Source organism: Echeneis naucrates, chromosome 3, assembly GCF_900963305.1.
Source record: "Echeneis naucrates chromosome 3, fEcheNa1.1, whole genome shotgun sequence".
NCBI lineage: Eukaryota > Metazoa > Chordata > Actinopteri > Carangiformes > Echeneidae > Echeneis > Echeneis naucrates.
The window spans coordinates 10,682,364-10,970,721 of record NC_042513.1 but is presented as its reverse complement, the minus strand read 5'-3'; the positions used below and the strand labels follow the sequence as shown (position 1 = coordinate 10,970,721).

General features: G+C 39.9%; 9 protein-coding genes across 22 annotated transcripts; 4 read left to right on the top strand and 5 right to left on the bottom strand.

Annotated features, from left to right (window-relative positions):
• Window positions 1-2,306: 2,306 nt before the first annotated feature.
• On the bottom strand, window positions 2,307-72,883 carry trip4 (thyroid hormone receptor interactor 4). The gene is made up of 13 exons (XM_029498937.1): window positions 72,719-72,883; window positions 71,826-72,007; window positions 71,472-71,602; window positions 71,110-71,328; window positions 70,931-71,009; window positions 70,715-70,820; window positions 70,343-70,558; window positions 70,114-70,237; window positions 69,664-69,857; window positions 69,392-69,516; window positions 69,109-69,200; window positions 47,837-47,939; window positions 2,307-2,674 (listed from the first exon to the last, which is right to left on the bottom strand). Exons 1-13 carry the CDS (start codon window positions 72,796-72,798, stop codon window positions 2,610-2,612), a joined length of 1,716 nt encoding a protein of 571 aa, XP_029354797.1. The 5' UTR covers window positions 72,799-72,883; the 3' UTR covers window positions 2,307-2,609.
• A 1,570-nt stretch (window positions 72,884-74,453) lies between these two features.
• LOC115040751 (neuronal acetylcholine receptor subunit alpha-7-like) lies at window positions 74,454-87,186 on the bottom strand. The gene is made up of 10 exons (XM_029497760.1): window positions 87,104-87,186; window positions 84,057-84,196; window positions 83,715-83,759; window positions 80,926-81,035; window positions 80,000-80,079; window positions 77,962-78,129; window positions 77,685-77,879; window positions 76,622-76,708; window positions 76,137-76,246; window positions 74,454-75,592 (listed from the first exon to the last, which is right to left on the bottom strand). The coding sequence occupies exons 1-10, from the start codon at window positions 87,156-87,158 to the stop codon at window positions 75,059-75,061; spliced, it is 1,524 nt and encodes a 507-aa protein (XP_029353620.1). The 5' UTR covers window positions 87,159-87,186; the 3' UTR covers window positions 74,454-75,058.
• A 4,443-nt stretch (window positions 87,187-91,629) lies between these two features.
• cln6a (CLN6 transmembrane ER protein a) lies at window positions 91,630-99,892 on the top strand. Of its 2 annotated transcripts, XM_029497761.1 has the most exons (7): window positions 91,630-91,798; window positions 94,207-94,327; window positions 94,466-94,564; window positions 95,247-95,435; window positions 96,768-96,823; window positions 97,966-98,088; window positions 98,555-99,892. In XM_029497761.1, the coding sequence occupies exons 1-7, from the start codon at window positions 91,743-91,745 to the stop codon at window positions 98,823-98,825; spliced, it is 915 nt and encodes a 304-aa protein (XP_029353621.1). In that variant the 5' UTR covers window positions 91,630-91,742; the 3' UTR covers window positions 98,826-99,892. The 2 variants fall into 2 exon arrangements, with proteins under 2 accessions (XP_029353621.1, XP_029353622.1); XM_029497762.1 differs by lacking the exon at window positions 91,630-91,798 and having other exon boundaries at window positions 94,204-94,327; window positions 94,427-94,564.
• Window positions 99,893-100,001: 109 nt separating this feature from the next.
• On the top strand, window positions 100,002-102,767 carry calml4a (calmodulin-like 4a). Its single transcript, XM_029497763.1, has 4 exons — window positions 100,002-100,365; window positions 100,629-100,769; window positions 100,878-101,066; window positions 102,330-102,767. The coding sequence occupies exons 1-4, from the start codon at window positions 100,236-100,238 to the stop codon at window positions 102,425-102,427; spliced, it is 558 nt and encodes a 185-aa protein (XP_029353623.1). The 5' UTR covers window positions 100,002-100,235; the 3' UTR covers window positions 102,428-102,767.
• Window positions 102,768-106,823: 4,056 nt separating this feature from the next.
• On the bottom strand, window positions 106,824-164,795 carry adamts7 (a disintegrin-like and metallopeptidase (reprolysin type) with thrombospondin type 1 motif, 7). The gene is made up of 24 exons (XM_029498307.1): window positions 164,513-164,795; window positions 161,374-161,741; window positions 153,441-153,624; window positions 152,381-152,580; window positions 149,598-149,681; window positions 148,884-149,008; window positions 147,330-147,479; window positions 146,324-146,467; window positions 139,004-139,148; window positions 133,414-133,506; window positions 132,592-132,737; window positions 131,883-132,052; window positions 131,654-131,787; window positions 130,330-130,450; window positions 128,466-128,710; window positions 126,589-126,721; window positions 124,421-124,547; window positions 122,679-122,892; window positions 119,939-121,564; window positions 119,414-119,566; window positions 118,862-119,035; window positions 117,888-118,034; window positions 116,659-116,821; window positions 106,824-107,128 (listed from the first exon to the last, which is right to left on the bottom strand). Exons 1-24 carry the CDS (start codon window positions 164,604-164,606, stop codon window positions 106,983-106,985), a joined length of 5,286 nt encoding a protein of 1,761 aa, XP_029354167.1. The 5' UTR covers window positions 164,607-164,795; the 3' UTR covers window positions 106,824-106,982.
• A 1,185-nt stretch (window positions 164,796-165,980) lies between these two features.
• On the top strand, window positions 165,981-167,126 carry LOC115041179 (relaxin-3 receptor 1-like). The gene has a single exon (XM_029498502.1). It carries the CDS (start codon window positions 165,981-165,983, stop codon window positions 167,124-167,126), a length of 1,146 nt encoding a protein of 381 aa, XP_029354362.1.
• A 3,135-nt stretch (window positions 167,127-170,261) lies between these two features.
• itga11a (integrin, alpha 11a) lies at window positions 170,262-213,096 on the bottom strand. 2 transcript variants are annotated; one of them, XM_029498119.1, is made up of 30 exons: window positions 212,963-213,096; window positions 206,479-206,593; window positions 196,105-196,217; window positions 195,496-195,587; window positions 195,097-195,211; window positions 194,825-194,952; window positions 194,397-194,545; window positions 194,162-194,306; window positions 193,575-193,737; window positions 191,725-191,795; window positions 188,167-188,311; window positions 187,174-187,322; window positions 185,575-185,718; window positions 182,800-183,003; window positions 182,377-182,507; window positions 182,032-182,198; window positions 180,438-180,577; window positions 179,865-179,975; window positions 179,701-179,786; window positions 179,334-179,538; window positions 179,060-179,158; window positions 176,368-176,444; window positions 176,037-176,120; window positions 175,818-175,908; window positions 175,606-175,719; window positions 174,084-174,167; window positions 173,835-173,945; window positions 173,545-173,640; window positions 172,564-172,677; window positions 170,262-171,692 (listed from the first exon to the last, which is right to left on the bottom strand). In XM_029498119.1, the coding sequence occupies exons 1-30, from the start codon at window positions 213,033-213,035 to the stop codon at window positions 171,621-171,623; spliced, it is 3,588 nt and encodes a 1,195-aa protein (XP_029353979.1). In that variant the 5' UTR covers window positions 213,036-213,096; the 3' UTR covers window positions 170,262-171,620. The 2 variants fall into 2 exon arrangements, with proteins under 2 accessions (XP_029353979.1, XP_029353980.1); XM_029498120.1 differs by lacking the exon at window positions 212,963-213,096 and adding an exon at window positions 208,617-208,645 and having other exon boundaries at window positions 174,084-174,163; window positions 175,602-175,719; window positions 206,479-206,613.
• Window positions 213,097-246,935: 33,839 nt separating this feature from the next.
• On the top strand, window positions 246,936-267,310 carry coro2ba (coronin, actin binding protein, 2Ba). 2 transcript variants are annotated; one of them, XM_029498125.1, is made up of 12 exons: window positions 246,936-247,066; window positions 250,634-250,834; window positions 258,009-258,125; window positions 258,903-259,052; window positions 259,470-259,634; window positions 260,926-261,042; window positions 261,159-261,260; window positions 261,564-261,660; window positions 262,178-262,290; window positions 262,688-262,778; window positions 263,943-264,082; window positions 264,292-267,310. In XM_029498125.1, the coding sequence occupies exons 2-12, from the start codon at window positions 250,634-250,636 to the stop codon at window positions 264,424-264,426; spliced, it is 1,428 nt and encodes a 475-aa protein (XP_029353985.1). In that variant the 5' UTR covers window positions 246,936-247,066; the 3' UTR covers window positions 264,427-267,310. The 2 variants fall into 2 exon arrangements, with proteins under 2 accessions (XP_029353985.1, XP_029353984.1); XM_029498124.1 differs by having other exon boundaries at window positions 261,156-261,260.
• anp32a (acidic (leucine-rich) nuclear phosphoprotein 32 family, member A) lies at window positions 266,408-272,260 on the bottom strand. 11 transcript variants are annotated; one of them, XM_029498128.1, is made up of 8 exons: window positions 272,097-272,260; window positions 269,596-269,745; window positions 269,389-269,511; window positions 269,097-269,295; window positions 268,853-268,962; window positions 268,690-268,744; window positions 267,740-267,751; window positions 266,408-266,866 (listed from the first exon to the last, which is right to left on the bottom strand). In XM_029498128.1, the coding sequence occupies exons 1-8, from the start codon at window positions 272,148-272,150 to the stop codon at window positions 266,766-266,768; spliced, it is 804 nt and encodes a 267-aa protein (XP_029353988.1). In that variant the 5' UTR covers window positions 272,151-272,260; the 3' UTR covers window positions 266,408-266,765. The 11 variants fall into 11 exon arrangements, with proteins under 11 accessions (XP_029353988.1, XP_029353993.1, XP_029353986.1 ...); XM_029498133.1 differs by lacking the exon at window positions 266,408-266,866 and having other exon boundaries at window positions 267,321-267,751; window positions 268,853-268,935; window positions 269,088-269,295; XM_029498126.1 differs by lacking the exon at window positions 266,408-266,866 and having other exon boundaries at window positions 267,321-267,751; window positions 268,853-268,968.
• Between the last annotated feature and the right edge of the window lie 16,098 nt (window positions 272,261-288,358).

The window sequence follows — 288,358 nt, the reverse complement described above, 5'->3', positions numbered from 1 at the left end:
TCCCAAAAAGTTGAACTGCTCCATTAAAAACAGGATCAAGGCTGCGAGCCTTTATTCAGCCCAGACGACACGGCTGTTTCATTATTTAAATAAATCACCTACAGCACTTTTCCTCCACACAAGCGCATCACATTATCTTTTGTGCATGAAAAACCAACAGCACATGATCTCATGGTGTTTATCTAAAGAGGCTTAGTAAAAACTGCATGTGCTTAATTGTTCAGCGTAACAGAACAGAGCCCTTGTTTATGTGAACTTGGATGTCTGTTTTCATTCAGAGAAGTGCCCCAGATTCGGAAGAGAGAAGGAAGGACCACCCACAGGGCAAGGAGCTGTCATCATTGATTCACTGGAGGCTGAATTTAACAAATTCTTAAGCAGTCTCTCCGAAAAAAAAAAAAAAAAAAAAAAAAAAAAAAAAACAACAAAAAAACAAACAAACAAACAACCCCCCCCCACCCACCCACCCCCCAACACCTTCTATGGAGAAACTCAACAAAAGAAACCTTTTACATTCTCTGGGTGGGAGATTACTGGGAGGGCTGGTGCAATTACGCATTCTCGTACTGAATGGAGTGGAGCAGAGAGTTGTAGCTAATCTGCAACTCAAAAAAGAGTAAATCTAAGGTAATCAACAGTGAATTACAATGCTAGGCACAGGCAAAAAAAAAAAAACAACTTTGTGTGTGTGTGTGTGTGTGTGTGTGATTCACACTATGCTTTTCAGACCACGGTGAAATTCGCCCTCAGGCAAGAAAGAGCTTAGTCAAAGAGCCACTCAACACATTTGGAAGGAAACAAGCACACAGCACTGCAAGAGCAGGTAAAGCAGTGGAAACACAAAATTAGATTACACTGGCAGAATATAAATCAGAGTCACAGCTGCACAACCAGGGGAAAGACTTAATAATAAAAATGTCAAAAAAAAAAAAAACAAAAGCAAAAACAAACCTAAAGACCTTCTCAGCACAGAACACCTTGAACTAGTGCCAAGAATTTATTTCAGAGGTAGCGTTCACGTTGGGCTGCTTGTTGGCATCCTGGAAATTTTCAGCCTCTTAAAGTCAGTTTTTGATGCCATTTACGGCGTGTGTTTGTTCTGTTATGGAAATCAAATGTAATCACACTAACTTACTTCAGTGCTCATTGCTTAACGTGCACCTTGATGATTGAATGGAAGGAACACATGAAGTGCTGAACTGAACTGCTGCTAAACGCCACTAATTGCATTTTATAATGTTGAAATGTCTTCTAATTGAAGACGAGATGCTAAATCTGACAATCAAATTCTTACAGATCATTCAGCAAAATATCTGGTCATTGTGCAAACAGAATCATTGAATCCCTCCAGACTTTTATTTACATTTAACGTTGCTCTGGAATGTTGCAAGATTCATTTGCTTTTTGTCTGATTAACAAAGAAGTCCTCAAATTAGCATTACGGCTAAAAACCGTGACCGTTCAAAGGGTGTTCCCTGCCCCCAGTGGATTTTAAGCAGGATTTATGCCCTGGCCTTTTCAGCAACTTTCCGATGCCAACAATCCAGCATTCACACCCACTTCCCCTCATTACGGCCAGCTGTGCAGTGCTGAGAGTGTTTGTTACACAATTATCTCTGCCATTTTTCATTTCAGCAGCGTCGGCTTCATCTCCCATCTTCCCCTCTTCATGACAGAGAGGTTTTCACTCCACCTTCAAATATGGTCACTAAATTATTAAGAAATTACCACGAGTGACCACAGGCATCACTAAAACCGCAACCGGAGCATGAGACCAGTTTGAAACGTTAAAATGGCGAGCAGGGAGCACCGACTCAACTCCATGATATTATCTGAGCATCACAAGCTGCAGAGTCAGCACAAATGCACATGCATGCATCTGATTAGTCCAAAGAACATATACTGGATTACATTTTTAATCCTGGATGAACTGCTTTGCTGTACAACCCCTTTTGTTCCTGCAGCCCCCGACCCTGCTATGCCGGTGTAATTGAAATGAATAAGAACGCTGTGTGTTATTGTTGGTCTAAATCAGGCGTTAGGTGTGAGGGGGGTCATTACAGGCTGCTGATGGCACCAGAGAGGAAGCGTTTGTGATCATTAGCTCCTTCATCAGCAGTTAGAAAGTTACAAAAATATTTTGTCTCTGTTGTCTCTGAACCTGATGGGTGAACGGAAACAGTTAAGTCTCCTGTGGGTTAAGAAACAACTATCATACAAAACACACTTTTTTTAACAACATTTTGACAAGTGGTACTGTAATTAAAAAATATATATAAATAAATAAAATAATAGAAGCACAAAAGTGAGCCTAAATACTTTTTATTGGTGCCGCAAAAAAACAAAAACAAAAACAAAATCAGAAAAAGCTGAATGCAGAAATTTGGCAAGAATGATTCAGTATTTATGTACTTTGTATTTGTAAAGAATATTCTGTATGCAATAGGCAAAATGTCAGTGTTAAAAACACAGATGGAGTTGATAACGATCATGAGTCAGCACTGACAGTAAAATGTTTGGACTGGAGCCATTTTTTTTTAAATATATATATATAATTAACCATGTTCCCATGAGATCAGGCTGTTTTTTCCGCCTCAGCTTCACCACTGTCAGTCTGCAGGTGATGGGACCAGCCCCTTCTTGGCACCCTGGTGGTAGTGACTCTCCAGCTTCCCTGCAAGAGAAAGGGGTGAAAATGAAAGGACAAGAAGGGAGAGAAGACGAAGGAATGAATCAAAACACCATCAAAGGGACAGAGTGACCTTTCTGAGAGCTCAAGGCCTGCTGATTAGACTCGGGCTCAGTTAGACAGGAGAGAAGAGCAGAGATGGAACGAGATGAGCCGAGAAAAATTGAGAGAGAGAGAGAGAGAGAGAGAGCTGATGAGGTAAAAGGTCAATGAGACATCTAATTCCACAACAGAGTGATGTTAGACCCCAGCCTTTGTTGGCAGCTAAATAAACATGTTTTTACATTTAGCTGGAAAGATGTCCAACATTAAAATAATCAAAGAGCATATTTAAGTAGGAACATCAAAGTCCTGCAGTCTTGTGAGACGCAAACATTTTGGTTGTCAGAAGAAAATTTCAAATGAAGAAAAAAGGTCTAGATCCAGATTTTGACGATGCAGAAGATGGTATCACCAGTACAAGAAGGGACACACTGTAAATAATTATTATTTATAAAGGAACCAGTCGGGGTGAGACGCCTTTATGCACCATGTTGATGTGCAGCCATCTGCAGCTCCAGTTTTATCTCCAGCAGAAACATGTGATTTGTCCCTGCTGTACACAGAGTCAAAGGAAAGATCCATTACACCACACTCTAATCATAGAGGTCGCCCCGCCATTACACTGGCAGGTAATCGGATGCGATATAAAATATTTGATCAATAACTGCATTAGTTTTTCTTCTTAGCTGATTGCTGATAAAATAGAAAAGGGCTACTTCAGCTCTGATGCAGCTGCTGTGGCCTGTCTGAAGTCACTATGGCGTGGTATTGCGCAATCGGCATTGGAATTGGCTACGAAATAACCTTATCCAGTTCAACTTATTCTTCAATCATCCGAGGAATCTTAATGCCTGTGGCTGTTTCATAGTCTGCCAAGAATACAGTAATTGAAGTTTCTCTATTAATTTTTTTTTGGGGGGGAAAGTTGTAGCCGAGCCAGCGAGCGGCACCTGCATGAACTTGTTGATTGGCAGCAATGGCCATCTTTTTACAAGGTGTAAAACAGCAGCCTCCATTGTTGTGAGAAGTTCCATTTTTTTCAGCCAATTTTTTGCTCACCAATTCAGCTGCTGAGCTCAAGTTTGGATGAGAATATTTATAAAACTTAAAACAGCTGAAAATTTCAAAAGGGGTGTTTTATCAAGTCGCTATTGTATGAATTGTTGAAGCGACGGTGTGTAAACAAACCTTGAAGCCACGGACTGTATCTGACCTCCTAATCTACTCTAACTTCACCCTTTCCTGATACAACATACCCATGATCCCATTATTGATATTTCCTAATCACACGCTCACATCCTTCCATTACAGCTCATTCTCACAAACTATGGTTTTGTCTCTGTGCAGAACAATCTCTGCTGTATGTTTTGATAACCTTTTTTGACCGCCATCTTTAACTGCATGGCAAATAATAACCCTCTGTCTCTGTGCCAAACACAAGCCTCCTGCTTGTCAGCCCAGAGCATTAGCTGGCTGCTTTCCCCCATGGCTCAGGAAGGGGGGGGCGTGGGGGGGATGATACAAGTGTGACAGGCGAAGGGGGGGCTGCTTGTCACTTGTGCTTTCTTTTCATGTTGTCACGTTGTGGCTGAACTCAGTGGGTAGCAGCAGCATAAACAAGTTGTTAAGGAGAAGGGCTGTTTGCTCACCGTTTCCAAGCCTGTCTGAATGGCTGTCAGTGTCTGTTCTGCTAGGAGCAAGAGCTGCTTAGGCGTGGGAACACCTCTGGAATTTTTGGCTGAATGCTGCCAAAAGGTTATCCAAGATCATTTGAATGATACATCCCTTGTAACAGAAATGCACTGCGGGTAAAAAAAAAAAAAAAAAAAAAAGAGAAACAAACCCATAACTGTATCATAAAATACTAAGATGGCAGTTGGATTCAGGAGAGATGGAGTCAGAGTGGTGTCGTGCCAGCATGAGCTGACTTTTCTCCTGGAGGTGTGCTAATGGTCCAACTCCATTAAGTCATTCAAACCTCTCCTGCTTCCTTTTGGGTGTTGAACAAGAGCTGGAGTCATTATAGAGGAAAAACGGCTCCAGCAATGTCCCTTGTCACGACAAAGTGGCATTTCTGTAAAACACTGTGCAATGTGCCATGTATCAGCAGAATGACAACAACCTGATGATACAAGTCAAAACAAGTGCTCATGGAAACAGCGCCTAGATGCTTGTTACTCATCTGGCCGATGTCAACGCTGTTGGACACATGTAGAATAAAACATCATTCAGCTCCAAGGACTGCTGAAGATGCTGAGATGAAAATACACTGTGTAAAAAATATATTTTGTTGGGTGAGCGAAGTAGTGAAGTAAGCTGGTAGCCAGACACAACAAAAATGAACAGATAAGATGTTGTAAGCCATGACTACAACATAACAAAGATGTAGGCATTCATAGGAAAAAGGAAATGTTTGCACTGCTTTCCTGCCTTAAGCCCACCATCTGTTTAGTGTCTTACGCTACGTTAGGTTAAAAAATCTGCCACATCCACTCCAAACAAAAACATAAAAGTGAATTTCCTTAAATGACTCCTTAGCTGTAGAAATGATCTCAGGTAGGAACCATCCATTGACATTTTGGCCACCTGGGAGTAACACAACGAGCTGTAAACAGCAATGACATATCACCTTCTACAGTCATTAAAGCAAATGTGTCAGCAAACAGTTGTCTATTTGCGTTTCTGCCAGACATGGAGTGACATTACCGTTTATTACAAGTCACTGCCACCTGGCAAATGAAAGTTAAACATTCAGCCCGATTTTGTGTCCAGACCCTGAGGGAAATGTCAGCCTGCATGCTCCATCGTGCTCTTCAGCTAGCTGCTAACTGACTCTCTGCCACTGAACCCGAGCCAGGTAGCCTACGGTTGGATTTTAGAGCCTTTTCCCTGAAAACTGCAGGTACGCCATGACCAGAGGCAGAAACTGTGAACTATGCAACAATGAAGACAGCTGATTTCATTACTGTGGGTGACCTTTTTCAACTGCAACTGGAAATGGGATCAATTGTCCATTAAAAAGAAAATCTTGATTGTTCGAGGTTGATTTTTTTTGCTAAAACAAAGCCACAGTTATTAAAACATCACATTTAAAGTTAGCTGGAAATCAGACCTGCTTGTGTTTTAGTTTCCAAGTCATATCTGGCCCTTTTATTGGGCCACCTTAGATCTTTTTGTGTTGATTTTGACCTATTTTGACTTTTATCAGCCTATTTCCTCGATGCTAGTGTTTGGTGAAAGCCCAAATAAGACTTGAACAATTAGCTGTCATGTCAACACTGCCACAATAGCAATTTCAGAGTTTTTATGCAGCTTAAGGGACAGATTTTTGGAAACCACTTAGTATATATTTTTTTTCGCTTGGAGGGTAAAAGTTTCAGAAAAGTAATTTAGGCAATTTACCCAACTCATTAAAATAAACCCTTGAGTGAGATATGGAAAAATAATAAGGTTTTGTGCAACTCAACCAAGGACAACAGCGGTGACAAACACAGGATACGGTAAGTGGGCCTTGTTGTCACGACTGTCAGAGGGCGCACTCTCTGGTTGTTTGAACAAGTCAGACTCATTATATTCGCCAGGAGAGTCAATCCAGCAGCGTTACATATTCCATGTGTGAAGGCGACTCTTGTTAATGGCACTGGAGCTGCTGAGCTTTCGCATTTCAGAGTAGGTACTGTGGAGCTGATGGAGCTGGAGGGAATGCAAGCAAAAAAGGTGGGGGTGGGGGGGGTCGAGTGAAGGAGTGGGTGGAAAAAACAGGGAGACAGCAAAATTGAGACAGAGGGGATGAGGAGAGGAAGGGGGGGGGGGGTGGGGTGCTGGGAGAAAGGGATATAGATAGAAGGACAGCAGGAGAGGTAGAGAGAAGGGAGAAATAGAAAGGCTGTCCCATCGATTGGCTGAGATAATTTTCCATTGATTGCTGCACTGTTTGGAGATTGCTGGAGAAAGGTTTATTGCCCACACGCTGCAGCTGGGGAGGAGGTCATAAAAAAAGCACAGGTTGTGTGCAGAGGGCTAGCCCTCCATCATGAAGACCGTAAAACACTCACAGCCACACAGATGCACATGTATACACTACCCGCCGATGCTCTCTTTACATAATCACAAATATGCCTCTATGCATACTACTCCAATTAAACAGAATGGGGGAATACTGCTCATCGCTGATGGAAAACCATCTCTCATAATCCCCTGAAAATCCAGGGGTAGCAGGGCAAAGAGTATTTATTAAACTGAAACAGAGGTCCACCGACATCCTTCTTGACATCAATAACATGCAGGCCCATCAGCTGCCTTGCAATAATAATCACAAGAATAACTGGCTGGTCGCTGCCCTCTCTTTCCGAGAGAAACTGCAGACACACTGAAGAATGAAAAAGTGCAATTTTGTAAGCTGTCTTTTCATTACACACTCGTCTCAAAGCACCTGGATAATAAACCTGGAGCAGCCGTGTATGTACGTTTAAACCGCGTATTGATGCACCCAGTTATAGGACAGTTTGACATGAGGAGATTGCTCCATGCCTACAAATGATGACTCAGTTGAAAGTGCGTAGTGGAGCACCACCAGGTCTGGGGCTGGATGTGACTGTTGCATTGAGCCCCATTGATCCCACAGTGACTGAGTCTGCTGCAAATGCACTGCTGGAGAGTAAAAATTTGGCACTTTTTTCACCTAAATGGCAGCAATTCATGGTTCAAATTGAAATAGGCTGTTAAGGAACAAGAATTTCTAGATTTCCAAAATTTCATGACACTCAGCTCGGAACCCATTTGTCCGCAGTGAAGGAACTTGAAGTGGGGGGGGGGGGGTAAAATAAAATTTCTTGGATGCATTGCAATTGACAGATCTTTTCTCAATGCAGAAAAATCCACCATTGGAAATTGTCTCCTGTAACGACCTGGCTGTGCTGGCGGCATAATGAAATGTCACAGATGTAAAACGTGCGTTATGTTTACGTTCTAAGCTTAGCTACCAGCTGAAGGACTTAACGTAAGCGACTGAGATGAATACAGCCAGACTGGCTCCTCCAGCCCTTTGGAGGCACTTTGGCTTCTCTGGGTTTATAAGGGTAAAGGGACCCCGACAAGAGCTTCTTACTTCTTATTTCCAAAACTAGTAAGTATGTTGGAAAGTGTCACCATCCAGCTGACAAAATTCTTCCAGGTGTTGGAAGGAAATTGATATGTTTATTTTAATTATGGATCATTACACTCAGAGAAAATAAATGAAGTAGGAGTTGGATCATCTGTTGGAGACCCATTAGTCGCCTGATATTCCTTAAGTTCAGCAGACGTCAGTGTGAATTACAATAACAGGATATAGCATACAGAAGCACAGGGATAACATTTCACCGAACACTGCTCAAAGTCTGTCCGAAGTCATGGCTGGGTGGCTGTTGTCATGACAGTGCAGCTAATATGATTCTGTGTTCAGACATGTTAACTGGCGATCCACCCTGAACTGTGCGAGGGCTTTGTTTGGAGCCACACACTGCAATTCTGCATTAACACAGCCCGAAAAGAGGAGCCGGTCTGTTGCGCTATAGTATCTGCAAAGCGTTTGTTCGGTTCCGATAAGTCAACATGAAAAAAAATATACCCGTAGTTGAGTTGAGTCTTTGTATTAAACAGCCAAGGTGATTTGACTTACAAAATTATGAGTTGGGCTCAGCCTTATTCCCCCAAAAAGCATTAATAATCTCTTTTATCATTGAACCTTAGCCCCAGATTGTCAGGTACTTTGCAATTCTCACCCCTTGAAGAAAGACATTTCTCTAAACTCCCTCCAAACTGTGATAGTGTGAGTTTTTTTGTTTTTGCTTTTAGTAATTTTTTTGGCTCTTTTATGTCATTATTTCAACTAGTAAGTGATGGAGAGCCTGACAGGAAAGAGTGAGGAGAATAGGTCAGAATATGTTCCCAACCTAACCGGGGAACCTGTGATAATGTGGCATGGGCGCTAATCACTCAACCACCCACGCTGCTGCAGCTTCATTTTTAAACAAGGATACAGGTCTACAGTCAGCAAAGACAACACTAACGTGACGTTTATCTTAGATAACTTATTAACATGTTAACAATAAAGTTGTCGGTAATTCCCTTTTGTCGTACTAAGCAAAAGTCAGAGAATCACAAAAGTCCGTAGGAAACACAAATGATTGAATAAATGAAGATTTGTAATATTATTTTCAGTTAATCTCAATAAAAAATTTGACCTGCTGAAAGCAGAAATAAAAATTATTTGGATTCTTTCTCGCCTGTCATGAATGCCTGTAAAACATTTTATTTTATTCCATCAAAATGTCACTTCAAACTTTAAACTGTGTTTCCATCTGAGCCACAGTGGTGGACTGAGCAACACACCACCGTCATGATTGTTGAGTCACACACTAAAAAATTGCAGTAATTTACTGCAAAAGTGGTTTAATGCAGCTCTTAAATGAGTCGATCAAACATCCATGGATCATTACAGATCCTAGCTGCCTGCCTACCTGACAATCTTTAACACCCAAAACAGTTTAGTGCCTGATAAAGCTCCAACCAGTCAATACAGCTGAAAATGTTTCGGACTCAAGAGCAGCACTTGTATTTCCTCTTTTTTAGTAACCCCGACTGGTCGGCCAGTCTTGAAAATCCAATGGAAGGACTTCAACTTCATGACAGAGCTAACAGCTTTTTTCCACTCGCTTTAGTCTGACTTCAGCTGAGCAACAGTGCCCTTCTATCATCTTTTCCTTATCTGGCTTCAGATTAGTACACATCCAGCTGAAGTCATTCAGCACATGAAGCCATGCCGACCGCTTCGAGCACCACAGGAAAATGGATGTGTACAAAGGCCTCGGTGCCAGGGGAGAACAGCAAGAGAGGAGGGGAAAAAACTGCCTGAATTCTCATCTTGGTGTTAGTCACACCTAATTTACATTCCTTTCCTGTGCTGTCGAGATGGTGAATTTACAAGTGGATAGAGAAGGTGCTGTTTGAGAGTTGTGTTGGCATGCTGTTTACAAGGGGTTAGGGAAACGCATCAACCCTGCTTCACACTGCAGAGGAAAGCGTCTCTCTCCATCCCTTGCTCTGTCCAAGCCTCCCTGCCTGAAGCTATTTTCACAGACACTGAGGGGCTGTAATGGCTGAGTGATTTCTCCAACCGCCGGCGTGCCGCTGAATGGTTTTAGTCACGCACCTGACAGTTCGTCACAACTCGCTAGAGAACCAGTGTCTGACAAGTCGGTACAGCAAAGGTGGTGCTGGTTGGTAGGCAGATGTGGAGCAGCGAGGAGTTCCTCAAATTCCCATGTAATCTAGAACATAAATTGGACCTGCTATTGCCTCACCATATAACTCATCCATGTTTGAAGCCCTTCTGTGGCTTGCTTGGCTTTATTCCTTCTATCACGTTACGGAGGAGAGAATATTCCTGCCAGAATAAGGACAGAAATCTCTGCATATTGACAGGATTTTAATAGAAAGTCGTTTTTCTGGGAAACTCCACTAGCTATATTTTTTTTTATCTGAGATATTCACTCAGAGACTCAATAAAGCCATTAAATTCACTTACATCTGACCCCGAGAAAGACTTTTCAGTTATAGATTTATAGAAAATCTACACACAAACATTAGCATATCAGGGATTTTACTCAGACAAGCTAAGCTCAAGCGATGCTGACAGATAGACTGCAGTGAGTAAAAATCTAAGTGATCACCTTGAAAATAATTGTCCATGATTGACATTATGAATTCATATTATAAGCTCTCAGCTTCATATTTATTGTATCCACTGCTAGTCCTATATCTGTATGGATGTGACAAACACAGTGGAGCCTGAGTTTTAAATTGCTTGAGCGTGACACAGTGAGTCTCTGTAGAAACACAACTCATCAGCCGGTGATTAGATAAATGACTATTTAACCTTTTCTTGAAAAATACTTTCCCTCTACATAATGTAAACCAAATGTAACAATCATATTTATACAAACATAATTATATGCACAACGGGAAAGCAACTTTGATCAGATCTATATATATATATTCATTTCCAAACGCTGAGCTTTCAGGGTTGCTGGAGCTTACACACAAATATTTATTCAAATGATGATGTATCCATTTGTGAAATTGTTTTACAGTTGTGCATATTGTTCTGTATTTATGCATTTGCAAAGGGCATAAATTACCCACAGATCGATCATCTTAGATATTTATAGATTTTTGTAGACTTGTTTTCTTTTGTGTTTAGGATTATGTGACACATCTGTCACCGTTATTGATTTACTTCTCTTCACAGGCTAAATGGAAACTGTACAGAGGCAGCTGCGGCAGTTCCCTGATGACCAGTGACAGTAGGAGGAAGATGAGGATAAAAAAAACCAACAATCAGCAAAGCATTTGGAGCTCTGCCCGTTTTTCAATCCAACATGCAGTTTGGTAAACTGCTGCAGGTAATCTGATTCTGAGCTTCAGAGAGATGCAGGCTGTTGTGATGAAGACCACCTCCTGTTGACACATTTGAAAAGGAGGTTTTTTTCCCCTCTACCTTCAAACCGTCTGAACAGCACTTTGTGACTGACAGCTCATATCTGAAGGGTTAGCAGCTCACACATTCTGAGCGGGTGGGTTGATCCTTAACAGCTGCTCATTGACAGATAACAAAAGACTTTAGTCGTTCCAGTCACTTCTCAAATGTGGATCATTGTAAATGTTCGATTTCTAAGCAAAGATTTAGTGCGACACACATTATAAATCCAATGTGACACAGAGATGTGTATCAATGATCAGAGTAAAAATGTTTTATCGTGAACACTTACAGTTTAATAACTGTGGGCTCCTACACGCACAGAGAAACAAGACGCAGGTTGTGATTATCCAGAGCAAAAGAACTCTGTTGGGAGCCTGAAGTTAAATTGTGTGTAAGCTTTAACTGAGAGTTAGACAATGGCGTCGCACAGCACTCATATTGATTACATGCTAGAGGTTGTGCTGCGTGTAAAAATAAATGCAGCAGCCTACAGCAAATAAAATGTTGGGTTCAGGTAACAAAACTGGTCAATGATGAGGACTGATCAATGATTGGTCAATAATTGTTAACTAGACCGTCTACTGTAAAAACTTCTTGGCTAAAATCTTTAGTTTTATAACAATCATATTCACAGGCAACATCACTAAGACAACGTTTAATCTAATGGACCAACAATAACCAATAAAGCTCAGCTGACATGTGGACCTTTTAAAGTCTGTCAGCCAAACACTGCCAGAGATGACTGCTAACACACTGTCAAATGCCAAATATCCTGGCTATGCGCTTTGTGCGAATTTATTGCCACACACTGCTTCTATTTAGTCCCAATGGAAACACACGATAAATGTTTTAAAAACCTTGAAAGCTCAGCTTCATCAGTTTTAGAAACTGATATTCATAAAATTGTAATAATACTATTTACTTCCTGTCCTAAGGTTTCCCGAACATTACCTACATACCTACATAAGTTATTGGCAAGACTGTAACTTCTTAAATACAAAATTGTGCTTTAATTATTTTGTGACTTAGAAGTTGACAAGCAATAAATCTCAACCTTGTTCAATTCAGCTCACTGAGTAGTTTTGCTGCTGCAGCTTTACTCTGTCCACAATAAGGACAGCAGCTTTGGGTGGGAGATGTTAGTTATGTTATGTAATGTTAGCTAACATTAAAATGTGTCATGGAGAGTGACTGACATTAATTTGTTATATACAAGTTTCTTTTTAAACCCTCTAAAGAGATCTGGTTTAGGATGGGTGCTTGCGTTTAGATCAGTGCCAATAAATAATGGCCCTACTGCTCAGACCTTTGACAGAAAAGGCCAAATGTTGGCAGGTGTTTGATGGAGATTCAAGATGGAGAAGGGTTAGTTTTTTTTTCCAAACTGAAGTTAAGCATTTCACATTATCCCCTTTTATGTCTTTATCTTTCTACTAATACAGAAACAATAATAAGCTTCGGGTGAAATGAGCAGATTGCAGTGAGCCTTAAGGTTCATTCCTTTAATCATTTGCACAAAATAGTAAAAAATTATTTTTTATGAATCACATTTGTTCTAATATTTTGAAATGGGAATTTACTGTATTTATTTTCCAGTTGTTGGTGATGGCGAATGAGCAACTGTAATACGATGCATGTTAAAATTGTTGCTTGAAATCTGCTCCTGCAAGTTTTTGTTATCGGCATGTGAATGAGTGTTTTTGAATGTTCCTATTATGCTGTGCTTTTACACTTCAGGTTGAAAAGAACTTCAAGTGTAAAAGCTAAAGCCTAACCACTTGAACACACTGAAAAGAAATGCTGGTTCTGTCTTTTCAGATATAGTTGTTGAGAAACCTGTAATGACTGAGGTTTATCAGTGATACAGAATTATGTGTTGTAACGGATAAAGCGGGTTTCCCTGAAGCCACAAGTGATTCTGGGTGACAACCTCACAGCTTATCCATCCCTTTTGCTTCTGCTACTACAGAGAGCCTCTTTCAATTAGGACTGGGGCTTCAGTTGTTTTAAATCATAATGGGTGGGAAAAAAAAAATATTTTTTTTTTGGACACACCTATGAATTTAATAATTATTTTAGAAAATGTCTGAAAAATATGAGTCAAATTTGTTATCACATTGTCCTGGATGCGAAGCTAAAGCCTAACCACTTAAACACACTTTATTATCATTTGCTCCTTTTAAGTGGATGAGTTGTCAGGGACACCAGGGTTTGATTTTCATTTTGAAGCTGATGGGAAACACACAGAATTCAGCTGGGGGAGAGCGTGGACGCTGAAGATAGCAGTGTGGGAGTATAATAAACACAGCTCATGGCATTTGTTATAATAGCTTTTTATTCTAAATGTACACACTTCCATTTATCTGTGATAAATTTTGTTATATGAGAAAGTAAATAGCGTGAAACTTTTAATGGTTTAACTGTACAAGTTTAACCAAGACCTTACTACGGTTTCGAAGAGGTAATCTTTGTAAGTGGCCAAGCGTAAAAAATTAACTCAGAAGTCACAAAAAATGTACTCACTAAAGATAACGGCACTGTGTTTTGCATTTCCATTTTCCCAATATCACCACACTCCATCATGCATTACCCATGAAGGCTCACGGTTCATTAGACCACATAGGCACATCCAGAAGATGTGCTGAACGCACAAAAAGGTTGTTTTTAACAAACCTGAACACAATAGGCGATCTTATTATCAGTTACATGCAGCTTTATAAATGTGATTTTCCATTTTCAGTTCAATTCAGGTAACATGTCACATCCAGCTTCCAACAGGACAAATTTAAAATCTTAATTTTAATGCCACTTGTGGTGAAAGTGGCATTTCAGAGGATGGGAACATTGGTCTCCCACTTGAGTGATTGGCAGTTTGTCCATGTGTTCAGATGGAGATATGTTGTGCTTGCCCTGGTGCCTGTATCAGAGATGGGGGTGGGAAAGCTGGGAAATACTTGGCATGTGTTGATGGGCTGACTTGGCAGATTCGTGTTTTTCACTCTGCATGTGGGACTCCACTATCTTCCCTTTGTGCAGCACCATGCCTTTTAGGCATTGTTGGGTGCCCGATTCAGCCAAGCTATGAAATCATGGTTGAATAGCCATGATTTTCATTAAATGTTCCCTTCCCCACACAGAGCTGGTCCTGACAAAACTGTGCTAAGGGGCCCTCTGACTTGAACCATGAGCAATGAAAACCATTTGCCTTTGCCACATAATGACAGAGATTAAGAATAAACAGACAAACTCAGAACAGAAAGAGATAAAAAGACAGTTTTCTATTAAATTCTCAAAATTTTATGAATTGACATAAGAAGAAAGGAATCATTATTTTTTTTGGAAATAATATAAAACACTGAGCTTTGGCTGGATGTGCATCAATGGTGCCAAGCTAATCAACATTTTAAATTTAGTATTTAATCAAGAGTCAGTGCCAGTCCAGGGCTTTTCATCTCTTGGTCCAAAGTTATGACAAACTCTTGACTGAGAGACTAAATAAATAATCACCTTGTTGTGCCATGTAATGCCTGCACCCGTCTTGGCACAGATTGGCTATGCCACTATTCTCATTGCCAGCTAGTGGACAGTGCACTTCAAATAATGAGTGTGTTTGTGTGTTTCCATCATGCTTAAAGTTGGTGAAAGAGGTATTGTGAATTCTAACAACAAAAAAAGATGCTACCAATGATTTTGAGGTTTTAAATTGGCATTATTCTGAAAAACCTTTGGTTTGGTGGTTCAGACCATCATCATTTATAATACACTTCAATACCTTTGAAAAGTTTTGCCAGATCATGAGTAAGACCATTGTTCACCTAAGGGGTAAAACACTGGCTGTTGGATTGAAACACACAACCTATTTTGACTTGACAAAAGTGATCAGAGATCTAAAAACAAGTTAAATGCTCAATTATCTTGGTTGTTGGTAGCGACACAAAAAAACTGCCAGTGTTTTCCCCTTTGCTGGTAAAATTCACCTTTTATCAGTTTGAAATGAAAGTGGAGAAATGAGAAAATCTTGCATCCCAATCAGAGCTTCCCTGGAGCTAGGGTTCGCAGCACAGAAAATGAGGGCAGTCAACCACAAGATTTTATTCTTTTCAGGTTGCTTTCGGTCACATCTTCTTGTAAGAGCATTGGCTGTCACTAAAGCCCGAATACGGGAATCTACTGCAAACACTGGAAAAGCACCCTTTTAACAGCTGCCAAATCTCAGCAAATTAGAGGAGGAGATATTTCTTTTAATAGAATTAGAGACAGAAACTACCGATTACACCTAGATAACAATGTTAGTCACGGATTGAGACAGAGAATAAGTGTGTAGAAATACTAGGTCAATGGATCTGAGGATGTTTTTTGAGATTGGTTTTTGGAAGGTAACTGTGTTTCATTCTTTTCATGACTATTAATTACCAACTGAATGACAGAAAATTAATCAGTATTGACTTCTGATGAAACATTTAAGACAGTCCTTTAAAAACAGCTGCTTTTCTTTTGATCTTTGTCAGATGAAAAGGAAATTGGGCTTTGGCTTTTACTTTCTTTTTAAAGTTATAACAATCAACCCATGAAATGAGAAAGTAACCATCAGAGTAATGAAAGTTGCATTAGTTGAAGCCATACTTACAGCTCAGACATGTTGCTATCCATAAAATTACCGATGAGCACATGAGGCCACAGAGACTACAAATAAATGTCCTTTATGCCTAATTATGGAGAAATTAGGTGTAATGTGAAGAGTGTTGGGGTTTTATTCCTGCTTTGACACCACATCTCTATTTCTTACAATTCTATTTATAATTCATACTCTAGAGACAAGAAAACCTCTTGTCAGGCTATATACACTCGGGGGCTGAGGGCTTTAAAAGCTACTTAAATCTTCAGTAGCCACAATGTCAAAGGGACACAATATAAAGTGTAGCCTACTATTTTTTCCTTTATTTTACAGCTGCGATGGGACTTTGAAAAGGTGAATACAGCAGTGTTATTAAAAAGGGTCCTTATGAAGCGGCCTGGGCCACATCTAATTAGAATGTAAATGTAGAGTGGGCTGGGGATGGATCACAGAGGATAGACATTGGCATTTAGATTATGCTGAGACTAGATTACTGATGACACTGTGTGTTGGTGAGATAGCCTTTTTGAGAGCGGCTTGGCAACTGACTAATTGTGTTTCACCACTAGCAATGTAGGCTACTGCTGTTCTATCGCTGGTAATTAACAAGATGGAAAGGAGAGGTACAACACAAACAATCCTCAACAACACCCAGAGTAAAACACACACACACACACACACACCACCTCTCTACAATTCTTCATTGAGGCCATATGCCATGAGAAGAGCAGCTGAGACTAAACAGAAAACCAAAGACAGAAAGGAGATAGTCGAGAGAGATGGGGGGGGGGGCACAGAGAGAAGAGCGAGGGAGAGAGGGTGCAGAGAGAGGGAGCAGAATGGAATAAATTGAAGCTGATCTGGTGCTCTGCATTCTGAGGAGGCAGGATTTCCATATCTGTGCAGCAGTGCAGAGGGAGAAATGTGTTGGTGCTGACAGCAAGCTGAATATCTTAAACCTCCACTGACACCCCTGCAGGCCCTCTCTCCTCACGCACACTGATACAAGGTGGAGGGAACACACTCAGAAAAACACACACACACACACACACACACCAAATGTAAAGTCAGGAGATGGGAAGCTTTGTGCATTGCTTTGTTCCTGCACAGTGATGTACAGTAGTGCTTGTTGTTTAACAGTCAGCTCCAGTACAAGACTCATCTCTGGGGAAAGGACCCAGCGAGGTGGGCCATTCTCTGCTGCCACTCAGAGACAACTATTTATATACCAATGCCAATGCATGCTGTATATACTTTACATACACACATATCTGTGTGTGTATATATATATATATATATGTATATATATAGAGAGAGAGAGAGAGACACATGCACATACATTCACACATTAACCAGATTTGTACTAAACTGCTTGTAGCAGCTTGACTCATAAATACTGAATAAACTTGGATTGTACAACTACATGCACATTTGCACTTCAAACACCGGGCAGTAAGCCATGTGGAAACCAGACTCTGAAAATCAGACTGTTCTGTTTATGGGAGGTAAAACTACTAAAACCAATTGCAAGGTCAACAACCTTGTCTTATTTTGAGAGAAAAATTCTCCTCTTCACCCTGCAGACTCAACGTGACTCCATGCGGCACTGTTACTATAGCAATGCCCCTTCGCTTGGCTGTTAAAAAATTATTGGGTTGTTTAGAAAGACCTGTCTCACACATAGACTAGATATAAACATGAATGTGGACGCTGCGGCTGCAAAGTAAAGCAAATTGTGAGGAGCCTTAAACCTGGATTTTATCAAATGACCAACTCCACTGGTTAAACTCAGTTTGTATAGAAGTCTATGGGAAAACTGCAGAACTGTTCACTTGATTTATTAGCTCAGTAAAAAAGAGTTTATGCACTTAGTGGCCAGTTTCAAGTCTTATTCGATATAACATGGTGTTAATTTTTTAAATGATGGTCCCGTTTGGGATAAAACAGAGATCTTACCACTATGTGATTGCCAAACTGTACTACACAGTGCAAAATGATACCAGGTGAAATCCAGGCTTTGGTCACAATTTATGGGGGGCTAGCTTGGATCTGCACAAAGATCACAGCAAGGGAAATAAACAGGCATCTCCAAAGGTCACCAATGTTATGTCTTGTTCACTCTGTACATTTGATGAGTTCAAGCTGTTTTAGCTGGCTGCTCAAGCTAACTGGGATCCCCCAATCAGAGCTGGCCAATGTGGCTGGGGAAAAGGAAGTCTGGGGTCGTCTGCTGGAGCTGCTACCCCCGCGACCCGGCCCCGGACAAGCGGATTAAGATGATGATGATGAAGCTGTTTTACTGGCAGTTATGTGCTATTTTGTTATTTTGTGACATTCCCGGGTCCAGACCAGGAAACAGAGCTGCAGTTTAACACTCCTCTTTCATATTTCTTGCACCATAGGCCGAGCAGGAGGCCGAAGTATGGCAACCACCATAGGCCGGGTGGGTGCCATACTTCCAACTTATTAATCAATCTTAGACAAAAATCCGGTTACAAACTGGAAAATTGAACACCAGTTCAGCTAGTTACAGTATATCGTCCACCTGGTCCTTACTCAGAGTTCCTGTCAAAATTAGTACTTCATCATCTTCATCTTCAACTGCTTATCCGTTTTTGGGGATGATGGAGCCAATCCCATGAGGGCGGGGTCACCCTGGGCAGGTCACCAATCCATCATAGGGCCAACACACAGAGACAGACCCCAACAACCACAACCAACAACCACTCACACTCAAACTCAGACCTACAGACAGTTTAGAGTCACCAGTTAACTCAAACATGATGTCTACATGCAAACTCCACACAGAAAGGCCCCAGGCCAGGAACCGAACCCCGACCTTCTTATTGTGGGGCAACAGCGCTAACCACCATGCTGCCATGCTGCCCAGAATTATTACTCAGTACAGATAAAATCATTATCATGGGTGATTCATGTAGATGTTGTCAGTGATAGCCTTAGTTCTGCATTTAAGTCATTACTGGATTCAATTGGCTTTTCCCAGGTTGTGAATGACCCTCCTCACTGTTTCAGTCATACCTATCTTCTGGTGTTAACATATGGCATTGAAATTGACCAATTACTAATATTTTCCCTCTTCTCTCTGACCACTACTTGATAACATTTGCATTTACAATAAATGGTTGCAAAATTCAGCTATCGCAGATGTTTATCTGAAAATGCTGCGGCTAAATTTAAGGAGAATATTCAGACATCATTTTCTAAACAGCCATGTTTAAAGTCAATAGAGGACTTCTACCCTAGACAGATAATGACCTTGTGAATAGCACTATGGCCTCACTGTGTTCAAATCTTGATTCTGTGGCTCCTCTTAAAAAGAAAGTAATAAAAGTATAGTACTCAAATTCGTGCCTTACAACAAATGTCATGAAAATTGGAAAGGAAGTGGCGGTTCAATAATGCAGATGAATTCTACTTAGCCTGGAAAGAAAAATTAAAAACGTATAAAAAAGCTCTTTGTATTGCCAAATGCTCCCAATATTCAGTGCTGATAGAAGAAAACAAGAATAATCCCAGGTTACTCTTTGCGTCGATGGTGTTTTGGGCTTGTTTACAGATAAAATCGCAACATTCAGAGCCAAAACTGAACAGCTTTTACCCACAATCCACAGTTGTCTAGATCTTTCCTCAAAAGACCTAATCTTGATCCAGATGTTTTGGCTAATTATAGACCCATGATCTTAAGAATTTAAAATCCTTCTTCTGACGGACAAAGCTCTTAATGGTCAAGCTCCATCATGTCACAGAGAGCTCATAGTTTCTTCTTGTCCCAGGAGGTCACTTCACTCTCTGGATGGAGGTTAACTTGAGGTCCTTCAAGTCTCCAGGAGTAAATTAGGAGACAGATCTTTCAGCTATCAGGTTCCTCTTCTATGGAACCTGTCGCAGCTTTCAAGATCAGGCATAAAACCTTCCTTTATGACAAAGCCTACAATTAAAATTTAAGGTTTAATTACTCTTTTTCTTTCAATCGTGCCGCGATAGGCCGAGGCTGCTGGGGGTTGCACCTCTCTCTCCCTGTGTTCTCTCACTGCCACAGCTTCTCTCTCTGCCTACCCCCTCCCTCTCTCTCTCAACCCAACAAGTCGAGGCAGATGGGCCCGGTTCTGCCCGAAGTGTCTGCCTCTTACAGGAAGTTTTTCAATGCCACTATCGCCAAGTGTTTGCTCTTGGAGGATAATTTTGGGCCTCTTTAACAACTCCACAAATAGTTTGTTCTAGACCTGCTCTATGAGTAAAGTGCCTTGATGTAACTTTGTTATGATTTGGTGCTATATAAATAAATTAGATTTTATTTGATTTTGGGACTATTCCTTATCGCATCTAGCAAAAAGTAATGAATAAGCACATTTCTTAAAAACGTGAACGAAACAAAGCTGCTTTTTTTGGCTCAGGACTGTGGAAACAATATATTATCATCAAGCCAACAGTGCAGACTTTGCAGTGAGAGAACTAGCATGAATCCATGAAAATATGGCTTCATTTATCGATCTCTGATTCTTTTTCTGACTGATTGTGATTTATCTGAACAAATGTAGCAAGAACAGAAACGCAACCGAGCAGAAAGAACAACAGAAGTAGATCCTCATTTTTGATTGTGCAGCCCTCTCAGAGAAACAACAGATAGGCTAATGCACCTTGCTATATAATTTATCAAACTTTTTTTTTTTACATGAACAGTTTTTGGAGTATACACAAGGTTCCAGTCTGAACTTTTGATGAGATATATTAAACAGCCCCTTTTATTCTGTAAAGTACCTTCACATTAATATGACATGTACATAAAGCCACCATGAGGTTTTTTCCCAAATATTTAAGATCCTCAGTGGGTGAGCAGAACAAAACCTCTCCCTCACAAGCCTTGGACAAGACATGCAATGATGATTAATTCTTCTTTTTGATTGTCAAATCCAAACATTTTACACTTTGCCAAACAATCTTCATGCTGTTGCTAATGCAAGCCCGGAAGGGGATTTCGTTTGGCAAGTTGTGTTCTCGTGCTGCCATCAACAAGAATTGGGTGGAACACATTTTATTTGCTTGACATTGTCTAATAGCCACCATCATTTCTGATTAATCTTACACTGCTCAAGGATTTATCTAACTGTGTGCTCCATGTGGTGCTGTACAGCTCAGTGGGGAGAGAGGAGCACAAACACTGCCAGTGTTAGTGCTCCTACTCCCACTGCACATAATTCTTACTACTTTGGGAAAAAAGTCTACATCAAATGCATGTGTGTGTTTGTACATTTCTGTGTGGATAAGAGTACCAGGACTGGGGAAAAAAAAAACAAAAACATCTAGGGTTTTAAAAGGGAGCAACCTTGTTTGTCATGTCTTTTCTTATTTACTTGTTCTTGCTCGGGGGGCTAAGGACCCATGGCTAACATCATGACCAGCAAATATGAGAGGAATCTCTTGGGACTGGTTAAGTGGCTCATTTAGCTCAAGGTTAAGCTTGCTCAAGGTTATGTTTGGGTCTCTACAGGCTCGGCTGTCTGCAGTGTGAGAAGAGGAAAATGCTTATGGGTCTGTCAAATGTCAGAAGGTATCCTATCAACTGATGGGTGAGAAAGAGTGAGAGGAGAATGTGAATTGGTGAGAAATGGTCGATGGATGACAAAGTCTCTTTACTTGTATTGGGGATTGTGTGTGTGTGTGTGTGTGTGTGTGTGTGTGTGTGTGCATGGGTATGTTGGGGAGGAGGGGCAGAGTAAGGAGCAAAGCAAGCACTCACACAGTGGACAAGCTCCTTGCCATGCCAGAGGCAGGATGACATTGATCCAGGAGACCTCTCTCCATCAGTCTCCCTGAGAGGGGTAACTGCATTGTTCATTAATATGGTAATTGAGCCATGTTATTCCCGTGTACGCAGGCAGACACTCGGCATACCGATGAATTAATCCAGAAAAAAATAAATGCCCACCGCACATGGGTGTACACAAATAAGGTGTGGAGCCTGACAATAAAACGTGCATATATATCGTTCATTATAATGGCCACGACGGCTCCAGACAACACTGGGAAATCTATAGTGTTATTTGAGCATAAACGTAGGTACACAAACATTTCTTCTGCCAGGGTGCTCGTCTGTTATTCAGGGAAAGGAACACTTCAAACAGATGCAGAACAAATAAACAGAGGCAGCTGGGGGAAGGGGACAGAGGGTGAAGGAAGTAAAGGCCTTTCCTGATTAACAGTTTGTCGTCACGTGTATCATGATAATAGTTAAAGAGGCTAACATTTCAACATTTCATTTCATGGGTGGCTGTGGAGCTGGGAGGGGCCGATAATTATGGCAAATATGCCACAACATGAAATTAGCTCTCTTATATGCATAATTTGTTAGCTTAGCAGTGTTCTGTGTCACAAGCTAATTACCCACAACCACTTTAGGCATGTGACAAATGCTCACTGTGCAGGCACTGAGAGTGCTGAAGCCCTTTCATCATTATTTCAAAAGCTGTGGCAGGCATGGCTTACATGTTCATGTTTATTTTATCAGGAAGTTTTTGCAGATGATGATGGAGCTTCTTTGTGGAAACCATCAGAACTTGATGAGTGCATGAGAGACTCTGTCCACATTGATGAAGCAGTAAAATAGAGCCAAACTTAGAAATCATCATCCCTAAAAATAGCCTGATACTTAATCAATTTAGCTCACCCACTGTTTGTCTCCTTCAGTAATGAGGCAGGCTTAACTCTATGGCGACAGATGCTATTGATTTTTTTTTTTTTTTTTTTTTTTTTTGAGAAGTGGGGGTGGGGAGGAACAGAAGAGGCAAGGCTAATGATGGAAATTTTCAGAATGGCTCCATGCTTTTACAGGGAGCTGTGTTAATGGCGGCCTCGGAATGATGAATTATAGAGTTATTCTGGACACAGTGTAACCTTCAGAGGAAGAGACAGCATCAGCGGTGATGAGCTGGTCTAATTGCTGTCAGATATTCAAGTCTTGTCTGTGTCTGAGCTGAGCATGACAGGGGCATTGATATTTACTTTGCAGAGCTAATAAGACGCACTGTTGCCTCTGTTTGCTTTAATGTGTAAATATTGATGAAGTTTGTTCAAAAAAAAAAAAAAAAAAAAGGCGGTGAATACAAGAGATTAGTCTGAATTCATAGAAGCTGGAGAAGGAAAAAAGGAAAATGTACTGACAATGTACAATGAGTTAAAACATTAAGTGTGTTAGTATCATTATACTATAAAAAACCAGATAAAGGTTATTGCTTTTGATCTTTCAGCAAAGCTAAAAGAGTGTTTTCAGTAATATTTATCATTGACAGCAAATACAAAGAGGACAAGAATTAACATCCCATCATGCTCTGTGGCATGTGTCAAAATGCTATGAAGCATCTAGATGACTTTGGTTTTGTATCAGCAGGGTGACACGAAGAAAAGATCTAAGAGACATTGAAAGACATTTCTTTGTCAGGTCCCAGATGGCGGAAACATCAGTTACAAAATCTGCTCAAATGGCTCGTGTTTCAATTGGAAAAGTGACTAAAGTGACATCTGTATTTAGATGCATGGGGGAGACGTCAGTGAATACGGCTGTAAATTGTGGTCGACAGCTTACATTTGATAACAGTGACACTGTGATATGCTAGTCACCTGAGTGACTGAGAATGTCAACACGGGGTGAACAGACTCAGCAAAAACAAACAATAAGGTCCAGTGATTTACAGAAACCCTGGTCGAGATATGAGGAAAAAAGTGACATGATTACATGAGTGCTGCCAAGAAAATGGTACAGTCACTAACTTCTACAGGATCCTGCTGTTACGCTGAAAGAGGATAACAGCAATAATGTGTGTGTGTGTGTGTGTGTGTGTGTGTGTGTGTGCATGCATATATACATACATACATACAGACAAAGGAGCCACCAGCAGGTTTTTGGCCTACAGGTCTGGATGTAAAGTGGGTCAACTACGCTCCTGGAGAGCTTAACAAGCTGCTAGAGGAATAAGGCAGAGTACTTGATAATTAGCAGGAGGAAGGCATGTTTGAGGGGGGGGGGGGTGCAGGAAGAGGTGGAGTACAGATGAGAGAGTTTGCGGGTGTGAGCCTGGAACAGCCAGAGTCAAGCAGAGTTATTTAAGAGCAGACCGTTTCCGTTTTGCTCCTTTTTTATTTCAGTCTTTACATCACATTTGTGAGGTAATGTTCTTCTTCACATGGCTCTGTTGAGCTGTTTTAATCTTATTAATAACTAACATTTGATGTATAACATCTTGTGTTGTGGCCTCACTGGTGTCGGTCTAAAGTATGACGCTCATAACTTAAATACTCAACTCTTTTTTTTTTTTTTTTGAACATTTGCTTCTGTCCTGTTGCACTGTGTGTGACTGTGCTCTAATTTGACATTTGTTTTGAAAGGATTAGCCTGTCAATGAATGGAAGATTTCTGAGAAACGAAGTGCCGCTGATGTTGACCTACAGAGGCAGCAGGGCTGTTTGATCAAAATGTAGTCTGACTAGTAGAGAAGGAAAGTGGCTTGAGAGATCCGTTTCATGTTTGCTGAGTAATTCTTCTTTTATTGTCCTAACTGAAGTGCAGACCTTCATCTAAATTGGCTGGTTTCCCCCTCATTTTTGGCTTCCAGTCAAAGAAAGTTGATGATAGCTGACTTAATTTTGCTTTAAACAAAAGAACTAAGACTTTAATAAAGATGAATGATTATAATTAGCATTTATCTCAGATGATACAACATTAAGTCATAACAAGAAGAAAACAAACATTAATATTGCAACTATTTTCTTGGGAGTTTTAGTGATTTGGTGAAGTCTGCCGTTACAGGGCTTTATCTTACTCATGTATAGCTGGTGACAGAGAGAAAATGGAGCACAAAGATCTAGTTTACAAAAACATTACTTAAACAGATTTCTTTTCTCTTTTCTGTAAGAATCCCATGGAGTTGGGCTGTATCTTTTCCCAGCCATCAGTAATCAGGCTATTTCCATAGCTGAGGGAGAGAGATGCAGTCCTAATACCACTGTAATCAGGGGGGCTCAGGTGGAGTTGATGTGTGTGTCTTTTGTGTCTCCATGTGTGTATATTTGTGTCCTTTTCTGAAAGCTCAGGGGCTTTCAGGCAGAGTGTGAAGAGGGTTATGTGAGGCATGGAGAGAAAGAGTGAGATAAAGACCTAAGAGCTCATACAGGGAATAGTTGCAGAGGGAGCTGAGGTGAGAGGAATAAGTCACTGATACTTCCATCCTAACTATATATATGTGAAAATTTTAAGAGACCACACTGCCTCTATCTCTTCTTCTTTTTGCTGACAGGCTCATTTGCCTCTACTGACCTCAAGTAATATACCCTTTATTGATTTGCTACCTCTGCTGCTTCCAAATATCAACACACCAACCATGCTTTTTAGAGTAGATGTGTGTAAGTAACAGGACTGTAGCAAGTGGCTGAACAATTGATTTTTTGACCAAACGAAAATGAATCAGCAGCAATTTTTTAGGCTTGGTTAAATTTTTTTTTTTTAATCATTCAATGATTTTGTAATCAAAATCTGTTGCAGAGCTGTTGCTTTCATTTTTATATTAGAGTTCATTGAATATTGTGGCTGATGGTTGATGAAAATGTGATTAACTTGCCTTTACATGCACATGCACTGTGACTGCCATTTCTGAAGGATTCTTAATCTTTTTTATGGACCCTGTCTCTTAGTTATCAGGTTTATACTACCATGATGTAGTACCGTGATGATTTACAGACCACCAGATTGGTGGGAAAGGGCAGGACTGTGACAGCACCAAGGTTGGCAACAACAGTCTTCAGCTAGGTTTAGGCAGCAAAAGAAACTCTGCTTAAGGTCAGGATAAGGTTGTGGTTTTGGTTAAATGTAATTAAACACTCTGCGGCTGAAGTTCATTTTCCTCTTTATTCAACTAGGATCTTTAAATACGATGTGATTCAGACTACTTTATTTATCCCCAGGGGCAATTCATTTGTAGCTTTCCCACTCCATACACCCACCCATACTCAGACAGCTAACAAAGCAGAGCCTGGGACAGTAGAAAGGACAAGTTAAAATAGACCCATTAAAATTTGCAAAATTCTAAGATCAAAGCAAAATAAACACAAAAATTGTGTGTAAATATGGCCACATAGTAGTTTAATAACACAACTGACACTACAGGCACATGACGTTGTGTTATTTGGGCTGAAAATGAATATGAAACAACATTGTTCATATAAAAAAAGAACGACTTAAGACCAAATAATTGAAGACTAACATTATTAAAAATATATAATTTCTACAGAAAACTGCCTTTGCTGTACCTTTTTGTGTGTGTACATCTGCAAGGTCTTTCATCATGTTTGACACATCATTGTGGAAAAGACTGGAAAAGACAATATTCTCTTTCACATCATAGACTCATGTCTGTCTGCAGAGGCTCCATGGGGAGACAGAAATCTCAAATGAAAAGCGTTTTCACATAGCATATAACCACAACCACCGCTCAACACACCAATTTCACAAGCAAATCTGTGCTCAAAATGGGGTTATAATATTAAGCCAGCATTGGCTGCCATTAAGAGCTTGATGAAATAATTGCAGCAAAAATCACAGTCTTTATTATGTTAATGGTTTTGTATATTTCTCTTTAGTAACTTGGCAATAAGTTTGTCAGCTTGTTAATTCAGGGACCTTTAGCCCACATATAGGCGGTGGACACTAACCCTTAACCAATTAAAATATAAGACAGCCTAATGTGATGTCATCAAATGGCTTGTTCATTTTAATTAACAACTAGCTGTGATCAGAGACAAAATTCTATCTTATTCCTCTTTCAAGAAAAAACAGGCAAACAACTGGCTACAAAAAGCTTTAAGGGGAAAATTCATTTTTGGTCAGGACAGTGACAGAGATCAAAAACAAAGGTTACAATAGAGCCCACATGTACCTTCCCCACACTACAATATGACTCTCTCTGTTAAGGTTATAACTCCTGTGTATGGCAATGTTTTATTATCCTCCATATCCTGGATCGCTATGGTAAATCCCCAGACCACAGCAGCCGATTTTCATTTAAGACTTCTCTAAGTTCCCCATACTCTTCTGGAAGATTTTTCTCAACAGCAGGATCCCCTCCCAATTTCTTAGGCATCAGCCTAAGGGTTGACTATTAGACAACCGCCAAGAGTCAAGCCTACTCTCATAGTACACAGATTATGAGTGTATATGCTGCACAAGGTTAAACTAACACACACACATCCCAGATGAACAATGATGTCTATAACGCTACAACGATAATACATATTTCTACATTATACATGAATTTCAAGTGTTAATGTTTACCTTGAAATCTGAAATCTTTCAAGTACGTCACTTTGTATTATTATTTTAGCATCTTGAAGGGGTACATGCCAGTTAAAATGACTATAGGCTCTATTTTTACTCTCTGGCCTGAAACTTTGCTGTTCTGGATTGCTATCACCCTCTCAAGGTGCTGTTCTCAGACTCAGCTAAAAGCTTTACATCCCCACTGAACATGACCTACTTAGCACTAAACAGCAGAAAGATTTAGTGACAAGGCTGCACACATCATGGAGCATTAAGAAAATAAAGAGTCAGATATTTCACTCAGAGGTTTGTAGAGACCAACAACAGTGATTCAATTAATCCATAGAGAACATTAACACATAAAGGAATAGAGATTAAAATGTATGTTAATGGTTATCATGGTTATACTGCTCCCTAAGTGTTGGTGGAGATGCAACTTACTACCAAGTCCACCATGTAATTTAAATTATCTGTTCACACCTATTGCAGGTTTAAAGACAAACTTAAAAAAGAACTGGCTTTGCTTCAGAGAAGAGTCCACAGAGTTACCGAGTAACTCTGTGGATACACAATAGGAAGCACCCCAATTCACAATACACACAATCCTGCCACAATCCACTTGCTGCTGCTAAAACAAACATACACACTTGTACCCTCTCTTCCCTTTTTTCCATCTGCCTTCCCCCTCCCTTCATGGATCCTCTACTTCATCCAACGCAAACAGCTCGTCATCTTCATTCCACCTTTGAGTTTACGCCCTAGGCTGCAAACAGTATAGAAAAGGGCCGACACACACACACACACACACACACACACACACACGAACACTGTTTGGTCAGATCATCTGACAGGAGGAGACTGGTCAGGGTGAAGTACTGCTTCTCAAAGAACGGATGTCCTTTTTTGAACATTTAAATTAAACATTAGAAAGTATGAAAGACAAACCCTGCATTTAAAAAAGAAAGAAAGAAAGAGAGAACCCCCCCCCCCCACACACACACACACACCAGGGATAATGGAGCAGCTGGGTTCAATAAGGTCTTCAGCAATGATGTGTTTCCAGTCCTTGTTAACTCCTTTAATTGGACACTTGAGAAAACATCTCATCCACTTTCTGAGAGAGAAGTGATAGTTATCATTTTAGTAAGAAGTGTTAGCAATGAGACATTAAACCATCTATTTGCCAGTTCTGGTACAATGCAGGTTTTTATGGGTTTTATGAAGATGTGTTTTTTTTTCTCCTAATGCAAGAATTAAAATAAATGAATTTCAGATAGGGACACTCTTTGTTAACAACCCTTTTTAAAAACTGTGAATCCTTTGGAAAAAACCTGAGAAAATAGAGGGCATTTTAACCACTACCAATCCAAAAGCTTTTATTCTATGCTGATGATGCAGTATTATACATTTGCCAACAAAAATCTGCAATTCCTAAAACCTCACATTTCTCTTACCTTGCCACAAAGACATTGAAAAAACAAATGGGTGCAAAGATGCATCCACAAATGAACAAAAAAATGTATAAAAAGCCATGTACATGAATTTTATGTGATCATATCCAAATACTTTGGTAGCATTTGTTTGCATTTGCAGAAAAACAAAAGCAATTCATGTGAAAACTGGGGTGGACTAAGAGAAGGTGAGTCGTTGAAGCACCACACTGTATTTGCTTTTTCCACTGTGGTTTAGTCACAACCTGCTTTTTGTAACCTGTCAGGGCACGAAGCAGTTTGACAGGTGTGGAAAAAGTTTTGTGAAGTACATATGAACATATGTATTTACTTTTCAAAAAGAAGAGGTGGCAAAATCAGAAACAGTTTTGATATCCCTCCCACAGAAAAATACATCTGTAAAACAATAAAAGAAATACCCCTTGTAAATGTGAGAGCTGGAACACACAGTACAATGCTGCTGTGCGATTTTTTTTTTTTTTTTACTGTAAAGCTGAAGAGCACACACACAAAGCTCTGTCGAGTGAACCACTTACACTTAGTTGTTCAATAATCCATTTAGTTGACTCTGCCATTGGCGTGACTGTAATTTCAATGACATGGACAGTACAGAGATAAGAGGGGATCTTTCCAATGAAAGCTGCCTGATGATGACATGGGTAGAAATCGAATAATGGTTCTTAGCATGTTGCCTTAGAAGAGAGACATCTGGTTCTCTACAGCGATGGGAAAAGGGAAGATGGGAGCAGGTTTGTAAGTATAGCGCACACTTGATATGTCTTTATATAAATGTCAAGATGGAAATACAAAGGCCTGAGACTCAAATATGGAATGAATGTCACGATGGACTACTGTAGATTTTCTCTCATAACTATTTAGATAAGAGGCAAAGTGACATAAGATTTCTTTACAATCAAACAAGCAATATATTTCTCCTCTTTGCTAAACCATTGGCCAGTTAATATTGTGAGTGAGAAAAAGTTCATAATTTTGACGTATGCCGAAAGTCTCATTTCAGAATGGTGTTTTGTAAATTTCTGCTTTTAATGTTTATAATGAAACTATAGAGTAATCTCAGGAGCCAATCAACAGCCATTTGTGGTATTTTCTGTGGCACAAGTAGCACTTCAGCATTTGGCTTTGTAGTGGAATTACGACTATGTTAAACAGATTTAATAAGGTGCTGGTGATGTCTTTTCCACTCATTCACCAGTGCTTGGGATATCTAGTAAAATTTACAATGTGTGTGGAAAGATATAGCCGCACTCCAAGAGAACTGTCTGTGTGCCACAGAGAGCCATATTACCATATCACCATCTTTCCAGGCAGCCTCTTTTCCCTACAACCCATTACTTGCTGCCTCGCCTCATTAGCATTGCAAATAACACCTAAAGCAAGAGCAACGATGGCAGCAGCAGAGGAAATAGGACAGAATTAACAAATTATGTAAGAAGCATGGAAAGAAGAAACAGACTGTAGCAATAAGGAGGTGGGTGAAGAGGAGGAAGTGGCAAGAGCATATTACAAATCTGATTATACCTTCAAATTCACACATTGCATCTCAGATGACATCCATTTTTACTGGTGCTATACATCACGCTGCCGATTATTCACAAAATATGTTCACTTCTTTCTGATGAGGGAAGCTCAGTGAAATTGCAAAGGCCACCTAGAAAATGGTCTCTACCTGACTGCACTGTTTTATCAACAATAATTTCTAAGATAACTTTTTTTTCAACATAATAGCACAGTTGACACACATTTCTGACCTTACGACCAAAACAGTGATTTATGGTACAAAGCCATAATATGACTGCTTCCTTCACTGCTGGAGAAAGTAATGCTACATCTCAGCTATACAGTGGCACAGAAAAGTATTCAAATGAAAATATCTTTCTTGTGTAAGAAAAGATTGCTGGTTTTAACAATATAAAGAACAATAAATACTTGAACAGTAGCTTCTTTTGAGGGTTAAATGTTACTGTTGATCAAGAAGAGAAAGTTCTCATCAAGGAGAAAACGTCTGAGATGTATGGATCATTTAGAGTCAAACATTTGGACACTATAAAGAAAATTGTGAGAACTTGTATCAATATAAATTGAAGGAAGCTTTCAAAGTGTTTTTTAATGAAAAAGAGTTTTGAGATGTGGTGTCGCTGGCTAATTTGATGTTTCTCATCCAAATCCAGCATTGCAGTCATGTTCTTCTTTTGCTTCGGTCCACGTTAATGTTGCGCACAGGATTTAATGAATGAAAACTTTGTGAATCCCTATGAGCGGCATAAAAATGTTTATGTTAAAAACTGCAATCTGTTGCTTATTTACACATCTCGCTTCACAATGCAGTGAATATAGTTCACACACGAGCAGGAAGTGAAAATGAAAGTGTGTGAAGCGTCCTGTCTGAACCCCCCAGTGTTACAGCACTGTGAAACATATACTATGTAGAATATGTTCACTTTCATTCTAAAATTGGAGAAGGTTCAATATTTTTGGTGAACTGGCTTTTTCTTCTTTTATTTTTATTTTTTGCTAGATTATTCAGTTGTCTCTGTTTTTAGCTGACAACATTTTCCTTTGTGCACAGATTCAATGAATCAGATGGAACAAAGTTGATTTATGAGCTTTAGAACTGATTTCTCTCAGGTCCCAACTTTATTGTATTGTTCCCGGTCCTTACAGTATACTAATATAAGATAAACTAAGCTAAGCTAACCAATTTGTGGTGTTGGATAACTTTCATGCGAAAAAAGACTGATCTCTTTTCAAATTGTTCCTAATGTCATTGTTTTGATATTTTTTTCAGACAACTAAACCCAAGTCACAGTGTAATCAGACTTCTGTAACCTACCTGGGAGCTGACTCGTTAGATATGACTCTGATTGGTTGTTTGCTTGTAACTGCTTTATGTTGTAATCTGTGTTGTGTTTTGTTTTAATGTATGTTTGTATTAAATCTTTCAGGCTTTGTCGCGTTGAGCACGTTCATTCTCTCACCCGAGAAATAGAAAGCTGCCACCACAAACTTGGCGACGATGTGATTGGACGTGTGATCTGGACTCCATCGGACAACCAGAAAAGTCAACAAGTAGAAGATTCCTCCTGAAGGGTGAGAAGCCGGTCATCCGGCAGAGCCCGGATTGCAGATCCAATCCAGTTTATAGACGATACAAAGCAGTGAGAGAATTTCTAATTTTTCAAAACAAAGCAGATTCGTAGTCTGAAGTGTTGAACCTAACTCACGCCTGAGATAGGGTCGGTGACAGATGTTGTCCGAGTCATATTTTTGCATATTAGATAAATTAGACATATCAGATGTCTGGTTTAATACAGAGAACGAGCCACTAAGGATTTAGGAGTATTGGATAGTGCTAGTCTCACAACCATTGAGCGTTGTTGACAGATGTGTCATAGTTATTTCGTCATTGCTCTAGAGTTGTATGCACCTGGTAAATCTTGGTAAATCTTTATTGACACACGTCAAGTGTAACACTGAATAGTACAAATAACTGGAGATGGGCAATAGTCAAGGTAAAGGGGAGATAATCCCAAACTTTCGGATTCCTGTCACCTTTATGCAAATTTATGTTAGAAGATTATCCTGGTAGTCTGAATCAGATGTAGAAGTGGGTGGAGTTGGGATTTCCTTCGGTCTAAATAAAAATCTGTTAAAACGGTTAGAAGAACAATTGAGAAAAGCGGAACTGAGGATTGCAGTCCAAAATGGAGCCCTGTCTAAAAGAAAGCAAAAAAAGAAATGAAGTATTTTAGACTGGGAGGCTTTTAGTATGTGGGAAAACGAGAGGAAAAGTCAGAGACTGAAAGCAGTTAATTCACTTGAATCTGAAAAACCCACTAAAATTACAAATTGAAGAATATGTTGCAACTACTGATCCACAGACACTTTATCCTTGTGCTGAGGAACCCTGATCAGATAGAGATGTGGCTAAAGCAATGACCCATGCTTGCAATCCCAAAGATAATCTTAACAAATAGGAAACTGGCTGAAGACAATTTGTCAGGGAATACTGACCAGCTTTGACTGAGTTGTGGATCCCTGACAAATGATTATCATAAGATTCAGGGTGTGTGTTCATGGTGTGTTTACTTAATATCGACATGCCAACAACATGCACTTCCAAAATGCTCTGGATGCTCTAATTGCAGAAGTAAGAGCCCAGTTTCCATGAAGACTGAACCTGTCATCCAACATATAGCTCGTTCCTTGTAGGTCTGACTTTAGCCTTTGACATTCGAAGCTGTCTCCCTACACCTAATTTGATGGGGATTCAGCCTTTATAGCCTTATGAGGTTCATCTGAAAGAACATTTCATGAACAGAATGAGGCCTGAATCGTCCCAGATGGTAATCCACCTGGAGCATGCAAAGGATGAGTTGAAGAGAAAAGAAAAGCAAAAGAAACAAATAAAATTATTTGATCATTATTTGATGTTTTGACACGATGAAGACACAAACTCCAACAGACCATCAGAAGGGGGAGAGACCGGACTCTGGAGATGGCCCATTCTTCCTCAGAGAAACTGGTAACTCACCTCACATCCACTCGCACACAACAAAATGCTAAAGCTGGTACACACACACAGATTTTGGAATTTGCAATGTATGCTTTCAATGAAGGATGTAAGAAATTTCCACAGTTTACAGTTTGAAGATTTCTAACTATCCAGTAACATTTTTAGTCGAACCAGGAACTACAAGCTCAGTTTTAAGAGCGGATGCTCTGCCCCGTTCTCCAAAGAGGAATGGCAAAACGTGTCAAGTGGGGTCAAGTGAAGTCCCTCTCTCAGAGAGTTGTTCTGTCCCATTAAGATGTGAATTAGATCATCAAATGACAAAACATTCCTTCTTTCTTAGTAACTGCGTGGTAAATTTGATGGGAAGAGATTCGATGTGTCACTTTGGTATTGTCCTGTGCTCAGAGCTGGATGGAATTTAAGTGCTGAGGAAAGCACAACACACAGTATTTTACGTGGCAGACTGTAGTATAAGCTCACTTTTACATGCATATGAGTGGAGGTTAACATCAAACCATGTAGATTCTTACTGCACATGTGCGCACACACACACACACACACACACACACCCGTGGTTGCAGCATTGCCTCGGCCTAAGTGAATTCAGACCGATTGCAGGGGATCCCAGGATTGAGCGCAGTGATGCAGGAGAGGTGTACAGAAAAGCGGCGAATGGTACAGTGCATGTGCAAAGAACACTAAAGTTCATAGAAGGAAATGTAAAGCACATCAATTTGTTTATGATTACAGAAGCAGATAAAATTCCTGAGTTGTCACAGCTGCTGTCTTCTTTATGGGCGACCCATAAATATGACGTGGGACTTATGAAAGATGCAGCTCCTTTGGTAGTGCATCATAAATCTGATTGCAGGCCGTGCCTTAAACAATACCCACTAAAACAAGAAGCCACAGAAGGAATAACACCGGTGTTTGAATCCTTGTTAAAACCAGGCATTATAGTCACCTTGTGATGATTCTCCTGTGCGCACACCCATTTTTACAGTCACAAAGATTCGAGAACCCACTGAATGGAGATTTGCACAGGATTTGCAAGCAGTAAATGCTGCAACCTAACAGCGGGCGCCCAAAGTTCCTAATCCATTATCCACCATTTTGTCACTTATCCCGCCTGGCACTACTGATTTTTCTGTTGTAAATTTGGCTAATGCTTTTTTCCCTATCCCAGTTCATCCATACAGCCAGTACTGGATTGGATTCTTTGTTAATGGATGTGGCTACATGTGCACCAGATGTGCAATGGGGTACTATGAAAGCTATGATGATTTCCATCAAAAGGGTTAGGGTTAGGGTTGTACAATTGCTTATACAATTGACACAGTAGTGCTACTTCAACATTTGGCAGAGAGTGGGCATAAAGTTAGCTTGCAAAAACTTCAATTTACCCAAGAAAAGGGCAAATCCCTCTCTCCACAATGTATAGCAGCAATTCAATCAGTACCAAAACAAGTCACACATGCCACATGGCAAACTGACTTGGACGTCAGAAGCTGAAAAAGCTTTTGATGACTTGAAAACATCTCTGACTCAGGCCTGTGTGTGGGCCTGCCCGGACCTGACATAACATTTACACGGTTTGTGAACCAGAAAGACTGCTAAGTGACATCAGTGTTGTGTCAGTCTCATGGAGGGAAACTTAGACCTGTCCGCTACTTTTCTTCAAAACTACACCCTGTAGCAGCAGGTCTTCCTCTGAGAAAGCTATATTGGCATGGTGTGACATTGTTGGGTACCCTGATGTGACACTCACGGGCCCACATGCAGTAGCCTACATATTGCATGCTCAGAAGACCTCACACCCCTCTGCTCAGAGGTGGCTCAGGTATCACACAACCTTGTTGGAAATGCTGAATGTTACTGTGAAACGCTGCAATGTCCTTAACCGAGCAACATTTCTTCCTACTGCTCGTGTTGGTGAACCACATGATTGTGTTGAAGTTTTACAACAAACTCAACAACAACAGCATGTACAGCAAGACCTGATTTGTTGTACATGCCTCTGGCAAATGCAGCTCCCGAGTTGTTGACAGTTCCACTTCCTGTTCACATGAGACAGGAAGCAGTCAGGTTGGATTTGCAGTGGTTACATTACATGAGGTACTTATTAATGGCCGTCCCACTTCTCTGCACAGGCAGCAGAACTGGTAGTACCTAAAGAAGAGTGTAAGTTGGCTGAAATAGCGAACATCTATACTAAGTGACATTATGCTTTTGGCATGGTCCATGATTAAAAGAAAATGTAATGAATGTAGTTTGTGCTGCAAATAATGCCTATGGGGCAATCAGGATGCCACAGCAAGGAGACCCAGACAAACCATTTGAACATATAACGATGGATTTTGTTGAACTAGCGCCATCTGAAGGGAGAACTATTGCCTGGTGATAGCGTGCATGTGGGTAGAGGTTTTTCCAACTTTCCAACAGGATGTAGGGACAGTGGTGAAGATTCTTCCGAGGGAGGTTATTCCCTGGTGGGGAATTCTCAAACTCATTAGTGATGGTCCACAGTCAGCAGGTGCAGTGGAGCGACAGAACAGTACCATCAAGGCTAAATTGGCTACATGTTGTGACGATACAGGATTGTCATGGATTAAGGCACTTCCACTGGTGCTTTTTCACATGCAAATGAGAATCAGGAACAGGCTTTAGCCCTTTTGAGATTGTGTTTGGAAGGCGACCATGCACAGGCATTGGTCCGATAAAGTCAGCCTTGACAACTGACCATTATGAAGATAGCATGTTGAGATGTTGTGCTAACTTAACAGCTGCACTCTCAGCTCTCCATACACAGCATCTGCAGTCCAGCATCACCTGAAGCCAGGAGACTGGGTGCTCATCAAGGATCACAGGAGGAAGCACTGGAAACAACAAGGCTTCCCTGGCCCTTTCTAAGTTCTGCTGACCATGGAAACGGTGGTGAAAGTGGAAGGGAGGTCGACTTGGCTCCAAGCTAGTCGTTGCTGGCGACCTGTCCAGGGTGTGTCCTGCCCTCGCCCGATGTGAGCTGGAATTAGCTACAGCATCCCCCGTGACCCAGAAACGGTTAACGGTAGAAGATGAATGAGCGAATGAATCAGTGATTTTGGATTAAGCCCCAACTATTTCACAGTGATTATATGTACAGGCATGTACCCCTGGTTTTACATCCTAAAACTGGCATGTAAACATTACTGACAATACGCTGGCAGATAAAAAGCAAACACTAAACAAAGAGAAACCTTTCCAATCACAGTACCTTTAGCTGCTATAACAATTCCTGTGCAAGCTATGCCATAGGGAAATAAGGTTGGCAGCACTGAAATTAGTGCAGGAATTGGTGGGAAATGAACTCTGTATTCTCTAATGAAACGTAGAGAAAAGAGGTCAGTGTGAAGAAAAGGGCAAGCTCTGATGTAAGTTTCACTGCTCATCATCTGATCAGGTCAAGGTCGGTATCTTGGCTCAATGGTGTTTCTGCTGAGCTTTTAATGAAATGGCCAGAGATGCACTGATTTGACTCTGCAATTCAACCTTTTAACAGTCTCTATGCACATGCATATTATAGACAAACAATGCATCAGTAAGCAGAACAGAATCATTTCAGAACAGAGCCAAAAAAATGGTTCTTTAAAGAGCTTCATCACAAACTGCAAACCAGAATCCAATTTTTATTTTCTAAATTTTTTTTATGGTTGCACTTACTATAATAATTGCTGGTGACAAGAAACACAAGGGTTTCTCCGAGTGAGTCTGCTGTGGTTTGTGTAGTGTGTCGTGTGATCCAAATGTGGATGCACCTCTCAGTTTACTCTGTGGCTGCAGATCTACATGCAGCGGGGGGTAACACAAGGTGCCCTACAGTGCACTAATGCAATATTCATGGTGGGGTGTGAGCAGAGCAGTTAAACACAGCAGTGTTGTGAGAAGACCTTCCAACCCTCGATCAGGGAGCAGCTGCTGCCTGAGCATGCTCCTCTCTCCAAAGCCCATCCTCCTAAAGCATTATCTCTTTCTTTCTCTGCCCTCCCCTGTTCTCTCTCTGCTGCCTCTCACCCAACCATTAATTTTTAATCACAACTTATATGGCTGCCTTGGCTGCGACTGTGGGGGCAGCAAGTCAAGGGCTCTTGCCTCTGGTTACAAAGTGGGAAATAAATTTGAAGAGATCAAGCTAAACATGTGGAGAGAGAGTGAACTGACGAGGAGGAAAAATATCAACTTGCTGATGCCATTAGAGCTTAAATTGGGAAAATGAAATTGAGAGAGAGAATAGATTTTTTGAGAGTTTTTGGGGGCCATGAGAAAATTAGAAAGAGAGGACTAAGTGGATTTAATATGAAATATACATTGAGGCCTGTTCCCTTTTGGAAACTATAACAATTTTTATTTATTTTGTTGCATTATGAAGACCAAATTATTAATTTATAAGTCGAGATAGAAGTGAGCAACTGCTCAATTTTAATATTGCAGCCCTGCCTGACAGCTATTGCTCAAAACAAGCAAAAAGGCAAGTTTAGTTTTTAAAAAGCAGCTTACAATAGAAGTGCATTCAACGTATGGCCACTTAGTCATGAAGGACAAGGTTGTGGGGATGTTGTCGGAGAGGTGGCAGTACTCAGGTTTTCCCCTGCATTATTTACTTTCCACATTGGGTTTGGTTCGACCCTCTCTTGTAATGAGAACTAGAGTCACTTTGTCAGGATCTATACCTTAATTTGTGTGTATTTCCTGTTTTATTTTGTTGTTTGTGTTCTGTTGTGTTGCTGATAGTTTTACTTCCTGTTTTTTCTCCTCCTCTGATCACATCCTGGCCGAGATGTGTTCCAGTGCCTCATAATCTCACCTCTCCTAATGTATTTAAATCATGCTTCCCATTCCCTCTTGTGTCAAATTGTCTTAGATTAACTTAGTTAACTAGAAGCTGTCTCACATTGTGATGTCTGTCTGCCTCCTGTGTATGACTGGTTTTGGTATTTTGACCTTTTGCAACAGAACATGGGGCTCACCAGTGCTGAAGGCAGCACCGTACCATGTTTTACGCACTTGGTACTTCTGCCTTGCTTCTCTTTTGCACTTTGGTCCAGTCACACCTAGCATTCACGCACGGTCTGTTTGGAGTCCCGGGGCAACGCCATGCAACCGTGTCCCTGGATCACTGCTCAACCACACAGTCCTCTACACAGCCACTGTTTGCTCAGACTTCACATGGACTGTAAAAGTCAAACCTTGTTGACACATCTGTGCTGTCTCTCCCTGAGGCTAATGGCTATTACATCTGTCTGCTTCTTTTTGCAGGGAGAAGAAAACTACAAGAATCAAACGCTCCTTTAAAAACAGCCGATGTGAAAACACTGACAGCTGATGGAGAGCTGACAGCCTCCGCAGAGGGGAATCACACTGTTGATCTTCTCAAGTGCAGTGGGGAGACTGTAACAGTTAAGATGCGTTTTGTGTTGTGTTAATGGCCATATATGGAGCAGACTGTCAAAGTTTACATTAGTATAACTGTTTCTCACAGGTCAGAGATATTGGTTCAACTGGATGAGTATTTCGGATCCTATGTGATTTGTGCTGTTATTGTACCGACAAGTACCACAAGACTGAAAGGAGTTTTATCCAGCCTATTAATATAAATAAACCAAGATAAAATAAGAGAAATTTCACAAATTTCTTCTTACAAATACAATTATAATAATAGTTTTTAGATTTTTTTTTTGTTTGTTTATTGGCTTATTAATTAATCCTCCAATTGTTTCTGCTTCAATGTGTATCTTTGTTACTATGTCAGCCAGTAAGTAACAAATAAATTGTGTGAAATGAAACTACAATATTTGAATATGAATGTTTTGTCATTGAACATCAGGTGCCCTTTTTGTGTTTTTCATTGTGCTTCATGTGAACAATGACATCCTTAAAATATTGATGCGAGGCATTTATGTAAAAGAAAAATATCAGTAGATAAAAAAAACAAAACAAAACAACCAAACAAACAAAAAAAACAAATTTCTGAGTTTCAGACGTTAGTGTAAAAATCACTTGGCACTTCTTAAACATGATAAGAACTCACTGGCTGTATCTGGTTAAACATCCTTTCCTCCATCAGCAACTTGAACTGTTCAAATAATCCACCTATTGATCCTCCACTCTTAACCCGACAAATTAACAAAATCAAGAGAGCAGGCTAACTGCATTCATGCTAACTCACAGAAACACAGACACACACACACACAGGAGTAATCTCTCACTAATCAAGGGCATCGATCACATTGCAAGGCACATCTGTCTGCATCCCCCTTCTCAGTGCTGACCCAGATTGATTACTCTGACAGACTCAGGCCAGACACAAAGCCAAAGGGAGAAAAACATTAACAAAATGGAGAAAACGACAGAGAAATGCAAGAAAGATACCTGAAAGCACAGAAATAAAAGTCCAGTGAGAAAAATTTATGTTGAGAATAAACATCGAAATGGTGCAGTTGTTTTAAACTCTGTTGTTGTATCAGACTTTCCCATTTGCAGAAATGGGAATAGGAGAACTATGATTAGATGGAGCTAGGAAGTGCAGTTTATGCACCATTTGCACCTCCGCTCACGTGCACTGACGCCGAAGAGATGTGTGGCTGAACGGTGATTAACTATGTTGCTCAGGTTTGAATAGAAACCACTGATGACGCTCTCAGTCTGCATGTGAGCTGCAAACTGCACGATATAATGATAAAATATAATTGCTTCATTCAGAAAGCATGCCTGTCCTGCTGTAACATGACACCATAGAAAGTGGCAGCGGCACGACAAAAGCTGATTGATATAGGTTTTTAACAGTGAGTGATAAAGGCTCTAATGGTTGGTTAAGATAAGGACAGACAAATCTATTGCTACAACAAAGAGCAATTTCTTTACACAGCCTTTTCAGCCTTTAGTGAGATGGAGACCGAAGAGGTTTCATTACCAAAGGCAGCTGATGAAACTTTGGAGATCAAGTGCAGTCAAGCATTACAAACCACTCAGGTGAAGCATGTCTTTGTCAAGGCAGTATGATTCAGGAAAATACCAGTTCAATAATATCATGTGTGGCGTTAGAGACAACTGCCATTGTGTGTGTGTATGAACCTACATATACAAGTGCATTATGGGTAACAACAGGGGGCAAATGCTGACGGAGGCAAAGGCAAAGGATGAAAACTTCAAAAATGATGATTGGTTGATTCTACTCCTGTCAGCAGGTAGGTTCTGTTTTTAAAAATTATTGGTGCAATAGCACTGAATGACACGAAAAATAGACATTAGATATAAATTATTTTTAGCAGATATCATGATAGAGATTTGAGGTTTCACTTGAGGGATTGAACTGCATTTTATTTTTACCAAAAACATTTTTTGATGAATTTATTCTTTTTTGTTGGTCTTAAAGCAAACAAGCATGTTCCCTTATGGAAATTATGGTTTGTGTGCTGGAGTATCTCTCTAAAAGTGCTGCGGCCCATTTTACCTCATCAAGAAAATTGCTGTTACTGTGATTTGGATATTGCACTTGGCAATATTGTGATTGTGATATTTTTATTAAATGTGCAAGTATAAAAGAGACATTGCAGAGTGCTGCTCTGAATGTTCAGGCTTTACTGCACGAAAAGAAGCACTTTGCAACATAGTCTGCCTATACAGATGTGCATGCACTTTCTGTCTCTACACGGTCTACACAATCATAATTATTTGGCTGCACTGGAATGAGCTTTTTTTTTTTTTTCCCAGACTCCGATTTATTTAGAATTCATCATGCACGACCATTGTCATTTCATGTGTACGGACAAGTAGATCTAGTATAGCAGAGTTTATTGCTTGGGGCTCTTTTGCTCCCATGTCTATGTACTCGGTCTCCCCTCAACAGCCCAGTCTCTCCTCTCCTCTCCCCATTAACCGGCTGACAGATCAGTAATAAACACAGCCTGTCACCTTCAAGGCCTGCCTCTCATTTACTAGAGAACACATGAAACCCTGCTCTCTCCTTCCTCTCTATCTATCTCTCCCTCTCTCCCCTTTATCCTCTGGGCTCATTCGAGCTGAAACCTGATTTTTGGCCCTGGGTGCCTCCAAGGCAGCAAATTCTTTTCTGTGCCCAGATAATCCTGGAAAAGGCATGAATATTAAATGGCAAATCCATGAATAAATAACCAAAACAGGACTTCCGCTGCTCTAACCTCTTTCTGTCTCCTGGCAGTGGATGACAGAGGAAGAGCACAGGAGAGAAATAAAGGTAAAAAAAAACCAAAAAAAAAAAAAAAAACCGTAAGACCACCTCAAGAGAGATGGTGGTCATTTGTTAGATAATTGGCTCTCTCTTTTTACAATCCCATGGCGGTGTGATTTCACACGTATAACAATGAGGTAATAACAAGGTAACAGTGCAGTTGATGGTTAGTGGAGCAAAATTCAACTACAACACTTTCACTGGGAATATATTGTGTTATTTCCTTACGTGACGCAACTGAGGGATGAAAGGCATACATATTGCAACGGCTCCATAATATATGCGCAGAAATTACACTGAAAAGAGAGCTGCAAGTACAAGTACAAGGAGTATGATATAGAATACATAACACCCACATAAAGAGAATCATTTATTTGTGATGTATACTCGCCAGTCCCTTGGAACATGCCTGTTACGCAGGAACAAGTAAATATAGATTTCTTTGCCTGAAGCAATTCCCATAAGGGTACTTGATATGTATTTGCTGGATTTCAATGAGCTGTATTGTGTTTCAGAGCACGCAAATAAAAGCAGTATATTGTTAAAAAAAAAAAAAAAAAGTTACTGTATGTGTATCATATTTCTTGGTACTTTCCACTAATTTCCAGTAAATTTTCCTCATAAATGCTCAAAGCTAATCTGGTTGTCAGCTGTATATTATAAAGACAGCTCCAAGAGAGTCTTTGCCGTTTCATCCAAATTACCAAAAGCACCTGGAGAAATTGTTACTTGTTGGAGATACTAAGTAAGAGTTCATTATATTAGAAGATGGCAAAAAAGTTATGAAATAAATAGAAATTATTAAGTGGAAAATTCTTGTAAAAAATATGTGAATATCTAATTCACAAATAGACAAAACAAACAAATTTTTTGTTTTGATTCTGCACACTGAGCTGAGAAGATATGAGAAATTAAGGCTTCTTGTTTTCTTCCAAAATAAAAGAGATAACATTGGAGAGAAGCTATAACAATGTCCTACAGTGTGACAGTGGTAAATTGGTGCAATTGATTAAAAAAAAATATATAAATGAATAAATAAAACCCAAAACAACTTGTAAAAGCGAATAGCTTTTTCTGTTGTTTAAAAATCTCTTTTTATACATCCGTTCCCCATAATATCTAATGTGAAGAGCAGGTACTTTCATTCATGTTCAACTGCTTGCAACTACATACTGTAATTACAGTTTACCAAATGTAAAATAGTTTGGATAGTAGAACATCATTATATGCACTGTAATAATGTTGAAAAGTAGAAATATTCCAAAAAGGGTTTGTTATTGAAAAATGCCTGACTGGCTTTTGAAAAGGTTGAGAAAATGAATTTGGTGCCTCTGCAGTTGAGAGAGAATGACCACTATGTTGACCTTGAGCTGTTTTGAAATGCCTCCAGTCTCCAGTGATTTTGAGATTATCCATGTCAATGACTTGCTCCGTACAAGAGATGAAAAGATCTCATTGACACTGAATTTCTCAGCTTAGCAATTATATCCATGACTTCCTTCCCCATATTTGGATCAAATCTCTGCAAAAGAGAGCTCTTTTGTGTCTACTCGAAGGCCATTAGTGTGACTAATCTTCATAGAAAAAGATGAGCTAATATTCACAAAGCACTCACTGAATTCTTATGTAATATCACAAGAGTTTTGCTTTCAGTAGCAAACTGAGCCGGGGGTGACTGGCGAGATTGTTCAAAGACTTGTTTTTTTATTATGTTGTGAAAAGTTCAACCTTTCCTACTGCTCTTTCTGTAGGTGATGACAGATATTTAATTACATGATCTGATGTGAACGTATTCCTTGTTAAATGAACAAAATACAAGACGCAGAAAATTATTCAATGATTGTAACATTACACTCTCAATCATATACCTCAGCCTTTTATTTTATAAATAAACCCAAGATGGAACAAAAGGTGTCCAATGACAGCTCATCAAACTGATCCTGAACTGCGGCACATTCTGTGCTTTAGTTGGTTTGCTTTAGGAGTGTTTGTACTAGACCTGTGTGTGTTCATCAAACACACTTTAACCAAGACTTCCAGTTATTTAATCCACCCACAGAAGAACATATGAAACAAGACTTTCATACTTAGGAGGACTCATAAAAATACGCCATTAGCAAACAGTAGCATCTGGTTTGTTCATCAACAACAACCTACCATCCACTTTAAGCCGAGAATTCAAAGATACAGGTGTGCATAGAAATGTGACTGGAATCGTAAAGAGCTTTGATATCAGATCACACACGTCTCTGGCTGTATGTAGTTCAGTTTCACATTGACTTCAACCAAGACTGCGTTGCCTCCAGTTTTCATGGAGCCCTGTGTGTTCCAAGATAACAAACACTTTGCTGCAACTTGATCTATTTTTCTTGGAAGAAGAGCAAGGAGACTGTCCTGTAAAAAAGCAAACCTGTAGGTGGTTCGTTCGGCAGGTTATTATGACAGATAGTTATGTTTTGTTGCTAGGCAACACGTAGTCTTGATAGTAATGGACAAAAAGAAACAGAAAAGTGCAGAAACTTAGTTTATAGATCAGTAAATCCATGTTAGGAGGAGGTTCAGCATAAAAGAGGAATATAACACAAGAGTGCACTGTTTGATTCCCACATAAATGTAGCAGTTAATTTGGTTTCTATTCCGAATGACCATCTAATTAAGTTAACCAAACTGTTAGTATTGCAACCATCACAAAGATAGTCTTAGGAAGCCTATTTTAAACAAAACCACAATCTTTCCCTTAACTTCACTGAGATATTGGCATTATGTAACAAACCATGGCAATGGTACACCACATGTTTATAGGATCCTGTTAGGAGAAACTTCTCTGAGTCGTATGAGAAGTTTTGAAAAAAACAAAAAAACAAAAAACAAAAACACATTTAAAAATTGTACTGAAACTTCAGGTGTGAAGGAGGGTCAAAACTGAGCTTTTATATTATTTAGTGTGTCATCTTTAGGATTTGCTAATGTTTCTCACAACATCCAGTCATTTGGCTACTCTATAGAGCAAGGAGCCTGTTCGGTTTGACGTTTGTTTGAGACCTGACATACACTACATGAAGATGTCTTACTGGTATATGGCTTGTGTTTCACTTTCCTGGCTGCGTTGGCACGGCCACATCATACACAGAATGTCAAGCTATTAAAAACATGGAGGAATTCAGGTCTTGCCATAAGGAAGAGGAAAAGGAAACTAGGGCTTGAGTCAAAGAGCCAAATAGCTTTCAACACGGAGACTGACCTTCAGCATACACACACACACACACACACAGATAAAAATGTTCACAAGATGTGACCATAAACCATAATGCACATCCCTTATTACAGGCAGTGAGCCTTGGCTTTATGCCATTTTAAATGCCACAGACTCCATGGGCTAATAACTGATCAACCCAAGTTTGCATGTAGCGGTGGCTCACACATTATCTACAAAGCCAACTGTCAAACCAGCTGGAGTGAGAGAGGCAGCATCACATTATATGATAATTGCCAAATGCATCCAATAACATCCATCCATATGAGGATGTGTGAGCTCCTCTGTCCTTTCCAGCTCCCAACAAGAAAAAAACAGCTCACTAGGCTGTGGCTTGCAGCTCAGACCAGTCAAGGAAATACCAAAACATAAACAGTAAAATGTAGCGGGACCAAAGTGACAAAGTGGAGGGTAACGAAGGCAACAGTGTGCTGATTTGATGGGATTTTACTGTCTTTGGTGCAAATGTCTTAATGGATGGGGATTATAGTTGTATGTTGAAGTATAGCATTTGGTTCATATCTTATAGTTGGGACTCCAGTGGTTGTTACTACAGTAACAGATAATTGCATGGCAAATAAACTAACCCGATAGTTTCCTGTATCAGAACTCATCACTGTTAGCTAACAGCGTTAACATTGTTGAACAGACTAATGAATGAAAAAAATAAAAAATAAAACAAAACCAAAGAAAAAACTGTTGCATTATGAAATAAAGCTGTGAATCTGCAGAGAGAAATGAAAAGCAGGGAACAATTTTCAAGCTCATCCTGATGAGGCATGAGATGGCTGGCAATGCCGGCGACAAACACATCTTGTCAATGTAAGCTGCTGTGGGAGCAAAAAATACTTGCGCTAAGCCCCCCCGAATAAGAGGAGCAGCAAAGCCTTGACCCATGAGATGCAGAGGGAATTGAGGTGGAAGAGGAGGTGAGAGAGCAAAAGAGTGAGATAGTGAAAAGCAGGCTGGTGAATGAGAAAGGCCAGACAGGGCAGGTCCAGCTTAACACTTAAGCAGTGCATGCAATACATACAGTACTGAGAACAAGGTCTAAACGAAGACATAACACAAAGGGAGATGTTAATAACGCACCACAGTGTACGCATGATGTGTAATTTGTGATATTCTGAAACAATCATGTATTTCATATGATTTGTGTGACAGGAGGCCAACATGTCAACACCAAGTGTTGTTTGCACAGAACTATGACAACTGGTGTCATTTTTGGTGGTCTATTGGTCTAAATGGCCTGAAATGGACTATCTTTATAGGCCTGTCATTATTCATTTCATTTGTCTCCCCTTCTGCTACCCCTGGCTGGTGTTGATATCAAAATTCCATTCACAATGGGAAAGAGCAACCTCCAAACTAGCTTCAGCCAGATACTGAAAAGTTCTGATAAAGATCTAGACTCTGCTATTGCACATTTGATATAATAAATTTAGGGCATTCATCAACTCAAACAAACAAGTACACTTTTCTCCCTGATAGCAGGATGATAATAGTGGGTGATACTATCGACACTGTTGACAGAATACATTGACACACGACTGGGGAGAAAGGTCTGATCATGAAAGTCCAGGGGGACATCAGTGCACTTACATGTGAATTGTCGTCATTATGTACAGATTTCAATAGTCTTTAAAAAAAAAAACAACAACAACAACAAAACAGCTGTTTTCAGAGAGCATTACTAAACACTCATCAGAAGATTAGAGGTGGTATTTATGATGGCATGTGTGTGCTTGGCTGGAATCGATATATGAAATTTCACATGTGAATGCTGTAGCTGGAACAAAGCTGAGAGGCATATTGCACAATAAGGATGACAGCACTGCTAAATCTCTCAGCAGGTAAAGACGTGCAAAATCTCCCCAATTCAAAATAACAGTCAACCACTTCAAATTGCTGCTGCTGGGATTTCTTTATGGATTGCAAATGGATGTTTTTTTTTTCTCATGGAAATCAAACCAGAGGCAAGGCTTACTTAAGTGTTTTCAGTTCAGAGTGATAGTGACAGCAACGGTTTTTTCCTTTGGAGATTTGGAAATTACAAATGGAAAATAATCAAGCTGTAGGTAATGTCAGTAAAAACACAGAGACATACACTATGTATTTATCAACCTATTATAGGTAAGCTGCGGATTCATAAAAAAAACTTACCACCGGTTTAAATTATGTTTGCACAGCAAGCCCTGCTTAAGACAGCAAAGCTATAACACTGTGTCAGCTTATCTCATCGAGTTCAGGACCGTGTGGATGGCAGAGTGAAAGAAGTAAACAATTTAGGGCTTAAAAGTGAGAATGATAACAAAAGCACAATTTTTATATTAGTAACCTGATTATTTGTATTCAGATGTATCGGAGGAGAGTGAAGCAGCTCTGACGATTCGTCAAAGTGACAGTAATTTCAGGCATCACTGAGACTGTCTTTGTATCACTGTTCACACCTAACACATTTTCCAAGACGTGCGGATGTCCCTTTTAGCGCACACCTCATTTCACTGCACGGGTCTGTGTTACACCTTTAAAACCTTTTTAACTGCTTCTCATTTTCACAAATGTGGAGAAAACATGCCATCAAATCCATTTTAGTAAAATATAAAAGGGGCACAGCTCCTGTCACACGCTACCTTTTTCCTCTCAAAAGGAAAAAACCCTCTTCCATCGATCTGGAAAGATGCGAAAGAGGCACAGCTGGATAAACAATCCTCTCAAGTCTTTGGAGGTTTTTGAAATATTAACAAAAGAGCTTGCAGGTACATCATTTTGCCACAGCAGCTATGGCAGCAGAGGGAAAACGTGTTTGAGTTCTATTATAAATCACACAATACAGCAACAACATTGCACATCCAGGCCCAGCTTGTCCCCCAAGCAACCTGACAGCAAAATCCCATCTTTACAGATGACTCTCAGAGAGAATCTGTACGTGTACGTGAGAGTATGCTTTGCACGTGTAATTCTGTTTTAATAAAGGGAGTATAGTAATCAGGAACTGTATGGAGCATAATAACTCTTGCAAATACCTATTTATTGATGCATATGAGCATATAGATGCAGAGGAGAAAGCTGCTAGAAAATAAAGAAATAATAGGAATCTTTGGCTGTCTCAGGCTAATTTCATCCACATCCACACTTCCTCTTACATTAAAGAAGCAGGACTTACAGATTTTGTGCTTCCCTTTCATGGGGAATTTCACCAGCAGCTCCTGAGGGTTGGTGCAGATGAAGACAAATGGGGAAGCTGACTCTTCACAGGTATCAGGGAACTGCAGAAGGGGGGGGGGGGGGGGGGGTTGTATAGGGGAGTAGGAGAAAAGACCAGTTTAGTATCATCTTACATCGAACTGCAATGGCCATATTGTGCACAGAATATGTTAAAAGCTTATGATGCCATACACCATGATTATGAATCATTCAGAGAGTGTCTCTTTTTGGACGCCTACATCAAGCTAACTGTCCTGCTTGCCTGATGAAATACCACGTCTGACAGCAACTGATAGTTATGAGTTTCACTTGGATCCTGCTCACTACAATTGCGAATCTAATGATGCTGCTGCTAATGAGAGCAGTTGAGAATGTGAGATTCATTACAACCAACACCAAAATATCTAAGACGTCCCAAGACTTTTTCAAGCGCAATCAGATGCACTGAGAACGACAAGAACACAAGGCAATAACAAAATGACGCACATTATTCATATGTTAGGCTGTTAATTACAGGATTTTGAACTTTCGACATATCATAATTTACCAAAAGATGACTTCTAAATCTCCAGAAATAGATTAAAGCTCTTCCTTGACAAATTTATGTGTGCCATACCACATTCCTATGAAGGTGAGGGTGTTTTACAGCTATAACTGTCATTAGCCAAAAGCATGCAGAGGCTGAGAGACAAGTGAAAGTCTCTCTCTCTCTCTCTGTTATTGATTGGTCTTTCAGGTGAGAGTCGGGAATTGACTGACACAGTGACAAAGGAGTCATCTTTCCCATCACTGGCAGCCAACGGCTCTCAGCTTATCCAATTTCCTCCGGTGCTATCAGATAGTGCCCATGATTGCATCTAGCCAGCCAGGAAGTGCCTCTTTTCATGACAGCATGCTTTTTCGTTGACCTCCCCCCACCCCACGATACCAGGCTCTCTGATTCACAGCCTCTCCGTCTCCCTCAAAGGAGCACAGAAGGTTGTGACAAATTTGGGGCTTTTAAGGGAAATCAACTGAGACGGCAATCCATCTGTATGGTCTCTGACAAACTGGGGAAAAAATGATAGAGATGTTTATTTCAGATTACAGTCCATGTCAACTTGAGCACAGCACACTAGCAAGTGATAAAATAGCATGCTGTCTTCTAGTAAGAAAACTCCCTCGGCTGCCCTTTAACAAAATTATCTGTGATTTAGTGGGGTGTTGAAAAGGTGAAAGAAGGAATGGGAAACATGCTGTTTAGAGAACTTTTTTTCCTTGAAACTTGTCCTTTCATTTTATCCATACTATTATCTGTTTAGCCAAAACCGGATGTAGCTCACTCCTCAGCGCCAGAGATCTCCACTGCCATCCACAAATGGTTGAAAACACTTCAAAGTTAAACTTTGCAACATGTTTCGTCATTGCCACGAACACAGGCACTACAGTTTATTTTGAGGCAATCTGAAACACACCCATCCATCTGCAGTTCATACTCACAAGTACCACAAATATGTATTGGGGTCAGTTCATCCCCTGTCAGTACTGGCTCTTACAAAGTGTAACTAAACCGCTTTACAAGTGAACTGTTTATTGTTCTGAATGACCACACTTGAAACTGGCAGGCATAAACAGGGAGGAGAGCCATATACTGTAATGTGGGAATGATGGCACACATTTTATGGCAGTCTCTACGGGAAGACCTTGATAGCTTTGCACTCAGTTGTTCACATGAAAAGTGCCCCAAATAGTTGCACAACTAAAAAAAGGGAGAGAGATGGGGAGAGAGAAGTTCAAGCTTGGCATACTTTCTTGGCTTAGGCATCACGGTGTGAAGTGGTGGGGAATGTCTGAAACCTATCAAACTGCCAAACAGTTGTGACAAGACCATACTGGCAGAAATACACTAAATACACTATAATGGCTCTTCCAGTAATATTTGGCTAAAAAAAAAAACAAAAAAACTTTTAAGTCCTGCAATTGTTGAATATTATTGAGCCTTTGTGTAAATATAAATACAAAAGCCCTGCATGAAAAAGTTGCAAAATTTCAGTTCCATCTCAGTAAGGAGGTGGTGATGTACAATCGTGGAAGACTGACTATTTACATTGTGCAACGAAAAGCACAATAATCACCACACAGTCATTTTCCAGAGTTGAGATTAAAAAAAATAAATAAATAAAATTCAATATTCAATATTCAAGTTTGGGTTCTGATGAACTTTCACAGTCTACATCTATTACTCAAACAGCAGTCCCTGCATGGCATTGTCTAACCCAGTGGTCCTTAAACTTTTTCTCATCAAGGACCCCTCAACTGGAATTACCTGAAGGAGCCCTGGGGCACCCCAGAGCACACCTTAAGAACCACTATTCTAACCAGTAGTGGAAAGCATCATTCTACGTTATCACAAACTACTTCTTTGTTATTGCTTTACTCTTTTGTTGGATTTGTTATAAATAAGGCAAATGTGGAAAACATCAGTTTATAGTCCACAATGATATTTGATTGATGTTAAAATATAAATATACGCAATACTTAAACACAAAAATCATATCAAACACATTCACAACCAAATCATACAAGCTACAGTTATAAATTCCTTTTGGCTTAAAGCAAACCAAAGCTGCATCCTTGTCCAGGTAGTTGGATTTATTTAAAATTTTTAATTTTAAACATTTTTTTAACTTCTTGCTGTTGTTGTCTGACTGCATCACAATAATTTCCCTATAACTTTATATTTGTTACTTATTATGGTTGTTAAAATGTTGTGATTTAATTACATTTTACATATGAAAGCCCAACAAAGCGACGAGTCTGAACTGTATTGTAGCCATTAAATAAATGAACTAAAAAACAATCAACGTCAGTTTCAGCTCCCTTCTAATTTATATAAAGAGAGAGAGCTGTTTCCCTTTAGCAGTTCACACCCATTAGGTGAGAAAGAATGGATACCTTCTTTAAAATAGCCAGAGGGGACGTAAAGGGGATGTAAAGATCGATCCTGTGAACTGTTAACGCCACGCAGTGCTCCTCAAATAACTTAAGGTGAGCAATTTTCCAGACACTTTGTTTAAATGAACATTAGGAAGCCACTTGTATCCGGTGTAGTTTAATTTTCACACAGTACAGGTTTTAAAGAAACATTATTAGTGTCCATCTTTGTTAGATTTATATAAAATCTGATGCAATTCTTTGATTTAGCATTGATTTCATTAAGACAGCAGTGGTTGACTTGGGTCTTGTGTGAATAACAAATTCATTTGCGACAGCAGTCGGGTGAACATGGTCAAATGTTGGTTAAACCACATAAACATGATCCTGTCTTTGTGTGTTTAAAGGGCATTTTTGCAGCTCCAGAGAAAAAAAAAACCAAAGCACACTACTGTGAAAATATATACAAAGTTTAAAAATATATAGAGAAAAGAAAAGGAGCTATGAAATGAGAGATACAAGAGATTATTCAAAAGTGCGCAAGTAACACGAGGAACTTCCTGAAAATATGAATTCAGCCTCATTTGAGCCTCATTACCAAAAATACCTCACATTGCACAAGATGGCTGTATTCAGAAGGTATCCAAGGAAACAAAATGGTGGTGGTCTTGCTAAAAAATCAGATGGAAGGAGCAGAGCAGCAGCCCAAGCTCGAGTGTGGTGTGCGAGACCTTGCCAGTTGCTGGCTCTTTCATCCTCCATTAGCTAATTAGCATCTAAAGCTGTTGAATGTGCTGCTTTGCCTCACTACCTCCCCCACCTAATTGTTTCCATCCCATGTTAATCAAAACGGCATGAAACAATGTGGTTGTGTGACACAGGGGTTTGCTAAAGCCCTCTTTATTCATCAGGGAGGATCTCATGTAGTCAGGCTGGACCTGAAGTTAAGCCTGATGTGATACGCAGGTGTTGAATCCCAAAACTCGTGTGGATTTATGCGGAAACACCATGAGTGACAGAGACTGCCACACTGAATTCAGTTTAGTGTGATCCAAGTCATTAGTGTGACGGTTTCTCAATCTGCTAGTTCAGGGTTACAGCCCTAAGGTATTCTGGGTAGTGGGACCAAAGTGTGCATGGAGTGATCTGAGGGTGTGTGTGTAGTGGCTGTGACGGACGCATTAAAATGTCCTCCCCCGAGTCAGGCATGACTAGTCAGTTGCTTCAGGCAAGTTAACTTGCTGTTGGAAGTTGGACAATGGTGATACAATGACCCTGCAGCTCCTACTGGCTCAGATTCGATACAACCATGTACGTCTACCACATCATTAGCTTCAAACTGTTTTCACTCAACAGACCTCACCCTCGCTAGTAAGCCACCGTGGGAAAAATGTCATCATCAGTCATGTGTTTGAGCATTTTCACATTCATTCTTAACTACTGATCACACTGTGTATGCACAATGAAGCCAATTAATTAATTCACTTGAAGGAATAACAGTTTGGGAAGGGCACTGTCATACAGAGAGTTAGATAAATATATAAATGAAAAAAAAAACAAAACAAATAAACTCACATGGCTGTACAGTAAATTAGATACAGCCAGATAGGTTTGTTTAATCAGTTCTCCTGTCCAGTCTGTGCTCCGACAATTTAAACCAAAGCATCTTGTTGTTTGCAGGCTTGACATACTTTAATACTTTGATGATGCTTGCTGAAGTAGGATGAGTGGCAGTTAAACAGCAAACAGGCTGTAAATATGGATACAAAACATTTCACCAAGAGCCCAGCTGAATAGGAAAACTACATGCAGACTAAACAGTAAAATGAAGGGTTGAGAAATTTCATGGAGCTTCACAGCCTATTCAGAGACCACCAATTCAATAAACTGCCCACTATTTAATTTGCTGGGATCACGCCAGGGGGGATTCAACAATAATCAACTGCAATAATATAAAATTCACAACTTCACTGAAAAAAGTAAAAAGGAACGTTGGCGGGTCCAGGCTGCTGGAGGTAAGCCCTTGGCTATGAAAAATAACGGTGGCTTAGAGGGCAGGGAGAGGGCACAGTGGCCTTACTGCTCCTACACACCCTCATAATAAAATAACATGTACTGATATTTTATGTGACTCTTTCATCAGCTTACCTTCCTCAACACATAATCTGCTGTCTACTGTAATATTCTCTCAGTACAGTCCAGAGTACCATAAGTTATGACCGGCAGTTTTGATGAAAACAACATCCATCTTAATAAAAGCAGCTAATATGGAGCCAGGATTTGACAGAAGAAACACAAACCTTTGAGTCCAAGCTTGTCAACTGACAGCTCGACAAGCCAACACTGTTCCTCTCCTCTCCCTACAATGTCTCTCTCTCTCGTTCTCTTTCTGTGGCTCTTTTCAGCTGCTGTCAGCAATTAAGGGCAGCAGAGACAAGTAATCTCCTTCTGGGCAGCAGGGCCAGACCATAACAGGCATGTGGAGTGGGCTGTGCAGTTTGGGGTGGGAGGGGGACTGGGAGGCTGGCCCCAGCCTCAGCCTTAGCCAGGCCCTGCTTGGCTGCACTCAATCTCAGCCCAATAAAAAGCCCTTCATTGGCAGGGTGCAACTGAGCCAGACGGGCTGGGAGCATGTGGCTTTTAAAAATGAGGAGGGTGGAATAAGGGGGAGGGAGGCACAGAATGGAGGGAGAAGCAGAAGAAGCGAGGGGGGGGGTGGTGCTGAGAGTAGAATTGGGGAATAGGATTGAGTCTAAGATGGATAATAAGAGTATAAGGTGAGGGGGAAAACACAGAGGCAGGGATTTTGATAGATAGGGAACTACACAAAGCACAACTGTGTCTTCCTAGAAAGGCCACATTTGAAATACTGCTTAGTTATTCTGTCAAGGTTGGTTTCACCCAGGGAATGGAGAAACAGATGGGTTGTCTCTGAGCTATGGGCTACATGTGGGAGGTGAAAGGGTGTTGTTGGGAACTGTATGCAACAGCAATCGTTCGCCAATCGTTCTTTCATCTATCGTGTTCACCGAATAACACAAGCCTGTTTTCTGGCATTCATTAGCCCTCCAACAAATGCAGCTGCCCTCAGGAAACCCATGTTGTAACTGCCTTTTAGCTTGTTGCACGCACTAACCATAGTATATTTGTTTTTCCAAAACTGCATTACACAGGGACTGAGCGCAAACAGGGACACATACTCTACATATGTGACTGTACACAGAATACATGTATAATTTCTTCATTATATTTTAACTCGAAGCAGCGGCTCCCTGAATAAAGCCAGAAAACAAAACTGTTATGTCAAAAATAATGTCAGTGAACATCAGAAAGTAAATTGTATTTATGGGTTTGAAACAGATTTAGTGCAGCTTAACACTGAAGCTTAGCCTGCTCTTACAGCTCTTTAAATCTTTAATTGACTTGTTTAAATATGTTTTAACGTTGTTAGATCTAAAGTGTTTATAATAAAGCAGTCAATTTGTGAAAGACAGCCGAGATTGGATGAATTCAAACGAATGAATTAATACATAGCCCTGAGATGGCGACCTGTCCCGGGTGTAGCCGTCCTCCCCCAGTGTGAGCTGTGATTGGCTGTAGCAACCCCCGTGACCCGGAAACGGGTAAGCAGTAGAAGATGAATGAATGGAGTCATTAATACGTGATCAATATATCTATATATATGAAATCTAAGTAATTTCTTAAAAGATGTAAAGCTGTAAAAAAGATGACTGAATGCTTTGACGCTCCCAGCTGACTAACTGAGAGTACACTCAGCATTATCACTACAGCCAGCGAACTGCTCGGTAGATCGGTACAATGGCTCTGTTGCGTCTCATCCACCAAGTTTGAAGCTTCTCTGAAAGCGTTGGCGCCTCAGAGTGAGATGTCTTGATCTATGATTGCATGGAGTGTCGATGTCGATTCCAGCCTTGACGAAATAAGAGTATGCCTTCTGACCAGCAGGCAAAGAGCCTTGGTTGTTTTGGCAAGTCTATAGTCAAAGCTGATTTTACAGAACTTTAAAAAGTGCCCTCTGCCTCCAACACCTACTCTTACTGAAATGTGGGAGTTTGAATATTTGGTTTTCTTCTATCTTCACCAAACATTTGATTTTGGAATAAAGCCTGTCTGGTCTTTCCAATGACATATTCAAAGTGCAGCTAATTCAACAATGTTAATGCAGCCAATTCATTAATCGATTTTTTATATAATAAAAGTTTTTGATTGAATCAACATCTGTAAAAATTTTCACCTTAAATTTTCAAATAGTTCACAAGCCCTTCATGCAAGACTAAATGATTGCCTTTTATTTCTAATTAACCTCATATTTGAATAGGAATCCTCCATGTTTTCCGGTTTACTATCATCTGCTGTTAATACTAACTTACCCCTCCATCTGCTTAACATTAAAAGCCTTCCAGGACTTGAGGAGAAATAATTTTTTCACGTAACATTTGCTGTGAAACATGTGTAAGAAGAACTGAGTCCCATTAAAAGCAGCTTGTCATTGTGAAAACGGGGAGAAGAACTGATAGCATTTGAACAGCATTTGTGTTGGTCAGGGAGAAAGGGCAGCATCAGTAAGCTTAATAAGTCCTTACTGTGTTGCTTCACTGGGCTGTCCCACAGAAATTGGGCAGAATTTACATTGTCAGCTTTGACAGAACATGTACATCGCAATACTTCACTTATCCGTTCTGATTCTGATCTTTCTTTACTCATTAACATTTCAAAGTTACAGCTCGTCTTAATTAATTCAGTGGAACTTTAACAATAAATGTTACTAAAGAAATGCCTTCAGCTCTTTCTACCTCCAGCATTTCACCGGTTTATTGGTACAATTCAGTAATACCAGTGTTTTACATGTATTAGAGATGACCTTCTACTGCTTCAACAAAACTGGACAAAGTGGCTGTTGAATCTGGTTTTGAAATCCAGGTGGACCATTTTGTCTGCAGACAGAACAGGTCAGTGGATGGAAATTTTTGGGGTTTACTAATTTATTCATGGTAACAAAGACACTCAAGTGCAGGAAATCAACAGTTCATGTAAACATTTTAACTCAGGCGGGTTCAGTGCTGAAGGAGGGCAACTGCCACATTACACATTACACCCTAACCCTCATCGGTTGAAGGTTATTCAATAGGTATTTCCTTTCTCAGCCACCTTTCCTTGAAAATAAGGGCAAATGCATGTATACTTTTTTAATTAATCTCTTTTAATTATTTTGTGTTAACTGCATATAATCTTTTGTATAATGTCATACAGAAATGACTACTGAGTGATTACTATTTAATATTAAAGTTAATAACTAATCTCTGCCCACAGCCAAAATGCATATAACTGAATAATATATTTGTGGAATTTTAAATATCCAGAAAATCTATTAATTCTGTTAATTAATTTCGCCATCAACCATGGTCAAAAATATTCTTGTTTTAGTTAGTTTTGCAGCTATTGGAGCTCACTTTGTCCTTTTCATTGAAGCTCAGGTGCAGTGGGTTGCACAGGGATGATTAAAAATTTAACATACTCCTTCACCTACAGAATCAACTGGTGTCAAGTTGGAGAGTGAACATTAATTATCTACAAGTGTGCAACACTGGCTTCTGAATTTTTACATTATTAATATCCTCAGCACAACGAGAGGCATGTCTCATTATTAGGAGCTCAGCACCAGGGCCATGATTCACCAATAACTGCCACTGTGTCAGGCTGCTCAGTTGCAAAGGCTCATTTCCTTCTCCTCAGAAATACTCTCCTTTTCAGCATTGCCAAAAAGTCAACCGACACATCTTGTGGTGCTTAGAGGTAAAATTCCAAGTTTCAACACATTTATAGTTATGTAATAAATTAAATGGCAATAAAAGCTTTTCTCTTTTAATCAAAACCTTCACTGCGACAATTACATTAAAGTATCCAGTGAAGAAACTTGGCAGGATTTACTAGATGTTAACTTAGATCCTTAGTGTATTTCTATTGTGGAGATTAATTCAGGAACCAACCCTGTGTGTCTGAGTCTTCATTATTGTCTTGATGTAAATGACTTCAAGCTGTTGCCAGACCACCACCTCGCTGTTAAAATTCCCTGGAGGACTGAGGAGCAAAAAGTATTACAATTTTATATTCCACTGCCTCATAAGCATAACAATCCAGGTCTGAAAAAAAAAAAAAAAAAAAAAAAAATGTTGGTGAATAGCAAGTTGAACATTAGACTTTTAGGCAACACTTGTGCTGACAGGTGTAGCGAAGTCATGTGTTTTTGCAGGGAGATTCACACAGACTTCCTCATTTAGCCCAGTTACACTTTCCAAGCCATGTTTATGACTTCACCTCCTGCGGTGGCCCTCGGGCAAGAAGAAAACAAGACCTCCCGACTACAGTCAAAGCCTTTTAGACTCAACAAGCTAAGTGGTAGAACTTTCCAAGGAAAAGACTTCACTCTCGTACTCACAGCTAAGCTTCTGTTTGATGAGTGCGGGTCTCATCTGCAGCAAAAATTATCTTTTGAAATAATGATGAGAAGATGTCATGAAACAAAAAGAAAAAATAAAAAGCAATGATTTCCAAACCTATGTCATTATTGTGTTTGAGCTTAAGCATCAACTTTGAGATGACTGCTCTGCATTTACAGAAAATCACACAGGCAAACCCTTATACTTACCAATTTCCTTTATAGCACTCGGGCGCGCACACACACACACACACACACACACACACACACACACACAAACATACTCTCAGACATAGCAAGAACCCCTGGAGACAATTACCATGTCTGCTTTCAAACCCTGACTTCAAAGAACAATCCAGGGTATCTAAGGCATTAAAACTTCTTATTTTCCACCACAATCTACTTTTATCTGTGCCACAAATCCAGCTCCTCTTAACGGAGGTGGTGTCAGCAGAAAGGCTCAACCTTTTAAGGAAGGTAACAAACCTCTTCACAGTGGGCATTTGATTTCGTAATGTGGAAGTAGAGAAGGACTGGGGAGTTTATGAACATGTCTGTCTCTGAAGGTGAATATTTGCTTTGATATTGTGATGTTTGGGGTCCAGCCCTCCCATCTGTGTTCACTCAGGCTCTGTGGGAAATAACTGGTCTCTTCTCTCTGGTAGCGACTGGTAGTGAGCACAGTTTGAGAGTGGCACAAGAGGAAGGCTGTCCCCTGATTCTTATCAAAGACAAGTCTTAGGTTTCTCCAAGGCCACACGTTGGTACTATACAATAGCGAAGGTGATCCTCCCGATATGTTCCAATGGGAGAAAACAATCAACTGTTAAACAGAAGTCAAATGACAGCTCATCCCATGCCCATTACAATTTATACTTTACGCAGCTTTTACAGTGGAGAGCAAATATTTTACACTTTTAGACAAAACTTGCAGATGATATGGATTTTCCTTGAACTAATACAGCCCTGAATTATTATACTAAAATAAAGTATTGAAATGCACAGATGCTTTTGCTAGGACAGAAGCTCTTGAGTTGCCACTGTTATATCTATTGAGCTTTCTGACTGACTGGCTTGGAAATCTTGAATTATAAGGTTGCTTGTTTTAAGAATGTTTGTCTCATCAAGGCATCCACACAATCCTGCTGATGATCCATAGAGGAAAGAGCACAGGTTTCATACAGCAGTGCAGTGCTGGTATTATGGGCAGAGGAAAATAGTAACATTGACTAACTGTAGTATGATTGTATTGACAGGGTAGAGATGGTGTACATATTATTATTTTTCATAATATTATATTTTTATACATATGAAATAGAGCACAGTAAACATTTTGAGGGAGTCAATGAATATTTCTGATTCTCTGTTAACACTAATTCCATTTGGCTGCTTTGATTAAAAAAAATCAGTACTTTCAAACTGAATATTTTCACTTCTTACATTACAAGAGGAAAAGCTAATAGGATTAATAATCACCAATGTTTGACAAAGCTGTTGCTCTTGGATAATTGCTGAAATTAATGTGTAAACTTGCTAAATTCTGTGAAGAGTTCAACAAAGGTGGCCCAAAATCTGCAACCGGATCCTTCATTACTGGCTGGCATACAGAATGGAAATAGCGCACGATGGATATGATTGTCATGATTGTTTGTTGTACTCTTAATTGATTTGGCAAGTTTCCATATGAGTTTCTGCCAATATTAAGAGCAACAGCTTTTCCATGTTATCAGTTATTTTTCTCCTTACAGGTTGTTACCACTACTTACAAATGCACTACTTTATCTGTTTCTACTGCAAAATAGGACACTCTTCAAATACGTCTAGTATTACTTTGACTGCAGCCCTGGTCAAACTGCTCAGGCTTATGTAGAAATCCAAAGCTGCCGTGGTAATTTATTAGATATAGCTGGAGAACTTTAAACTTTATACATAAAATTTCAAAAACTCTTCTCTCTCCACCAAGAGCAGCAAAAACAGCCCAGATATCCTGTATAAATATTTCATGCTTGTGATTGTGTTGCAACCACATCAGGAGGTTTCTCTGCATGCATCAAGTTCTCAGATCATATTAATCTTACATTAGCACAACATTGTCTTATATTAAGGAGACAAAATTGACTTTAATATTATATGTTTATATTATTTCATTTTCTTTTTATAGTTACTTATGAGGTTCATATGACTTAATTTGACCTGTGGTCAGAAGAGAGGATGCCCTTGTTGCTTCTGGGCAATTCGAGTATTATTCCATGGCATGATCAAGGATACAGTTAGTTTGCGATGTCTTATGCATTTTCAACACCCAGAATGGCTAATCTACAACTGAAAAAAATATATGTGGAAGAACCATTACTAATAGTTATAATTGTCAAATCTTCCTCTTGCTTCTCTGGCTACCAGAAATTTGAGGGATAAGAAAATGATGCGATATGTAAATCAATACTTCACTTCACACACGGATCCTGCAGAAGCATTCAGTGGCATTTTTATGCAACAGATTATATTTGTGCTGTATTTACTTGAAGAGATTACAATACATGTGCCAGCATAAAGAAGTTGGGTTGTAGCTGACATCATTGATTGAGTCCTAACAGATTTTCAATGCTCGTTTAATGATGCCAATATTTAATGATTCACTATGCCCTCTTTATGTTACAGAGTTTAGATGCATGTTTATACTTTGTCTTATCTGTATAATTCAGACTCAACAGCATGAAGTTGAATGTGGTGCAATCTTCACAGTTGAAATGGCACTTTAAAAGCATCATGAGGTGAATAAAAGTAAAATGGAACACACTTTGTTGCTTTGTTAGGAGCGTTCTTGCCAATTGAATGTATGTCTCACCTTTCATTTATCTGTAAACATTAGAAAACATGTCATTTGTCATTAGGCGCACCAGTGGAGAGAAGCAATTCTCCCACATGCTGAAATGTTGTTGCTTCATATTAGTGGATGTCAGACATTATTTCAATCAGCTCAGATTCTTTTCTACCAATTACATAGCATTATAATTTGTTATGTGACCGAGGGTGTGATTTTAAATGCAGCAAAACAACCTTTGGTTAAGGTTGAAAGTTTCAATGTGACATTGGAGGGAATAATATGTGCATTTTTATTTTCGATTTTATTCTTGGTAAAAAGTGAGGGGAGCAGCTTTTTAAATAATCCACTCTGAGGTTAGATAGTGTCTCTGCGGATACTCAAGCTAACCGTGTACATTCACCTGAACACCCTTCAGCTCCAAAGATGAAAGCTGGCCCAAAAGAGCTGAGCATGAAGGCAAAGATATTTCTAGCAAGATATCACTACACAAAGGAACAGCATATCATATTTGATGTAATTTAGCTTGATCTCACACACACACACACACACACACACACACCTGGTGGTACATGGGGGAGGCTGTTATTTCCCCTCCTCCTATGGCACATATCACTGGAGCCTCATTTAAAATAATGATCACACTGCCATTTAAATAGACAGTAGCTGCTATCAAGGCACAGTTCCCTGTGAAGACATTTACTGAGTGGGATTTCATGCACTAAAATCAAACAGCATCATTCAGCATCATGAATGTTGTGTACTACTGAATGCATTAACTTTGCCATTTGGAAAAGGATACTAAAACCAATATGCAATATAGAAAAGGCGCATTTCGCGCAGACACCGGACCAAGGTATATTTTCTTGAGAACACAGCTGACAAAAAAAAAAAAGGGGGGACACAATACAAAAGTAGGTGATTGATGGATTTTCAAAAAAACAGAGGTAAAATAACTCTTTTTCTATTTGCCTGTGTTTAGCATCAATTTCAAAGATTAAGCGCATCATTTTTAAAGGCACTAGCGATCTTCAAGAAACACACACTTGATGTCTGTGGCAAGAGCTGGCAGCTGGTATCTTGGCAAACCAGCTTGGGGACACAACCTTTCAACAGATCCCATTAATGCATTTGCGAGACAGAACGATGAGACAACCAAATCAGCCTATATCTGCTTTGCTGCTGGTTATGTGAAAAAGAAAAACTGTGTTTCAAGGGCTAGACAGATTGCTTAACCATTACAAAGGAGGTACAATAACATGAGTGTGACTGAAACATCTGCTATTTGGGAAGATTTCAGAAAAATGTTTAAAAGAAGGACTAATATGGAGTGACAATTATCAGTAATTAATATCCACCATGATAAACCTGACTGGACCATGCCTTTCGAATAAGTATCAGGAGGGATTATGTTCTAAAGTGATACACATTTCAAATTGAAGAGACAAATTATTTAATATTAAGATTATTGGGGGTTTAGTTTGTTTCGAAATTTCATATATTTTGCATTGGAATCAAATAGAAGCTCAAGGTTTTCTTTCCTGCACACAAAGAGAGAGAAAGATTAATGGCGCAGGAAGCGTGGACAGCCTCCCCCTCTTTCTCCATACTTTCCTCCTCTGTGATGTCGCTAGCAGGAAGTTGCTGAGCAGACATGTCATCCAGCAGAGCACAATTGAGTTTGTAATCTCTGACCCTGCAGTGGCAGAGAGTCTCTCGCTCTGTCTTTCTGGTTCTCCCTCTTCAGGGGAGATACTTTAGTAATACTGCTGCCGGGTTGGGGCTTGGCTGGATAATGATCTCTTCTCAGATGAGCACACATTGATACACACACACACACACACACACACACCCACACCCACACACAGAGGAATGTCACATAAAGCAATTGCATAGGCATGCCTTGGGAATGTTGGCAAAAAAAACCCACATAAATTCAGCTTGGCTTAGTGACTGAAGTGATGCCTGCATGTGCATTTGGATGTGAACAGACATTGAGAAAAGTGATTAAACTGAGAGCATTTCCTGCTCCTGATAAAATCATAGCAGGGAAACACGGTCACCCACTGGTTCTGAGGAAAGTGCTTACTGACTACAACACACAACCTTCAATCATTTCCTCATTCCAGAGCAGAAAACTGGCACACACACTGGCCTCAAGAGGAGCCATTTTGGGGCATCAACAACAAACACCAGATGTGGAGATGGGAGATAAATGTCAAACATATTGATTCTATGCTTCATTAAAGCTTATTGTGGAGGGGGGTTGGAATTTGCCTGTGGCAAAGCATTAAATAGATCACAACATTCGAATCTACAAAAGGTTTTTTTTATGCAAACATTGTTTAACACCACCAGAGCCATTATTTCAAAGACAGCACAAACTGAGAGCCAGAGGATAAAAGTAAAAATGGAAAGACTGTTCAAGTAATGGTTGTCTGCAGAGACATCGGACCGAACTGGAAAAAAAAAAAAAAACACATCTCGCCATACTGAAGCATGCTGTAATCTCAAAAACAGGCTATTGCTGTTTGAATAAGAAATATTCAAAAAATACAGTCCTAGACTCAAGATGATTGCTTTACAGCCCTCCCCAGTACAGTTTCCTTCTTGTGTGTTAAATCCACACGACAATAACTTGAAATCTAGAAACCATAATAGCTTGTATAAGATGCATTTAGCAAAGAAAAGATGACTAGGAATGTGAAAAATTTTATAAAATACATTATACCAATTAATATTTTAAGACATATCCCTGTCAATGTTGGCACAATATAATCCAATATAGTTGAGCCTGAGGAAATGTGACACATTTTTCTATGAAATCAAAACTCTTTTTTGGGCAATTTTAACATTAGACAGTCTTATTTTCAAGGCAGCCATTTCGAAAAAAGGACTGTTTGCCTCAGAGGATTTGTTCCAAATTCTGTTACAGTCAATAAGATTAGTCAACACTAACATTGTGAGTACCCTGCAGGCTTTTCTGTTTATATACTCAAGAATTGTACTAAAGTAATGACTATAAAATGACTATGATTTTAGCATTTTTCCTGTTCAGAATAAAGAAAAAAAAAAAAAAAAGAGAAATAAATCACATGTTGATGAGGTATAGTTTGGGAGAGCAATAACACATCAGATCATCTTAAAGGGAAAAGAAGAATTTGAACGGGCTTAACATTCAGCACAACACTTAATACAGTGTGCCATTTAGTTACCTCCCTTTGATTGTGACTTATTTTCATCAACACTGCTGCCATTCACACCATCAAAAGGAAGCTGTCTGGATGTTTCTCATGCTGCCTTTATTGTGTTTCCAAGTTCCTGTGATCCACATTCAGAGAGGAGGAACGACTCCTATTAAATGAGCAGATTAAAATAGAGGAGAAGTAGGGATAATAAAGGGGGCTTAGCTGTCAGCTTCCCTGGCAGCAGAGAGTGTGTGACAGGCAATGAAGTGGTCCAACGACAGCAGTGAAATTCTAAACAGTGCAGCAGGCCATTTGAAGTCTGGCAGATGGTTCTATGTATTTTTCATGCCGTTGAAAACCTGTGACTGAGGTTTGGTTGGTTGTCATCCAATGCCTGGGGACCCTGGGCTGAAAGCATTCTACACACCACTGCAGAATCACATGATGTCTGACCTCTCTGCCATGGCAAATTGCCCAGCAAGGAAAAGGGAGGAAGGGGAGGAATGTGAGCGTGTTAGTCTGTGACTGGGCTTGTGCAGAAGAAAAGGAGAGAGAGAGAGAGAGAGAGAGAGAGAGAGAGAAAGTGAGATAGATTGATGAAGAGTTTCATGTAAGCATGCACATCTGCTCACACAAGCCAAATTTTCCACAACCACATACAATTTTACCACTCTGACCTGTAAAGCATAATGTTAGAGCAAAGGTGTGGAAAATATGAAGATGGAATGATGGAGGGGGAGGTGTGCAGGAAGAGAGGGGTGCAGTCACTGATGAGGATTCACACAATGTTACAGAAAAAAAAGGGAGGCAAGAAAAAATAGCATTGCTTGACTTCCCCTCTTTTGGAGTGCATCCAATGTATCCTGTGAGCAAGAGGGAGAGTGTGTGTGCACGGGTATTGGGTGGTGACGGGGTGGGGGGGACATGCTGGCAGGAAGGCTTTCAGCATATAAATATCGCATTACCACACAAGGAAACACAGGCATCAGTCCGAGCTTCCAGCCAGCCTAACAAGCACAGGAGCTCCACTCTGGAGGTCAAAAGGAGAACTTGCACAAATGGAATTCCACAGAAACCAGCACTTCTTTTAACAGATAAGTGGTTCGCCTTGCAGCTATGTGATGTGGTGTAAGCCTATGGTTTCAGTTACCTAACATGTTGGTGTGCACACATCTATTCAGTCATAGTCTATATATTTACTGCTAGAATGGAGTTAAAGGTAGTTTTCAAATAGGCTTCACGCTACAGTGAAAACAGCTTATTTTATTAACTTAGCATTGCAAATGAAAAACATAGTACAGGCCGATGAACACTGATGCAATAATGCAGACACAAAATTCACTGATGGCAATATGAGTTTGAAAGCACATTTCACTGACTGCTTAACCTGTTTTTATGAAGAAACACTCAATTCAAGCTTCACAAAGGGGATGTGAAGCTTTTAAGAGGAGAAATATTTCACAATTCTGTAGATTCTTGTGTTTAACTCGATTATTACTTGTGTAGTTTCAAACTGGTGTTCCTCAGGGATCATTACCAGGCCCACCATACACAGACACACAAATATATTTATATATAAATATATATAAATAAACATGCATGAACATATGCAAATATAGATGAATAAAGTTGGGACACACTTTCCAATTAATTTAAAGGGGAAGGTGTGTCCAAACTTTTGACTGGTTCTGTACATGTTTTAATGCACCATTATTACATGTTCTTCATTATTTAAGCTTTGACCCAATTTTTAACAACAGTTGTTTTGATTTTTCATAGCAAGAAAAAAGCATGAGTGTTTCTAATAACTACTTTGCTCAAGTGTCCCTGTAAACCACGACAGTGTGACAGCAGCTGAGCATAAACATCCCAGGGAACTGAAGCAGCTAAATGGAATCCATCATTATTTATACATGTGGTTTCTCTCTTATGACATGTCAAAAGTTCTACTGCTCTGTTGCAAATGTCTTATTTATTTTCATCTTTGGAAATAAAACTGAATTGGTGTTCATTTAGTCTTGGAGAAGACTGTGACTTAATGATTGAGGTGAAATGTTAAACTTGAGTCCATACCATTGGGAAACCACCTTCAAAACCATCCAGGACAAGCAAGATCTCAAATATGCAAATATACACATACAGTACGTGCCAGGGGACCTGCTATTTGTCAGCCTTCAACAAACCCCAGGTTTATAAAATATGCTTATCTGTGAAACGTGAGATACCACAGGCGATTTTACTGTGCGAATGATAAAACTTCCAAAATGTACTACTAAGTCAACATTTCATTATGACATTCATGGGGCTTTTTGATTAAATAATACATTTACAGATCACATACATACAAACCTAGCTAATTTTGCCCTCCTGTCCTCACAGTCATTTCATATAAATCAATACAGCACTGAACAGTCACTGGTTTTGCTCTGAGCATGGCTGTCAAATAGATTAGACCACTCTGAGATATATTCACTGAGACATGTAGCTGTGCAGCTAGTAATATGGTCTTTGGAACAGAGTAAGAAATCAGACCCTTATTAAGAGTGTGGATTGATCCAATCAATTTTTTCACAGCAGGGGTAAGTTGATGGTGCGATTTGAGCTCTGTATGTGGTGTGATGTGGCTTTGCTTGTGCTCTGAATGAGTATGAAGGCTGAGAATGACTCTGTACATGCGTAGATGAATGTTGAATTCAAAATAATGCAAGGCTGTCTGAATTTTTGCACAGTGAGTATCATTCGCAATTTTAAGGAAAACCATCTGCTAAATATCGACCACCCATATACCTGCTTAGTTTGGCTGGAGCTCTCTGCTGATCCTTTTTAATGATCTCACTTTGCCTCTTAAAGTACAAAATATTACAGTTTTCCATCTGTAATGTACTTATATTCATCCCAACAACTGCTATGCCTTTTCCAGTAGGCAGGTCAGGCAGGCATTTCACCCAGTGCTGAATAAGTACAGGGGGGTAAGGGTGGAGAGGGACCACACATGTCATAATGGCTGGCCAATCATCAGTAGTAAAACTGGGGTAGGGGGGTGGGGAGGCTGGTTGGTGAGCTGGCAGGAGTGAGAGGTGTGATCTAGGACGAGTGAGAGATTATGGGGAGAATGGATCAATACACCAGTCAGTTTCTAATGAGGGAAGGAATTGGTCCAAATCAAGCAGACGGAAATCCTGCACTGCCTGTCAGCAGGATCTCAGTTTTTGGTGCTGCTTTGCACAAGAGCTCCCCAAAAGGGGAAAGACTGCAATCACACTGGATGAGTAAATTTTGAGTATTTGCAACCTTTACAGCTTTTTTTCCCTTTCTTGTTTGCATTTGCAGTGTTTCTCTCATGCTCTCCTGATCTAACCACATTGCACTTCTCTGGATATTTCATACATCACTAGGGCAGATTTAGAAGAGCCTGAAGAATAATGGCTGTCTGTCCTTCACCACCCTCCTTTTAACCACCCACAGCTGCCAGCACAGGACAGTAAATCCTACACCTCACCCACTCAACCAGCTCGGCAGCTCAGTGGTGTGCTACTATGCACTCACACAACATGCACTTCTCTACCTAAATGAAAGGAAGGGAGCTTAAACTGCACAATGCTCAACGGCTAATAGTCTCTTCCTTTCTCTAAAATGGTGGAATAAGCGCTAACACCAACATTAAAACCTCTGGTACTGTTGTTGTTCTCTGGTTGCTTCACTATTTTCTACATCTGCCTTTCTTCCTTTTTTCTAAGGGATCTGTGTGGGGTGGGGGTGTTATTTATGGCTGCTCTGTGCAAGTAGACACACACACACACACATACACACACCCTTTCACAGGATGAAAGGGCAGTCACACTGCCTGCAAACATGATTTTACAGCCCTGGGTGGAATGAGTGGTGGAGGAGACAACGAGGACAGGGTACAAAAGGAGAAAGCCCTTAAATTCACAGGTCTCAGCAGTCAGAAAACCATGTAGCAATGCACATTTGTAAAATACAGGGCTTCTCTTAGCTTCATGCTGCAAGACGTGTGCTGAAACGTACAAACAGAAACACATGTAAAACATCCTAAAATGGGACCACCAGTTTTTCCATGGCTCTGCTGTTCCAGTCAGAAAGGAGGACAGTACAATTTCCAAATGTGATCTGTTTCATCATTCTGTATAAAGAGTATACAAGGGTGTGTGTAGATGTGTATGAGGGCTTGTATCTTTGCAGGGGTTAGGGCATGTTTGTTCAATGTGTAGTGCTTTACACATTTCCTCAGTTACACAGTGTCATTGCAGACTCTCCCATATGTGTGTACGTGTATACACAACAAAGAAATAATGAGAAGTAACTGCCAACTAAGGGTTTACATTTGTTTACAGATTGGACTCTGAATGACGTGGGAAAAGCAGAGGTGATGTTTTTAAAAATGATTAAGGCATTTGTAGTTCCTCTTAAGCCTGTTACTCAAAAATGTGAATGCCTTGAAATTAAATAGTACATAGCCGAGTTGTGGTTCGACTTGGATAGTAACTAAAGCTGCCACTAGCATTTCTTCTTATTGTCATTTAATTTGCAGACTTATGATTAATGAATAAACTAGTTTGCCACACTAAAATGTCACAACACAGTGAAAAAAGGCCCCCTCAAAGTTTCCCATAGCCACAAAGGACATCTTGAAAGGTCTTGTTTTCCATCTCAAAACTCAATTCATTCTCAATAAAAAATAAATAACTAACAGTAAAAGTCACATTTGAGAGGCAGGAAGCTGTAAATTTCTGCCAGTTATGCTTAAAAAAAAAGGATCTCAATAATTCACCACTTGTTTCAACTCTAATAATCACAAACACAGATTGTTAGACATTCAACCTCAAACAAAGGAGTCTCTCCCAAAGCCAGAGGCAAAACTGCAGAGACAAGGATGGCAACGAAACTATGTTTAAATACGTTCCATTGACTTTGGATGTGAGAACAGTCTGTATATACACGATGACTTCATTTGGAGTGGGGTGTATGTTTTAGTCCTTACTTGGTAAAACTGCAATTAATAAACGCAACTCTGGTGTAAGGTAAACACTTCATGAGAACAACCAACCGCTACCAACAGAGCAGCTCCATGGTTTGCCACATCAGACACACTGACTCAAAGCAAAGTCCTCGTAACGCTATGGTTTAGGGATTCAGTGTCCATGGGAGGCGTGAACTGAAGATCATAGAGAGCTGCACTGTAGTCATAATCAAAGGGATCTTTCTGCAGTTCATGTCTTCTGAAGCTGTAAAACCAAATTAGCTCTTTTTGCTATGAATGCAATATGTAATGTGAGAATGTGAGAGTATACACACACACAGCTTAGTAAAAGCTAACGTGTATAATAAAAAGGTCTTTGATGTGTGTTTCATTGGTTAGTCTTGTGGTGAATACTGCCTCTAGTGGGAAACACTGAAACTGACAGGGGGGCTCCAGATGAAAAGGTGCAGTCTGACCTCTGCTGGTAAGATGTTTTTTTTTTTTTGTTTGTTTTGTTTTTTTTTTTTTTTAAACAAATGTCAAAGTGCCTGATCATCTGTGAAAAGAACAGTTTCCCCTGGTAGAACTTATAGGAAATAAAAAAAGTGCAATAAATCCTGTTTGATGCCGTCCGGAATTAAACCGCCTCTATGGAATCATACACTGGCAAATTAGAAGGTTTAGGTTTCTTTCAGGAGAACAATTATTAATAGCTTGTCTCTAGCTGAAAGACACCCCAGTGGTTTTTGTACAGCACAGAAATTCACACTCAATTCAGTCAAATTTCACTGGCTTCTTAAATTAAAATATGCTTACTTTTTTATGCTTCTATTAAACTCATAATTGTGGTGAAGTATAGCATTTTACTGACCTGAGCTCTGAACTGATCCTGAGAGAGGCAGTCGGTCACATTGACGCAGCCCAACAGGCAGCCAGTGGGGTAGTCTTTAGGGAATCTGGGCTCTGCATATAAAACAAGAGCAATCAAGCTGAAGTGGATTTAAAAAAAAAAAAAAAAAAAAAAAAAAAAAAAAAACTTACAGGCATCATACATGACTTTGTGGTAGTGGTTGGTGCACTTCAATTAAAGTTGCTAGAAACAAACCATGGCGTTCATAGTATTTTCATCAATTCGCTGCGTACAGATTGTGTACCTTTCTTATAGATATGGCGGTAAATGTTTTCCACCTCAGTGATCTCCTGAGAGGTGGGTTTCTTGGCTGCAGCAGCAATCCATAGACGACCTCGGTGTGATGTGTACCAAGTACGGCCCTCTACCCTATACACAGAAAACACACACAAAATGCAATGTTGCATCTGATATGACTGGCTGGACAGAGAATAAGTCTATACAAGAGCTATAAATGTTGAATTTCTCCCTCACAATTTTTTTCAAAGCTCATTCAGCATTGTGTTGACTCCTTACCTCTTGATGCCTTTGACCAGCAGTGATGCCCATGGTTGGTGCATACTGAGGCACCAGCCACCGTCAGACATCTCCTGCAGCTCTTTGTCTTGGAGCCGCAGCTTGATAAGTTGTTCTCCTCTCCTGTCATCTGCCAAACTCTTTTGCTGGTGTGTGTTTCTTTTGTAGTTTTCACCACAACCAACGTTCACAAACTGCAAAATCGATAGCTCGACAGTTAGGATTCAATGTCATCATAATCATCCATCAGAGAATCTATATGCATATGAGCTTTCCATTTTCATTCTTAACTCAACATCTACGCAAATCAGGAGAAATGTTTGCCATCTCCACCGCTCAGTTTATTTTTAAACCAGTTCAGTTTTCTTCATGGTGGCCAGACTGATCATTAACTGCAATGCTGACAACAAACCACAAGGTGACACCATCGCAAGTTTAGTGGTTACTGACCTCCGGTGCCGACTGCAAAATGTTAGGGTTCACCAGCTCTCTGAAGGTCTGCTTTCCACCTTGTCTCTCAGAATATAGCAGAGATTTGGGGTCACTGCTCATAGCCTTCAGTGTCTCATCCAACCTGTAAATTATTGCAAACATTTAAAAAGAAGATTGTGGTAAACATGACTACACAACCTAAGCCAGCCATTACAGCCTCCATTCAAGCAGCGTCATACAATCTTACTTGCTGTAGTATTCGCTGAGGTTGTTTCCTTCTTCAATCACTTGTCTACCAGCAAAGTCCAATGTGATCTTCCTGTCCTTTCGAGAAGCGTGTCGGAGTTCTCTAAGCTCCTCCTCCTTCTTTCTCAGCTTGTTTCTCTCACTGGGTGACAGCCACTGGTTGGACTCCGTAGCAAAGTAATCAGACTCGTCATCTAGGACTTGTGTTCTTCTGACACTGGAGTTGAGGGGTGACATTAGAACCAACTAATAATTATAATGAACTTAGATACTTGATTTCGACAGTCATTGAAATAATGCTGACATTGCACACCAAGCAGCAAACCTATCCATTCTGTAGAGGCTATTTTCTTGACCGTGTGTTTTATGATACCTGTTCTTGTCATATTCCAGCAGTTTGTCTTTGTGCTGCACAGCCTTCTCCAAGCCAGCCTTCATCTTGGCCTCCTGGTGTGGGAGGTAATCTCTTTGCACACAGTCTGTCACCATAATAGATATAACATTTATTTATTTATTTATTTATTTTCAGCATCAAACCATGTAGATATTTAATTTAAGTGTTTAATAACTAAGGATAGTTCTGACTCACCTCCCATAAGCTTCTTTCTTAGTTTCTGGCTTTTGTTGGAGTCTCTTTGCAGGATCTCTTGCTCCTCCTTTGTGCAGACCTGCATCAGAAAAGGAAAAAAGATCAAAAGCCCACCTAGTATTTCAAAAGCGTATAGAAGTAAATTTAAAATAATTTAAAGACAGAAAAAACATTCATACCAGCTTTCCACAGAAGAGGCAGGGTCCTGAGCCTTCCTGCTCACACACAATGCGACCACAGGCAATGCAGTTGTTGATGAGTTTGTGCTTTTGAGCAAGGCAATCACAGGCATGTCTACCGGGAAGTAAGACAGCAAGCCTGTCCTGGCCCTCTTTAGCATAAAGACTGACAAACTTATTTTTCTTCTTTGGTGAGGAATTGCTGCTGTGTTCCTGGGCCTGAGAAGGAAAAAATGAAAATGAGGAATGAATGGACTCAACTAACCCTAATAGTCATGGGCTGCAACTGTACCCAAACCATAACAATTACTTGCACAAAGTAAATGATAAGAAAGCAAGTTTTTAAGTCAATATTCGCTTACCCTCATCAGATCGATGGGGGTTTTCACTGCCTCTGGCTCAGGTTCTGTTTGACACACAGTCATCACTTCCTGTTTGTTACGTCCCTTGCGTTTTGACTTTTTCTGGGTATCTTTAGCCAGGTCGTGAGAATCTAGGAAATTTGAGCAAATTTCCTTCAATAATGTGTACAATGCATTTCTGATTAATTAAGGTATCTTAGTCACATTTACATTTTTACTAAATTTATAATTCTTTACATTGCTGAAAAATGTGTGAGGACCTTGCCTTGGGGTTTCATCTTAGGTTTTTAAATGGCTGGGAACACCATAAATCAAGACACATTAATTGGTGAATATCAGGGACTGGCGCTATACCTGCTGATGACATTGATTCTTTGAGAAGGAAAAGACTTGTAGTATCTGAGGTCTGTCTCTGAATCATCGTCCATCTGCTGATGAGTTCATCTATAAACTGCCTTTTTATCCCATCAGTGCCCTGCAGGAGGTCTCCCATGTACTCTTCTATCTCCTCAGCTGTTTCAATGGACAGAATGTACCTAGACAGAAGAGTCACAAAATAAGCACTTAATTCAATGACGTGGATGTCGAAAGAAAAATATGAGAAACGGTAACTACAACAGCTACATTTCAAGTGTCAACATGAAGGATCTATGTCAATGTGATGCATCACTTTTCCTTTTTAATAATTTTACAAACATATATGAATTTCCATTTTTGCTTTGTCATGGTAAGGAATATAAAGTGCGGATCCAGAATATAATTAACATTCAAATAATTTTAGCATATAGCTGAAATATGACTAAATGTGAAAACAGTAAAGGGGCCTGAAAGCTTCTGGCCGGACTGTACACACTAAGGCAATATTTTAAAAGCTATGTTTATATACTACTTTCTTTTTGCAACCTGGTATCAATCCGTCTATCTTAGTAAAGATATGTATTTCACCACCCATTAAGTGTTACTCATAGAGTTGCGATATCACAGAGTTTGATGTGTTTCGGGATAAATCTATAAAACACCTGTCAGACTGCTAAACCTGCTGCTGTCACAGCTTTAACCACAAACGTATTTAACCTCAGGAAATCAGTACATTTAACACACAACCACACAGAGAAAACAAAAGTCCAACCACGCTGATTTAATGTCGTTTTGGTAAAAACGTTTCCTTTAAGTTCGTTTTAAACTCGTCACATCACTGCGATGTTAGCTCCCCTCGGGTTAGCTGGTCGTGGTGCACATGAACTCACTGGACGATGTCTTCGCAGGCCTCCAGTCCAAACTGGTGGTGTAGCTGGTCCACACACCACTGCAGCAAAGCGTCCGACATTTTGACCCCTCAAAACAGCCCCACGTCCCCAAAACACAAAAACTTTTCCTGACACTACCGCACCGATTAGTTTCCAGTCGGCGGGATAACAGTGTGGCACAACGACGTGGCAACGCTAAATCCCATCCGGATAAAAAAAAAACCAAACGAAAAAAGTGACCGCGAGTGAAAGGTTCCTACTTACGTGTGCAATAAAGTGAGGAAAAACAGACTGAGTGGTTGTAAAAATGGTCATCTTATTTTCCTATAAACTCTGTACAACTGGGCTGTTTTAGGCAGCTGGTTTATCCCAATACACATTTATTTTAAAATTGCATGCAAAAACTTGGGCATCATTTTGTTTATTCTTTAAAAATCAACAAACTGTGAAATATACCAAGGTATGGGTTGATTATTTATTTTGCCTGCCGAATAACAATAATAACAATAACATTATTATTATTATTATTATTATTATTATTGTTGTTGTTGTTGTTGTTGTTGTTATTAGTAATATTATTGGTATGGAGAAGTGGTGTAAGCAAACAGATAAGAGATCACAGTGAATATTTCCAAAATACCAGCGTCTACTAGCCAGTCAAGAGGCTGGTTTAGATAACAGGACAGTGATCAAATGCAGACATGTTTCAAGCATATTTAAATGTGTGGGTACAATGAAATATGTTGAACATGCTGGCATTCAAGGTAATCTCAAACTAACAACTGAGGCAGTCTAGAGGGGGAATGTGGATAAGAATTCCTTAACTAAAAATTTAAGAGAAACTCCAGTTGGCAACAAAAACAAGTGATTTATGATTCTTGTCCAACTAAACTGCATATTTTGTGTCTTTTGCTTCTCATAGCATCTCTGTGCCTCTCTGGACTCCAGGGGAGAGGAACTATTTCATTTTCAATTAAAGCACGGCTGTTGACGCTGGACTCAGGTATTTGTGCAACAAGATTTGTCTTGTAGATTTATTCACTAAGTGGCAGTTGTAATGTAATGAAATACAGAGCCCATTCTAACCTGAGCTTTCAAATGTTCATTTATAGTTCCAACAATCCTTCCAAAATTAGGTTATATTAACATATATTGTCTTATATTTTAGGAGTTTTAAGACACCCAAACGTGAATATATAAATGTTTCTCAAAATGTAATCTTGTTTTAAAGAAAAAAATTGTGTAACTCCTTACACAAATTAATTTAGGCCCATAGTCTGATAAACTACCATCGAAAACAAACAAACAATCATAAACATTCATTTTTCTTGACATAAATCTCTTTGAGTTGTATTGCAGTTCTCTTTTTACTATCTAGAATATTTTTTGGCCTATGTTTGATTGAAAACTGATCTGTTTGATTTGGAAACTTTTCACATCAGTCCATTATATATATGATATATTATGTCTGCTTCAATGTAATGGTGTCCTGAAATGCACAAAAGTGGTTGTGGATATTATTTATATCTCAAATATAAACATGTGGGTTAGGCAGCAGTTGACTGGTACTAGCATACAAAACAAAGCTCTGTACAGCAAGACAACGATTTCTACATGCTGTGCCAGCTGTGTCAACAAAAGGTTTGATCATTTGTGAAACTTCACTGGATAGCTACTTATTGCACCAAAACAAAGACAGAATAGTAAGAAATGAAGTGACATAAAATTTTTACTTCCAGGGATTTTTTTTAATTGCTACAAAATGCTATAGCAAAAATGAGGAGGAAGCAACACCAAAGACAAAATATACACATGGTTAAAATGGCATGTTAGTTATGCTCACCATTACAATCAACAAAAATTCATAGAGAGGCGACTTGCAACACAATTATTTCAATGCAAGATATGGTGACTATTACGTTTGGTATTTGGCGTCTGTTTTAGTAACAATCTTCCAATAGATAGTCTAATAAACAATAACATGGTATGACAAATCACAGTTGCATACTTTGTAAGTAAACAAAAACATTATAAAACAAGCTTATAGTATCAGAGCTTATCATTTTAAATAAGCTTAACTGAATCATATTCAATTATTCATTGTTAGTAAAATATTCATTTAGCTATATAAAACGGCAAAAATTGGTTATTCCCACCACCATGATGTCGACATGATATTATTATTGCTCAGTTTGGACAAATGTTTGGTGATATAGAAGTCCTGTTTACATAAAAGTTGACTTCATCGTATCCCAAGTGCTACTACACAAGATAAAAGATTTTGCTTAAGTGTGTTTGGTATGTTGTTTTCACAACTGCATTCATTTCCTGATAAATCCCTCAACTGAGCAAATCTTTGGAAATGGCCTCAACAAAGTTTGGTGCTGACATGAGGATCCCAGTGGTGCAGAAGATAGTCATAAGAGAGAAAGCCACGAGACAAAGCCTGTCAATAACAGATGCAGCAAATTTCCACTCATTACAGAGTGACTCGTTCTCATCTTTAACACGGAGGAATTTGCTGATGTTGCGCACTTCATCCAAGATGCTGAGCAGCTCTTTCTCCGTTGTCTTCACTGAGGAGCTCTGACCTGCCGGGTGGAGCATCTCATCCTCACCTGCCAATCCAACCAGTCGTCCACTCACAACCCCAGAGTCAGGTGAGGTGGCAGCTGTGGAGTGGTAAATGTTATCCAGGCTGCGAATGCCAACGTAGAGCATGTTGCTGTTGGTGGGTGTGGGGCCTGAGGTGCCAGCACTGATGTCTGTGCTGCCCCTTGTTCCCTTAGCGTGACAGGCTGAGCGCACTCGCTCCTCACTGGGGGGTTTCATACGCAGGAACCAGGCGCACCAATTCAACAGGATGATACGAGTCTGGGGCATCAAACAATAGTGAACGAGGAGGAATAGTGTAAGTAAATAAATGCCTCTTGTTACCTTATAACAATGCATTTTAAAAACGAGAGAGAAAATACAGATAGTTTTTGTTAGCGTTTGTTTCAGAAGTGGCTCAACATTTCAGAGGTGCTCACTTTTCCCAAATGAACCAATCACAGCACAAGATTGAATCAGTTTCTGATTGGTTGATTGTATCCTGTATTACACAACCTTCCTGTGTTTGCTCAACAGTGAAAGGACAGTATAATTTCACTGCAAAGGGCATATGAATCAAACTGCAGGTTGTTAAATTCTTTGACTTTGACATCATGTTACTTTATCAGGAGAGCTCATTAACATTTCTGGAAACACACAGGCTGATTTTCTCAGCATATGTTTGTCTGTGATATCTCATGAGGACGTTCATTTATCATACTGTAATTACAGCTCTGGTGTGTGGCTGAGAGGTAAATGAATGAAGTGGGTGATAATTAGATCACAGAAAATAAGCAATGATGGTATAACATGACAGAATACTCACCCACTTTGGCATCTTGCTTCCATCAGGGTCATGGTGGTGATATCGTAAGACCACCACAGTAGCAATTACTGAGAGAGCAACAATTAAAATTGTGGTGGCCAAGAACTGAGCTGGGTGAAGAAGAAAAACAGGTAACAGTGAGATAATGACACAAAATGTTGTAATGCTGTAAAACAGATGTCACTAGAAGGTCATAAAAGAGAAAATAAAAATGTTTTAGTGCAGGGAAAGTGACAGACTGGCAGTCAAAGAGAGAAATATGACTTTTCTTGCCTTCAACACATCACTTTATATGTGTCAGAAAAAAGCAAAAAGTTACTTTTTTTACTTCACTCTTTCAAATACAGGGGCTCACAGCTCTACACGGATAATTACTTTATCTCAGAAGCCCTGATGAAAACTGACTATGCAATTTGTCACCCGGGTCTTCCCACCAATTGTAGCTGGCACCCATAGCGACTGCTTTTAACTTTGGCCTGGCTTACCCATTAAAGGCACAGAGCCCGATGTGGCAGGCATAATATCTGCAACTACCAGCATTAAGACAGCCAGGGAGAGCAGGACTGTAATCCCTGGAAAGGAAACCAAGTCTCAGTTAGCTTTTCCCAGCAGAAGTGCAATTGAAAGTCTCAACATCACACAGTATGAAAGAGAACAGTACCTGCAAAATTGCATGCCGAAGAGTTTTAGCATTATGTAGACTAATAGTTTTCATTCGTTTTAGTTTTTCCAGGTGTACGTCACTCAGTTACATATTTTCTATTTTGTTATATATAATCATGATTCACTACACTAACTGAGGATGCAAAAGAGGAGAAACGGGAAACTTTAAAATACTTGTGAAAAGACCAAGTAGCTTTAACTAATGAGCTGCCAGCATAAAGCCAGTAGCTGTTGCTGTCTTGAGACTGAACTTCTTAGCAGGATTAAGAGTCGCAGACATGCTGTTATATGTTTGAAGCCTCTGCTGTGGTGATCCCAGATGATGATCACATGATCCCAGTAGCCTTTTCCAGCAATGATATGAAATATGGATTCAGACATAAAAACCTAAATCAGACTCAGTAAAATGTAATTTAGGTGTTGATGCATTATTGGTTTTTCATATATTCAGTATTTTGTTTCTTTAAAGCTTGCATTACTCTTCACATTTTTGCTCATTACTGTGCTCATTATTTCAACCATGTTGAACAATAAAAACAAAAATATGTTGCACTTAATCTGAGTTTATGTTACTGAAAAAAAATGCATCTTTCAACAATAGTCAGTGCACTAATTTATTTGTGCAATGAAGCTGGACCAGAGCAGCAACTGTGTGTGTGTGTGTGTGTGTGTGTGTGCGTGCGTGTGCGCGTCTGTGTATGTGTGTGTGTGTATGTGTGTGTGTGTGTGTGTGTGTGTGTGTGTGTGTGTGTGTGTGTGTGTGTGTGTGTGTGCGTGCGTGTGCGCGTCTGTGTATCTGTGTCTGTGTGTGTGTGTGTGTGTGTGTGTGTGCGTCTGTGTATCTGTGTCTGTGTGTGTTTGTGAATACAGTTCTTTTGTCCCAACCCAGTGAGATCTTCTCCTTAGATTCAGCAGGCAGGAGGAAGACGAACAGAGCCAGTGTGGACATCACGACACATGGGATGAGCAGATTAAGGCCATAGAAAAGGGTCCGTCTGCGCATCACCAGGGTGAAGGTGATGTCAGGGTATGGTTCTGGACAGCAGGCGTAGACACGCTCATTTTTCTTCCCTTGAACCTCTGAGCGAAATTTACAGAGAAATTATCAATTAATTTTTGTACATCAAATCTTTGCACTGCACAGTCCACCAGATCCTCTCACCAACAAGATCCCACTCTCCGTTAGGGATGTAGTCACTGGTATCTGCATCCAACAGCTTCAAGTCCAAAGACCAACCCCCGTATGTCCAGGAGCCAAACTTCAGTTCACATCTTTGGACATCAAAAGGGAACCAGCGCATATTAATCTCACAAGTGCTCTTGAAGATCCCTGTCATGGTTGGAAACATGAAAAGATCAGACCTGGATATGAACGGTACAGTACCTCACCTGCCTACTGAACAGAAGATGCATTTTCAAAAATAGAGAAAAGATAATGTCATAAGATAAGATATAAGATAATGTCAATGTCCAACAGCTGGAGAGGTCTTACAATGACAGATATGGAGACCAAGTACAATCCACCCAAATGACAGGAAAGAAAAACCCATTGAAGTGGCAAAAAATCTTTCAGCAGAGGCAGGAAAAATAATGTCAATCCATATTTAAGAGAGACACGAGTTACTGGCAGTAAACGTAAAATTTCTCCACCTTCCTCTGGTGAGGCAGAGCAGAAACAACGATTCCTCCTGAGTACAATGAACATCAGGGGAAAAAAGGAATCTGAGGATAGGGCATATCTGTCAACAGCTGTATTTATTCACCAAAGCTGTGCTGAAGAGCCAAATGACTATTTTGCATCAAAATTGCCTTTAATGAGGCTACATTTGGTCAAATTTGTGAGGCAATTTGCGCGTGACAGGCAGAAGCAGTTGACCCTGAAGAAATTCTGAATAAAACTAATCACATCAATATTGATAAAGAACCCGAGGTGAAGCAGGCCAACACATTTGAAAAGTGAGGGGAAAAAACAACCAAAAATAGGGCCTTCCAGGAAGACCAATAATCACCAGCTGTGAAAGAAATACCCTGTTTCAATATTCTGTTCCATGCATGACAGACAATCATCTGCATCCTCACATTCTGGCAGTAGTGGGTCACCAGAGGTTTGCTCAGGAAATAACTGCATTGGTCAAGCATCTGGCACTGATAGAGTGGATCCAGATGTTTGAGGCTTTTTGCACCACTAGTGACATAGAACCACACTCTGTGTGTGTGTGTGTGTGTGAACAATTTGACATTCTCTAAAGTCACACTTTTTTGTTGTACTTCTCAAGAATTCAATTTAAAACAAAAAAAAAAAAACAAAAAACAAACACACACACACACATTCTTATTTTAGTCTTAAGTCGAAGTTATTTCACTGACCTGTAATACACATCATTGGTATTTAAAGAAATTAATGATGATTCCCTGGTAGAACTTTCTGCTATATGCATATTTAAATTTTACATTTACATTACAAATCACTCAAACTATCGAGCTTAGTCTGGACTCACAGAGCAGACTTGCCACAGGTGAAAAGTTCATTGCCCTGTAAGACAGTCTCACGGTTCCGCACACAAATGAAGCGCTGGTTTCAGATTTAGGGGGCCAAATTCTCTGATCTAATAACATGCAAAATTGCTAAATCAAAACCATCAGAGACACGTATGAGGACAAAGGTTGGACCACTCACACTGAGGCATAGAGGGGAGGGAGAATACACCTCATATTACACAGGGGGGAAACAAAGCAGGCTATATAACGTGAGGTTGAAAGGGGTTAAAACACAACCTAATTTGTTGTTTAAAAATTGTATTTCTTGTACCTGAGTGCAAGACATTGAGGTGTTATGGAGTCACAGCGGCAAATTTTCATATTCTCACTGCAACACAATTGTTTGATGTAAAGCTTTGTGTCATCACATGTCAATTTAGCCTTGTTTGCCTTGACAGCCTTTTGACTTCCAGTTTGATTGTCTACAGTGTTTCAGCTATGAATTATTGTGCGCACTGATGTAAATTTTTTTTTTTTTTTACAGAGAATATATTTTACAGAATGAATCATCCAAACATCCAGATATGACAAGGCTGTCATTCTGAGTGCAAAGCAATGTCTTTTGGTTCATGAAATCTCATTGCAAATGACGTGGCACAGTGAGACTGACTCCTTTATCTCAGGTGTAACGGTTAGTTGTTGTTGCCAACTGTGACTCTTACCTGGAGGAACGTAAAAACATAAGCCTGTGGGATCAGTAATGATGTTGGTGGGGGAAGCTACATCAAATCTTTCATCTGCGCTGTGGATAACATGGAACAACATCAGTATTTCCATCCGTAACCCAAATACAGTTTCAGTGCAAAACACCATAATTTATTCATATGCTGGTAGGACCTTTGTAAAAAAAAAAAAACAAAAAAAAAACCCCACTATTAATTATCTTGAAGTGGCATTAATTTAAATGAGCCAGAAACAGCCAACAGGGGAACAGATGTGGTGGAGGAAAACAAATATTTCTGTCATTGCAGCAGGTACACAGCAACGACGAGTCAAAAGTGACGCAACATCTCCCTGGAGATGGTTATTTAGTGGTTCCCCTTATTCTCCTCTGCTCCCCATATTTCACTCCCTCCAAATGAACTCCCCAGAGGATTAGTTAGGGTTGAGCTTGAGTTGAAAGAGTTGCTTGAAAAAGACAAGTTTTCAGGCAGTAATTCAAAGTGCCTCAGATCAAGGCTTTACTCAGTGGGACAACGACAAAAGAAGCACTCTGCTTTTTCCTTAGCTGATGGGGGGCAGAGGGCCTCTAATGTGAATTGTTCAGATTTTCAATTTTAAAAATGGATTAATGTGGATCTGTTTAGCATTTTCCACAAGGAACATATAATAAAATACTATTTGTCCCTTCTTTCTGATACAAGCCTCTTCATTGGTCTAAATTATTCATTGCTCCATAGTCCCCCTTTAAACAGACAGCATATATTTAAACTGCCAATTGCCAATATCCAAATCCTTGTACAATATCGCTATCTGTCAAAAAAAGAAACAAATATTACAGTCCTAAGAGGATATTTGCATTCAGCATGATACCATGTATTTCCAATTACAATGCAACACCCCGCAGACCTGTTCTTACTGCACCTACCTGTTATAGAGCATGATGTCTGGCTTCCAGATGAGTTTGTAAGGGAATCTCATATTGGACACGCCTGGATACTCTGATTGATTCCACTGGAGGTAAGAATCATTCCAGTTCTGTGACACACAGTGACAGAAAATACTTTTTATATTTCACACAAATTCTGTGTCTTTCATTGTGAAAGATTTTCTCTCTGGAATTCAGAAGAAATTAATCTTAGCCACGATGAACTTTAACCCCTGAGGTGTGACTCTTCTTAAAAATTAGGTGAGACATCTGTTTGGTTCTTTTAACAAGGCTACGATTTGCAAAACCAAGAAGGCAAGGGATTTGAAATGGGACAAAATGTCACTCTAAACATTAGTATGCTGAAAATAGTTAGGACTAAAAAGTTAAACTGCACAATTTGTGAGTGAAATTAGAAATTTGACTTTTGACCCTTACGTCTTATCTTTGAAAAACAAGAACAAAACCAGGCCTGCAGCAGATGTGGTCCTGACCCAAGGTTACAGCTGGGAGATCACTCAAACACTTCACTGTTGAGGCCCAGATTAAGTTGTTTTTATGGTCAGATCTATGATTCAAAAAGCAGCTGTGGCCTCAGAGTAAATAAAACACAGTGAAAGAAGATGGAATCACTTCTTTTGCTGAAATCCTGATTTCAGTTTGCTGTTTTCAACAGTACTGGGTTTTTTGCCAGTCTCTCTTTGAGCAATAGTTTTTGATAAGATTCAGAAGACCAATATCACTCGCATATATCTGTTAAATATAAATCTGCAGTCAGTCACTGGGGGAGCGTTCCCTCCTCCATTAGGGAGTCGACTAAGAGGGAAATGGCTAGTCCCTGGTACAGATTGGACAGACAAGATGAAAAACATGCTGATGAGTCTGCTTCAGAGTGTCAAATTATTGATAACATTTTCACTCTGATGTGTTATGTGACACCATCTTCTCTGTGGGAGACCTGAAATTTGTTCCAGTTTGCGCAAAGTTTGCGCTCTTCTGAGTTCTATGTGTGTGCCTAACTTCAATTTGGTCCTTTTTCCCAACTGAATGTCTCTGGGCGTTGCAGTGTCAACACACCATATATCCTCAGGTGCTCGCTTCGAGACGCAGGCTGTTTGTGGCTGTGGCTGTGGCCTGTGGCCAGAGAGACATGGAGCTGTGCTTTGAACATATGGATCATTTTTGTTCTTATTTTGTTTCATTTTATTTCAACTCTCCCCCATTCTAACCTTCTGTGTGTTATAGCTTTAATCCCTCACATGACTGAGGCCAATTGTGGGTTGTTGTTTTTTTTTTTAAGACTTTTTTTCCTGGTCTTTTCTGGCTTTAAAATTATTTTATTACTTTAATTATTATATCTTATCTGCCTTACAAGAAAAAACAGGAACAACTGGCTGAAAAAAACATTGAGGTTAAGATTAAAGAGCTAACAGAACAATATGCAACAAAACTGAATGAACAGTTATGGACCCAACTACAAAATGAGAAATTACAGAGTTTAAACTTTAACAACTTAGGTACCAAAATTTTGAACATAACAACAAATCAGGTAGATTTCTTGCAAATCAACTCCAACACAACAAAGAAGAATCTCTTATAACTGGAAGTCAGGACTCAAATGGAAATGCTAATTTACACAATCACCCAGGAAATCAGTCATATCTTTTACAGCTTCTACCAAAACCTATATTCAACACCAAACAACCCTAACCTAGGAGACATTCAGACCTTTCTCAGAAATCCAAATCTGCCTCATCTAACTGTAGAACAAACAAATGTTTTGGATGTGCCACTGACCACCTATTAACTAAAGTATGCCTAAAGGCAAGGCAAGGCAAGGCTCCTGCCGAATTTATTCCTCAGGACTGGAGGAAAATCAGCTGCAATATATCACTAAATGGATAAATCCAAAACCAGATTACCACTCTTGGCTTTAACCTGAACAGGTAGACTGTCACAACATCAGTATCTCTGACCTCCCCTTCATTATCATGACCCTCCAGCGTCATAACTGTTTCAAAAACCCCATGGTTGTCCTCCCTGCCACACAAAGATCATTCTACCCAATAAAGAGCCACAAACTAGCTTCTAGGGAAGGCTGCTGATGGTCACACACACGCACTGGCATAATAAAATATTTTCCTGCAAGATGATAGGTGCATCAATCTCATAAAAGGTTTACACCCTGTGTTGTTAAACTATGAGGACAAATGCGGACACAAAAAGAAAAAAGAATGAGACTGCTGCTGTGATTCACGTCATGGTGATTTGAAATAGACAATGCTGCCTCAGACAGCTTACTGATTGTGCAGGAGCAGGAAACTGGAGTCACGTGGGACAGGTTGTGATAAAACACCATTTATACACTTCACCTCACTACAAAGAGGAGAAAAGTGTTCTTTCCCTGTACTAGTGTCTCACTAAGTGTCTCATATCCGGCCAACAACTGAATCGAACGCAACTGGACTTAGGTTTGTCAAAGATGTTTCGCCTTCTTATCCCGGGGAGATCCCGGGATGGAACACATCAGTCTGACTAGTCAGCCCAATGACTATGACCTGGATGAATGAGAACATGCACAGATGTCTCACTAATCATCTTTTTTAATCCTATTTACTTTGTGTTATGTGAAATATAAACTCAAATGTAAAAAAACAGAAACTTGTGATCACTAACATAGTAGGTAGACATAAAAAAGTAAAAGGTTTGTCTCTTACAAAATGTTTTGCAGCATACACATACAGTATAGATCATTCTCCAGTTATTGTAGTGGGATTTACAGGCCTTACCATTTTTAGCCAAATGTTGGTTGTTAAAATCTTGTTCTTCTCATCCTGTTGGAAAAACATGATGTTCACTGATATTATTTGTGTGCTCATATTTGACAAACACATTACTAAGTTTAAATTTCATGAGGTCACAATTTCACTATTTCTTAATCTTAATCCTAAAGTCTGTTGTGGCTTCACCTTTCAGGGGCAGTGGTAATAGGAAAATAGGAAAAGAATGCATAACCTGCAACATGACAGGCAATTGCCAAGACAAGACATTATCTTACTCAACTTATTGCTTTCTATCATGCTTCTAGCATATATGGTGCTATACATGTAGAGAACCATCATTTTACATACCACATCAAGGATCTGCATGAGGCTGAGGCCAAGCTCAACAGTGAGAATTTGAGAGTCATTGTCCACCGGCCTCACCAGTGGGTTGTAGCTCATCAACAGGTCTTTGTACAGTCTTTGTTCGTTTGCCCCTTGAAGAGAAACTGCAGTGCACAGAAAAAATTTAGCCAGTAAACACTTCATAATAATATAATCACTTCAGGAAAAATGTAAATTAATATGAACACAGCCACTGTTAGTTGATTTATACATGCCATCTTGCAGCATTTGTCTTATAAGAAAAGAGATAACTTTTCAAGCAAGAACTGACATAGTTTATTTGTGGAAAAATGCACTTTAGCACAAAAATACCACAGTTATGGAAAGTTATTCACAAAGACGCTACTGAAGTAATAATGATTTTGCAGACACTCATGTAAAATGTTAAAAAGAAATGTATGATGCCATGACAAATTAAAAACCTCTTTAGAGAGGTTGTTATAATGCTAGCTGTAATCACTCCAAATGTTGATATACATTGCTTTATCAATGAGCCATTGTTCTACTCCGCCAGAGCAGTTTGGAATTAAATGCATCACACACTTTTTGGGGTTGACATGTTGAAAAAAGATGATCACAACAGTGGACTACCATCACCTCTCACAGCATTGTGAACATGTTAGCACACAATTCATTTTATCCATGCAACCAAAACAATACAAAGACAAACAAGTGCTAATTTCAGACCGCGTTTTTGAGTCCGCTTGATGATTGCAAGTCCAATTTTCACTATCTAGTTTTGGTTGCTGTTTGTTCTTAGGCTGCTGCATAAATGCTCCATCGCATTAGCCAGACAGCTGCTGATTCTTCGTCTGCTGTTTGGTTGAAAATGACAACCCACTGGGAAATCAAAGCATCTTGGATGAGACCAATGAGAGGTTGCACAATATGAAACCAAGACACTAAGCTAAAAGATGTTTGGCTATCCTGTTAGCTGAGAGCAACTGAGAGGAAGAGCTATGTGACAATCTGATGCGAGCTCATGACCATGAGCAACACCTTTCACATATATTTGATGATGTGCACAGGTAAAATCTCCCACATGTACTGTATGTCCATTATGACCCTTCCAATTATTAATCTTGCTTTTTCCTTTTTTATCTTTGTTGTTCATCCTGCAGATTTCACTACGTCAGGAGGCTCCTCGTGGGACACTTGGATGTATTCCTGCAAACTGGAAAGTCTGGACCACCATAATTTAGCATCACATTTAAAGGTTGGCACCTAAATACAATACCTGGACTAGATTAATCTCAAATCTGACCTGCCCTTCATCTTAATACACTCTCGTCTCTACTCACGCTGAGGAGTGTTTTTGGCAGCATCTTTACACTTCACTAATGGTAGCGGTCCAACTAAACCAGTGATGAGAAGGATATAATCACAATCATTTGGCTGTAAGGTCATTGTTTATACACATCAGCCCATTTCCCTGCCCTCTCTGTCACATCTGCTTCTTTCATAAAAAAACAAAAAGACAGAGAGATTATCTGAAAGCATATCTTTGTCCATGGCTTAATCCCATGTTGGCGCCCTCCCTCACCTTAACCCCACCATAATCAAATTTCACTCTAAGGGTGACAATAATGCGAGTCACTTTCCTGAGATGTTTCTGCAGTACATCTCAGTGCATATCTCTTGAGGAGCATTGCTGATATGTTGCTGAATGGTGGAATAAAGCCTCTGTACCACTAAATCAAATTCAATTATTACAGACAAAGACAGATGGACTTGGACAAGTCTGCTCTCAGGGAAAGCTTTAATATTAAGTCACCTCTGAGTCCACCAATGGTAGCGCAGGAAGCATAGGTTGCAACATAGTGAGACTGGCACAAGGAGAACATTGAAATACGGGATATTATATAAAACCTTCGTTTTATATAAGCATTAAACTTTTAGTCCTTTCTGGTGCATATACACAGGAACACACTACACTATCATCCTGGTAAACAAACTCAGACTGCACTACTGGTACAACATTAATGGACAATCTGCCGTTGCATATTAAGCAGATTTAAAGCTGTCCATCTGTCCTTTTGCACTTAACTCTTGGGACATCTAAAATCAACAACTGCCTGTAAAGTGCACACTAAAGAGTCTGAGTCAGTGAGAACCATTATGCCAGCTGCCTCCATCAAAATATCAAAGATTCAGAGTGGAATCTGAACAAAACTGATGAGACACAGCATTTCTTGAAAGTTTCATCAACTAATTATTATTTAAATATCTGACCTGGGATTTCTATTTATTTATTTATTTAAATAGTTTGCATGCATCTGGAGCACACACAAGAAGCAGCTGGGAATCTGTTCATTTCCAGCAATAGGAATATCTGTTGCAACATAGTTTGACAGGCACAAGGAGGACAGTGTTATTCGGTTTCCAGCAAAAAAAGGCCCTTTTGTTAAGTTACTCAATTTATTGAAGGGCTTTCAAAGGAAACTAAACTGCCTCTTTGTCTGTTAGTATGAATCTCTCTCTGTCACATCTACTTCTTTATCTGCAATTACAAAGAATTATGACTCTAACTCTGAACCTAATGGGACCAGCCAACTATTTAAATCCCGACTGTGCAGCAGTTACAAGCATGCAATCAAGCAATTAAGAGATATTTGCTAGTCAAAATACACAATACAACAACATTAGGAAACGAAGGGGGCTTCATGTTCACATGAAATGGGATGTCTTGCACTCTGCTATTCTGCAGACTGTCACATATAATTTTTTTTCCATTAAAACATATCCTGAAATCTAATTTTATGAAAGTAGAGCTCTTAATACTTTTCCTATTAGTTCATATTTAGGCAACCTGTAAGTGAGAGTAGTATTATAGCAGTTAAGGCACTCCAAGTTAGTTCCAGTTTGGGAGTCTACAAATGAGCTTTCCCAGAATTCTGTCCTGGGTTTTAATTCATTAATAATCCACAAAAAAAAAAAAAAAAAACAATCACAAAACCAATCAAAGGTAATGGAAATTCATTCAGTTTCATTCGCACACCACCACAGCCTACCTTCCACCGTGCACGCAACGACTCCAAACAAAAGCAAAGTCCGCATGAAGTCCATGTTGGGCCGAGCCTGAAGGCAGAACTGAGGCTTCTGGAGTGAGGGGATAACGGAAGTACGGATTTTTTTAAAAAGGTATGACATAACTCCTCCTCCTCTGCTGTTGGCCAGATTCAAACTATGTAACTGACTGACTACAAATCTATGGATGCAAAAATAAATATACAAATAAATAATACAAATTACAGTAGGAAAATATGATTTCTAAGAATTCCTTTGTCGTTTCTTCAGTCAGTGAATTAAACCTATATTCTCCTTCTTATTGCTACAGTAAGCATTCATCGAGTCTTTTAAACACACAAAGGGTCCAGCTGTTTTCTCCCCTTTTACCGATTTAGGAAAGGAGAGTACTTAGAAAAACAGTCGCAACAGCTCGCTTCTGCAATTGTCTTCAGCTACAACAGCCTGACATCTGCTGGTTCGTGAGAAAAATTACAACTAGCGATTTTTTTTTAATTTTTCTTTAACAAAAACTGCACAAAGTAAGACAATCACATCACAAATGTGCATTTGAAATATGGTTTTAATTTTAATATCAAATTTACTTTCAACAGCGTTGAAATATTTGCGTGTAACCCTAGGGCCTTTTTTCATTGGCTTCACAGGAAACTGTGATCTAATGAAATATGAGACAAAGCTGTCAGTTGGATGAGTGATTGTTTAAAAATCGAGGGGCAGACAGGTAGAAACAGATCAATGTGGCGATAACATGGAAACTTGCCAGAGGAAGAAGCAGGGGGAAGGAGAAGTAAACAGCTATCTCACCTCAAAACAGAGATAAAATTTATAGTAATAAACCTGAAAATTATTATTAACATTTAACCCAAAAATCAACTTAAAGTTGGGTCAAACAGTGAAAGCAGTCTTCATCTAAACTGGACAGCTTGGTTCAGTTCAAGAAAAGCCAATGCTTTTGATATCACTGTGGTTGCTAGGCAGCGTGTCTATTAGTCGATGTAGGACATTACGCTCTAGAGTGCTTTTTGTGAATGGACCATACATGGATTCTGCCTTCACCTTCAGTTTGTCTTCAGTTCTGCTCCACTTACACTGACAGATCGGTGTGTATAAACTAACCCAAGAATCTCAAAGATCTCGAGGAGAATACGCTCAACAATCACCATATTTTCAAAGGTAGTGAAGATATTGGACATTAGACTGGACATCTTTCGTTCACTGATCAAATAATTTTTCTTGAAGTAACACAGTGGCAGTTGTTGGCGAGCCCACCAAAGCTATTGTGGCAGATCTGATTTTGGACATTTTCAAAAGCATTACAGGGACCTTGTTGATGGCTCTCACTCTCTCTCTGAGTGTTTGGCTGCAGTCCTGGACATTGAGGAGGAAAGGCAGTGTGTCATCTCAAAAAAAAAAAAAAAAAAAAAAGAGGTTGCAAAAAGGTCAACTCTGCCCCCTTTACGGCTGTGACCTCTGCAGAGTATGTGCTTTGTCTTCAGATCACTCAAGCAAGCACTCGCTGCTTTGGTTGGTTAAGCCTGCAAAACAGACTTTGCCATGGTGACTTAGAAATGAAAATGAGCAGAGAACCAACAGTGTTGTTAAGGTAGAGGACGTTGGTGACAAAGAGATGGAAGAGGATGGTTTTGTCATGGAAACAAATAAAGCCACCCAGAGTATAATGGGGAATGAGGTAAACACCTGGCAAGTGAAGGTCAGGTGTCAAGTCTCAAGTCTCTTCTGGTCGTAATGAGCGTTCCGTCATCTGCTGCTATCCGGTCCGTTAAGACTACTGCCCAGCTATATCTAAGAAATTCAAAGTATTTGCTGTTTTATTATCACTCCGAAATAAGGTAACGTCACATAGCTGATGCTAAGCTTGTTTGCTAACCGTCCATGTGCGCTAATGTGATCCGGGTGAGTTTTCAGGTGTCTGACAAAATTTGAAGTGGTTGAACCAGCGGCCTTAATTTTAGTACCATATACTTTGCAGTCTGCACTTTTTCTTGATGATCCCATCTTTTTTGAAGTTTTTATAACCAAACGTAAGTACAAAGGGTAACGTTACAGAAGCAGCTGCAGGTGCGCCAGTGTGTCAACCGATTTGGTTCCCCTTTACGCTGATTTACTGCTGAGTCGTGCGTAGTTGCTAAGTTACCGTGCGTACTTAAAGAAGAAACGCAAACAGAAACACAGCTGGGTGTACGGAAAGCGAAATGGAACAAGCCAATGTGTAGGTTACTGGTATGGTATTTATTATATAACAAAATAAATTGAGAATGCATTTGTTCGTCCATTCTTTGTCAATCTTTGTGTAAATGGATGCCAGCATAGCTGTGCGAGTGTAGCCTACGTTAAGTAAACATCACTGCCGGATCACTTACACTAGTTAGTCGCTTCGAAATGGACTGCTAGCTAACTGGTTAGCATGCTCGACTGACGAACTGATGACATTAGATTTGACGTATAACGTTACTATTGCTTACCGTTCATTTGGAAACGGGCGGAGCGCCTGCGAATGACATATTTCTGCTCCTCGGAAACACCCACCGGTTAGTGTCCGTATTTTTCATAATTCACGAACTCGTTGAACACAACTTTGTCCATTTACCATAAAGAACATACGAAAGTCAATGATCCATTCACTGAACACTTAAAATATTTTTTCCCGAAATCCTACACATCATCTGTTATCTCTTGCACGACATGCCCATAAAATAGGCTATAGGTCTAAATAATTGTCATTGATCGATCAACCGGTTAAACTGTAGCATATACACAAGAAAAATTCAGCAACAAAGCATGGTATTTATTTACTCTATTTATTTACTATTTTAAACAAGTCAACAGGCGTAGACACGGAGCTAGAAGAGGTCACGTGGGATGCTGGAGCCAATCCCAGCTCACGTGGGTGGTACGTCATCACGGTCAGGTCAGGTGACGTAAATGCAACTCTGCAACGCTAGGGATTTGACAATGTAACCCCGGGGTTAGTGTTCATGTAAGTGTAATGTAATGGTGATTGTACGTAATGATGAATGTAATGGTGTAATGGTGATTGTATGTAATGTTGAATATGAATGCAAATGTAATGTAATGTGTATGTAAAGGTCCATTCCCGGTGTGGGCACCTGAACGTGTCTACGGAGTTAGTTGGTTGCGAGTGATGGACTGGGCTAATGCAGATACGGCGCCCCCCCCAGGACCTAGGCCGAACCAGACCAGACCGGTCTGGCACCCCTCCAGGAACGGACCGAGACCAGACCGGAGACAGGACGCGTCCACAGACTAGACCAGTAAAAGAGTGAGGAATCACCCACTGAGATTTGTAATATTTGAGTTACAAAAGTTTATAACTTGTTTTCTTTCTAATTTTTCGTAATTGTAACCCCCCACCCCGCCCAACAAATGGTTTGGCCACCGATCCTTCGCTAAGCCCCGCCCCCATTGGTTACTGTTGCTATGCTAGCCTGTTGTCTGTAGTTCGGTAGGAAAATGTCCAGTCAGCATCAGTCCATCATCCAGTGGTCAGAAAGGAAAACAAAGAAGAATAAGAAAATAAAGGGTTGAGATTGTATTTTCTATACAAATTTTTTTTAAAGGTGGTGGTGGTGAATTTGGGACGAGAAACGTAGAGCAAGGTAAGAAACAGGGCCGTTAGCTTGTAACGTAAGCTAACTGGACAGCTCTAATGCTAACGTCCATTAGCCTAGCTTGCATTAAAGCCCGACACAAAACATTATCTTTTACAGAAACAGCTGAGTTTGGGAGCCCCATCAGAAAGGAAGAGACAGAGAGGAGAGGGTTGCAGCTGCAGTCAGGTAACAGAGAAAGTGGCATGAGGGGCAGAGGAATTTATTTAACATAACTTTATTTCTGCACAAAGATATTGACCGCAAATTTAGAAGTACTCCACCGCTTCAGACACAACAACACACAAGGACCACGACATTACTCGTTGTGGTAAACACACTTATAGATGCTCTTTTTGATAATTGTTTCCAAAGATGAGTAGGAGCTGCTGCAAACTCAGATCACAATCGTTGCGGGTGAAACAGCTCGGCTTTTTGTTGAGGAAGAGAGACAGAAAGATGCAGCAGGATTAAGTCCAAGCATTCCCGACAGTACAAAAAAGGAAGTGAAAGTTTGCCACAATTGTGGTGCGGACTACGAAATTGCAGATCAGCAGAGGTTTGACCCTTCATGGACCACTCTGCTCACTATATCAATTCACAAAATATTCACTCTTCCCACAATCCACAATTGCCTCGGGCCATGTAGGCCAAATTTTTGAAATGAATAAAAATGTCACTATCTACTATATATTAATATGCAGAGGGGAAATACCATACAAAATAATCCCAGCAAAGCCCACCATATTGAAAACTTTACTTGTTTTTAAATCAGTGGCCACAAGACACAGCTCAGCGTAAAACCCAAAACCTAACGCTTTGATTGGTCGATGAAGCAGGGGGGCGGAGTCATGGCGCCAAGTAGGAAGTGCGGACCGGAGAGACGTCCCCTGCTCCAGCTTGGTCCGGTGCTGGTAGGCCGCCTTCCTCTGAGCCTCGGCCCCGTTAGGGAGGACCGATAGCCGGACAGGCTGCAGCTCACCCCCGCCTTAATATGCTGCCGACCCGGAAACGTCGAGGCGGCGCTTCACAGAGGACACAACCAAACAGGTGTGAGACTCCAAACTGAGCTAAAGATCCTGACACGATATTAGCTGTTGCTCTGCTGTCAGCCAGATTTACTCTCCGAGAAAGTTATTCAAAACGACAACTGAAACCATCTCCGCTTTTCTATCAGTTGTCTTTGTGTGTTGTGGTAAAAAAAAGTGTCTGCCTTTGAACACCGAGTACGTGACCCACAACCCGTTTGGGTTGTGTTACTTTCTTCTCGTCGTCGGGCTTCTGCTCGTGTCACGTGACTGAGCAGGCTCTGTGGAGGACATTCACTGAAATTATTAAAATCACGTCAAACTGCACAATTTTTTCAACCAACAGCCCAGACCACGAGGGTGTTTAGTTTATGATAATATGTGCTCTGCCCAAAAGTTGTTTTTTTCCCCAGTTCCTGATGAAATGGATGCAATTTGGTATCTCATAATCTGAATTTAAAGCACGGTGTAATTGTTTATTCAAAGTCTATTTATCAGTATCTTAATAACCTAACTATAGGCTCAATGTTTTATTAATACACAACTATAACTGTACACCATGTGCCATAACTCATTTTCTGTGCTATCTGGTGCAATACTCAGTATACTATCTATCTCTCAATAGCAGCAATACTATTTTAATGTTCCTATTATTAATCTATTAATGTTTTATGTCTAAACTCTTAACATAGTACAATCTGGCTGTATAAATACAATGACAATAAAGAAACCATAAACCTTATTATTATAGTTATTACTTATTACAAACTCATGGCTTTGCAACATTTATGCCTACAAGTAAAATTACATTATAAAAAAATGACAAACATGGCACATTTTAGGAATGATTTGCTAACACGCATGAGAATGCCACAAAGTAATTGTGTCATCTGAGAGGTTCATGTTCTCATGGTCTGTTCATAGTTCTATTAGAAAGAAGTACCGAACACACTTGTCAAGAAGCATGACAAAATGGTTAATGTACTGTAACAATATTAGAGAGACTGAAAATTTCACTCAACAGCGAACTGTGAGTTGAGATTTAAGAGGCATACAAATCCTGATTTTATATAATTTCTGACAGGGCCATTCAGTGGTAATTTTCTCATCATGAAAGGCGGTGTATTGCATCGTGGGTTAGCAGAAGGTAGTGTACATGCTGCCGACATGTACAGGGATTTGTGTGGGAGCTATATGTATACATAGTAAGGGAGAAGCTGAAGCCTTTTGAACCAGTGAATGAATATGAAGCAATTGTGTTGAAATGGTTCAATGTTTCGAGGCTTTTGATGCGGTTAAATATGACGATGTCTGCTGGCCGATGTGAACGATAATATTAGCATGTAACAATAAGAGTCAAGGTATTTGTTGAGTATGTTTCACAATTAATTTTTGATAGTTTTTTTCTTTAACCTAACTGATATTATGATGTCATCACTTAAATTCCATGATTTATTGACCATAGGCATGCAATTGTAATAGACACTGTAGGAGAGTCTAACGTTAGGGGAGAGACAAAAGGTGAGTAAAAAACACTCTTCTTTTTGCCTTTTAAATACTTCTCTAAATGACTTCATGACTTAAATGCTTTGTTGAGAGCCCCATTAAATAGGCTAAATCAATTTAGTCTTGTATTGTTTAATGTCAGAATATAGGGTAACTAAATGTATTTATAAGCATTGTGGGAGTTTGAAAACCCCACTGATATGCGTGTGACGTCATGAAGCGTCATTTGGGGAGTCACGTGACAGATGTTTGTTTTTTTTTCCTCGCACGGTGAAGCGACGCATCGAAACATCATCAGCATCGATTCTCGAGCATTAACATCACTATATATACAAGATGCATTTCCCAAACATCCTATACAGATGTTCTTCTAGTGTTGACAAGCAGCCTGTGTTCCTTTTGCTAAATCTGATAAAATGTTTGATTAAGTAGAGGTGCACACACTCACATTATTCCTCATAGTGGCAGTGTGCAATAAGAAATGTCCCACCTACACACAGTGCATAGGAACCTGGAATAATACAGCAAATCACCCAGCAATATCATCTGACAGTGTTTTAACAGAATGCAGGCACAATTATACACAGTTATTATGGTGGTAATCATTACCACACTTTTCACTACACACACACACACACACACACACACACACACACACACATATATATATATATAGCAGTTCTTTGTTGAAATTTGTCTGATGGCAAAGCCTAGCACTTAAAGTAGTAATAGACAAAATGATAACAAAGAGCAACCATGTGTTTCATTTTCTTAAACTTTACAGCAGTAACAAGTAAGCACCATAGTAAACCTTACTTTACAAGAGTATTCTAACTTGTGATAAATGAACTGTCTCTCAGCTGCCCTTTGCTTTTGTAACGCTGCTTCATTGCAATGACAGTCACTGTAAATGTCTCCTTGCAGCACCTCTTGTGGTTTTAAGGAAAATGTACCACAGAAGAAAAGGCACCACTTCCACTTTGACCTGTGGTTCAGTTTGACACTGCAAAACTGGATACTTGACTTTGGACGGCCTATTGTCATGGTAAGGAGGACCAGTGCAAATGTCACTTAAGCTGTACCTCATGCAGTTTTATGAGTTGCAAAAATGGATGTTAAAATGGATGTTTGCACTGCATTTTAGGGGAACAATGAATCTCACTAGTTTGGTATCATGTTTAAGATCATCCTTCCTCTGGAATGGTTTCCCCTGAACAAGCCCAGCGCTGGGGACTATTTCCACATGGCCTACAACATAATAACACCATTCCTGATGCTCAAGGTAAGTCTTAGGAAAGGAAGATGTTTTGATAATTGTCAAAGAGATGAATGTGAGGAATGTCAGAAAAATTGGCATTATATCACTTATGTTATATTTAATTTAACTATAGCAGATTTATTACTGCTGAATTCAACACATTTTTATGGTAACCTTAGATGTCATTGTGAATGATAGTTACCATTAACATCAATATAGAACATAGTTGAAATATTTTGACAGCCTTAATCTCTGAACTTAAAAAGTTTTTTACAGTAATTATTTTTTCTTTGGATTTTTCTTTTAGTTCCATCATCAGGTCATAATTATTTTAATAATAATAGCCCTGCTGGCTGGACCATTTGATGCTTTTCATTCTCTTACACTCCCTGACATTTTTGTCTGTTCCTTCTGATTCTATCAAATAAAGGGATAAACAAAAGTAACTTAAATAAAAACGCTGAAGAGCATAGTGTCCCTTTAGCATTAAAAGGTATAGCAGAACAGATTGGCCTGTTTTCTAGATACAACATGACTGTAAGTCACAGTCATAAGTTTACCTTATAGATATAAGGTAATGTTTTTCTGACTCAGAGCATCACTGCAGCTGACTCTGATGGAACTAAAAGCAAGAAAAATAATGTTATTTCTTTTAAGACACAGTTTCATCAGATATAAATGATGACTATGTTGCTGCTCCATTCAGCTGATTGAGCGTGGTCACAGTGCACTGCCTCGCTCAGCAGTCTACCTCTGCATAATCACCTTTGTCATGGGAGCAAGCATCCATCTGGTGGGAGACTCCATCAACCACCGGCTGATCCTCAGCGGCTACCAGCTGCACCTGTCAGTCAGAGAGAACCCCATCATCAAAGACCTCAAGCCTGCGTCACTGGTCAGTCTCTGAGTGGAGTAGAGTGTTTCCATTTAGGCATTTAGAAGGACTGGCCCCTATGCAAATTTTCCAGATTGTTGTCAAAATGTGATCCAACAAAAACATCTTCGTGACACTTGTCATGACTATTCAGTGACTTTTGATTATTTAAAAAAAGATAAGAATATGATTATAAAAACCTAAATTCTTCACTTGCGACACAAACTGTCAACACAACAAACAAAATGTGTGTCTAATTTGATCCAATAAAATTTATCTGGTCTTTTGAGTGAGGCTTATTCTTCTTTCTCCATTCCATTGTGATCACATCTTTTGACAACAATGTGGTTCAACAAGCTATTATAAATTGCCATAACAGTAGGCAAGATGAAAGCAGGATTGGTGAAGTGTAGCCTAAATATATTTGTTTCATGTTAGGATTTAAGCGCTGGCTTTGTTTATTGTTGTGCCTACTGAGAACATGAAAACTCTACACATGAATTTCCCTTGCTCACATCAGACCCAAACTCAAAGTGAACATTAAGGAAAACACTAAATATAAGCAATACAAAATAAATTAGGTCTCATTGACACATCCAGGACTCCCCTCTAATATTCCAATTGCAATGTACTTGTATCGCACAAGTCTGTTTGATGATGAATTGAAGTTGTGTGAATTAAAGCCAAGTGTATTTAGATATTTGATGTGCGCGCTGTTTTACATTTAAATATAAATTTAATGAGGCAGCGGTATAGTGGTTAGTGCTGCAGTTCCCAGTCTGGAGCTTTTCTGTGTGGAGTTTTCACGTTCTCCTGACCCTGAAACGGATATGCAGTTGAAGACAAATTAATAAAATTAATGCATTAACCTTCCTCTTCAGTGAGGATTCATGTACGACAAATCAAAGTGTAATTTTCATTACACTTTGAACTTTTCACTTTCATTAAATCCTGCAAAAATAACATTTCAATAAATGGTTTTTAAGATATTTAAAATGAGAAAATGCAAGTCAAGGTTAACCAGCCCTTACATGTGATTTAAATGTTAAATAGAGAAACAGTAAAGTGTGTGACATTAACCATAAATTTAATTTAATTTAAATTTAAAAGATTTGTTCACTACTTTCCACCTTGTTATGTGGTCAAATGTTTGTCTCCACACATTACATTTTTGCGGTGGTATGTGGGGGAAATGGTAACTTGAACAGTAAATTGCAATATTGCATTAAAAAGCAAGCTCTCTTCATGATACAACATAAAAAACCCTGCCACTGAAATAGATGTGTCAATACAGCAAAATATTTATAGTAAGAATACAGCATTTTCTTTTTTTTTGTCTTTTTTTTTCCACAGATTGACTCTTTTGAGCTGCTGTATTATTATGATGAACAGCTGGGACATTTGATGTGGTATGTGTTTCTTGTTATTATTGAAACTTTTCATTGCTCTTTTGAGAACACACAGTGAAAGAAAACCAATTAAGTCAAGTCAAATGCCAATTCAGATAACGGGGACTATATACACCGGTGCTAGTCACAGTGTGCTGGAAACCATCACTATTAATCTTTCAATTTAGGTTTTATAATGAAAAGACTGATTAATAGCCATTGGCATGTATGAAGCAAGCCGATTCAGGAACATTTTCTGTCAGCCAGCCAGTATTTTAGTTTGCGCTGGATGACACAGCTGTGTTATATCTGGTGATTTTGATGTGGGTGTATTTAGAATATCGCAGCTTTGAACTCAAAAAATGTCATAAAATCAGGGAGGATACACTCTGACACATGACCTGAAAAAATATTAATGTCATTTGTGTAGCTGCTATTTGTTGTGCATTAGTGTGATAAGGTGCTAATGTGATCACAAATATGAGCCAAAGATCCGTCTGCTTCTGAAGGATACTGATATGATTGTAGCATCTAATAACAGGACTAGCAGGGGCACAGTTTTAGTTACTTTGAAGTCCCTGAATTAAAAAAAAACTCCATCTGGTGTGTGTGAAAGAGAGAGGGGGTTTGTAGTTTCTGTTCTTGTGATTCTCATGGCTCTGTGAATGGGCTGCATCACTACAGCTCGATTAAGTGACAAGGTCCTTTATGCCCTCCTATGTTAATTTTCTTGTACAATACAACAGGTAATAGAACAGTTTGATACGTACGGTACCCTTAAATAGAACAGTGGTTTAAATGTCAATTGAAATTCTATTTGTGTCCTGATAGAGGTTTTCAATTGAACCCTGCTAATAAATTAAACCCGTTTTATAGAACTGTGATTTAATATTCATTATATCGTTAATATTGAGTAAATTAAGCCAGCTACAGCAGCATCTAAAATTTCCTTCCTTTTTAACTCATTTGGCTCTGAGTCTTTGTTCAATTTCTGGACTTCACAGACAGCTTTGAACTGGCCTTGAATTATTATGCAGATAAACACATACTGCACCACTTGAAAACCTTTTGCATCATCTTTTAACAAATAAATGACTGAATGTCACCCAAAGTGTCTGCAGTCAGCAGTGCAGATCAAAAATCTACTTCTTGTTTTATTTCAGGTATATTCCTTTCTTCGGAATTTTGTTCATCTACTTCACTGGCTGCTTCACAGAGGCAGAGGAAAAGAAAAAGGTGCCTGTTTCTGGTTGGCTGTTGCTGGGGCCCAGTGCTCTCTACTACTGGTCAGTTTCTGTTTGTTTGTTTGTTTTTTTCAATCCATAATATTTGACCAGCTGATGCTTAGTAAACAGAGTGTAGGAATGTAATAGTTATAAAAACATCCGTGGTTCAAATGTATCGTTCATAATAATAACAACGAAACTTTTACAGAACCATTTTCAGTCACCATGTTTATCGGCACAGTTACAAATTTTAGAAAGGTTGTATTTTATACTTCTGAAAAGATTCAGAAGACTTGCTGTTTTCACTTCTTTGGAAAGCATTAGCTCGTAAAATTTGAAATTTGACTGATGGAATACGTGAACATTTTCATTGTAATATAGCTTCTGAAAAACAACACCAATGTTTTTGAGCTTACACAGTCTTTATAGAAGCAGCAGTGTATATATATAAAGGTTGTATTTGTACCAGTCCAGTCTTCTGATATCACTTGTTTTGTTTTTGTTTTTTTTTTTTTCTTTCCTCAAGGTACCTGGTCACTGAAGGACAAATCACTGAATTATTCTTTCTCACCTTCCTTGCCATGACTGCTGTGGTGATACATCAGCAGCGAAAAGGCCTCAGCCCAGACAGCAATGGCCTGTTCTTGTTCTGTAGTTTCACTGTTACTGTGCTCCTGGTAGCACTGTGGGTCAGCTATCTGTGGAATGACCCAGTGCTGCGCAACAAGTACCCTGGACTAGTTTATGTGCCAGAGCCCTGGTCCTTCTACACCTTACATATGAAGAATAACCACTGACTTACTTTGACTGTGGTGCCACATGTTTGTACGAACTGACTGATGCTTTTCTTTTCTGCCTCAGACAAAATTACTTTGATAGTGATTACAGCCACAAGGACTCTGACTTACAAGGGAATCTGCTCTACTGCTCTACTGCTCTACTCTAAATTCTTTAATAGCAGTATGCAGTATCTGAAAAGCCTGCTTTGACCTTGTGGCATGAGATCCGAGATCATGATCAAGCACTTCTCCTTAATTGGCCCTTGAGGCGAATATCTAATATGTATGGTATTTGTTAGATGGCTTACCTTCATGAAAGAATCCAGTCCACTTAACTATTGAATCATTCACGAACAGGTTCACGAACCTTCTCCTCCTACGAAGGTCAGCACGAGGCCAGTCCTTTTTAAACAGCAGCATGAAAATAGGAAAAAAGTATTTGCAAGAAAGAAAAATGATTTCAAGTATTCCAAAAAAAATAAATAAATCAGCCACTGCATCAAAAGCCAATACAATAAAAAAAAAAATAGATAAAAGAGAATTAAGTGTGACGTTATCAACACTGAGCAGGATGACATTAACTGGAGGATCTGCTGCTTCTACTCGCCCTACTGGAATAAAGAATGGCAGTTTGGTATGTCTGTTCTAAAGGACTGAAAAACTGAATTATGAATCAAAGGTTGTTTTCAAGCCATAATAAAAAAAGCAAAAAACCTTAAGTATTTAAAACTGCTTTCAATTATTTCTATTAGCAACTATTGAGAAAAGCTGTTTATTTCCCAGACCGAACGCTGAGGTCAGAATCATTAACGCATCCAGAGCTGTCTCCAATTGGCTCACTTGACTGAATTCAGATTGCTCGCTCCATCCCATCAGTGCAGTGTCAATCCTGCCCTGAGTTTGAGATAAGAAGACGGAAGTAGAAACGATCACCTCTTGTGAACAAAGGAGGAGGAGCTCTGTTGTTCTCAATATAACCGTGCCATTGTTGGTTTTTTTGTACAGAATAACTCATTGTATTTACACTTTACTTGCTGATCTTTGACTGACCTTTCTGTTTATATTGATTAAAATGCTCAAATTGACCAACTTTTATTTTTGGGAGGGGGGCATAAATGTGTTTTATTTCTCTTGCACATACTGTTAAAATGATGTTTTAGTCAAAACTAACTAACTAATTCCTGCTTTTTATGGAATTACAAACCACTTCCTTTTATCATGTCACAGTGTCACGTCACTATCATAAGGTTGGTCTCCTCGTTGGAAAGGGAAAGGACAATGCAGAACTGTGCCTCATGTGTCTGTGTTTCCACAGCAACACATATTATATTACACAGGCTTTCAGGTCATGGACTTTAAACAGAGGTGGAGGCACAGGTGACGCAGGCAACTGTCTTCCTCCTCGACACTAACAAAGGTACTGCAAAAATGGTGAGTACAAGAAACACTTTCCACGAGGAAGCGTTTTTCTTCCCTCGTATATTTCAGCAACATTCGTGTGCTGACCAGACTTTTGTCACATTGCAGGCTAAATTCTTCTCACAAGTTCAAATCAATGGTAAGGTTATTTCACAGCACTCCACGTTGTTTTCTATCTACTGTAGATACTTATAGTTGTTTGAAATGTGCTCTACAGTTGTCCTATAATTAATAACTAATACGTGATGAGGAAATTGAAAGCTTACAAAGATCAAAGTCTGGCCTTTTTCAGTTTTACGAGTTCCTGTGAATAACCCCAGTATATTTCAAAGTTAACCTGAATTTGTACGATGGGTAAACTATTTTGAAAAAGTCAATTTGTTTTTTCCTTTTCCTCTGAAGAATTCAAGGAGTGCTTCTCCTTGTATGACAAGAAGCAAAAGGGCAAGATTGATGCCAAGGATCTGATCACAGTTATGCGCTGTCTGGGTACAAGTCCCACGTTTGGTGAAATTGAGAGACATCTGCAGGTTCACAAGATCGGTAAAGTACAACATGCACTAAAAGGATGGTACACATTATGCTATGACGCTATGTAATGACTCATGTTGGAACAAGACCACATTTTGTGCTGCATTAATTTCTTTTTAGGAAAGTCAGGTGAGCTGGACTTCTCTGTGTTCCTGGCAATGATGCACAGACAGATACAACAGGAAGACCCCAAGAATGAGATCCTGGAGGCCTTGAGGATGACAGACAAGCAGAAGAAAGGATACATCCAGGCATCAGAACTCAGAGCCAAACTCACTATGTTAGGAGAGAAACTCACAGACAAAGAAGGTAAATTAGATGCTCTTTCTAAAAAGAAAAAAAAAAAAGCAACATTGGAGAAAAAGATTGTTTGCTTGCTGTTATGAAAAGACTGAAGTTAGCTGTTAAGTGACTGTGGTGGTATGGAGCCAAAGTCAATTTATTTTGGTCCATTCCATCAATAAAATGTTATTATACATTTTTCTGTATTATCCAAAGAGTGCAAATGGAGTAATGGTCCAGGTCATAGTGCAGTTCTGTGTGTGCTTGATCCATTTTTGACGATCTAGTAAATAACATTGCATTCAAAATGAAATCATGAAGTTCAGGTGTTGACTCTCCACTTAGAAGTAAGTGGAGAGTCAACACCTGAATGAACAGTTGAACACTTTAGCGCTATATATGCTACACTGCTTACCCAGTGTGGATGTAAACACCTCAAGATGCCCTTACATCAGCGTGTCAAAGCCATACATTTGTTTGAAATGTCTGTTCAATGAGAAGCAGTGTACTCACCAAGCAAAAAAATCCAACTGGCACCTCTTTATGGGTTTTGTATGTGTACGAATGACTACCAACTGGTTTCTGGCGCGCAGGAGTTTAAAACAAAATGTTTATTTGTTTTAGCATCCCAGTATTTTGAGAATGTTCCTATGTTTACTAAAATGTAAGGAGACTGTGTGATTGATTGTGCTTTTTTATACATTTTATTACTATTGAAAACATTATGAAATGAGAAAGTAATACCAAAAGTCGTGAATAAGGGAGGTTGGTGGATGGGCATTCAGTCATTCAGTTAAATCTCTGGGGTCGGTTTTGATGTTTTAATCACATCTCTACTCGAAAACCCAATGGGTACGTGTTGCGTGCTTAAACGGTTCATATCTAAAAGACTCTCAGCTGATACCAGCAGGGAAGCCATCCATCATATTGAACTACCAAACTACTGACGCAGATACAGACGTCACCTCACAACAGCAAGAGATAATAGCTGCTGGCTATGAATATATATAATGAAGAGGAACTCAAGGTGGCTTTTATAAGTATTTTTTGTTGAAAGTTGATTGACACGGCACAGCTGTAGTACTACTTCGTGAATTGAATCTGAAATTAGCTGTAAAATACACTTCGATCATTCACTCATTCTCTCTTTAGCAACATGAGACCACTAGAAACTTTCTAACAACAATCTGCCGAGTGTGACATCAAAGTAACCGTTGGAAATTAATTGTCAGGAAGCACTCTGTCATGAAGTTCACTTTTGAAGCTGTTCTCTCTTTCTCCTTTTTCTAGTGGATGAACTCTTCAAAGAGGCACATGTCAAAGCAAACGGCACAGTAAACTACGAAGAGTTCACCAAGATGGTGACGCTCCCACCTGTTGATTACTGATTTTACAAGATGGTGGTGGTGGTGGGGGGGGGGGGACTGACTGACTAATGTTTACAAAGAAAAGACACTTTCCTAAATCTACATGTTGACAAGAGCAGTTTTTTTATCTGGCAGACTGACGATTATTTATTTTAAAGTTCAGAATCTCTTTCTTCCAACTCTTTCCATCAGTTCTCTCCATTAATGACCATATTGTAAAGAACTTGTGATAGACTGTTGTGGAACAAACATATTCTGTTTTAATGCATTATTTGTGGATGGACTCAGATTTTTAAAACCATTAAATACCCCATGCACCTTTTGTCAAGCCTGACTTCAATCTCCGCAAATACATTTCTAATATATATGGCCAGATAGTATCTGTTTTTACAAGTTGTATTTTGTTGTATAAAACACAGTATATAAATATCCATGTTATACATCTCATTACTGATTAACAAACAACTGGCTGCCTTAAAATGTGTTTAATATCTACTATAACTCTAGAATGATTGTATATACCAACTGCTTGGCTCGAGTCTTCATTTTGTGCTCGGAAACTGACATAATGATCAAATGTACAAGGACAAATATTTCAAAACAGAAAAAATACAGAATCACACTGTTGGACAAAGTCAATTGAGATTGAAAAAAAGTTCTCGGCTGCAGTGAAAGACTTCTACAGTCTATCCAACACAGTGGCACTGTAGAAATGCGACAGTTTTTGCATCGCTCCACCAATTGGCCAATCAGATTAGCAGAGTCCACCTCGGCACAGCAGGCATACTCGCTTTGGAGTCCGCAAAATAATTTCTTTGTACAACATGTGTGCATACAGGAGGACAGCAGCTCCTTTTCTCTCTTTTTGGAGGAAAAACACAGATATTGGGAAGAACTTTCCTCTTCAGTGTTCCCTGATATTCAGGTCTGTCTTGCCAAATGCCAAAATATATGATGCAAACTATTAAAACTGTGCAAAATTTCTTCATCAGCATTCTATCATAAATTGAATAACTCATTTTCCAGATGATAGGGGGCATAAAAATAACTAACCATCAGTCAGTGTGTTATAAACCTCGGTCCGATAATCCAACTACTTAGTCAAAAGGTAATAATTCCTGGATTTGGTTACCCAAGATATATTTACTCAGCGTATCTTTGCCGTCCTTTATGAAACCTAAAAGTTAACTTTTACTTGTGTATAGGTGATGTGACAGCAGACCTCCATTTGACTTCAAGCTTTAGTCTGAGTAAGTTATGACTGCATTGTAGAGTTAGCATGGTATCATGTATTTTTACTCCATTTGTGAGCCTAACATTCCCAAACATTAAGAGACACTTGGTAATATCATGCTGTTATGCAGAGCCAGTCTTCAAAATATTTCTATGATGGTAGTGATGGCTGAATTTTATCTGGAAATCTGTTTGCAGAGGGGAAAGCAGATGTTTAAATTTCAATATACATTTCCATCCACTTTCACTGAGTTCTATCTTATTTTAGCAGACAAAACACAACTGAGGGACCTCCAGAATCATTTTGTACATTTGTATGATACCACGGTCCAAGATAGCAGATAAAAAGATGGATAACATTTTATTTCAACGTTTGCAAGAGTATGAACAACTGAGGTAACAAATAAGGCTATTATGTAAAAAAATCTGTTAGTAACGGCAGTCGATCAGCTATCATTAAGAGGCCTGTTGGATAATCACCTGAATCCTGACCACATTTCTTTAATTTATGAAATTTGACATTGCAAAGTGTCAGTAAAGTCAGCCTGTGAACATTACTGAAAAATCCTAATTAACCTGCAAATTAAAAAAAATAAATAAATCAATTTAAAACATGGGATTGTTTCAAAAAAGGTTTTTCTGCCAAATAGTAGTTTTTGCATGTATAAATAATATATGCGGACAAGGTTCTTACTAAGTAACTTTTAACACTCACTAAAAGTAAATTACAATTTTGAATTACCAGTAAAAAAAAAAAAGAATAAGAAGCACTTAAAACATTTGACTTCCCATCTCAGATGTAACCATCTGTAACTTGGTTGCTGTTATTAGCATGTGTATTTTCCGAAGGACATAAATTGTGTCAGCTCAACCAAAGAGGTGTTGCAGTGATTGGATTGCTTTCAACAAAAATCCTTTCTACCAGAAGCAGCACGTTTCCCTCACTCCCTGTTAATGGAAAGGAATGCTTTAAGCTGCTGCAGGCTTTCAATAACTGTTAACTGTGTTAATCTCTACACTGCTTTTCTAAAAGATTTATATTTTATATAACCAACATTGCATTTTCAACGCTCTATTTCAGTATTTTGCTCAATGCAGGAAAGAACTTGTTCTACATACTCCTTTTTTTTCTAGCTTGTTTTTTTTTTTTTTTTTTACAATTAGGAGTAAACAAGAGGAGAATATATAATATCTCTTCTGCTGCCTGGACTGTGTTGACATGTCTGAGCTTCTTTTCCATTCCTGCTGAAAAGACTGCATTTTGGCCTTCATGCAGAATGCGTCAATGCAAAAACAACAACAGCAAGTAAACACCACAAGTACAAGTAAGAAATACCGAATGTACCCAGTTCCTTCGCCCGAATAAACCTAAATGTGATATGAAACTGACATGGTCCCATTTCGAGCACCTTCACAATTGCTTTGAAATCATTTTTCCTGAATTTCACTAACGTTTCAATGATGTGGTTGATAAAAATAATGCCATGAAATTATTCAATATTCAAGTAGATAAGGCACTGGGCCTGCCAATACCTGACCCAAAATGTTGGGAGCCTGTGTGGCCTCCAGCACCAAATATTTCCTGCAGTTCCACTTTTTCATATTTACATTTCACTTTGTGGCTTAAAAATGATGTGTGTGTTAAAGCCAAAATATATTACACAATTGTTGCTGATGGAACAGTGTTTTTTCCACGCTGTGAGGACATTAAATGTTTCAACTGACCGTTTCCTAAAACCCCAGCCCCCACTATCAACAGCAACTTAGCAAGTGTTGAGGCCATGCGAACAGAGAAGTGTGTCCATATTTAAAAATAACATTCAAACAATATCTGCAGCTCTGCAGCACAGAGTAATATCTCTTTGGATTTTTGTTCTTGCTTTCCATTTTAATGATGTCATCGCTTCCTGAAAACTCATGGCAGACATATTTAAGTATCAGACGCTCTTGGTATGTAAGCGAAGTCAAGCTGCGGCACAAATCACAACAACAGGTGGCACCATAACTGCTGAATTTCTGCTTAGCATTAAAAAAATGACCCAGTTTAAGCTGCAGATTGTTTTGCCTCTTCTTTAGGTTTTTTTTGCGTCAGTGACTTTTGCATCTCAAGCTTCATTATTGGATACTTCCCGCCAAAATGCAATGTGTGTGTTTCAGTTGACCTTTTGCCTGAAAGTTTTTGCACTGTAGACATTTTATCAAAGAGCCAAATAAATATCCCATGATGCAGTTGTTAACCACTGGAAGTAATGATTGAAAAGAGTGTTTCATCGTGATCCATGCTGAGGCAGTAACCTTACCTGAGTTAGTAACATTTAGTTTTGTGTAGCATTCAATATGAGTTGAAAGTAAAATTACATTCCAGCAAACCTCACTGAGCTGTTTTCCTGAGATATTATCCAAGCTGACATCCAGCTGGAAAATTGAGATACAAACAAATTATACAATCATAAGCTGCTTGTATTTCATACCAAGACTAATGAGATGGACCCTGCAATGCAAAAGCAACATTGTTTCCTTACTTCCTTATCTATAACGTAAATCATCTGCTGATTAGCACGACTGATTTTATTCCTGGAACACATTGCTTAGTCCATGTTGGGGTATTTAATTTAGTGCATGATAAAGGCCTTGTCTACCAGGCTGTCTTTTTAACACAAGCCTGCAGGAAACGGATAAAGTCAGTCTGAGATGAAGGTTTTAAACAGCATGTTAGGAATTTAAAATTAGATAGAAAAGTTAAAGGTCAGGAAGTTTGCTGCAGTCATTCCAGTTGGCAGGCTTCAGGTTAATGATGATAAATCTCCTGTTATCTCCCTTGTGGCACCAAGAAAAGGATATGGACTAGTGACTATGGCAGGTAGGGTTTAGTAAATGGTCAGTTCTTTGTTAATGCAGCTCTTATTTGCATCATAAAACTTGTACTTCATTATGTGTAAAAATCACACACAGCTTTTGTTCTAATATGTACAGTTTAAGCTGCTGGGGGTAAAAAAAAAAACAAAACAAAACACCAAACGTAAAGTTTGGTTTGTCTACATTTGTATTAATACATCATCAAACTGGCTACATTGATAAGAGGCTCTTGTATTTTATGTGGCACCTTGTCTGACATTATGACTCATAAAATGTCACTATGGTTAGACTGTGCTCTGGGAAAAAAAAAAAAAAAATCTTTCAGTAATGTCTTCTGTGTAATTACTTCATCAGCTCAAATATTTTTGAGCTGTTGATTGGCACCAATCGTTTATGAGTCTGCAGTGGTGGGAATCAGGTGAAGGCTCAGACTGATGTGTTCCTGTTGATGAGGCATACGAGTGGGAGAGAGTCACTTTGCAGCACCTCAGCGCTGAGACGTGCCGCCGGTGCGAGTGCGCTGGCTGCAGCTTTTGCAGCACTGTGATCGTACGTTGGGCAGGTTGCAGCGGCCGAGCCAGCGGAGAGCCTGGCAGAAACGAAACGTCAGCCGGTCTCGAAGACAATCTGCTCCTGTGTGTCAGAGAGAGAGAGGAAGGTCACGCACACATGGTCAGGGTGAGGTTGGGGTTCACCTGTTGAAACTGCCCACACACAGACCCGATATAAATGGAGGGGATATATTTTTTAGAAACAATGGCTCAAAGACCTAGCCCGCCTCACTTTTAAGAAAATCTACACTCCTACTTCTCTCTTCTCAGGGTATCAAAAGGCTTCAGCAGTTTGAGGTTCACAAATCAGATAATTTTCTGAGCTACACACTTTTCTTTTTTAACTGGCTGATAGATTTGGTTGTGGCGCAAGCACTGATCCCGGGACCCGACCCTGGATAAGTGGATGGACAAGCATTGATCTTACTAAGCAGACTGCAAGATCTGCATAGATTACAGATTCTTTGGAGGATTCATTCTTCTGAAAATGGAAGAACAGACATTTCTCAATATATCAGAGTGACAAGAGTGCTAGTGGGAGCTCTGGATCAGGAGACTTTTTGGCTCAAAGTCTTTTCCCTCTGCTGCAGCACTGCAGTGAAAACAACTGCAGAAGTCTCATATTTGTTAAATTCAGCAAAGACTTGTACACACAAAGAGGATTTTGGACCTCCTGGAAGCAGATGTAGAAAGAAGGAATCATTACATCATCTATCATCATCCATGTTTAGACATACCCATATTGATACAAATGAAAAAATATGAATCTACCCATTACAATGATAATAATGATAATGATGACACGCTCAAAGAAGCTTTACAGGGAACAAGTCAATTAAAAGTATACAGAATAAATTCAAATTAATCCTTTATTTTGTTTTACCAGGCAGATTGCTTGAGATAACAAAAAAAAAATAAAATCTCTTTTTCCGAGCAAGGTCAGGCCAAGAAGGCAGCAAGAAAACAGAATGAAACACTACACACAAAAAAGAAAGAGACAGACACATGAGAGAGAGAGAAAATGTCCAGAGCCCTGAGGAGGAGTTATGTCCTACAGTCTGAGGGAGGTATGAAGGGAAGAGGAGGAGGAGGAGGAGAAGGCTGTACCTGGGGATCCTGGGGGAGGACAGAAAAGTACAGAACAATGCAATTCAAAAGAACACTAATCCAATGATGGTAAAATGCAATACAGTAAAACATTTACATACTCCATAATTTGCCATTAAAAAGCTAAAGAGTCTGGTTTTAAAATCAGAAATGGTGATAAAACCCTGCAGCTTTAGTGCCTTTTGAAGATGGTTCCAACCAAAGGGAGGAGAATTCCCAAACTTAGTGCGAGTTCTGGGGACAGAGGTGGATAAAAAGTCCAGACAGCGCAGACAGTATGATGAATTTGAGGTGAGAGTGAGGTAGGTGCAGAGGTATGAGGGGAGCAGGCCAGTTACAGCTTTGTAGATGAAGGTGTACCAGTGCAGGAGCCTACATGCAGACAAAGACAGCCAGCCAGCTTTGGTATGCAGAGTACAAAGACAGGAGGGTGACTTACAGCCAGTAACGTATCTCAACGCACAATGATAAAGGCCACCCAGCATATGCACCCAGAGGTGAAGCAGGCGCTCATGTACAGTACATCACCATAATCTAATAAAGGAATAAAAGCAGCAGCAACAAGCCGGTTTTTTAGAAACAAAAGAAAAACAAGGTAATCGGAAATAAAAGCCCAGTCTCACCTTTAGTTTCTTTGCCAGGTTTTCAATATGAGGTTTATAAGACAAGTGGTCATCAAGGATGATGCCTAAATATTTAAAAGAAGAAACAGTCTCAATAGGAGTACTTTGAGATGTAGGCACAGTAGGACGGCAATTTGTTTTGTCTCTGGCTTTAGTAAAAATCATTTCAGTTTTATCTGCAATAAGCACCAATTACAAGGTAAGGGGTTGGGCTTCTTTTTCTTTAAAAGCAACTTGCAGGTGGTCTACAGCAGTCACAGTGTGTCCAAAATAATAAATGACCATATCATCAGGATTAAAATGGAAATTTGCATTTCCAACATTTTCCCCAAATAGTTCATATAAATTGTAAACAAAAGAGGAATTGAGAAAAAACACAAAAAACTTGTGCAACAAAAAATGGACCAGACTCAGTGATTACCTTCCTAGCAACAAACTTTCGCTCTATGCTGCTCTATGTTCCCTACAGATAATATCCAACTAGGCCAGTGAGCGGTGATAGCTATCATGTCTTTGGGGTCATCAGGTGGGAACCTGATGGTTGTGGTGGTTTCATAGATAATGGCCGACTGACAATACAGTTGTCTTGTAGTGGGCAGATATTTGAGATCCCTTCAAGGAATTAAGTTTGTTTTACCACCTGTCTTTAATTTCCCTTGGGCACTACTGCGGTTGGGGGGGAAAAAAAAGCTGAATAAAACCAACCCACAATTTCCTGCTGGAATCTCAGTTCAGAGGAATAATGTGTCTAAAAGGCAGAGGCAACAGCAGATGATGGCTCAAACAGACGCTTTAAATATTGTGTGTCAGTCATGAACCCATTGAAAAGTTCAAAATGACCTTCTAGGTGACAGCTACTCACTCCAAGGGAGAGCCATTTGACAGTGAGATTTATATAATCAGATGAGATACTTTAAATGATCTTGTATGCAAACAAAGCTCCAAAAGCTGCATACGGCTGATGTAAAAAGTGTTTCACATTGAGGGTACTACAAGTGAAGCAAAACCAAAGAGATTCTTTAGTGGAATTTAAAAGAGCAATCCCGAAATAGTGCCATATATGGGAGAATGGATTGTAAATATGTTTTTCTCAGCTTTAATGAGAAACTTGTAGCTTCAGGTTGACAATAGGTCGACCAGGTCATAGAACTGTGAGAACAAAGTACACCTTTAAGAAGTTAGGTAATTACTATTACTGAAAATGGAAAACGTTTTGAGAGCTGTTTTGGCAACAAAAGTAAAAGTAGAAATTCCCACAATACAAACTAGAAAAAAAAAAAGAAAAAGAAAAAGCCATAACATTGTTGAGAAATCACAACATTTGCAACAAGCGTGTTCTCAGGGTGGCACTAGATGCAAAGCCATTAAATTGCTGAGAAGTCATTTTACAGGGTTAAATTACATGCTGTTTATTTAAATGATCTGACCGTGCTGCTCTTGAAGCGATTCTCAAAAATCCAGTTTGGAGGAATCCCAGTATTTTCCAGATCACAGAGACCAAACTGACGTAAGTGGAGTATAACGGTCACAGCTGCGGCATTCCCTGTGTGCTGAGCATCCTCTCCCCATGGAGCCCCATATAGAACAGTAAACAGAGGGGGACAGAGGGACACGAGACTTCCACAGATCAAATGATTTTCTTTCACTGTTTGAGAAAAACAAAGTGTATGGGTGTGAAGGAACCTCCATTCAGGGCCCACCAGTCCCATTTTACTTTTTTTTTTTGTGTCTTAGCATTGTTTCCTATAGAAGCCAGTTAAGGATGAAAAACCCAGGCTGTGTCCGAAACCGCTCCCTAATCCCAGATTAGTGCACTACATGGGGAGCTCGTCGTTTTCTAGTGGTGTCCGAAATCTTTTGCAACAAAATGTAGTGCACTGAAACTATCCCACAATACATTGTGAAAAGTAGTGAATAGCCAATGGTCACTAACCCATGCAAGATATCCCATGATCCACTGCGCTCGTGGCAAAAACGGAAAATCCCACAGAGAGAATATAATAAATATAAAATATGTAAATAAAGAATTAAAATCTAATAAAAGAAGACCAAATTCCAGAATAAAATTTACAGTGCAGTGGAAGATTATCAAAAGCATTTAACGTAATGCAGTGAAAAACAGAAAAGTTTAGCTGTGAGTGTTTAGGTTTTAATTGCACGACAGCGATGCCGCAATTAACGGTGCCAAAAAGTAGCGATCGTTCTTTTGGTGAATGACTTCACTATATAGTCCACTACATTCATCACCCTACATGGGGAGTGGGGATTAGGGAGTGAGACTTGGAAGGACGGTGTGTACAACACAGAGGCTCTGTGTCTCAGCTGTGATATCTGTGCTCTGTGATACATCACTTCTCACCAAGCACTTCTTCCTGGCCTGGCGAATCTTGAAGCCTCGGCTGTTTCTGCAGATTTCGTGGTTGTGGATCTTTCCCCATTGCCATTTGTCGTAACCATTTGGTCGGCTTTTCCCAGGGGGTATTTTTCAGTGACTCAATCTGTAGCACAATGGTGGGTTTCCTCCTCTCAGAGGAAGCGTTTTTGCGCTGCTGACCCTCCCCGGCCCCGGTGCTGTCTTTCCAAGCTGCCAACTGTCTCTCCAGTCATTGCCGGCCTATTCCCAGTTGCCAGCCAGTCTATTCCTGGTTGTCACTGGCCTGGTCAGAATAAATCGTTCTTTAATACATTTTCTGATGCACCTGAACCCATCATCAGTGAAGTAAGTGATGATGCCCCACTGTGTTCATCATGCAGTCTCTAAATCCCAATGCACCACTGCGTGCTTGGCACCAAACAGCAGTCATTATTAAAGATTTTTACATGACAAAAGAACTATAAGAGCGATTAGAGTTTTTTGAAGTTCTTCTTCCAACAAATCGAGCTGAATTTTTTTTGTTGCATAGGAATATAAGAAACTGGGGATGGTGGCCTTAAACAAACTGGCTGCCTCTGCCAAAAGAAAAACAAAACAAATAAAATGTACACTTAAGTTGAACTGGTGAAAGAAGATATGATAGATACATGACATCCAAAAAAGCAGCAAAATATCTCTCTGCATGTACTAAAGTCAAGAGGGTGGTCCCTGAAGCAAGAAAACAGCAAAGTACATTTCAGGGGTCAGAGCTCAGGACCAGGGAGTTCAGCGCCTTTGGTAGATTTGATGCTGCAGGGATGAACGCACAGCAAACTAAGCACTTCAGAGCTTAACTCACAAAAGTGCATGGAGGGAAAGGGAAGTGATGCTTTATTCTGGAGAATATAGCAGTGTTTTTCAAAGCATGTGCACAGTTCATGTGAATAATGAAAAGCATAGCAACTTACTGCTCTTACTTCTTACTGCTCAGAAAGCCACCTTGCTTCAGAGCAGGATATTAACAACATGCCCCCAAGATTTATTGTTGGGCAGGCGAGAGTGGAAATCTACCCTGGGTTTGGTCTTACCGGTCTCCTGTCATGGCAGTGTTTCCCTTTCTGAATGACAGTCGCAGTTAATGTGCTAGAAGCGCCTCTCTGTAACATCCTGTCCAGGTTTGATGGGAATATCTACTCTGCTGAAACCATCATTAATTGGCAGGCAGCAGCTTTATGGATTAACCCGGTGCATTTTTTTTGGTCAGTGTTTGTTATATTGATTTCATCACAGGGACTTGTACAATATTGACATAAGAATGCACCAGGAACATGCATAGTAAAAGATTCAACCATATGTTTAATAATATGAATGCTGTTATTGTTTAGATTCTTCTTTATTCTTTTTACTTCATTCGTGCCTCAAAATTCCTTCTGCTTTTACTTTTTATCTCCTGGTCTCTATTTGTACAGTAGTGTTTAAAATAATAGCAGTCCAATGTGATTAACCAGATTAATCCAGGTTTTTAGTATATTTTTTTTTATTGCTAAATGGCAAACAATTTACCAGCAGGTGCAGTAGATTCTCAGAAAACCAACAAGACCCAGCATTCGTGACATGCACGCTCTTAAGCTGTGCATTTGGGCAATTAGTTGAATGTTCAAAAAAATAGCAGCGTGGCATTCAATCAGTGAGGTCATCAATTTTGTGAAAAAACAGGTGTGAATCAGGTGGCCCCTTATTAAGGATGAAGCCAGCACTTGTTCTCTTTGAAAGCCTGAGGAATATGGGTCGTTCAAGACATTGTTCAGAAGAACAGCCTACTTTGATTAAAAAGTTGATTGGAGAGGGGAAAACTTATAAAGAGGTGCAAAAAATTATAGGCTGTTCAGCTAAAATGATCTCCAGCGCCTTTAAATGGAGAGCAGAACCAGAGACATGTGGCAGAAAACGGAAGACAACCATCAAAATGGATCGAAGAAGAACCAGAATGGCAAAGGCTCATCCAATGATCAGCCCCAGGATGATCAAAGACAGTCTGGAGTTACCTGGAAGTATCATGAATGCTGGGTCTTGTTGGTTTTCTGAGAATCTACTGCACCTGCTGGTAAATTGTTTGCCATTTAGCAATAAAAAAATATACTAAATATACTAAAAACCTGGATTAGTCTGGTTAGTCACATTGGACTGCTATTATTTTGAACACTACTGTATGTTGCTTGTGTGCTGTTTTTATGTAATATGTACTGTATTGTGTATCGGTTTGAATTGCTTTGCTTGGTTGTATTTGTGCTTTTCTATACGTCCTTGATGTTAAAGATTTTTTTTTTATTATTTATCCATTTCATTCTGTGCAATAAGAGGGACATAATTAACAGCCCAATGTTTTTTTGTGCTTCCACAAAAGAAAAGAGCATTGACAGCCATGGACCCCTAAGGGTTAAAGTTTTATCAAACACACACTGCTGATGTAGAGCAGACAATTATCACACGGAATTAATCGCCAGTTCTTAACACACAGAAATCTTAATATGGTCCTCCTTATGTCATTTTTAACGACTGCTTGGTGAATAAGTCATTATTGCTGGGGATCGGCTTGGCAGGTTGCACTCAGGTTCTGCTTTTAGCCTTTGGCCTGTGAATGCTTTAAATCTCCCAGATTGCGGTGCAGGCTTTCACTCGGCCAATTTCACAGCCTATTCTCTGCACACTGGATAAAATGACCTTTTGTCCCATCACTTCATATATCCATCAAGCGCCATCCCCAGTAACTTGTAAAGATGCTTAAGAGTTTCTGATGTGACCCCTTTTTGGTTCAGTGAAGCGTGAGAATGGCTCTGAATTTATATCTTTATATCTATAAGCGGTGGTACTTCAAGGAGATTTGACAGGACTGCAGTGGAGCAGGTGCCCGTTTTAATGCATCCACCACATAATATTAAATCAGATCAACTGGAACATAAATGTTCTCCCTCTATATTTCTCAGAGTAGAAATATAGGTGCATAACAGAATTTGAATTTTGGAGTTAAGGCTGTAAATGTAGTCATGGTGGCCGTGATGGCCCCATGTAGGGCCTCTACAAGGGTTTTTGTGTGTTGTTGCTGTCTTATGTTCTGTGTGTTATTGAAGTGTTTTTTTTGTCTTTTCTGCTATCTTAGATAAGGGAAGATATTTTTTGGATTTTTTTGAAGTAATTATTTTAAAGTTATCTCCACTTCTGCTCTCTACTTTGTTGTGGTCTCAGATGGGCAGCTATATTGACCTTGACCATTGATTTTATTTACCAGAATCCAAGTGAATGTTAACACCAAATATAAAAAAATCCTTTCAAAGTTTTACTCGGATACAGTATCATGTTGGCAAGCATGCGAAGCACTGATTGACACGTGAAACAGTAATATGGCCGTCGCTGAAGTGGAGGCAAAAGTCTGAAGTCTTTTGTGGTGAAAACCCGCATAACTCTTGAAACAATTAGATGAACAACTTTGCTCTGAAACCAGCTGAAGACTCGCCTGGCTGCACTACCAATTGATTTTCTTGTTGAAGCAAATCAGATGAACACATTGTTAACTGAAACTAGGTCAGGCAGGGTTCCATGCACAGCATCAAAATGGCCGCTTGCTATCACACACCTGCATTATTTACAATAACACTTCATTTCTTTATACAGCCAAAATGTCAGCCAAGCCGGCACTCGGTTTCTAACAGGCTGGCCTCTGAGGGACACTGTGATTCCATATCTGATATATAAACCAAACAGAAATGCCACTGGGCTGCTGTGGACGACATCAGGAAATTAAATCAAAGTGAAAAATGCGTTTGTGAAAAACATCAGTTTGACTTGAGGAAGCATAAATTCATAAGGTGCAAATGTAACACACATTTTTGGAGACTGTCATTTGTCCTGTGCTATGAGGCTTACGTGGGGATCAACAAAGCTCCATGTTCTGATCTGTGAAGATTCAAATGTTAAGGTAATCCGCTTTCCACTTCTGATAACCTGCAGTGTCAAACTCCTCCACTGCAGATGAAACTTCAGAAAAACTTCTGCGTAACCAGTTTTTCAATGAGTCTATTGCAATGAAAAGCAGAAAATGGAAATGTCAAATCATGGATGCTATATTTCAAGCAAACAAGGACAGACAGCCTAGAATTTACAGTTGTGAATAGGTTGCTTTGATAGCAAATGTCTTTGGCTTCAAAATAAAAAAAGAAAAAGAAAAGAAGAGAGTTGTGCGTGCCTCTGAACAAAGGAGTCCTTTGAGGCTACTGTAGTCAGTCTTTCCACTGGTCTTATGATGTTGCCTGACTCGAGGAGAAGTTGGTGGATTTCTATCAATATCGGCACTGCTGCTGGCGGCCAAGTGTGGTTCACACAGCTGCTACCATAAAACATTCAAATAAATAGTGCTGCATACATGAATTAATGTTCACCCATTGATGAAAACCTCCAGATCGTGACGTAGTCGTACAATATTCATGTTTGCTCTTTCTTTTTAAACCACTTATCCGTCATGGCTATGAGCAGGTTTGATAAAGGAAATCTGTCAAAAATGAAGCTGTATTATGTAGACTCTCTTTGACCCCCTCTTTGCACTGTGTTTGTTCCTGCTTGTGTACCTGAGTGAGGATATCTTTTGCTGGAGGTGCTGAAGATTTACAATCCTAAGTCATGCTTCAATTCTTGGCAATTGCTTTAGTCTGACATTTCACTTACTATCCCAGCTGATGTGTGCAAACATTCACTGTCTGATCACCCAACAAGCCTCAACACTTTTTCCTTTTGTTTAAACGCCGTATGTTCCTGCTGCAGACAGTTGACATTTAGGTCCAGCCTCATTTTCCAGTCATGTACATACACATCAGCGTGTCTGCCAGGACAAATGCAAACACTGTTCTCAGACTACTTCACGGCCTCCTGGGGTTTCTAATTATAAATGAAAAAGCCAAAGATCCTCACTCCATGGCCAGGAATTTTCTACATTCTGTACATTAGAAAGGCAAAGCCACGTAGCAAGATTATTTGTGATTTCAGAAAAAAAATGTGTCACTATGAGTCACCTACAGTAGATCCAACCCAGATTCTGGGCTGGATCTGGCTGGATGTGGTTTACACACAACTACAGCTCTGTAGTTGTTCTGCAGACTGGACATTGTGTGTTGGCAGACAGGTTTTATCAGTGTTTCCTGAAGCAACTCCTGATGTCAAGACCAGCAAAGTCAATACAAATCCCTCCGTCTGAAGCACATCAGGAAGCGTTTTGAATTTAATCATTTTAACTGAGCAAAGCTGAAGGCAGACTGTGCCCTTCCAATCTCTGAAATCATGTTAATCACCCTTATATTGAAAACCTGGTAGTGCTGCGTACCATCAGTCACTATTATTAGTTGCTGTTAGTTCTGTGGTACTTAAGACACATATGGAAAAGTAAATGGCTATAATCGGGTGTCACTAACCAAAAAAACATGCTGCATAAAACTGAACCGATAATCCAGCTCTTTCAGATTGTGTACTTTCCCAGTAACTCACCAGTGGGGGCGCTCTCACACTCCTGTACGCTGCACTTCTGGGTGCTGTCAGGCTGTGGCTCATGGTTGCACTGAGCTTGATCCACTTCCTCATCGGTGTCGACCTTCGTATTAATGCATTTGATGAGTCGATGCTGGACTCCGCCACCACAAGAGGCTGAGCACTGTAATGGCAACAGCTTTAAAAATCTTTTGCAGACAGAACAGTGACACTACAAGAATGTCATTTTACCAACCAAAGACTCACAAAAGGCGCAATGTTGTCAGAGTGCAGACCCTTCTGTTGTCTCCAGTTTTTTCTGATTCAGACTGATCTATGTTTGAAAAGCATCTATTTAAAGATCTGCCTTTGTGGACAGAACTGAAATTCAGTCATGTAATCACGGCATGCGGTATGGCAGGGTCATTATGAGGTGGCCGCCTGCAGCTAATGTAGCGTATTGGCCACTGATTATGGCCAATCATGGGTGATCTTTTAGACTGCGATACAATCTTTGCTCACATTTACTGGACATTCTTCTATTTGTGTATCTCAAAGATCGAAACTTGATGTAACAAAGGGAAATATTGGATATTTAGGTTTTAATCTACTGCCATTCAAGGCGATAATAATTCAAGACAGAAATAGCAACCGAACACCTTTATTGCCCCGACACACTTGAATCAATCCATTCATTTTTTTCTTGTTGTTTAATCATCTGGTTTGAGGACACAGATTTCTTTCAGTTTAATTTTTCGGTCCTAAATTCTTTCTAAAGCTTTTCCAGATCCTGTAAAGACCTTTCTCTTTACTTTATCCATCGGATCACATGCTCCCCCAACAAAAGTAAATTCTATAGTCAGCAGTACTGTGCCACACCTGCTCTTGTTTTCCAAATGATTATTATGTTATGCATCAAAAAAAAAAAAAAAGTAATTAAGTAATCATTTGGTGTCCTGTTGGTCTCAGTTTAACTTGTATGTGGCTCATTACACACTGTAAGGAGTTCATTCAGCTCTCAGTCTGGATCATCAGTGCAGATTTTATTATTTCAGCATGACATATTTTTATGTCTGTAATTATTACCCCGACTCTGAATGATTTAAGTGTTTTGGAAAATGATAAGTGGGACAAAACAATATGAATTATGACAGAGCCTCTGTGCTATCACGACAAGTTAGAAATCTGTGTATCTTCTGCCTTGTCTGGATGGTTTTAAGCTGTCCTGTATGGAGATGTGTGTAGCGTACCTGGCTCCACGAGCCAGTCAGCCATTGAGCACATGGCTGGCTGTTACATGACTGGATGTTGCTGGGCTGAAGGTCCCTGTCACATTCGTCTTCCTCTGGACAGGTGACAATACGCTGCTGCTCCCCTCCCCCACATATCTCAGAGCACTGAACATCACAAACACATTCATTATTTTTGATTGACTTGCCATTGCCCTGCAAAGTGTTTACCTCTATATTGTTGTTATCAAGACATTCTGAATCCAATTTTCTAGACCTCCCAACCAAGTCTTTGATTTTCATGTTTGTGCGGCACATGCACACACACACAAAAAAAAAGATGAAATTGCAGACACTCACGTGTTGTTTTACAAACTCTAGTCATGGTGATTTGGTTGAGAAAGAAAACTCTGCGATGACACCAGCCTTTTTAGTGGGTGCACATGCTTGTTTGAGTGTCCAAAATGACTATAACAGCAGCTTATTTTCTGCAAAACGCCATTTAATTGATATTCCCCTGACTGTGAATGATAAGATTTTATTGGAAAGCAGTGAACTATACTACTGTATCGTTCACGTTCACGTTCCGGAATTGAATTTTCTTTTCATGCTTAAGTGTTCAAGTTTGAGTCTCACAACCTTCCCCTTAAAGGCATGGATGCAGAGGATCCTCCTACGATGAATGCATAACAACACTATGTTTTTTTAAAACAGATTGAATTTTTGCTGCAGCCAATTTCCCATTTCAAGCAGCTTTAAGCTCTCCGTACATTTTCTTTTGCACTGAAGTGAATAGAAATTGTTATTGAAGAAAATGTCCAGTGAGGAAAACAAATGTAATTTCTGAGAGTGTGTAGCACCCTGCCTGGTACTGCACACATTTCAATACAACCTCACTATCCATTTACAAATCATGTATAATCATGTAATCTCTGTCGTTTTTTTTTTTTTTTTTTTTTTAATCATCTCATCAACAATTGTCTTACGCTTCTTACCTGACCCCACGAGGAGGTGTACCACTTGAGGCAGGGCTGGAGGTTACAGGGTTTCTGGGTCTGTGGCCTAGAGGACATGGCCCTGCAGTGGAAAGGCCGTAGAGGCCTTTGATCTCGCATATCAAAACACTGGAGCTCTCGGGATTGAATGCCTCCTTCACAATTTTTGGAGCACTGGGAAAATAAATAAATTGTTATTCAAATAGCTTGAGCTTCTGGAGCTTGCCAGCATTTAGCCGTAGCGAGTCTAAGTCAACTGGATTTGCTTTGGGGTTTAAATGGCTTGCATCATTCATCAAAGAAGCTTCAGTGAACTGGGGATGACTAATGGATGAGAAATAAAAGTATGCCAGAGGACCCAACCAAGTTATATGTGTCATTGGGTCGATGCCCAATGTCATGGCATTTAATGTCAGTAATGTTGCTATTTTGGATAAGTGGTGCATCAACATTGTTGCCCCTACAGCTATAGTGCCAAATGTGCCAAAAGACAAAACAAAATTTGATAAAAATCCTGTCCTTGTCACATGTTGATTTTGTATGTAGTCTCACCTTACTCCACTCCCCTACTTTCCATGTGGAGCAGGGCCGTAGGTAACACCTCTGTGCTGGAGCAGGTCTCTTGGCCAGGTCACAGTCAGAGTCTGAGCCAGTACTGCAGGCCAAACTCCTCCAGATAGCTCCCAGGCCACAGCTGGTGGAGCACTGTCCATAGAGCATGAATTACACTTCACAAAATTAGGATTCATTTTAATTAATTTGGATGCACAAAACACTCCGGCATGTACAAAAGGGGCTAGTGATGATAATAATTAGTTGTACTGATGCGTCCTCAGTGTATTGGTCAGGCTTTCAGTGTTTTCATATGACGGTAAATGTAGATTGCATAAAAGTTATATTCAATACAATTTGGGGGCAAGCAGAGCATTCGTGTTCCCAATGCGCCACAAATATTTATTGTGGAAAATGGCACCAAAACAGGATGATCTGCCTCCAAATTAAAAGTAGCCAGAGACATACAGCAAAGAGTCAGACTCAGCTGGACGTTAGTGTGTGTGTGAACTAATGTGGACTCACAGCGCTCCAGTTGCTGGTGACCCAGTGGGCAGCAGGAGTGACTGGCGTGGTGGCTGAAGTGTGGATGTACAGTGTTGCTGCGGGTTCAGGAGAGTCTCTGAGGTCTTTTGGAAGCTGATGGGAAGGACTGGGATCATTGTCTTTACTGATCCTCGCCACTGGGGGAACGACTATTTCATTGTAGTCAAAATCAAACGGTGGAGCTTGGGATGTGGAATCTGTTCTAGATGTTTCTGTGCTGGCCAGTTTTGGCAGTATCTGCCTCCTTTGAGCTGGAAGGAAATCTGTAGGAGTAGGCTGAGAGGCTCCCTCTGGGATTGTAGGAGGTATGATTTCTGATCCAGTCGATGATGTGAAGTCACTGGAGGCCTCACGGTTACCTGAGTTCAGTAGGAGGGGAATGTGCAGAGGAGGGGATCTCTGAGAATAAGGGACTGTACTGAGTTCAACGTCAGTGTCCCGTGAACTATCCTCACATGTGCTATAGACTGTATTAAGATTAGTTGTTTGAGGTATTTTTGAAAGATTTATATCCAGCTGGACTTCAGTGACAGTTTCTGGTGTGGGAGAGCCAAGAGGTTCTGGACTCTCTTCATCCTCTTGGTCTGCAGAGTCATCTGGACCTAAAGTGGGGTTTTCAATGTAATTGTATTCATAATAATCACTTCTGTCCGTCTCCTGAGTACTGGGTGTTTTTGTGTCATTAAGGCTAATACTTGTTTCATGTCTGGGAGCAGGAGCAACATGTTTTGAAATCACAGTGATATGCTCAGTGGGACTTTCCTCCTCATAGACACTGTCATTGTTATTTTCAGCCTCTTCCCCAGATTGTCCCAATTTCACATCCTGTGTGGGCTCCTTTGTAGCGAAATCCATTCTGGGCATTTTTCTTGTGCTTTCAGGCCACTGCTCATTGTCATGTCCTTTTTGTGTTTGTGAGCGCTGAGTTGTAGAAACAGGCAGAAGAAAATCCTCCGACAGGAAATCGTCCAAATTATCAGAATTCATTTGAACATACTCTTCTGCTGCTGTAATTTCACTGTTGTTGACCTTTACGATATCTGTGCTTTCTGGCTCTTCAGTGTTCAAAACATAGACAGGGTTGTTTGAAATAGTAGAACTGACTGTGGGGTCGCTTGTAGTTTCAGTGATGGTGTTTTCTTTCTCTCTGTGACTCACGTTGTCCTCCTGTGGAGCATCCAATCCAAAACTGATCTCTGAATCCATACTTTCACTCTCAAAGTCATCCGACAGGTCCTCATGAAAGTTGATGAAGTTGTAGTCATAATAAAAATCATCAACTTCAACACTGTTTTGATTAATATTTTCAATGTTATTGTGGTAGTGAAAATCTCCCTTATGGTTTCTGGGTTGGGCTCTGGTGTTGCTGACTTTGGGCAGAGGTTTGCCTTCAGGTATGGAGTTTATCTCATTCAACACTTCTTTACTTGGCCATCCACTTCCAGACCAGTCCATGCTGCCAAAGTTATCCACAACCTGTGGACAGTCTGAAATGTAACAGGCACTGACAGCCAGAGGTTTCTTTAGGGGGTCACACTGAGCGCCTGTATTTCTGGAGCAGGTGACATTACGGCGACGTATGCCATTTCCACAAGTCAGCGAACACTGCGGAAAAAATGAAAAATGCAGATTATATGCATCAGAAACTCCACTGGTATTTTAACAAGTTCACAAATTGATTTAAAAATATTCGAAAAAGGATGCACTGTACAATACATGGGGAGAAAACCACAGATGCATTTATAGGTTAAAAAACTAACAGATGGTATTTCTCGGAGTGAAAAATTCACCCGATAATTTATTTCCTCCTCAATGCTCTGCACCATGTCAATGCTATGAGTCAGACTGGCAACAGTGCTGAGGTAATTTCAAGAAAAGTTTCTGAACAAGCCTCAAACTTTCAAGAATTAATCCACAAAGGCCAGTGGCAGGGGTTAAAGGTCACAGTTCCCATTCAGTAAGTGTATTGACTGACAACTCTTCTGGTCTACTACTCTTCTCACATCATGGGACTCAAGCTTGCTTTTGTCTGAAACTAAAAATGTGTAAAAGGAAAAAGCTGAAGGATCACCAGGTTTCTAAAACTCATCCTGAGGACGCAAACTTTTTGATGACATTTCACAGCAGTCCCTGAAAACCCCACATATTAGCCTAAGGTTAATGCTCTAAGAGCGTCCAACTTCATCAGAAATCATCCTCTTTGTCTGTAACTCATTCAACAGCTGCTGAGATATTTAACTTTGACCAAAGTGTGTTCCATCCGTGAGGAAATTGTGACCAGGATGAACCATTCAGACTCAGTCTGTAAAGGCTGCTAACACTTCTATTAGAGTCAGTAGCTTAAAGGTCACCTATTTATTCTGTAACAAGTTGCATCCTTGTGTGAAAAGCAGAGATGAATGTTAAAGACAGGCCTCGAGGGTCTGAGGTACAGCCAATCAGCATCATTGAGATTCATCTTTAACATGAAAGCTGAATGTGGTCTGTACCACAAATGAAGAATGTGGGTATGAACTGTAGCTGTATTTTCCTATTTTCAAAATGTTCAAGATAATTATTCAATAATTGTCTTCCACAGAATGATCTCACCAAATTTAACAAAATGTGAAATTGGCTCTAAGAATTTCTGGACACTGAGGCACCCATTTGTATTTTCTCTTCCTTTTGAAAGAACAGATGTGCAAACAAACCAGAACCATGCATCCGAATCCAGGCCTACCTCAGACCAGCTGCCAGTGGTCCAGTCTGCAGGGCAGGGGATGTGTGTGTTGCAGGAGGCTAGTGATTCAGGTTTGGGCATGTGTGCACAATCAGTGGGCTGCAGGGCTTCCTGCTCCTCCGCGCTCACTGCCTGGATGCAGAGCACCGTCCTGTTAGCCAGGCCAGAGCTCCCACAGCTCGCTGAACATTTCTGCCACTCCCCAACCCACCACCTAAACACAGACACACAAAAGGTGGAAAGATTTCCAATTTAATTTTGAGAGGGAAAAGGACAATATATAGCTGTGGCACAGAGTGGAATGACTCACAATTGAAAATCTGGATTACTGTTGTTAACACTAAGTTCAGTAACAAAGTATGAGTACCATTTTATTGGACCCCAGCATGCTTATTCTGCTGATGGTCAATAGCTAAACCTTTAGTTTTGCTTCACTGAAAATGAATTACTTTTGGGATTTTTCTTTGAGCCCCAAATAATGTAGAAGTTCAGCTGCCCACTGATGAAATACACCAGTACAAGTTAAACACCAATTCACGAAGAACCACTGTTGAGATGATTACTCTGTAAAGTGCGACAGAGACAGAGAGGGGGACAGATTGGCAGTGTGTGGGCTGCTGTATTACTGTTTCTTTTAATGCTCAGAGATCCTGAAAAATGTTGTCATTGTCAAAATGTTATATCTCACAGCCGCATGTGTAATTTATTGTGTGTTGAACTGTGGATTATTTTTGATCTATCGCAAAACAAAAAAAAATTAATTGTTGTGACAAAGAAAATTGGAAACAAATCGTAATTACACACTGAAATTGAAATTTGAACAGTACAAGTCCCCACCAGCACCACCTGCTTCCCTTTCCCTGTCCAACCTTCCATGCCTTCTCTGTCCCTTGTTCCCCTGTATATTCACTGAGGTGTAGCAATGTCCTCCCTGTCACATAAAGGTTATTCCACTCAAAGATCCACAAATGGTCACACACACGTGCACTGAAATAATAAAATATTTAGCCCTATTAACCCTGTGGTGTTAAACTATGAGAAGAAATGCATGTGATTGTGAATGGCTGTTTGTCTGTATCAGCCCTGTGAGAGTTCAGCCAGCCTGTCCAGGGTGGGCAGTATGTATAACAGTATGTATAATTCTTTCATTGCTGATGCTAACCACAAGGTGACAAGCTTTGATGTAATAAACTTAGTGGGTGTAAAAAAACATCTGAGGAGAGTTAGTTCTTTCATTTCAGTGTGGGAGCCTGTTGGCGAGGTTTCCAACCTGCTATTACATTTCTCACGCCTGACATGAAGGTTGAAGTCCTAAAATAACAGTCAATAATTTTCGACTCAAATACTAAACCTCCAATTTCTGCAAGTTCTCACCCAGGTGGGCGTCACAGGATCAGCAAAGAAGAAATCTGTTCAATCTGCCAGCAAGGCCACAGAGATAGACACTTCGGTCAAAGTGTCTGTGGTTAGCTGCTGGGACACAAGTCGGGTTTTCATCAACCCTGGCTGGGTTGCCTCGGCGAGGGTGTATGGTTTGGCACCCCAGACACTTTATGAACCCAGGTCACGGCACTAATGAGGCATCTCAGTGCATCCTGGAGATGTTGCTTGAAGACCAGGTTTGGACTCTATATTATTTATATCCTGCATGATTCAGAGTGTTTGCAGCAGCAACTGCTGAAAAGCCATTGACTGAGTTTGTGTTTGTGTGCACAGTGCTGGTGTACTTTGTGTCAACTCACATGGCTGGACATAGATCCTTGTAGCAGCTGGTCTGATTATCATCAGGTCGGGTTAAGGGGTCACAGAAGTGCTCCTCCACTATCCCAGTTGTCCTTTCTACACAGTAGACAATCTGTCTCTGAACACCTGGAAAATCAGGGACGAACCACAAACCACTGAAGCAGAAATCTACCACAACCACATGCTGCCAATGTGCACCCCACATCACTTTCCTCACTGATTTCTGAAATTTCATGCATTTTGTTAAGTTAGTGTAGCATTTACATTAATATCTTACACACAACTCAAGAAACAAAATCACACTAACTTATCAGGTTTTTTACCTTCCTCTGTAAATTCTGATTTTTTCCATCTAAGGTAAGACAAGACGGACATAAATACATTTGCAGATTTGCCATAATGAGGAGTGTCATGTTGAGGTTTCAGACAGCCAGTACAGCAGTACATCAAAAGACCTGTCTCCTAAGGCCGTGACACCTTTATCTCCTTCTCTGATCCCCCTCTTCATCGTTACTCATACCTTCCTGAGGGGAGCAGGTGTCACCTCTCACCTCTGTGTCCTCTGCTCAGAGCCTGCTGAGGACCACAATATGTCCGATAGCTAATTTACACATTCAAAAACATCTCATAAAGGACAAGGCAGCTACCTGAGATTAAAAGCCAGTCAGGGGCAGAGGAAAAAACAAAACCAAAACAAAAAATGCAGGCAACCATTGAGAGCCATGTGTAACAGGAGGCCTTTTGGCTAAATTTTGAAGCTTATTGAACAATTACTGCCTTGTGATCTCACTTGAATGTAAGAATAGTTTTTGATGCTCTAAGAAATATGTGGCTTTATGGTTGCCTTAAAGGCTCACTTAAGGCAGCTTGCCTTAGCCAGGGGGAACAAACATGTCAAATGAGGAGGGTGTGTTTCCAGAAACAAAAAGAAAGAAAGAAAAAAAAAATAGAGGCCAAACTAAAGCCAATGTAGATGCATGTAAAGCTGCTGCTCTTGTTCCCTTCACAGCAGTAGGTTTCACCTGCAAAGACCAGAAAGGATGGCAGAAAGAACAGAAAAACTACCCCCTCATCTACCCCATTTTTCAAATTGTGTTTTTGCAAGCTGTGTCACTCTGTTCAGGCTGAACCCGGAACATGGTAGCCCGGGTTCGAGTCCCTGTCTATGTCTCCCTTCACGAAATCAAACAACATGAAAGTGCAAAAAGGAAACAACAAAGTACCAAGAACAGAGAACTAAAACAAATATGCAAATTCAGATGTATGCATGTACGATGCCGCTCTTAATTAAACTGATTTCCACCTGTCCAGTGAGTAAACACAGCTGTTTCGGCAATGGTCTATTTCTGCAAAACAGTGTTTGTTGTATACGTTAAACTATTATTATCACAGCTGTGTTACAGAAGAGCTGATCCTTTGACAGACAGACAGAGACCTCTATCAAAGTGTAAGTCAACTCTATTGTCAATACTGCTTAATCTCTAAGAAATACAGAGGATCAAAAGTCAATAAATTCTGTTGGGTCCTGCAAAGCACAGGGGTAAAAGAATGGAAGAAGCCTTCAGTTCTGTAAACCAGGTTTACACTGAACATTTTTAGATTTCAGGTCAACTTCAGTTCAGTATAAATTCATTCATATATGAAGACTTACGCTTCGTTGCCTTGTTTTAATCTTGGTATCTGAGAATCATGGCCCTGGAAACTTAAATTAAGACGGGCACTTAACATGGATCTTTTTTCCTTTTCCTCTCTTCAACTGAATGTCTACAGGCGGCCACAGAAAAGAAGCTCAGCTGCATTTCTTCTCTTATTACCAAACCAACAAGGTTTCTTGAACAGAAAAAAATCTTGAAAAATTTGTGTGACTAAAGACTTTGGATTTTGAATTGAAGCGGTCATGGGATTGTTTATTTTCCGTGCGTTTTATTCTCATTATGATGAAACTATTACTTTGTTGCACCAGTTAATTTTTTTGACAAAAACAATGCACATGACAAAAGAGCCAAGTAAAGTGAAAAATGAATTCCAGTGCCAAGAATACATGGTACCAGTGTAACAAATTACTGCTTGTTTGTGTCAGAGGCCACTCCCTCTTTGTCTACCTATCTTTCTGTCTGTAGCTACCAAGCTGTCAATGGCAAAACCTTAAGATGGTTGTTTCGAATACCTGTTCCACAGGTTACACTGCATTCGCTCCATGAACCGTATTTCCAGAAGAAAAGGGATGTGTAGTCCTCTGAGATATTTTGACTTATTGTGTACTCATACCGCACTCCTGGATTGGTCTCCTGAAAGAGAAGCTGCAACACAACGCAACATATAACAAACTCTGCCAGATGTATGGGGAAAAATATATATAAATAAATAAAATGAATAAATATGGCATGCCGTGTAAGAAATTAATGAATATATTGAATGAAAGTTTGATTATATGGAATGAAAGTTTGAATATATTGAATGGATGTTTGAATATATTATATTAAACTTGTCATCAGAGTGATACCATTATGAATTCCCTGGTTTTGCAAAATGGTGTTACGCCATGACAATCATGATCATCGTCCGATCAATCGGAGCATCTCTAAAACCATTATGTTGTAAGTCATTTCATTTCATTACTATTTGTAAAATAAACGTGAAAATTACGAGTCTCGGTCTGCACTGTAGCTAGCTCAGTTTATGCTAGTGTACCTAGCTATAAAGCTAAGTCTCGTTTCCCCCCAGTTTAGCTCTTTGACGCTGGTAACCATGGTAACTAGCAGTCCGGGCTGATTTGGCGCACACAGAGGAGAGGCAGAGTAGCTGAACACATGGAGCGGCTTTATTCAGCTCAACATGACACAGTGCTTTTATGAGTTTCATCACACTGACCATAAAGCGGACGTTACCATTCACACCATTCACCGGAGAGAGGGACAAACACACAACACGGCTACGTGCTGACTGCGTCATTACCCACAGGGCCACCAGCTTAAAGGGGAATGCTCAGGCTGGTCACACTGCGCAGCGGCCATGGGACAAGTGAATGAGAGACTCAGGACCGAAGACCCGGAGTCCTCTAAAGTGGAGCTGTGTGGACATTAACTGTTTTAGCACAATATCCCATGTGCCACAAGCATCACATACATTTCAATATAGTTCCCCATTATTGAGCCTATTTTGCATTTGTAAGCCTTTCATCATCTAATCTCTACAAAAATGGCCTGTGTGTCTGTCATGTGGGGAAGTAAAGCACATTGCAGTGTAAAGTCGAGGCAGCATGACTGTGTGTCTGAGTGTTTGTCAGTTGTGAGTGATGCATGCATTAAACCAAGGTGTGGGCACCCCGAGGTTAAGTGATGAAAATGTATCCCTCAAAAAATGCAACTTGAGCAGCAACAATGTTGCCCCACTATGAGAAGGTCGCAGTTCCTGGGTACCTGAACTTGTGAATTGGTTACGAGTAATGGACTGGGAAAATGCAGATACGGTGTGCCCTCCACCCCAGGACCTTGGCCAAACCAGACCAGACTAGACCAGAGACTATGGACCAGTAAAAAAACAGAACGAATCACCCACTGAGATCACTTGTTTATGGAGGAAAAAGGAGATATCTAAAATATAATAATATAAAATATAAAAGCAATGAATGGTACTGCTAGACTAGCACAAAAGTAGCGAGTAAGGAGAGCATCAATAGAAATGTAGTAGAGTAAATATCTGTCCTTCAAATGTAGTGAAGTGAAAGTAAAAGTATCCCCCCAAAATAATACTCAAGTAAAGTACAGATACTCAAAAACTGTACTTAAGTACAGTACCCAAGTAATTTTACTTTGTTACTGTCCACCCCTGGTGATTGGCTAGTGATGTTAGTTTGCTTGAGAGGGAAAGCTGTTACTCTCATTCTATAGTGAGGTGAACTCAATTGACTGCTTGAATCTGACAATATCCCGGATCAACAGGTTTGTTTTTTTAATGTTGATCTTTTTTTAAATCGCAGTACAACGACACTCGCCGGAGTACTTTAAACCCTGTGATCACTTTAACGTAAGCAGTTCACTGTACCTGAACCCAGAGTGGTTCCATGGTGGGCCCAGGGGACGTCAGGTTTTCCAGCTGTCCTGTCCTCACATAGGTGAACACTGTCCCAGCTGCCTTGTACTCTCCATTCCACTGGATTGTCCAGCCCCCATTCAGAAAATACTCATCAGGGTTGTCACTTCTTAGCGCCAAGAAATTCCCAGCTTCCGCCACCTCTTCAATATGGATACCCCGAGCACCTTCTGGGATTAGTCCAATATCTACATAGCCTGAGGGACATGATGTTTTATGATGTGTTACTGCAGCAAAAAGGTGTGGGGATATACATTCAACAAATAGCAGACAGACGCTTCCTCAACAACTTCAGAACTGTGTCAACAATGCTGAGGATGACTGGAGAGTTATTTGGGAGGGTCAGGCTAGGACCACCAATTCCACGGCTTGACGAGAATTCAGTTGGAACAGCAGGACTTCCTGGGACAGAATAAATGTTGGAGAAAATGTGGGCAGACAATGGCAGATCACTTTCATATAATCTGGGCCTGACCACTTATGCAATCCTATTGGAAAGAATTTGCTGGAGAAACGCTGACACTCATTGGTTTTGAAGTCGAGTTTTCTTTTGTCACACTGTACCTGGGTAAAATCCCTGTTGGACTTGAAGCCCAAGACAACTAGCTTTATCATGTGCTCTTGGCTGTGAGTAAGAAGGCACACAGAGCAGGCTACAGACAAAGTTGCCATCAAAGAAGGACTGGATCGCCATTGTTGACGAAATACAATGTAAAATACACGGAAAAACTGACCTAGTCATTAAGACTACAGGCTGAGCAAAATAGAAAGTACTGGGAACAGTGGAATAGCCCACTGCCTGTGTAAATGACCCCTCCGATATGCATTAAAGTGTGACCTGTCAACCTCGCTACCTTGTCTCTTCACTTGTTTTCATTATCTGTTTTTATGTTTTATATTGTTGCTGAAAAAACATGAAAACTTTGATAAAAAAGAAAGTTACAAAAAAAAGAACCGTGTCAAGAACCATTTATTTAACAATGTGTTAATAGCTGTGTTAAGAAGTGTCCTAGTAAACCATGACGGACCCAACGAGCACAGTATAAAACCAGGAGCGCTTCCCATTCTGCCTATTATTTTTCCTACTTTCCTCACTCCTGTGTAATGAAAACATTGTACTAGCATTTCACCTTAAGCATTAAAACTTTTAAAAATTTGTAAACACACTAATCTAAATCGACCTTTTGTAAACAGCACATAATATAAATATCTAGTTTATAACAGACGGTATAGAATGCCACTCTAAACAGATGTAGATATATTAATGAACTGGTCAACGACTATAACTTGTCCATTTGTCCATCACCCATAAGTGATGGTTGGTGTGCATAATAAATCACTGTGAAGTGAGTTATGTCATAATAAAAAATAAATGCAATAAGAAACCATTTTTTAATGAAACTGCACATTAATGAACACTTAAAGACAACCTTGTAGCAGCACTGAGGCATTTAGGAAATATTTCTTTACGGCTTCTGAATGCTTCTCATAATTTGTGTTTTTGTGCTTGTTGTTATGTTGTGATGTGATGATGACTGAATAAACTTGGACTTTAAAAACTGTTTGAAGTTGGAGCAGATGCCTGAAGCCAGAAGGTGTTTCTTTCAAGCAAGTCAGTTTGGATCTTATTTTTCTTGAGTAATTATCAACTCCTGGATGTTGCTCGGTTATCACAGTTTTCCTTTCTTGTTGGGAAATGAAACGAAAGTGAGTGAAACATGGGAAGCACACTATCACCTTTAAAGAGAATTGTCTGAATTATTATTGACACCTGTGCTTTTTCTCATGTAGCATGACAAGTGAGCCTGAAACATACCAAGTCCTTCGCTCTCCTCAAACGTTCTTTTCACGGTTTTACAAGTGGAGCCGTTGCCATGACAAACCCCACAGCGATCCTCCACAGCACTGGAATCAATCACATAGTCACAGCCTATACTCTGTAACACACATGACACAAAATAATTTCCAAGTTGCATTATTTTGCTGAAACCTTAAAGTGAAAACACAACAAATGCTAAATTAGATGACACAGATAATATTGTAATTAGAAGACTAATAGCTCTCATAATGGATGGAAATGAAATTCAAACTCCCTAGTCTATCATTCACATGAGGACTCCATAAAGCTTTGTTGAGGATTTGCTCATACATACATGACTTTCTAAAGGCCACAGAAACAGCTAAGATCACCCCATTGCTTCACAACTTGGTGAGATATGTCAGGCGATGCAGACCCCTTCGTATGGATCTGTATTGCTGCTGCTCCCACCTGAGGCTGTGCAAACTATCTCAAGAAATTGGTGGAAGTATTACAATATAAGTATTATATGAAAGAGCCAGTGATACAGTGTACAGTAGCTGCAGTGTAGAAACACTGCAGATGTAGCTGTGTCATCGGTTATCGGTTATAATCATATTATGGGTAATACTCCATGTTTTGATTAGCTTTTGTCTTCTTAATGTAAATTTGGGAAGTAACTGACAGAAGTGTAAAGAAGCAGAAGAAATGAAGGACAAAAGGACAAAAAGGTAGACAAAACCGAGCATCATCTAGTTTGTGGTGGTGACTCACACCACATCACGATTCAGGCTCCAAATTATTAATTAACCAACTAAAATGAACCTTTTTTTAGGCCGGCATTTTTGAGGGTGTTGACAGAAAATTATCTTTTTTTTATTCCTGAGTCAATCTCTTTGACTACATATGTGTACATTCATTTTATACATGGTTTAAATGTTACATGACACAAAATGAGCATGTGGGCGCCTGACAAATATGTCACAAAATGCCATGAAATCTGAGTCCACTCTTGATCTGGTATGAACTGGTATTTTGGCCCAGAGTGATAGGTCATTGCAGGCTGTTATCTGTTAAGATAACACCCACCATATTTTTCCATCAACAAGCTCATTTTCATGAATGAATGTCAAATGCACGGTTGCTGGCTGAGAGAACAAGGGCCAGCTTAATGTCCAGCAACAACAAACAAAGCTCAAAGCTCAGCTTTAATGAGAGGAACAAAAGATCGAAATGATCATTTAATCAGACGGAAATTGAGACAGGAACTGAAGAAGAGACCACAAAATCGCATTAATGATATGTCAGGTTATAGGGGAAGTTGTTTGCCCAGTCCTGATACCTTGCAGATGCCATTGATGCACATATCTCGGCTTTTGTTGCCTTCCAAGCATGGTGTCCCATCAATGACAGCATCACGCATTTTCTCAGAAAAATGCTCATTCAGTGGACGACAATGCAGTTCGCATGGGTTAACTTTTAGAGAGAGGGAAAAAAAGAGACATAAGAGATGAATATGAAACTGCTGAACAATAACCACCAATCATGATCTTTCACTTTGACCTGCTCACCTTTGTTGATGACTGCTTCCCACTTGTGGAGCTTGCCCTTGTATGGCGTGTTGTTAAAGTGACTGCACTGGCTGTTTCTGAAGGTGGGCATGTCGCTGGGACAGGGGTTGATGTTACAGACCTTGTACCGCCGTCGCTCTCCCAGACAATACTTTCCTCTGTTCTTAGGACTGTCGGAAGGTCAAAGACCATGTCATTTCAGTGCTTCTCCCTGACTTTCAAATTTTTCTAAATTATAATATGGTGAAATTTTTGATAAAATTCAGGTCATAATTGAATTGATAAGAATAAAAAGCTTTGTTGAATTATTTTCACTTCACTCTGCAGATGTACACAGTCAGAGCAAAGCAGCGTATTGACGAGGCTTGAAAGAATTGATGTTCTGAGCAATTGCTCACGTTTAGCAGAATTAAACTGAGGATTATGAATGACTTAATTGGATAACTGACACCATGCTTCCTTAGAACTGTAAAACATTTTGATTCCCTAAGCGGTGAAAATCATCATCAAAATACAGTCGTTTGTGATGTTTTACTGGAATTATATTTTATTGAATAAAAAATAGTTTGAATGTATATTTTATAAGTACATAAAAAACAAAAACACTGAAATATGTATGAAAAATATAAAAGTGGACGAGCAAAGTTTGTACCAAGCATCTGGTGGATGTGTGGAGTAGGATTGTAGTGTTCAGAGCTGAAGGACTTACACTGGGTTATCACAGTCTCTTTGAGCGCTCCGAACACCAGCTCCACACGTCCTTGAACAGGCCGACCATTCGCTCCAGGATGCCCAGCCTCCATTCACACTCTCAGGGAGGAATCCAGAGGTTACACACTCCCCACTGAAACACCACTGGTAAGAATAGAACAACAAACAATGGTCGGCTTGGTTGCTTTTGTCTGGAAAACATTCAGATATGCAGCAGCATGAAAACACACTTCACTACATTGCATGTTTTTTCTTTTTTTTTTTTTATATGAGAAGCATATTAATTATCAGATCTATTTCATTGTCAACACAAAAAGATTGCTGTTCAGAACAGGCATTTCACCTCAGCAGTCAACCTCTGTTGCCATGGTAATACACTTTATTGAACATATTAACACTTTCAACATCAGGTGAAGCCGGACGCTGAACGTATGCCAGCAGTGTAATGAGTGAGGAGCCTTTGTGAGGAGAGGCGTGTCTACAGGATATGGGGGATTTTACAAGCTGCCCACAGAGCTTCCTTGAAGAAAACCTCCTGGAAATAATTGTTTGTCATAATGAAAAAGCAACATGTTGCAAAGAGAGGGTTGGCGTAGTTTTCTGTACATTCTTCTTAATCTTTCAGTATTATGACACTTTTAGGGTAATAACCACATGATTTGTTCTTTTCTCTGCAAAGGTAAATGTGCACAGTCACGTGGTGTTGAGGTTCTTTAAGCCGATCCCTTTAGAAATCACAGATGACAGCTACCATAACAAAGTCAACCTAGTCCCAGTCCCATGCCTTGAACCGCCTACGGACATGAAATGGAAGACGTACCTTGTTCTCCCCACAGCTGGTCCCATCCACAGCCCCATCCAGCTTTGAGTGGCAGGTTGTTCCCACAGTGCACCACAGAGTGCTGCATACATTCTGGGAAAGCAAGAGAGATTCATGTCTTATTTATGCTGCCCTTTCAAACATTGTGTTTATCGTTTATTTTACTGGAATTTCCAAGCATGAAAATGCTCCATTCGTCCCACCACAACCACTCATCCAGCTCACACTGGGTGAGGGCGGGGTCACCCTGTACAGGTCACCAGTCCATCACAGGGCCAACACACAGACAGACAGAGACCAACAACCACTCACACTCAGATCAACGGACAATTTAGAGTCACCAGTTAACACAAACATGATGTCTTTGGACGGTGGGAGGAAATCGGAGTACCCGGAGGGAACCCACGCAGACACGGGGATAACAACAGAAAGGCCCCAGAACCCCAACCTTCTTATTGTGGGGCAACAGCGCTAACCACTATACCGCCCAGTGTGCGTTTAAAATGAAATGAGGAGCAGCAGTCCAACAGAAATGTAAATTTGTCTCTGCCTGAAGGTAAAACTAAACCTTCACACCACTATCTCAGCAGCTCACTAATTAGCACATCACATCTTGTTTGTTTTGCATGTGTGAAAACCAAAGTGTAAAGGAAAGAAACTGTGCTTTTACAGGCATGGAAGTGCCAGATTACTTGCAGAGTATGGTTTACTGTTTCGCCTTCATCTCCTGGCAAGGTACAGGAATCACAGCTCATGCATATCGTGACTTTAGAAAACATATCTACAGCACGGCCTGGTGCAATTTTTATCCTTAATGCAAAATCTATGGGGGCTGAATGCTCTGATTTTTTCACGCTTTAGACACACATTTAGCATTTTAGCATATATGCAGAATAAAGTCATTCTGGCAGCATAATGTCACAGTGTTTTTTAATTTTGTGGCAGTGCACTGAGCTCCTAGGACTCTCCCTGTGATATCAGCTTACTGAGAATGTAAAAATGTAAAAACAACGTAACAGACAACAGACTGACTTCCATTGTAATTTATCAAAAGCCCAATGAAGACGCATTTATTATATCTGTGCAGACTGATAACACCAAAAAGTCAACTGTTTACCAAAGGGTTCCTTGCTGATTGCTGTCTGACTCAATTTCAGTTGCTGTTACTTGACATTTCCGATGAATTTGTGGAGGACATTTGCATGCGGCAAATATAATCATATGATATGGTGTTTTCTCTCTTTTTTTTTTTTTAAGTAAATGATTTGAGCATTTCATCTGCAATAACTGCTTCTAACACAACAAGCTGCATAATATGTTTTCCCATTTAATGTAATTTAACTACTGACACAAAGATTGTGGAAGATGTACAGAACTGAATTTCACTGTAACAATGAACTTCAAATGAAAATGTAACATCCTTATTGAGCAGCTCTTAAAGAAACGGATCTGTGGGGATGGGATTACTGATCTGATTCTCCCCCTCCATGCAAAGATGATCAATGATCCATACATGTTAGGAGATTGTCTCAACATCCTTTCCTAGCTGCATCTCATGAAAAAAATAAATTGATATAAACTTTCTTACCAAATTCTCAAAATGTCCAAATATCATCCACTTCGTAACCCAGGTATAAAAAACAAATTTAAAAAAATCTGATGTTCCCCTCACTGTAGCCCTTTGAGGTAATGGGCATTAATGACATACGTAAAGTCACGATACACAGGCAAAGTAGTTGTTCTTGTCAATGATTTACTGTATAATGTAGGTTGAAGAAATTAGTTACTTTGGATCAGAGTGAGAGATGCAATGTTTTGAAAAGCTGTCCCCGTTTTGTCGTCTCATTCTCTGAGATGCACATGACAACTGATAGTTACAGTATCTCTGCATCAATTGTGTGACAGTATAACACTCCTCAGTTTCACATAGGAAGAGGACATGCACATCGATGTTGAGAAACACAAAAGGCAGCCGAAACCTGAGACAGTCTGTGTAGGTACTATACGGACAAGATGAATCTGGGTTTTGAAAACTGGCAGCATGACAATTTTGTGACTCTGTAGGCATCTCAGATGTATTTCTTTCCATAGGGTGCTTGGAAAATGTGCAGTAACAACATGCAGTAACAAATTTTACGTGTAGAGACACACCATAATGTTATACTGCTGGTGTGCTGTATGTGTACTGCTGTATGTGCATGTGTGGTCTCCATCTGTCCAGTCTTCAGCAGCCTGGTTCCATAGCCTCATGCATGTATAGAAATTATTTATATCCACTATAAGCCATAACACAACATCCTAACAAACTTCTAAAGGTAAACAACTTGGACTGCACAGAGATTTTTTTTTTAAATGATGATGGAGTTTGAGATACTCACATACACATACAGTATAGCACAGAAACGACAACCAGCCCATTTCTCCTAAACCCTTTATCAGTAAATATTGTCAGTATCGATTCAACAAAGATGCTAAGCCTATAGGATTCTACAGTTTTCTTTTCAGGCCATAGGCAAGACATGAATGAATTTATGAATTTACTTGTCAATGGATAGAAAAGTCAATATTTTTCAGCAATCACTGTAAACTCAACAACCCCAAGAAAAGATGTTTTCATCACAGCCTGAAGGGGTGAAGGTTTGGTCAAGTCACAAGAGCGGTAAAAATAATATGTAAAAAAAAAAAAAGGAAAAAAGAAAAAATAAGAAGACCAAACAAAATCAGACAAACATCAGCCCATATTGCCCTTCAGTAAAGATGAGTACGTCATTTGAATGACTTATTTTTGAAATTATTTTATTCAAATGAATATATTTAACGATTAATTCATCCCACTATGAATTTGTTATCTATGTTAAGTTATAATATTATATTAGTTACTACCATAAGTTATCTCATTGCCTTTATTTTCAAATTCACACAAACCACTTGATTGGCTGAGATGGACTAACCCTAACCCTAACCCTCGCTCAGAAATTATTAAGACCAAATTAATTATTCATGTTTTTATTTTCATTTAGTTTTGACATGTCTACAATTCAGACAACTATGTTTCTATGTTAAAGCCACTTCATTGCTTTGGTTCTTAATCAGGGTTCTTGCACCATTTTAAGTCAAAGTCAAATTTAATGCTTTTTATGACCTTTTTAAGACCTCATCAAATAAAATTTAAGACTCCAAAAAAAAAACAAAAAAAAAAACTTTTTTTCGTTTTTATTATTATTATTATTATTATTATTATTATTATTATTACTTTAAGACAATTTAAGCCAGGCCCCGCTGTGGCTAGCTGCTGCGACATACAGCTGATGCTCTCCTCCTTTCGACTGGACAGCTTTGAGACCCCTTTGAGGTCCCTAACGAAAAAGTCTTTTTGCATTATTTGCAAAAGCAAAGCCTCATTGAGTGGGTTTACATGGCACTTTAAAAATTTGATTTATAGAGTTAGCTCGGCTGAAACTGGATTTTTGAAGCGTTAGCTCACCTGAAATCAAAGTTATCATAATCGAGCTAACACCCGCAGATAATGTGAACGAAGCCAAGCTGCTGATGCAGGAGTTGGACTGGAGCAGGCGCTGATCTGCACGTGTGCTAAAGTTTCGTGCCAAGCTATGACCCGGAAGTCGGGCGACATTTAAAACATAAACATAGGAGGTCAGACAAAAGAAGCTGGCTAACTACTAACACATAGAACATCGATCCAGTTTACCTCAGAGTCGCTAACTTGCTTTTTTTTTTTTTACTTTCCACCTCTGTTGTGGTCCGTGACGTCATAGGTCAATCAGTAGTGGGCCGTTACCCACAAGCCTAAAGAGTGCATACCTCCACCTATCGTAGCAGAAGCGACATGATTTCAACAAATAGCTCCATTTCACTCCCGTGCTTGTATACTGGGACAAACATAAGTCCTTTATCAAGCTATAACCGCAGCTCGACTTATCTGTGTATGTAAACGTGCTCATTCTTGTTTCAGCCGGCGCCAACCACATCCTAAATGCATCCTCCTCAATCAATTTGTCACTAAATTTGCACTTCCCCACCTTTGCATGCTGAAGTAAGGTATACCCACTACAAAGAAGGAGGCCACACTACTGACTATGAACGACAACTTTCTAAAACTGCCAGCAAAGCCAGCAAAAACAAGCAGGCTCCCACCATGGAGCAGTTCAAGACGCAATACACGGTCAATGTGTCACAACAGTTTAAAAAATAAATAAATAAAAAAAATTGATACTTGCTACTGAAACTATAACAGAAGTTATATGACTGCGACACTACATGATATATGTGATGGATTGTTGATGGTATGATGTCTATATGACTCTGAACAGCTCATTTTAAATTCAATCTATAAATGACGGCGCACACAGACAGTGTGTCTGCTCTGATCAGCCAACATGGCTGCTGAAACGGAAAGCAGCAGGTTCCACGACGCACACACGGTGCTCAAGAAGGCGGTGTGTCCCAGGCCTGAGCTGACGTACCGTAAAACGGCTATTACTCGCAGAGTCTGACTACACGGGCTTTGTATGAAGTTACACACAATGTTTTACGGTCAACCGCTGTGCTTTCCCATCGGCATTAAACACACCGTCTGGAAATTTAATACCTATTTAATACCTAAAGCAAATTTATGGTAAATGTAAGACAATTTAAGGCCTTAAGATATTTTAAAACTGCTTAATATGAGTGCAAGTAAAGCAAGAATGTACATTGCAGTGTGCCGACTTCGGGCTGCTTATCTCACAAAGTATTTCAATTAGCCTTGCTCATTTGATGATAAATTGTTGTCTAGCTTTTGATAAAGAAGGCAGACAACAACTGAAAATGTATTTGAAAAAAATAATAATATAAATAACACATGAAGACTCCCAAACACAAATGAAAATATTGGCTTATTAGTTTTGTTCAAACAGACTGTAATTTGTTTTCCATGTTGCAATTGAATATCCTAACAAGAGTTTATAAAGGCTCTTAAAGGATGTCTTAGAAATTTTTTTAAATCTTTGTTATAAAAATCCCTGACAAATCCCCGACTGTAAAAAAAAAACCCAAACAAACCCTAAAAGGCTGGTGAACATGATAATTATACTTTCATACATGAGGCCTTTATGATGGAACCAAAGACTGTGCCCTAAAATGAAAGAATGAAAGAAGTGACTCTGGAATGCCTTGCACAATGTCTTTGAGGAATTGAGGCACAACAAAAATGCTTCAAGCTGAAACCACTGAACTAATCTGAAGAATATTGCACGAGTGAAAACAGTGTTTTTGTCATTATCAGCTCTATTCAGGGAGAGTGGCTGAGTGTATCTGGAGGTGGGAATACTTTGGATGCTGAGAAACAGTTCAGCGTTCGGTGAGACATCTAAGAATGTATTGTCTGAGTACACAAAACTTCTTAGACGTTTATATCACTGTGTGCATAGTTTTCAAATCATTATCCGTACTCTGTCGTCTGATTTGTTCTCTGCTGGGCGCTGCGTGTACAGTGGGGAAGAGGCAGCCAGCATTTTTTTGTATAAAATAATAATGCATGTCTTTATGATGGATTCAAATTGGTGTGATTGTTGTGAGAGGGGAGTCTTACATCCATGTCGTCACACAGTAGGGACCCAGGTCCATATTGCAGCCGACACTGATGGGTGGCGCTGTACAGAACACCAGGAAGCACCAAGTTCAGAGACAGCTTATCCTTCGCCGGGGCATCATCGAGGCACCAGCCCCAACCGCGACTGTGAGGGGTGAGAGGAGCAGGTGGACCAAAAGACATTAGTGAGGAGATTTCATACAGGTCTTTTTGGAGTAGTTAAAAACACACAGAACAAAATATTTTTATCAGTGTGCAGGTGGTTGTTTCCACTACAGAAGCAGTAATTATTCTGGCAGGCATTACCTGGTGTCATTTCCATAATGCTTGGGGAATAAATCATAAAAATGAACATAACTTCATCAACACATATTCCAAGAATGCACAGCCACATTAAATAACGCTTGTGAAATCAGTTTTACAGTAATTTGTTTATCTACAGAAGCGAATGCCGTTCCTGTAACATACAGCAAAGCAGGCAACTCAGTTTATTTAGTATATTTAGAAACTAATCATTCTGAACAAACCCCTTGACATCTTAACTGATTGATGATGAAAACTGAACTCACCCATAAACATTACGATAAAAGTAAATTACGAAAAAGCACAAAGTACCTGGATACCAGATAATAAGAGACTAATTAAAAAATTCCAGTGGCAGTCTAAATGGCAGGGCTACAATTACACACATTTTTAAACTAATCATGTCATTTGGGACAGTGTCCTGGCACGAGCTAATCTGACTGTCCTGATTAATGTGCCCTCATTAAATGTCAAATTTTAATGTTTAACCCATCAAAGATATGCAGTGATAATAAAAAAAACCCTGGAAGAACTGGAGATGTATTCATGTTGCATACTCAGACAATTTCACTGACATTCAGTATACATAAATCCATCTAAGTATGAATGCACAGCCTTTTCATACAGAGGCCCATACTGTGGCCATGATTTGTTTTTATTATTATTCTTATGAGCGACATTACAGTCAACACACAAAGAAATTTTTTCTGCCTGTTTTCAATTATGCGCCTACCAGAGTGGTATTCTCAAGGTGTTTTACAACAATGTCATTTTCCCTGAAATTTCATACTGAGCATACCAATCTGCAGACCATGCTACATGCCTGATGAAAATAATAATAATACTGCAACCTAAAGCAGCCTCGCATCCCTCTTCATTGTTTTATCTTACATTCGGCAAATCACCATACCGTCTTTAGAGTGAAAGGAACACTGTGTGGTTAAGATTTCATTAAGCTGTCAGAGATGAACACAGATGCCCACACACAGAGAGAGGAGTGGAAATATGTCCCAGGAATAAACAGTGCTGAAATAATACATTGCAGCTGATGCCCTTATATAGATTTCCTGTTTATCGCAGACATTACGTATTTCCCTGCCATAGGAAATTCAGCACCGGGTGTTAGCTGTCACTATGTCGGTAAGATCTGAGCCATTTGAGGTTATACACAATATGCCGTGCCATTTCTTTTCTTTTGCTCTTGGTACTTTAGGAATTGATTAATTCCAGTTCTTACAAGAGTTTTTTTTTTTTGTTATGCCTTCTGAGTGTCCTCAGGGCAGACTAGTGGCTCACCACTGAAAAGTGATAAAACTAGAAGAGGGTCAGGGGGTTAACAAGCTATTTTCTGCTTAGGAAAAGGAGCAGTATCAAGTTGTATTACTTTAACCTGAAATTGCTGAAAGCAGCTCAAAATGTGCTCCTATTTCTTTCCACTCTTTTGTGATAATAGTTCTTGGGGAACATGAAGGGACTGTACACATTATTCATGGCCATGTTTTCAACAACTTGAGAGCCAGAGCGCTTTATTTCACTCAAGCCATTCCAAAGTCTGCCATGCTATGTGCTTTGAATGCTGATCTGACCCTCACAAATATGTCCAAGGCGCAGTTTAAATCCTCAACACCATGTTGTTTTGATTGATTCTGCATGCTGTAATATTTAGCAAGACATGACAAGTTATAAGGAATTATTCCTTTGCAGAAGTGTGCAATTACGCTCACATGTAAATATAGGTATCCCTCTAATGGATACATGCTAATTAAAAGAATCCATGTAAGAAATAAATATGATCAGAAGCAATTCCATTACTAACCTCACTGACACCATCATGTGTACAAACTCTATGTGGATATGACTTGTGTATGAATTTCAATTACAATTTGTGTTAAGAAATCCTTTGGATATCCATTAGAGGAGTGCTATGAGTCTATAAGCACAAGTGGAGCTGATTGGAGTCTAATTTCCAACCAAATACATAGAGAACATATGTAGATTAAAGGCTAACTGATCTGAGTAAAACAGCTACATTTTCAACACTGCAATGATTGAACATCTCGAAGGGGCTGGAATTCATTCTGGGGATCTTTTAGTTACAGCGTGTAAATAACCTGCAGAAGGCATCGGTCCATACATCAACTGGCTACATCTTTTCTACTTCAAGGTTTGTTGAAACCAGATAAATCCAAATATTTACGGTGTCGCCACACCTTAATGGATGTCGTGCTTTATCGTCTATTTTCTTTAAATGGGACCCACCATACAATGGATGAATATGGTCCTGGAGGAGACTTGTGATTAGCGATTGAGACCATAAACTCATTGGAAAATGTTTACTGGGGCAATAAATTAAGTGAGCCGTGTGGCTGTTTTCCCATAGTCTTCAGAACATTCGAACTTCTATTTGCAGGCCTGTCTTTAACGGTTGTGTTCTCTGGCGCATCACTATGTTAGGAAACGCATAAAAGGGTTGAAAACCATCCAAAAGGACACGACGAGGTCAGCCGTCTACAGATGAACCACCACATTCAGTTTCACATTATTTGCCCTTTTTGTTCATATTGAAACCTGCATGCAATCTGCATCTGAAAACAAGACAAGGTGGGAATGAGCCAAAATATTAAACTGAAAGATGATACGATGCATCAAATTACTGAGGGGAATGTGTTGAGTGATCATTTTTTGTGACATTGCAGTGATTTCACCCAATATGAAAACATAATAATAAATAAATAAGCAAGTAATAAACAACTGTTAAGAGCAAGTACTGCTAAAATTATACATGTTGTAAAATCTTGAACAATATCTTGCCACTGGAATAATGCACAGGTGTAACTAAACTGCAAGAGTACACTATTATTTTGCTTTTTGCTTTAATTTCCAACGCACATTTCATTGTCTCCTTCACCCCGTCTGTAGAAAATGAAAAAACAAAAAAAAAAAAACCAAAACAAACACAACAGAGGCTGGCTACTTACCATTTCCCAGAGACATAATTGATCAAAGATTATCTCACATTGACTACTGAAAAGCAGCAATTAAAATGTTCTCCACGAGTGCCTGCAGACTGGAAAGCACTTCACAGACAAAAATTAGGTTATACAGCAGCCGTTGTCAAAGCCAGCAGCTTTCCTGGAAGTGTTTACACCAGTTATCTAACTCTTCAGAATCCACACATTTCAAAATCAAAAATAATTCACATTCATATGCTCTTTAATGAAATATGCTGTTTTGACCCGCAAATTTTTGGATGCCTCGTCTCTGGACAGAGTTGACCTGTTTTGGTAGCCCAGATATGTGACAATGTCAAATCCACTTCATTGAGTGTGACCTTCTACATTCCACACAAAGTGACATCTTCAGAACGAAGCTCTAAAAAAAAAAAAAATACAGGCTGATGAGGCTTGTGGTACAACTAAAGCCTCATACATGGAGATATTGTTGTGCTGGAAATGTTACCATTTAGAGACATGAAAAAAAAATGTATGCAGATATTATCAATGCAAAGTGTTTGGAGTGGGCTGCTGGATGTGGATGTGAAAAACAGGAGAGAAAATTTGTTTTCTTAAACTGACGTTGATTAAATGGTTACCCTGTTTCTCTCACTTACAAGGAGCTTGTCTTTTTTATTCATTAAAAGAAAGATAAACACCACTTTACTATGCAAGATAAGTCTTTCTGGATTATGAACAAATTAACTCTCGCTGTATCGCAGTTCTCAGTTTGACGTGTCATGGCAACCATTAGGAAATTTTCCTAATTTCTCATTTCCAATCTATTAAATTTTCCACTCAGCATGCGACTTCAGTCTCATTAGCAGTAATAACTTACTTGTTATTACTCTGCTGCCATGCAAGCTGCAAACTAATCCAACATGCTTATGTTTGCCAGACACCGTGCTTAGCTAACTATGAGCTGCTTTTTTTTTTTTTCCCTTTCTTAAACAAAACTAAGTACATTGCTGACATATGACATATGCCGTGTACGTAAATTGCTGACAAATAAACAGCAAGCTAAGTGAAGCGGCAAAGGGACAAAATAGCAGCATGAGATGTATGCAATAAAAAAAAAAACATCTTGTTAAGAGCAGCTTTTTTTATTTATTTAGTAACATGTTAATGCTGACAGCCGTAATTAATACAATACGAGATGCAAAGGTCACACAATGATAATGTCAAGTCTGGTGGATTCAAGTTACTGTGATAAACTATTGAATAGTTTTCAAAAGAGTCCACTGAAATCCCCCCTCTTATGTCCAAGACTCTGCCAGCCTGTAACCAGTACACAAAAACAAATATAGAAGAGTCCTTTGTTTGAGGCCACTCGTGCTGTGTGACTCGAGGGAGGGCTACGTTGGTAGAAGGGTTAGATCTGTATCACATTATCAATGTACAAGCATTCCAGCCAAAATAAAGTAAAACAGTCACTGTCACTTCCTGAGTCATTTCTGACTGCCTGACGCAGTGCAGTGATACATCTCAACATAATTAAATGATTACGACATTCTACTTTGTTTTAAGTTTTAATACAATGCTGAAAAAAAAAAACAAAAAAACTTGGTCATTACAGTCCTACATAATATTGTCAGGACAATCCCTTCTGATTTAAAAAAAAAAAAAAAAAGCCTATGACTCCTCTGTAATTAACACAGCAGAGGTACACACAGACAAACACACAAACCAGTGACCTTTGCACTGCGAACTCCCTCGGGTGTAAATATCGCCCATCAGGCCTTTTATTCCACTGAAGTCAAGAAGCTACAATGAACACCCACTAAATGAATTCCAGATGCCTTGAGCTGAGAAACTGTAGTCCAACTATAGTGAAGTATTTCAGACATTCAACATGTCAACATGTCAGACTGAAGCCAAAAGTGCGACAGCAGATTAATCTCTCTCTCTCTCTCTCTCTCTCTCTCTCTCTCTCTCTCTCTCTCTCTCTCTCTCTCTCTCTCTCTCTCTCTCTCTCTCTCTCTCTCTCTCTCTCTCTCTCTCTCTCTCTCTCTCTCTCTCTCTCTCTCTCTCTCTCTCTCTCTCTCTCTCTCTCTCTCTCTCTCTCTCTCTCTGACTCACTCACTCACAAACACGCACACTGTAGATATGCACCAACAAATATGCCAGGGTTAATCCACAAGTAGGTGTGCTTCAAATGGTTTTAATGCACGATGTGGAGGCGAAGAATTGCCCAACGCACAGCGGAGGGACGTTTGCCTACGCGAAACTAGAAACAGGAATAAAAGGATTCGTCAACCTTTGCACTCAAAATCGAAGGTTTTTGAAGCAGGATCTTACCATTGTCATGACAAGGAATAAATTTGTCACTTTTATAACAACGCCGATTTCAAATCTGTGTTCTTTTGTCTTTGGCTGAGAAAGTCTGTCAATATCTTAACTGCCCATTTTGTTGGCTTCTTAGTATTTATCTCTTCAGGTGTCAGTTCCTTGTGCCATTTTTTCCTGATTTTTGTCTTTTCTTCTCCATTTCTGAGGCATCCCATTCCTCAAAATTCTTGTACTCTCCAAATAAGTTAAAAGAAATGTTAAATTCACCCATTTCTGCTTGTTTTTTCCCAGGAAGTTGCTGTTGACAGTTTGACAGCTGGGGTCATTATGTTTCTATGGTTACAGGCGTGGATTAATTTAGAGCAGTTAGCGACAAATTTTAGCCAAACCACATGTGCATTAAATGGTTTTAATGCACACCTGCCGACCAATCAAAAAAAAAAAAAAAAAAAAGTATTCACACTGACCATGGTATGAATATTTTTATCTGACTGCAGCCTCGGCATTCAAACCATCCACCTCCTTGAAGTAAATAAAGCTGGCAATCACCAATATGATGACTTTCTATTGAAAGACTGGATCCCCCAGAGACTATACCGGAGCAGACTAGACCAGAGACTAGACTAGACCAGACCAGACCAGAGTCCGGACCCCAGCAGAGACTAGAGACTAGACCAGACCAGACTAGATGTGATGAGAGACCGGACCCCAGTCTTTCTTTCGCAATAAAAAGGAACGTATCTGTCGGGAAACTTCTCAGAGGGGGTCACTAATAATGCACACCCCCCACCAGTGAAGCAGCCGTCTGAGTGCTAAGTCAAACAACAGTCACTCACTGAGCTCAACACAAAGATGTTGACTATCATGTACTTCAATAGAGATATCAGTAATCGGTGGAAAACCAAAGAGCGTGGGGATAGAAGACATTATTGTTTTATTGTTACGTTTTTGTTTCGTTTTATTTGAGTTTTCAGTTATAACTGAAGAAATTGTCTATATTTCATTTCTGTTCACACTCTCTCGGGGTAAAATTTCCGTAAAATGCTAAAAACTGAAGTGTTAAAAAAAATAAATTGAAAATTTAAAACTAATTTGGGAAAGAATAAAACAGAATTTATAGGGCTCTTGGTAAAAACCAAAATAAGTCCAACTCTTTGCCTTCAACGAGGATGGGTTTCTTGGATCTGTGTGGCATCAGCAGCACTCGGCTGTCTGTGTTTGTAATGACAAATGTGAGTGATTTAACCCTGGTACATCACAGCCTCTATGATGTCACCTATAGGCTTCCCTTGAGACTCAGACTGCGCTGCCCTACCATTGCCATCCCAGCGGCGCCTAACTTGACTGACTAACGGACAAACTTAGCAAAGAGTTGGAGCGATGACAATTTTCCATTTACCAGCCTATCACTCAAGTGGTCTCACACTCAATTATTGAACAATCAAAACCAAAAATGAACCACCTACAGTAATCATGAACGGGAAGATAAGCTACAGAGACCAAACTGTTTCTTTCTGAGCTAAAGTCAGAGCACCATCATTTTCTTTCCAGATTCAGCCTTGGAGTCAAATCTGGGACTCATATATCACTCTCCAAAGCTCTTAAACCATTAAAATAACGTTTCTTTTCCCTCCCTTACATACTGTACCTTGTATATACAGTACAATAGTCATTGACGCATGAAATTTAATTAAATATACAAGTGTAATATCTGAGCAGCAGGTTTGAAACTCACTCAAGGAAGCGGGTGATATACTGGCGACTGCAGCGCGACCAACTGGGCAGTGAGGTGCCATACAGGAGCTGTGGAGACATGACGAAAGGTCGTTTCCCAATGGGTTCACAGTCATTACCGTTGCCATCATGCTGAATCCCAAAGCTGTGACATAAAAGCACATCCCACAGAGTGGGCAAATAAAGTGAGAGGCCACAAAATGAAACAGAGCAAAACATCATGTAATGTTTGACACCGTAAAACCTGAAAAGGTTCCAGTCACATCTGAAGGTTGGCGTAAAATAGAGCTCATTGAATTGAATTGATTGAATATCCGAGCAGCCGAACATTTTCACCATGTTTGACATTTTGACAGGGAAGAAGGAGGCTTAATATTAGGTAGGCATCAAATTGTTGTGGAGTGGCTAAAACTGGAGAAGAAACTAGGCATTAAAAAAACATGCACACAGCTTTATTTCTCTGAAAGAGTACCTGGACCTGTACCAACTAATGTATGCTGCCACTTCTGTCAATCAGGACTTCAACAAAAACACTGAATGAGGACAAGCTGCCAATGTCAATGTCTTACCAAAGAAGAGCTGGTAAGGTACTGAGTTCAAGGTCAAGTGTAGCATGAAATTCAAGCACAATGAAGCAACACACTGTGAACTGATGAGAAAGCGCTTGGAGAAAACAAAAGCACTGTCTAACAAAAAGTACGAACAGGCTGACAGCTTCCTAAATGTTATACAATGTGGGAGCAAAGGGAATCATATTATTTCAATTTGTTTTAATCAGAAAATTTAAATCCATTTTGTATGACTCATGTTGCTGTGCAGCATTACATGCATTTGCATAGGTTGCATGCATTTATAGGTTTTGTGTTGAAGGACAGCAGAACCCCCCAAAAATGAGAGATTCCTGAAAGGATAGAGATTTACTTTAGATAAAGTAATCTGTGACACTGAGTTTGATGTCTACCAGAATGTTATAATGTGTGCGAGTGTGTTTGTGCAATGAACCTTACTTGTGTCCTAGCTCGTGTGCTACAGTGAAAGCCAATGGGAGGCCAGTATCCTCACTGATGCTGCAACTTCGATGCGGCTGACAAATCCCAGCCACATGGGACAGACCCAGAGTCTCACATGGCATGTTGATGGCTGCACAGATGTCCTTCCTTTTAAAAAGTGAAGGTGGAGAGTTGGTCAGACTTCAATTACTATGGAGGGCAAGTCGATAAAGATCTGAATGACAGTGATGGAGTATGGATAAAAATGAAGGGGGGAGTCTGACTCATACTTTGACATTGACTGGACCCAAGAGGTTTTTCATTGTAGTTTTTATTAAATATAATCTTGAAGATTAATTAATTGCCTGATGATTCATCCAGTATCATCATTATCATGTCATGATGTGAATTCCACATGAAAATATATATTCATATTCATATTCATATTATTAATGTGGAACTATTTCACAGTTAGAATATCAGATTAGATTATATCTTTACATAGACAGCAACAGTATCAAATCTGCTCAATATTCTCTCTTTTTCTTCCTTAATGTCCTCCCACTCCTCAAAAGTGAAGAAAAGGTTGATGTATTTAATATGAACTCCCCGAATATTATATTAAAACACCATACTAATGCTGTAGAACCTGAAAACATCCATAGGTCTTTGTAGCATTGATTCCAGAAGTCATTGTTCAAAACTTAGCAGACATTAAAAAAAAATAAATAAATAAATGAATTTGCAGGCAGTATATTGATGCTGTCTTGACTTCACAGTGTTTCTCCCAGTCTTTGAATAATCTGCTGAGGTTTTAGGGGTGACAGTCTTTGACAACATTGATATTCAGAAACTTTTTACATGATGCTTTAACCCCACGAATAATAAGAGATACTGAGTTAAAGCCCTGTGACGCTTAATGAAGGTTAATGTCAGAAGGCCAAGAGAAATGAGTATGGACAATAATTTACCAGCCAATTGAATATACGAATGGGGTCAAAAACAGAATGGACCTGAGACAAAAAGTGGATATTATGTGTTTATAATAGCTACATCAAAACCTTTGTCGCATTTTTTTTAAATGACCGCATGTCAAGTGTGGTTGGCCACAGGACCATTTTGTGTCAAAACTATTTTAAATATTATGGCTGTAGAATTATAATAAGCCAAGACTACTTTCACCTTGATTAAAAAAAAAAATCTTTTATCATACCTGTGAACAAAATGTGGGAAATTCAGAAAATTATGTTTTAACTAAAAACTCTTTCTTCTGTCTTATTTTCTTATCCTGGCGTCACTACAGCAGGTTTCTACTTTGGAAGAAGAAAGATAAGGTCTCCTGCATAAGCTCTGAAGGTAAAAAGGATGCAAGTGAATGAGTCATGTGGAGTGGTTGTTTACTTCGTTGAAGGTTTAGAGATGATTCACATGCGGCACTGAGTCTACCCTGGGCATTCATAAATTGAGCACATGAATAGCTGCTCTGGCCAAAGGTGGCAAAAAATACTGATGGGTTGCATTTCCCAAGTCATGATTGGGTTCAGGGAAGGGCAGCGTTGTCAATTTACTCACCTGGTGAGGAGAACGGCCACATCGTGATGCAGGGGGTGTTCATCTCCTTTCATGTTGAGTTTCTTCTGCCACTTACAGAAACTGTTCAAGCTGTTATCAGCATGATGTGTAATCTTCAGGTCGCTCTTTTGTCCACATGCCGGAATGAGAGAATGAGGTGGGGGAGGAAACTATTACAGCTAACACAATCTTAATGTACAATAAATATAGGTTCTGTCTCCTAAATAGAAACAGAACACTTTACTTCCACTTCAATTACACCATCACTATTGTTTTGTTTTCTATGAATGGACTCTTCAGTTCGTTTTATTATTATTATTATTATTATTATTATTATAGCCATTGTAATCATTCATCATGTTTACATATATACCATATGTTATTATTTGCTGCTGCAGGACACAGATATATCCCGGCTTCTGCCAACAACATGAAGGCAGCAATTATTCTGAACAAGAATAACCTTAGAATGAGTCCATTTGTCATGTTAATGTGATGCTGTGAACACCAAGCCGTGTGCAGATGCCAGTCATGAATGGATTACTGATATTTAAGTTCTTTGGACTTTAAAGAAGTAGCTCAGGTTAAATTTCTCATATTTTTATCTGAATATAAAACATCTGCAATGCACAGAATAATTCAGGGGCACTTGATCGGCCCATTTTGTACAGTATGTTCCGATTATTCCATAACTTTAATAACACACATTTTTACCTCCTCCTGCTCCAGTAGGATGAGTCGAATGACCACAATGTTGATTGCATTTCCAATAGTGGCATCTCTGAACAGACCGGCCACCTAAAAGAATATTCCAAATAAAACATTTTGATGATACATGATTCAACTCTATCATGGTATCGTCTTTGTAATGGGCCATCAAGTAATAGGGTTATATATATTGTCATCTATCCATCCATTCACTCTCTACACCTTCCTCCAGCTGAACTGTGACAAATCAGAACTCATCATCACTGGCCCCAAATCCCTCGTCAACACCGCCCACAACTTCCGCCTCACCACTGACAACTCCACTCTGCTCCCTTCCTCACATATCCGCAACCTCGGTGTCATCTCCGATAATAACCTCTCCTTTGAACGCCACATCAACCACATCACAAGGACTGCCTTTTTCTACCTCAGAAACATCGCCCATCTCCGTCCATCACTCTCCTTACCTGCTGCAGAGACCCTCACCCACGCTTTTATCACTTCCAAAACTGGATTACTGCAACAGCATCCCATATGGCTCATCCTCCAAACTCATCAACACTCCAGTACATTCAGAACTCTGCTGCTCGCCGACATAACCCCCGTCCTCCAAACCCTCCACTGGCTCTGTCCCGCATTGCCTCACCTTCAAAATCCTCCTTCTCACACATAAAGCTCTCCACAATCAGGTCCGCTCGCATCTCACTGCCCTGCTCCACCGCCACAACCCCCCCCCCCCGTAAACTTCGCTCTTCCGTTGCCAACCTCCTGTCCACACCCCTCCGAACAAGTCATCAGACCTAGGGGGGGAGAGTCTTTTCTATCGCCGCCCCCTCCCTCAGGAACTCTCTCCCCGACCGCATCCCAACCCACATGGACCTGCCCAACTTCAAATCCCTCCTAAAACCCACCTTTTTTAAATTGCTTTTGACATATGTTGTGGCCCTCACTATGCACTTTAGATTCTTCTTTTATTTTCATTTTGTATATATTTACTGTGTAATTTACATTTTATTCCCTTGTTTTTAACAGTCATTGTAAAGCGTCTTTGAGTACTATGGAGAGCGCTATATAAGTAAAATGTATTATTATTATTATATTATTGGCAGTCCATCACAATGCCAATCTACAGAACTGTGGGAAGGAAGGAAACTGGACTACTTGGAGGGTCCCATGCTGGCACAGAGAGATCAAACTCCACACAGAAAGGCCCAAAGCCAATATGTATTACTGATCCATAATTTAATATAAATTGTGTTAAATCACAGTTGGGTCAGAGCCATTATTCTTGTATCTGTACTGTAGACGATACGGCTTTTAGATTTCCATTTCAGAACCAGTACATTCACTTGGACACACCCTGTACAAACACCACAATGCCCAGAGTGAATGAAAACTTTCCACCTCTTAGAAATGTCTTGTTTTGAGTTTGGGAAATTTGATGGGAAATTTGATATATATATATATATATATATATATATATATATAGAGAGAGACAGAGAGAGAGGTAGCAAGCGAAAGAGAAAGAGAGACAGACAACATGAATGGAATTAACATATTTTTAAAAATATTTTTAAAAATGTATCATTAAACTTGCAATAACTAAAGTGTTGCATTATTTAAGGTTTCTTTTCAAACCACATACTGTGCCCTGGCACTTAATTCATATGGTTAAATTATTTTGAATGAATTCATGGGAAAAAAAATAGCATTGATATTTATAGTGTCCTCAGAGTCTTCTTGTTTTGTTAACATGCAATAAATATCCCAGAGGAAATCCAATAATTTATGATTAGATCACCATGTGAAAGGAAGTTGGGAGCTATTTTTGTGAAAGCGCCTTCAATTTCTTTTTGCCGTGATTGGCTTACATGCATATCAACCATACCGCCGTGTGCTGTGAGCACAGCGGAGAACAAAAATGTGGACCTCTTGTAAAGTTGATAACATCAAGACAGTGTCTGTGACATAACAATGGAACAGCTGGGGGCTATGGAAGAGCTTGCCACTACTTATTGTTTGGATATGCATAAGAGGCTGTTTCCCTTAATGCTGTGCAAGATTGTTTTCAAATGGCCAGATAGTTCAAAGTTCAAACGTGGAGTGTATAGGATTTAGAAAAAGAAACATGAGAGGATGTGGGGAATAATGGCTGTTTCCTCTGTGTATTATTGTCTGTGATGTCAGTTAATTCATGGGTTTATAGGTCAGTGAAATCCATTTCCTGATATTCTGTCCTCTGATTGTGTTTTCGGGACCTGCAGCCAGAACACGGCTGCATTTTGGAAGAAAAAACTATCTGTCCTAATCAATAACATGCAAGGAGTTAGCTTACTTAACCCTTAACCAGGAGGTAGTGATGGCATTTGTTGTGAAAGGCTACGATGTGATAGCGGAAAAAATAAATGAGACGAGTTTAATTAAGTCATTGTCGATGGAAAAACTAACAGACAGCAGTGCCATCGAAGTCATCCAGGAAGATGTGCAGTGTGTATTCAAAACATCTAGAAGAGTTTTCTTTTCTTAGTGGTTTTAAATTATGAAATAGACTTTTTACCAACAGGGATTTTAAACGTTCTTACAAGTTTTACACAGAAGATAAGTGTTGTTTACACTTGCATTATATTTTATGATGTGGCCTCATAGTCTTATACTCAAAGATTATTAATTGGCAATTTCGAACTAAAACCACAATAGTCATTAGCAAAGGGCTAATGCTATGATGCAGTTGAAGTATTAGGAAACTCGGCTAAACCGAATGGATTTCAGCTTTTGTTAATGTCACTTACAATGTTCATGACAGCGAGGACATAGCCTTCCACAGCTTTGGTCCCATGATACTCCACCATTTTATGGTCAGCCACCACCAGCGTTTCCACCCACTTCTCTTTGCTGACTGAGCGTTGACGGATTCTCCTCCTCCTCCTCCGCTGGTGGTGCTCCCAGCGCTCCCGCTGTCTCTCCACATCTACAAGACTTAGATGGGAATCTTGAAATGGGGGGCAGAAATAAATATTTTTAAAATGTCTCACTACATCACAGCTTGGACTTTTAAAACAAACAATGTTTGGTCCGAGGTGGCAAGTAAAAATTCTTCTCCTTCTAAAAGTGCCAAGTTGGTATAATGGTGTAGTAGCTGACTTCAGGCATGTCCTTTAAAATGAGTTCAACCTATCCATGAGTGACACACCTGTGAGACTGATTCACAACACGGAAACCGTGCAAGTTCAATACTTTATTCACTAGCTCACAGCTCACTTCTCTGTTGGATGTTCAAAATTCATCCAAGGTTTATTAAATGAGCCCAGAATTTTAAGCAGCTAATTTATGAGCGCAGCACGATTCCATAGTAGTTAGCGCTGTTGCCCCACAATGAGAAGGTCGCGGGTTCGGTTCCCAGCCTGGGGCCTTTCTGTGCGGAGCTTTCATGTTCTCCCCGTGTCTGCGTGGGTTTCCTCCCACCGTCCACAGACATCATGTTTGGGTGAACTGGTAACTCTAAACTGTTCGTAGGTCTGAATGTGAGTGGTTGTGGGTCTCTGTTTGTTGGCCCTGTGATGGACTGTGAACCCGCCCTCACCCAGTGTGAGCTGGGATTGGCTCCAGCACCCACTGCGACCCGGAAATGGATAAGCGGTTGATGAATGAATATTAATTCAGGTTTTTTGGTACTGAATGTCTTAACAATAGGCTCAGCCTAACATGGGAGACTCATCATGGCAGATGTGCTGCCTCACTTGTGTGCTATTATGTAATTTCAAGGGACAAAAAAAAAGTAAATATGCAAGTATTTTAACTGTCAAGCAAACTTGACATTTCGTGTGTGTGTGTGTGGAAAAGGAGATTTACTTTTGAGGCCGCAGGTACTGTTGAGAGCTTGATTCCCTGAGATTGGATGGACAGCTGGACCCCAGGAGGGACGGGACACGTGGCGTTTGTAGATGGCGTGGGCCTGCGGTGCTGACGTCTCAGCGTTTGATTTCTCCAGAGGCTGAATGAAGAACTCCTCATCAGAGAATCTGAACAGTCCTGTCTGAAGAAAAGAGAGGCTGTGAGTCAGTGTTATGTTCATCTCTCTAATTATTTTGTTAAAATAGCCTGTGCATTACCGAGAAAGTGCCATAGTTCAAAAGAACTATCACATAAAGGCAGAAAACACATAAGGTGTTGATCATTCAGTAATTGTTTTAGTTATTATTTGAATTCATATAAATGGAAATTATAGGTGGTTTCCAGTATTTGATCGTAAAAGTTATACAAATATACAAAAAGGTAATCAGCATGTAAAATAATTGTAAAAAGCAGAACTACTGGATACTACCCACGTATCCACATGCAGGCTTTTTCTTAATAGGATGTTTAAAAATGAAGTCCAATGAATTTACTCTCAACCTAAATCTAAATTAAACAACAGCAGTATTATCAGATAGACATATGTGCACGAAATTGTTATTGTGATCTGTCGTGCAGAATTTTATGTCTATGCATTTTGTCTGCTGTACAGACTCTTATTTTCTTATTTTACATTTTATCTTGGTTCTTGTTTATTTTATATTCAACAGGAAAACAGACGGGGTGCAGTTTCTGCAGAAAAAAAATTTGATATGTCCTCAGCTTACAGGATTAGAGCCCAGTGAGCAAAACAACATGTCGTCTCGTGGCTGCTGTAGACATCAGCGAGACACGACAGCGACAGGGGAATGATCGCACCCTGACCTTCCCTGGCACGGTGACAAAAACAAATTCTAGTAGCCCTAGTCGTCTTTTCCTTTCACCAGCCTTGCCCTATATTTAATTTCCACTCAACACTTGCTACTATTTTCTGCCCCTCAGCTGTCACAGAGTCACAGCATCAGACATCGAAGCTCAGAATACACGGTCAGAGAGAAGCTGGACCACATTACAAAGTTCAAATCTGCTGCATGACCACAAGAAAAGTAGAATAAATGAATAAATGCAATGATACTAATGACGGTAAAACAAAATATCTCAAAGTATCAAACGATAGCTTTTAGTGACACATATATCACGAATGTTTGTGTGCTTCAAGTTGGACAAGCCAATGCAGGTCGGTGCAGGTAACCGAGGAAGCTACCATCCGAGGTAAAGTCCCACTACCCATAACGGTCGCACAAAGTCACTGACTGATCTTTACATATGAACTGTTCCGGTATCTCAGCTACACAAATACAATAGTCTGCAAGTCTAATCACAAAGCAGACAAAACCTCGGCGATCTTCAAAAGGAAAATTTTATATCTAAACTTCAAAACAAGGTAACCAGTGTTGTACAGTTTTTAGACAGAGCTGTCGGCGCCGCATTGGTTAGTGTTTCTACACCCTTGAACTCTGTGTGTGTGTGTGTGTGTGTGTGTGTGTGTGCTGTCACTCTGTAATTGTCTCAGCACCACTGTCTCCAACAATACCTCTGAAACCTTTATGTACCTGCGACTCCGCACCGAGCTCTTACATTGTTGTATTTTTACACCATCCCACACTGTGTAAGAACGCTGAATCCTTCCTCCCCACAGAACGCAGTGTCAGTATACATGCACATGAAAAGATACATTCGGGTTTATTTTTAAGCAGAAGCGTCAACAACAACAAAGCAAAGCAAAACAAAAACGTATGGATTTCAGAAATGTAACATGACAATAAAGCCGACTGTCTGAAACTCATTATTTCTTTAGCATGGCAGGATAGGGTTGGGCTTTTTTCAGTTAACGTGTGTATACACAGTGTTTGAAGCCAAAAAAGAGGAGGATGATATGATCACTTTTGTAACTTCAATTTTGCTAACAGTATGTTTCGATTTTGCAAAGTTTGTTTTGATACCATGGAAACTATAGTTCAAACTGTTTTTGTTGACAGACATACCCTCAGCCTCGGTGTGCCATGCCAGCAATTAATTCTCTGACGTAGGCAAATAGATTTTTGCTTTGCTTTCGTGCTTTGCTTTCATGGTGAGGACGCTCGTCTTGAAAGGAAATGATCCTAATTGCAGATGGTTGAATGCTCTAAAGTGTGCTCATGAAAATAACACAGCTAGGCCTTTTTAATGTGGCACTGAAATAACATACTGCTGAATTGCAGAATAAGATATACACTGTACCTGTGAGGGGCCAAAACCCCAGCCAGTCTATGAAGGGCTATCATACTTCAGTGTTTATATTATCACATCCCGATGATGTGATAAAACCAGCAATAGAGTCACCTGATTAAAAAGGGGATGAAGATATGATGGATGAATATAACTGCCTTCCCACATATACGCTTCCTTTCAGAGACAGGAATGGGGATTTGCATGACAAAGGCCGATGACTGCAGAGAGCAGTATGTCTGCCGACCTTTAACGCGGTCTTATTCTAACTCTAACCACCATCTTTCCTAAAGCTTTTTGGACACATCATGAAACCTCAACGAGGTTGCTGAATTGCCTAGAAATGACTGAATTGTAGGCCCAAGGGCCACTTTCGAACCAATTCACCTGCTTTATAATGCAAACACATAATCAGACAAAGACATCTGAATGCCTGGGTAAGAAATTGTAATAAACAACATGAAAGCATAGATCATTCTATCAGTAGCTGAGGCTGCTGGTGGGATAAATCGCCATGTCGCAAAGTTCAAATCCTCTCAAACTGGTTTCTTTAAACATGACAATGAGTTTGCTGTTCTCAAATGGCCTCCACAGTCACCAGATCTGAATCCAATAGGGCCCCACAGGGCTGAGGTGAGTCGGGAGTTATGAGAGCATGGATGTGCAGCCACAACAAATCTGCACCAGCTGCTTGATGCTGTGCCATTTTGATCATTTTAAATGATGATACTAACACACATTGTAATGCTTTGCGTGGGAAGAATCACAAAAGGATTTAAGTGTGTGATTTAAGGTCCTGTCTAGCATTTTTCAGTTTTGTCCCATCTAGTCTTGCTGCCGGGCAAGATTTCAAAGATGGGCTGTTATTTGCCTACCACAGCTGGGCTGACGAGAAAAAAAAAAAAAATCAAAATCTGGATGATTTTCCTTGCACAGAAGTGCAGATCTTAACTGCTGACATTCCTGACATCCTCAGTAATTGGTCACAGAGAGTTGTTATGGGAGGCTGCGGCTTCAGTGAGTTCACACCAAATACAAAGTGGCCACAGGGCTGTGTATTATCTCCAGTGCTTCTCTTTCTAGCTCACAAATCTATTTGTAATGACTGCTTAAGGAAGTACCGAGTGTTATCGATGTTGGAGAAGAAAAATAGTGCCATGTGTCATGCTTTGGCATAACAGGGGGAGCGTTAAAGCAGAGTGGTCATATGAATACTAAGAACTTTCTGTGCTAACACAACAAAGAGTTCACACTCACAATTTCTGATTATTATTCCTTAAAAGCTCATGACTTAAAAGGGAAAGCCAATGGATAGTAGCTCTTTCACTTACGTCACACACACAGGCACCTGCTCCCTAAACAGTCTGTCCTTCAGTTCCAGGGACAAAACTGAGATGCACATTTTCCAAATGAAGGAAATCAGGGACCTTCTGCTTTGTCAAAAACAAATCCAGCAAAAGGAGCTCACAGCATTCACTGGTCCATCACAAAAACACACAAAAATAATAGTAATAAAAAAAACAAAAAAACATCCACATTACTCATCTTACATTTACCACTAAAAGTTTGGATAGTCTGGAAAAGGGGAGAGCCATCGTCAGTACAAAAGCATTTCCACACATTTTTCCTAATTAAATTGAACACTAGGTCTGGAATGAAGGTTACAGTGTTGGCTATAAAGTGTTGACTTTTCAGCTTTGTAATCCGATGAGTTACCGTGACTGCAGCCAGAGAGAGAAAGTAAACAAAGTGGCTCACAGACGATGGGCAGACAGCGCACTGTTGAAGAGGGAGGACCACACAAGCGCCAATAACAAAAGGAGACAATTGCTGGTAACTTTAAAGGACAAACTTTAAGTGACACAACTTGACTCAGTAAATCTATCCAAATGCAAGCTATTATCAGACATTCTGTGGGAGAAACAGGAATAGAAACTTTTCTTGATAACAGAATTAAATCGGATATATGTTGCCACGGATCAATCATTGGATTCAGCTTGAGCCCCATTTTTTTCTGTTTGTTTACATTAAAATGAAAATTAAGTATAATCAGATGAGCTACTTTAAGTTTCTTTTAACTGTGTGGCATTGAATATTGTATGGTACTGAATATTACTTGGGAGATTCCCTTTTCTCATATTTCTAAATGGAAACATGCACATTCATTCTGTGCGTCCAGCCTTGAGCCTGAATCATGATTTTGAAAGTGGTGTGGTAACATTATTAGACACAAACTATGACTTTTGGATATCTTTTGATGGGTGGTTAAATTGCTTCCTCTCCTGTTTTGATATGAAGTGTGAATAAACGTGATTATGTCACTTGGCACTTTGTCAAACCCCTGACACACACTCAGTTGCGACTTTACTACATCTGGGTAAACTGCCTTTAATACAACAGCCCTGCAATGAACTCTCCTTTCTGAAGGCTAGGGGCTCTTGCTTTTGATGAAACAGTTTTTTTTGGTTAAACTATATGATTCATTTCATAGATGCATTCTGTGATGCTCTTTATGCTCACGTTCTTTTACATTTGAATGAATTTGCAAAAGTCACTATAATTCAGTTTTTGCTTTCATTGTCATTATATGATGTAAGCGTAAATTGATGAAGGAAATTTTATTAAAACTATTTAATACAATGTCTAAAATAAAACTAAATGAGAAAAAAGTTGAAGAAGTATGAATATTTTCTGACTGGCAATGCACTCTACACTATAAAGGCGAAACTACCATTGGCTCCTTGAGGTCCAGGGTGAATAATGGCCCTCACTGGTTGGCATGAGGGAAATATGAACTGTGAGATCCCAAATGCCCTGTTTTCTTAAGACAGGTGGCCCCTGACTGATTAACCTGGCCTTTGAAGGCCTCATTCATGGGGAGCCTGTGGAGATAGTCAGGAAGTGGCCTTTGTCACCTGTCATAAACATGACCGCAGGACGGGAAGGCTCATCGGACCCTCCCGGGGAAACGAGGACAAAGGACTACCACCCTTTGATCTCCCCAGATGTTACATGCATAAAACTAAACTCAAGTCACTGTGTAATTGTCAGACTTCACCTGGGAGAAAGAACGCTGTCCCTAATCCGCTGACTCGTTAGATATGACTGACTTGTTGCTTGCCTGTAGCTGATTTGTTGTAATGATCATCATTATTAAATCTTTCAAGTTTGGCTGTGTTGAGCACGTTCATTCTCTCACCTGGGAAATAGAAAATTGCCACCAAAGTTGGGCCAGTCCCTTGACTCCGATCCATCTGTCTATGTGTTTCAGATTATTTCCACCAAACTAAAAGCACAAACCCCCAAAACAACTGATGAGCTGAAGCTGGCTTTGGTGCAGTCCAGGCAGAGCGCCACCAGTGTGGACAGCATGTGTCTGTGTGGGTGGGAGGCTTCAGAAAGCTCATGTCTACAAAAGGATTAAGAATAAATTGCTTAATTAAACATATTTTTTTAAGTTTGTTTTTTCTGTCAAATTATTTTGAGCTTCCCTTTAAACAGGTGAAAACACAGGGGATTAGTCTGTATTTTCCAGAGTGACGCTTTCATTACTGGCTCCCTGCGGAGCCATTAACCTCTAGCAGCACTGTGCTGCACGTCTCTTCAAATGAATCCTTATTTTCCTTGTCTCTGCACACAGGAGTGAATTCCTGCAGGTGATATGATACACAGCTTCAAATGGTTTCACACTGTTCCAATATTCAACAATTTATCACGGTGTGCCATGAAATGCAAGGCCAGGAAGAACTTTGCCAAAACAGGGATATTTTATTCAAAATGTCCCAACCATGAAAAAAACTCTGCTCTGCAAATATTTCATGGTGAAGAATATGTATTCAACAAGTTTGTCAGACCTTGATGATACACACAAGCTTTGGCTCGGGATTGACAACTGGGCTTTTTTTTTTTTAAATAACCAGAAAACTTTGCTTACAGCTCCAAACAAGAGCCAGACACAACAGTCACCGTGCAGCATTCAATATGAGACACTGGTTGGTAAGCCTCTCCTCTCTATGTCTCATAATTAGACAGTCAGGGGCAAAGATGAAGGGTGGACTCGTCACAGGAAATCACCTACTACCCTTCTCTAAGATCTAGTCATGGTTTCTGGCGAAACCCATCCTGACTCTAACTGATGAAGAGCTTCGCAAGACTTACTACCCTGAGGAGTTTTGAACCATACTTTTTTTTTTCTTTTTAAGGTCATATCTCACTACAGTTGTTGAGCGGCATTCGAAATGAGTCGGAGGTCATCCCAATTAGTGTAGAGTTGGTTGGTTGTCCCCAGTGTATGTAGCTTAACTTTGCTCTCATAAACCACTGTCTTTGAAATGTTAATGATATAAGCAGCCTAGCAGTCACAGCAGCAGAATCAAAACCTCCCTTTCGACTCTTGATCTATGGTCAATAGCTAATTTCCCCATACACTTGACATTTCTTACAGTTTCTTTTCAGTTAGCTTATGCTATGTTAAAAAGAGCAGTGAGCATTTACAGGACTTGGTCAGCATACTGATTATAAACAGAAATCTGAAAGGGTTGACTCAGTGGGACTTTCTCATTTCAAAACAAATCAAATATTAAATGACGTCAACAGAAAATGAATGTGCAGTTTTAATTGCAAAAAAAAAAAAAAAAATGCCTGTGAAGATAGGCATTTATTCACTCAGATATACAACTTATAAAGCGGCACTCTATTGATTTTCAATATTAGTGAGTTAAAGATACTTAAAAATCAGTTTAGTTCAAATGTCCTATGAAGCGTCTTGCAAAAACTGATCATTTCAGGTGACATTGGGCCTGATTGCAATACATGTTTGGAGTAAAGCCAATGGCAACACAAAATTAATTTGCCAGGCGAGACTTTAAATTCAAGTTTATCGGAGTAAACTTTTCTAAATGTCCCACACTCTCAACAAACATCTTGCCTATGATCACAATACTGCATGTGTGATGAGGATAATTACATTGTGAGGACACTGGGGACAGTTGATCTTCATTGGTGGGAGTGTTTGAGATTATCTGCAATGTCTGAATGTTTGTGATTGATTGCTTTTTTTTTTTTCTAGCATGAAGCCTGCTGTTGTTTCAAATGACTTTCCCATTGTCCCGGAGAAATGCTACGGCAGTAGATGATGCAGATGATGCGTCAAAGCTGAAAACCATCTGTTGTCCATTTAAAATCTCTCCATAAAATGATGAGCCATAACGTTTCAATAAGGGCTCTGAAAATTCACAGAGGCAGAGCAGAACATAAATGGTTGGGTTTTGGTATGGGGGCCACTTTATCAGCTACACTCTGGAAGTACCAAGTTTGGTAACTAGTGCAGGCTCTACAGCTTACAAACATAATGTTCAAGGTCAAACTTGAGTACCACTAAGAAACTGTGAACATCTGTGTTAAGCACTAAAAAGATACTGTAGCCTCAGACACACACATTGTATTTCCGTCTTTGGTGTGCGCCTTTCCAAAAACTGCCCTTAAGTTTTCTTTTAAGTTTGAAGTCTGGACATTCTTCTGCACAGATTTTGATACAAGCTCTTCATTACATACACGTTACTTGGTTTGAATAAAGCACTAAGCTCAGCTCTGCACTTACGGTGAAGGGCATTTCAACACAACTTGGACAACAGTGAGTGGACCCGATAAAAAAAACTTGAAACCAGTTTGTTTATCCACCTACCAGTCCATCACAGGTACTCATGGCTGCGTTGCCTTTCAGAGTGGCTCCATCCCACACTTCACCTAGGAAATGGCACTGGAAGGACCCGGGAGGATGGATCTTGGCCCCATCCAGGCCACCATACCTCCTCTCCGTCAGGAAACCTGGAGCCAGCAGGTTTGGGTTGAGTGTGAGGTTAAAGTTCAAATTATGGCCACTGTGCCACAACTGATAGAAAACTCGATCTAAGTCCATTCGTCCTGCTGAGGCTGACCGGCGCTGTACTCGGCGGGCCTGGTGTGACAGGAAGTTGGACAGGAAGTGACCTCTGGCATCCACCCGGGTGGGGTGAACCACTTCATACTCTGGAAGATCCAACAGAAGTCTTCCTGTCAAAGGGTTGCAAAAGAGGATAGGTCAGATTGGAATGGTTATTAAATCATGGGGACGGGGAGGCCGATCAAATCATTTAGCGTCTGTAAAGCTTTAAATAAAACAGAAAAAGCTCAGAAAAACATCATTTTCATGTGTGACTGCAGCTGGTGACTTACAGTGCCTGTTGCAAGAAAACTGACAGACGCTTCTTTCACTTTGACTTTTTGATCTGTGGGTTTTAATCTGACATGAAGATGTTTTCAAAAGACATAAGAGCTAATTAGATTACTCAGCATCTTCCATGTTTGTATTTTTTTTTCTTTTTGATGATGTTATGCCTTTTACATTATGCTATTTCACCAGGCTTCATCAAGAAAGGAACAAAGAAAGCTAGAAATAATAATGAGGAGGTAAGCTGATTTGACCGTTTGATCTGCAAGGCCTGCCTCTCATAATACTGCTGTTGGCATCTTATTCAAGACAAATGAACAGAATGTAAACAATGATTTTAGTCTCTTTCCATCCAGGTAAGCAGTGGATTATCTTCTTAAGTGTCATCTGTGTATGAATGCTTCACCACAGGAAGATGGAGGATATGTTTGGCAGCCAGCTCTTTAGGGTGTCTCACTAAATGAGGAGCTTAAATCCCACCCACATTTTTATCTTGTCCCATTCGACCACAGAAGTAATATACACTTAAATTCCTTCCTTAATAAAATACAGCACAGAAATAATTAAGATGGAATATCCGCAGACAGAGTTACAGTAAAAACCAAAAGCATAGAAATTTATCAGGGGTTGTGCCTTTTCCCTTGGTTTTGATTTAATGCTAAATGAATGGCTGTCATATGTCAACCAAGCATGATTGGCACTCTGGATTCAAAGATTTGACTTTTCTAAATGCAAATATGCAGGGTGGTTGTGTGAGCACTGTGGTTGACCTCATTTCATGAAATTCATTTACTCCACCATTTCATGAAACTGATTTCATGACACATGACAAATATATCTGATCTGTAATAATTCCTCCTGAAGTCAGGTTGCTTTAGATAGCAGCCCCAGACTTCTTTTTTCCCAGCAACCTTGGCTAACTCTGAGTGGAGGATCCCGTGGCACTCCCAGGCCAGCGAGGAGATATAATCTCTCCACCTGGTCCTGGTTCTGCCCTGAGGTGTCTTCCCAGTTGGACGTGTCAGAAGCACCTCCCAAGGGAGCCGCCCTGCTGGCATCCTTATCAGATGCCCGATCCACCTCAGCTGGCTCCTTTCCACGCAAAGGAGCAGCCCTCTACTCCGAGTCCCTCCTGGATGACTGAGCTTCTCACCCTATCTCTAAGGGAGACCCAAGACACCCTGGGGAGAAAAAACATTTTGGCGGCTTGGATCCACGATCTTGTTCTTTCAGTCATGACCATAGGTGAGGGTAGGAATAAAGATTTACTGGTAGATGGAGAGCTTCGCCTTCTGGCTCAGCTCCCTCTTCAATCTGAGGTTTGACAATCGTTCTGACCCTTCTTTCCAGTACTTTAGGGTAGACTTTTCCAGGGAGGCCGAGAAGTGTGATACCTCTGTAATTCGCACACCCCCCCAGGCCCCCTTCTTGAACAGAGCGACCACCACCCCTGTCTGCACTGTCCCAGAGTTCCCTGAATTACTGTGGTTCAGAAGTTCCCCAAAGTGCCCTGTCCTATCACCTCTTCAGCTCAGACCAGCAGTGCTCAATCCTGGCTGTACACAGCTTGGATGGCACCCCATCTCCAAATCCAAAAGTCCAGTTTTCCCCCCTCCCCTTCAGGCGTCTGGTACACTGGGGTAAACTCCAGCACGGCAGGGGTGAGTTTCCCCACACCTGCCTGGCGCTTCATGCCTATGGCAATGCCTCATTGAACACAATAAAAACAATGCTTGGACTCTAAATGACAAAGATGTCCTTACAGCCTCTCATTAAGCAGCTGTGCCAGTAGGTTTACAAGAAAAAGAAAATGTGGAATCCAATGAAAACGCTTCAATAATAAAACATCCCCCATGCAAAAAAAAAAAAAAAAAATCTGACTTGTGTGGGTGGAAAACAATAACACTTGTAGCTACACAACAGTGTTTGGTTGTGAAGTGACTCTCAATGAGGGAACTGAACCACATGGTGGTTTATAAGTGGCTGGCAGACACAACTTATCAAGTTGATGTTAATTTCATTGTAAATTATTCAATTTGCTGATTTAATTGGTATTATGACCCCTTCTCTCACCGGATTCAACACAGCTAGTCCATCTTTTCAAGAGGGTTCCTGGATCTGAGTTATTTGTTGTTCTTGGTTTAAATCAACACTTTGTAACTCCTGTTTCCCCTCCGTCTTTAGTGAGACACACTTGTATGTAATGCCTGAGAGGATTTTCTTTGTCTCTCAAGGGTACACAGCTGATGTATACAGGAGACAGGAAGCATCCTGACTCCTTGCTCTGCTTACTTCTGCAAAATATCAGTGGAGGTGTGACTCACCCCCCCCACCCCACCCCCCCATGGGAAATTCTGCATCTTGCCTTCACTGGTGAGGTCAGAGGTCAGAGAGACAGCAATGTGTGGGTTTTGCTCAAGGGCAAGGGCAGATGGAGCTTGGCCTCTGAGGATTGATTGCAACGAAAAGTCTCTCCAATTACCAGAGTACACTAAGCCTGAGGCTTCATTTGCTATCATCATCCCAGGACTTTCTGCCTTTCTCACTCAGCACACACTGGACGTGGTGTTTCCATCAGTGAACACCGTCAAAGCGTGTTTTCGGGCTCACTAACCTGCTTCGGGCTTCAGTCCCACTGTGCCGCTCTCCAGGAGCGTCAGAAGGGCTGTGAAGAAGTGAATGGACAGCCGGCGGTCCAAACGGGCCATTTTGTCGGGACCTTCAGTCTGCGTTCAAAGCATTGAATGTCTCCCTGTAACTCAAGAGTCGACTCGTCCGTTCAGATGGTTTCCATCTGTGTTGGATGCGCTCCTCGCTTTGTCGCGGCCGTGCGGCCAAACTTCTCCCCGTCAGGTCCGAACATGGTGCAGCTCCGCCGGGGTCGCTGTTACCGTGTGCTTACGCCTTCACCGGCCCCCGGTGTCCCCCCATCAGCCTGCTCCCGACGGCCAAGTGACAGCTTGAAACTTTGCTCTGCAAACTTTGTCGGAGGGAGCCACCCCCACAGATGGGTGGACTTAAGACAATGGGCCATCTCCCGGGCCGGCTCAAGGCTTAAAGGGGAATGCTGCTCCGAGGAAGCGGACCTGGCACAGATCCCTCAGACTGAGGTGATCCGAGTTCTCTGCGGGTCAGATGAGGACCCTCTTACCCATTATATGGTTTTAACCATTTTATGCTTTTACTTTGGTTTGCTTATTGTTGTCTAAAAAAATACGAGTAAGAGAGAGAGAGAGAGAGAGAGAGATCTGAACCTCATACAAAAGTCGTGAACAAATTGTGAAAAATTTCAGATCCTGATCTGAAAGAATAAATAAATAAATAAATAAATAAATAAATAAATATGGGGCTCTTACTTGAGCCAACGACTTCAGCTCAAAATGTTGACCTGGCCCATTTGGAGATCTTCAATGCAGAACAGAGTGTATGTAGAAAGTCCACTCGGTCGTTTGGCTCTTCAGCTTTGTTCCAGCTGAATATTTGTGTGTTATAGTTGAAGTCAGCGCCCCCTCTGCCGGGGGAAGAAAGGCTCGATGGGCCACGGATGCAGGCTGGAGCCGTCAAACTCACTGACAACAGGAGCTCATCTATAGGAGCAGATGGAAATACGCTGTGTGCTGATCTGGAAACGTCATTCCTTCTCATTCTTAACTCTGCTGTGTCTTCTGTGATATGCAGATCATCCTTCTGCAGATAGACAGACAGACAGACAGACGCAGTTGGGTGTGTTTGTGTAGTTTTGTCTCGGATTGTGATGAGGTCTTGGTTTTTCTTCGGTTTTGGGCATGGCACCTGCACAGCTGCTGCTGGATTGGATGCGTTCTGCTTGTTTCTGTCCTGGAAATTCATTCCCTCTGTCACGCCTCGGTCCACCAATGGTGGCGCAGCTGAGGAGACTCACCTGTATAAAAGCCCGCTCCGGGTCAGCTCTCAGGCACAGAGGTGTGATGCGGATGGAGGTCGGATGGGCTGTGTTTCAGAGCTGGGGCACTTCGCCTCGGTGCGCTCGGTCTGTGGCTTTTTGAAGGCTGTGCGCGCAGTGAGTCAGGTGTGTGTGTGTTCAGGTAACTAACTAACTAAAGATGAATGAAACGTGCAACTACAGCGCATCGCCGAACAGAAGTTCGCCTGGAGATGGGAGGTTTCGGTTCGAAGACATCGATGTGAGCGCAGACGGCAGCCCCGTCCTGAGGATCCTGATCTCCACCGTCTATTCTTTGGTGTGCGCGGTGGGTTTGGTGGGCAACCTGTTGGTCTTCTTCCTCATGAGGCTACGACAAGGACGAAAGAGGTCCACCATCAATGTTTTCATCATCAACTTGGCGGTGACGGACTTCCAGTTCGTGCTGACTCTGCCCTTCTGGGCCGTGGACACCGCGCTGGACTTCAGCTGGCCGTTTGGAGACGCCATGTGTAAGATCGTCCTGTCCATCACGGTGATGAACATGTACGCCAGCGTCTTCTTCCTCACTGCCATGAGCGTGACCCGATACTGGTCTGTCGCCTCCGCCCTGAAGAAGAAGACCTACAGGAGGTCTCGGTGCCTGCTGTGGGTGTGCGCCCTGCTGTGGGTGGCAGCCACCGTGGCCACGGCTCCCACCGCCGTCTTCTCCGCCGTGTCGGTCGTCGCTGGAGAGAAACTCTGCCTCCTCAGGTTCCCCGAAGGACACGACTGGCTCGCCCTCTATCACATCCAGAAGATACTGGTCGCTTTCATCATCCCCATGCTCATAGTGTGTGCGAACTATCTGATGCTCCTGCGCTTGGTGCGCCGGAGGAGCATGGACAGCAGAAACTCCAAGCGGAGATCCAGAGTCACCAAATCCGTCGCCATCGTGGTCCTGTCTTTCTTCTGCTGCTGGATGCCCAATCACGCCATCACCTTCTGGGGCGTCCTGGTCAAATTTAATGCGGTCAACTGGGATAAAACTTACTACACGGTGCACACATACGTGTTCCCGGTGACCGTGTGCCTGGCTCACGCAAACAGCTGTCTGAACCCGGTGCTTTACTGCCTGATGAGGCCGGAGATCAGGAAGACTCTGAGCGGGTTGATCTGGAAAGTCCCCGCTCCGTCCTCGGCCAAGGGCTGCACGACGCGCTCCTTTACGCAGGGAGAGACCCAGGGAGTCGTGCCTCTACAGATCATGGACAACAGGGACTGCACGCTGTCCATCATAGACCGTAAAGGCTTGTCCCGATCCAGGGTGCTCCCATTCACCCGATGACTTATAAAGAGAGAAAAGAAAAAGGAAACAAAAAAAAAAAAAGCTGATGTAATGTCGTTTTTCTTTACTTCAATATGTGACTTGTTGATTCCATTGGTGGAGTAAATTGAACCTCCCGTTCTGCCTCATAAATGCAACTCCAGTGAGCTCTTCTTAAAGCCTATGTGTGATTTGTTTACTAGGAGCTGCCAGTGATGAAGTGAGATTATAATAAAATCTGAAGATCTTGTGTATTTTCTATTCAAGTACATCTTGTAAAACCTGGCTGTAAATAAATGTTTGTTTTTTTTCCAATCTCGGGAAATGGTGGGCTTACTTTTCTTTCCTTTAATAAAGTCCAATAGCCTTGAGTTCCCTGCTTTCCTTCCCTTTCAGAGACAGTGTTCAATGCCAAGTCGTCCTCTGTCCATGTCGTGTACTGAACACTGTTCAACGTGTGCTCACTGACCTCCAAGTGAAATATGGTGTAAGTATTATGTACATTAACATAACCTGTTGCCACACTGGAGTATCTCTCATATCACTAAAATGAAATGCTGAAGCTGTCATTGTGGACAGGGCAGGTGCGTGTCTGAGGGAATCTGAGGTTAGATTCATGGATTACTGAGTTAGATGCTCTGACAGTGAAAGAATAGCAGGAAGAAACAAGCAAGAACAGATCAAGGTAAAGAATTATTCACGTCCATTCTGAATGATTTCACAGTGTCAGGCTTCTTGATTCAAAACTCCTGACTCATTTTCATCTTGGGCAGGCTGTCAATGTGGAATCTTTATTCACAAGTGGGTGTTTTTACAACAGACAACATGTCTCAGGTGACAATGGGAGAAGAAAGTATGAACTGCACAGGTTACAGCTGTCACTTGGCTGAAGGCTTTGGTTCAGCTCCTCCACACCTGATTTCTAAGCGCCCAGGCTCGCAGCTGCAAAGCTCTCTTTGTCAGGTGTGGTCTGTCCATTATACCACGGGCACAATACACAGTGATGGTCAGTCACCATGAATCAGAAACTCAGACGTTTAAAAAACGTTATCTGATTCATCTGTGTCATGGAACAATGTATCTTGAGGTGACACAAGGTGTTTTGTTTTTTGTTTTTTTTTACACCTTTGGTTCAGATTAGAAAGAGAAGCCACATGAAACTATTTGGTTCAGTCACAAGTCAAGTAATTAGAAGAAGCTATGACCTAAAGCTTCAATTACAGCATTTAATCACAATAAATACAGATTATATAATCAGTTATAATGATAATGAAAGAGTTTGTTTCATATATTTAGCTCGTACGTTGTTCATATGTCCATATGAACATGTATATTTCATAATCGGATCAAAAACATCAAATGGTTTAGTGAGATGTTCTTCATGATTTACTGTGAGTACGCAGGACGTTACGGACCAGTTTTTACAAAATGACAACCAAGTTAAGGTTTTGAAAAAAGATATGGTTATTAAAAGTTTACAACCTCTCTAGGGCAGCAGGTCCAATACCCTTGTTACTCTTTGGTGTTTTCATGATGTGATAAGTTATTGTCTGAGAGGAAGTCCACGGCGGGAGGATGTTACTGTGCTCAAATAATGAAATCTGAGTCCATCTTAACATCCAAAATGATAAAGAAAAAGGTGAATGTCACACCATTCCCCAGCGGAGGTATGAATCAAATCGCCTTCCCATGCAGCTAATTATTCAGTGTGTTTACAGCAATGTCTCTCACAGCATGTTTACATGAGCTGACGGCTGTTTTGAATAAATAGTTGTGTTTATGTGATGCGTCACAACGTACCTTTAATTCTGCTTGTTTGACTGCTTTCATTTGTCGTTGATTTGTATCCATGGTAATTTCCCCTTCTGAAAGCAGTAAAATTTAAACAGCAATGCCACCAGCAGATGGTAATCATGGTTACCAACGCACAGCACAGAAGGGGAGGGCATTGTCTTATTATTGTTTATTTAATGTGATGGATATGGCTGACTCAACCTGCAGCTTTGGTCTGCAGAGCGCAGCACAATCTTAATGTTAGTGTTTAAATCAGGACAGAACCTGTCAGTTTGATCCTGTACAGATATCTGACTAATAATATCATAAACAGACAGGTAAGTTGGTTCAGTCATGTATAAGGTCCGAATAGAATATCACAATAAATACAGCTTATATAAACAGTCACAAACAGGCCTCTGACTCTGAGGTTTGCACTGATGTTGTTGACATATCTGAGTCAGGACCGTTCACTGTGCTCTCTTTTTAGTTGTGGGTAGATGTTAAAATGTGTTAATGTTGGAGTGTAACAGGTGTAATCCAGCTGTGTGGCTCTGAATGCATGAGATATTATCAGAGATGCACAGTCCCCCTGCTGGTGGCTGAGGACAAACACAAAACATACATACTGTACAGCCTGTGAAAATGATCCTTTATGGATAAATGAGCAGTGATCAGAACAAAACTCTTGCGGTGTCAGACTGGGGAAAATCCTCCTTCATCTTGACTGGTCTTTTTACTGGGCTCTTACATCGGGGAGACTCTCATTAATGTACTGTTTCAACTTTGAGAAGAGAGCTGCAGGACGCTTGGACCGAAGATGGATTACAAACATCAGCAAAATTTAAAACTTTAAACTGCAGAGCTGATGGACTTTTGAACCTACAGTTTAGATATAAGCATAATTACAGGTGACAGACCCTGTTTTTGCTAATGAAGCATTAGGGATTAAGCAAGTCCAAAACCTTTATTAATGCCAAAGCATAAATGTAGACCCGATAACTTGTGTGCGGAATCAGCAAAATTTCTAACATAACTAGAAATACATGGACAAGTTACTACTGTCACATGTGACTGAAACAAGACACACTGTGAAAAAACAGTGTCCTGTTTTCCTGACAGTGATGCTAACACTAAATATTCACACATATCATTCAGTTAAACAAGTTGATAAATGGTTATAAAACAAAACCCTAGTCAGAAATCTGATAAATTCTCTTTGGTCCGGTTTTTTTTTTCTTTCTTTTTTTCTTTAAACAGTCCATTTACCTCAGGAAATATCTTCCTCACCAGCTGTGTGATGGACAGAATCTACCAGAAATTGTGAGCTTTTTGAGTGCAGAACAGGTCAGGTCATCCCTCACTCCTTCCTCAGCTCCATCTTCTCAGTTTCCTCTGGTTTCAGAAAACGGCAACATTCGAAGCTCTTCAAAAACCGATGGGTGATGACATTGGGCTGCCATTTGGATGAAACCCCTAATACATAGCCATGAAAAAGACTTTCATTAAACATATACAACATTTTATTTGGTGTTGTATTACAGCTTTTCACACCCCATCAAAATAACAAATTGACATTCATTGGAAACACTTGGAGGGTGCTGATGTGCTGTAAGCAATGTGCATTCACGCTGCTCAGTTTGATGGCATCTTATTTTCCTTTCATTTGATTTCTGTATAACTGTTCAAATCCTAAAACAAATTTCCAGCAGTATTTGATGCACACCCTACGCCCTGATGCAGTGCATGTTTAATGGAAAACCGTCTCTTAGTCTGACAGGTTCAGTAACACAAAGCTGACATTTAATTTGCCATGTCGTTAAAGTTACAGAGTAATGCCAACAACCTTTGGGAAAATGATGAAACTTATAAAACTGAGAGGGTATAAAATGCTACTTGACTATTTACAAAATTCAAGTTAATTTTGTACAAATTAAAAGTGCATCAAATGTTTAAAGACCATCCTGCGTGTTTTTCAGGATGAAAATATTAATAGAGAATATACAGGTTTAGAAGATTCTTTTCTGCAGCAAAAGCAGAGAGCAAGAAAGTCTTTAAAAATGAATCATCGCAGATCTTCTCTGCACTCTGGTGATTTCGGTTCAGTTTTTTTTTTCTGTATAAATTGCAATGCAAGTCAACTGAACATGCTGCAGATAAAATCCTTTAAACATCAAATTTAATATAAAATATTGTAACTTAACATTTGCGGTAGTGTTTGGGTGGCAAGTCACCCTTGAGGTTTTCATGTCTTTCAAATTTTATTTTAAGAGTTAAATAAATACACACCAATATGAGACAAAAGAGTGACTGGCAAACATTTGCCCTCAAGGGAAAAATGTGGCCTGAAATTCGTCTCGATTTAAGCTCGTTCTACTCTTCTTTTCAAACGACCAGAAAAAAAAAAACAAAACACCATAGCTCCAGCCCACAGCCAGGAAAATGAGAGCTCCAAGAGCTCTGAAGGGACGACACAGAGGGCAGAGGAATACACAGACCGAGAAGGCCCTGATGTCGTAACAGTGCAGGAATGCTAAGTGAGTGTGACAGTGCTGACTCTTGAGGGGGTCAGGGGTCGTGGCGCGGGACAGATCCAGTGCACTGAAAAAGCCTTGCTTCAGCGATCATGCAGAGCTGTCTGTGTGGTGCCACTGTGCTGTTGGGGAGCAGGGGGAGGTGTGTTGGTCCCTGAGTGTAGGGTCCCCTATGGAAAAGGCGTCTGCTGGGGGCCCTGAGCCTGCGTTACCGCTCTTCTGCCTCTTTTCTGTTGGCCTCATCCTCGTCTCGCCGCTTCTGCCTCTGGAAGAAGCCGAGCTGAGTGGGAAAGCAGACGAACACAGAATGAGAAATGAGACAAGATGAAATGCTACATCTTCACTGGGAATCCAGTTAGGTATGGTTTCTGCAAAAAGATGCCCCTGAGGTAATTTTATAAGATGAAATGTACCGCAGATACAGTAATATCAGGTTTCAAATCTAAAGTTAAAGTCCTTTACAGATGAGTTTGAAACAATCTGAAATACTGATATTTTGTTTAACATGTTTTTTTTTTTCACATATAAAGGAGCTCATCATCTAGTCTCTAAAATCTGGATTAGGCCTGTCATGATCGTTTGCAGCAGGTTGATGACAGAAGAAAGAATACGATTCTCATTGTTTCTCAGGTCTCCAACCTTAAAAAAGGAAGTAACAGTTTCAAACAGTAACTTTACAATTTTTTAAGTGATAAGTAAAACTGTTTAGCTATAAAACAACCAGGGCAATTTTTCAGTGTAATTCTGGTTTCAGAGTGGTTAATAAACAAATTCTAAAATTATGTATGAGATACAGTTTGAGTGTTTGCATATTTATTTTTAACTATTTGTGACCAGACGGTGGCAGCCTCACGCTACGCTGAAGTCTTACTGCTGCCTTTGATATTTGACAATTGAAAAGTTTGAAGCATTGCATTGATTTATTTATTGATCCATCACATGTGTTTTGAGTATGTAATGTCACATGACCCAAGAAACAGTGCTTGAAAATCGTGATGTAAAGACATAATGTAACAGTTTCATAACAGACTGTTGCCTCTGGATAAACAAGTTCTGACACACATCTGTTACTTTGCTGGGATACAGATGATAATATAGCATGTCTACATAACCATCAGTTTTCCACGAATGACCATAATAGGGTTACTTACCTTCCATAGAGCCAGACTGAGCAGGGCTAACAACAGGAGTCCTCCCAATGTGCTACCAATGATAATCCAGGTAGGGATCCTGTAATCTCCCCCCTTTCTGATCTCCAATATTATCTGCCAGAGAAGATTATGATAACATTTCATTTCTTTGCCAGATACAACCAGAGCTCAGTGCCAGCTGCTATATTATTAAGCATCTTGTAGAAACATGGGGACACAATGTAGATGATAATACTGTAATGCGCTTTAATTGGAAGGTGGACTTAGACCACTGTGCAAAAAATGACATGAAAAAGCGGCGACATGCACAGCTGGTGCTGAAGCCACTTTACCCTGATATGATTGTAAATCCAAACATGTTAGAGTCAGCTCATAGACTACGAAAGCCCAAAGATTAATTGTAAAACCATGTTTTTCAGACATTAGTCTGAGGTATATGTGCCTAAAGAAAGACTCATTCATTTCAGCCCAGATCTGAATTTGCTTCACCACAGACTCCATCTCTATCGTGACACTGATAAAGCAGGTAGATCCGATGATGGTATCTGACCAATGAAGCAGTGAAGAGAACCAGTGTGAGTGTTGGTTCTGGCCAATAGATGGCAGCAAAGTTTGAGGAACATGCTAAGATTTTTACATGTTGTGCCGCTGGTCCTTTCGGTCCCTGAGCACCACACAGCACATGTGCTCCAGTACCAACTTCTACGCTCTCATTCTGCACTGCCATGATCCGCTATAGCAGAACCCATTGATATTTTCCTAGAAAGTGGTCTCTGCAGGAAAACATGCTGCCTTTATGACTTAGATCAATTGTAATATAATACAATACTAATAATTTCTTTCAAGAACATTTCAAAAACTGGGATAACAATCAAAGCATGGACAAATGTGGTTAGATTGTCACACTTTTATCATCTCAGCTGTGAGTCAGGTCGAAGCCAGGGAACAGGAGGTTCACATAATAAGCTGCGGTTGACTCACATGTCTGACAGGCCTCTCTTCATGTAAAAACATGGGGCTAGAGGAGGGGAGCTCCACTGATGCACTGGTTACCAGCTCCAGGACTTTAAACTTCAGCTGGAAGGGAAATGCAAACATACTGCCACTTTTCACAAACACATTACACATCTGAAAGACTACAAAGCTGTCACTACAACAATGTAAATGCAGAACGCAAAGATAAATAGAGAAATTGTGTGGGTTCATATACCTCTGTACAGCACCCCTATTACCACAAAAATATGGATGCAGGTTTTGAGTTTCATACTCACTGTGTGTAAGGTATCTATTCGTAGTGATCCTGCGATTCTGACTACAATGTCTCTGTGGGGGGCCACATTGACTGCACACTGGATCGGCAGAGTCAGTGTGTTGGATTGGTTCTGTGCGTAGAAAAGTCAAATTAGCTCTGAGTAAAAAAGTGCAACCATAGACAAAGCCGGAAATAAAACTCTTATTAAGGAATTAACTTGGTTGGTCTATAGCATAGACAGCAGTCTAAATTATAGACTATACTTTACCAGGCGAGAGAAGCGAGAAAGGTCTTCAGGTGATGATCGGCTCTGTGCCACATGCTGAGGTGGTAAACAGTGTGTCCCATCTCTCTGTGGTGGGATACAAGTTTGAAAATATGAGTTGGGGAAGTAGTTGCTTGTCTGCAGACAAAATGTAAACCAATACTCTGGGCAGTGGGATAGTATTGATCTCAGTATTAAGACAAAATACTAAAATGTATATTTCTTTGCAATTAAAATAATGATTTTATTTCTTTGGAAATATATAAACCCTAGCTTAACATTAAGGCACGTGAGAGGAAAAACTGAACTAAAATAATCTATGCCAAGTTTAAACTATTTTTCTACATGAGGTTTGAATAAGACTAAAAAGTTTATATTTAAGCAACTTATGAGACTTTTGCTTAAAGTAGAGAGGAAACTCTGACTAAGCTCCTTCCCTGAGCTGTGTTTGTCAAAGCTTAGTAACCTCAACTGTAAAAGTGATACTACTTGTTTATAAAAGGTTGGGACAACAGGGAGTGCATTCTTTGTATGTGTATGTATTCTTTTAGCCCCTCCAAAACCAAAAGCTCAACAGAAAAAGAGTAAGGAATTGATTTCACATTGTGTTGTCTAGTCATTTAAGAACTGCAAAGATTAGCATATCTAGAATTTTACATCTACGGTCAAGAAGAATTTCATTCTAAAACGAAAACTGTACCTGATGGCTACACGTGGCAAAGTCAAAGTCCAGTTCGAGACCATTTCTTCGCTGTGTGCCACTAACATTAGTAGCTACTACAAATTATTCTTTATTCTTAAAAATAAAGCAAGAACTAGGCTGCAACGTGGATTCTTCATTTCCATGTTTTCAGTATTTGAGGATAACATGCAGTTTAATGTGTCCAGCTTTTACATATTATTTTGTGAATGTAAAAGCATCAGCTGTGTGCCTGCATTCATTTATCTTCTACTGCTTTTCCATTTCCAGGTAGCAGGGTGCTCGAGCCAATTCCTGCTCACACTGGGTGAGGGCGGGGTAAGCCCTGGACAGGTCAGCAGTCCATCACAGGGCCAACACACACAGACAGACAAAGACCAACAACCACTCACACCCAGACCTACGGACAGTTCAGAGTCACATCAAACATGATGTCTTTGGACGGTGGGAGGAAACCGGATTATCCAGAGAAAACCCACTCAAGCACAGGGAGAACATGAAAACTCCACACAGAAAGGCCCCAGACTCAGGAACCAAACCCACAAGGTTTATTGTGGGGCCACAGCACTAACCGCTATGCCACCATGCTGCCTTGTGCCTGCACATAAAAACATTCTAGCTGGGATCTGCTTGTGACTACAATTGTCTGCTTTGGGCGCGACATGCACAGAGACCTCATGCAGGGATGGGGCTTAGCTAATGGACCATAAACATTCGTTAAACATTCACGCTCGACCTCTGACAGTTGAGGAATAATCACGGTAATTTCTAATTTTGTTCAAAATGAATTATTCTCCCTTTTTACTCACTGAAACTCATGCTCACCTGGTCAATATGGAAGTCAGATATTTTCAGAAGCTGGTTCCCATTTTTCGTCATTTCTGGTATTTCAATATTCAGCTGTAAATCCTTCACAGGGAAGTAGCCAAGGTTCTGGATCTGAGAGAAAAACAAATAATTCATTGGTAAACATATTCATGGTGGTGTTTTGCTGTGCTGGAAATTAAAGTCACAAAGGTAACGCTCTTGGCTCTCACCTGGAAAGTGAAGTTGACAGGATAACTGTCGATCCCAGGCTCCTCGAGAGACAGCTCCGATTTGATCTCATACAGAGTTGGATTTGAATCCCTTTTGGAAAAAGGAATAAATATTATCTTTGACATATCTGTATATACACACATGCTGTGTCTGCAATAGTAAATAACCTTGAGAGCGTTGACAAAATGGAGTGATTGATAGGACAGAAAAAGACAAACCTTGTGAAGAGAAGGTCTGCCTCGTATTTCAGTGTGTAGTAGATATCATTGAAATTATCAGCTGTGCTCATTTCCTCACCATCACTGTTGAGAGAAATAGACAAAAACACTCAAACACAAACGCTCTTACAAACCACCTGAAATAACCTTGAAGCTAAACGGGGCTTCAGCCTTTTAGTTCATCTTGAACTTGCCATTTGAATGTTATGAATGGTGGAAATAAAGCTGGGTGCTTTTTTTTTGGAGGTCAGTGAAGTAGAGACCTCTGCCTCAGCATTTAGGTGTTAAAGTGTTTTTGACTTTGTGTAAGAGCTTCAATTCGTGTCCACACCTGCTGGTCTCCAGGGTAACCCTGATGTGGTCTAGAAAGACAGTCCAACTGAACTCAAACTCCAGACGAAATGTTACCTGCACAGAAGAGAAACTAGAGTTTACCAGGTAAATTACATATTTTTATAGCATGGCCAGCAAATAATTGAATATTTAAACTTTTTCCGTTTACCAATCATAATTCTTTAACTCTTTCTAGAAAAAACACTACATGCCCAAAGCTTCCTCTGACTCCAAATGCTTCTGTACAGAATACATGCATATTCCCCACAGCAGTAAAGCCACTTCATTATGGATTTAAGATTAAAGGCTGCAATAACCTACTCTAAGTCCCAGGTTTTGACCCCAGGCAGCTGGCTGCACAGTTGGTGCTGCTTAAAGAAAGCCAGGGAATTTCCCTTTAGTTTAGTACGATGCCATAAATACAAATCAACATGAATACGCACACATACACACACACTATGGCAATGGAGTCGGATACAGAATGGAATACAAACAGAGGATGATAACAGAAGAAAGTTGACAGACAAAGCAGAAGTGAAAACATTGAGGGAGTCCAAAACAAAAAACAGAGGAAGACACTTAAGTTTGGAGAGGAAAGAAAAGGAGAAGAGGAGAGTGAATGAGTGAATGAGGAGAATAAAAGGGGGGAGTTGTTTGGCAGCAGAAAGTAGACAGAACAGAGTAGAGTTCAGCATTGTTTACAGTCTTCAATGCTGTAATGATATCCTGACAGATTCCCTCTGACCAGAGAGGAATGCATAGCAATGTTTACTGTAGCACACCCCCCTCCATACGCACTGACTAATCCCTGACAAACCAGATGTACAACGCACTATACATTCTAAGATGATGACGTATTTTCCCTTAGTCTCATCCTATTCTGACCCCATAAATGACCCCTCTAAGTAATATTAATTTTTTGGCCTGTTTTCAAAAATAATTGGATGCATTTATATGATGGTCAGTTGTAAGACAGTTTAAAAACACACACAAAGGCACGCACATGCAGGCAAGAAGTCTGGGTTTTTATAAGACATGATTGTCCGTGGCAGGAGGATTTTTGTGTGGCAGCAAAGATGAACATGGAAATTTAGACAGTACATGAAACTTCCCTTGGTCCCGTGGATTGATGTAGCCTGCCCACATCCCTGAGCCACATACACTGCAGTAGTAAAGTTTACAAGACATGGTAGTTTCAAACAGGTCAAAAGGAACCGGAAAAGTCAAAACAATTGTGACAAATGTCTATTTTAAAAAGCATGCCCCCAGGTTCCAACTTTCCTTTAAACAGTGGTTTTAGGCTGGTTTGGCACTGGCACCAAAGCACAATCAGTCTTGTTTAACTCTGTGCCACAATTTTTAAAGGCCCTAGACCAGAGCAGATTAGCTTTGTGGCTCTGGATGTTGTTCAGCCTGAATGAGCGGGTATGAATCACTGAGTGAGTTTTAAAGGGCAACTGGAGTCCTATTGGTTCAGTTGTTGGAGAGAAATTTTGTGCTATTCTTGTTGCTAAGAGGATGTCTATTGTTTGTGATAATTACATGGTTAGGATATTTCAATCACCTTCATTATTTCATTCCTATAGTATTTGTCAGCAGAGTTTGTGGCGGTATAGAAAGTTAAAAAAGACAATTGTTCAGACATTACACTGTTTATGTAAAATCTGCTTGTGCTTTAGTAGCTCTTAATTGCATGGTGTGACACAAGATCAGTGTTCTCCCCATTGCAGAAAATTCAAACATCACCCTCTTTAAAATAAAATGTGATGCTTTGCTTTAAAAAGCTTGGGGAAAGCACAGAGTCTCATAAATATGACATTACAAGCCTTTGGAAAACTTTGGAAGCAGCAGAAATAAATGTGAGAATCAGTAACAGATGAGAAAAAATACAGCACAGTGTCTTTCACCAAGTCTCACCTGGTTCACCAGGCTAAAGTGGAGAGAAGACATTCTCAAGAAAGTTCTTCTGTTTCCAATAAAGTAATAACTAAACAAGTTACTCATTTAATTTTTCGAGTGAATTGAGGAGAACAGATGAGTTGGGCAACCCACTTAACCTCTTGAACCAGAGTTGCCTCACTGCTTCTACATGTAACTCCTGTTCACTGGCTTTAGAAAGCCCAATACAGAAGGATGTGTCTGTGTTTGGACACTAAACACTTTGATATCAGAATGTAGAAAGAAGGGATCTCACAAATCAGAGCTAAACTGAACCCTTCTGGTTGCCTCGTGGTTCTTACATTAACCAGGGTGGTCTGTCATGGTCATCTAAAGCCTGAACCATGAGCGCTGGGCCCCTGTAGTCTCATGCAGGCCACATCATGCTTTCTCAACTTCAAAGCAGTGGCACAATGCAGGCCTTCAGGCTGGCTGATCAGGGCTGCATACATTTACCCAGATTTCTCTATTCAAGTAAGAAGTAAAAGCATCTCCACTGAGTTTCATCTCATCTGGCAGTCAGTGTGAACATTTTATTTTCTTGCTTAAATCAACTTTCACATAATTTCCTCAGAAAAATAAAGAAATCATATTTCTGATCCAAAATATCCAACATACAGCCTATTTGACAATGAATGGCAATGGAAATAAATTAAAACTGCACCGTGCAAGTCACTATTTTAGAAATTTACAAGTGTCTGTGTTTCAATTTTTTGTCTTTCTCCAGGTGATTGAAAATGTGATTATCTTACCTGAGTTTTTGCCCTCATGAATGGAGCACTGACATTGCAGATTTTCTCATTTCTCAGTTTGTCCTCAGCATAACACTCAATCTTGATGTCAGACTTGTCCTGGATCAAAAGTAACACCCATGGAGATTTTTATTACAGTTCTGGTGGCTGAAACCCAACCTGCATTTAATCTTAGCTGCTGGATGAACCTAAGACTTCTCAGAATATAACATGAAAGAGCTGGATTAAAATGTGACCTCACACACCACAAGACTAATTGATAGTGATGAGGTACCTTGACTATGAGGCTGGAAAAGCGTAGGTTGTTTGTGTAGGTGATATTAAGGCGAGTGTTATAGGCATTCTCTCCTTTGTTTTCCAGTCGGACATCCACCACCATCCTTCTCCTGTTTGCCTCCAACACCCTCAGCGAACCCTCCGACTCACTTAAATGGCGGCAGAAAGCACCACGGGACTGTAAAGACTGTGCACAGAAATGACTGGGGGGGCAGAGAGTGGGGAAGAGGAAGCAGGGTGAAATCATAAATAAATGAGCAACCAAGGATTCCTGAGTCTTTTTTTTACCCAGATATGTAAATGTACATATACATATATATATTCCTGACTGTGCTGTGTATTGGAGTGAATATGTGTGCACCTACTTTCGAGTCATCAGGTCCGTCATAGTGTGGAGCGCAAGGTCTGGCATGCAGCGGTCATCTTCATCACAGCCGTTCCAGAAGGGCAGCTAGCCAAAGAAACAAGCTTGAGTAAATCCAATACACTAATGATTGCTTCCTTTCCAGAGAGAACCAGAATGTCTCACCTCAGTTCTCACAACAGTGGGCCAGCTGTCATCTAGCACTGGTCCATGGTCTGGATCTTGTAGCCCCACTTGTGCAGCAAACACTATAGGCCTTGCATAGTCTGTGGTCTCCTAGAATAAAACATTAATTTCAAATCTCAGCCTTTCACTCTGTCGTGGCATTTTAACTATGGCACTTATGTTTTTTTGGTTTACACAAATATATAAGATGCTAAAAAGATATGATTGTAATCTCATTCTCAAGTACATCATGTCTTGACCAAATTGTCCAAGACCAAATTAATAATGAGATTGCAAGACTGACTTGGACAATTTCCAGCAAAATTCACATTTAATTTGGCCTTTCATATTTAACAATTTGATGAATATTCAGTGTTTCCACAAAGTCTTAGGTACTGAAAACACATATCTCATCTATTTAATGATGGAGGAAAACATTATCATTAGCCTTAACTTGCAAGTTAAATAAAATAATGTTGATCTAATTCTCTCTTATTGTAATTTACTAGTCTGTTTGGAAACAATGGCTGCACCCTTGTTTGTGCCTCTTACAACCCTCATCATGAGTCTCACCATGACATGGAAGTAGACATATTCACAAATCTCCTCTCCAGGAAGGAGGGTCAGGTTTTGAGGCTGCAGCTTGTTTGGGTTGTCCAGTATGGCACGGGGATTGAATCGTCGCTCAGCAATGGAGACATTGTACTTGATACCTGGTGGGCCATAGGAAGAGTTAATAACTCATACATCTATGTGAAACAGCGCAAGCTATCCTGTTCTGGATTGTTTATATGCATTGAATGCTTCTAAGATAGAAAGACTGCTGCTTTAACTCAGGTTAGTGCAGACTTGGTGATAATTGCTAACAGGCCATGATAAATGACATGACATGACAATATTACTGACTTGACCCTGAAGATATGATGAATTCGTGACCAACATAATCCAAAACCTCTGGCTTTAGTATTGAGTGACTTCCAAGCCACATTGTTTTAAAGCTTTTCCATTTTCTGCATCTTGTTTTGAACTTTCCCTGTGTTGGGGGTCAAATAGAAAAATTAGTGGAACTGGAGAAAGAAGTAACATGGGCAAACAATAGTTTGTAAATGGTAGACTTTCCCCCACTTTTCACCACACCACAATTACATTTATCAACTAATTTAAAAAGTTTTCCCTTTTTTATGTGTGTTCATGTTCTAACTTGGACCTTTCTTTTGAAGTTTTTGGAGCTAAGCAGCAACATTCGAAGACATTTTAAACGTTTTTTTGTATGAATACACATTTCTAAAATATTCCATATAGGTATCTTCATAAATAAGGGTCAGTTAAAAGCTTAATTTTATGCAACACACTGCTGTAAACTTACAAACACCAGGACATCTGCAATGCGATACTAGCCAGACACAACAATGAGAGGAAAATTAAATAAACTTGTTCCACTGGATGCACCCACAGAAGACAATATAAGACTCTCTTGTTCTTCATCTGCTCTGTTTTTACATCCTATAGATGTGACAGAATTGTTGGTGGGTCAAGGGGTTAAATCAGACATGCTCCATCAATGCCCTTCCTCAGCCAGAAAAACAATGAGCTACACCTCTCGAACAAAACTGAAGCTATAAACCTGTGGGTGCATTCCAACATAGTTTAGATATACGCACTTTGAAGACAGCAGCTTTATCTTTGGCAGAGAAACAGCAGTGAGATCAGAATCTCTTACTGCTAGTAAAGGCACATTCTGCCTCGGCGCCACTCTCAGTGAAAGGAGCCAACACAAATTTTACGGGAAGCCACAGGGTTAAAGGATTGTTAGAGGTGGGACATAAAGGATATGTATATTTAGGCGGTTGATGCCGATTCTCAGAGAAAGCCAGCCATGTTTCATCATGTCATGTACCAAACAAACAGCAATCAAAATCTAAGTTTCTCTGCTTGGGTGCAATGAAATGCACCCAAGCAGGTGAAATGACTGGTTAAAAGTTAACAAACAGACAACAGACACATTTAAGAAAAACACATTTTCTCTTTATGCATAAATATGCCAATTTTACAATAAATAAGAGAAAAGGTTCAAAGGGGGCTTGTTAAGCATTTGATAACAGACAAGCGGCAGAACTTGGCAACTTCGGTGTACTTGCACAGCAGTGGATTATTTTTTCTGGATTACCAATTTCCTGCGTAGGAAGAATGGCTGTCCTGGCTGTGATGTTGAAACATACGATGGCTGACATACAGGTCACGTCTTTGCCACTTCTCTTGCAGTCCTTCACAAAGATGTTGATCTTGCTGGGCTCAAACCGGACCGTGACGTATATCCGGATTACACTCTTTGACCTATGAGGGCATAAAGGTGTTACAGATGACACCAACCCATAACCTGTGAGGCTCTTGAAATACGTTTCTTTCCTGAGGTATACAGAGAACTTAACAAACAGCTGGGATGGTGGTTGAATTTATTAATAGAGTTGAGGATGGTTGTACTGACAACAGTGTTGCTAGGTGAAATACGAACCAAAGGAGAACAGCCGCACCAAGTGAACCTACTGCCAGGTCCACTAACCCATCGTCGTTCATGTCCATTGTGCCGTGGATGCTGCGGCCAAAGTACTGCAAGCCGGGGGCTAAATCTGCAGCAGCTATTCTCTGAAGACGAGGAAGAGGAAAAAACATTGTAGCGACAACAACCACAGTTTACAGCCTTCTGATTAAAGTCTGTTAGAGAAACCACATGTGCAAATTAAGTGTGCAATTCAAGTTTTTGTGACAAATAGTGATCACATTTAAAGCCATAACAGGAAATAGACAATCTTACAACAGATGTAAGATTTGGAGGGTGACCCACAGTAATCCGTATGAACTGCATGTGTGATTATGGTCAAGTGGCAAAAATATCAAAATACACATGGAGTGGATTTTAAGTGTACACAGCTCCTACCTGTTTGTATTTGCGTATTATTCTGTTGTGCTGACAAAAGAAAACATATATGGCTCCCTTGTGGTCGTCTTCCAGTGGGGCTCCAACCACCAAGTCGTTGAAGCCATCTCCGTTTAGATCAGGAACAGGAGCAAGCGATGAGCCAAAGCGAGCGTTCTGGCCACCATTGTGGATTTCCAAAGCCCCTTCAAGAATGAAACGATTCTGAGGGATGAACAGAAGCATCATTTGTTTATGATTTGTTATCTTTTGGGGCATATTAACTACCCATCAGGATATAGTAAAGAAAACTTCTGACAATATACTCTGGGATTTAATGCTGACATTAGCTTTAGGAGCAAGACTTCTGTATGTATTTATCTATGTCTAGCTCACTTGAGATCAGTTTTCACAAACTCATCATAAATACACTTCAGGACTGACCTTTTGATCTGCTCATCTGTCAGTAATTTTATTTTGACATGTCACTGTCAGTCAAGGGAAGAGAATGTTATCATATCTGCACTCCATCTTGCTAAGTTTGTTATTTCAACTAGCTCAAAGCAGTTCTCAGATGGCTATAATCAAATTGTAATTTATACAGGAAACAAGCAACAAACATAAATCTTTAACATTTTTCCTCTAATCAAACAGAAGATAACGTTTGGATCAGGATCAGTTTTCCCCGTAATACTTTAATTCTGCCTTTTTGAACTCAAATATCTTAAACATCTGGCGACAGAAAAGTGAAGAATTTTACCTCCAGGTCATAAAAGATCTTAAGAATGCTGTATAGCCTTGGTATATTTACTTGAAGTTCTATTCTTAGTAAGTGTTAAGTCAGATGGAAAATATCCATGTCTTTGAAAGAAACTATCCGACTGGAAAACAGACAACTGAGCCAAATGCTTGCGCCTGTCCGTTAGTAGTCATGCATATCATTGCTCCACTTGGCGTCGCAGTCCGTAATGTAATTTAAGGTCAGCAGACGAAACATGAGATTACTTGTTTTTTTTTTTGGTTGAACATATGGCAAAGGAGCTGATTTCAGAGGGTGCCTTCTCTGCTCCCCGATGTGTGTGTATGTGACAAAGAGGGAGAAAATAGAGTCAGCACTGTTTTAGATTTGAAACATATGGTTGGTGAGGATGCCCTGAAAGGCCATGACTAGTCTGCAGTGACTCATGAATGAGAAGGGTGACTTCTGTCTGTGTTATACAGTAAGTGCAATTTCAAATTAAATTTGAAGTTATCACGTATTAAGTTTTGCTTTCAACAACAGCTCAATATCAGCTTTTCATTCCATTATCTACAATTATCCCTGAAGACCAACATTTTTTTAATCATTACTCTGTCTACATCTACAGTTATACTTTCCATACATTTCTGACAAGGTAAGCCAAACATCCTTCTTGTATAGTATCAAGATGAATGAGAAGCAGAACAAATATCTAAATTACACAAACACAGTTATACTACAGCTGTTCTAGCAGCTGGCGCTCTGACTTAAATGCTAAAATCTGAATACTTACATGCTTACAATTAAAAAGTTATACTAGCAATCATTTTCTGCCCACTTGGGGGCAGCACAAACAAGACATATGGACATCATATTGTCCTTAATGAAGATGATGTGTAAACGTGCTTAAAAACAGTTCCCCATGCTGTATACGACCACCTGACAGAGAGTAGCCTAATTTTTACTCTCTTCCTTTGTTTTGTTCTCCATCAACTTCACATGAAAATTGTTGACTGTTTTGCTGCTAAATGCTCCCATACATTCAATGTCCGTATGCTCCAATTTGTTGTTGCTGTTCACTGGGTTTTTGGTGCCTTTTCCATGAAAGCAGTTGCCTCGCCATGGTCCAATATGACACCATATGAGTGGTGAGAGTAAAGCAAAGCCAAGTCATGGGACGGAAAACCCCAACAATGACAATAAAAAGACACAATGAAGCACCATATAGAGCTGAGAGAAACTTGAAGTCATGTGATCTGTTGTTGAAATCGAACCACTGATTATAGCATCTTTGAAAGCATCGAAGCAATCCATCAAATGATTACTGAATATTTTCTCTACAAGAACATGGATAGAAAATAAAAACCAGACCTATTCCACTGAGGTGCTGACTCAAAGCAGACATAAAAAATATTTCTATTTTTGACACTGACTGCCATTGCCATTCGTAGTGTTAAACATTGACAGCACCATGTCAATGGAGCCAATAAAAATACATGTATGAACTATAAGAATGTGTGTGTGCATGTCATATTCACTGTGACTACAGGACCATATTTTTGAACCAGGGTGTCCTGCCTTTAATAGTTTTTCCAATAACAATACACCGGTATAGCATCTAGACACCTGAATCAACCACTTCACGATTATTAATTGCTCTAGGCTTATGGTAATACTGCCCAAAGACGACAGACATTTTTAAATGGTGAAATCCTTCTGTTTGGGTTTTTGACTGTTAAGCTTGGCCTGCCCGCCACCTGTGATGTGGTTTAGGCAACTGCACATATTCAAAAACCTCTTCCATGCTTTTCTAATGGATTCAACATCAGTGAGGACATTTATTTATTCCAATGAGAAAGACCTGCAATAGTTTCCTTTTGAGTTCACTCTGCCATGCCAGTTTGCAGAGTTTACCAAATGTGAAAAGTTGTCTCATTTGATCTGCACATTTAAACTGCACATAGAAATGTGTCTGCCTGCAGCATGTCAGTGTGTGAAATGTGAAGCATGTGACAAGCCTTTGTGTATTTGTTTAAGTTTGTCGGGTTTCTGCTTACCAGCTCAGTGACTCTGTAGATGTAGACCTTTCCCTTTTCCAAACCTCCACTGAAGAACATTGGTGCTGACACTAGAAGGTTGTCAGTTATGTAGTCTCCGTCAATATCTAGTGGTGCAATTTCGCTGCCATAGTAAGAGCCAATCTGAGAGAGACAAGTATGTATATCACTACGATATCATGCCACCCCCACACCATCCACACCTGTGCTTTTATTACTTATAATTCCCATTTTATGACATGTTTACTTACTTGTGCTAAGTATCCCTGAAATTCTTTGCTGTTTTTTAGACCACATGTTGTTTGGCTTTGATGATCTGTTAATGATCTGGAGTAGCTTTTGAAGTTACCTATTGTAAGCATATAGGGGCCTATGTTGTGTCTGACCAAGTGGTCAGAGTGCTGATGGTTTAGATTGTGAATGCTTTTACGGAGAGAATCTAGATTAGTCACTGGAGAGGATGGATCATCATTTATTGGTTTTCAGATTAGAAACATCTGCCTATAAAAACGCTCTTTTCTCATGAGCAGTTTGATTGAGAAAGCTGAAAAAAACAAAAAAAAAAACAAACAAAAAACAAAAAAACATCTGCTGCTCTAGATGAATGGTTGCTGACAAGGTACAATAGAAGCTCCTGTAGGATTGCTTCAGCCTGTGAGGGGTTTCCAGCATAGTGGTCGTCAGCACACAGAGCCAAATATTATGTGAAACAATAATTTTTAGACTGAAGGAGAATATTGTGATTGCAGGATTAAATCCCAACAGGTGGTCAAGTATTCAACATGAAATTGTACATTGCTCAAATTATATAAATTCAAAAATAACAATTTATTACACCAAATAAAATTTATCCAATAGAGACCACACGCCTGGAATCTGAGTAAATTTGTCCTTGTGTCAACTGCCCATATCAGGGCCGCTTGTTAATTTGCAATCCAAATGAATGCCCTTTGGATTGCAGTGTAGGGGCACAGTCATTTTATCGAGCCTTCAAATTGAAAATGAAAATTCTTTTGGCTATTAGCCTTTTCGATTGAAAAGAACTTATGTGTCCTACCATCTTGTCTGATTTTCTAAGCTAATGAATTGGAACAATGCTAATAATTTCCAAAGTACCAAAAATGCCAAAAACATACAAAGAATTTATATCTGGCTGAAGTGGTGTCCAAAACTGTTTATTTTTTTTTTTTTTTGGCTTACTACATGCCTATCCACCAACCTTTTCGCATAAGAGAAGCTCCTAAACTGCTAGCTGCTCACTACTTGGAAATAAACTACTCTTTATCAGTGAGATCACTTTTCTTCCTGCAGTTTTTTATTCACCTAAATTTAGCTTAAATTACATAAATACATAATTAGATTAAAAAACAATGTTGCATTAATTTTCTCTGGCTCCATAAAAAAGGTCTTTGAGTGTTTGTGTGATCAGGTCTTTTATTCAGTTCACTGAATGAGCTGAAACTGAATAACTCCACAAAACACTTCAGTTTTATGACATGAAAATAATTTGTAGACTATTCATTTCTGAAGAGCTCCAAAATTTTCAAAGCCTGTCAACTCCTTATGAAGCTGTAGAGTCAGTGTTGGGTACTACAGTACCTGGTGGCCTTTGAGGGAGTGCAAAATAGTGAGGTTGCCAGAATTCTTCAGCGTGAAGATGACAACTTTGCCTGTGTGGTTGAACCGAGGAGCTCCTGCTACAAGCAGACGACCATTTTTTGCTGACACCACGGATGTGACAGTGTAACCTGGTAACATGAAACATACATTAATCATGCCTCCCCAATGACAAGAACCATCTGAGAGCAGAAGTAGATTTTGGAGAGGTTATTTCTTGTGAAGTAAATAACTATCTATTTTATACTCCCTCTTTTTACTCTCTTCACTAATGGGCTGTAAGTTAAGTAAACTGCTTCATGGTCCAAAACTGTCAACACGACTCACAGACACTACACTTTATTGCACTGTGAATGAGCTTAGAGTGAGGGGCCCAAACTTGAATTGTGAAGCAGTGATTTGCATGACTCAAGGAAAAACTGTAAAATGTTGCAATTTGAGGAGTCAGAGCTGGCCCATGAGCTGCATTCAGTCAGAAGAGGCTGTTCTGGTTTCTCAGGTTTCTTTTTCTATTTTGTCCTTTCCCACCAAAAATTCCACTTACTCCCCATATACTTTTCCACCTTCATCTCTCATCTTCATAACCCAGTTTTAACTTTCCCATGCCTGTCCAAAATTATGCTTCCTCCTCATATATCCATTGAGTTTCAAATGGCTTCCATTGGCAGCCTGGTGTATAAGCTAAGACACAAACCACTGATGGTAAAAGCAGAGGTCTGTGGTGGTGGACTGAGTTGAGGCTGGATGTGATGGGATTGGAGCAATGGGTACACTTTATAGAGATGGGCTGCAGCTTGGACAATTGGTGCTAAACCACAGGTCTTCTACCAGGGCAACCAGATATCCCTTAACTAAAAAGGAAAATGAAACTGAAATGTTTGATGAGTGTGAACGCAAATAATCACAGACATGATCATATGCTTCATCAACACAATTACAACATTTTCCTCTATAGCTTTTTATGATGTTACTTACCCAAGTAGGCACCGTGGTTTTTGAGCTCTTCAGGGAACTCCTGTGTGTAGGATGACTTTGGAGGGACCACTTTCCCCTGCCGTGTTTCCTTCAACACTGCTCCATTCCAGTCATAAGCCCCAACAGCACCCACCAGAATGCCATCCTGTAGGTAATTTTTGCATGTTTCAAGTAAATGTAGGCCCCGTTGAGACAGCAGAGTAGCAGAGAATGACTGTGCCACCTCTAATGCATAGACACTCAGTATAGTTCTGTACTGTATATTGCAATGATGCATTCACTTTGACCTTCATGTTGCAGCACAATCTTTCTTTTTGGTTCACAATTCTGATGAAAGGGTCTCTTTGATTTATTTCAAAACCGTATGAACATAACACTCCAAAACACCTTTAACAGATCTCAAGATTTAACACTGAAAACCTTCCAAGTGTCCTGCTCAAATCCCTCCAAGTGACTGACAATAGTATCTATCTATATCCACTTCAAGGTATTTTTGCTATGATCCAACTGAACTGCAATGGCACTCAATAGAGCACATAACTCCAGACACCAGATAATCCTATGGAGCCAGAACAGTCTTATAATGAATGAAGCCTGGCGGGGCTTTTCACGAATGCACCTGCTTTCTTTTGTAGTTGTATTTCGGACTTCACAAATGTAATTTTAAGGCACACTTGTAATATAAATTCACGGAGCATATGAAATACTGAATGGGCATTCACGAAATCTATATGTTGAATTTTGAGACTGATGTTGACATTGCAGGTCAACCAACATCACCATTGGCTGATAAAGCAGTCAATCAAATGTAAGTTTCTGGTTGATGGATTCAACAGGCAATCAGGTGTGTTTGCTTTCAGCCAAGCACATGGAGAGACTTAATCAACCTCAACCTGTCAGCTACATTTGTCTGACTATCTCCTTACTGTAAATCAGTTGAAACATCCTGCTTAGTAAAGCTAAATGTTTGAATGAACATAAACTAAATCATAAACCAATGGTGACATTGGTTGACCTGCAACGTCAGGTCAGTCTCAAAATTCAACGTACAGATTTCATAAATGCACATTCAGCAATTCATATGCTCCGTGAATTTATGATACAAGTTTGCCTTAAAATTACCTTTGTGAAGTCCAAAATACAACTACGAAACAAAGCATGTGCATTCGTCAAAAGCCCCGCAAGAGTGCATTCATTATGAGACCATTCTGACTCCATATAATCCTTCCTGTCATTCACATCCAGAGCTGTCACACATCTCAACACCAACACCACCAGTCTGAACTTCTTCATAATGATATATCTGTGACATTTCCTGTATAAAAATGTCCAAAATACTTATGTTTCCCTCACTATGTCTGGCCTGTATAAATATCCTTAATCTGCACCTTTGACCAGATCAGCATCACAATATGATGGATTCTCTTCTGATTCATGTCCCATCCCTCCACCAAGTGTGATGAAAATCGGTTAAGTGCTTCTGTTTTAATCTTGCTGATAACACACAAACTGACTAACAACCACAGATGAAACATAGCTACTATCGTGGCGGGAGAAGGATCCCAGAGTCTTGTTAAACAATCGTTTTAGGCAGCTGGGGTCAATAATCTTTGACAGATTAACAAGGAGAAGTATTTTCATATCTCTAAATACCCAATTTTAGTTTATTGCATGTCTCATTTGTCCAGTCACAATTTTTTTTATTATCTTTTTTCCACATTTGAGATACAATATTAGTCTTTGCCAGATATACAGGACACACACAAGTTTGTTTTGTTTTTTTTTATCCAGGGCCCATTTTCTTACTTCTCCTCACATGATTAAGATATTTCACAGCTATACTGAACCTCACAAGGATCAAACCCTGTCTCTCCAGTTCCTAGAGTATTTAAGGCCTCTTCTCTCTGGACACTTCCAAAACTACTAATGGAAATTAAATCCTGATGAATTACTAGTTACTTTTATTGATGGTCTAAAAAAAAAAAAAAACCCACAGGACACAATTTTCACACAAAAAAACCTTAAGGACAGCAGACAGATCTTTCAAAGTCTATTATCCAAACACTGGTACATCTTCATCATTGTGCATTTTATCTTGTCATCCAACAAAGCAAACAAACCAGCAAGTGCAATTAGTTGCAGACATGAGCAGGAAGAGAGGGATTTTTGTCTTCCTTGGTTCACCATACTTTGTATAACTCACATGACAATTACAGGGTTCTTCTGCATAATTAGCCCTATTTATTTTCCTGCAGCACACAATATGCCAACAACACATTTTCCAGTGTTTGAGTACTGGCCAGAAAGCCTGTGATTTATTCCTGAAAAATGGAATTGCATGCTTTCCATGCTCACACTACATCATTCCCTGACAGCAACGTTATGCCAGTGTGTTTATCTGTTTTGGTCAAAATGGTTTCAATGGCAAATTAATGAAACCCCAAATAATTCCACTTCATAAAGCAATGGCCTGTTTTTTCATGTATGGACAAGTGCATTGCTTTGGTCAGTACGTCAGTTCTTTATGGTACTAGCAGCACTCCGAGTTAGAGTGTGGAGAGCCCATATTATGCACTTTACTGGTTTAATAATCAACTTATGTATATTCCACATTGGGGTAAATAATGGATTAAAATTCACAAATGAGCTGACAGATCAGCAAGGTTTCTGAGATAATTTTCTTACTATTTTTTGTGAAAGTCCAGGAAACAAACTGCATACAGAAAACCTTCTATGCATGCAGCTGTGTGACACATCTGGATAGTATATGACATAAGCAGCCTTCAGAGTTGGCACATATTACATTCAGCAAAACCATCTGGGATTTTGGGACTGTTTTCTCTTTTAAAGCTCCAACATTCTTTCCAACAAGCTATCCGAGTCTCGCTCGCACACTCAGGTCGATGTTGGTGAGTATCTCTGGAATCTGGCCTTGAGGACTGACTTTCCAAGCATTTCTGCCACCCAACTACAAAAACCTGCATTATATTTAATTTTCATCATAATTGGGAGATATTTATTTCTCCCCTGACAAATCACAATGTGAAAGGAGACCAGAAAAAAATCAAAGCAGCTGCATAAGCAAATGTCCAGGAGAACTGAAATTCGTATGAATAGCAGGTACACAGGAGATGTGCCTTATCTTCCTCCTCCAGCGGTGTCACCCAAAAAGCCAGCACACCTGCAACTCGCTGCTGTTAGATTCAATCAGAAACCTCAAGGAAGAAGGGAGGAAAACAACCCTAGAGACAGACAGTAGAGCTGTCTGCCCCTTGTCCCAACTTCCCATTATTACATCTCCCTGGGGAACAACTGGTGTCTTATTTCTCACCACTTGCATGGTTGAGGTGGAAAAAGGCCGAGCTTTCCTGTCAGGGGTTCCTAAATCAGTATGACCTAAACCTCCTGGGCCACACAAGAGACACCTCAGGGGGGACGAAGACTGATAAACGGCAGGCTGTGGGGAGGGGTTACGATGTGCCAGAAATTGAGACAATGTGTGTTGTTCTACGTTTGACAGGCGGTATGAGGTGACGTGGTAGCAGAAGTTAGACTCACCTCGACGTTGTGTGCGGAAAATCCAGCCTGAGACATCTGGAGTCCAAACGCCGTCCCATTCTTACTGGTTCCTGTGTAAACAAATCAGTCTTTTAGGGTTATTCAAGCACTGCAGCAGCAGAGAAATGTGATCTTTAGTCCACAGTTAAACTCCATGAAGAATGGGACTGAAACTTCATTTGGGAGATTTAAGAAATATTTTCCATCTCTAATTGTAGCGGGGTCAGTTGTGTCATGATCACAAGGGCTACAACAAAAACTTGCTTTCTTGAACAGTTAATCTTTCAATACAAATCATCATTAACTCTTTTCAGCTGAGCTTTTATCAAAGGCAACTGGCATGAGCCAAACATTTAGCCAGGAAAATGTGTAAGAAAATGCCAACAACTATAGCCCAGGGCCCAAGTAAGTGTTCTTAAATACAGTGGCTTGCAAAAAATATTGATACCGCTTGAACCTTTCCACATTTTGTTACATTACAACCACAAACAAAAATATATTTTTTGTGAATTTTATGTGAAAGACCAACACAAAGTGGCACACAGTGGCGTAGTACAAAGAAAATTATACATGATTTAATTTTTTTACAAATCAAAAACTGATAAGTGCAGTGTGCAATAGTATTCAGCCCCCTTTTCCCTGAGTGCAACCAATTGCCTTCAGAAGCTGCCTGATGATTGCTGGATGATCGAGTGTTGACCTAATGGCTAAATAGAGGCAACCTGCATGTGATCTAATCTCAGTACAAATACAGCTGTTCTGTGACAGCCTCAGAGGTTTGTTAAGAAAATATTGGGAAGCAAACAGCATCATGAAGTCCAAGGAACACACCAGACAGGTCAGGGATAAAGTTGTGGAAAAGTTTAAAGAAGGGTTAGGCTATAAAAAGGTTTCCCAAACTTTGATCATCTCATAGAGCACTGCTCAATCCATTATCCAGCAATGGAAAGAGTATGGCACAACTGCAAACCTACGAAGACATGGCCACCCACCTAAACTTACAGGCCAAACAAGCAGAGCACTGATCAGAGATGCAGCCAAGAGCCCCATAGTGACTCCGGACAAACTGCAGAGATCCACAGCTCAGGTGGAAGAATCTGTCCACTGGACAACTATTGGTCGTGCACTGCACAAATCTGGCCTTTATGGAAGAGTGGGAAGAAGAAAGCCATTGTTAAAAGAAAACCCTAAGATGGGTCGTTTGCAGTTTTCCAGAAGCCATGTGAGGGACACAGCAAACGTGGAAGAAGGTGCTCTGGTCAGATGAGACCAAAATTGAACTGTTTAGCCTAAATGCAAAATGCTATGTGCAGAAAACTAACACTGCCCATCAGTCTGAACACACCATCCCCACTGTCAAATATGGTGGTGGCAGCATCATGCTCTTGGGGTGCTTTTCTTCAACAGGGGCGGGAAGGATGGTCAGAGTTGATGGGAAGATGGATGGGGCCAAATACAGGGCAATCTTGGAAGAAAAGTCTAAGACTTGAGACTGGGGTGGAGGTTCACCTTCCAGCAGGACAACAACCCTAAACATAAAACCAGGCAAGATCTGCAAGGATATTTATGTTTGCGGTCATAACGTGACAAAATATGGAGCAGTTCAAGGGCTACTCACTGTAGCTTATTCTATCCAGTCACCAGTCCAATTCATACATTGGAGAAACTAGTAGTAGCATTTTTGTAACATTTTTCTTTGATAAAGAACTGATAGTAAAAATGGTTTCAGAACAATAGCTAATCAATTGATTTGTAAATTTCAGTTTGGGGTTATTTAAGTCTAAATAGTTATGACTTAATACAAATATTACAGTACATTTCCAAACTGTTTAAATGAATGCCTTCCAAACCTTCTAAACTGAAGATGCGTTCTCCAAGAGCATCCACGATGTCCTTCAGTGCCGACTCATCTGTCACATTAAAGAAATGTTCATGTGGGTCACTGGCAATGTACTTAATTTCATTGAGGAAGGCTTCAGGGTTGATTCCTCTCCGGTTGTAGTAGCCAAGAACCTGCATAGATAATATTAAACTGTCAGTAGTGTTAAACTTATTCTAATTTCACAATACTAAGTTAGGTTAGGTAGAAGGTTTCAAAGGATTTTGATTTTCTACCTCAATGCCAGTGAAGTTACTAGTTTGAGTTAGTTTTCGAACTAAGGGCTTCTGAGGCTATTCTCAGCTCAGCTACTGGATGGAAAAAAGTGTGTTAGCTAAACCAGCAGTGGCAAAAAACCAAAGAACCATGAGATCTGGAGGAGATCATTTCCACCTTTAACTCTGCTCTGCTCTGGCTCTATTCTCAACTTAGCTCTTGAAACACTTGCTTTTACTCCATGAGGTTACTATTAATGTTAATGGTGTTTTAGTGCCACAAAGAGAGATTTATTAGCCATTAAAACTAAGTGAAAGTCCAGGTGAATAATAGCAGACTCACAGCTATGGCATATCGAGTGATGCCATCCCTCTCACTGTCCTCGATGGCTTGTTGGAGATCTGCGCTGTCATGTGACTCTCCGTCAGTTATCACTATCATCACCTTCTTGGCCCCACGCCGACCTCCTTGTTTGAAAGCTTGCGAGCTGTAAGAAGATGTTTGGTATGATCATAAGTGACGGGACGGAGGGACAGTTTAATAGCTCCACCCATTAATACAAGCTGAGATATTGTACCGTGCAACGTTGATGCCAAGAGCTGTGTTGGTCTCCTCGCCACCTCGCTGGTTGATGCTGCGCGCTCTTTTCACCACCTCCTCCACTGACTTGTAGTCGCTGAGTTTGAATTCATGTACCACTTTCTCACCATACTGAACAACTCCAACCTGCCCAAAGAAACAACGATCATGAAGTAACACAATAAACCAGTTAATGGTTGCATTGTAAACTACAATAATAAGCAATAAAAAGCCTCACAACACAGTTGTCTTGAAAAGAACAAACTTTCATGAGCATATCATGGGCTCAATAAACCTGAAACAGAATTAGTTGGTAAATTAAGTAAAATACACTTCTATATATCAGGTCCCATATTTAAATGTTTCCAACAATGTGCACCCATGATATAGCCTATGATATTATGGGATTTCTTCCTTCTTACACACCTGTATTTGACCTGGTCCAATATAGAACTTCTGGAGAATGTTGATGAGAAAAGCTTGCACTTCATACCAGGGGTAGATGGAGTTTGAGCCATCCAGAACAATCACTATGTCCATGTAGGTCTCACATCCTGAAAAACATTTAAGGATGAGACTTAATCTTGAGAGCATGCATGAAAAAACAGATGTGCAGAAATGAACAAATGATCCCATGCTGTGTGACTGAGAACGATGGAAGACTCTTGGTCAAACTGGAAAGATGTTTTATAGCTCACTCTGAAAGGCAGGGGCAATTGTTCTGGAGAACTTGAAGCTCGCGTTGACTCTGGAGCATATGCCAGTGCTGTAGTAAGAGCTGCCACACTCATAGGACCAAAGTGGCCCACACGCCTGAAATGAAAAGGAAAGCACTGATGCAAGCAACAGCATTTAAGACCTCAGCACATTACCAAAGAGTTTGTTTTTTTTTTTGCTTTCAGAAAACTTCCGTAGGGAGCACTACAGTATCACCACCATGTAATTATAAGACAATCTTGTGGGATTGTCTTTTTTTCCCCCCATTTCCTCCATTATCAAATGTGTACTTACTTAGAAAGTCCCCCAGCAATCCAACAGACCATTACTGTGCTATTACTCAAGGAGATAAACCCAAGAAGTTTTAAACCCACGCTCACCACAAAGCTGTTGTCTTTCGGGTTAGATGCGAGTGTCATTCCCAGCCTCATCTTGTCCTTGCGCTCGGATACATTGGTCAAAGATATCCTTCCTTGAGGGGAAAATTATCTCATTGAAATGGCCGCGGATACAGATTCATAAACATCAATACATGCCCTATCCTTCAGAGACCGAACAGAACTTCCACCATCTGGGATGTTGGTTTGTTATTGCTGTCTGGGCAGCCACGTTGGTGTCTACATCTGCACATTTAAACATTTACTTGACAAAACTTCATGTGCCCACCTTACAGGGCCAACACATGTGTGACCCATATGAAGGAGAGTTTGGTGAGATTTGTGGTATAATGCACATGTTGGAAGGTACATGAGCCATTTTAAAAAGTAGTAAATTGGGGAATTAGTATGGTCCTACACCCCCATCTCACAGATGCCACCATGATGCTTACTGGAACCCATGCAGAAAAGCATGCTGACACCTAAAACAGCTTTGCATACATCCATATTCATACACATGTTCACATTCATAATTGCCATTGCTACCATATGCAGTTGATGTTATGATTGTGTGGTAAAAAAAAGAAAATAAATTGTGTTGTGATACTATACCTAAGTTGAGCTTGGAGCAACTATTGCCATTGGTTCGTTTGCTCAGTGAACATTTATAAACATCCCCTGTCTGGTAGGGTCCATTCATTTCATACGGGGCACCCACTAATAACCTGCAAAACAACAATAAACAATTGTCAGACTCAATCATATAAAACAGTTTTACTCAAGGTTCCAGTTGGTATTTATAGTCTGTCGATGGTTCCACACAGATGGTAGACAGACTTTTGTATTATTTCAGAGTAGTGACAGTTACTCAGACAAAACACACAAAGAATTCCAAGGAAGCTAACTAAGCATGTTTAATCATGTCCAGCAGGACAAGAGCTCTCACTCATATACTTCCACACAGTCACACCCAGTAGTCATATCCCATCATATGTCTTTGACTATAGGATGTGGAGGGCCCATCAGACAATATATGCTGGTCACTTATATATTGCATTGTATATATCTGTTAGTGTATAAGGGTGTGACACCTTTTTCAACATATGTTAAAACAACTTTAGGTGAAGATCTTGTGATCAGTGCTGAAAATCTACAAGTAAGTCTTTGGTCAAAATACAGCCTGCTGATAAAGCCTGCACTTTTACTGTGTCAATAAGGTGCTAATTACAATACTTAGTGCTTCCAACATGACCTCAATAAAGATCAAGTGGAGGACAAGTCGACTGTGGCAAACAAGAGGCTAACAAGAGAATGGGATTGACAGACAACACAACTCAATAATCCCTGACTGAGATAAGGCATGAGGTGCCTGTCAGTATTCAGTTTGTATCTGATTGACATATGACCAAAGCTCCAGCTGCATTATAAAGAGTTTTTTTAAGGTTTTTGTAGTTAATTATGTGCAAATGGTGGTCCAAGTTAAACACTGTAGCTGTTTTTCAATTGTCCACTTGACCACATGATTTTAAGGTTCAGTGACCAAAACATAAATACGTCTGCCTGAGATAGTCTGTTTAAACATATCGTCACACTAACAAAAATCACAAAAAAAAAAAAAAAAAAAAAATGCACAGTTTAAGGGCCCTTCCTTCACATAGGAGCAGAGAGAGTACAGGATATGACGGGAGAACTTGACAACCTGCACAGATGACAATGTCTTTGGATGTAACAACGCAGCTAGTGCACCTGTCTGCTCTGGCCACTGAGCTCCTCGGCCAGTGGATGAAGTGATCAGCACAGAAAAAACCACTAGTTTCTTTCGAAGGTGGACATGTGACATGTGTGTTTCCTTTCAAAGCCTCAAAGAGGTATCGCTACTGAGCTCATGCGTTAAAAAACATGTTCTAATAGAATTTAGCTGCTGTCTTGCGGCATTAAATCAGGGATTGTTAAGTGAACTCTGCAGAACATTTAAGGACATTTGAGTCTTGGTATTTTCAGAACTGTTCAGGAAATTTCTTTGAACATGTTTGTTTAAAGGGTGTTATTCATGGCGCCTGTGATTTTTGTGTTGGTCACACAGATCACATCTTTCTTTTCCAGATACGGGAAGGAGCCCACTCAATCAAAACAACTTTAGTTTTATAGATACATTTAAAATATACAGTATGTTTATACAAAATCATACATAAACAATAGTTTGCCACAAAATCTTACTTCAAGAGCAAAACCAGAAGAAAATATTGGCATTGCATCATTGACCTGAGGATCAACTCAATTTATTGGGAAAAGCCAAAACAGGTACTTCACATGGTGGCAATTCATCCAACAGTTGCAAATTTTTGCTTGCTCAAGGGTACCTTTACAGTAACCATAAAGGTAAAATTTCAGCAAAGGTGGTGCGAAGGTGGTGTTCTCATCTGACAGAAATAATAACTTCTCATTTGTACTGTCCAGTTAAGAAAATAAAATCAGTGGCATAGTGTTGTCATAGACCAACATGAGATTCAGGCTTCTTCAAAAAGGCCGTGGTAAAAGCAGGACATTCTTCTAATGTGACATAGTGTTTGTGAGGAGTCAGTCCTGCACTTGATTAACAGTAGGTTTCCTGCATGGGGTCAGTGTGGTCTTATAAATGTCACTAAAAGACTTTATTTGACTAAGTGTGATGGAAAACATATAGTCCTCTGGCCCGTTTTTTCTTTGGGATCTGAAGGGAGCTATAATTCAAACGTATTTCAGAGATAAAAATGTTTTCTATACTGTGTATTCTATCCCAACCCTAACCTTGGTGCACACAAAAATGAGGGTTGCTATTTTATCACAGACATTTATCAAAGGTCTCCTCAAGTTTAATAACTTGTCCTCTAGAACTTCATGCTACATGTTGTGATGCGAGTGTTACGTTTAAACACAATGTCTTTGAACGGCTCACCATGTTTACATTTCAACACTGCTTTTTCAAAAGGCATAATGTTTGTTTGCTTCTGGTTTTACCATTCATCAGCAGACAGAGCTCTGAGGGCCATCACTCACTAGTCACTAATTTTTACAGTACATACAGTATGACACACACACATATATGTATATATATAGCACAGGTCAGACTTATAAGGGCACCCAGTGCTTCAAGAAACTTAAATCTTCCAGGACTTAACCCTTTAATGTCCTGCTCAACCATTAGGTAGAGGCCTATATTTTAAAAGCCTTTTTATTATTATTATTATTATTATTTTGATGTTATTGTTATTGTATGTTTTTGCCCCAAGGAAATAAAAAAATGCTAAGAAATATTTTTTACATTGCTTTTTTCTGAGTAAGGACATTAAAGGGCTAAAGCATCTTGATTGTTTTCCTTAAATGGTCAACTAAATATAAAATGTAGAACAGTACACTATTTCACTCTGAAAAGTGCGATGGAAGTATAAAGCAGCATATTATGAAAATGCTTACAAAACAGTTACAAAGTAGCCCACAGTTGTTAGCACTGTATAAACGTGTACAAAGAACCACTGGCTACTTCGTTATGTTACAGTAGCATTGACAGCACAGATTTTTAAATTCTTCAATGACCCAGCCAGACAGAAGACACAAACAAGAAAAAAAATTACAGCCAAAAGATTTTTGTTGACCTAAATTTGGATATTATGTTGTAGCTTATCCCAATTACATCCCTAGGTCTAACAAATAAAGAAAGACAGATCTCCAACTTAAAGATTTCTGGGTCAGACCACGTGAACCCTTATTATTGAAACTGCTGAAAAATCTCCAGAAAACATTTTGGTTTTATTTCCTCAGAAAAAGACGTGTAGTGAGAAGATCCTCAATAACCCTGATCTGCACCCATCCTCTGGGGCCGGGTGTGTAAAGTTTTCCTTTATTAAAAACACTTTATTATGTTGTGTTATGCATGCAGCTGTCAAATATGTCTTATTCAAAAGCACACACAGTAACTGCTGCTTTGTATATATATGTATATACATATATAAATGATGTGAGTATATTGAAGAAACTAGGAAGTGTCCAAACAGTACATCACAGCACATCAAAGAGACCATATGGAAGTAAGCTTCAGTGTTATGGCTCTCGAAGCCAACTTTTAAAGTCTCTCAGTCTCTGGAAGTCATTTTTGCTACAGTGGCTCCTGCAGAGCTCATACATTCATAGCTATTAATATCATGATTATTGCTTCAGTTATTACTATCCCTTGGCAGGAGGAGACCCTGAAGCAGAAGTTCAGGTCAGGATACAGCTTTCTTGATGAAAAGGGGCCATTGTTGCCTTTGACTTGGAGGTCTGCCCTGGGACCTCCTGTATTTCAACAGAAGCTGTTCAAACAATCATGTTCCAGAGCTCATTAGGGTTGAAGGCCTTAGTGCATCATCACTGCGAGAACGGTAATGACATTGAAAGAAAACTTGACCCAAAAGAATGTGTGGATATTTTCTACCATGGTTACCGGTGGAATACAGGATTTGGGGGTTTGAGAGAACGCCATCTCCAAGCCTAGGCTGTCATTAATGTGGCAATGTTCTTCATATTTGGAAGTAGGAGACGTATATGCTGTGAAGCCACATCCACATCCCCATCCCCAAACATGAATATCCAGCCATGAACGCGCTACTCTGATGTCATGCTTACTCATCACATTCCATGTGTTTGCTTTAATAGGGTGAGCTCTTTTGTTAATGCTGCTTCATGATTCAGAGGACTTGTTCTGGCCACCCAGCCATTTTCAAAAGAAGCTCGTTTACCTTGCCTACCTCATTTGAGAGTACTAAACAGAGAGCAATGGGGTTAATAGGAGTTGACAAGCACATCATTTTGGCTTTAACTCAATGACCCACAAAGCACTCTGATCCTTCTGATGACAACACTGAACTTTCTGAGTATCTTTTCATAGTCACATTGGCTGGTTGGTTGGCTCACCACGTCTCTTCAGCCTGATATCGCTCAACAACCATTGGATGTATTTCAGGACATTTGTTCAGACAGATGATGATTCCTGGTGACTGGTGTTTTTATGACATGACTGGATGAAGCCCACAGACTCTGGTCACACACAGCCTCAACCTTTTTTTGAGCCAAGGAGCAGGTCTGATGTTAAGGGCCGGCATGGAAACAAAGAAAGGCAAAGTCCATAAAAACACAACTTACCATTACGCTGGATGTGTGAATGGTGACCGAAGTGCTGATAAAGAGTATGGTGAGCACAGTTTTGAAGGTCGCCTCATACGACGCAGAGCGGGCTCGCTGCGTGAGAAACCCCTATTTTAACTCGGACTCATGACGTTGCCTTTTTAATGCAGCTTTCTTTTTCTTGGAAGTCGTACGCTCTTCTTTTTCTGCCACCTCACTGGGCTTTCTGTCGTCCCCACAGGCGTTTGTGTTTTTTTTTTTTTTTTTACTCACGCCTGCTAGCTTGTTGGCTTCATTTTCGATGGACCGTGTCACGTGACTGTGACGAGCGTCCGCACGCGTCCAGAGGCGCTCGCGGATGGATCAGGTCTATCTAGCTCTCTTTTGGTTGTTTTTTTTTTTTTTTTTTTTTTTTTATGAAACATATTTCCTACATTTGATTACCAATAAAATGTTTTTTTCTGAAGTCTATTTGTGCTGTTACCACTGCTCTAGCACCACGACTCATTTCTCCAATAAACATTCTCGACCTTTACAGGATGCTCCTGCGGCTCAAGAATTCAAACGCGGATTGCCATAACTGCCCAGACAGGCACGGTTCCCTGAAGATAGCTGTCCCTGCTGTTCCTCTGGTGCCATCACGGTGCTGCTCTACTGACCCATCACCACATCAGCTGTGTTTACTGCTAACTGGCTGTTAGCGTTGCAGAGTAACCATGAGGCCAATAACCATCTGCTGTTATCGGCAGCACTTGAACGCAGCTTCTGGGATGACTATAAATCATTGATTGTATTTTTCGGTAATACAGTTTTCATTGTTCCTCAGCCCTTAAGATTGTGTCTCGTTCTATATGTGCTTAATTTAAAAGTGGAGAATACAGACTCTGTTCACGTAATTGTTAGTGTTGTGTCTTAGCTAAAATTCAAGAGGTCAAATTATGTTTTCCAACCAAGCTCAAGAGGAGTAAAAACACAGCTCTGAATGGGATAAATGAAGGGAGCACTATTTAGGGCCAGTGGTGAAAGACTTCATAGACTTCCTGTGGATTTTTGTGGGGTGCAACTGGTAACTGAGCTAAGGAGTAAAGGTCAGGTCTCCAGTGACAAGACCTTGTACAACAGGGGAAAAATAAACAGTGGAAGTAGAAAGTGGAGAGACTTCTGTGGTGCAGGGTTTAAGCATGCAGGCCCTTGCATCCCACCAGGTTTAAAGCACCAAGCTTGCTGTCAAATGGACCTGATGTGGCCTCTTAACTCCCCAAACTGTCTGGTCCGCCAGAGTGTTTAGAGCCCCGTAATGCTGTGCGGACATGTGAGAATGACACTTTTTTGACATGATGACCTTTCCCCAACTCAGCAGTTATGGACAGAAACTGTCAGCAGCCCTGATAAAGACTTCTTTATAGCTGTAAGACTGTGAAATCTTTGATTTTTGGTTTTTTTTGTCTTTTTACTTTGATTTGCAAAATTGCGCCGCTTCTACCACATATGCTTGACTACAAGGAAATAATCTAAGGACTAAGACATGCTCTTTGAAGCGCTCACATTTTTATAATATCTCAGATACACAAAGGGCGTAGCTGTCAGCACACTAAAATAAACAAATGCTACCTTCTTAGTTTAGTCCTGAAACAAAGCCCTTTGACTTCAGATGCATGCCCATTTTACTTCACTTTACTTGGTCATAAAGTGCCCCCCTCCCCCCAGCCCCTTCTTTTACAGAGTCACTTTCCAGCTGTGATCCTGTTTCTATCCAAACAGAGTGCTGAGGGTTTCGTGAATTCAGACAATTCTGGAAAAGTTAACAGTCCTGCAGTTTGGCACAGAAGCTCATGGGCACCATTAATAAGTGTAACAATTTAAATTTTCTTGAAAGCTCAGTTGAGGTGAAACCACTTGAGGGAAAAATTAAGGTTAGAAAGTTGATAAATAGTAAAAGGACAATGTAAACTGTCTACTGCAATTCATTGTTCATTTAGCCAAAAAACAGTTCCTAATGAACTGATACAAGTCTGAAGTCGCGTTTTTGAATCCAGTGAATCTAGTTAGCTTCAAAAACCTACACAATGTGCAGAGTTGGCCCCCTGCAGTGCTGGCTGTTGGTGTGCACATGTCCTGTTGCAGAATTGCTGTCTGCTGTTCTTCAAAAGGAACAGACCGTTTGATTGTGCAGAAATATTTGTCCTATGGCTGATTCAGTACAACCATAAATCCCCCACAAACCTCTTAGTTGACAAAAATGAAATGAGGAGATGTGTTGAATTAAAGCCCATCAGTCTTGTAGAGTCAGTCTGGGCCTGACTCTACAACAAAGCCCTGCTGTCCTGGTACCAGAGAAAAATACTGTAAAGCCCCCAGGGTGCATAAGAGTATGCTACGTTATAGTACATGTCAAAATGAATTCTCCTACATTTTACTGCTCACATTTATTTGTCACCTCTGCAGTTTCAATTTTTATTTAAGAACTCATGAACGGACTACAAGCATATAAATTAATCTACCGAAAAGCATACAGTGTAAAGCAGTTGAAATACATTCCACTGTATCCTACTTGTGGTCATAGTGAGTACTTTTTCTCGTGGCACCTAATTGTTTTTACCGACAGTAGTTTGCATTTCTCCAAATATTCTCAATACTGCTTCTACCACTTTTCTAAAACTGACTAATAATCTACTGACTACCACAGGTGATAAAACCAAACCACCAATACTTATAGGAAAGAGTATTAGTATTTACAGCGTATCTTACCAGTATGGATAAATCATTGGATAATGTAGTGTTTTTCCACTGGCCTCAGATCCCACGGCATTCTTTAGTCCAGCTGAGGATTGTCAGACTTTGCATTGCAGACACACACAAACACAAACTCCTGCAGACACACACAAATATACAGACAGTGTCGCTCGAGTATGTGCGCGCAGCTGTGTGTTCACATACCCACACCTACACGCACCCTGCTACGCTGCACTTAGCAGGCATTTATAAAGTAAAGTCAGCTGGTTGAGTAAGTTGTCTGTGGTGTTAAATGAGTGGGCGACTCAGTGCAGAACGTAACTTTGGCTAGACGGCGTACTTGCTGCCACAATGATGAAAGAGCACTTTCTAACATTGTTGCAATATATATATATATATATAAAAAAGGACAAATTTCCAGAAATATTTTCTTTTTTTCCCACCACATTGGTGTTCTTCCACACTGAGACTTTTTATTGCTTATGAATAAAGGCGCTTTCATTCAAGATGTATGAGCACCTAATAAAGAGGCCAGACTCTGGGTCTCTCCAGTTACACTGGACCATGAGCTGTTTGCACACAGTCTGTGCTACCCCGTTTTTCCACTGCAAATTGTCTTCACCTCATTCTCACACATTTAGCTCAGCTGAGGCTGCATCACTCGCAAGCCTTATTCCACACATGGCAGCCTCATCAGACGTCTTTGAGGCACCGTTGGCTGATAGTCACTCAAAAGGACAAAGAGGTTGGATTTCATAGTGTAACTGACAGTGTCGCTGTCACATATGTCTTGTAACACTGACTTCTGTGAAGTCTTCTAGTTTATCACTTCCTCCTCCCTGAAGTCAGTCAGTCCTTTCCTGTACACTGAGACCAAACATTTGCATTCCAAAGCCACAAACCCAGATCTTAAAAGATGATTTGATGCTTTCTTTATCGAGAAAAAGAACACAAGAAGAAAATGAATAAATAAAATCACACAAAAATACCAAAATCCGACGTGGTGATTTGTATCTCAACACTTTCTAACTCCAAAGTTATCTTTTCAGAAGATCAAAGGTCGTGCATATGTGCTATCTTTATTTATTTAACAAAAGCTGACCACTATATCATATACCCAACAATTCAGTTACTAAAAACTGCTCATTTGAGGGGGGGTAGTTTTATCTGTACTGCAGATTAACAGTAATTTGCTGCCTATATGAATAATTACTGCAGATGGATGTATTCAGCTTCTGATTTTTCTCTCAGGTTACTGATAATATAGGGATTTCACCATAATACTACACTGTACATGAACTAAGGTACTCTTAAAACAGCATTTAGTGCTCAGAAAGAACAAAAGCTGATAAATTCTGAATGAGTTATTGTCAACCAATACTTGGCTGTTGTGAGATTCACAAAGACTGAGGCAAAAAATGTTTTAGATTAACTTTTGCATCCAGAAAAAAGCAGGGATGCAACAGATAACAATGTATCTAAAGTTGGATTATCTTTCATAATTTACACTGGGAGGGATATATCTGCTCACTCAAGGTACACGGGTCAAGAACTGGACAAATCAGCGTGCCGTAAAGTAATCTTAAATCAAATCTATTTTAAGGTAAAATAGTTCAATAATATTACCGTCATTTTTGGAGTACAGGGAGTGGATTCAGTGTCTGCACTGCGTACTGTTATCTTGCAGCCTGGTAAATTGTTCTCATAGGAAACATTAGGAATGTCTCCATTGCTTATCAGCAAAAAAGGTCACTTGTTTTTGCCTTTGAAAACAAAAATTTGGGGAAAATAACTCTGGCCTGTCAGTGCAAACTTTGATAATGAGGTGGATTGGTTTTCTTCCGCTGGAGTCTGCGTCGATTTTCAAGTTTAAGATTAGATATTGATCAGTGTGAGCCCATATCCATGCATTTGACTATTTTTTTTATAAAGTAGCAACTGAGTTTTTGCATCTTATCATAATGGGCACAAGCTACAAACTGCAAAACTTGATGATCATGTCATGAAGTACCAGAGAAGCTTACTTGTGTGCTTTTGTATTGGTCAATATACAAGCCAGCTCTTTTCCCAATGAAAGCGTGTTGTATTGCTGTGGAATTTATTTGTTTGACCACTGTGCATAAGCATCCCTGTTGGGACACAGTGGTCCTATTCAAACAAATGAGTCAGCAGCATCTCTTCCCACAGTGCTTCAGTCTGTCCAGACGTAGCCTTAGTTCATAGAAACAGTGCATATAATCTGATCAGGATGTGTGAGCCACGGTCTAGCACTGATGTCACATGCACTGTACACTTAACCCTCCACAAATGAAGCTACACTCGTTATTCTCACAACTACAAGAAATCATTTGGCAGGAAATAGTAACCGTGGATAACTTTAAGCCTTTAAACAAAACAGACTAAATCATAATTTCATTGCTGAAGCCAGTCTGGAAATCAGTGAAACCAGATTTAAAAAAAAAAAAAAAAAGAACAGACGGAGTGAATCATAAAGAGACTGTATGATTTACAAACACACACACATGCACCACAGAAGCACAGCTGGTAATGGTGCTTATAACCAGACATTTTGGAGGAAGCAAGGAACTAATTTTGGCCACCATGCACTGCCAGTTGGCCTAATAATAGAGTGCATCATGAATCAGTTTGTGATATGAGGTAATATGATGAATGTGAAGTATCCAGCTCAGAGCCACAGCTGGTTTGCTAGCACAATTTAATGGGAGGAAACTTTGCACACCAAAGCACAGGTACAGTATGTCACTATATTTCCTGGGAAATATATTCTTTTTTGTTTACCTCTGCCAATAATCTGACAGTCTGTCTGCACAACAGCTTGTCAGCATGCGTTTTTGACCTCCATAGATCCATAAACTAAATTCTGGCAGATTAACAGAAGCTTAAAAATACAAATCATAGTAACAGCTACTTACGTTTTACAACATTACAGATGATAATATGTATAATAATATGTAATATAGCAGATACGGGACACAAAGACAGTCATTAAAATTTTAATTTAACTTGATCCATCATGAATGGTGACTCTGCTGTGTGTGATTTTCACAATTACTCAACAAAAGCTTGACTTTATTTTATTAGTATGTCCCTTACCATTTTCCTCCTCCAGCTGCGACATGTTGCTGAACAGTGTATCCAAACTGGGCTTGTTTGGGACCTTTGATGATCCTGTGCGTCTTCGTGTCGATATTAAAACAGTCATGGAATCCTTGCAGAAAGAAAAAGATCATTTTCATGAGGACTGTTGAGAGAAGAGCTTTACATTTCTGCAATGAATGACATAAAAACAGGCTGCTCTATTCACCACTTAACATGGCTTCTTCCTGGGAACTAATAGTACTGATTTTAACTTGAAGGTTTCTGCCATCATTAAATTTACAGAAAAATAGGTTAAGAACTGGTTTCCAGAGGGCAGTTTGGAGGCTCTACTAGAATGATGAGGTATTTGGTTACCAGGCCAACTTGTGGCGGATTCAACACGTGGTTGCTTTCCACCACTGAAGACTTACACTTTAAGCGATGTACCTACGTCTGTAACATTAACGGCTTATACAGTGTACAGAATATCTCATTCAATACCATGGTGCCATCTCAGAAATCAGACACTATTTTATGGATGTTTGCACTGAAGAAATAACACATGGCGTTCATAATGATGAGACTTTACCATCTAGCCAAAGTGCAACAGGCAGCAGCAAGCAAAAAATCCCCACACTGCTTCGTGCAGCGGTGTTATGTTTCAGCATTATAATACATGTAACATCCCACCATGCACATGTAAGAGACCTCGATCCAAAATATCTAATCTGTTATTTAAAATTCAGTGGAGAAGGAGCCAAAGAGGCCATGGACTGCATTAGTGTTTCACTGCAAAAATTCAATGAATAAAGGCATTCAGCACGAGCTCTGTTTGGTTTTTGCAGTTGATAGTTGTTGAAGTGTAATGTGACATGTAGTAAAAGGGTAAGAAGTAAAACCTGTGATACGGCCAGATCAAAGCAAATCTGTTCTCCTGACTGTGCAGTTATGCCTCACATCTTTGGACACCTCACCAGGTGGCAAAAAATAGCAGTGACTATATGTTTTCAATTAAAATACCAATCGGAAAAAAGTAGTTTCAGATATTTCCTGTCACCAAGTTACTTATTTTGGCTTATTAATGTTGACAGCATCATTTGGCTGTTTTGGCTTCTGTCAAAAGAGGAAGACTGTGGTGACATGGAGGTGAGGAATTTTCCTTTTGGCAGAAGAAAAGGAAAAAAACAACAACAATTGTCTCCCAGCCATTTTCTTTGGATCAGTCTCTCTCTGTTTATCTGTGTGTGTACTTAATCCCTTGCTGATGTCTGTTTTCAGTAGTTACCAGACCTATCACAAGTGTGTTTCTCGATCAGTGCTGTTCTTTTTGTGTCAGCTACTGTAAGGATCATACTGACCTTTACACTTAAGGACGCTGATGCCAAAAATAGACAAACTTGGATTGAGAACTGTCACATTTCAGAAAAAACTGTCACAACAGAAAAAGTTGGAAGCCATGAAATATGGGAAAGTCAAGTTTATTGAGTTTATGTTTAGTGGGACTATTACGAAAAAAAAAAAAGATTTTTTTCACAGCTTGAGGGCACAACTGAGCTGAGAAAAAGGCCTCTAGGTAAACTCTACATACACAACCTTGGTTGCTCTTGTCCATTCATTATTGAACGTATTCAATAACTCACTCTCGCACAGCTTTAACCTCCCCGCTCATGGCTCAGCCCATTCCTGTGAGGCTCTGGGGCCACATCAAGTCAAGTGAACCCTTTTTCTCTGTGTGAGGAATTTCAGTCCAAAGTAAACAGCAAGGTGAAGGAGTGGTCAACAATGTTAGAAAGCATAATATTCAAGTGAACTCATAGTGAATGACAAATAAGTTCAAATTAAATACAGCTATACCCACAACTGGCTTGTAATGATATGACTCACATGTGAAAGTGGTTTTTAACTGGTAATATAAAGTATGTGTCTGGTAAAGCTGCAGTTGAGTCCATTTATACGGCTGTTTCAGAGATGCATGGATTGCTTTGATAAAATCGATCACACAATACTTGTGGGAAGAGATTAGCTACATGTTGGTTTTGAAACTAATGGTAAAATCTGTTTCAGTAGGTTGTTTCACTAAGTTCCATAGATCAGAATCAGGATGATGGTTGGTTGTTAAATTTTGTTGATGTGTATTATGTCACTGCAGTAATCATGCTAAGTGAATTGTATTGTACAACATCAACAAGTCAAATGAAATTTAATTGCATATCATTAAATCATGACATTTATGTTTCAGTCATGGCTTAAGCTAAAATATGCAGCTGCCGCTTAAGTAAAGCTTGTCTGCTTTGCAGCAAAATGAAGTTGTTTTGTTTTGCAGTTGTTTGCAATTTCATGCAGTAAAGAGGCTGCATACTGAGAAGCTGTACGCTGTGAGAGAGATTTAACAGAAATGTGAAGTCGTCTGGATTCTTCAGATAACGCATATTCTGGAGTGTTGATAGGTTATCCAAACAAACAGCACACGAAATGTCTCCTCCCAGAGCTGCTGAGCAGATGACTGCAACCTGGGACTAAAACTGCGGGACTGCAGGCACTGTCAAAGCTACCATGCCACAACGTTACCACAGGCCTGATGTGAGTGCAGTCGTAGCCACAGAGTGTACAGCTCATTCACTGTTTACTGTCATGTGCCCAAAAGTAAATTGCACCTTGAGTGGCAAAACTGTAGACCGTTTGTTCTGTTTTAGGAAAAGGCTCCTTTATAAATAAATAAGCATCTCTGCCAAGCAGGCTCTTGGTGTAAATATTGACGTGTTCTCCAAATCACTCATTTCCTGTGGTATGAATGGTTCACATTTTCAGTTGCTCTTTTATCCTACTTGCAAACATCTTCTCAAAGTTTCTTTTTATTTTAAAGACCAAAGGAAGGAATGACTGCAAAGACATTGTTGGGAACAGACAGGTGTACGAAAAATACATGAAAGTCAGTAAGTAACCAGCAGGAGTAGATAACTGCTGACAGCGAGGAGCAACCTGAACCATTTTACAAATGGTCTGTCTTATTCTGTACTCTCTCTGTTAATGCTAATGCTAAGATGACATATAAGCTCTGAAAATAAATTTCGCCAAGAAGCAATGGGAGGAAGGCTGGGGTTTGAGCAAGAAATAGAGAAAAGCAAAGGCGGGGGCAGATAAATGTGTCAGGGTGAAAGCATGAGAATGGAGGTTATCCAGTTTCCATTTCAAGCTACTCATCTGGCACAGCAATTTAATATTCCCAATAATATCAGCAGCTTCGAACGCAACGTCGGGACGTTTTTGCTGAGTTTCCTGTGTACCAGCCTCCATGCCCAGATAAATAAACCACAGGCCGGTGACTGCCGGTGCAACTTACAATATTTGGCTGCTGCTTTTGGCCTAACACCAAGCTGCAGGAGCTCCACTACAGATCCACTGACAAAGATGAGCCATGTGGCTGCGCTGTGCAAAGTGTGGGATTGAGCGCCTCGTATCACACATGGACGATGCAGGATGCAGTTTCCTCTTCCACTTTCCTCAGTGTGTATAGTCAGTTTTGGCATATTTGTGTTGTGTTTGTAGATGCAGCACTATTACTTCATCTGTTTGGTGTTTAGGGGTCTGGCACGAGTCTAGCAAATATGAGAACCACAAAATGAATCTCAAATCCAACAGAATGTATTGTTCATTGCTCCATTCTGGGCTTCCATTTTGCTGGTTTCTTTCGGAGAGATGTTGAAGTGGACAATATACTTTCACATATTTTGGTACCTCATATAACTTTTACAACATGCCAATGTAAATACTCTGCGAGGCTCGGGGTATCCAAATCCAGATGTTCCCAATACACAACAGCCGACTGGGTACTGCTGAACATGCTGTAAGTCCTCTGAGCCAACCAATCCAAGCGTCTGTGGCAGTGCAACACAGGATGGATCACTCACAACTACTGATCTGGACAAAAAGAGCCTCGATTCAGGGATCAAATAGGCAGCTGACCCAGCACAAGCACATGCCAACATGAAAGAAAGAAGAAATCCCTCTTTTGGATCCTCATCGTGCTGCTCTCATCTGATTCTGGGACAAATTACAATCAATCAAGAAACCTTACAAAGGAAGACCGAAGGCCGATTTAGCCTTGATAATTTACCATTTGGTTTCAGTCCCACTGCTCTTACTTCAGTAAGAAAGCTGTCCTCCCAGGACAAAAAACAGTATCTCTTTGTTTCAGCAAATGACCAGAAGGAAATAGATTAAGATGAGAGAGACGGAGCCTGTGAGTAGCAGTAGGAATTAGGAGTATTGCCCTCTCATAGCAACCAGGACCAAAATTGGGTCACATTATTATAAAGCGTGCAGTTTGCAGGGAACCCACCATGAGATATTTTTGTAACCTTAGTGAAGCATTTATTTTAAATACCATGCACAATGTGACCAGATCTCTCAAACTATGTGGGTCATTGGCCAGCCAAACATTAACCATAATGCACACTGCCTGCCAAGCGGCCAAACAGACAGATGAAGCAGCTCGCCAGTTTAAACAGTACAACATTGAGCAGTCAAGTAAAACAGACATACAAGCAGAATAATTATTACTGTAGACTGTTGTTTATAATGGCAGAATAATCACCTCAACCTCACTTCAACTAAATACTAACTTTTGTCCAGCTTAGCTATTGAACTGTACAAAGTAATAGGAGTTCTTCTGGCCCCTAGTGGCTTCACACTGTAAATGCAGCTCACGATATTAAGGTTGTTATGTGCAGGTGGTAACAATGAAGCAGGGAGTTATAGTGCAGGGGGCCATATAAAGCTTAGTGCTATGCCATCATCTTACTCACTGCTGAAGTAGATCTGAGCTTGGATTTTACTGACTACACAAAAGAGGGCTGGCTGCCAAATTTTCTCTGGTTAGTGTTCATGTAATAGTGACCATATCAGCGGAAGTTTACTCATTAGGAAATACCACCCAAACAGCCCTCAAACTATTGCAGTCTATTTAATTCACTTATAATCTGGAAAGTTGTAATTTTTTTTTTTAAAAAGAGAAGATAGATTTTGTATTTCAGAGGGTCTCCAATAACACCTGTATGAATCAAGTAGGTCAGTATCTGTCCAGCTTTGTCGCCATCATTTTGGCTGCACTCTTCAACTTTCACATGAATATGGGCGTCCTAGTGGGAACTCATGAAAGCTTCATTGTCTCTGCACAGAGTGGCCACATTGAACATCTGGTGAAAGGAGGACATTTATTGATTTGTTTAGATGAGCAAATGTGTCTTAGGAGAACAGCTGTATGAAAAGAGAACCGTGGTCTATTAGGGAAAAACAAATGTGCAGGTTTTGTTTAGATGTCAAACAGTAGTGTTTCTGAGTTAAAGTCCACTGGCTGTTTCAATCCAGATGGAATCATTAGTCCAAAAAGGGATTTCACACACGCAGCACAAACAGCAGACTAAAATCAAGCCTCCCTATGTGCCTGCTGAAACATCTCCCACCACAGCCAGCATCAAGCCTTCCTCAAATGCAAGGTCAGTGTCTGTCTCACTGAGGCAGCACTCCAAAGTTAGTTCCAACAAATTCCGAATTTCAGCCCAAATATTTACAAGCGGAATTCCTCTCCTCCACCATTAGTTTTGCATTATTTACTAAACTAAAGATAAATTAATTTGCTCTGCCAAAGTCAAAACCAACCTTGTAGACCCTAACAGACACAACAAATCATATCACAAATTGAGTCAATAATGCTTGAAGAAAAACAACATCTAAATATTCATGCACAGCCCTACAGCCTGGACCATTTCCTTGGTCTGATCAGCTGTATGACTTATATTGTATGGGTTGGGAGAGATACATATACTGTATATACTCTTGGTTCCTTTTATTCACTCTCCATCTGTCCCGCTCTTTCATCATGTCTCGATGTGTAACTGTTATAGTGATTTCACTAGTAATTGACCACAGCTCTGGCTCAGCACCAACAGCTCTCCCATTGCTGGAAACTTGACTGTGAAGAGATAGCATCAACTTTCCTTCGAGTGAACAAGCCTGCTTCCAGTGAGACACAGAGCACCTCTTTGGACCTGAGAGGGGGCAACATATCCTTTAGTAACATCACTGAGCCCTGACTTCCTGTCTCTGACTGGGATGCTGGATCAAGATAATGATATTCACACAGGCAGCCATTCATTCAATTAAATCACAATTATTATTATTATTCCTTCAAACACAGATCATCTGTGCATATTCAGATCTTCAAAGTGCATGCTTAAAATACTAACTATAAATTAGGAATTTTTTAGACATTTTGCAGTCTATTTATGTCAGTTTTTTTAAAAGCAACAGAGTCAAAGTTTCCTGAGTCTGTTGGAAAAGTATAACTAACAATTACAGTGTCATTATTATACTGCAAAGCTATGTGATGAAAGACAGAAGGTCTGATTCCTACTGTAGCACAACACAAGCCTATGTGTACAGCAGATTCATTCACATATTCACTTTAGTAAAAACACTGATGTGAACACCTTTCACTCACCTAACTGCTGGCTGCAGATCCAGAGCAGGAGGAAGCAGTAGTACTCCATTTGTTTGCCCGTGCAAGCGTGCATGTGAAAGTGTGGGAGTGTGAACTGCTGTGAGTGTGTATGTGGTGGGCTGAGGCAAGGAGAGTCCCGGTGGCAGGCGCGGTTTAAGATCCCACTCTGATTGACTCCACATCCAAGTTAAAGCGCTGCCTATATCTTGGGGAAGTAGGAGGGGACTGTAGAAGAAGAAGAAGAAGAAGAAGAAGAAGAAGGAGGTCCCCTCGGACACAGAAGGCACAAACCATCTCTCCCAGTCTCTCTCATCCAGCCGATCAGCTCAGTGTGACTGAATGAATGCTGTGGCACAGTTTTTCATTAGTGGACATGTTTTAAAAAACTGTTACTATAGAACAAAGAATTTAGGTCTGGCTCATTTAAACAAGCAGTAGGCTTTTGTTTTTCCACTTTCATGAAATGAGTTAGGTAATCTTTTATTGTTATTATTTATTTATTTATTTATTTATTTGGTTAACTTAAATTAACAAAGGTTTGCACAAGGTTGCATGACTGGGAGAGGAATACTGAACCAACACCTATTAGACATGAAACGGCGCATGAAGAGATGTGAGAAAAACATAATAATAAAAAAATTCCATAACTAGACTCAGTAAATCTAAAGCACACAGTACGTCACCACCAACCCTTTTTCGGACAACAGGACTAAAACTTCTTGTGTCAGACTGGAGCTATAGACCACAGATCAGCTATCATCATAGCACAACCACAAACTAACCAGTGTATTAACAGTGGAACGCAAATGCTGGGTTTCTATGTTACCTCATACCCTTGCAGTTGAACCATCCAGTCTTAACTACAAACTGTATAATGATCCCATTTACGTAATAAGACATAGTTTGTGCACATTAGCTTTCCTGAAATCCATTTGTGGTCACCTTGTAGCTCACCAAATCACCACTTCACTTTTCTGTGTGTCACTGATATGCACATCTCTTCTCTGTAAAAGCTGCTTTCTCACATTGGTTTGGAAAATGATTTTTGCTCTGGGCATACTTGGGCTATAACAACACCTGTCTGCATTTTCAGCCGGTTACACACCGAAGAACAAAAATATTTGGATGGCGCACTGAAATACGAAGCAACGTTATATGCCCAATAGGCAGAAAACGCTCCACTGATACAGAGACATGAGTTAATGCTAAACTGAGATTCAAAATTTTTCCGAAGGTAATACTTCAAAAATAGTGAAATCTTTACCTGTTTGCTTTTGTTCGTATTGTTGGTAGTCATTGTGTATTTTATAGACACACTTGTATGTCTTCTCATTCTTTAGAGCATGTCTTACTGTGTGATTAATGTGTTAAAAGAATAAAATGCAACCTTAATTAATGGTTTGTAGGCTTTCCTACAACAGCTGTTCACTTATCAGTCCAAAGGAAATGTTGCAACTAAAACTTGAATTTTCGGGTCAATAGTTCTCTCCACACTTCTGGTGTTCCTTTCTGCTGCAAAAGCATCACGACCGTTAACTCTTCTATCACTCGTGTTTTCTACGTTAACCACATTTTCACTCTGAAGATGTACTGTAGTGCTGGCTTAAGGGCTCTCACTAAAGAGACAATGACGCGCTCATCAAGCAGCAATCACCACCAGCCACTCCTGGCATACCACATTCAGCTGAAGGGATTTTGATCTTGGTCATGTAACTGACATGACAAATGAGTGATTGTTGCTGACATCAGCGCCAGGAGCCTGGATTGCGTGTTTTACACATTTAAAGGTTGTGAATCCCGCACTGTCAGTTAAAAAAAAATAAGATTGTTTATAGAGAAACTTCTTAAGATTTGGGGAGGATGGTGGGGGAGTGATTCTGCTTCCCCCTTCTCCAAACCAAAGCCATACGGAGTCCCACTGTGGGCTGCAGCCTGAAATCAATACTGAACAGGAGCTGCCCATACATCACCTTTCAGGGGCCCTTCCTAACACCATACCACAACTGACATAAAGAAGCAAATGATCAACCCCCATCAGAGTTCATGCTGGGTGCATGCCTCCTTCTGAGACCCACCATCAACCATCCCATCATAATGTTGTCACGTCTTCGCCCTCCAAGCCTGCTCTCTGGGGCTTTTCTGCAACTGTTTCTGGTCTACTTTTTCCTGAGGTATCATTATTTGCACATTAGTTCACTGGCCAATTTAAGGCTTGAATGATGAAGGTCAAGCTTTAACCTTTTTTCCCCACAATGATTAGTTGTCGATGCAGATGTATTCATTGCCAAATGGAATCTGATGAGAATAATCCAGTACTCAACACAACTGCAACACAAGTTCTTTATATTTTTCAGGTTGCCAAACTTTAAAAATTCACATCACACTGAGTGATTTTCAACCACAGGTGGCAGAAATGACATTATGGCAATCCCAGCTGAGCTACACCCTGGATAAGTCGTCAGTTGGTGTTTTCTTGGCTGATGTGGGGAGATGGTTAAAAAAAAAAAAAAAAAAAAAAGACGTATTAAACTTGACAGCCACTCAGTGTATGTTATTTTACATTTAAAAGTTATCCAAGAAAAAATGTAAAGATCAATTCCTCTCAACACATTGAAAACTACTTAGAGATAAATAAATGACTCTTCTGAGCATTAAATCTGATGTAAAGTAGATCTAAAGCCAAACAGGCACAAATGCTTTTCAGTTTTGTCCCGAAGTTAGAAAACCACATCTCACTCTGTCGTTTTCTTTCATATGGTGCGTTGTCTCAGGGGATGGATTTCCTCAGAAGTGCATGATGTCTAAAGCAACAAAAAAATGCAGGGGAGCATTCACCCCTTGACTCAAAAAGGATGAATCAGTTCGGGAAATTGGACTGTGAACATCAGATTTGATTGTGAGGCTTTGACTGTCAACTGATACGGAGCATTTTATATACACATACTGTATAATACACTGCTGTCATTAGTCACCCCCAGTTCTGTTGCTGTCTGTGATATATCTTTGAAATTGTTCTTCAAACATTTAACAGTACATGCTGAAGCTTACTGCCCATGTAGATGTTACTTTCCACAAATCACAGCCAAGTAAAACAGGGGAAAGATGAAACAATGAATGGTTTTTATAGCAATACAGAGCACATTCAGAGTCCTCCAAGGAGCTTTTGAAAATGGTTACTGTTCCAGCAGCTCGTGTTTGGTCCCACAGCATCTGCTGTGAGGACGGCAGGAGAGGTTACTGCACAGTGTCAGCAAGCAGCCCTGCACAAAGCATTAACCTGGAGAAAGTGTTGGGAGGTCGTCTGCAGGAAGCTCTCTGTAAAGCCTTATAAGCTGCAGAACAAATGAACCAAACACAACTCCAACTGTTCACCCAAAAGGGGAACGGTTGTCAATCAAAAAAATCACATTTCTATGTTAAGAAAAATAGGCCAAGTAGAAAAACATTAGGTGATGGAGGAGGGAGTCAAATCTGTCTGTCGGCCTTTGAGCAAAAATACTAAAATATTCCGTTAGAAGTAAAAGTCTGTTATCAAAAGTTTACTAAAGGCACAAAAATTATTAATGATTGATGAGTAAGCAGCAAGTAGTGAGTGCTCTTGATGGCCGAACAACATGTGTAAAAAAATAATTCTTTACAACTTTTTTATATTTTGTTAAGTGATAGCTTCTCAAGTAACTCAACTTTGTCTTATTTTGTAGTTCCAACAAATTTCAGTTGCTGCATATTAACCACACATAATCCTCGACATTTAAAAATATACAGTGTTAAACCTTATCCAAGATTATATTAACAGAATATAAATTTTTTTTCAAAACCAAACGCATGAAATCATCTTCCTGGAATGAGAAGACATCGTCATTCTGTGATGCAGCAACACAAATGAAAGTACTGTAATGCGAGTGGATTTGAACGAGGAGAACTTGAGTGGATGAAGAAGAATTCAGTGGTTTCAGGCTTCCAAGCAAAAATCTTGTCATGCCACAGAATGCAGAGTTTTGTTTTTTATTCCTTGAAGCGCTTCTTGTTTTTTTCAGATTATGAAATGTTTGTATGCATGTTATGAAGATTCCTCAGCTGAAGAAAAATGAAACGTATATTCCAGCTATGAGCAAAGCTACACTGTGATGAGCAAATTTTAAATGTAGCAAGTATCTGCGTGCGTCTGTGCATGTATGTGTGCCTTTTCTAAAGATGGCATTTTGAACAGTCTATCAAAGTTGTGAAGTGAACCTGAGATCAGCGGTTTTCCACACAGCTGAAAAGGAAATGCGTAATACTTCCAACATATCATTAGTTGCAAGCCACTGTGGTGTCTTAGGGAGCTGCAAATCGGAAATACAGAGTTATGGACTGGACGTCGGTGAATTTTGGGGTAAATACGTGGAACTGCCTGGAAAATAGGCACCTGAAGGGCTTGTCTGTATTTACGTTGTTCATTTTCTTTGTCTAATTTATGCTAACGGACAGATGAAACCAGTCCCAAGATGTTTTAGACCGAAGGCAAGAACAAGGCCTGAAGGCCTGACACAGACCAACAGTTGCTTTGTTTGTGCAATGCCGCCAAACAACTAGTACAAAGTGGCTGAAGAATATAGAGCTTGTCTGGGAATACAAATTCATCAGTCTCATGGGAACTTGCTCTGTGTTTGGGTAACCACAATGCCAAATCAGTTTGAGAGTAAAAGAGGGAAATAATCATCATGGGAATCATGGATCTGCAAGTGGTTCAGAGAAATGATTGTCATTTTAACTTACTTATTCCTTACACACAATGCAGATTTCCCAAAGAGGACAGCAATTATTTGGTAACTGATACAATATTAGTAGTTGAATGTGTGTAGGAAATTTCAATAGATAGTGAAAATGAACTTATTAAACTGTATGGAGAATGAGAGAAGTAGATCTTTCTGTCTGAGCTCGAGTGAGTCATGCTAACTTTTCCAGATCTCTGGCACTTTGTGTAGGTCGAGTTGTGCCAGTAGCAATAGTGGCAAATAGACTAATGTGGAAACTAAAACCACACGCCACAAAATAGACGACAATGGACCACCGCAAAGCTCATACATCCAAATTCAGGGCAAAGCTGTGTCTCTCGACACCCAGCTTAAACACAAGGCTTTGCTTGTCATATGAAGTTTCTTCCATAAATGTTGTGATGTGCGGTATGTCAGGAGGATTTTTTTTTTCTGTCCGCTTCCTAATAATGCATGAAATACAATGATATATATATATTTAATATTTAAAAAAGAAATGGCAGCCACACAGTAAGTTCCTATAGCTAATCAAGTCCTGGTACAGAGACTTAGCTCATACTATCCTGTGGTCTAACACAAACTTCTGCCTCCGTCATGCCTTCATCATGGGAGAACACGCACTTCTGTTTGCATTTACATTCATTGCGAGACAGATGGAAAAACTGTTCAGGGATTTTTTTTCTCCTCTTGGATCTCGATGGAAAAATGAACTGTCTACAATTTTGTACTTGTAATTATTAGGTTTCACAAAGCTTATATGCAATTATCTGTTGCAGGTTGACCACTCAAACACCAAGTTAAGTCCCTCACAGACTTTTTAAATGCTATCCTTATGAGAACACATCAGTGGTTAATGCAACACAACTTGTGGCGTGGTGTTTCCAAAAGGGCAGCTTCCATGTGTGAGTGTATTTTCTGTTGTTTTACACTCTGGCAGCTACTGTTCCAATGAGAGTTTTAACTTTCTGTTTATTTGCTGTACAAGTCTTGGCTCTCCATTACTTATAAAATGACTGATTCATTTTCCTAAAATATGCTAGTATTTTTTTAAAGATCTTGCCAAGCAGGGGGTATCCACCATAATTGGTGCTAATCCAGTTTAGTTTCTGCTGTACATTTTGTTTAAAAGCTTCTGCCAAGATTCCCATGGGGGGCGTGTCTGGGAGCACAACCTCCATTTATAGCTTAGATTGAGGTTTCACAAACTAAAGGAAAATGTGATGCAACCTTATTTCAGGTAGACGCCGAGCTAAGCGAGATTTATGATACTAGTTCAAAATATTAATGGGGCTCTTATTACTCATTTAAAATACCACAGTACAGTTGACAGCAGCACATCAGCTGAGAAAACGTCTTTTCTAACATGGAAATATGCAGAGGTCATTAATCTCCCTTCAGCAATGATTTAAAAGATAATGTAAGGCTGACATTTGTTCAACGTGCCACTGGGGAAGGACAGAAGACAAAGTCTAAACCTCTGATACGAGAAGCCATTGATCACTGGTGTCCTTGCCCTGGGTAAGGCCCTGGGACAGAGGACGATGAGCTTTTGAAATGTTTTGAGATGTGTGTTTGTTGCCAAAAGGTTCAGGGGTCCCCAACCTGGCAGAATAAATCTATTAGTTGAGAAAAAAAAGGGCTGAAACATCTGGCTTTATTGGTCGCAGATACTTGTGAGACGTTTAAAGAGAATTTCACTGTAATGGGTCATAGTACAATGTGAAATCATTCATTCATTCATTCATCTTCAACCGCTCATACGTTTCTAGATCACGGGGGTTGCTGGAGCCAATCCCAGCTCACATTGAGTGAGGGCGGGGCACACTCTGGACAGCTCACCAGTCCATCACAGAGCCAACACACAGACAGACCAACAACCACTCACACTCAGACCTACAGACAATTTAGAGCCACCAGTTAACCCAAACATGATGTCTTTGGATGGTGAGAGGAAACCAGAGTAAAAAATAAACACTTTTAGTGTCTGGGTGAAAGACTGTTTGCCTTCTGTGACAGTACATTGATGACATACTTTAATGTGTTGAGATTCTGTTCAAAAAGACGGATTTGGCTCTTGTTTATTATTGTAAATAAATTATGTGACTTCAGCTCCGTTACATCAGATTCAGATTTGTTGAGTTGAAGACGCTAATGATTGATCATAGTGAAGTCTACATGTGTTTTTAGAAATCTTTTCCCATGGAAAGTAATGCACATGTTTAATCACTGTAGCACTGAGTAGATCACTAATAACAGATGCAAGGGCCAAAATGATTGGTTTTGTGTTGTCATACACAGCAGGTATCTCTGTGGAGTGGACTTAAAAGCAACAATTCGTTTCATACAATGGAAAAATGCTGATCCCACTCCAATAATAATATTCTTCAGAAAATATTTGTTTATTTTCACCAAATGTATCTGACCACACAAATCAAACATTTATTGCCCCTTTTTAAAGACATATGAACAGGCCAGGTGGACCAGACAGACACACTGCGTTAAACATGATGATTTGAAAAATGAGGCATTGGAAAAAGAAAGGCAGGTGCCTTTAAACCACCAAGATATATGGCTGGCTGGTGGCCCCATTCGTACCCTCCAAAACAGCTGGTGTCCAGGAATGACATGTTTAGCTGGAAATACCAATTCAGACTTTTAAAACGGCCCCAACAACCCTTACTGCTCTATGATTTACTGTTAGAGAGCTCCCAGCATGCTCAGTAGCTTTCCTCTGCCGGACACAGCTAAAACTGTCACCTGTGGATGTGGACAGCTTCGCCTTCTCCACACTCAGTTAAACAGCTTATGAGTTTATATTGTAATTTAAAACTTCTGGTTACAAACGTGTCTCCTTCTCTGCGTCTATTCCTAGTTATTTACCTCTAGATGTTCACTTTTCTCATCACTTGCAGTGCAATAAGCATGCCAGGTCAGAGAGACAAAACCCGGAAAATGAGAGAGCCTCTTTCAAACCAGCTATAGAGTGTGAACACTTACATTTAGATAAAGGACGGGGCTGCTGGCCTCTCACCTAATTAATGTGATTATATTCTCTTCCACAGCTTCAAATACTTGTTCCTCACACCAGCTGTTTCCACACAGACGTGACTGCGCACATGAGCCAGTAACTGCTACATAATGAAGCTTTAGAGACGGATGTGTACAACAGAGGTTGGACTACAAACCCAAAACAATCATCTAATAAAAATGTCAAGTCAGCAGGAACACATCAACTTGTACATAGGCGTATTAATAGTCAAGGAACACTGTGCCTCTGGCATGTTTTTGCATGTTTTCTTGATATTCTAGACTTTTTAGTACATTTCAATGCCCCTCACGTGGAAGTCACATGTAAACTGCTTAATGTTGTCTCAAATCAAGACACATTCCCAGACTGAACACGATGTCACTTCCATGTGGTAGACATATGCCACTGGTTTGAAACCAGGCTGGCAATAATCAAACTTAACGTGTGTTTCAAGTTTAATTGCTAGCTTAATCAAACGCAATCATGAGGAAAGTTTAAATGCAATCAATCCAGAGCAGTTAGGATTCAAGGAGTTTGTCAGCTATAAACAATGCAACGATAGACCAGAAAACGGGAGAAGTCAAAGAACAGACACACATGTACAAAAACAATACTAATTTTTAAAGAGCTTAGAAGTGCAATTCTCTGGATATTTTTCAGTTTTCTGGCAACTGATCTGACTTTTTGACTCTCAAGTGCAGGCAAACATGATTTGCGGGTCTTTGTTTTCACTTGTGGCAGTGCCCTGGGAGGGATGCAGATTTTCGCACAAGGTTCAATAGCATTCCTGTGCTTTTATGATAAGCCGTGGCCTGTTAGTGCTGAACCTGGGAGTGAAAACTTCAGGCTGGCCAACAAGCTGTGTAAGCAATGACAGGAGCTGCACTAATTGAAGAAAGAGCACCGGACTTAGTCCTGGTCTATGAGGTAGCTGGTCTGTACTTGCTGCTTTTTAGTTAGGAAGACCACACAACCACATCCACCACACTTTTTGTTTTTGTTATACTATGATCTCTACAGAGGATAAACACAATGACCTTGACCAGAAGTAGGAAAGAAAATGACAAAACCATTTCATAATTTGTGTTTCTGTACTGCTGGAGGATACAAAGGGTGGAATTAAATGAGAATTTGACCATTGCTAACCATTGCTTAAATCATGGTTGGACTTGGTATTCAAATCCGGAGGTACATTATCTCAGAAACCACAATATAAAAAGATTATCCAAGTTGGCAATAATTCTCTAACTAAAGCTTCTAAACAAATAAATGCAAATCTAACAAAGCTATTTTTCTGTGCTGTATGTTTTTGCACTTTAATGGTCAAATTATCTGTTAAATTAATGGACAGGTGACAAATTTTCGGGAAAACCCACAGGAAGTGTCTTAGTGAGCTGTTGGGCCACCATGTGCTGCCAGACAAAAGTGCTGGCATTGACTATGAATGTCTGAACTCTACCGCGGTAAGACAGGCCTTTCTTCCTGTGATCTTGTGATAACAGGATAAACAGGGACCAGAGAGAGTCATAAAAAAAATCTAAACTTTTTTATAATACATGAAATAATGGGTTTGTTTGCATTCAGCTCACAGCATGTCAGTTTTTCTGATATGTAGCCCTAACCCTAAATGAGTGATGGAGTAAAATAATTGCTTGAGCTCACGTCAAATATTCTGCCTTTGTTCATTTAAAAACTGTGGGGCTTGACAACAAGGAAGAGGGAAAGGATCAGGAAACTTGGTCAGATGATGTATAAATCAGACAAAACTGTTTCAGGGCAAGCTGAAGTGACTCACACCGCACAATAAGGCATAACTATAAGACGACCATTTTAGATGGCAAGAAACTGAGAAGGAAAGGAAATCAGAATGGTCCATTCACTTAACTGCTTGTAAGCTCACAAGACACAAGGAAAACATTTGTTAGCCCTTTTGTTTAAAAACTAACTAACGTTATACTTTCCAAATCAAGCACCATGCATGGGCATGCATCAGCTGCTCTCCCAGGTGTGCCTCAGTCCAGGAAAAGGCCAGGTTAGTTTTCCCACCCTCTATTTTTGACCCTGCCCCCCTTCCCCTGGGTCCGAATGCCGGCGACTTTTTCTCTTCCCCCTTCCTTTCCCTATATTCCCTCATTTGATAATCAACAATCTAACATTGGCTCCAAAATCTCACATAGATGTTTAATTAGGATGAGATCTGGCCACTGCGAGGGCTATAGCATGTGATTCTCATCATTTTTGTACTCATCAAACCTTCATGACCCCTCATGCCACCCTGTTTCTCCATTTTTTTTTCAGGTTTTTCCTTTAATTTTTTAGTATATTCTGTTTACCTGCCTTAGCAACCTCATGGTACAGCTAAGACATAAAACATAAAGAAAAAAAGTCAGAAATGTATCGAATCGGTTTGGTATCCTTGAGCTTGACCCCGAATGGAAATGAAACATAAAAATGTGTTTCATATTCATTGGTGGGGATGGAGCTGACCAAAGGAATATTTAAATGTACAGTTCCTACCAAACTGACTCCCTCAATCAGTGTAATTCATAATGAGGGGAATTAAAAGTTATGAATGTGTTTTCCTTGTGCTGATTGATTTTTATGAGAGCCAAATATATAGCCCACTTGTTCTCTATAATTAGTGAACAAGTAGCAGTTTTTTTTTTTCAAGGCTAATGCCAAATAATTAAGCAACATTGGGATCAGACCTTGACAAAGCATTTTGGGGTAAAACTTATCTGTCTCCTGTCGTGTCTAGATTTGACTAGAGGTTGTGATCTATGTTTCCAGTGATTTTTTTTTTCTTTATTTGAGGTCTATTGGATTGCAAAGGTCTGCTTAACTGCTACCACATGTTAAGTCTTTGCACTGCTGTCACTGGCTTAATGTGAGTGTGTTGTTTTTCAGACTCTGTGTGTGGTGAATGTGTATGAGAAAGAGGAAAAGAGGGAGACACAAGAACAAACAGACTGAGATAAATAAAGAAACTGTAGGGCAGAAATAGTAGCAATACTAAACCTTAGATCACTGACATACCTACCCCTTTACAACTTTTTAATTATGTTATTTATTACCTTTAGAAATCTATCCAACAAAAACAACATCATGACAGCATTTCTCGCTCACTCCCACTTGCTATTTCTGCTGTCCTCTGTCAGTTTCCAGACATTCATAGTTCTTGTCCTCCTTCTTCACTTTGCTTCAGATAGAGGAAGTGGTTTGTGTACAGACTGTGGCTGGCTGGAACTGTGCTGCACACTAGAGAAGCCGAAATTTGAACCCCTGCGCATTAAATGTTCCACTGCAACAATTTCTGTGAGGGGAAATCATGTGGTGGGCTAGTGCTAGAGGATCCAGAGGGGATTGGCAGGGTTGGGGGGCTGACTCAGGGTACAATGGAGAGAGTGAGAGAGCGCAAGGGTATTGGGGGTGAATTGCTCATTACTTGGAAAAAGAACTTGGTCACTCTGGTGGTTGAGTTGGTTTTGGTGCACAGCATATACCGTCGATCTGAATTCAGATGTGACCACATACCTTTGCTGCATGTCGCTGTCTTCTTCCACCATCGTTCTTATCTCTCTCCCTCCCTCTGCTGTCAACTGGCCAGCAAGACAGGAAAACATCATTAACTACAATAGCAACGCTAAAGAGTTAGTTTTTGTGTGTCACGCATGTGAGTGTTTAAAGAGTACAGTGCCACCTGTGAACAGACCATTTTATTGGGATTAATTTAATTTGGTTGGAAGAGTCAGTGAGGACATTTTGGGAATTGCAGCAGATTGTTTAGTGGACTTTTTTGTGTTGCCAATTTTTATACCAGTGATCTTTTATAGTCAGGACTTTACTTTTAAAAGTACACCATGTTTTTGTTTTGGCCTTAGGTGGGACTTTTCTAGTCATTATAGTCAACTGATGTATTTGGCTCTGAATGCTGAAACAGCTCCTTTTTTGAGATGCATGATGGGAGGTAAAATGGGTTTTACATTTCAGTTTGTTTATGCAAGCAGCCTTAAATCTGCAGAGTTACTCATCACATTGACTGTTATGATAGTGTGGTTTGCGAACAGTGAGTCAGCTGGGGGCCCCAAGCAAAGGGGTCCCTAGGTGACTGCTAATTTTTTTTTCCTGTGGTTTACACACTCTTGCCAGTTTTGTGCGAGTGGTGCAGTGATCAGTTACATCAGATTAATCAGTTTTGTCTTTTATAACAGTCATCTGAGCAGATTTAGCAAATAAAGTAGTTGCCAGCACCTCACACTTAAGGTAGTGAGAGAACGAGTCATGAGGTATTCCATGCAGAGCTTATGCATCGACGGGATTATCAAAATAATGAAGTGAAGAAGGAATGCGTAAATGTATTTCAAATGTGAGACCAGCTGGCAAAGCTTCAGATTTCATAAAAATCATATTGCTGGAAAGAGTTTATACTACAATGGTCGGGTTTATGGAGAGGCCACAAACTGATACATCAAAATTTACTAACCCATTTACTCAGGAGTGATTACAAGAATAATTTCTTAAGTACACTCTAAGAAAGGGTTTAGGAGGTTATATAACCTTGGTTGTTAATTGGTTAAATGTTCATTGTTTTATTAAGTTGATAACTTCAAGAAGTTGATTAAAATTAAAAATGTAGAAAAATATCTTAACTCAGAAATATATTAATTTTGGATAAGCATTTCTGATTTCACTTATTATTGTATTGTAGTATTAAGTTATTGCATCTTATCTCCTGTGCATTAGTGGAAACGCAGAGAAAGTGACCAGCGGCCATTTTGTGCTGCCAGACTGTACCAGCTACAGAGAGAGAGACAATGGAGGTCAAGGCTGGACTGCATGGTGAGGAAATGTTTTGTTTATTTTCTTAATTTTATACGCAACAGAAAGTAACTATCAGCATGGTGCACTAAAAGTTAAATATCCGCAGCGTGCTTTGTCCTCAGCTAACTCGATGTTTCTAGTAACTGTTTTAGCCAGCTAGCTAGCGTCTTCAAACTAATTTAACTTCTAACATTAGAAGTGCGTTATAAAGGTCCTAAACCTGCTGCGGGCCTTAATTATCATCCTCCAAGTTTTCAGTCAGATATTATCAGCTGGCATTGGTGAGAACTATGTTACAAAGAAGCACTGCCCATTAGCCGTCAATGTTAATAATGATAAATGATTATGAATAGAGAAGGGCTAGCTGTTAGCCGCTAACGTTAATAATTAATAAATTAATATGAAGAGAGAAGGGCTAGCTGTTAGCTGCTGATGTTAATAATGATAAATGAATATGAATAGAGAAGGGCTAGCTGTTAGCTGCTAACGTTAATAATGATAAATCAATATGAACAGAGAAGCACTACCTGGTTAACCCTTTTGCCCCACAATAAGAAGGATGCGATTAGATTCCCAAGGGAACAGACCAGACCAGAGACCAGACCCCTGCAGAGACTATATTGTTTATATTTCATTATTTAAAACATTGTCTCAGGGTTAAATTTGTGTAAAATGCTAAAATTCTCAAAAATCAAACAAACAAACAAACATTCAAAAAAAAAAAAAAAACAAATATGGGAAAAAATAAAACAGATTTCATAGGGCTCTAGGTAAAAACCAAAATGAGTCAAAATCTTTGCCTTCAACGAGGACGCGGCCGGTTGAATCTCTCTTTCCTCCATTTTTTTGTTGTGTTGGTGCTTACTGCACGTGTATGTTCAAGAACCGGCTCTGTGGTGACGTCAGGACATCCCACATACAAAAAGGACACAGACAGCCTGCGGATTAGTTTTATTTTTTAAATACATTATAGATATCTGATTCTGAATTGTAGTAAATGACAATTGCGATTCTTATATGAATCGATTTTTTTTGGGCACACCCCTAATGTTTAGTGCTCAATGTTCAACATAAGAAAGGGCTCTAGATTTTTATAATGACATTTTGAGCCCATTGATAAAACATTCCTACTGATCTTAACTTAATGAAGTCAAAAGTATAAAAAGTTTAACTACATATACCAGCAAGGTGTTACTCTAGACATATTTTTTCATTGTAAATTGTGCAAAAATGTTTTTCTCAGGGTAAATTTTACACATTCTATTTTCATGTGTGCATTATATTTTTTATTATTATTCTGAAATGTTTTAAAGTGGTGTATATTCAGAAGGTATTACCTCAGAAAGTAAAGCTAGCTTTTTTCAGTTTGTTTGATTTTTGATTATTGTACTTACTTTAATGGTATTCTTCACTTTGCAAAAAAATTAAACTAAAAATATATAGTCTCTTGTCTCTTGAAGACTAACTTACAGTGAAATGGTAAGTAAATTGTTATAACACTAACATTCACTGACATTTTTTGTAATTTCAGTCACATTGTTGGTAATAATAGAACTTTACCACAAGAGGGCAGAAAGCTGTTAAATATAGAAAACTCCTCCATGCTCCAAAGCTCTCAGAGGAACCATAAACAACAAGGAAATGACCTTCCTAATGCAAAACAGATCAGCTTTAATTCAGGAAAACTGTATGTGGACTTTGAGCCGAACGACAGACATCCATGCTGTTTACTATTCCATTTTACAAAATTAAAGATGTCTATGCACGCTGACTTTCTTCGTGAAAATGTATAAAACAATAACAACAAAAAAACTTCTTACCTCCAATCTTAATTTTTTGAAGAGGAGCATACTGCCAAGTGGTGACATGTGCCTCCTCCAGGGCTGCAGGTCTTCTGTTTGCCATTTGCACCCAGTGGATGATCTTTACCTTCCACACTTTTTTGTGTGTAAATTGGAAAGATTACATACTTTGACATCCTGGAGAACTAGACTTCAATGAGTCAGTGCTATGGCACAACATATAAGTTCCACACTAAATCATACTCAAATAGGTCATAGAAATGTTGAAAGACCAAACCTCTTGAGGTTCTAATGGGCTTTAAAATATTAAAAAAGTGATTGTCACAGCCCACAACTTCGGTGTTCCTGCCAATGCTTTTACTGTCACTCTCATGTTATTAAAGACTCAGCCACACATCTGTCCATGTCTTTACTCTCTGGCCATTGCCTCTTTTACGTCATTATTTCTCTCAATCGTGTTGCAAAGTTGCCGGAGGCCAGTCACTCGCTATTTAAATGTGTACTTGACCTTGAATATTCTTTCCATGATTTCATACTGGTACCTCTGTAGTTAGCTTGTTTTAAATGGTAGTTGTAAATTAAAGACTCTACAGTTTCTAAACTTTAGTAAGTCTCAGAATCCAGATATTCTCTCATTCAGGTTTTGAAGATTTCCTTCCTCCCCATAATCCCCCACAAATGCAGGAAATACTATTATTCTGGACAGGAAATGCTGAGAACAGGTCATCAGATGGCACTCCTGAGAAGTAAAGTTATGATACTGGCGTTCTCTCCTTGGCATCATTTATTTTCTCACAAAGTTGAAGAACATATCTCGGGGTCTTTTTCACAACTGAGGGTTTTGAAACTATCAGGCTGAGTTAATTTTAAGCGCGCAGTGCACTGTTACATTGATTTCAATATGACAGCTATGATATGGCAGCTGCACATCCGTGTTTTTAGGGGACAGTCCCAGTTCTTGGAGGTGTACTCCCAGCTGACGCTGCCTCCAGAAGTGTCCCTTTTTTTTAAATATTGTCAAAAAAAAAAAAAAAAGAGGAACTGTCCAGGGTGTACCCTGGAAGATGAATGAGTGAGTGTAAAACAGAGAAAGCAGCAGATCACACAGGCGGAGGTCAAGTGTTGCACTTTTCAGCCAACAGAGGGGATGGCTGAAGGTAGAGCTGCTTTGCAAATGAAGCTAAAATCATTAAAATAGATCAAATCAGTTCTTTATTTGCTGCTCTTATGGGGCAGAGAAAGGTTTGTTGGCTTATTCCAGCCCAGTCGGTGGCAGCAGTGCACCTGCTAGCTGATTTTGAAACAAAATAAACACCAAAGAAAAAGGCAGATCTAGACATCCTTCAAAGCCCACTAGCAGTGTGCAAACAAACAGTTTCACATTTGATGTTGTCCAAAGCAGTGAAAAAGAACTCTGCTGTTGATTTTACACGAGAATGAAATGAATCAAATCCTTTTGTATATAACATTTCAGTTCACAACAGAAGTTATCTCAACGCACTTTCCAAACAAAATTAATGTTACACGTTTTACTTTTTGTAAAATGACCTGAACAGATGAATTGTGGAGAACCTGTTTGTCTGAAACTGTAATAGGTTTTTTGTTCTGCTGCTTTGTCACAAGTGACCAGATGGTTTGAAAAGCCCAGCTCATCTCTGTTTTATTTCTGCCCTGTCTATTTCAGGCTCATGCAGAAAAAGAGCAAAACCAACACAATAATTGGCTGATATGAATCATCCACGAGAATCGCATTGTCTACTCTTGCGTTGTGACGTGATATGACAGTCAGGCTGGGGTAAACTGGGGGGTGGGGGGGTTCTTTCTAACTTACTTTACTTGCTTTGAGTAAACCTGTAACCTCTAATAATGATCTCATATAGAGCGGCACTCGTTTAAAGACAGAGTGTCTCATTCAGTTTCTAGAAATATGATGGTCCATACTTTGGTCAAATTTCACCATAGTTCTTTTTCTAACAGTTAACAACCAGGAGTAGCAACCATTTTTATTTCATATATAAAAATATTACAAATATTGACATGTGTTTTGGAAAACTCAAACATCCCTTTAAATATTTCAGAAATCTGGTGACCTTAACTATGATAATGTCTTCTGTTGTAATCCTCTGTTGAGAAAAGCAAAGCGGGGGAATGTGGTTCTGGCAGCACTACACCTCTGTCCATGCTGGATGCTGTGCAGTCAGCTCTGAGCTGAGTAGCAGCAGACTGCGACAAAGTGTCCAACACCCCCCTCCCTCCCTCCCTATCTTTGTTTCTGCAGTCCTCACCCCAGCTGTCCCACGCAACGCTGCCCCCTGCCTCCCCCTGCAGTCCTGCCTGACGGCTCATCGATAAGCTGTATTTGCCCACCACTAATAATTTTGGTAGAGACAGTGAGTGAGAGCGAGAGGAAGAGCAAGGCAGCCACACCATGTGTGCATCATCAGTGCGTGTGTGCAGCTGGTGAGGGAGGGGTGTATCCTGGCAGCAAGCTTTTCCCTGTTGAAGTAACCAACCGCACGCAGACTACCCACCATTACTTCACTGCAGCAGCAATCGCCCTCTTGGTACTTAGTGAGCCAGACACACTAACCTGTCTGTCCCTCCTCTTTTCTCTCTCTCTCTGCATATTCAGCAGAGCTGCCCTCCTCTCCTCCTCATCACTCTTCCACTCCTGCGGCATTGCTCTCTGCTTGAAGGGGACACTGGCCTCCTCCTCACCCACTGCTTCTGCATGACTGTCACAAAGGTAAGGCTGCTTCAGATGGAGAGCATCTCACAGCATGTAATCACATGACCAGTCATTTGGGCTTGAAGTCAGATTGCAATGTGAGGGGTTATTTAAGATGTTATTCTTGTTTGTGTTTTGTGTTTGGCTGTGGAGAAGCCAAAATGAGTTGTTGGAATAGTGCTGGAGTTTCTGGGTTTGGCCAGGGTGTCAGGATGCTGCTACCTCAGAATGTGTGTTCATCTCAATGTGTTTGAATAACTGTGTTGCCGTTGCACATGGAGTCTGGTTATGATAAAAATCAAAGTCTGTGATCACATTCTCTGATCTGCAGTGTTTTACTGGGTAGAAGGAAGCTTGGATCTTATATGTGTATGAACTACATTAACATCATTTAGATGACAGTGAGTGGGAAAGAAATGAAATATCTTGTTTGTGAATTTTGTTTTTCTTTGTTCTTATATACTTCTTGTCAAACATCATACTGCATGGACAGGATTTCTGATCACTGCTGAGGATAATGCTCGATGTTTAACAATAACAATATGCAAATTCTGTCTCAAAGGGAATTTCAAAGTTCGTCACCGCAAACATGACTGGACTATTTTGGGTTTGGTCTGTGCCAGTGTCAGTTATTTATGTTGTAACTTTGATCACATTTGCACATGACATGTCTTGAACAAAAGCGATTCCCAGATAAATGAAACGAAACATAAAAACCTGTTTAATAGTCACATTACGGGAATGTTGAATCTGTCTCCCTATTTCAGGATAAAACATAATACAAAACAAAACAAACAAACAAAACTGGTTCTCAAAAAGTAAATGACTATGGAGTTTAGTTTAAGGTAAAGATATTTTTTTCATGTGCTCGCAGAAACAAATGAGTTTGTGTTTGGTATTCTGAAGCTGGTCCCACTTCTTGGGGGCATGTTTGTGTACATGTTGTGTTAGTGGTCGCGGTTTGTGCTTAACACTGCTGCAGCCAGTTGAATCCTCTTAATCAATTAACAGAGGGAGAGAGAGACAAGGAGGAGGACAGACATGAAGAGACAGAGAGAGGAAACTAGCACACCTACTCCCAGGTAGAGAATTAACCTGGGCAAAAATAGATGACCTACTGGTGACACAGGACAATGGTTTATTTACTGACACTAATGATCACACACCTGCAATTTCTTCACAGAAACTCTGATAGGGCATAATCCCATAGTTTTTATCTGTGGCCTGAAAATCTCTGTATTAGCCCATAAATTCATAGACTGTTGCTCTCAAAGTACAATTTTTTCTGCCAGTGTTTGAGAGATATTGTGTGGGAGGTGTGTGCTGCTGTGTGGGTGGATTTTCTCCACTACGAGAACTGAAAGAGAAAAAGGTCAGGTGTTGATGGTCTGCCTTTGAGCCCAAATCTGAGTCTGTAGAAAAGACCAAAGGCAGCGTAGTGAATTTAAATGAATGTACCTCTGATTTTATTTTCTGACATCCGGATTCTTATATGGAACTGGGGAGATCAGCTGATAGGAAGGAATGAAAGGAGGGAAAAGTAAGGCCAAAAAAATGCCCTTTCAATTTTGTAGCAAAGGGGTATGGAAGTACATGATCCACTGGTATCTAGAAGATGATGGGCATGTAGAAGAAACAGGCATAGAGAGAGACTAGGGAGCTGTTTTCACAGCTCTGCCTGCCAACAGCAGACATGTCACCTTGGGAGAGATACAGGACAAGAGCCTCCGTGCTGACAGGGCTAAACAACCTGCTACTCCTCAGCACACAGATACAGACCGACAATATTATGGATGGTCCCTGCAATGCCTACTTAGTATAAGACAGGGATTTGTAATGTCTGACATCATCTCTTAATATCACAGGTTAGATTTCAAAAAAGAATTGTAATAGGGACAAGGGCATTTTAGAATAAGCACAACAGTCAACCCTTTAAATTGGCTATAGCATACATACAATTTGTTGTACATGTGGTTTTAATAAGAGCTGTCAAACAGGGCAAGGTGAAATTTCTTCAGCCATAAGTTACTAATCAAAAAAATTTGGTGGACAAAATGAGACATAAAATGACAAAACAAACCAAATTTAAGATGTAGCACATTGATGAATAAGGTCATGTGTTTAATGATATAGCAAAGGTCAGGCTGAAGCGCATAAAATGTATCTGTATTATGACACACAGTTTGGCTATTGCATATTGAATTACTGTTTGTGCTTCTCTCAAGATGAGACTTTTTTCTATAATGCAACCTAAAGATCCGGGAGAAAGTGAATGGAAATCTGTCAGCATTTACATTTTCCTGTACTGCAATAGACGTAACAAAAAGAGACAGACAAAACCTTCACACAAAATGCTGAAAGAGTAAATAGGTCATTGCATATTTAAATCCAAGGCCTTCATTTTCAGACAGGGCCTGGCTGGGCTCAGTTCTCTGTGAAACAGGAAGTTCTTTAGCTTCTTCTTTTTTTCTTTCTGTCTTTCTCTAGCTTCATAATAGCAGCACTTTAGTCTACTGCCAATCATGTCTTTGGGTCTGGAGGGTTGATCCTGTATACTGCTACCAAATATCATACTTCCTCAAATTAGAAAACATAATATGATTAGTGAAATACTTCAGGGTAGTACATCACCAAATTACTGGATGATGGTGCTATACTTTATGAGTAGTATTTATGCTGCCACATGCTGTGCGATGAGGTCTACTGGGGAGTTGAATGATGATATTTCTTGAATCAGTAGTATACCAAAATGTTTATCCTTTGATTTTTGATTTTTACGTCACAAGGAGACGAAAGGAAACCTTGAGGAGAGAACAGTAGATTTCCTGCAACCACGGAAAAAGTTACATGGAGTGCTTGTTAGTATGCTAGTCCTCCATGATGCCCCACAAATATTTATTCTACCTGAGCTCATTTGTATTCTAAAGACCATCATGAAAAACCTTCTGACACCATTTTACGATATTTTGGGAGTAAGTTCATCCAAACATTTAAATGTTGTTTCTACCTCCTAGGCAGCTGTTCACTTTCATTTATTTCAACTGGAAGTCATCCTGCAGATACAATACTGAAACTTGAGCTTCAACAGTTAATCCATAACAGATAAGTATTTTATTTTGTCAGTGTTGCCTTATCTTACCATTGCTGCTAAGCAGGGTTGTAGCTTCTCTACAAACCTGATACCAAAGGAAATTAAAAAAAAAAAAAAACCCATCTGTGATATTTAAATAAGGAAATTATTAAAACACCAGGTCTGTTTTTCCTGAGTGAGATGCTCACTGCTGCGTGCAGCATGCTGCTCTCAATGGTGCTGCAGAAAACTGCCAGCAAACTGCACACATCAGCCACAGCACGAGATTATTATTTCTATATCTGGACACTCTGTTCTCATCTGCTTTGTGATTGTCTGTGTGAACATGAATGTGTGGACTTGTGGGAAGGCACAAAATGTGAGTTGGCGGACACATTCTGTGTAGGTGGGTGGAAAACATCCATTATTACTAAATCGGTGCATTAGAGATGTGGTGAAGTAGGAAAAGAGCAAATCTATTTATCAGTGGCCTTTTGACCTTACAGCGTGAATGTGTGTGTGTGCATGCATCCTCTACACTGACTTGATCAGGAAGTGGCCAAGTGAAATCCACCTCTCAGCTACACAACATAAAGGCAGGAACACCAAACCAGTACAGTACGACTCAGCTTTCAGTCTGCTCCGTGAAAGTCCACTTCAGTGTCCTCCAACAACACGGGGCAACAAAGGCAAGCTGTTGCATTGATCGTTGCCCTGAGTTACCTTCCTGTAAGTTTTTGCTCTCAGTATCTCGGGTTCAAGGGAGACGAATAATGGTCATACTGGGATTTTCCTGTGAAACAAACTGACCTCTCCTGAAGGCTGAGGTCATGCAGCCCTCTATCTGCCAAACAAACCACAACCAGAGACTTTTTGCAACAAAAGCACACAATGATTGGATTCTGTTTTGAATTTAGAGTAATTTTTGGGCATCTAGCGATCCATTCAAATGTGCCATAGAGCATAACAGCAAGTTGCTGGCATAGAAATACTTGCACAGACCATTTGGATCTTTTTTGCTGAACATCCTCCTTGATTACAAAGCTGTGATTTACACAACAGCCCCCTTAAATGGTCAAGTTGTTTTTGGTTGGATACCACAGAAAGCGTAGCTTGCCATGTTGAGGAGGGGTGGGGTGATGTAGGGGGGACGCTGAGGGAGACGCTGAGGGACGAAAAGAGTGACCTTTGGAGTACACCCTAACCACTCCCCAAGCATTGAGGGGAATTCATGCAGAGATAAATGATGTCCCCAGAGGGATACACTCACTCACACACTCACACATACACTCACACACACATATATATGCTTGCTTATATTTGTATTGGCAAACATTATAACCATTGATTTTCAGGCCCATAACTCTAAACCATGTACACTACAACAGTAACCTCTCCAATCCTTTTTTAACTTCACCCCCCCCCCGACTAAAAGCCCAACCCTCAAGTAACCTGTCATAGGTGAGAGGAGCACCACAATTTAACCCTTGCATGTATGTTTTGACTCTGTAGCTTCGAAAACTCAATCTTTACAACTCACAGGTACAGCACAAGCATCTTTCTCCAGTAAAATTTAACCTGCTGACGCAAAGTCTGATAATAATTCAAAGTAACAACCCAGCTGTGTGTAAAGTGTGTTTGCTATTACATATCACCCCAAACACCCCAATTATGAAAGACGCTCATGCTGCTCTGAAGTCAGGCACACATTTGTGGTTGGAAAGACATCTGAAAGCCATTTCCAGTGTGTTTATGGTATAACTTCTACTGTTAACTGTAAGGCTGTTAAATGCTGTTGTAGCATAAAGCAATTCAAGAGCTTTGACACTCAGTGACTATCCAGTTTCATTTGTACATGATTCCGTAGGAATTTTTTGAGCTCTCCAGTCAAAAGAGAAAATAAGCATTTGCTGTGTACAAGTTGTACACACATACACGCTCAAATCCAAGCACGTCCACACTCAAACAGTTTAAATTCTTTAATCTGTGCACCTCTCCCACCGTAAATCTTAACTGAGTCTGATTTAGATCACTGGCCATTCATCAAGCTTAATGTTTACCCGCACACTCTCGCTTTCTCTCACACACTCACACACACACACACTAGCCCATTAAACAGAAGGCTAAATTGCTAACCTAGCAACCCAAAAACTGCTATCCCTGGAGTGGGGAAAATACACAACAGCTTGGCAGATTGAGAATAGAAACTCCGGAATTAAGCAGTTTTTTGTTTGTTTGTTTTCTTATATTCAGTCCAAATGGAGCAGATAAAGAAATTAAGACAACGAGAGAGTTGCTTGTGTGAGGAGATGGACAGACAAAAAGTGTGAGGAGAAAAAAAGGGGGAATAGTTGTAAAAAAGCCACCGAAAAGCATTCAACAAAGGAAGACATTCAGATCTCATGAGCTCATTGCCTGTCAGACAGCTTCCTTACCCTGATCACTATGTGTGTGTGAGACTGTCTGTAAAAACTGTACTTCTCAAATCTGTGTGAAAAGCCTAAAGTGTGTTTCCAAAAGCGTTGGGAAATGCTTCTCTTTCCTTGAATCACTGCATAAATCATTTCACTGCTGCGAATGCCTTCACACAACGCAGCCTGACTTTCTCACCACTATAATGAAGTACGACTTGAATTCATTTGGAAAAAAAAAAAGTGCACAGGGGAAAGCTTTGTTGTGGCTTTTTTGTTGGATAAAAGTGTTCATTTTTGGAGTCCCCTTTTGGGAGGCTTCTGAAATAGAAGAGGGCTGAATCATGGGAAATGATTTGTGAACATCCTGAGGAGGAAATGAAAAGAGAGAAGACAGTGACCATTACCAGCATCCCCTTTTCCCTCCAGCTGAGATTAGGTGCACTCTTGGAATGTCTGTGTTTATTAGTGTGTTATTGTATGTGTATGTACGGATGTGTGTGTGTGTGTGTGTGCGCGCGCAGTCTGTAGGATCAGGACATAGGATGTGCTTCCTGTTTGCGAGCCTAGGGACAAAGCAATAAGTAACACAGCTGTTTTTTTTTTTTTCCCTTTTTACTCTGTATGCATATGCGTATGGATGTGTGTGTGAGATGGGTAAGTGGTGAAACAAAAATAGCAATTGAGAATAACTCAGATTGCTCAGTCTGGTGTTCCCTACAGCATTATTAGGCTCAGATAATTCCATCAAATCTTTAGATTCCTCAACAACTGTTGAATTTTCATTTGCATTGGGCCTGAAGAAAATCTGCTGTTTAAACATTGCTCTGAGGGTAGCTGGTGGCTAGCAGAGGACTGATTGACCATCTCATTGGCCAAATAGTGTGAATGCTTGACATGAATCCAGGGCACCACTTCTTTCTCACTGACTGTCAATGCATTATATGTGTTAGTAAGGTAATGCTATGTGTACATTATTATTTTCTAATTGTTGCTGTTTGTAATATGGATTTAACAGTCTGAATTTACAAGTCACCATCAATTTATTAACCTCAGATAGTTTGTTGATTTTCCTGTATGAAGAAACTGAGACCTCGCATTAGCTGAAGTGATCTGTTGAGTGGTTTGCTGTTCTGGATTCAATTACCTGTATTTTCACCTTCTTAGCAATCAATGATCAAACTCCAAAACGCCAGTTTGGAAGCTATGGTGAAACAAGGATATCTGTTGTCATGTAGTCTCTGGCTTTGGCTCCCAGCAGCTGTAGGGATGTTATTTATATCAGACTGTCCTGTAGAAATAAGCACAGTAACAGCTAATGAATATTCTTGTATTCAAAAATTCCTGTGACTGTGCAGTACAATTCAGCAGCACCACAAACATCAATCATCAGCCTGCTTGCTCTTTTGCAAAACTATTGTTTGATCAGAAAGAACATCATTATAGCCAATTTTTCCTTTTATACTGACATGGACTCTCTCCATTAAATAGTCACACAAAGAAAAATGATTAATGAAGAGACATTTTATATATTTATCTCTTACTGTTAAGTGAGCATGCAGTGAGAAAGAAATGCACTCTGATTTTCCTGCAGGGATCAGTATGTTACACTAAGGCAGGTTGTTGTAGTGCCACTGCATCAGGGTGAAACAGTGAAAGTCAAGCTGTGTAGCTGGAAGGGTTGATGAAATGTCATGGAATCTACTTGCGTGACTTTATCCCACATCACATTCCCAAGCATGAGGCTGACAATAGCAGGGCTGTGCAAAGTGTTCTATTTTAATTTCTCATCTGCTTATGCAGCATCAATTCCCATTCAAGCCGCATTTTACTAATCTGTTTGTGTTTTATTTTTCTCACACTTGTATGAACATACAGATTGTACATTTATCCTTGTACTGTATATATTGTACTGGAGGTAGATCTGGATTCTACAGCACTAAAGAGCTGAGTGAACATAAGTAGATTGTGAGTGGGGGAGCGGGGCAACGAGTGAGAGCACATCCATGGAGGATGATACTCCCACCCACACTCAGTCACACTCAATCTCACACACACACAGCCACCAGGTCAAGGTCAAATTCAGCTCTGTATTTCGCCTATGGGCACTGATAGCAGAATAAATATAGATTTCTTTCATTTCAGGTGCTTTGTTTCTCACCCCGTAACTCTACTATTACCTCTTTCTCTACTCTGTACATATATTTTATGTCCAGTCTGTTCAGTACTGTTAAAATGAGATTCCCAAAATGTATTTTTACAGGTAGCTCCTAGTGGCTTATTGTTCTGACCAAAGTGATGAGCCCATGAGGAGGTCACACAAACCATGAATACATAAGCCTCTTATGAAGGCTACAGTATAGAGCAAAACGCTGCTCTGAGCCACAGATAATCCCTGATGTGTCAGCAGTTTGTTAAGATGAGTATGGCCAAACCAAACCAGTTTATAAATAAAGCTGGTTTGTGGTGAGTTGAGATTTGGAGAGGTCAGGTGCCAGGCAGCGCGGCGGAGAAACAGCGGCAGAAACCTTGGTACAGCTCTGAGGTGACTTGGGACTTGGCCATTGCTGTGAAGCGAGTGCTCTTCTTCCTGCACTTGTGATGTTAGAAGTGGTTGGTTTGAACATCCTGAGCTGAAAATGGAGGCGGGAGCAAAGAAGCTTCTTACAGACCAACAGAGGAGTTAGAAGCAGCTCAAAAATGAGAAGAAGAAAAAACCCCATAAAAAATCACTTCAGGTCAAAGTCAGAGCAGGAGGGAGCGTGAATTTAATCTTACCGTTAAACATGTTGATATGTTAAACCTGATTTATAGTGGAATGAAATTCTTAGATTCCTTCCTTGAGGTTTTTGCCATATATTTACCATCCCAACTGAGATATGTCTGTATAAATGGCAAGAAGAGAAGTTGTTATCATTATAGTTGTCTGGATTTCTGTTGTTTTCACTATGGTAACGCAGTGCATAATCCTGTCAGTCTAAAAAGGAACAGTCCAACAACAGAGGCGGGAAACAAAGAGTCTTTAGAAATGATTGGACGTCAGACTTCATACCACTCTATTCATGAACTTGGTTCTCTTCTTTGAATGGAATCATGAAAGTTTGTGATTGCTCTTCTCTATCACATCTCAATACATTGCTTTTATGGCCTTAATAAAACATATGGATAAATGGGCAGTTCATGCACAATTTTAGAAAAGCATAATTCTTCATATGCTTTAGGCACTTTTCCAATGGTGTACTCTAATTAGAAAGCTAGCTAAATCTTTTTTCTAATTTAGTAGAAAAACAAACAAAAAAAAACAAACAACAAAAGTCTGACTTGTTAGGAAGGTCTGTGCCAAGTCTCTTGACAAGGAAGCCCAATGATCTTTTGGACACCACATTTTTGTCTGTAGACGAAAACACAGACGTAAAGGGAGAGTAAAGAAAGCATGCACAGACCTGAACAAGATTTAGCTTGCACAAAATCATTTTGTAAATTGTTTTATTTGTTAAGAAAAAAAAATATTTTAAAAAGGTTGTTTCATATTGTATAGCTCATCCTGCTGGGAGCTGAAACCAGTCTTTTTGTTTTTATAAAATCGATTTTGTCCCATGTTTCTCAATGATTAACTTCAGAGAAGTTATGTTTCTTTTACTAAATTTCATGACGTGGAACATCTTACTTTACAGTGTTTCCCCTAGGATTGCAGCCTTTGCTGGGGGGGCTGCAGGTCATTATTTAATAATTAATTAATTTATCTATCGTATCTATTTATTTAATAATTGATTTATCTATCTTTTATTTATGTAATGTATGTATTTCATTACTTGCTTAATTACTTACCAATATCAGTCTTGTACAGCCAGGGGGAATATTTCTCCTCTGACAGCCAAGCTGGGTCAAAGCCTGACATGTGCTGGTGAGCAGACTTTTGCTACAGGTCGGGGGCAGGGCGTGCAGAACTGTCGCTGCTTGGACTCGCTGCTACTACCAGAGGAGCGACTGGTGTTGCCATCATCGCCCTGTGAGCGTTTAAAAAATGCTGATATTTTGCTTTACTTTTCTTGTGCTATTTTTCGACACTCGCTGGCGGGAGTCTGCTCACCGTGTGCGCACATCAAGGCGGAACTCCGCCGTGTGTGATACCAAGCGCAGAGGAGAACTGTGCGAACATGGAGAGACAGAAATGACATTCTGTCGCGTAAATAAAATAAATAACATTACTAAGTTGTTTAATAAAAGCACAAGGTAGCTATAGACATGTTCTATAGGAAAATTAAACTTAGACGAAGTCTGTATGGAAAATTAAATTATATTAAATTAACTTGACCTTCTTGGGGGCTGTGGCACCCCCCTAATATAATGGTAGGGGAAACACTGCTGTAGTCTCGCTTTCCTGCTCTCCAGTTTTGAATGGCGTAGCTCATTAGTTCAGAGGCATTATAACAAACTGCTCTCTGTGTTCCTGCTGTTGGTCAACATAAGGACCTTGGACTGGCGGAAGTATACAGTACTGGAGGTTAAAGGATATTATTCCACAGTTTTGGGGGAAGGGTGTCTGTTGCTGGGCATCAGATTTGTGTTGTTGTACTTAATAACCTGCCAGTTTGGTGTACTCTTACACTGATGGACAACCTAACTAGTTGATGACACATTAAAAATGTAGCATAACAGATCAGGGTGGACTTGATCTGTTTGATAAGATTACCATCCTAATCCATAAACAAATCCTAAAAACATCAAAATACACAAAAAAACTGATACACAAAAACAAGGATGATGTAGATAAGACGGTAATCCCGAGTATGACTCTGAGAAGTGAACAGATCATCAGGGGGAACATGGTGCAGATAAAGAATCCCTTATGGAATAACATCCAAAATTAAATGTGTTTCCTGAGAGAATAGTGAAATTAGGTCTGTGTTTTACAATTGGATTTCAAACTGGGACACATGGGCCTGCTGTACTATTGAAATCCAATTGACAGGCTGGTAATAAGCAGATCAACGCAACGGTGCATGAGTAACCATATAGATATCCATCACACAGCTGGCCGGACAATACAGTTGTGACATGCAAATGATGTTCTCCTATGTCAACTCTTTGATTCCCCTCTTCAACAACAGTCTAAACCAAACACTGTGTGTACTTGGAATGACAGCAGCATTGATATTATTGTATTGTGTTTGGCTTTCCCTGAGTGATGAAAAGCGTGGAGCCACTGAAATAGGTCAAATTCACAACATTCACCTACATATGGAAATACTGTCATTTCGAATGTAGCTCTCACATGGATGAAGACATCATTACTTCCGCCTGTTTATCGCTCTCTCACAAACACACTCCATCTGTCTTTGTACTGGTCTTTCTGTGTGTGTGCATTTGCATCAGAGAGCTGAGGAAGGATATTGCAGACACACTGAAGAAATGATTCCATGCATGCAGGAGTGCATTTATAGCTCACGCAGTTGTTTTATATAACCACTACATCACAAATTTGGGACTTGTGTCTGTGTGTGGCTCAGTTACAAACTGTGGGACAGAGAGGGGACATCCTCCTTGTCTTCCCTAATTTTTCCTGTCTGATTTTGAATAGATACACACTCATGATCTGCACCAGCTTGATTTCTCTCGCCCTCCATGTTGACTATGTTAATGACTTCAGGCTATTACAGTGCAGTTGTGGGTTCAACCTGCTTACTGCAGTAGAAAAACCCATTAGGAGTGTTTCCTCCCACCCTTCTGCCACAAATAAACCATAACATCTGGAGTTTCACTGCCCCCCACGTTGAAGCTGGCAAAGGTGCCAGAAAATGCTTTGATCTGTTTGACCCTCACAGATTGGATCTCCTCTGTTTGCTGGCTATGATAATAGACTGTGGGCTTTAAATTCAGTTGAACATCCAGCAGAAGAAGAAGAAAATATTCTTGGCCAACTTCTCCCTCGTAAAAATACGATGAAGAAGTATCAAGAAGTGCATTTTAATTTCTGCCCCTCCCTGACCACGAGATAATCTTGTTTCTCCTCCTGCGTCAGCAAAATACAACTAACCTTGTCCAAACTGCTTTCGAATAGCTAATTGGTGCGAATACAAATGGTCTTTCACCCATTATAAACATTTCTCTTTATCGCTGTATTCAATGTGAATCGATTAGTCCATTAATTTTGAGTAACACTAAATTGAGAGATTGCAGAGATTGCAGAGTGCTGACCTGGTGTAACAATGTTGTATTGTGATATATGAGGTTGTTTCATACAAAGATCAGTTATCTCTTTGACCAGCATAACTGTGTCAGCCCAATGTTTCCATAATAGCTTTTTAATTGCTGGTATCAGGCAGCTGCTCCTTTATCATCTAGTTTTTCCCTGATATTTTGCTTTGGAGCAAAGATGGAGTAAGAGGAAAGTATCATAAAAACTACTGGAAAGACTTTTCATGAAAGTGCATTGTTGAACCCAGTGAGGCTACTTTTTATACCGCAAGTGCTGGAAGAAAGATTTCTGGACATGATAAAGTGCTGTATAATGTGCCAAAAAAGTAAATAAATAAAAATCTAGGAATCAGAGACTCAAGCTCAATCCTTTCAATACTCCATGTTCTTATTAAATTCTATTTTATGCAAATTACATGTCAAAGCAGTTAATATCACATTTCTATTCACAATGAAATACACAGATTTACTCAATATTCATGCTGTTGTTAAAAAAACTTGCAGTCTCAAAGGACCACAAGCGTGCCTCCTTATACAGTGTTTGCACAAGCCTACTTGCTCTACAACATTATCTTTTCAATCATCAAAGTGATATCCCAGACATTTAAACAGCTTGACATTAATGCATTTTTTGGTACCAGGACAATGAACTTTTGATGTATTTTCTATTGGAAAGTGGAATATTGGAGCTGTCCGGTTCTGTTCCTTCTTGGATTAATTTGTATTCCTCCAAGTCTTTCCAAGCATATCACATAAATGGTTTGAAGATCAGTATTTTAGCAGCGCAAATCCAAGGTTCAGACATTCACTGTCTGGAAAGAAGTCCTTGGCCAGGCAGATGGTCTGGCACGTGGCTTGGCCCAGCTCGCTGTCTAGGTTTATTTCATGCTCTCCATGCCTCCAGATCTCTGAAGAGAAGAAGAGAGAGAGAGAATGAGCGATAGCAAGAAAAGATCAGATAGAAAATAAATGGAGGTCAAGAAAGACAGTGATAGATTAAAATACAAAAATTATGTTCACTCCATCTGGTTGCTGACATAGTTGAGCAGGATTGCACACTGAGTGTCTGTGGCTCTGAAGTTTAAAGCTTTGGGCCTCATCCAGTTTGGACGAACAAGTTTAACCAGACGGAACTCAGCAGGAAATTATTTTTTATGAGAAATGATCAGATGATTTCAAATAAATGTTTAATTCAATAAATACAAAAAGAGTAACGTGCGGCTGACTGTAGTTTTTTTTAATTTTCTTTATTAAAATGTATCTTGTACAGCACTGTTATGAGGCAAAGACATTGATCTTGCCATGGTCATAACATAATGACCCACTAAGGCATGACAGTGTGATAGTGATCTGCACACAAGTACCCAGTCAGTATCCTCAAGCTTTTAATTGTAATTAATCCATTTTTAAGGCAATCATTCTTACCTGAGCTTTGATATCCACAATCAAAATGTCTTGTGTGACAAGGCACATTAGACACCTGTAGCAGTTTTTGAATTGATTAACTATTCTGAAGGACCCTTTTGCTTATCTTGGTCAATGTGTGAGACAGGACAATAAGCACCATGATCAGCTGTTTATAATCTTGTACTTCACTTTATTCATATAATAACATAACATATTCACCACTCCCAGCTCACACTGGGTGAGGGTGGGGTACACCTTGGACAGGTCACCAGTCCATCACAGGGCCGACACACAGAGACAGACAGAGACCAACAACCACTCACACTCACACTCAGATCAACGGACAGTTTAGAGTCACCAGTTAACCCAAACATGATGTCTTTGGACGGTGGGAGGAAACCCTCACAGGCACAGGGAGAACATGCAAACTCCCCCGGGCTGTCCTGTAAAGGTTAATTCTTCTTGAACACTGATATTATAACCATTCATAATTTTAATCATTCATGGCTACAGTTGAGATTTTTTACATTTTCAAAATATCAATATTTATCTATGAATGAGTGTGTGTGTGTGTGTGTGTGTGTGTGTGTGTGTGTGTGTGTGTGTGTGTGTGAGTGCGTGTGTGTACAGATTACGCAGGTGGTTTGACAGACTTAATCTCCACAAAGCCTCTGCTGCCCCTTTCCTCTGTCTGTTTTTTCCCTTTTGTCGTCCTCACTTCCATGCCTTTCCTCATTATCTTCCATTGCACCTTCACTCCCTCAACTGCTCTTTAAGGCAATGTCCGCCTCCCTTTATCTTTGTTGATCTTTTGTCGCTGTGCTTCTTATACTCTCTTCAGTCTCTTATCATGTCTAAGACATTCGGGGTGTGGGGCGAAAGCACATCATTATGCTCCAAAAAGCATGTGGCAGAAACTCCTGGGGGAAAAGAAAAGGCAAGCACATGGTAGATTATTAATTGAGATCTTTTTTCAGGTTCTGGAGCCCCTGATGGTCCCAGAAACACACTGTAAAAGGAATAAATGAGCCTTTTATTTATGATTGAATGGAACATATATTGTGTTAGACAGACAAATGAAGCAAAAACAATACCAAGGAAACACCACAGTATCTATATCCACAGTACTTATATTACCTGGATGACAACAAGGCTGTCAACAAACTCCTTTTTTGCTTGATGGATTCCAGGACACTCACTCCTCTGTGTTACTGTGCTTTGATAAGTGCCTTTCGGTTGCGTTTCTATGTCTCCCGTCCTTGAGTAGTGGGCTCTTTCCACCATTAGCGCTGCTTAATAGGGCTGTGTTAAGGCCTAAGAGCTACCATTAGCCGAGCCTCTGCTGTCATTATCACCACCGCGTGAATTTCCTATCATCATGAACAAAACACAACTGAGTTGGCACTGGCTGTTTGACTAAGCTTCTGTCTGTGGTCGAAGTACAAAGGGTAATCTCTGATTTGACTTTGTTTGTTGTTACTTGGGTGCTGACAAAGATGTATTTAATTAATAGGATGATCTGCAGGTTCCCATTTAATTTTATTTTCAGATTTTTATCATTGCGTTGTTGTTCCTCTGTTGTGACAGTCTTGTATACATTTACGTTCACAGCTACACTCTTGCTATTTTCTTTAATGGCAGTCAGTTACTAGTGATTGCTGTCAACTGCCCTGCAGTCAATGATACTTACTGTCAGCTGATAGCTAGTAAAATGCAAATACTCTTCTCTAATAATCAGCAACTCACAGCACACAAAAGCCTTTTATGACCACAACTGTCCCATCAGACATTGCTATAGCAGCGTGGAAAATATTTCAGCACTTCCAGCCAAGCTGTGATACTTCCTGTGTGAGTCAGGAATGGAGTGCCCACTTCACGCTGAGAGACTTTTATTGCAGAGGGAGCCAATGGGATGTCTCTTTTTGTGGCATTTACTTCTTGCAGTGACTAAAAGTCATCATAAACGGCTGTACAGTGTCAGTGTCATGGGAGAAGAACATGGCGTGATGGCTCGACAGGCTTCACTGTGTCTGAATGGCCAGACAAGAGTTGCCTTTTGTGTCTACTGAATGTGAGCTCAGATGGTCCCACTTCCTAATCTGGCACCAGCATTGAGAACATTTCGATTGATTTGATTTGGTGAGGACTGAATGGCCTTTTGTGAGTCTGGGAGTTGTCACAGTGTTCATTTTGGGAATAAAGTGGCCATTTGACTGCAGCTTGGATGATGGAAGAATACAGTTATTGCTTTTCATATGAAAATAACTTATCCAAAGTGGATTTTGTTTTCCTTTTTTTTTTTTTTTTAGCTGTTTGACAGCTGCTTTTGTATTTTGCAGCTGTTTTTTAATCAGGAAAAAGATTTGCTGCTTTTAGGAAATTAGACTGTGTGCACCGAGCAGCAGCACTGTCTTGAGGCAAGATGTGAAAAAATAAATAATAATAATGAACACAGATCTCCCTGGAATCGTCTGCCCTACAGCCATGAGAGTATACTGCCACAGAAAATGGACAAATTATAGTTAGACAAAGACACGCATGCACAACATGCAAGAGAGACAATACCTTACAGACACATGAACATAAGCACCAAGACAAAGGGCTAAGGAAAACAGGACGAGCCTTCAGGGCTCCACCCACATTTCAAACACAGACAATCATCAGGGGAAACAGTTTCCACTACAACACCTGCCACAGTCTGCTGACCTGACCAGGGGCAGTCTGTTATGTCAGAGTTTTTAGGCTTTCTCAAAGAGGTACAGACAGGGATTTCATCTCCAGCTCCAGTAAATCTTCAGTCATATATTTGAATGGGATGAAGAAGGCATTTTTACAGTGCATTTACATAGAAAGATAACTAGATAGGTACTTTCTTAATCCCAAAGGAAATTGCAACTCCCAACTCATTTTAGCTACCTGGAAACAAAAGGGAAAATATATAAAAATATATAAAATGTAAAATACAACAATACATATAGATTACACGAAATGTTGTCTAAAGTATTTCCTGCCCTGTTACTCCAATTATGGCAACAGCGTTGCAAATCAAAGCTATACTTATCATTTTCAAACGATTTGAAGCTCGCTGTTTAGATAGTTTTTACAGTCATCTTCTGAACAAACCTACCAATGTAAATTAAGAAAGAAAGTTTTAAATTGCCAACCTGTACAGGGTGTACCCCGCCCTTGCGCAATGTGAGCTGGGATTGGCTCCAGCACCCCCATGTCCCAGAAACGGATACGAGGTAGATGATTATTGGAATAACATGTGTAACAGGGTTGCATTAGTAAGAACAACACACTCAATCAAGGCTGAGAATAATGAAAAATAGAAGAGAGGACATAAAACTGCAGCACCAAGTCGCGAGGTAGACAGCTAACCAAGTCAATCACTCAGTAAGTCAATGACTGTGGGCTGAACCATAGGAGGAGGAGGTAAGAGATAAAACCAGAGGGAAAAGGATGGAAGTGACAAATAGTTGATGCTGCTAGGAATCAACCAAAAGAGCCGTCTGATTCTAGACAAACAGGAAGGAGGAGGAATGGATACTGATCTAACACTCCTAGCCTACTGGGCTGGAGTTTGATCTGTAGAGACAAAAACAGAGGGCAGGATGGGAGAGGATGGTGGGGGGTGTTAGTCCTCCAGCTATCAGTACAAGTAGGAGGAGAAGAGGGTGGGAAGACAGCGTTTAAAGGGGAGGGGGAGAAACATGAGAGAGAAGGAAGGAGAGCGCACACATGCCGCCTGCTTGAATTGGAAGGGAGAGGAAGGAAGAGCAGAGATCCTGGCGGCTTGCTTAGAAAGGAGGGTGGATGTCTGCAAAGTGAGAAGGCCGGAGAACGCTGTGCCTGTAGTGTCACAGTTAGGGCACTGGGAAGGTAAGGTGATTACGAAGACATTAGAGTGTTGTTTATATTTGTCCAGTAGATTATTTGGTGAAACTTTTTATTGGTGAAAGCTTGTAAAAATAAACAGTAAGTAAAGTTGAGGAGACCTGACACTGGATCAACCACAGGGAATCATGCTCATAGTGCACAAGTCTTGTGATCTGTGTTGGAAGATACAAAGAAAAATTCTTCTCTAAGTTGTTTTTCTGTATGTGCATGCCACTTCTCAATATCTGTGTGTACTTTGGGAGTTTCTCTGCTGTAAAAAACATGTGAGATAAGAAAGATACAAACACACACTGACAGACATTCTCTCTGTGCCATACGCCAGTGGTCAATGAATGAGCATCCTTGTAAAGAGAACTCAAAGCAGACGAGTCTCTCCCTCCCCTCTAAACATCCCTCAGGCCATTTTCTTTTTTCTCTTCTACATTAACTCTTTAACAAGTTGCCATTATGCTGCTTACACAGACATGGCTTCAGACTAGTAGATTCTGATTTGAATGCCGGGGTGAGATGTTTATGGTTCATATGACCAGCATGCAGTTGAGTAATATCTATTTTTTGTGTATGCACTTAATTGCTGCACTGCATCATTAGCCTCTTGATTTCAAGTTTGTTTGGTTGTGGGAAATCAATTAGATAAATATTTTATAAAAACAAAACTCTTCATATGTATTGTATGTATAGTAGATGGAAAATGCAATAAATACTAATTATAAGACATAAACTATAGCAATGATCATAACCAACATTTCAGCACCAAATCTAAAATTTTAAAACACGCATACATGAAAACAAAAAAAAAAAAACGTTTTTGGGGATTACCCACATTTTCCATTTCACACCCATTTCTCCAGCCTGGGAAAAACAATGGCAGGGACATGGTCAGAAGATGTGTCTATTTGCATTAGGACACAACTCCCACCCCCATCCCCAGTATCTGAGAAACAATACTGAATAGAGGATTGCCTGATGTCATCCGACATTGTTGTCACTAAGCTGACACGAATCATACATCCTCTTTCCGCCTTCCCTTCAGAATGTATCAATTCACAAAAAGAATTGATACAGTATGAAATTTTGCTCCCATACTAAACAAGTATCAGAAAGTAGGATATTCCCCCCACCTCTTTCCTGATAGGACAAAGGTCACCTCTACTTCCTGTGACTAAGGCATCCCCATTTAGTCTTCATAGGTCACAGAGCCAGCTCATGCCAAATATCAAGAGCTCCATGACCAAGAGCTCCTTGTGGTGAAGTGACAAACCAAAGAAGCGCCTTGAGTCACACATAACCACTTCTTCCTTTTTTTCTGTGTAGTGGCTGCAAATAATGGTTGCATCTCGATTCTGCATGATTAACAACAGGATATGCTGTGATGTGCTGTGCTCGTCAGAGATAAATTTGTTTGGTTCATTCTGTCTTTTTTATCGTGTTATTTGGAGGAATCCATCATTGCTTCTCATCTTGGCTCAAAGGCAACATGAAATAGCAGCACGACAGTTCTCACCCTTTAAAAGTCTCACTCCCATCACCAGTTTGGATGAGTTCCCACAACTTGATGGGCGAGCGTTATCATGCCTGCACAGATGGAGCAGTCCACCCTGCAAATGAGGGTTTGGTAAATGCAAATGTGCCATTAGACTTCATTGATTCCTTCTGTGCAATCAACACACTGACTACAACATGTCCAGTGTGTAAGAATAATTAAGAATCATGATCATTTTTTACTTGCAACATGATTTGTCTTTGTTTAGTTTGGCTAGTGCCTTATTTATTCTCAATAAGAGGAATCCAGACCAAAAACCATGAACCTTTATAGAATGTAGTTAGTCGAATCACACAATGGATTTTAAAGGAAGGCTTGTTCACAGATGTGCTATATTGGTATGTTTGTAATTAAGGTTGAAACAATTGTGATATAAAATTATAATATAATTAAGTTCCTGAACTAAATAATCAATTCATCAAACAATAGCAACTTAATTATCAACATACTATGGCGGCTAAGCCTAAAACTTAAAGACACTGAGGGCTGCATAGACGGGCTAAGCATAATTGATGCGCTTGCTGTACACCACTTCATTGTGTCTTGTGAAATAAAACATCCGATGTCTTCTGCGTTTAATTTTTATGGATTATTTATTTCTCATCGTTTTGGTCTTCAATATGTTACATGCAAGTGTCAAACCATTAGTGTTCATCAAAATCCATAAATCCAGCAAACACAAATACATCAACAAGACTTAACTTGGCGTGGCGTGTCGGCGTGTCGTGCTCTCACTGTTTGGCAACACCTGTTACCTGATGAAGGGTAACCCACCTAAGTAGGCATGCGTCCCAATACACAAAGGTGACTCCTTGTGACAAAGTGGGTGCAAATACACCATTTGCTCCTACTTTTCCCATCAATGCCACATAGCTTACTGATTTAACCATGCTTATTAATTGTTTGTTCAGCATTAATTATTATTTTGCAGACACTAACTATCCTGGGTTTGCTTGTAATCTGAATTATATTTGGTTAAAGTTCTCATTTCAAAAACATCTATGGTTAAAGTAAAACACTGACAAATGCTTTTATGTTTAGTTATAGTTTATTGGCTTAGTTCAGTTTCATAATTCAATCATTCTTTCTCTGCTACTTACCATACCAATCATGCCCTAAATTTATACACTGGTGAGATCATTGGTGATGTCACCAGGTTGGACCATGTCGGGAGGGTGGTAGAAGATTATGTGGAGTAAATTATTTACTGTGATGTTGATTTGTTTATGTATGGTTGTGAGTGAGTTATGCGGTAAGTAATGGAAAAGGGTTCACCTTGGAACTTGGTGAGATTGTTTTAACTCTATCTTTTTCCTGTGTTTAGGAGATACGTGTTATATCCCTGCAGCAATGATACAGTCCCATTGCCTCTGATGGACTGCTGATAGAAGGCCTAATTAAGCAGTTGCTTTTTAGCTGTCAGGGGCCTTAGGACATCAGTGTGTGCATCATGATGACAGTTTTATTTAAGTTGAGTTTTGATCAGTTAACTATTAGTGTTTTTGTGCTTTTTGTACTTTTTTTTGTGTGTGTTACATGTGTAGCATGATGCCACTTTTTGTAAATAAACCACTTTGTGATACCTGAACAAGGTTTCCTGTGTCTGCCTCCCAAATGATCAGCCACTCTGGTCAGGCCGCATCTCACTCTGAGCGGACAACTTAGTATCCTACATGCGCACACACATATTACCCCCCTTGAAATGGCCCTTACACATACCAAACAAAAATTCACAGTTTTAACTTGGTTTGTGAAGCTTTGTGGGTTTCAAAAAAAAAATGTTTATTTTCTCTGTTATATAATTAGAAATTGAATGTCTGTGGATTTTGTGCTGTTATTGGTGAAAACGAGGAATATAAGGAAAGAAAAAGCCTTGGGAAATTCTGTTGTTTTTCCACTTTTTCAGAGCTTTTATTCACTGGACAATCAAACCCACTTAAAATTAAAAGAGTTGATGGTGCTTTATTATATCAGTAAATGTTTATACATTTCTTTTGTCTTCTCAGATGTCATGGCGTCCAACCTACCGAAGCTCCAAGTTTCGAAATGTCTATGGGAAGGTAGCCAACCGGGAGCACTGCTTCGATGGAGTCCCCATCACCAAGAACGTCCATGACAACCACTTCTGTGCCGTCAACTCTAAGTTCCTTGCAGTTGTCACTGAGAGCGCTGGCGGGGGCTCTTTCATTGTTATACCTGTATCTCAGGTAACTGCCTGCCGTCACAGTCTTGATTCTCTGTTTGTTGCTATGCCAACCAAGGTAAAAAAGGAGTACTTGACTCTCTGCAGGCTGCAGGGGTTGTTTGTCAGATGTACATTGCTGTAAGCTCCACTCTCAGAGAGAATGTGAAGTCTGGCTTTGAGTATTTGGCTTTGGCACATTTGATGAAATGTGTATTATGTTAGGCTGAATGATTCAAGGCATTTGCTGTCGGCTCTGTAGTATCACATGCATTCTTTTAGTCTTTTAGTCTCTTTTTTTCTCTGCAGCTTTATAAACTACTGTGTTTCCAGCAACTTTGCAGCATAGTAAACTCAGATTTTGGGCAGCTGTTTCCACAGAAGTGAAGCAAAGGCACTTTCTGAGAGTGTGAAGTCTGCCAGACTTTAATTCTAAAGCAAGAATCTAAGGGATTGTTGTGTCAGAGTTGTGCCAATATGCGCACATAAGGCAACGTGTTTCTCCTCACTCCAGGTGTCTGGTCTGGTCTGGTCTCTGGGGAAGTCCTGTCTCTGTTCTAGTCTCTGGATGGATCCGGTCTTTGGTCTGGACTAGTCTGGTCTAGTTTCTGCTCTCTGCAGGGGTCCGGTCTAGTCTGTGGAGAGGTCCAGTCTCTGGTCTATTCTGATTCGGTCTAGTGTCTAGTGTCTGTAACCCAAGCTATTACTCGCCACCAATTAACCTAGACGTGTTCAGGTGCCCGCACCGGGAATCACACCACGCCCTTCTTATTGCGGGGTGATGGCACTAACCACTCCGCCACCGTGCTGCTCAGGTCACCAAATACACTTACATCAATTAACCGAGACATGCCCCCACTGGGAATTGAACCATGCCCACTATGCTCAAGTGACCACATTCATTCATTCATTCATTTATTTATTTATCCATGGGTAGGTGGGTGTACATTAATAATGATCCCCCTTGGAGAATTTTCCCGTCAGATATGTTCCTTTTTGTTCTGGGGAAAAACAAAAAAAAATTGTTTATGTAAAATGTCGGTCAGTTCTGTGTTTATAATGAATTCAGTTTTTTCGTGAACGCAGATTTTATAGGGCCCTATTTACCGAATGCCCAGGATGACCAAGCTTGACATGAGCGTCACGGTGTGCAAGCTTTGCAAAATGAGGAACCCATGTTTAACTGAACAATTTTTTTTTTTTTTTTTTTTTTTTTTTTTTGGAACTTAAGCTATATGTGATATTGCTTTTATGCAACAATCCCATCTAAGCATGGATAAATGTGAAAAAGACACTTTAATGTCTCCATTTGTCATTCTGCCTTGCAAAGCAGACTGGAGCAGATCATGAGGATCCTTTGCACACCTATAGATTGAAGCAGAAATTATGAATCAAATTGTAGCCCCAAAAATCATAATCAAATCAGATAATGAGATAGTAAAAGATTCCCACCCTAGTTTTACAGTTGTTAAATTTTTTAGCTCTACTTGTGCACCTTCTCTTTTCTAATTTTTCGATTACCTGGAAGTTAGGTGGGGACAGGCACTGCCAAGATGGCCATGATAAAGCAACCCACTTTAGCAGTGCCTGGCGGTCTTTGGGGAGACATCACAGAGGCTGCGCCCATCTTTATTAGAGGTAATGGTGAACTTTTCATCCCAGTCTGACCACAAAGGGTGTTGCCTCTTTAGACAGACTTTGCCAATGTACTTGAAAAGTGGTTGGCTGCCGAGCAGGTTTCAGTCTTGCACCTATCAGAGGACATATTCAATGGGCTGAACACTTCAGCTGTCTGAAGTAGAGGGACTTCAGTTATGTTGCATTGTACTATGTGTTTCTGTGTGTGTGGACAGTGATGCCAACCTTTTTCATTATTCTCTTCAGATCTTAATATCACTGTATCCACAGAGCAACAATGAAAATAATCTGGGCTCACATCATCACTTTATGTAACCTTTATAAAGTCCTGGAAGTATAGGGGGCGAGGGTCTTTTCATTTTTACTGTCTACAGTGGCTCATTGAGATGTGTCTTTTAAAGCTGGTGGGATGAAAAGCAGTTGCTGTGAAGTTCTTTGTTTATAAAGCATCTTTGTTTTGACCTTTTTAATTTTAAAGACAGTGCCACAGAATCATGCCATTGTTCATATATAAATCACTGCTTGCACAAACTCATAGAGGGCTTGTCCGCTTAGGGTCTGCATGTAACCCCGGTAATATATTTACATCAGATTGTGTTATTAAATAAACAGGATTTACTGAGAAAAGAAGTGGATATTGTGTTGTGTGCCATTGACAGTACTAGGATCATTCAGAGCGCAGTCAGTGTCAAGCTAAGATTTCTCATTTGCTGATAGTAAAAAAGTAATTGAGGTGGTAATTCTTCTGTCAGATTAGTGTTTCAATCACACTTAATCTTCTTTCCTTAAAGCGTAAAAGCAACAGACTGCCTAATAATTACTGTGGTAAATTTCATGCTGTGTACTCTTTCTATGGCTTGTCCAAACCCCATAACTTGATCAGTTTCCTGCAAGTCGATATATTGCGTTTAGCTGAATCATTTCAGCAAGTTTCTGCTGAGGTGACGAGTTGAAGATGAAATGAATCATACTCAGCAGGATGTCAGCTTTATTGGGACAGTAGCTGCTCGTTTATATGAGTTAACTCAGGATAGGCCACAAAATGAAACCAGGAAAGACTGAACAAGGCTGAAAACTTAGCTCTTCCTCTTCTCTTTGATTAGGTAAACAAAGGTGGTTTGGTTAATGGTGAGGCATGAGCACAGCAGACTTATTACCACGACAGCCGGCGAGACAGCCATATGGTTAGCTCCAGACAATGCCACTAGAGAGTGGAAGGACTACCGCTGGCGCCACCTGTCACACGGCACAGCCAAGAAGATGACACATAAGGTCACGAACACCTCTTCATCACCTCACACAAAGAAAGCACACTGCTGCAATCACCACTATATTGTACTCTCATGACTATTACTACTGGCACAGTGTGTGCAGCACATCAGTTTCTAGGTATTCATAGAGTACAGCTGTTCAGGAGGGAAGGATAAGGGAAATCTAAAATAAGATCTCTTCTTTTGCCCACCTATTTCTTGCAGAAATGCTCCCTTTCAGATCAATATGAGATTTTCGGACATTTCTCCATATTTCCTTATTTTAACTAAATAAGAAATAGCCTTTCCTGCATCTTAGCTGGAGTCTAAACTTCAACATGAACACAAGTTGTTGGTGAAGTACTGGAAGTGCTTTTTTTTTTTTTGTAAAACCCAAGTTGGAGAAATCCTTTCTTTTATGGATTTGATTTTCCATTATAATTGGATTATATTTTAATAATCATATTTCCTCTTCCTCCTCCCCACTTCCTGATATTTCATTGACGCGCACGCTGACAAGATTGTTTTTGTCAGATTTTGGGGTTTTCCACCAGCAATGAATTGATTTGATATACAGTATGAAGAAATTAATATCCTTACGACATCTAGAGTGTTTACAGTTAATGTAATTACTCTGATTGTTGGCATACAGTATACAGAAATAAAAGGGTATTTCCATCATGGCAGTCAATGGTCATATTCACAAAGAGGGATGATACTACATTATAACTGTTGAGCTCAATTACTACTGTCACTATATACACAAGCTCCTACTGTACAGTGAGGCAGATGCTGCAGTGAGCCAGTGATGGGGACCTGATCACCTGACCATCCAAACAGAGCTGAGGTGCATTAAAGAGATCGGGTGCATAAAAAAATTAACATGAGATAAACCACAGATTCAGCTCACTTTGCATACTAAGTATGGCTAATCATGTCATTTTTACTTACTACTTAAGCTTGGATCAATGAGCAGCTGAATCAGAAGAAATAAAATTACTTGTTCATTTCCTCCTGTTCTGAAGTTCAGAAATTATCCAACATTTTAGCCAGTATAGCCATATGATAATTTCCAAAAATCTTGTGAATGTCTGTGTTTGGAATCAGTTGTAGTCAGACAGCAGTCACAGAGCAGCAGAGGTAAGCCTCACTAGTAAAGATTTATTTCAAATTAAGTTGGTTGCAATTGCAGTTCTGTGCTTCTGGCACACTAGAGCTGACCAGCACATCTGTGAGTCCTGCTGGTGGAAGGAACAGTAGTCTAGCAGGTAGCATTGTGAGAAGGTTCTGGGTTTAAACCCTGAGCCTGGAGCTTTGTTGTTTAAGGTTTGTATCTTCTTCCTGTTCCCTCCCTCTGGATAATTCATCCACCGACCAATGACTTTAAATTGTGGGTGAATTGCTGTTTGCTGCCCACCATGAGCTGCGATTGGCTCCAGCTGATAAACAGTACAGAAAATGAATTTATGTTCTATTAGGCTTCTTGATTTTTTCATAGACCCCCTGATCCTTGTGGTTCCCATTAGACTTCATGTCTTTGCAGGTAATTAGTCTAAGCTAAATACAGCGTCCCTTAGATCCAGTGTTATTAATGTTTTTAGGTCATGTTAAAGCGTCCCAGTCACTGTAACATTTATAGACAAAGCTCATCATCAAAACTTGATCGAGCATGACTAGTGATTTTTTTACATTTCATGTTTAAGTAGTTTTTTCATTCTTTACTGAAACACCTATACAAGTATATTAATGAGCAAGTTAGAATTTCTGTTTGACTATAACAAGAAAACCCAAAATGAATCAGCCTCCATAATGAAATCATACAGTGTTTGTGTTGTCTACAGCTCATTCGGTGCTGCTTAGTCCCCCTGTGTTTTTTTTCTTCTTCTCTCATTTTGACTGGATTGATGTCACATGATGATGTAAGTTGGTCTGATTATATTGGAATCATGACGCAGGTCAATACGAGGCTAATACAGATCAATATGGATAAATACTAGCTGATAAGTACATCTACATGTCAGGTCCAGGCTGTATTTTACCATTTGCTGCTAGAATATGTATTGTATCTTTTTCCATTTGGAGTGTGAGGGGGCAATTTCAAAGTTTTTTTTGTTTAAGGTACAGTGAGTCAGTAGATACATTCAAGACTTCATCAAAAACAGTAAATAATTTATCATTCAAAGGTTTTGTTCAAGCTTGATAATGGATTGGAAGTGGATCTTCATGGTCCAGTGAGGACACACACACACACACACACACACACACACACACACACACACACACACACACACACGTGTTCACTGAAGCATGACTGGACACCACTAAAAAAAAAAAAAAAAACTCTCTGGGGAGATAAAAAGAAAGAGGTCAGTGGATTGAATTGGCATCAAACATTCATGACACTGTTAAAAGGTTTCTGCAGTCTGCTGTTAAGAGCCAGTGCCCCTCTGTGGACTCTGCAGGTTACTGCACAGCATCAGAGATGGCCTCAGACATCCCTGTGCAATAACCTGCTCTGTTTTGTTTCTGTTCTGGCTTTATTGAGTCATTTTGCCATTTCACTGGGATTATATTATATTAGTGTATCATCAATATCAGCTGAGTGTTATTACACCATCGGCAATCATCTGAATTGAGAAACAAAATTCATTGCTTACATCCTGAAGCAGATATAAATTAATACATTCTTCTTGTTTCCTTCCCTACTCATAAACATATTGGATAAAAAAAATCTTGTTCTGCTCTTGAGTTCGGCATGAGGCTCAACCATGCAGTTGTATAAATGTAAATAATTCTTTGACTAAACTCTGTTTTCAATTGGACAGCACAGCTCACAGGACAATAGATTTTATGGTTCTTAGTAGCTGACACTTTTCTGTCTTTGGCAAAACCTTTGATGCAGTTCTCCCTGCCAGCTCTAGCAGTTAATGCCACATCCAAAGGTGCGCAAAAACACAAGCAACACTTTTGCCATATTTCAAGATCCACATTGACATCATTTATCTTCCCACAAGAAAGCTTTCGTTCACTCAGACCTAACCTCAGCCCAATAACGCTGACAATTGAAGCATAACAATATTTAGTTGTCGTCTATACTTTCTGAAGTAAGTTATTTGACAAACACAATAACTAAACCTCTATTTTTGAGTAGTTCCAAGGGTTGCTACGTCCCTTGGTTGGAGCTGGGGGCGATGAGGAACAGTAAACGGACAAATCAAGAACTGAAGAGGAACTGGCAGGAGATGACGGTTTATTTTGAAAATAGACTGAGGGATTTAAGTCCTTAAATGTGTGTGTATCGCAGGAGGGCAGGGCAAAGGTTGTGTGCCAAAGCAAAAAATTCAATTAAACAAAATGAGGCCTAAGCTATCTGCCTTTCTGGCAGACACACAAAAGAAAACCTTTCAACCTTATCTAACAAGGGAGTTTTCAAAACAATAGCAGGGATGGCACCCACCACTAACCTGGTGTACGATAACCTAACCTTTGTACAATAATCAGCAGGCTGTTATGTGTATGGGACCCCAACTTACCTAAACCTGCAACCACATACCTCCAATACAGCTCTTATTTAAAAGCACACACACAGCAGTCTTATTCAGATCAAGAAAGGAATAGAGAGCCCTAGCTCCTGATTCGGTGGGAGCCTGAATCAGGTGGGAGGACTCCAGGTAGGTGATTGGTCACTTGGACAGGCCGCACTCAGTGGGGTATTAGCATGCTCAGGTGGAGCCCATCCACCCCAATCAGCATCACATTGGAAACAGGTGAGGGAGAAAATGAGAAATAATCACAGTGCCCTTGTCTGGCATGTCACAGTGTCCAAAATGAACTTAAATTATTTCTAATCATGCAGCTCAAAGCTAGGTATGTTTATCTATAATTATTATATTACATGTGCAGGATAGCTGCAAGTGTAGAAAAGCATCAGTGCTAATGAGCCATGTGCTCTGCATTTGGCCGCACCTCATGTCACTGGAAATAATCTTTTTTCTACTTGCTACATCTGTTGAGTGTTGGTAATAATAAACCTTGTTCCTAGTGGTGAATGCAACCCCTCTGAGGCAAATGAAATACCACTCATTTTGCTCTGTGCAGTAACAAAAAGAAATTAGCCTTGAGAGCATTTGGTGTTAAAGGAATGAGAAGTGATTGTTAGTTCACTGCATGCCAACCTCTGTTGCACTGATTTTGTGAAATGGTTTCAGAGAGTGAATTCAGCATTGAGACATGGGAGGTAATTTCATCTTTCTTTCATTTCATTAAAAAAAAAAAAAAATTAATGTGAAATGTTGTCTGTCTCTGTTTCAGTCTGGTCGCCTGGATTCTCACTGTCCAAAAGTGTGTGGACACCAAGGCAACGTACTGGATATCAAATGGAATCCCTTCTTTGAAAACATCATAGCATCCTGCTCTGAGGACACTTCGGCAAGTCTCCCAAATTTTTCTTAAAATTTTTCTGATGAGTTTATTATCACAACAGTTTGCAGATGGTATGGTATGGCTTCATGACCTTGAAGATATGAAACATACTGTTATTCGTCAAAACATGAGCTTGTGAGAAGCTGGGGTTGACAGCAATCAGTCTGGAAGGCAAAGTGGTCACCGGCTTGCTATGGCCAGAGCGTCGCTGATTCAGAAGCTTGCGATTGGATGTTGGTGGGCAGCTTCTCTGGTCAAATTTGTCATTGTGCGCAAGTGGTCTGAAAATGGCATGAGTTTGCTGGCTGCTCAGTAACTGACTACATAAAGTGATATTAGACACATCAAATCTCAGTCACCATCACACGTAATCTTAAATGACGAACACTAAGACCCATGCAGGACTTTTTTTTTTTTTTTTTTTTTTCCCCCCTCCAGCACATGCACCTGTTAGATGAGCCACTGCAATACTGTGTCCTGTGTAGCACTTTCACTTGTTGAGGGATAATCTCCTCTGGTCCAACACAGAGCCTTGGACCGTAGCTATAATCCCACCTAATCCTAATGCAATGGGTTACATTGATAGCATGTGGTATTTTTGATCAGAGGGATCTCAAGCTGCACCATACTGATTGTGCTCTGCTGTTCTTAGTAATGAATTGTGAAAAATACGATTTCCCCTGTCAACCTGTTCTATTAAAAATGTGTGTTTTGTGTTGCCTGTTTTAGGGTGGGGGAGCCATGAATTCCATTCTATTCATTGCTTCTTTGTGAATATGGCAGGTGCGAGTATGGGAGATCCCAGAGGGAGGTCTGAGGCGCAATATGACAGAGGCAGTGCTGGAGCTGTACGGTCACAGCAGACGGGTGGGCCTCATCGAATGGCATCCCACCAGCAGCGGCATCCTCTTCAGTGCTGGCTATGACTACAAGGTATTACAGCATTTATGCAACAAGCTTGAAGCAGCACAGTGCACTGAATAACACCAGTAATTTCCCTCACATTGAAAATAAATCAAATGAAAATTTGGTTGATTGCATTGCCCCAGTTCCTTAGCTCATTGCAGGAGATACTTGCAGATACGTGCAGCTCAATTATTTGTTTAACTACAAAATATTTCCAAAAGCACTAATAGAGAGCTTAATGAAAGGTATAAGTAATAATTTTTTGTAGCCCTGTCTTTCATCATCTGCTCAGGCTGCTTTCCAACCATGACCCTTTGTCTTATTTCACCTTCCCGCAATATGCAGCAGCACACAGGGCCAAAGTAGAATTTAATTCACAACCTGACAACAAACGCCAAGTGCATCTAACAGCTCCACCCAAACAATCTTTCCTGACTGTGTCAGATCCTGATCTGGAACCTGGAGATTGGAGAGCCGGTGAAAATGATCGACTGTCACGCTGATGTTATCCTCAGCATGTCCTTCAACACAGATGGCAGCCTGCTGGCCACCAGCTGCAAAGACAAGAAGCTGCGAGTCATTGAGCCACGCTCGGGGAGAGTCCTTCAGGTCAGAGGGAGGGGACTCTGGAGGGGTATTTTTATTGGATGTGGACATTGTGGGAAGAACTGTCTGACTCTCCAGACCTCCTTCTCATGACATGACTGTTGGCCAAAGAAATTATTTTCATTCAGTCATGTATTTATCTTCCACTGAACCTTTCCTTTACTGCAGGAATTTAAAATGATAATCTCCACATTTTAATGGTTGGCCAGTATGTGAACATATTTCTCTTTGATGAGGTCAGGCACCTTAGCGTCATAATGCTTGAGTGCACAAAGCAGGGTCCTTAAATACTTTTGTACGTTTGAGGAAGGACTGTACAGAAGCAGGAAGTCTGCACACAGCTACCCTGACCTCCGTCGCTGCTACATCTTTGCAATGAACTGAATCTTCAAACGTCAGTGTCAACCTGTCTGAAGCTCTTGCGGCTGGTTGGGCACACACATCTGATTTCCCAGAGACGTGATGGCTATAGCAGCAAATGAAGATCGTTTTTTTTAATGACGTATTCACAACTTGCACAATAAACAACTTGTGTGTTTTGTGTAGCCTTTGGTCCTTGACCCCTGGAGGACAAATAGAATTAATTTTGCTAAATCAATATTTTTATTACAGCAATTAAAAATTTACTCATTAACTCTTAGTAAAGTTTAGTTTTACAAAATCCAACCTTGGCAGCATTAACAGCTGTTTATTTGCAATGTCACTTAACTTTTGTCCCACATCTCTTCTGCTGACCTCACTGTGCTAACCAGCTAGCCTCGCCTATCATTTTACCTTCCTATAGCAGCCTCCGAGCAGCCCTGGAAACAGAGCAACTCAGAGGCCATTTTACAACCTCTTATTAGAAAGACAATAATGGCTGACGCGCTTGTCCAGCGACAATCGCCACCACTTAGCGACAACATTAGGTTGCTAAATTAAACCAAAACTGGTCTGCCCGACTTCTAGACCTTTAAGTATTCACCTCAAAACGTTTTTTGATTTCACTCATATGCTACACCAAGTGGAGATGATTAAGATGAAGCAACAGGAATGGGGAAAAGAAAAATGGGACACATAATGATATTGAACTGTTCCTGAAATTCAGGTTTACATTCACATGAGTCATGTGGTTCAGTGTGCAGGAAGTAAATGAGATGTAATTGTATTTATTCTTGCATCCAACAGGAAGCCTCAGACTCAACTATAAAACTAAATCAATCATATTCTACTTCGTGCCATCGATTTTATGTGCTGTATTTGCTTTGTGTAAATGGCATTAAAGCTCCTCTATTTGCGTGCATGACTTCACCAGCAAGCCAGTTGTAAGAACCACCGTGTAAGCCGAGTGGTGTTCCTGGGCAACATGAAGCGGCTCCTCACCACAGGGGTTTCTCGCTGGAACACCCGACAGATCGCTCTCTGGGATCAGGTCAGATTGCACCTCCATATGGCTCATTGCTTTAATACCAGAGGGGGTGCAGTAAGTCTGTGTGTTTAATGCGCTATGTGCATATGTGTGTGTCTGTGTGTCTATCTTCCCAGGAGGATTTAGCCATGCCAATTGTGGAAGAGGACATAGACGGCCTCTCGGGACTGTTGTTTCCCTTCTATGATGCTGACACACACATGTTGTACCTGGCAGGAAAGGTTAGAAGTCTTCTTCAGATTTTTAAGATTTACTGCACTCTATGTGGAAAGTTATATTTTTGACACATTTGACAGAGACAAATCGCTCAGCAGAAACATGTAGTATTCCTTGAGATTTTTGCTCTTATTGCACATTTTACAATATAAGAGCATGCACAATTAACAGTAATAATCACATCAGCTTGACTGAAAATGCAAAAATAAAACAATAATAGCCATGACTGTTGTAATGTACGAAAAGGCTGCTGCTTATATATGTTTATAAAATATATAAATAATGCCCACATGCTGGTGCATTGGCAGGGGGACGGCAACATCCGGTACTTTGAGATTACCACAGAAAAACCATTCATCCAATACTTAATGGAGTTCAGGTCCCCAGCTCCACAAAAAGGACTAGGTAAGTCATCTGCTGATCTGTGGTGTATATACTGTCTCATCTACTGTGAGCAGGAAGAGGGAGAGCCGGACATCAGACTATTTCCGGGGGGGGGGGGGCTGCGTATGAGGTGTACTGCCCTGTCACCCGTGTCTCCCTCCTTTGTCCTCTCTCAGGCACACCTGAGTGAGAGGAAATAAAGGAAGAACATGTAGATGCATGTGCACAGACACTCTCCTTTTTCCCCAGGCATTGCCCCCTTGATGCCTATTTTGCAGCTGGAGGTTTGGTTATGTTTAATTTATTGTTTTAGTTAAGCCTAGGAGATGCTGGAAGCGACAGCCCATTGCGAGGTTGCCCCAGCATCTTCCCATCTTTTGTTCTTTTTGTTAATTGTCTCCAGTCCTTTGTGATTTAATCTTTGAGTTGTTTATCTCAGCAGATTCCATGTTGCAGGTTCCTTCTGCTTATTTTTGCGCTCAGATTTTCTTTATTCTATATGAGAGCCGTAATAACATGCTTATGTTTTTGTCTTCAGGTGTGATGCCAAAGCATGGTTTGGATGTGGCAGCCTGCGAGGTTTATCGCTTTTACAAACTAGTCACCCTGAAGGGTTTGATTGAGCCCATTTCAATGATTGTGCCAAGAAGGGTGAGTGGGAAAGAAATAATGTAATCAAGTCATTTGACACACCATTGATCATCCTTGGAATATATTTATTCAGCACTTAATGGGGAAAAAAATGTTAATTTCTAGTTTAAATTTAATCGATCGTCTTAGCAACGGCTGGAATTGCCATACTGTGGCAGGTAATGCACTTGGAGTTTCTGGTTTTACTTGAACAATGTTGGCAGCTGTATGTAAAACGGATACAAAATCCTTTTGGAATCAAGCAGAAAGATAGTATTTGCTTTGTTAAGGCTAATAAATCTTGTCTAAGACAAGATAACCTGTTTTTATTTTCTCCTTCCCCAGACTTAATAAACTATAAATTATTCCACATGTGATTGCCAAAACAAGACTGTCTGTGGTGTTTCCTGGTTTACAGTCAGACACATACCAGGAGGACATCTACCCCATGACAACAGGAACAGAACCTGCGCTGTCTGCCAGCGAATGGCTGAGTGGCATTGATAGAGGTAAACAACGCTTCAGACATTGGATTGGATCAATATTTTTCCAAATATAAACCCATGTAACTCAAAGATCTTAAGTGAATATCAGAATATCATCACATTTCAAGGTAAGAGAGTGCTCGTATCTTAGCCATGAATGACATTAAAAAACAGCCAGTCTCTTTCTACTCTTCATTGCTAGCGGACATATGGCTCAAATTGTCACCATCATAGTGAAAACTCCCACAAATCTTTCCTTTTAGTCGGCATCACACAATTCAACCTGGGCTCTGAGTCACAGGTCATGCGGTCTCTCAATAACACAATACACCACAAGCCAACATGAAAACAAACGCATCGAGGGGACCTTCATCTGAATGCAACTTAAGCTGAGCAGTACATTCTTTCTGGACATTTCTTAGTCCATAAGATTTAGAATTCAAATGAGGTAAAATCCGTTGTAAATTTTTCTCTCTCCATGTGCCTGTTCACAATCCATGAAGGGCCAGTAATGTGCAAGTCTAAGGTTTTGTTTGTAGTCTGTACCTGTTGGTAGGAGAGACGCGTCTCCTTTAAAACACAGATGGAAAGATTCTGGCGGTGGATTATGAAACCACCCTCCAATATTTTGACTGCTTGTTTCAAAAAGGAGAAAACAGAGCAATTCCACAATAAATGAAGAAATGCACCACATTCCCTTTGACATTTTCCATTTATGAGTCCAAACTTTTGAATTTTTTACTGGAGTATAATAACTGTAATTTCATTGTATATAAATTTGACTCCTGCCTTTCTAATTGACCACCTGGAAACGGTCACTGTGTTTTTCCACTTATGTTCAATATTTGAATTTAGATGTTTTGTAGATTTGCAGCCGTCTTCGTTTACACTTGACAAATTAAAGCAGAAGACAATTTCTTATCCCCCATCCCCTAAAAAGTCAATCCAAATGCTTCTCCAACATTGCTGACCTTTATAAACCAACAGAAGAATCTAATGATGAAAACTGTAGGCTCCAGTATAGGGTATTTATAGGTCAAGGGGAAAAAAAACAACTGTGACTGGAGTTTGACTCACCAGGTCCAAAATGGAGCAGTAATAGAATCCCTGTGGAGGACTTAAGCATCGTTGTGCAGTGTGTTTGGTTTTCTCAGTGATTTATTTATTTTTACTCCTTTGTGAAAACAGACCCAGTCTTGATGTCCTTGAAGGATGGTTATCATCGACCAAACCAGTTAGTGTTCAAGGCCCCTGTGAAGGAAAAGAAGAGTGTGGTGGTGAATGGGATCGACCTTCTGGAGAACGTACCACCAAGGACAGAGAATGAGGTACGTGATGAGCTAATGATGTGAAGAAAACGGCTTGTACTTTACTCTGTTCTTCCTCTATTATATATGAAGTTGTGGTACTGATTATTTGTATTGCTATCGGTGAGGTTGCTTTTTTTTTTTCTCTGGTTTAATGCTGGTATGAAAATATATTTGTTACAGAAAGATATTTGCTCACTTTTTTCTTTTTTTCCCCCCCTCCTACACAGCTCCTACGGATGTTCTTCCGGCAGCAGGATGAGCTGCGGCGGCTGAAGGAGGAGCTGACCACCAAGGACGTGCGGATACGGCAACTGGAGCTGGAGCTCAGCAACCTGAAAAACGTTAGCCCCAACAACATCTGACCTCTCAGCCTTCTGGACTGGCAAAGCTTCTTTCTTTGCCACCCCTCCCCCAAGATCTGACCTCCAACGAGCTCTCCCACTCCGCTTTTTTGATATGTTGCATTATATCATGACTTGATTTCAGCTGCCCTGCATAGTGCACACAATAACCCGATTGCTGTCGGATAATGTCTTAGTTGGTGTAGCTCCTGGAATATATGATAAGTAATAGAGGTAAAGCAGTGGTCATGGATTGCCACCGGTCAATTTTGGTATCATCTGTTTTTCCGAATTAATACTGTTGATTTAGCATTCTCTCGAGTGTTGTGACCTATTATTGCATATTGTCTGCTAAGACCACCAAGGGGTTTGTCTCACTTTGCCCTTCTGATGAGGCAATGCTGGATGATATAAAGACTGTCACCTGATCCTATTTTTCTCCCCCAAGGCCTTAGACCCTGCTGCAGATGAGCTTTGCAGCGAACTGCATCATCTCAAAATGGCTGACGTGAAGTAGCTTTTGCACCAGAACAGCGTTTGGAGACGTGGGTCGTTTTTCACAGAACTGCTCTTCCATTATTTCTTTATCCACCTCTAAATGTTGGCTGCAATTTTACTTCACACTGACACATAACTAACTAACTCTTTGTACAAGGAGAGATTAATTCATTAACTTTTTTTTTCCCCCCTGGGGGGCGGGGGGGGTTATTTTAACAGAGGGAAAGCAGCAGGTGCTGGGCTTTTGACTACTCCAGTGTAATCTTAAATGAAACCTCACTGGCCGTTAGTGGTTTTTCGGGCTAATTTGAGGCGATAATGTATATTTGCTTCTATTTATTTGTCATATTTTTAGCTAGTATTTGTTAATCCAATTGTTTTTGATGTTTCCGATTGTTGTTTTTTTGTTTTTTTTTGGATGTTTCTGGTTGAAATGGTGCACAATTTGTGTGAAAGTATTAGTTTGACTCCAACAGCATAACTTGATAAGGTATGAAAATTTGCTCTTTCCTATTTTGATCAGTACTGGAAACTTTACCAACAATCCCTTTCCATTAATCTAAATATATAACTATTACTGACACATGTTAACTGTAGAAATGTGATTGCAAGGTCTTTAGCTTTTCCTTCCTCTCTTGTATAATCCAACAGCTAATATATATTTTTTTTTATATCTAGTCAGAATTTAAGAGAAGTGGACACTGGGTTAACAGTTGATTGGCTTAATTTTCCAATTTTTTTTTTTTTTTCCAGCCAGGTTCAAGCAGTTATCAAAAAAAGATTCAGCTAAACAGGTCATGTATCTTTTAATCCACGCTCACGCCCCTTCAACTGGATGTTTTTACTCATTCTGCCCTTCATTCACAGAGAAAAGAGGAAAAAAGGGGGGGTTGAAATAGCAACATGTGACAAGAATGGAATTTTTACCCTGGATGAGCCAAAAGTAAGTGAGACTCAAGGTCGCCAGTCATCCCTTAACACAATACAGTGTGCACAGGGGCCAAAGCTTAATGGCTACAGGTAAAATAATCAGGAAAAAAAACAGGAGCCCGAAATGAGGTGCTGAACCACAGACACGTGAATGGAAAATGCATGTCTCTTCCAGGAAAAATAAAAGCAACAAAGTAGAAAGTGGGAAAAGGATCCCGCAGTGGCCAGTGACAGGCGAGGGGGCATCTGGAGTTGTGCCGTCTCTTGTAGTTGTACTGTAGTCGTACATGATTGTTTTTAGGAGTGCAGAATAATAAGGTGGCAAAGACTTCCAACATGACTGAAGTTTGCTTTGTACAAATATTGGATGAAACCTAGTGTCACTCCCTAATGACACCTAATGACACTCCCTCCAAATTTCTGTGGCACTACTCCAGATAATTTTTTTTTTGGGGGGTGAAAAGTAAACCACAATTTATGTTTGTCCAGTTTGGTCTTTTTCTACTCTGTCATCAATGCCTGATGACTTAAAACTGAAGAAATGTACAGTTATACAAGGACCACAGACTTCAAAACATATATAAAAGGGATTTATTTAAGTGAATGAGAGGGAAAAAAGAAACTGAATTTAGCTGATGACAATGTACTTTAACAGAGTGAAAAGAAAAAAAAAAAAAATGAGGTAGGCCAATTTGACCTTTGCGTATACCAGTGAAAACAAAATTCAAATAACTGACCTTTTTCCAGAGTTTACACTTTGAAACAATACATTTTAAATGCACATAAGTTGTAGCTGTAACCTCCATGTATGTTGATTACATTTCTACACTACCACCACAAATGCAAACATTGCCACCTGTGTGTCACAGAAAGGAACATGGGGGAAAAGCAACAATGAGCTCTGATGGTGAACATTTCTCTTTATGGAAAGATTATGCATACAAAGTTATCTTCAAATTCAAGAAATTCACACTGCGTATTTTAGATAAAGCAGCATACATATTTAATATCTTATTACAGTTCATAGTTTCACCTCAGTTGTCTGTTCAATGTCTGCCGTCGTCAAAGAGAATACAAAAAAATAGATTTGGTCATTATTTACAAGAACACGTAATTTCCGAACTATCAAAGCTGAGGGTTTAAGGAGGAGGAGCAGCTTTGACAAGGGCAGACTTTTTTTTGCTATGATTTAAAAATATGCCCTGTGAGGGTCACACTGTGCATGTTCAGACAGGAGTTTCACACCAGGACAGCAGAGTATTGGCATACTGGTGACACAAAAAACACATAACTTACATTTAAAAAAAATAAAATAAAAAAAGAGAAAATGAAAGTACAATCTAAAAATAAGTTTAAGACAAAGATAGGACAGCCATACACGAAATTCAGTAGTTGACTATAAAACGTATTAGACATGCACTCTTTTTCTCATTTCATTTTGGATGGGGGAGAAGGGGTTGTCTTATTTTGTGTTTTTTGTTTGGGGCTTTTTTTTTTTTTTTTTTTTTTGGGAAGGGCAGGGTCTTAAAATACAGAAGTCATCAGAAACAGTGAGAAAAAAACATTTCTTAAAAAGGTGTATCTTTGCTATTATTGATATTACAAAACTGGTGTCCATGAAACAGTCAAAAGTGGACAGTAGAGACTGGAACACGGGAGCATCAAAGGTACAGAAATGTGACGTATTTCTCCAGACAACCCCAACTACCTGACTGGCCAATTACAAAACCACTCCTACTGCAATATGAAACTGGGGTAGGGAAAGGGGGGGCGGGGGGTTCATGGGGTTGTTGGGAAGTGACTGGGAGATACAAGTTTAAAACAGTTCACAACTTAGCTTAAGAGTACTTTCAATCATCTTCATCCTCTTCCCCTTCTTCATCCAGTTCCCTTTTTCTCTTCTGACCTCGCTCTTCTTCTGGAAGATAAACAGTCACACTTCAAGACTCATCCACAAGAACCAACATAATAAACCGCTCTCTGCTTTCTGCATCATGATGGCAGCAACACTGCTTCAAATGGTTCATAATTTTCCACGGCCAAGTTAAATCCTGAGTAAAGTTTTTTTTTTGTTTGTTTTTTTGTGTCAGCAAAATCCCAATTTTATATTATGGATTATTTAAGCAGATGAAGAGTATGTAGCATGCTCCTACAAAGGAAGAAATTATTAAATACCATCAAATCAACAACAAAGGACACTATTCGAGTACACGTCAAAGGACAAAGGAAATGAAAAAGAAACAAAATGACATCTAAGTTCGAATGGTGGTCCATCATCCCGGAACAGCGCCAAGAAAATTTACAAAAAATGACTGAATTGCTCACTGTGCAATGTAATTGGTAGAGAAAATCTTCAGTCACAATTTGATTGCTCTTGCAGGGGTCTGTTATTATTAAAAAATATAAAATGAAAATCCAAAACCATTTTCAATTCATCATATATAATATTTTTCATTTTTTCCCCCATTCTTTGAAAAATTTTCCACATGAGAATTAGATGTGACATGATACAAAGTCCTGTCCGTGGTTTCATGACTCCTTGCTGTTGCTGCTCAGTAGTTGGTGGTGGTAACATCCAAGAAAGCCAACAAAAGCAGCAAACATCGACATGGACAAACATAGAATATTTGAATTTTTACTTCAAATGCACTTTGTATGGGATTCTACATGGGATGGAGAGCGTCTGTACATTTAAAAGGTCACCAGGGGATACACAATGCATTCTGGGAATTATTATCATAGAAAACATATCTTTGTGTACAAAAACATGGAACAGTTCAACTTCAAATGTGTCTGCAAAAATAATATTTACTTAGAAGCTTATGCTTCTTTAAAATCAATGACCATTTTACTCACCCTCATCATCTTCATCATCAACCTCTCTGTCATTCAAATCGTCATCCTCTTCCTCCTTGCCAAAAAAAAAAAAAAAAAAAAGGCACAGAGGGGGTGTGGTTATTTCAGACTGAACATTTTTGACAATTTAAAGAGCAACTCTCATCACTAAACTTCATCCCACCTCTCCACTCAGTTCCTCTTCTTCCTCTTCTTCATTCTCCTCATCATCTTCCTCTCCTTCTTCCTCCTCCTCATCTCCTGGTGCTGTGTCGTCATCATACTCTTCCTCATCTACATCTGGGTAATACCAGTTTTTTAATTGTTGTTCAAAGCCTGAAATTAGCAACTTCAAGAGATGGTAGAAAGAACAGCAGCTGTGCTCATGAGGGTATGTGAAAGCACACTTGCTGCAGCACAGAGCTTACCGTCTTCGTCGTCCTCGTCATCGTCCAAGCCCTCTGCATAAACCTCAGCATCAGAATCCGGTGCCTCTTTGTCGTCTTTGTCGTACCCATCCAGGTATGTGAGCTGGGGTAGTAGCTTGAACACGTTGTCTCTGTATTCATTCAGGTTTGTCACTTCACAGTTAAACAGATCTAAGCTTTTCAGGGTCCCCAATTCTTTCTGTCAGAAGAATAATAGGGTTTGATAAATAAGAAGAGGTGCCCCACCCCCCTCACACACGCACACACAGTTTTAATTTCAGGTCTCCCTTACCAATGGTTCTATTGTGCTGAGGTCTTTAATCTTGTTGCCACTGAGGTTGAGATGTGTAAGGTTGGGACATTTCTCTGCCAGGACTTCCAGCCCTCCTGAGATCCTGTTATCACTGAGTTCAAGCTGTCAACCAATAAAAGAAAATATCAAAATATGCAATCATGAAGACCTTAAGCTCTAGGCTTATTTTGATCGAATATCACCCACCTTTTTGAGTTTATTTAGCTTTGGCAAGTGGGCGACTGTCGTCAGTCCAACATTGATTGTGCTTAAAAATTCCAGCTCCTCGAATTCATCTGTTAGACCTTCGATCTTGCCTTCATTCGAGCGACAGTTGTCTAGCACAAGTTCTTTGACCTTTAAAGCAAATGAACACATTTATCACATTAATATGTGTCAAACTAGATTATTCTGGTATTCTAAACACGACAAGGTAATGTTGAAGTTGTAAACAAGTGGATTTTACTTCTTGTTGTTATATGCAAAATTTTAAGGGAACAAACTTGTTTTGTTTATCATGTAGATATATAATAAATTCAACCCTCGAACCAGGTTAAACAAAGACAGACAGACTTTGGAAATTTTTTCTCTTTGGCAGATATTACAACATGCACAATTTGAATCTGTTCTTGATTCAGGAGTTTTCTCCCACTCTTCCTGCAGGTCACTTTAAGGTCTGAGATGTTTTTAGGCTGCCCCGGAGGTTTCAAATCCACCCACACATTTTCAGTAATGATCAAGTGAGGGGACTGTGAGGGCTGAAGGCTGTTCATGTCAGCTTGTGCTTCTTGAAATAGTTCATGGTGGGTTTTGAGATCTGCTTTGGATCATTGTCCTGTTTTAGAAATCAGCCTCTTTTCAGTTTCACTTTGTTGACTGACTTCTCTATCCAGAATTTGCCCACACTGTGCAGAGTCCATTCTTCTGTGAAGTGTATCCTATGTACTGATGTAGGCCCCCATGATGAACCGTTGCTGTCCACTGAACAGGCCCAGTCTTTTGCAAAAGGAAAATGTAACAAAGGTTAACTCCGCTGGTAATTTTATAAATCTGAATCAGAAATACTTAATTAGTACCCTGAGCGGAATTCAGATTTTCCTGAAATTTCAATTGACTACGCTCTCAAATGGCAAATTTGCAGATCATCAGTAAAGACATGGCTGATTGATTACATTTTTTGGGGTTTTTGTTTGTTTCTGCCAATCGACTAATAATGACAGTCTAATTTGGGGCCTAATGTCTCCAATGTGCTGCTGGACAAATGGACAAATGAAAATGAAAAGCCCTCATTTTGCATGCAGCTACAGCACAGCCATGGTTTCTCTGTGCGGTGGACATTCAAACAGCGCTGCTATCGATATCTGACCTCAGCCAATCAGCTTCAAGGAGGCAGACTATAAAAAAACCAACACTGTCCATCAATAATCTGCGGACTGCGCACATTTCAGCGCGCTAAGTATCGCGATGCGCGAGTTCTCCTCCCACGACATAAATACCACATGCCGCCGGTGAGTCCTCCCTCCCTCCGCAGAAACACACACGGAGGGCCGGCCTGTCGCTGGCCGGCTGAAAGTGTGATAAGAGCGGAGTGTGAGCGGCGCTGACGCTCCGCAGTCAGAGCCAGTCCTGCACCGGGGCGTCTGTGAGTAGGAGGGGCGGCTGAAGCGGGCTAACCTGCCATTGTTGCTTGTGCCAAACAGTCGCAGATTTGTGGATCGATGGTCTGTCTAGACTCCTCTTAGAAATAAGCAGGTACGAGGAGCCGTCCGCCGTCGAGCGTCGACTGAACGGGATTTTCGGTGCATTTCGGTTCGCCTTTGTTTCTCGGTAAGATGGCGGCTTGTCCTAGTTCTGGGAAAGTGGAGCGACATCTCGGCTCTGCCGTTTGTTTTCATTAGAGGCGCGCAGACAGGGGGAGAGACGGGGTGAAGCCACCTAATGAACAGCCGGCCCGATAGTAACGACGACGTCTGTGTTTGCCCCCCCACCTCCCCGCCGTGTTGTTGCCCAGCTCGGCGGCTGGTGACTGTCCGCGCTAACACCGCTTTCTCTCGGCCATCTGTGCGCACCGCGGCTCCGGCGGAGGCTCCTCTGGCTGCTGGCCGCCGAAAACTGCCCTTTAATGCACTTTCCCGGAGAAACGACGAGAGTTGAACCGGACTGTGTGAGGAGATCAGTAGTGAGACGATAGATCGAGGCTGTGATATTTATGCATCATTGATAATTTCATGACTTTGAGTATCCGCATCCCTAACGCGCCAAGTGCACGGCTGCCTTATTTTTTTTTTCTTCTTTCCGTGAACGCGTCTCCCGGCCAATGCGTGCTGATCGCTCATCCAACAGCCGCTAACCGACAATGCCACCGGATTTTAAACGAGAAAGGGGCGCGTTCGTAGATCAAAAGTTACAAATATGGCTTCTCATACCGCTTGCCTTGTTTATACCGCTGGCATAGGAAAAAAAAAGAAGCCGTGCTGCATCTCAAACTGCAAAACGTGAGCTCAGAGCCGCGCAAAAGTTTAAGCAGCGTACCTGCAGCACCCGGAGACCGTAAACACGACCGCAGAGGAACAATGTGACCCGGCGCCTCCGTCGTCTTTTAACTTGGAGGAAACTTTGTATCCCCACAAACCCAAGACATCACACGAAAGAGTCTCCATTAGCTGAGTGTGGAAACACAAACCGAGCGAGCCGGCAGGCCGACTTACGTCTGACGGAGTGCGGTTCCGCAACTCTAGATGAATTCTTTTCTTCATGTCCATCCTTTGATCCGCGCACCCGTGATGCGATACACACTTTTAATAATTACTGCAAATGCAACTACCACCTCCAGAACAGACTGCTGTTGTTCATTCAAACTTGATCCGCTCGGTGGGCGGGAGCTCGGCTCGGATTGTCGTCACCGCCGACCAATCAGAGCGGCCGAATAAAGAGGGAACGGATTTACAGACGCGCAGGCCAATGAAGCCCCCCTTGTCAGTCTGGGTGGGGTTTTGTTGTTGGGTTCGGTTGTTTTGTTAACTTAAGTTTGCATGGATAATCTTATAGTTAATATACTACACCAGGCTGAAGGCTGAGGAGAGGGATGCCCCTGCTGCTCTGTGTGTCCCTGTCATCATTAAAGCTCCGCCCTCCCTGTCAGACCTCGTTTCTTTTCGTTCTGCCATCACACAACAGGCAAGTATTGCAAATATGTCCCAAAATTCAAGTAACACAAACACACACAATCTCACATGGACAGATAAATAACATGAAATTGGGCAACGTGGGCAATGTGTTTCGGAAAGATCGTTTTTTGACAGGAGGGGAAAATTATGGTAAATACAGATTTACTCCTTTGTTTTTGCAAAGCTTCCATAGAATGAATACTCCACTATTACAGCATAAAAAATCCCTTTGTTATGTTGTTATTATAGGATGTATAAGAAAGGGCACAGATAACAATGAAAATGCAGCTTTGTCAGCAGTTCTGTGATTTCTTGTGGATAGTTTATGATACACTATTATAAATGCTGTTATGGGTTATGCATTTGAATAAATACAGAGGTCTCAAGTTTTTACGTCTACACAGTGAAGCACTTTAGCATTATTCCAATAAGACCCTGTTGTAGTGATCACTTATATTGGCTGTCAAACCTCCACTCATTAGATAAACACCAGAAGTGCTCCATTTTCCAGCTTTGGCCAATAAAGGGAGCTCAGACTGAGGCTACAAGAGGCATATCCACTAAGGGCGAGCATGGCCACCGGTCAGGAGCCATGTGGCCGTCAGCAGGTTCAGTACGTCGTCACTTTTGGCTGAAAACTAAAAAAAATAAAAAAAAAAAAATAAATATAAAGGTTGGGGGGTGTGTGTGGGGGGTTATTGAAGGTTGGCCCTGAACAGGAAACTTAAATATTGTTGAGGAAAATATATCATTTTATAATGTTGGCTTAAAGAACCAGATTTCATGCAAATGCACTTGAATATGCTATTTCTCAATCACATGCACACAGCACACTGCTGACTGCAGGTCTATTGAGGCCACACCCCCTACATGCACTGTGCATTCCTCCATCGCATGCACAGAGCATTTCTAGAGCCCTTTCTGCATGCGCAGAAATTAGGTTTGAGAAGCTTGAGGCAAGAGGCTTTTGTTTTACAAATTGAATGGGACATTTTCCCTTCATTTAAAATTTTAAATCTGGCTTATTTTTTCTTTTTGTTTGGGTGGGGGAGGTGGGGCAAGTAAAATTCTTTTCAATGCTAATATTTTGTTATTCAGTGAAAGAATTGAGTCTTCAATGGACAAATTAAAACTTGGTGAATTTTTCTTTAAATAAATCTGTGGAAATGTCATGTTTTTAAATAGTTTTATTTTGCATGGATGTCTGCTTGTGACAAAACACAATGTTTATAATTACATTAATATTTTTGATTTGTTTAAACTACCCACAATTTTTAGTTTACTCCCATCAATTCCCATAATTGCCGAAAAATGTATCATTTGAAATATTTCTAATTCCCCAGCTTAACTTCCCATGGAAATTCACCACCCCTTTCCACACACTGAACAACAATAAGTGGTCCAATAACATGTTTTATACATAAATGAAAACATAGTGTGAAAAAAAAAAAAACGATGATGAAATGACTTTGGCTAAGTAGATAATTTATTAGTCAGAGAGAAACAGTGCAGTGGTTGTAGCCCAGTCTCACTCCTTGTCCATGTAACTCTATTATAGTGATAAATAATGGAGTATTCAAATAGGGAGGTGAACTTAATTGCCAGTAACTGTATTCATGCTAGGTTTCCCCAGCCTTGACGACAATTAACTTTTTGTTTTATGATTTACCTACTGAGGTAACATTTTCAAATTGCCTGTTTTGATCAACACCTCACACATTTTCAGTTTCTGGTTTTCTTAAAGGAGCATAACCTTCACTGGGAGTAGATTTAACAAGCAAGCGCTTGACACCTTTGCCTGAAAAATGGCTAGAGCGATGAATGTGTTATCAAAATAGTGATTTTTTTTTTTTTTTTTTCCCCGTCGACTGATTGATTAATCAGCTAATCTTTGCAGCTCTACCACACGTTATCACTCTGCTCTGCTCCATTAGGTCCAAATAAACTGCGTTATAAAATGAGCGCAAATGCATCATGGATAATGAGGCACTAGCCATTTAACGGCTCAATGTATTATTGATTTAGTATTAAATAATTGAAAGATAATGAATGTAATTCATGCAAAATAGTTTCACTTAGACAAGTGAAATCTATTAGAGACCAAATTCAGACCAAGTTAGCGAGTTTTATACATTACTATTTAAATCCTTCAGTTTTCTTCTTGTATTTCCTTTGAGATGCTTTAATGTTGGAAACATTAGTTAATGTCACACACTGAATTGTATATAAATGTGTGAAATTGCATGACCTTATGCATTGTTCCATTAAATGTCAGATTGCCTCTGAAACACACCCACAATTTTTTTGCTTGATATTTTGTTTGAAATGCTGCTAACTGAAATCTAAAATATTTATCTCTGAGGCTGACCAAGTATCGACTGATCGATTCACGGGTTGATTTGTGGGGTTGAACAAATTAAAGTGTGGGAACTTTGCCACCAGAGGGCGACTCTGTCCTTCTCCATCACCAATATCTCTCTGGACAATATTTATCAGGCTGAAGCGACGATCCTTCATTTTTGTTTACACTCACAAACTTCAGAGTGAAAACTATTTTTTGACATAAAAAATATGTTCATACGTTCATCCATACATTTCTCAAAACTAATAATGACAACAATACATTTGCTGAAGCAGTATAATTACGAGTAATGGAGTAGGCAACATTTTTTCCAGGACAAACAAATGAAACAAACAATTTACATTTGCTGCCTATGCGCGTTCGCCGTGCATTATCACTTGATAAATACGTCTTATTAGTCATACTATGTAAAGAGTTTTGACTCAAGAGTTTTCGCTTTCCCAAGTTTGATGAATACGGGTCAGGGTGAGAACATTTATTAAGCTCTCATGAGCAACTATTCAAACTGTTGGTTTTGTAAAATGAGTCATACAGTGCAGCTGCACGATGTGCCATGTGAACCAGTGATGGTGGATAGTTTAGGACAAAAGTTTCAACCCTAAAAACCAGCAAATCAGTGACAGTGCGGAGGCGCTTTATTATTCTGTCTATGATTATCTTATTGCCCCATTGGTGGTTTATTCACATTGACAAGCCTTCACCTCCTCTCTGCACTCACAGTGTGCCAGCGTGTTCATTTATCATGTGGAGTCCAGAGCTTTTAAAACCTTCTTAGGAAACTTTAGTGCAGGTAAAGCTTTTAGCGCAGCACCAGCTTCATTAAGGTTACAGCACAATAACCTCAACTACCACTACAATCTGTATTAAAATCATTTGAGTCTTCCAGCAGTCTGCTGAAGAGGCAGACTCAGGAATATCCTCGCACAGCGGTGGAGTTGTTAGCACTGTGGCCCCACAGCAGGATGGTTCAGGGTGTGAGCCTGCCCGTTTGCATGTTCTCCCCCGTATGGCTGGATCAACATAACCACAAACACACATCCATCCATTATCTATACTGCTTACCTGTCAGCAGCTAATCCAGCGGACTCTGTGTGAGGACAGCGTCTCCAGGTTATTTTAGGGTCCAACATACAGAGACAAACAACCTGCAGGCAACTTATAGTCAGCAATTCACCTATACTGCATGTTATTGGACAGTACGCAGAAGAAACCCGCACAGGGAGAACATGCAAACTCCACACAGAAAGGCTCAGCCGCTAAAATCTCTATGTGGAGAGAAAACCATGAAGAAAACATGTTGAATCACATTTAATGCTTCCTGCTCCTCATCAGACCTGCACACAGACCACAGACCCACTAAAGCCCAACTGCTTTCTCTGTAATATGAGTTGACTCAATACTCCCTCTGGTGTCTCATCATCGCCAGAGAATAATTCTTGCTCACATTGTCGGCTAAATATGTGGCTCAACCTTAAAAAACATTCATCTATTCAACTAAGAAGCTGTTGCTGATGGACAGCACACATACAGAAATACCTGCCCTGCACACACAGTGTCCGTGACAATATGTTCATATCTGTTATTCTTTCTGAGAAGACTAGTGTTTTTTTTTTTTTTATTATTATTTTTATTTTAGGAGGTGTTCTCTCTCTCCAGGTTTTCGGAATCTTTATACTTGCACTTTCAAGAAATGCTAGCAGCAAAGATCTGGGATTGCTCAGTCAGGTTTAGCCCGAGGCTCGTTCTGTATCAGTTCACAGACACACACAGTTAGTGACACTGGAGTTACAAAAGGTATTTTAATCCTATTTTTACAACTGATACTGATTGGACGGTGACAGACCAATCACAAAGCCACATCCAATCAGATGGCAGGAGATTCTGTTGCCTCCATTTCCACAGCAGACCCTGAAGGGTGTACTAAAGCTTATCCAGCTTGTGCTGTTATTGAAACTTCACTGCATGTTTCAAGATGAAGACAAGAAAAACTACTAGGCAAAATATTCGTTGCAACCGCCCTTACAATGTGTACTTCAGGCCCCCAGGTTTTGTGGGAATTTTGAGTACAGTTTTCCACTTTATATCTATAGATGCATGTTGACAAAAGCATTTTTTTTGTCCCAGTGTCTTTGCCATGCCTTGATATTATTGATCGTAATTATCACTGTTATGTTTATGTTTCCAAAGAGGAATCAGGAGTTGTCGAGACGTAAAAAAACAAACAGCTTTGCCAACTCATTATTTTACAGCCATTCCTTGTGTAGTAATTATGCGGTACTTTTGAAAAGCATTGTGCAGGGAGCAATCTATTTTATTAACAGGCTGAATCACTAATTGTAACTGAAGATGCAGATTCTAAATAAAAGTGAAGTCATATCTATTCGAGCTAGCTCAAGGGATGACTACTCTTCCAGGCCTGGCTATGTACATTACAATACAGTAGCAATGTCATCTAAGAAGCCTTTCTCCATTATCTTCCAAGGTGTTTTACACAGACAATTCACTGTGAGGACGAGTAGAGGACGAGGGATCACCCTCTGAGCGGTTGACAGGCAACGTATCAGGCTATCTCTGTGCCGAGTCGTTACGCGCACACACGGGAATGGGAACATCGACAAGCTCAAGTGTAGGATATACTATACCTCAAGTCATTACCTTTAAGAACACCGTCAGCTGGAAAGGAAACACGAACAGATACCGGGGAAACCAATTTGTGATTAGTTTTGGGTGCACATGGATGGTAGAAAACTAATCCCAATCAAGTAACCAACAGCATTCACAAGACGACAGGCAATGTAAAGTGTAAAGGAATTATCTGACTATACTTAAGTGGAGATAAAGACGACGTTCCCCTTTTAGGTGTTTTGTGACAGTCACTGGCTGTATGTGTTTCAGCGCCTCACATTTGGCTCTAAATGTCCAGCCTTGTGGTGTAAGAAGCAGTTTTTGTTTCATGAAATCTGTTGATGCTGAGGTGAGCTTTTGAGGTTTATTGAATGTATAAGCCTTTTGAAATCCTCTTTTTTCTAAGGAGGGCCTCTACACAATACACCAAGTATATCCCAATTACACACACTGAGGCCTTAGCACAGAAAAATAAATCAAACAGAAGTTTAAAAAGCATAGAAATAAATGAACATATGTCGACACACCAGGAAAAAAGTGATGTGAACTGTGAATAATTATTTTATGTGTTGTTATAGAGAGGATCCATCAGAGGAGAGAGGAACATGCTTCACAGAGCTTCTGTAAATTCATCTTCCAACATGGCAGCCTGCTGCAGAGAGGACACCTTTTGTTCATTCAGTTAGATTATAGTTTCTAAATTAATGGAGTCAAAACAGTCACTCTGTGCCTCGTTGAATTAGACTCATCAGACCATCGTGCCACATGCTCACCAGGTCACTGTCTCATGATCGATTTCCACCATAACTTTGCACACTTGACACAAAATGACAAGTTTATTTCCTTTCAGCTGGGTCCTGATCCTAAATCCATCCTGTGATGTCTGGGTTGGCCTTTGTGTTCTTTCAGAAGATGTCTTTGTTGCACTCTGACAACAGGATTTCTTGAAGCTTACATTATACATTACAAGTATAAAATTTTACTTCTTGGAGAAAACTTGAATATAAAAGATCCATTGTTTACTTTATTGTTTATGTACGGACAGCAAGAAGTGGAAAAGGTCTGCTTGAAGGTTTACATCAGTATCAACAACCACATGATGTATACAATCCCTGTCAGTTCGGTCGTTGGTCCCTGGGAAGCTACAAGCGTTTATATAGTGGTGAAAATAACGCACACAAAATAAAGCAAGTTTGTTTTGCATGTCATGTGACAGCAATGCATGATGGTTTATTAAGGATTCCTTCAGCTGAAGACCTGTAGAAAATGTGCTTGTGAAAGAGTTCACAGGCCACAAGAGGGTGATATTCCTTAAGAGAAACAGCAGCAACAGCACACTTGGCCATAATTGAGATCTGTAATATCCATTCGCATCACGGAAAACATTAATAATAATAAAAAGAAAAAAGAAAAATGGGAACGGTACAAATAGAAAAGTCTCATTGCCAAGTCAACGCCAAATGTATGTAGATCTTGATTGAAAATCTCAAGGTCTGTTTTTATTTGACTGTTAAAAGCACTTAGCCACAAACACCTTATCTTAAATATAGGTAAGGATTTAATAAGGGAAGTAAAAGTAAAACATTGTGGTTTTCCTGTCCTGATAGTTGGGAGCAGCTGCTTAGGAAATAATCACGCTCTTCTTTTTCTCCGCATGGCAGCACTTTATACTGCTGGTATCTCCCAACCTCAGCGCTCACAAGCTGCAGATTGTGCATTAAATCCGTCTCATGATGTGACTCAATAGTGGGTTGTAATTAACTCCGCTCCCGCAAGCAGCTGCCTTCAAATTTGGAGGAAAACCTGAGTGGGCTTCATTAGATTGAAGGTTTCCCTCTGTTGGAGCTGGGAACAGTTTGACAGCTTTCCATGGCCGTAACCAGATTTTCAGATGCAGAATCCAAGCAGATGTGCTTATATATTCAGTGAAGTTGAGACAGTTACTGTGCAGTCTAGACTTCATTATACTATATGAAGCATAGCTATCACCGGTGACCCACCAATTCTGCGTCTAGAAGCACAAGAGAAATTATTCTTCAGCATTGTCTGTTGCTCTGTTGGTTTTCTGCAAACAGACACTGCGAACATACCAGTGAGCTATGAAGCAACTTTTAAATAAGATGTTTCCTTCACATAGGGAAAAGTTATTTCAGAAATGTGAAAGCAAAGCTCCTTTTTCGTGCTAAAAATTTATGAGAACATGAGAACAGTAGAATATTCCATCGAAAACGTGCACAAAATATTTAGAGCTCTTGCTTTATCCTTCTGTTGGATACAACTGATCACCGGTGCAGGAATTGCTCATTGACATAAAAGTCGAGGATGGACGCACTCATTGATTAATTTAGCTATAACCTGAAAGGCTGCCCAAACTAAGCACTGTATTGTTGCCGCTGATCCATTCCCATGTATTAGGGTGGCTGACATTTAGACAGGAAATCCAAATACTATAGACTGCTCATCAAATTTAACTTTTCTTCAAAGCTTACTTAGTAATTTATCTGCATCTGAAAGTCTGAAAGTCAGATAAATGCACAACATATATTATTCAGTATGACCAACATTTGATGTGAATACCATTTTTATTGCAACTTAACGTAGTATTTACTGTATCCAGTGAAATTACTCATTGGATCCTTCTCAGCAATGTAATGAAATAGACAAGTATGTTGGAAATTTGTGCTCTTGCTGCACACCAATCAGGAAACAGGCATTTTGAAGTTGCTGGTTATTGCCTGCTGACCTGGATAATATGTGTGAGCCCTCAATCTATGGTTGCTAAAGTGTGAAGGGAGCTTTAGTAGGGTGAGTAATGCCATCATTCTCCATTCATTTAAAAATTTTTTTTTGTTTTTTTTTTTAAAGCTACAGTTTCCTTATCGTAAATGAGTTTGTTGTGTGAAGCTTGTAGAGAATAGAATGTATCACTTGAAGTTTTTTTTTTTTTTTTTTCCAATGTGCTGTACCTTTAATTTCTTTATGTTCCCTCAGCACCCGCATTGGTCTGACAGAAAAAGTTTATCTCATACCTTTTGCAAAATTAAACCACTCTGCATGCCCAAGAACAATGGGAGCTAGGACAAAATGAGCAATAGAGACCAACAGCGTCTATATTTATTATTCATGTTAATTGATTCTGGCAGTTTGGAAACAGCACCTTGTAATTCAACACCCATCCAGGACAGGACAACGATAAACATGCACTCGTCTCCTGCAGCATGCATACTAAACAGGCTTCTTCCTCCTCACGTGACTATTTCTCACGTCAACCTGCAACTACTGTATGTGAAACTGAGCAACTGGGGTTCTGTTGTGGATGCCGGGGCGTGCTCTCCATTGTTAGATGAAGCAGGGTGCATCTGTGTAAGCACTAACTGCATCAACTAAGCGGGGAATAGTTCTCACCATTGAATATTAATCGGATCATTTTTTGTGAGGCTTTTGAATATAGTAATATCTCGTCTTACATATGTTATTTTTCATACCTCAGGTATATATTATTATATTATTATATTACATAACTCACTGCAACGTTACCAGCTAAATTGTCCATTCCTTACACGCACATGCAACATTTACCAAAGTGGAAAAATTGACAGTCTCTACAACCAGAACAGGATAAATGAAATTTAGATTGTTCTCATTGGATGCTAAATGGGTTTAAGGGTTTTTCTATTTTGTTATTTTATTATTATTATTCAAGCAAAGAAAATGGGTCAATTTTCTCTCTACCGTTCTTTTATTCAGTCACAAACTCCTGAGCTGACAAGCTGAGAGATGAGAGATACACACTTAAGAGGGAAGGAGTGAAACGAGAAAAAAGGTCAAATGCATCTTCATGTAGATGGCAGTGCTCTCAGAAACGTGCTGCAATTAAAATTTAATGAGGCCTCTCCATTCTGCTCAGCTAGAGCAGTCTGATGTTAGTGTGCAGACTCCTCTGCTCCTCACCCTCTACCCTTTTGCACGTTAGCAGTTTTGTCCACCAGCATTACGTTTCAAAACAAACCACAGAAAGAGAGTCTTCAGGCTGCTTTTTAAAAAGGAGTGCTGCTTAGATTTTTTTTGATTAATCTTGATCAGAGTGCCTGTGTTTCATCTCTTCAGGGTCAGATTTCTTTATATTATTTAGATGAGATAACAAGGGAAGAATTTAAAAGTGACTCCTCTTTGGTTTACTGTGTTTGAACCATTCAGAGAAGGTCTGGGTTATAAATCAGGGAAAGTGCACACATTCTCGTTTTGAAACAGCTCCTGATACACTGACTTGTTCTTTGTAAATCCTGAATGCAGAACACATTCTGCATGATCTTTGTCAAATATAGGCCAGTCTCTTTCTACTACCTGCTTTTGTTCACCTCTATGAGACACTTTACATGGAAAGTGTTATTGCTCACACACATACATATACAGATCACACTCACACAAAACCCCCCATCCTGCCTGAACCTAATCGTATTTCTGCACGGTGGATGTCACATAATGACATATTTTGTGTGTGCTAATTAGCATGTGCTAATCTGCAGCAGTGTCCTTATTTTAATTATGAGGCAGAGGAGCATTTGACACAGATCTGATCGTCTGAGCAAACTGCGATGAGACAAGGTGACTCACTGCAGCAACAAAGTCATTTTGTTGCTGGCTCTATAGTTTAAATGTTCTAACCTGCTGCTGGCTCTTTGGACGGCAGTGTGGATGAGACTGCTGAATGAGTTTTCAAGAAAGTTTCCACAGATGTAGTTCACGGTCCCCAGGGGTTGAATCCTGCTCCTCACCAATACGAGCAGTTGGCTACAAATTTTTCACCTATACAATAATATCATTTTTAAAGACCAACCACCTGCAAAATGAATCCCGTGCAGATTTATTCAAATCTACTGTGCTTTGAATGGCCCTACGAGGCTGCCAGTAAACTTTAAGACTGTTAAGATGCAAAATTTTACAGAAGAAATAAACATGTTTACAGCAAGGTGCAAAAAAAGTTTTGGTCTCAGTAGCTGATGTACCTCTTGGTGTTATGCAAAGCTGGCAGCGTGCTGCTGTGAATGACAGATTGGTGAGTTTCATGCTTACCAAAAACCAGTGTGCAGCGACATTGTAACTCTTTTTCTATTTTTGCATGAGCTGGTTGTTGGGTGGATTGAGGCCTTCGGAGATACTGACTGGAAAACAACCCACTCTGAGCCTCAAAGCCATTCTTTAAAAACCAATAGACCGATTTGGCTGACAGATTTCAGAGGCTACGTTGTCCATCAATATTTGCAGTCTGTGGCGCAGGCGCTCATGGATCATGTGCATGATGTTGATTCTGGTCTAAGTGTGCCAATGTTGTGGGTTTTATGTCTGTATCTGAATCAAAGCTCTACCTCGGCTGAACCTTGTGCTTAGTGCTAATTAGCACATGTTAGCTTGGTCACTACTAATAAACAAAGGAGAATCCGGTAATGCAACGGCCTTTCACAAAGTCCTTTTTGAATGTGAATGTTTTTGTCAGTCTTGCCACAGCAGCAGCTTTAGTAAAAAGACGGACATCCATCATGCTTGTTCTTCCCAGTGTGATCATCATGGCCTCATGTTCTTTCAGCAAAAGCCTGTGGGAATAAATAAGAGCAACTGGGGAGATAGAACCACTTCATTTACTGAAAAGAAGATTTTTTTGCAATTTGCATGATTTCTCTCTGTGTTCCGCATTTGCATAATTTCCATTATTTCATAAGAGGCAGGTTCATAAAACTGCTCTCATCAGTTTTTACTTGAAGAAAAGCAGTCTTCACACTTGGCTTTAAAAGGAAAGCGTCGGATGCACAAACTGAACAAAACTTACTGGCTCAAAGTTGACCGAGTTGCTGTCTATTCTGTATTGTTTTGTGATGTTAAACCTCCTGTGACCTTATCATGCAGAGACAATTACAATGATTGTATTGTGAACCGTGCAGCAAGCATTGCAACTCACAACAAATATCACCGCCTCTCCCCGTCCAGGAAACCCCACCTTACTGTGGCGGAGGGGTTTTAGTGCTCCAGTGCTGTCGGGGACAGTGTGTCCCTGGTACAGCCTCCCAAGCCAAACTGGCCGTGGTTGAATCGGTCCAAGTATTGTATGTCTCGAGAGAGAGAGAGACTGCTCATGGACAGTCAATAAGATCCCTTTCTGTCATCGCTCATTTTGACCTCTCTTCACCTCTTGGAGTCCTTTGACTTTTTGCCTGTAGCAGTAGGGAGAAAATATTTGAGCAGTGGCTGTTTCCTCTCTGCTGGTATGTAGCCAGGAAAAAAAGACAACAGCAGCAAATTAACTAACTGCTTTCATTGTGCTGGTGAAGACAAAGAAATTCAAGCACTCACCAAACACTGAGTCAGTCTGTCTAAAAGATATAGTTCAACATTTTTGGAAATATCCCTGCTAAAGGTTTGTTGAGAAGATTGATAGTGTTTATTTACAGACAGCAGCTTGTTATTTTTTGCATGACACAATACTGACAACAGCAGTGGTAATCGTTATCTCCCTACCAACTACGTACAAGTAGTCATCAAGTGGCCATGATTCTGGATTAGCTCTGAAAACAAACTGACATGTTGAAACTGTGGATGATGAAAATATGCATGCACTGAAAAGTGCATAGAGTGAAATTTGTCAGAGCATGCTTTAGGTCAATGATGGATTACAAATGAAAATACTGAGCTTTCCTTTGGCTGTCAGGGAGAGCTGCCGGCTTCAGCAGTTCTATAACCTCTTAAAAAATGAGCAGTTTTATGGTAATTGCAACAAAAGTATTAAGGTAATAAATAACCAAAGTGAATTGTTGCAAAGTGTTTTAACAAAAGCAATATAGATATTAGATGATGTAACAGTCTAGTCACACAGTTGTTGCTGAGTTTTGCTTTGACATATGATTTTGTCAAATGAGTTGTGGCTGTGTTTTGGCTCTTACGATAAATAATTATCATTCCGAGAAGCTTTGCCATTGATAGTGCATTATTGCAGAAGTTTATCAAAATGTTTTTCACAAAATGTCATCATAGTTTATTTTGATCATTTCTTTTTTCCTCTGAATCAGTGGCTGCAGAGATGCTAAAGAAAATAAGTCAACTTCGCAACATGTACAGCGAAGATTCTACAGTGGAGTGGGAGTGATTTTGCATGTAAATATAATCTAAAATTGTATATAAATCTGTGATTTTTTCCTTTAATGTTTCGGTTTAAATAGCCGGTTTCTTTCGCTCTGCAGCCCTTTTTCCAGACATTTTCAGTGATAGAGGACCACTTACAAAAAATTTATAAAATGAAGTAGCTGATGTTCTCTCATGTTAGGTCTCTACAGTGCTCTACTTCATGTAAAGTAAAGTTAAGAGAGTTAAAAAATAAAACACTGGAAGCCATGGGTATGCATATTTTATGACCTTGGGAGAACAGATAAAGGGAAAGACAAAAGCGCTCTTCAAGTGCACTCTGGACCCTCAGATCCATCAAATATCAGTCGGACAGAGTTATCTCTGTGTTGAATCTAGATCTGAGCATCTGAGACTCAGGCAACTACCACAGGCATATTGTACATTTTATATATTGTATAAAGAATTGTGCATTCAGTTGCATTACTGACTGCAGAAATGTGGATACATGATGGGATTGGAGTTAAGAATGGACTTGTGAATGAGAATGACTGTTTTTATCCCACAAAACAGTTTCTAAAATAAGATTCATATTGCTTAGAGTGCATTGTTTCTATGAAAGATTATTTCTCCCTGAATAAAGTTCACCTTCAAGGGATCTTTTTGGAGAAATGCTGCTCATCAGACTGGGGATACAAGTTCTCTGCAGTGCAGTGTTATATGTCGTATGCATAAACTCTGCACAAAAGACAGCCTGAAAACGAGACTCCCACTTTTTAAGCTATTGTAGATGAATCCATGTCATTGCAGGTAATATACATATTATAAAATAAAAACATTACAACAAAACAGACATTATGGTCCAATTCATTCCTAAAACCAGCTGCATCAGTTTTGTACCAGGGTACCTCATGTGAAAATAAGCTTGTCCACACAGTGCTGTAAATCAATTCATTTCTCTTTCTTGTGCCTGAGGTTAATGTAAGATATGGAGCATTACATTAAAGTGGTGATTCTGCTGCCCTTTCACAAACCTTAAAATGAGAAACAAGTTTAGAATACAAATAGCCATAGATCAAATGCATGCTCGCGATTTTGAGCGTCTTATCTCACTGAGTCACTTTGGAGTTGATGCATGTTACAGTGGTCCAGAGAGTGAACTACAGTCGCTGAAATCCTCCCGGCTATCCCTCTGGCTGCAGTAGAAACAGCTACATTTCACTCATATATCAAATATTAAACTTTGGCTGCAATATCTTATTATTTTATGATAGCTTCTGATAGCTTGAAGAATTGCTCTTTTTTACACTGATGCATTTGCTGTATTTCATCAATCCTGTGCCATTTCTCTCTCTCTCTTTCTTTTTTTTTTTTTTTTTTTTTCGAAAAGTTGATCCTTGGAAGTCAGGTTTGTAAAGTATTTATGAGAAGGGAATTTTATAAAGTAAGCATTAAACCCACTAGTCCCTCTGTTACTCTGGAATGATTTCTGACAGGTATTAAAAGTAGGTCTGGTATTTGAACAACTATCCACAGCTTGAACTTGGAGGTAAATAAAAAGTTTGAGAGTTTAAATAAAACCGAAATCTCTTTGGGTGTGATTCATTTCATCAGCCCTCATCATCCATTCACATAAGAATTTTAAAAAGAGCTTGTAAATTTCAACACAATTTCAATTTAATGGGTAATTCATGGAAAGGAATGCTACTGCTTGTCAGCCAGAAATATCATTAAGCACTGAAATATTCACTTTCAACTGAGGAACCCTTGTCAGGCCAAAAGCAACTAAAAGATTCCCTTACTTGTTTTGGCTTAAAAAGTAGAAGAAGTTAAAAAAAAAAAAAAAAAAAGAGAGAGAATGATCTTCTCTGTTTATTTCCAAATTCAGCTTCTTGAGTCTGTACTGCTGGCAGAACATCCTCCATCCTATTATTACTCTACACGAAAGAAATTAGAGGTTTTGCATACTAAGGGGAGCTGTGAGTTTCAATCTGTTATCAGTCAGTCATCTATGACAAATGACATTCTGCACCCTTGTTTAAATTCTGTTCAGCAACAATCAAATACCATTTTCAGAGCTGTATTCTGTTTCTGTATGGATTTGGAAACATAATTTCTCACAAAAAATCAAGTATCTTTGGTCTGCTGTCCCTTTTCGATATTTTACTGAGAATTGTAAAATATCTAATAGAGTTCCTAGGCAACCTGTACAGTTCAGCAAGGGATTCCTTTTTTGTAATGGAGGAATATTATGCCACATATGGAGAAACAGCACATTAAAAACAAAGGCAAATCATTGAATCTACCTAAGAGAATATTTCTACTTAATAACGAGCATAAAGAGTCTGGTCAACAACTCTCGCAGGTCCACGAGTAATTTTAATGAACATTATAACTTGGGTTGATACCTGATTTTGAAAAACAAATAGCCACACTTGGCATAATAGCATTTTAAGTTAAAAGCTGATGAGCATATATCATGTTCACGAGGCAACATGCTGATGTTAAGCAGATCTTTATCATGTTTGCAATGTTAAATGCAAATTTTCCTGAAAAAAATCAACCAATCTATCTATCTATCTCAATGTATTTGATGCATACATTGTTCTGGCACAAAAAACTCATGGTACACTAAAAAGTAAGGAGTTGATCTGCTGGGAATCGTTACAAAATTTGTTGTCAGCCCAAGTTAATATATTTGAATAGAAGGATATAACAAATAAATAAAACTTTTATTAGCTGATAGCACCAAAGTAATGATCTAAGAATCACAAAAGTCTGTGAAATGGAACTGTGATGTCTGTAAAATCCAACATTTGCTGAGACATGAAGGTATGTAGTGAAAACTCATCGTATAGTTGATATCCTGCTCAGACTCTTAAATGGTTCCTAATAACTTTGTCAGTTCTTTCATGGTAAATATTCAATAAAGACACCACTGACTGTGGTGCATCTAATGGTTTTTATGGGAATATTTATAGTTTCTGTAACAGCAATACTGCAAGTTGGCTGTGGGGAAATGCTCTCAATGAGAATAAGTGCCTATGCACTTTTTTTCTATGGCAAGATGTTGCTGTGTTGCATCATGCTTGTGCTGTAGTCAGAGGTCTGTATCCCGATGATGATATCATCCTCTCTTCTGTCTTATGTTTTTTTTTTTTTTTTTTTAAACTTGGTATAAATGTAGATGTAAGAATGGAAAATGCCTCATTAAAGTGTAGAGTTGCAATCCCAACATAAAGAAAACATTTGTGTGATATAAAGATTAGTTATGTGACATTTCAGTCAAAACTATTGCAGCACATTGTACCCTAAATCACAATAACATGGGACAGGAGCAATTATTTCCTGTTTTTTTTTTGAGCAGGGAGAGTGGTGAAAGTTCAGGTTAAAACCATACTAAATTTTGGCTCCTTTCACGACCCTGTTGCAGAAATGATTCCACATTTAAAAATTGAATAAAGTTTATGTGTAATATATATGTGTGTAATTATATTGTTAGCAACACAATGAGATCACAGTTATAGTCAGAATCCATCTTGGTTGTCATATATGTTTGATTTCAGTTTCCAGTGACTTTCTGTGTTCTTAAATAAAGTGCCAACAAAATAGATTTACTGGAAAAATACACAAATGCATTAGACACACACCGAATTAAAGGTTTTGACAGGAGGGAACAGGATTAAACCCACCTTGAGGCAAGTAT

Excerpts from the sequence above, each read along its gene's own strand:
- trip4 (XM_029498937.1), bottom strand. The coding sequence starts at position 72,798 with ATGTCGGACGCTTTGCTGCAGTGGTGTGTGGACCAGCTACACCACCAG. Across the intron at positions 70,559-70,714 it reads CTGGAATATGACAAGAACAG|TGTCAGAAGAACACAAGTCC; the intron begins GTATCATAAAAC and ends CCTCAACTCCAG. Across the intron at positions 47,940-69,108 it reads AGGATCAGTTCAGAGCTCAG|TTCCCTGATACCTGTGAAGA; the intron begins GTCAGTAAAATG and ends CCCCTTCTGCAG.
- LOC115040751 (XM_029497760.1), bottom strand. The coding sequence starts at position 87,158 with ATGGACTTCATGCGGACTTTGCTTTTGTTTGGAGTCGTTGCGTGCACG. Across the intron at positions 78,130-79,999 it reads ATGTTTTTACGTTCCTCCAG|GGATCTTCAAGAGCACTTGT; the intron begins GTAAGAGTCACA and ends CAACCATGACAG. Across the intron at positions 75,593-76,136 it reads GAAGCAAGATGCCAAAGTGG|ACTCGTATCATCCTGTTGAA; the intron begins GTGAGTATTCTG and ends TTGATGCCCCAG.
- cln6a (XM_029497761.1), top strand. The coding sequence starts at position 91,743 with ATGCTGCCGACCCGGAAACGTCGAGGCGGCGCTTCACAGAGGACACAA. Across the intron at positions 96,824-97,965 it reads CAGCTGGGACATTTGATGTG|GTATATTCCTTTCTTCGGAA; the intron begins GTATGTGTTTCT and ends GTTTTATTTCAG. Across the intron at positions 98,089-98,554 it reads CCCAGTGCTCTCTACTACTG|GTACCTGGTCACTGAAGGAC; the intron begins GTCAGTTTCTGT and ends TCTTTCCTCAAG.
- calml4a (XM_029497763.1), top strand. The coding sequence starts at position 100,236 with ATGGTGAGTACAAGAAACACTTTCCACGAGGAAGCGTTTTTCTTCCCT. Across the intron at positions 100,366-100,628 it reads CTCACAAGTTCAAATCAATG|AATTCAAGGAGTGCTTCTCC; the intron begins GTAAGGTTATTT and ends TTTCCTCTGAAG. Across the intron at positions 100,770-100,877 it reads TCTGCAGGTTCACAAGATCG|GAAAGTCAGGTGAGCTGGAC; the intron begins GTAAAGTACAAC and ends ATTTCTTTTTAG.
- adamts7 (XM_029498307.1), bottom strand. The coding sequence starts at position 164,606 with ATGGCCCGTTTGGACCGCCGGCTGTCCATTCACTTCTTCACAGCCCTT. Across the intron at positions 146,468-147,329 it reads GCACACGAGCTAGGACACAA|CTTTGGGATTCAGCATGATG; the intron begins GTAAGGTTCATT and ends TTTATGTCACAG. Across the intron at positions 119,567-119,938 it reads TCACCAGCAACTGGAGCGCT|TGCTCCACCAGCTGTGGCCT; the intron begins GTGAGTCCACAT and ends CTCTATGGACAG.
- LOC115041179 (XM_029498502.1), top strand. The coding sequence starts at position 165,981 with ATGAATGAAACGTGCAACTACAGCGCATCGCCGAACAGAAGTTCGCCT.
- itga11a (XM_029498119.1), bottom strand. The coding sequence starts at position 213,035 with ATGCACGCTTGCACGGGCAAACAAATGGAGTACTACTGCTTCCTCCTG. Across the intron at positions 188,312-191,724 it reads TTTCCGCACACAACGTCGAG|GATGGCATTCTGGTGGGTGC; the intron begins GTGAGTCTAACT and ends AATTACCTACAG. Across the intron at positions 179,539-179,700 it reads ACGGACCTGATGACTCGAAA|TCATTTCTGTGCACAGTCTT; the intron begins GTAGGTGCACAC and ends CTGCCCCCCCAG.
- coro2ba (XM_029498124.1), top strand. The coding sequence starts at position 250,634 with ATGTCATGGCGTCCAACCTACCGAAGCTCCAAGTTTCGAAATGTCTAT. Across the intron at positions 250,835-258,008 it reads TTGTTATACCTGTATCTCAG|TCTGGTCGCCTGGATTCTCA; the intron begins GTAACTGCCTGC and ends TCTCTGTTTCAG. Across the intron at positions 264,083-264,291 it reads CACCAAGGACAGAGAATGAG|CTCCTACGGATGTTCTTCCG; the intron begins GTACGTGATGAG and ends CCTCCTACACAG.
- anp32a (XM_029498128.1), bottom strand. The coding sequence starts at position 272,150 with ATGGACATGAAGAAAAGAATTCATCTAGAGTTGCGGAACCGCACTCCG. Across the intron at positions 269,296-269,388 it reads TCAGCACAATAGAACCATTG|AAAGAATTGGGGACCCTGAA; the intron begins GTAAGGGAGACC and ends TTCTTCTGACAG. Across the intron at positions 268,745-268,852 it reads AAGAGGAACTGAGTGGAGAG|GAGGAAGAGGATGACGATTT; the intron begins GTGGGATGAAGT and ends TTTTTTGGCAAG.